This window comes from Takifugu rubripes, chromosome 19 (assembly GCF_901000725.2).
Source record: "Takifugu rubripes chromosome 19, fTakRub1.2, whole genome shotgun sequence".
NCBI lineage: Eukaryota > Metazoa > Chordata > Actinopteri > Tetraodontiformes > Tetraodontidae > Takifugu > Takifugu rubripes.
This window is the reverse complement of record NC_042303.1, coordinates 6,716,522-6,958,165: the sequence shown is the minus strand read 5'-3', so window position 1 is coordinate 6,958,165 and position 241,644 is coordinate 6,716,522. Positions and strand designations below refer to the sequence as shown.

General features: G+C 42.9%; 16 protein-coding genes and 2 long non-coding RNA genes across 25 annotated transcripts; 9 read left to right on the top strand and 9 right to left on the bottom strand.

Annotated features, from left to right (window-relative positions):
* Positions 1-7,276: 7,276 nt before the first annotated feature.
* On the bottom strand, positions 7,277-8,892 carry pxmp4 (peroxisomal membrane protein 4). The gene is made up of 4 exons (XM_003973128.3): positions 8,702-8,892; positions 8,541-8,603; positions 8,266-8,464; positions 7,277-8,035 (listed from the first exon to the last, which is right to left on the bottom strand). The coding sequence occupies exons 1-4, from the start codon at positions 8,857-8,859 to the stop codon at positions 7,775-7,777; spliced, it is 681 nt and encodes a 226-aa protein (XP_003973177.2). The 5' UTR covers positions 8,860-8,892; the 3' UTR covers positions 7,277-7,774.
* A 394-nt stretch (positions 8,893-9,286) lies between these two features.
* Positions 9,287-16,895, bottom strand: LOC101070007 (E3 ubiquitin-protein ligase Itchy-like). The gene is made up of 20 exons (XM_029826440.1): positions 16,803-16,895; positions 16,547-16,595; positions 16,278-16,453; positions 15,934-16,169; positions 15,770-15,865; positions 15,327-15,501; positions 15,094-15,163; positions 14,854-14,938; positions 13,823-13,951; positions 13,671-13,743; positions 13,501-13,572; positions 13,313-13,401; positions 13,042-13,201; positions 12,801-12,934; positions 12,387-12,527; positions 12,143-12,263; positions 11,920-12,024; positions 11,682-11,778; positions 11,528-11,600; positions 9,287-11,198 (listed from the first exon to the last, which is right to left on the bottom strand). Exons 3-20 carry the CDS (start codon positions 16,395-16,397, stop codon positions 11,099-11,101), a joined length of 2,076 nt encoding a protein of 691 aa, XP_029682300.1. The 5' UTR covers positions 16,398-16,453; positions 16,547-16,595; positions 16,803-16,895; the 3' UTR covers positions 9,287-11,098.
* Positions 16,896-20,683: 3,788 nt separating this feature from the next.
* bloc1s1 (biogenesis of lysosomal organelles complex-1, subunit 1) lies at positions 20,684-22,497 on the top strand. Its single transcript, XM_003973092.3, has 4 exons — positions 20,684-20,920; positions 21,002-21,074; positions 21,731-21,863; positions 22,136-22,497. The coding sequence occupies exons 1-4, from the start codon at positions 20,860-20,862 to the stop codon at positions 22,244-22,246; spliced, it is 378 nt and encodes a 125-aa protein (XP_003973141.1). The 5' UTR covers positions 20,684-20,859; the 3' UTR covers positions 22,247-22,497.
* A 439-nt stretch (positions 22,498-22,936) lies between these two features.
* Positions 22,937-25,636, top strand: rdh5 (retinol dehydrogenase 5 (11-cis/9-cis)). The gene is made up of 6 exons (XM_003973126.2): positions 22,937-23,020; positions 23,571-23,641; positions 23,718-24,040; positions 24,123-24,381; positions 24,679-24,842; positions 24,928-25,636. The coding sequence occupies exons 2-6, from the start codon at positions 23,610-23,612 to the stop codon at positions 25,146-25,148; spliced, it is 999 nt and encodes a 332-aa protein (XP_003973175.2). The 5' UTR covers positions 22,937-23,020; positions 23,571-23,609; the 3' UTR covers positions 25,149-25,636.
* A 7,602-nt stretch (positions 25,637-33,238) lies between these two features.
* Positions 33,239-35,976, bottom strand: LOC115246798 (elastase-1-like). 2 transcript variants are annotated; one of them, XM_029826187.1, is made up of 8 exons: positions 35,656-35,976; positions 35,438-35,541; positions 34,510-34,610; positions 34,308-34,433; positions 34,047-34,183; positions 33,817-33,959; positions 33,381-33,530; positions 33,239-33,302 (listed from the first exon to the last, which is right to left on the bottom strand). In XM_029826187.1, the coding sequence occupies exons 1-8, from the start codon at positions 35,693-35,695 to the stop codon at positions 33,285-33,287; spliced, it is 819 nt and encodes a 272-aa protein (XP_029682047.1). In that variant the 5' UTR covers positions 35,696-35,976; the 3' UTR covers positions 33,239-33,284. The 2 variants fall into 2 exon arrangements, with proteins under 2 accessions (XP_029682047.1, XP_029682048.1); XM_029826188.1 differs by lacking the exon at positions 34,308-34,433.
* Positions 35,977-36,113: 137 nt separating this feature from the next.
* On the bottom strand, positions 36,114-37,818 carry LOC101061139 (chymotrypsin like elastase 1). 2 transcript variants are annotated; one of them, XM_003973091.3, is made up of 8 exons: positions 37,700-37,817; positions 37,505-37,602; positions 37,295-37,395; positions 37,051-37,176; positions 36,828-36,964; positions 36,597-36,739; positions 36,311-36,460; positions 36,114-36,198 (listed from the first exon to the last, which is right to left on the bottom strand). In XM_003973091.3, exons 1-8 carry the CDS (start codon positions 37,737-37,739, stop codon positions 36,184-36,186), a joined length of 810 nt encoding a protein of 269 aa, XP_003973140.2. In that variant the 5' UTR covers positions 37,740-37,817; the 3' UTR covers positions 36,114-36,183. The 2 variants fall into 2 exon arrangements, with proteins under 2 accessions (XP_003973140.2, XP_029682046.1); XM_029826186.1 differs by having other exon boundaries at positions 36,114-36,460; positions 37,700-37,818.
* Positions 37,819-41,307: 3,489 nt separating this feature from the next.
* On the bottom strand, positions 41,308-43,058 carry LOC101078582 (elastase-1-like). The gene is made up of 8 exons (XM_029826189.1): positions 42,941-43,058; positions 42,746-42,843; positions 42,536-42,636; positions 42,292-42,417; positions 42,069-42,205; positions 41,838-41,980; positions 41,557-41,706; positions 41,308-41,396 (listed from the first exon to the last, which is right to left on the bottom strand). Exons 1-8 carry the CDS (start codon positions 42,978-42,980, stop codon positions 41,385-41,387), a joined length of 807 nt encoding a protein of 268 aa, XP_029682049.1. The 5' UTR covers positions 42,981-43,058; the 3' UTR covers positions 41,308-41,384.
* A 13,232-nt stretch (positions 43,059-56,290) lies between these two features.
* On the top strand, positions 56,291-171,347 carry asic1b (acid-sensing (proton-gated) ion channel 1b). Of its 3 annotated transcripts, XM_003973090.3 has the most exons (11): positions 56,291-57,489; positions 63,897-64,092; positions 148,447-148,597; positions 155,073-155,200; positions 163,203-163,353; positions 164,165-164,221; positions 164,419-164,572; positions 167,138-167,229; positions 167,590-167,669; positions 169,011-169,112; positions 171,169-171,347. In XM_003973090.3, the coding sequence occupies exons 1-11, from the start codon at positions 57,128-57,130 to the stop codon at positions 171,262-171,264; spliced, it is 1,569 nt and encodes a 522-aa protein (XP_003973139.1). In that variant the 5' UTR covers positions 56,291-57,127; the 3' UTR covers positions 171,265-171,347. The 3 variants fall into 3 exon arrangements, with proteins under 3 accessions (XP_003973139.1, XP_029682947.1, XP_029682948.1); XM_029827087.1 differs by lacking the exons at positions 56,291-57,489; positions 63,897-64,092 and adding an exon at positions 131,297-132,148; XM_029827088.1 differs by lacking the exons at positions 56,291-57,489; positions 63,897-64,092 and adding an exon at positions 142,369-143,045.
* A 5,957-nt stretch (positions 171,348-177,304) lies between these two features.
* Positions 177,305-185,807, top strand: smarcd1 (SWI/SNF related BAF chromatin remodeling complex subunit D1). The gene is made up of 13 exons (XM_003973088.3): positions 177,305-177,539; positions 180,522-180,697; positions 180,873-180,915; positions 181,031-181,153; positions 181,322-181,444; positions 181,568-181,684; positions 181,841-181,942; positions 182,041-182,202; positions 182,809-182,906; positions 182,979-183,114; positions 183,606-183,728; positions 184,234-184,335; positions 184,948-185,807. Exons 1-13 carry the CDS (start codon positions 177,354-177,356, stop codon positions 184,999-185,001), a joined length of 1,545 nt encoding a protein of 514 aa, XP_003973137.1. The 5' UTR covers positions 177,305-177,353; the 3' UTR covers positions 185,002-185,807.
* A 1,277-nt stretch (positions 185,808-187,084) lies between these two features.
* Positions 187,085-190,497, top strand: LOC101079539 (glycerol-3-phosphate dehydrogenase [NAD(+)], cytoplasmic). Its single transcript, XM_003973087.3, has 8 exons — positions 187,085-187,238; positions 188,166-188,343; positions 188,433-188,573; positions 188,959-189,097; positions 189,303-189,415; positions 189,502-189,738; positions 189,830-189,936; positions 190,012-190,497. The coding sequence occupies exons 1-8, from the start codon at positions 187,192-187,194 to the stop codon at positions 190,106-190,108; spliced, it is 1,059 nt and encodes a 352-aa protein (XP_003973136.1). The 5' UTR covers positions 187,085-187,191; the 3' UTR covers positions 190,109-190,497.
* On the bottom strand, positions 189,606-190,116 carry LOC115246861 (uncharacterized). The gene is made up of 2 exons (XR_003885955.1): positions 189,978-190,116; positions 189,606-189,783 (listed from the first exon to the last, which is right to left on the bottom strand). It is a non-coding gene; the product is annotated as an uncharacterized lncRNA (long non-coding RNA).
* A 1,152-nt stretch (positions 190,498-191,649) lies between the features above and the next one.
* cers5 (ceramide synthase 5) lies at positions 191,650-203,653 on the top strand. Of its 2 annotated transcripts, XM_029826709.1 has the most exons (11): positions 191,650-192,182; positions 197,783-197,888; positions 197,996-198,126; positions 198,382-198,439; positions 198,539-198,589; positions 198,777-198,869; positions 200,009-200,137; positions 200,303-200,409; positions 201,077-201,233; positions 201,390-201,527; positions 202,927-203,653. In XM_029826709.1, the coding sequence occupies exons 1-11, from the start codon at positions 192,010-192,012 to the stop codon at positions 203,086-203,088; spliced, it is 1,305 nt and encodes a 434-aa protein (XP_029682569.1). In that variant the 5' UTR covers positions 191,650-192,009; the 3' UTR covers positions 203,089-203,653. The 2 variants fall into 2 exon arrangements, with proteins under 2 accessions (XP_029682569.1, XP_011611994.1); XM_011613692.2 differs by lacking the exon at positions 201,390-201,527 and having other exon boundaries at positions 191,667-192,182.
* Positions 192,909-194,627, bottom strand: LOC115246862 (uncharacterized). Of its 3 annotated transcripts, XR_003885956.1 has the most exons (4): positions 194,084-194,627; positions 193,907-193,995; positions 193,705-193,785; positions 192,909-193,197 (listed from the first exon to the last, which is right to left on the bottom strand). It is a non-coding gene; the product is annotated as an uncharacterized lncRNA (long non-coding RNA). The 3 variants fall into 3 exon arrangements; XR_003885957.1 differs by lacking the exon at positions 193,907-193,995 and having other exon boundaries at positions 194,019-194,627; XR_003885958.1 differs by lacking the exons at positions 192,909-193,197; positions 193,907-193,995 and adding an exon at positions 193,503-193,633 and having other exon boundaries at positions 194,019-194,627.
* Positions 203,654-203,698: 45 nt separating the features above from the next.
* cox14 (cytochrome c oxidase assembly factor COX14) lies at positions 203,699-204,804 on the bottom strand. Its single transcript, XM_011613691.2, has 2 exons — positions 204,659-204,804; positions 203,699-204,126 (listed from the first exon to the last, which is right to left on the bottom strand). Exon 2 carries the CDS (start codon positions 204,114-204,116, stop codon positions 203,940-203,942), a length of 177 nt encoding a protein of 58 aa, XP_011611993.1. The 5' UTR covers positions 204,117-204,126; positions 204,659-204,804; the 3' UTR covers positions 203,699-203,939.
* A 343-nt stretch (positions 204,805-205,147) lies between these two features.
* Positions 205,148-206,457, top strand: bcdin3d (BCDIN3 domain containing). The gene is made up of 2 exons (XM_011613690.2): positions 205,148-205,371; positions 205,466-206,457. Exons 1-2 carry the CDS (start codon positions 205,174-205,176, stop codon positions 206,009-206,011), a joined length of 744 nt encoding a protein of 247 aa, XP_011611992.1. The 5' UTR covers positions 205,148-205,173; the 3' UTR covers positions 206,012-206,457.
* Positions 206,458-208,285: 1,828 nt separating this feature from the next.
* On the bottom strand, positions 208,286-219,757 carry ppp4r1l (protein phosphatase 4, regulatory subunit 1-like). The gene is made up of 20 exons (XM_011613689.2): positions 219,552-219,757; positions 218,262-218,306; positions 217,705-217,834; positions 216,555-216,661; positions 216,259-216,401; positions 215,973-216,119; positions 215,186-215,293; positions 214,808-214,873; positions 214,510-214,668; positions 214,278-214,402; positions 213,508-214,001; positions 213,130-213,422; positions 212,864-212,950; positions 212,555-212,740; positions 211,945-212,106; positions 211,764-211,864; positions 211,466-211,586; positions 210,836-210,970; positions 210,568-210,709; positions 208,286-210,389 (listed from the first exon to the last, which is right to left on the bottom strand). The coding sequence occupies exons 1-20, from the start codon at positions 219,556-219,558 to the stop codon at positions 210,244-210,246; spliced, it is 2,904 nt and encodes a 967-aa protein (XP_011611991.2). The 5' UTR covers positions 219,559-219,757; the 3' UTR covers positions 208,286-210,243.
* Positions 219,758-219,779: 22 nt separating this feature from the next.
* Positions 219,780-228,162, top strand: rab22a (RAB22A, member RAS oncogene family). Its single transcript, XM_003973085.3, has 7 exons — positions 219,780-220,152; positions 220,619-220,698; positions 221,107-221,188; positions 223,745-223,816; positions 224,282-224,388; positions 224,474-224,583; positions 225,498-228,162. The coding sequence occupies exons 1-7, from the start codon at positions 220,117-220,119 to the stop codon at positions 225,593-225,595; spliced, it is 585 nt and encodes a 194-aa protein (XP_003973134.1). The 5' UTR covers positions 219,780-220,116; the 3' UTR covers positions 225,596-228,162.
* Positions 228,163-228,984: 822 nt separating this feature from the next.
* On the top strand, positions 228,985-241,260 carry vapb (VAMP (vesicle-associated membrane protein)-associated protein B and C). Its single transcript, XM_003973084.3, has 6 exons — positions 228,985-229,226; positions 232,636-232,788; positions 234,712-234,815; positions 235,805-235,885; positions 237,801-237,980; positions 238,851-241,260. Exons 1-6 carry the CDS (start codon positions 229,169-229,171, stop codon positions 239,004-239,006), a joined length of 732 nt encoding a protein of 243 aa, XP_003973133.1. The 5' UTR covers positions 228,985-229,168; the 3' UTR covers positions 239,007-241,260.
* The last annotated feature ends 384 nt before the right edge of the window (positions 241,261-241,644 follow it).

Genomic DNA, 241,644 nt, shown 5'->3' with positions numbered 1-241,644 from the left:
ACCCTATTTATTCGTACATAAAAACCATTCAACAGTGATTAAAAATAACGCCACCTGAGACAGAATTTTTTCATTTGCTTTCAAAGTGGCCTCATTTCTATTTCCATGTTATGTGAGAGCAGGAGCGCAGCTTGTCAGAAATAATCTGGAGTTTATCGAAAACAATATCAAATCGAAGGATCAAAGGTGAAAGGTCAGATTTATGTTGTCAGGGGCATTAGGTCCACTGGGGCGAGGGGGTGGGGGTGCATTGGCTAAAACAAAATGATTTAAACAAAACTGAAACAATGGCAAATGTCTCCTGCGTGATTGACAAAAGGCATGCTTAAAGTAAAGATATAGTGACAATCAAAGAGGGGGGCAGGGTAGGGAGTTGGACGAAGGTTCGTGATTTGCATTCTGTCAGATGATTGCCTTGTGGATGAACAGCATTAGGCCTCCATTCTCTGGTCGGTGCGCGGCGCTCCCTACCCCCCTCGCTCAAACGGCTCTTGGTACCCCTTGGGAGGAGGTCTGTTGCGCTGTGGCCGCACTAAATCAACATCGTCCTAATGAGGTGTCACACTTGACCCCCAGCAGCCTCAGACCCTCACATGGGTGTCAGAGCCACAATGAGCGACCCTCCATCTCCAGCGCCTGGCTGACACATTTTGATTCATGAGAAAGCCTGGGCCCTGTCAGGTCAAAATTACCCCTATCAAAGCGCCGCCACCGACGCATTGATCACCCCCACCTCTGAGCGTGCCCTCGTATTTTTGAGGTCTCTACAGTCAAAAATAACATTTTCCTTGTTTGTTTTTCACATCTACATCCTTCGTTGTCACAGTTTCCATCTGTCAGAATGGAGGCGGGTTTTCTCAGTGGTGATACTCCTGTCTGTCAATGGCCGGCGTCCAGCCTTCTGCCCCTAATGGATCCAGGAGTCCCCTAGGTGTTGGTGAGCCTGACCGTTGACCTACTGACCTAAAACACTCTTAATGTGAACAGGTCCCGGCTGCTAATAACAAACCTGGGAACCAAATCTGTGGGGCCTGTCCTGCTGAGTCAAAACAGACCCAGAGATAGAAAGTCTCCAGCGATAACTGGAGATGAAGCACCTTATTTCTATATCTAAGAGGGAAGCTCAGTCAGCTGTGGTATCTATCTGTGATGTCTTAAAGTGCACGTTAGTCATGCATTACGTTTTGTAGCCCTCCACAATTAAGCAACCGAGAGGACTTCAGAGGAGTTCTGCCTCGGCTCCTCACTGTGGAGTCGTCTGGTTGATCGTCTCCTCTTGGTCCCTCAAAACTTCCTGGTGATTATTATAATGACATGAGAATTATCTGAGCTCATTACTTATAAACTTGTTTAAATGTTTCATTTTCTGGAATTAGGCAGAATTCCATGGCTGTCCAAAAAGAATGAGTTGAGATTCAATAAGTCATGAGATATGTACACACGCGGACTTGCACACACACTCCTATACACACAAACCCTTTTACTTCTATCTTTATGAGGACTTTCCAAGGCATATTGCCTTACCCAGAGCCTTACCTAACCTAACCACCCCAACTAACCCCTGACCCTAACCTAAATCCAATTCTAACCTCAACCAGACCTTTAAAATTGTGAAGACCTCACTCTACTACTAGGCTGTGTGTTGTGGTACTCAGTACAAGAACCCTAACCCTCTGGTATTGTTTAGAAAAATCTGGTAAAATCTTTAAAGTCTCTACGGTAAACATTTTTGAGGCCCCACTTTGCCAGTAAAATGCAAGACCCCCCTCCCCAACACACACACACACACACACACACACACACACACACACACACACACACACTCACGCACGCACACACACACACACAGCAGCAATAACAAAGAAAACACTGGTTTCTTTGTTAAAGCATTAAAAAAAGAAGAAAAAAGAAAAACCAAACTACTGCTTGTGGATTAATTGCTGTCTTTAATGATACTTGTTGATAAACAGGCCATTAACTAGACTAATAAAACATCCTAAAAGGAAACATCCTAAAAAGGTCTAACATGCCTCGTTAGTCTCCGGATTTATATCAGATTGATTACTCCATAACCCAACCTCGTTGAATGGAAATCACTTCTTCAGTTTTGCAATGTTAGAGTATCAAATCTGGGTTAAATACATTTCCACAATGTGTTTTTTATGTGTAAAAATACCTGTTGCGTGAATTTGTAAATGTCTGCACAGGTAGGAAAAACAAACAATAAAGCTGAGACCTGGACTTCCTGTATCTATAAATGAACGTTATCGGCTACGGGGGGTAGATCTGCTGCTCTGCAGACCACAAATTAAATTCACAAAATGCAAAAATCGACTGTCTCTATGTATAGGCGCCTGTTTCCCGGTTGCTCGGCCCGCTACCACCAGCTACGAGCAGTGCTTTGGCGATAATGACTCTCTCGCTGAATAATTTAGCCATCACAGTCTCCCTGCTGACACAAACCTGATCCAGCCGCGGGGCAACAGGCATCTCCTGCCTTCTGTCAAAGTGCCTCATTAAGTTCTCATGGAGCTGCCGACAAATGAAACACGACTCCTCTCTGAGCAGTTAAGCCACGTGTTTACTAAATGCTGCGAGATGAGGAGATAACCCGCCCTCAGAAAGTCACGTTTTGGCTGACAGTGGTGCCAAGAGAGGAATAAGAGAGGAATGTGATAAAACAGATGGGATTAGGAACAAGCAAGCACTTTTTTGGGGGGTGGGGGTCACCTTCAGGGGTCAACATTTATAGTCGCCATCTTCCTCTCCTCAAAATGACTCGATTTCTTTGTTCCTCTTTCTTCATGCCCAGTCCTGATTGATGCAAAAGCGGCTGTTCGAGGAGTAACTCCCACCAGTTTTTGAAGCGTTTCAGGATGTCAGACCGGTCAGAGTTGTTTCAGCAGCCTCCCGAAAGAGTAGACGTGAAAACATTGGACGGTGGGGATACCATTGCCGCCTCTGCATTTTATTTTCTTAAATAAAATCTCCCCGTTTTATACTTCAGCCAAACTTGTTCGCTGGGTGCACGATAAGTTTATAACATACCTTCAATGCGCTTCTGAGGAAATAAAACCTAAAAAAAACCACTTTGAAAATCAACATCCACACCACAAACTGACCACTGCTCTCATCAGTGATGTCCGACATCAGCAGTCGTCATGGCAACTCATCCATATTGGCAAGGATGCTGTCGCCTCCTGTTTACAGCTGATTTTGAGTTTTTTTGACGCTTTCTAAACTGCAATATTGCCACAAATCATGTTCTTTATCTGAAGATTGACATCTGGTCTGTGTTTGGTAGTCCAGACGACTGCTGGCCCTGTCCTTGGTGCTGAATCAGTAGGGTGTTTTATTTTACCTTAATAAGCCTCACAAGACCACAAATGGACACCCAAGAGCTCCAGAAATAACAGGTTGGGGTTATTACAGTTCTGCAGGATGTTTAAAGGAATAATATCATTGTCAAAAGATGTAGAATACAAGGAATTTAAAAAGATGATTGCAAATCTTTCTTTCTTTTTTATTGTTTAGATTGTCAAAACAGAATGTAGTGTGGAAATTCTGTTGTCAACCCCCCCCGCCCCCCCCTTCCCGGGAGGTTGATCCAGCAGTCATAGTGAGAGGCTGGAGCACACCCAGGACAGGTCACCAGTCCGTCACAGGACACACACACGCCATTCACTCACACCGTCACACCTAGAGGTTAATGTGTGAGTCTCCAATCAACCTAATGAGGACAGTTTTGGACCGTTCCCAGAGAAAACCCAGTCAGATATGGGAGAAACATTGTGTGTAGGTAACATTGTAAAGAGAAACTTTAGTTGTTTAAAGACCCAAACAGAAACGGTAAGATGCAAATTTGTTGGTGTGTGTCCACGTGCATGCCAGTTTGCATGTGTGACCAGTGTCTAACATCACCATGACGCATACCACCCTTTTTCCTCCTCAAATAAATACAGAGTAAAAGGAAGAGAGAAATCATCCACTGCTCAAGTACTTTACGAGATCCTCCTCCAAACAGAAAAAAGGACTAAGTATCCATGGGAATCTTAGCACGTTAGGGAGGCCTTTCTCCCTTCCTCTCATCCGCTCTCCCCCGCTGCACCCTTGGACCAATGCAATTGTTTATTTTCTCCTATTGAGGCTGCTCCATTCACTGGCTCTCACATTTACTCTGCTCAATTGGAGTGAGACAGCACTTATTCTAGGAGAGGAATGTAGCGTTCCACTGACAGAGCAGCAAGAATGCAGAAGAAATAATTAAATCTTTTAAAAGGAAAAGGTACAGCTGAGCACGATGGGGAATGACGTCAAAGGAGAACAATGGCCACAGGCACTGGCAGGATTTTTCTACCTTGTTGATGAGTATGTCCACACATCACCTTGACATAACAGAGTGGAGGAGCGCCTGAATGAGGCACAATGCTAGAAAGTGGAGCAGGGATCCTATAAGGAGGTCATTCATTCTTAACTGAAAGTCCCTGCAGAACAATGGTGAGTTCCACTAAGATGTGGCCTGTGCTCCAACCTCAGCCCTCCTAGCATCAGCACAATGGCTGCCAGCGGGACCACAGAGTTCATTCCTCTGTGGATGGGGTCTTAGTTCTGATGTGGTTCTGTGAGTGAGTGAGTGAGTGAGTGAGTGAGTGAGTGAGTGAGTGAGTGAGTGAGTGAGTGAGTGAGTGAGGGCACCTAGCTGGAGTGAGCGATGCTAAATATGTTGAATCAAACACTGCTGCACAACTGGCTGAAGAATTATTGCAACTTTGGTGAAGTGTCCAATTTTACATTAGTTTACAATGCATTTACTCTCAACGGGTTGTTTACATATGTGTGCAATGCACATGTATGTAAGAAATCTTTATCTTTATTTTTGCATGCACACCTTGGATATTTATTTGTATTGTTCATTTGTATTGACAATTGTCAAATGTAACTTTCAGTATTGTTCTATCAACTGTTTTTATTTTCGATTATTATATATTATCGTTATTTTCTAAATCAAATAAATGCCGGACAAAGTAATAAAACATTTAACTTTAAATAAATTAAGTTTTAAATTTTAATTTAAAATCATGTTTCCAATTGAATCTAGTTAATTGTTTGAGGCCAGCCTCTTTTTAGGGATTAAAATCAGAATCATACTATGGGAATTCTCTATTAAAAATTCAAACTAAAGTTGCTCAATAAAATGATGCAGAATAAATGTAGTATGTTCACCCAACATAATGTTAAAGAAATTGTAAAAAGAAGAAGAAAAAGGAAATTAAACGGTCAACACACATAAAGTACAGTGTTCCATTAAATGCAAAGTTTAAGGTCATGAAAGGCATCACGGAGAGAAATAAACACATCAGCTACGTCAACGCTGATCAGCTCCTCGTGTACCAGAAACAGGATGTTGTCTGTTTCCTGCAGCGTAACATGAAAATCCAGGTGAGGTTTAACTACCCCCTACTGGTCAAACTGGGGTAGTGCACGATGACAAAAAGTGCCAATGACAAACTGCACACACCACACACACACACACACACACACACACACACACACACACACACACACACACTTGTTTGTGGTTATTATAAATAGGCTAAAATGTCGTTATTCATGTGTAATGAGTAATTGTAGCTGCATCTTAACACGTTAGTGACATGCAAACATAACTGCGCTCATTTAAACATTTCAAATGGGTTGTTTATTTTTACCCTGATCCTATTTTACTTCTACTTCATCTGTTTCAATGAAATGTGATGCTCGTACTGGAGAGCAGTTGCCACAATATAGTGTTATGTGATTATTTTTCCTCTTCTGTCAAAATGAATACTTCCTGTAAAAGTTACTATTATTATTCTTTTTATGAAGTCATCAACAACAATCTATGTGTATCCCCCACACCGTCTTAACCCTTGAAATATATCGGAACAATTTGTTTTAGTTCCTCTAAAGATTCAAAAACCAAACAATCTATATATATATTTTTGTCCTCACAAATATATGCATATACAGTATATAAAGCAAAAGAGGAGAGTGAGAGGAAGTTTAGACCAATATGTTGTCGCTACCTGCAGTTTTCACACCGTGTAAAGTTGCCAGACTGGCTGTGGAACCGGCAGCTACACTGCAGGCCTCCGACGCTCACGATGGAGGCCCTGACTGATGAGCCATTTTATTATTTTTACAACGACAGCACCACTGACAACAAATCCCTTGACTTGAACATCATCTTGGACTGTCCCAGTCCCCACCTTCAAGGTGCCAACGTCTTCCTGCCTATAATATATTCTGTCATCTTTGTCGTTGGAATTATAGGCAACTTCTTGGTGATCGTAGTTGTGGGCAACAGAGGCAGTCACCTGGTGGACACGGTTGTCGTCAATCTGGCTCTGGCAGACCTGGTCTTTGTCCTAACGTTGCCTTTGTGGGCCGTCTCTGCCGAAATAGATTTTCTTCCTATATCACATCAATCCCTGCCTATGTGAGTAAATTTGAACCTCAAAGTAGGATTATTTAAGCACTTGGTTTTATTTTTAAGTGGATCGACCCGTTTGTGCATCATTCATGCTGTGATCAGTCACAGCTAAAGTTCTTGCCTGTCCAAAACAATAATTGTTTTGGGACAATTAACTATTAGATTTTAATGGCACCGTTTTCAAATAGTTCAAAAGAGAAAGAGCAATATCTGATCATTCTGAATGAGTTGGTGTAACAGAACACAGACAGAAAACAGCTATTTGAACTGTTGAACGACAGATATGCAGAAGTCTTCTCATGAGGTTGAAGCCTCACGGTTCTAATGTGCAGACACAGAGGCCCCTGAACTTCGACTCATTTAGAGGAAACAATCTCATATCTGCTCTGATATTTGTAAAATGAAAGCGTGATATAGAGAACAAGTGGGGAAGTTCAATCAAGGCATGACAGCTTTGGTGGTTGTGCAAGCTGAAATCACATATGCATCATATATAAACAATGTAAATAACAATAAAATAACTAAATCAAAGCACATCACATTTAAAAAAAATACAACAAAATCGTAGTTAATGTTCTGCCTTGGGTATTTTCGGAAATCCGTAAAATAAACCCTTTTTTAAATCTCTGTCATGTTTTTAATATTTCAATGAGAGATGAAATAAGTCCCAATTTATTAAAGTTCAAAATGAAAGGGATGTTGTTCGATATTTAAAAAGTAGTCTGGTTTCAAAACACCCCCGCCAAAACATTGCCTCAGCTTCTGTTTGCATCCTAAATTCAGAGTCCAAAAACTACAGCGATCTCCAAATCAATGTAAGTGTTTATTAGCATATTCATTTTGAACATTGTGTTCAGAATTAGGAGAATGTTAATAACATGTCTAAAGATTTTAAAAGCATTGTACGCACAAAATGAAAGTCACAGTGCATCATTACAACGCTGAAAGTTTTCAGGTAGTTTCAGCTGTATATTTGTTAAAAAGGCCTGGATACTCAATGCAGAAGACAGTTTGATGGCTCTTTATAGCCCAAGAGTATGTCTTTCTCTTATATCGCAGTATATTCACAACAGATGGACATAAAACTCTTGCTCCCGTGTTTTTCCCATATTTTCATAAATGAAACCTAAAGTTCTCACCGTTATTAACAAGGGCAGATACGGAAATGAATCAATCATTACATTAAAACATCCAACTTTCAATCGATCGATAATTACAATTGAGGTAATTAGAATAATCATTATCAAAAATAAGAAGCATTAACGTGAAACTTCACCAGGTTAAAAACATCCAAAAGTTTCATTACCGAGTCCTTGGTTTATTGAAAATAAGGAAGTCCGTGATATCGTGCCATGTGTTGCTGTCATGGTAGAGGTAGTTCATGGAGGACTGCAGAGACGGCTGCAGGGTGTGTGGGTAATACTCAAATAGCCACAAGACGATACCCCACACCAGCGTGGCAAACAGTGGGAAAGGGTCATGCTTGGGTTGGGGGATAAATCCCTTCTCTACAGCCAACCGTGAGAGCCCAAACAGGATTCGGGAGAGCAGGTACATGTTGATCTAAGGAAAAATAGGTATTTATGTATATAATAGAAATATTTTCCATGGTTAGAATAGGGGAAACATTGTGTATTACAAACAGATCTCTTTGATGTAGTTATATTGCTAACAACTTGCAAAAGTGTACAGTGTACAAGTGTGGAAAATCTGCTATATGGTTAGCAAAGACACCTGGAAATAAAGTTTATTCCCCGACAACAGGGCATGAGTGGATGTCAGGCTGATCATACCTGACTATTGATGTTGTTGTTATCGCCAAAAACCAACCATCCTCCTACACAGGCGGCCAAAAAGGAGTGAGACTGTAAAGTCTTGCCTTGCACACTGTGCTGCAGAGCTTGTAGTCCTTTGTAGGTGAATACGAAGCAGGCCAGGTTACGGGAATGGGTATAGGTGGCCTTTACAATGGCTCGGAGTTTGTCCTTCAAACTGCGCGAGGAAATATACCGTGAGGAAGCTGCAAAAGCAAAGTGCTCAAAGAATGAATATAAACTTCAATTTTTACCTGCCACCTCGGAAGAGAAATGTCATTACAAATGCATGAGGAGCTCTGATTTTAGCACCATATCTGAGGGAATAATAATAAACCATTTAGACTGTCAGTGCTGTATAAGAACCCAGTTAGTTGCTAAGATGCTAGCTAATTTATTGAGCGTTTTGACTCACACGGCGCCATTCCGGAATCCTTTCACAACTGCAAGCGCGGCCTTGTACTTTTCTTGTTGGAGTAAATGATTTAATGTATATAAAATAGTTTTTGTCAATTCGAGACCGGCCATGACTTTCAGTATTTCTGGTACGACACAAAATGCGGTTGCACCCATACAGACCCTGCTGTCACAGTTGTGTCACACTTAAAAACGACCGTAATGCAAAAGGGTTCCTGTGCAAATGCTATTTTATTTCCTTGGTAAATACGGGCGCAAATCGATCTTTGAAACGAAGAAGAAAATGAGAGCTAAAGTTAATTATGTGGGAGCAAAAGAATAAGTAAAAGGGGAGTATAGGCATTAATTTCTTATCCTTAACATAAAAGATTAATAAACATGTATAAATATCCAACGGCTTGACACGTCTACCGAAAAATAACTTCAATAAGAAATCAATTGAATAAAAAAAAAGTAAAATTCAAGTCATATATTTAAATGCCCAATAGAAGGCACGAAGCAAATAAAGCTAGATTATCAAAGTTAAATAAATCGTATTTACCTATATAAACCTACAATCTGTTAGAATAAGCAATGCTCAACGGCTAATCAGAAAAGTTTTTAATCAGTGTTTTTCTTCATTTGTAATTTACAATAATTTCTTTATACATCTGCACACCACAGTTTTTTTCCAGTCTGGTGAAAATGAGAGCGCCAGAGGTTTTACACAGGGCCAGCAACACCCAGCAAGCACATAGATAAATGATGGACAGTGTTAATGACATAGATCCACGTAGTTCGTTTCATGAGAAATCCTGTAATATTCTACGGGAAATTAAAGGGAACTTGCCGAAATTCCAAAAATAGTTACAAATGTATTGCAAGGATTTACAGATATACATATTATCTTATTGGGAATATGTACTTTCAATTTACTAATGTTACATGTTGAGAACACTTAAAAGATTAAATACGGTAGAAATGCTGCTGAAGCACTTTGAATTGGTGAATTAATCAGTTCTAGAAATCTGAAGCATGAAGATTCTCTAAAATTACCTCTAATGATTCTACAGAGTATAGATCAGCTAACATGATGAAATGCCCCATCACTCGAACGATGTTACGAACTAATTTCATTGGCGCCTTGTACACATTTACAATCCAATAAATGCTTTGGTAAACTGGTTCGGTGGTCCTACAGAGATTGCACTAGTGTCAGACGTTAGCTGAGCTATGGGGGAACATGCATGAAGCCCAGTGCACTGTAGATATCAAGAACAGTACACACCCTATAAAACTAGGGCCACATTTCCATAATCTGCCTCTAAATGAACCCACTGCTTGTGTGAACTACTCATTGTCATGTTAGATTTTTTTTTTTTTTTTTTACATAAACTGCATTAGTCACTTGATCACAGATGAAAGACTTTTAACTATATTTATATTATAGCCTAAACAAACAAAAAAAAGTCATACCTGATTTTATCATACCCCAACATCATTAGTAATATCTCATGAAACAAAATAAGATAGTTTAACCCCCTTTCATAGTTTTAGCATTGACCCTCTATGATCAAAAAATGCTGTTAATACAGCAGAATCGAGGACACACGTCACTGGCTGTCACTTTAAAATACAAAAGCACTTTTTGACTTATTACTGTAAATTTAAATCATTAATAAAGGCTCAAATTCAGTGGTACAAAAATGATCAGTGGAATCTCTGGGTGTGCTATTAGCAAATGTCTTTTCTTCTACCTATTGCACATACAAAAAAATATAACCTCTTAAAAATGACCACATCTGCAACTGTGCAAACTAGTTCAAATAGTTAAGAAATAATTGCTTAAATTAGAGCGATCACATTAATCAAAGGTATTATTTTAAGAAACTTCAAATCTGCTACTGTACTCATGTGTTTTAAGCACGGCTGTCCCTCCTCCAATGTTTAAAAAGAAACTTGCAAGCTAAATCTTTGTGTTGCTGATTTTTAAGGACAATAAGCACAAATACAGTGCTTCCCTCTAAAGTGATTCATTCTGGTGCGCAGACACACTGCAGGGCCTTTACTACACAGACACACATACTGAAACTGCACTGGTGCAACACAAGAGTGCAGGTTTTGCCCACCTGAGAATGGTATCTTTGTGCCTCCATGTCGTCTGAGTGAGACTGGTAACCTTAGGGCAGGAAACAACACATCCACAGAAAATGAAACAGGGTGTCAAAGGTCGATATTGGAATGACTGAGTTTCCACCTTCAAGGCTTAGAAACTGAGGCTACTGCATATGATCGTGTGAAAAACTAAAGATGTGCACATCCGTTCCTCTGTTTAGAAGCATCTCATAGCTACAAAGCTTTTGTTTGAGATGGATCAGGCATCTGAATCTTCACTTGCAGCTGCTGAACTGTCGCGTTACTCCTGCCCAAAACCTTCTGTCTCTTCTATAGCAAACATGAGCTTCTCCTTCAGCTGCTCGTAGCTCTTATATGGAGGGAGGTCCAGACGATTAAAGCTGCAGGGAAACATAATAGTGTATATTACAAATTCAATAAAGTGCACTGAAAGGAGATGCTTTTGATGCAGTTGTATTTATTAACCCCCACAAAGTGATTCAAATTAATATTTGTATAGAATAATTAACCATAAGAATCTGCTGAAGCAAAATCTTTTTTGTACTTAAAAAAATCTTTTTTTGATTATATTTTTTTATTTTATTTCCTCCAACTGTGTAACTCAAAAGAATAATGAAGGGGCGTCTGAAACTAAGGGGGTTTGGCCTTACATCGGCCTGACATATTTAATCAAATACTTTCAAATCAAAAAAAGCCAAACTGCTCCTACCATGTGTGACTTCGTGGAAGCCAGTTCTCTTTGCCCACTTTCTCAATGCAGAACTTTTGAGGGCCGTTGCTCCCTATAAAGATGAAAAGCAAGAAGGCTGGACATTAAATTCTGTAAACATGGGCAAGAATTGTAGGCGTCTGTGCCTGCGTACCCATCAGATCGGCGAAGCCCCCAACAGGAAGGCGACAGGTTCCTGTGACAAACTGCAGCAATCTCATCCTCTTCTCATTGTCCATCTCCTTAACAAACTGACCAAACATTTGTGTAAAAACACTAATCTGATGTGAGCTCAAAGAAAAATATGTCATCCTGCACTTCTACCAAGCACTATTACCATCTGGAGCAAAGTGTAATTTCTGAATGAAAATGATACAGTAAACAGACTTTACCTGCCAGAACCAGAGGATCTGTTTGCTGCTTCGTGCATAATGTCTGTAAATGGCGTTTCTCTGCCAGTCTACCAGGTCGATCTCTTGCATCCCACACAGCATCACCTACACGGAAGCCAGAAAGGTCTTTAAAAGTGCACTTGGCACACTCGGGCACGCTTTAATTTTGTTCCGTGTAGCATGGAAAATGACCGATATCTTGACATGACAGTGAAAACTGCACCTCTAGTTCTTTAGCATCAAAGTACTGAAGGTACTGCTGTGGTAAAACTTCATTGAAACCCTCAAAGAATGCTTGAGTCTGCTCCTCAACACCTCGGGACAGCCTCCACTCAGCCACCAACCTGCCCAGGGTCAAAGCGGAAGAAGAAAATTAAACATTCCTGAGGGAAATGCAATATTTTGCTGCCTCTATAAACCAGTGGGGATTAAACCCATTAGAGAAAAGGATTGTGGCGTTTGAAGACCTGATGTATTCCTCCTTATTTTCCTCAGTTACTTGGACGTTCCCTCCGTCGGGCTTCAGCTCGTGAGTGGTGACTTCTCCCAGGATCTCCTTGTCAACTGAGAAGAACATCTCCAGACCACACTCCTCTATGTTATTGTCCCTGCAGTCCACACAGTCATTATCAGCAAAATGCTTCAAACACACAGCACAGATTTGATCCAGAACAAACCCACACAAAAATGGACATTATTTTTCAAATGCTTTATGTCACAATCCAGATGGAGGATGAATAAACTGTGAAGACCTAATTATCCCACTGATATACCAGAAACCAGCTTTTAAATAAATCTTCAAAGGTCCCAGATATCAGTTTTAAGTTGCAACGTGAGAAGGACCATCGCCAGAATTTAAGTGATATTAGCCTCAGACTTACTTGATCCAGATGAGAGAGTTGTAAAACTCTGGGTCAATGGACTCCAGATCTTTGAGAGCCAGGGGTTTGTTCAAAATCCGTTTGTAGAAAGGGAGGGAGAAACCGGTGTCGATGAACTTGCCATGGAACAATGCCTAAAGAGGAGCAACGTGGGGAGCTCATTAAGACTTCACTAAAAACTGATCATTAAAACAAGTGAGAAATAATCAAATACGGATGTCCTGAGAAATGATGTAGTTACCATAGCAATGAAGCGTCCGATAAACTTGAAGTACTTAAGGTGATCGGGGTTGATGTAAGAAGCAGGATTGATCTGTAGACAGTAGTTGTCTTTGCCAGCATATTCGAACAAACAGTACATGGGGTTCAGCACCTCATGGGAGAGCAGGAAGAACCACTCTCTGGAAAAACAAGCAGCGTGAGGACAATTTACAGTTAAGAGGCAGTGCTCCAGTGGACATGGACACTGTCACACACAAAGAATCAGCAGTACTGGACCTAGCTGGATTTACCTGGCCACCCCTCCGTAGTCCAAACCTTCCTCTCCGGGGAAGATGACCCACAGTCTCCGCCTCAGGTCTTGGGGGTGAAAACTCATAATCTTTGAACGGAGAAAGAATATAAAGATATGCGGACCTCACAAACAGACAGGGAATATTCTTTTTCACTAAAACTAAAAAGTATGAGGCCGGATGATCACCTGTTGGAAAGAGTCCTCGAACAGGGTCTTCCGTGAGACGGTAATTTTAATGTGCTGAGGCATTGACAGTTGCTGTAATCAAAAACAATTATCTCTATTCACTCCTTGTTTAAAAAGCAATGGCAGTAATGGTTGTATTGTGGTTGACAGCCTTGCTGTGGAGCACGAACCTGACACCAGAACCTGAAGTATTGCACTTTGGCCTTAAAGTCCCTCACATAAGTTATCTGTGGACCATTTTCACTGTAAGAACAACAGACTCATTTTCAGTGTCCATACAGAAGGTACATCCGTGGGTTGCGCTAATCCTTTGTGGCCTTACAGTGAAGATTTTCCTGTTCGAGGGTCGATGTAGGTGGTGGTCCTCCTGTTGTGATCTACAAAGTAAGGAATTCCATCCACAGTGAACCTCATCTCCCATCCTTCTGGCAGAGGCTTGTCATTCAACAGCCTGAACAAAGCAGATACATTTAATAAAAAATTAATAATCATAACACAATAAACAGATATATGTTTGTACTGTAAGAAGATAAAATGTAAACTAATAACCAGTCCATTAACTTGATGATTTATATGTTAGTAACTAGATTTACGAGTACTGGTACCAGTATCAGAGGTTACTAGTGTTTGATAAAACCAGGGCATTAATGCAGAATGTGTGTGAAACAACATGTGATGTATGCATAACAGAACACACATTAGTCTTGTGTGATAAGAGGGAAAAGGTCTAAAACATCTAGGAACATGGGTCTCACGGTTCATAGCTTTGGTGTGCACTGGTGAGATTCTCTTAAGATAGATGAGCATCATTGTTTTTGTCTTACTTTAGTCACAGATGATGTTCTGAGCGATTACAGTTCATTACAGTAAGTGGATATATGAAGTTATACTATTATTGAGATTCCTTATTATTTGAAATATGTCATAAAACAATCCCCACCATATATAAAATCGAAAAACTACACACAGTTTACAACTACTTAACTTGTGACAAAATACTGAATCAGTTAGATGTAAGCACAATTTCCTCTCTAACTTCCTCAGTAAAAAGAACAATATTGTTGAACCTCCCATCTTAGTACATCTCCCACATTTTATGTTCTGCCCTCAGATACATTATTTCAATTACACCAAAGACAAATGACCTGAACTATTAAAGCCCAAACAGCTTGACTGCCACCTGGTGGTAGCCTGCAATACAGCACCTCAATTCAGAAGACGAGCAATTTAAAGTGAGGGATTTTGTTTTTCTCCCATGTTTTTCTCACATTAATGCAGATATTAGAAGTAAATTTTACTTCAGTAAGTAGAGTGAGAATGAAAAAGAGGGGTAAACACAAGGCTGGGACTTACCCTTGATTCCTTGGGTCCTCCCATTGCGTTGTTCTTGTTGGATGGTGTACAAAATACACTCTTCCATTTGTGTCAGTTCTTTTCTCTGAAAAAAAACCAAAAAACCAAAAACCCATCACAAAGATGTATTAGTTCGCTGATGTACTGTTATATTGGTACATTTATTACTATCCTAGAAAAGAATTCAATTCTCAATTTTTTTTCCAACTCAATATGAAGTTAATGATTTGCAATATTTACCCCAACCATGCGGCAGAGGTCCCAGTGGGTCGAACTCTTTATTAGCTGTTGCCGCCAACTGGTCTTGCAGCTGAGAGAGATTGGGTCACATTTCAGTTATATAAAAAGAGAGAATACACTCAAACCTTTCAAATAAGACCATGCAAGACACTTCAAAAGCACGACTTAATGGTAGTAAGTGATCCCAATCCATTAGCAACTGATATCATCACCAGGACTGTGACTGCTCTCACCCCATAAATGAATCTCTGGTTAAACTGCTGCATGGCTCCCTGCAGCTGGCTGCGCTGATGCTGCCACTCCTCATAGTTTCGCACCGATTCCTGAGTGGGACGCTGCCAAGTGGTAGTTCTGGTTATGTGGTCCACATAATACACCCTACCCATTGGATCCACCCTGCGTTCCCACCTACACATATGAAAGAAAAAAGAACTGAGCCACCAAAAATAGCTAAGGGCTGCAACCAATATATGCAGATATGAGTTGTTATAACTTGCTCTGGTGTAAAATGACAAGTACTTGGACTTATTTTGCAGCAACAGCAAAATATTGTTAAGAAAGAAGTCTGCATGAGTAACAGTTAAAGAAATATCATGGACACAATTAAAAAAGAAACAAGCAAAAAGCAAATAACCATGCACTGACGATATAAAAATTAATTCAAGGGTTTGTGTACCCTGCAGGCAGAGCCTCAGGTCTGTCCCAGGTTGTCCGTTTCTCAATGTGATCCACGTAGTAGACCCTCCCATTCTGGTCCACCCTTTGCTCCCATCTGCAGCAACAAATTTGTTTTAGAGTCACATTTTTAACAGCAGAGACTTTGCAGCACTGATTATGTACCCTGGTGGTAAGGGGCCATTGTTTACGGGTGTGATTCTGGGAGCTGGTGTTGCCACGGATACCGAGGAAGTTGGTCCAGATTTAGGACCTGCTGCCTGTGAGGAACCTGCTGCACCTGCAGCTGCAACACCCGAGTTGTCCTGCTGATTAGAACCTCTAGTTGCTAATGCCTGAGAGGACCCATCAGAAGCTTGACCCTCACTCAGCTCACTGGGGGAGGAAACTGCTGGAGGAGGCTAAAAATGGGATTGCAAACAACAGGATGAATTTGCTGATCCTAAATATATTCTTGATGTGAAAATCGGTTAACAAATGGCTGGAAATAAAATAACCGCTGGCCTTACTCGGTGAGGCAGTTTGCCTATGAGACGTAGGATTGAGAGGCCTGGCAGGTCTGAGATGGTGCGAGGCGTCAGAGTCCCCTGGAGATCGGGAAGGAGAGTCCGTACTGACGGCCTCGCCATTTTGCACAATAACCCACTCCTCAGAGTCGCTGGAGGGAGACGTATCTCTGCTTAGCCTGAGGATGTAATATTTCAATAGGCCGTTAAAGAGCTGTGCAATTACTTCTCAATGGGTCTTCTATGTATAGTTCTGTGAAATTGAACTCCACCTGTTGCCGGTGTCTCCATTTTGCCTTGCATTCCCATTTGGAACATTAGCTGGAAGAAACCAGAAGAGAGAAAATAATTGGAGATGATATTGCAACAATGCAATTTCAGGAAACACATTTTAAAAGAACAGCGTGTATGAATTATGCAACAAGCTCATGTATAAGTAAAAAGAACTACATTTTTGGACATCATTTATGCTCCATTAGCTTTGCTGTATTCAACCTGGACTACCTGTAGCAGGTTTGAGCTCCTCACCTGTTTTCTCCGCAGAAGCAAAGGTTTCTGGGTCTACTTGCATGCCATCCAGACAGACTGATAGGTCACCCACGACATCCCGAGGGTCTCTGTCCGAGCTCAGCTGCAGCGTCTGCACGACCTCACACACTGGTGACACAAAGTGGCGGAAAGAATTTTTGTTACCTTTTCGTTGACGGCAGACTCAAGTCAGACAAGTATACAGTTCCCCAGCATTTTTTTAACCACTTTGTTCATTTAGTTTTTAAATTTCTCTTCTGAAATACAAATCAAGCCATGAATAGAAGAGGAACCAAGTCATATGTTTTGCTAACTAACAGCGTCTGAGAAGAGCCACTGTATTAGACTGCATACACTCCAAACCCCTTATTATGAGTTAGACCTTGAGATAAATGAAAAGCACCTCATTATGGTCATCTTAAAACCACGACACTAAAGAATAGTTTCAAAAGGGAAGTAAATCAACCTCAGAACTTATAAAGACGGGTTATTGTCAGTTTGCTAATGATCTGGACTTTGCATAATTATCACCAATTGATAAATCAGATTTATGTGTCCAAATGTAACAAATCTGCACAGGGAAACCGAATAATTTAAATAGAGCTGAAAAAATTGCTTACAAATAGCCTACAAAGACCATATGGTAGTTTCGTTTGTTCATTTGTTGGGGTCGTTTCATTAAAGTGCTGGGTGGGGAAAACAAGAAATGAGTGGGAGCTTCTGGGATTAAGGATGTTTCGGCAATTGTACAATCTAAAAAATAGAGGATGTCTGTCACCATTTTCACATTATGCCACCAAAGACAACAACATCTACAACTTTATGCATCCTAAAAAACACCTCCAATGGAGGATTGAATCAATTTTTCTATTAAGACTTTGAAAACCTGGATAATATCCTTGTAAGGCAAAAAACCTCCAACATTTTACCAAACAAGATGGTGAATAACTCTTTCAGTATTTAAAGTTGAAAGGCAAAAAAATGATAAACAGCGTGACTCAATTGCTGTGTTCTTCAATAAAATAAACTGTGCTGTAACAGTGCGAGGAAAACTCTGCGTGAACGCACATTTCAAGTTGTTGGCCTTCAGTGTCTCATTGATCTCTAGTGTGGCTAATCCCAACAAGATGTCAGCTTTCAGGGTCTGGTGACTCCAAACACGGAATACCAGCTTGCTGACTGGGGTCACGATTCTGGGAAAACAAAACAAAAGAAACCCCCCACACATTAATTGCAAGCCAAAGCAGAGCAATACAGGACGTTTTGAACTAATGTTTAGGGAATGCAAAGTCAACCAAGCTGTGACCCGATCATGGCCATCTTCAGGGGTCTGTTAGGATAGTTAACATACTATGGAAGTCCAATTATCATCTATGGGCTATATGAATGGACTGAGGTCCATGCCCATATTGTACTTTTGAACCCAGACATTACAGGTAACAACAATGCAATTTTATGTAAAAAAAAAAAGAAAGAAGAAAGTGTTGTTGTTATATCAGCTAGTTCAGGTTCAAGGTGTGTGTGCAGGTGATGTCGTGTCACTGTTCTTCCGCTTGAGCAGGTCACTTCAGGGCCTCTGAAATGATACATCTGAGGACTCTGGCTGTTTTCTTTGTGTTTGTGCATTTCTGTCCTCAGCCAATGCAGGTGATCATCCTTCGGGCCACCTTGGATGGAGGACACCGTTGCGTATATGAAAAGAAGACGACGTCGGCAGCTCAGAGGGTTGGAGAGCGAGACGTGTGAGGTGGTCCTGAGCACTTTTTAAGAGTAAAACTAATTGTGATATTCCAGAGTAACCTCCCTGAACTCCTACAGTAGTGATATTTGCTGGGAATGAGCCGTCTTATCTGTTGAAAATCAATTTTTCTAAGGCAGGGAGGTTAGACTTCGTTTTCTCTTCGTTGTTTTATGCGTAGGTAAGTTTCGGTGCATGGAGAATACTTTGTGGAGGGAGGGGGGGGGCGTAAATTTGAAGATATTTGCACCCCACTGCCTAAATATCACAATGCATCAGTGTAAATAAATATCATTTGGGTGACAAATTGAAGAACAGCCATGTAGTAGTTTTCCCTTTACATTGCAAAAATGTATACATTGGAAAATATATCATTAACTCTCTAGTCGGATTTGAGCAAAAACAATAAATAAATAAAAAATAATCATTAGGACCTACAGTGGGAATATAACCTGAAAGTTCTGTCCATTTGACTTAATTGCTTATTAATTATCTGCATTGGATTTTATCTAATTTTAAGTTGCACACAGTCCAACCCAAAAATGTCCCTCTCCCTTAAACATCTGACAATAAATGAAGTACTTGCAGACCTGCTGCGTGACCATACTCACACTGTAAGAGGCTGCTTCCATTTGGGAGTGTGTGTATTATTGCATTTGTCAGTTCTCTTTGACTGTCCATCCACAGCGACCTCCACATATGGACTTGGCCCAAACCAGTTCCTTTTGTTTTCTCTCAGTTTTGCGGAAAGAACTACAAGACAAAAATATACCGCAATCAAATTACTCATTACATATACATTAAAGCAGCCTTTATTGTGTCTGACATTTTTGAAAATGTATACCTGTGACTTGCAATTGGGCCTTCATGGCTCATCCATAACAGTGCAGGCTTTGTTGCCACACCAATAGGACCTGCAAAAAAAGGAAAATAATAAATCATATGTAAACAGGGGACTCATTTGCAAGGTACAAGACTGTGTTTTAAAAACTGACGATGTTATAATGATGCCACAACTAAAGTGCAGCCTCACAAAATAATGACAGTAATACAGCAGTATTATTAGTAGGAACCAGTTTATACAGTTTTTAAATGTGATGATTAAGGCTTCTTATAAGCCTTTGTTCGTTCATTAAGATAATCAGTGTTACGTCAAGGACCCAGCGTCCTCCTTATATTATGAACAACTTGTCTTAATAGTCTCAGCCAATCTATACCTTGCTCATCGTTGACGTCCATTTGACAGGACATGAGGAGTTTTTGACATTATTGATCATATTGTTACTATTAAAAGGATATTACAGAAAGACGTTGAGAAGATAAATCGTCACCAAGAGTTGCTGTCCTTACAGTAGTTTAAGACACTGCAATTGTAGGTTTAAGGCTTACATCACAGATTAGCAAGGGGTTAGCTAAAAGATGTTTTGTCAAAACAATTTTAAACTTAGCCCCTCTAGAATAAATATTTTCATTGTAACCTAACTATAGTGTATTATCCTCACTAAAGTGTATTTGTATTCACACAAAGTAGGAAGTCTCAGCGCCATATCGACGTCCTGAGCACCGCTAACTGTAGCTAATCATGCTTAGCCTTACCTATGTCACCAACGCTTACACCTCCGGCTGAACAGTTTTGATCGCCGAGTTGAAGGAACTGTTTACATGTCATTCAGCGAAAGATTAAATGCCTATACCTGGCTTCAGAAAGACATAAAATAGCACCAAACTGTTGACAGATAGCTACCTGCTACCAGTACAGAGTCCGTGTTGCTGCGTTTACTTAAAAGAAAGCTATAGATGTTGTTCCGTTTGAATTTTCGTAATAAAACAACAATAAAACCGCACTTGCTAAATACGGGCGTAGTGTCGTGGCTGTGAATGAAATACAAGTTGCATAATTTTTTACTATTTTCGATAATCTAAAACTCTAAAAGTATCGTAAAATTATTATTCGTGGATAATTAAAAAAATAAATCTTCTATGCTTTTATTTAGACAGCTATAAAAGGAGGTGACGCTGACTGATATCAACATGACTTTTCCCCAGAAATAACAGGACCTCTGTGTCTACAAATACAATATTTATTCCGGTACAAGTAGATTTATTTTGTATTAGTTAATAATATCTTAAAGGAAGGACATCGACGTAAAAGTGATCACTGTGGACACGCCCACCTCTGTCAGACGCTTTTCCGGTCTCGTGATAACGGTCAAACTGATCAGCTGTTAGCAGATCCAGTTGCTATTTTAATAAAGCAATGTTTTATAGCTCAATAACGAGTTTGGTTTGATATTAAACAAATATCAACGGCCATTTGAGATGCTGTCGCGTCTACTGAAAGAGCACCAAGCGAAACAAAATGAACGAAAGGAGCTGCAGGGTGAGATGCTCGATTGCTAACTAATTTAGCTGTAGCCAAACAATGGTGCATTTACTATTTGTGTTGGCGTTTTACTTGCAGAGAGACGCAGACGTGAGGCGATTTCTGCAGCGACCTCTCTAACAGAAGCCCTAGTAGACCATCTTAATGTCGGGTATGAAATATCTGTTTACTGCATGCTGTTTTTCCAACATTCTTAGCAGCCTTACTTGTGGGTTGCGGCTTTTTGTAGCCTATTAACAGGGAAACTCTGGGAAACTCAGTCCAATCTTTAGTAGATGTGGCAGGACGTGTTGTATTTGCTCTGCAGTATTGGCAGGGAAAGTATGTATCAAATGTATAAATGACAAGGGATTAGGTAGTACCGCAACATACATAGATAATAACTTCCTGTCAGAGGTGTTAACATTACTCTGGATAGTGGAAGACACAAACTTCTTTGTGTGGTTTCCTCCCTCTTAATTAGGTTTTCACAAAATCATTCTATTCTTAACAGCAGAATTGGTCCAATGTGACATAGCCACAATTAATACAATAAGATTTTTAGCATTGTGAAAGTGGTGGTGAAACCAAGACAATCGGCTTACAGGCATTGCTCACAGTTGTACAATTGCTTTTTATAGAAAGGATTATGGCTGCGATCCTTCAGTGACTTGGTGAAATTGACTCCGGTTTGAATTAAAATTCATTTATGAATTGAGAAACAAATGACTATACTGGAGACTTCTCATTCATGTTATAGCATACTGATCTTAAGATGCTGTCTCCACATACTCCTCATGTTATTGTTGTTTCCCATGTCTTCTTCAGAGTTGCCCAGGCATATGTAAACCAGCGTAAACTTGATCATGAGGTGAAGATTCTCCAAGTTCAAGCAAGCCAGTTTTCCAAACAAACTGCACAATGGATCAGCATGGTGGAGGGTTTCAATCAGGCCCTCAAGGTATGACACTCTTAACATTTGCAGATGATACCTTTTCCCATTGATGCTTTAATTTTATATCATCCAAAGCCGTCTTTTTTTAAAGACTTTGAACGTGTGATAGTCAGTGGATGGCAAAAACCCAAGCACCGTGTGACTCACATCAAAAATGAGATATCAAAATTGTTTCCACAGCCCATGATTTTACTTCCTCATAGTACCGGTAGATCATTGTGGATTCCCTGACGTATGAACAGGTGATGCTAATTGGTTTTCATTCTCGCTCTGAAAAGGAAATTGGGGACGTTGAAAACTGGGCCCGCAGCATTGAGATGGACATGAGGACCATCACCACAGCACTGGAGTATGTGCATAAGGGTCCTCTTCAGTCTGCTTCCTCATGAATGTCATCAGGGGACGGTTAGAACTGCGAGCCCGCACTGGAAGGGCAGTTTGGCTGACGTCTGTTGGCGAAGGGGCTGCATTTTGAAAAGGATCATCTGTCTTATTGTGTTTGAATTCTCTTTGTCAACTTACATTGATGGCTTTATTGTGTTTGTCTGATTTTTAAAAAAATAAATTGTAAATAAATCCAACTTTGCCCTTTTTTAAAAACTGGAATCATAAATAAAATGAAAGCACATAAACCCGCAAATATGTTTCTTTGTCAAACTGATAAACCACAAGATTAAATGAGCTTTCCTGGCATGAAGCACATGGAAGTAATTGTACACAGGGCAGGAACCCAGGGGTGCAGAAACCATAATAATCCTATAATAATTTTCAAATGTTCACATGGACAGTTTAGCAGGTGCATGGATTTATGTGACAGTTAACTTAAAACGCAGTGATACCATGTTGCTAAGTTATTGCCCGTCGGCCTAGTGAACCAAGTTCTTCAAAAGGAAATGGACCTGATTTTCCTCAGTAAAAACATCTAAAAAATGACTAATTTGAAATCGTAGTTTTCACATGGGTACAGAAAATTCATTGTGCACTCTACAACAGCCACAAATGTAAGTTGTTACAGAGCAGGGATTACATAAGGGATAAACCAGCCTGAAGGATAAAGTCTCTCTGACCAGCCTTCCTCAGTTAATACCGAAGAATAACCAGAAAGGGAAGAGCTCGGACTGGTGGAGGTCCATCACTTTTAACATCTCTTCGGAAAGGCAAAGGTAAGTGAACATATACATGGTTTCTTTTCTCCATCCATCCATGACATATTCATTTAGCATGTTCCTATTTATGAATAAACCTGACATTTCGACAAAAAGATTCTATCAAATGCATTCATTGGGATTTCTGTGTTATTTAAAATGTCCAACTCACATTTATTGGAATTGGTTTAAAATTTAGGCAATTTTGTGTTGGTTTTGAACATATTGGTGGATTTAGCTTCTTTTTTTTTCTTTCCAAATGTGGGTACTGATGGATAGCAGCTTAATTTTGTATCTTTTCCTTTTTTCTCTTCCACTCTAATTAAAAAGCATAAGCAGCTTGGTCACAGGCATTAAATTTGTGCTCCACAACAATACACTTCTCAGTTCAGGCAGCCCCCCACCACCCGTACAAATTCCATTCTTTCAATTGTAAGAGCATTATGGAAATATCTCTCATGTGCCTAAAACAAATATCACCCCTGCTAAGGCCGTCATTGGAAAATAAGTCTCAATGTACGTCTGAGTGAAAACAGACAACATAAAATTTGCTTAACTTGATTTTTAGGAAGCAAAAAGTGGTGAGTACACCCTCCTCGGAATCATCATGGATACACAGTTTTTCTACGACCTTTTAGGGTAAGAAAAGTCCTGCAGTAACAAATACAATAATCTAGACTGTTCCGTTCTTACTGAGATTTAACGTCTCTCACAGGGAAAATGCTTGCTTGTACACCTGCGGTACCTTGGTGGTCCTGTGGATCCTCGTCTGGCTGTACAGAGACAGCCTGGAGATCGAGGGCATCCCCGACAAGTACGTGTTTGTGACTGGCTGTGACTCAGGATTTGGAAACCTTCTGTGTAGGAAGCTGGATCGTAGAGGTTTCCATGTGTTGGCTGGCTGCTTCACCGAGAAGGGAGCCGATGACCTGAAGAGGGCGGCGGGACCTAATTTAAAAACAGTCCTGCTGAACGTGACGAACGAGGAGAGCATCCAGAAAGCCATGGAGTGGGCCAAGAAGGAGGTCGGGGAAAAGGGTGAGATGATTTTGAAAGTAGGTAAAAAAGACTATGAACATTTTCGATTTCTCATTTAAAACATATGATTTTTTTTCCTCAGGACTTTGGGGAATTGTGAACAATGCTGGAAGCTCTTTGCCCATGGGTCCCTCAGAGTGGATGAAAGTGGAGGATTTCCAGCGCACACTCAAGGTCAACATGAATGGAGTGATTGCCATGACCATGGCCTTCCTGCCCCTCATCAAAAAGGCCCGCGGGCGTATTGTTAATGTGGCATCAGTGCTGGGCAGGGTCGCTGCAAATGGAGGAGGATACTGCATCTCCAAATTTGCAGTGGAGGGTTTCTCTGACTGCCTCAGGTATGACCGCTACTGAAACCAGGATGCGGTTCCACTTCCTCCAACAGAACAGTCAGAGTATGCAGAATCTATATGCAGAGATTTAAGGTTATGTTATGTGGTGATTTTTGGCCACCTCTCCTTTATATTTCCAGTTTCATCATGACCTGGTGATCTTCCACATTCCGTACATTTATCAGCTTTGAATCTTTATTTAATATTACTTATTTGATGATAGTCAAGAAACCATTGTTACAAAAAAAGTAAATATATATATAGCATTAATTTATGATCATAATTCTTTTTTTTTTTTTACAGGAGAGATTTACACTACTTTGGAATCAACGTCTGCATCATCGAGCCAGGCTTCTTCAAGACAGCAGTGACGAGCCTGGATCCCCTGGAGAGGGAGCTGCATCGCCTCTGGAACCAGCTCAGCCCTGAAGTCAAGGCCACATATGGGGACAAGTACCTTGATAAGTGTCAGTGAAGCTCCCACAGTTGGTAAAGAGAGACACATGACCCATGGGCTCATTTAAAACCCCCGTTTGAATGTCTTATTTCCAGACATCAAGGTGCAGCGCTTGATCATGAATGCTGTGTGTGACTCGGACCTGAGCAAGGTGACCAACTGCATGGAGCATGCTCTGACCGCCGCCCACCCGCGCTCCAGGTACAGCGCCGGCTGGGATGCAAAGCTCCTCTGGATCCCCCTGTCTTACATGCCCGCCTGTGTGGTTGATATCGGGCTGAAACTGGTGCTGCCCCGTCCCTCAAAGTGCGCGTAACTCATGCCAACTCTGAAGGAAGCCTTGTTATTGTTGTTTTTCATCGGCCTTTCTGTGTTGCTCTGAAATGCCTCAAAGAAATTGTTAGCCTTTCAAAATAACTATAATCCTTATCTCATCAGCAGTGCAGCAACCTAATATTCCCAGTATTCATCTGGGAGAGATGTTTACGTGGTTTCAAAGTTTGCACAATTTATTAAAATGCAAAATATATAACAATGTTAGAAACTTTACTCTTTAATATTATTTTTCATGTGACATATATACCCATGGCGGCTGCTGCTGCACAGAAAATACTTTTCTAACAAGAACAAAAAAGTTTTACCATAACAAAAACATTTTAAATTAAACTTACAGATGGTGTCTGAAAAGTAATTGCAAAGTAATTGCTTTACATCCAAATCAAAGGACATCACAAATCTCTGTGTGCCATGGTTATTCAAATGTAAACATGCGAGAAGCTATTAAACAATCACATGTCAGCAACATCCAGTGTTTTAGTTATTTTGCGATAAATAGGGCCATGGAGAGAATTTGGGTTACACACTATTTGTGGGAGTCAGCCAAATGTAATTGTATTATAACCTTATAATGATATAAAGCTATTTACATTATTTTAACCAGAAACCAGAAGCTGTTTCAATCGAAATGCATCACTGACCACAGAAGAGTGCCTTGCTTTCGTGTATGCCTTCTAGTCCACTATATTTTGTTGGACATGCAACAGTTCCTTTACCTTACCTTTTTTAAGGCCAATTATTATAAAACATAAAGGTATTTATGTGCTTCATTACTGTCAGCTTATTTAATTTTAATCAACAATAATATTGTATTTAACAACAGACCCCTGACATGACAGACTTGTCATTTTTAGGCCTGAAATTTGTAGAATTTTTATTGTAGTTTTTAACTAATAAGATGGCACTGTGCATTTAATTCATTTTTTATTTATTTAGTATCAAACCCAACAGTCAAGATTGTCTCCAGGCATCTTACAAAAACACACAGTTTGACCACCATGCAAGCAACATTGACAAGGAAGAACAAACACATACATCATAAATGCAAATAAATCAGTTAGCATTGTTAGTTGAATGGCAAATATATACAGGTAAAATAATACTGTTCTTTTCTAGGAAGTTGATTCATATCCAGTGACAGAAAGTGAGCCTGTTTGCTGATCATTTTTGTTCTTTAAATCAGCAAGAGAAAATAAAAATCTTGAATATTTTGTTTTATTATTAAAATATTATCTGTACTGTTCTTTGGATTTATTGGATTGGATTTATTGGATATTGGATTTATGGAAAGCCTAAAAAATAAAACAGAGAAATAAAAGCCAAAAACAAATGGGAGAAATTGACAAATTAGCCGGACACAAGCCAATTTTCAGTGTCCCCTCACAGTGGCACAGTGGAATACGAACTGAATTGGACTGTGCCAAACTTGGATTCAGTACAACAGGATTTCATGTCATGTTCCTGCTGATAAATGTGGGGAGGTGAACCAAAGCAAAGCCAACCAACCTTTAGCCTAAAAGCTGTCTCTCCAGCAACAAATAAGTGCTAGAGATAATAGCTGACTGATTCAAAATAAAAACAAAACAAAACTAACAGCACAGTGACAGTGAAGATCGTACATGTGCCCCTTATAAGGAACTGGAACTTCAGGAGGAACATTTCTGAGGGTTCTATTTTTTTATGACATCATTAAACCCCTGTCTTAGAGGTACACCGCTCTCCGCCATTTTAATTTTGATTCTCCACAGATAAAAACTTATATAAATTATTCTGATAAAACTGTTAAATCTAATCTATTCCTGTTTGGTCTCACATATGATTCCAAGTCAATTTGATAAATTAATGTTTGAACTACAAAATGAATTAAGTATTTAATTTCCAAACCATCAACTGCAGCAATACTCAGTTCCTTGCTGGGCTTGTCTGAAACTAAACTAAATGGTGACTTTAAGGATGCGTACAGTACAGTAATAACGGAATATCACATTTTATCAGGATATGGCATCAAGGGCCATTGAGGCTGCACAAGTTCATCAGTTTACTGTAGTATATTTTACTTTACAGATAATTTGATTATCCAGTAGTATTTTTACACGTTTAATAATTTTATGTAGGTTAAGATGTCAATGTTGGTCTGAACCAACAACTAGCTGTCTTGTTGCCTCATTGACAAAAATGTTTCCTCCCTAAAAGAGACCCCTGGAGCTGACCCAAGTCTTTTATGACTTGGATATATATACACTTATTGTGTTATTATTTTAGTGAATAACTGAGGCACTCTACTTTGGCTGCCTTTAAAGGAAACCAGCTCAAAGGAAGTCATAAACATCCAGATTAACATTAACAAATTTATCATAGATGCGGTTAGATCCACATAACGGTTTTTTCAAAGTTCTCTGCAGTCACAGGGAATTCTGGAAATCAAAGCATGGTTACTTTGAAGAATTGGTTTTGTTCTCTGGGCACCTGAACATGTCCCTCTGCCTGTCTTTGTTGTTTGTTTACAAAGTTAAGAGCTGAGATTGATCTTCCATTGTTATGTTACTGGGCTACAAAAAAGCACTGCAAAATAAAAGAAGAATAAATTTACAGATAGATATTGTATAAAGTTTATACTATATGTCTCTTATATGTATATTATCCCTGCCGGTTTATTCTTGTTATATAAGCAGAGACACCAAGGTCACACATTATATGTGTCTGGCGTGCAGAAACATGGGTCAAATGGGAGAGTCGATTGATAGGTGAAGGGATTGGGTACTTCTCCCGGCATCATGTGAGGCTTGTTAACCCACCGGTGTGATGGGCACACTGTTGTCTGTATTTGAGGTTTCAAGGGCTTTGTGTTAGCCCACGAAGCTGCGGGGAGCCGGTTCTAGTCCCAGATTGAGCGTCAGTCTGGAATGAAACATTGCAATGCCCAGGCTCCCTGCTCCCTTGTGAGACACATCATCAGTTGTGTGCCCTGAGGTCTTAGAATGTTTCGACCACTTACCACCAGAGACTCCCACCCAAGGATGGTACTGAGAGATGCGCTGTCTCCGAGGTGTGTCTCACGTTAACCTACACTACAGTAGCCACTTGTTTTTAAGAGCAGATTTTTTAAAACATCATTTATTATTTTGGTTTAAAAAAAAGGAGAGACGAAAGGGGTACGAATCTAGGTCCCGGTGCGTCCAGGGCTCAGTCTCTACGTTTAGGCTGAAGTATAGTGCTTAAGGGTTTGGGTTAAGTTTCTTCTCGTTAGGCTGGATTCTTTATGTCTACTCATAATATCCATGCTATTTATAAATATCTTTTCTCTTTTAAGTTAATCTCCCCATCTCTCTCTTGATACAACATATCTGCAGTTCTTTGTCTATCCTCTAGAGGGCAGCTCATTGCTATCAATGACAATTCTGAATCACAATCCTGCAGCCACTGGGATTTGGATTTAATGACACACATTTAAAGTGATGAACCCTCTCACATTCTAAATACAAAACTCAAGAAGAGACATTTATTTCATTCGGCCTGCAAAGAGATGCAAGACAGCAAATCTGCTGTTATTATTTTGTCAACAAATGGTTTGTAATAGGACATCATATCAACAGGTTTTCTTTCCTGTTATCACTAGAAGTTGGTTTGAAGACCATATGAGTCGTGTGCAGCAGGACAATGTTCCCTAAACATGCATCAACAGGGCTCAGGGCTCAGCCTCAGATTAGGAGGATGTGTCAGTCTCCATCACTTTGCAGGCGGGAATCATCCGACTCAGGTGAATTTGTTATAAACTAAGTGACACAGTCAAACAGTAAATACCAATGTTAATTGCACAGAGGCACTATCATCTCTGAGAGCTCAGAGCTCACACTATAAAGTCTCCCTTACCCCTGACAACGTGTTCAATAAAGTCATTTTCATCGCAAGAACAAGACTTATCAAGCAAGACTTGATGCATGGGCTGTAATTACTTTTACAAGGTGAACACTTTCTCATTAAATGCAAACGATGTTTTCACGGATACATTAACATTTTAATTTCTTTTCCAACAGCTCAACCGTTCACAAAAATATCGCTAGCCGTTCATTTCGATGATTAAATCTCGTCAGCCATTAGTTCTGCTGTATTGTCCGAGTGGTTCGCGGTGGCACAATGTGATTAATGCACGTATAAAGACTTTGTCGGAAACCGATGCGCCACAAAACATTTGCAATTTAGCAGGAAGGGTCCTTAATAACGATCAGTTTACACAAGTCAGGTAAATATATGAATCAAAGCACCAAATAATCAGCAGTATGAAATCAACATGTCACTTTAGATGATCTGTGAGAATATCATATAAACAATACACTCTATCTGCTCTGCCACGCTTCATTTCCCCCCCAAATATTCCTTTCTTTCTGTCCTCCAATATTCTGGAACAAACTGCATTCCTTCACCTTTTTGTGATCAGACATTCACTTCATCTTTTGTGACAGTTATTTCTGCCCTCTGATCACAGCAGATTAAAATATTTGAAAACTTCAGATCGCCTCAAGATCATTCTGCAGCCTTGGGGAACGTCTGCATTTTGGACAGAAATGATATGACACACAGCTTCACACATTTATAGGTCACATATCTGTCATGTTTGACATGTCCATGTGTGATGATGCTCATGACGATGACAGGTTTTTCACCCCTCCCATGTGTGTCTGAGCTTATTGACCATGTAAGAAAGTTATTTACAGTATTGTCATTTAAATTGGACTAAAGAAATTGTATTTATTCAGTTAAAAACCCTGTGTTTTATTTAAATGACTCCCGCTAAAATATATCACTAACATCAGCAACACGTCGTTGCCTTTGTATGGACCAAACTTAACCCTTCTGTTGATGACCAAATATGTTGACATTCTCATTTACAATAAGGACAAAATGAAGGAATGCTTGGAGGACATTTTAGGAATGCATCTCAGCAAAGAATGAGATAAATGTTGCTTGTTTCCTCGTCTCCATGGAGATCCATTTTTCATTCATCCATGCTCTATGGCAGTGCGAGGACAAATGAGTCACTGTGTGATTATCCTGACATGAGAGGATGCTCTGAGGCGGCATTGCTGAAAACATACTTTTTCCCCTTTCTTTTTCAGGTAAAACTCCGTTACACTGTTGAGCTGAAAACATACTTTTTCCCCTTTCTTTTCCAGGTAAAACTCCGTTACACTGTTGAGCTGATGTAGTCAGAAATGCGAGTGAAGCTTCTTGAAGATCTTGCAGCCATGGCCCATGCACGAAGCTACGCTCACCTTGACCAACTGGCTGACCATCAACATTTGGAGAGTGCATGCACCCTCGTGCAGTAGCTCGCAGCTGATAAAACGTCCCACTTCTCAACGCAGTTAACCTGTTCCCACTCGGTTCTCGCGCCTTACTGTGCTCAGACAGCCCCGAGCACGTTTGTGCGCAGCTCGAACTTAACTTTGACAACTTTGTGCAGCTTAAGCACAAGCGTGGATCGTTGTAAGTGACTTATGCCCCTGCTGAGGCAGCAGGCGGTCCCACATGTCTTCCAAAATATCCGTCTTGACAGGAAGGGGTCAGCCCACGGCTAAGTTCGAGACATTCGATTTCCCTTTTTAACGACGCACTGGGACTTGGGTTTGACAAGATCTTCGTATACTTTTCTCCAGTTTGCTTGTACCCATACACATTTACGCTAGGAGCAGCATATCAGGACAATTACCTAATGTCAAATGCAGCGTCTTGAGTCACACAGCGTGTACAAACTGTAATCTTCAAACTGTCACCTTGTTCTGTCATGACTGTAATAACTTGACAAGTCTGGTTGCAAAGAGCATACATGCTGCATGCGTGGAGACAAAAGTTTCGGAAAGCTTTTAGAAGGTCTAGAGGGAAATGTGGGAAAGTCTGATGAGTCGCCCATAGCAAAGCACTTAAGTCAGCATTGGTGGGACTGACAACTACTAAGATGTGATCTTAGATGTGATCTTTTTCTTCCTATGTGTGAGCGAGAGCAACAAGACTGCCAGGCTTCTCTAGCGTGCTCTAGCTCGAGGCTAGCATCTCAGGGGTACATTAGCCGAACATGACACATCTGAATAATGGACAGGTTCAGATGCAATCTGGGAAGTGTAGGCACCAGGTTTTATTAGGGGCAAAATAAGTCTTTCTATTGACTAGAAAGATGCTATGCAACATTGCCAGCATGGAGTAAGAGTGCTCCGTTGGACATAGTCATTGAGCGTAGCTTTGGTGGACAGACAGAGAAAGATGATGTACTGTGATCAAAAAGTTGAACCCATGCAGTTCTATCCTTGCTGCGGAAAAGGATTGTTGTCCAATGTATCAAATCCTGCTGGACCTACCAAGGCCAGGAGTACCTTACCACCATCCACTCTTTCCAGGCCAATTTGCTCCTCAATATACATGGGTTGGGACTCAGCCAGTGCCCCTCATCAGGGGCAGAAAGTATCAGAACATTAGAATTAGACATCAAGGGTTCAGCTGTGATAGGGGGCATGTGTTTATATTTATTTGTGTGTGTGCATGTGCGTGTGTGTGTGTGAAAGCGGAGGGGAATCAGACAGTTCTTAACCAAGGGCTGAGAGTGAGGTCAACACAAGAAACAGGAACATGTCTGCAATCTCCCGGAATGCATCAAAAGTGAAGATTACTGCCCACTATCAGTTTGCAAGTGAGCAGCTGGTTTGTCTGTGTGTATGTCCGTCCACCTGGGTCCGTCTCATGGGTATACAGTATGTGTCTGCAAGTAATCTGTCCATCCATATGTCCATCATCTACCATCTATATCACAGAACCTCCCTCTGCTGCCGTTGGGGCGAGAGGCCGGGTGCATCCCCAGGTCTCAGGTTAACAAGCATGACTGTGTAATTATATATTTGATTAATCACTGTCATTAGCTGACATTAAATTACAAAACACACACACACACACACACACACACACACACACACACACACACACACACACACACACACACACACACACACACACACACACACACACACACACACACCTTGTAATTGAAATCCATCCTCTCATCTTGCTCACTCAGTGGGTTTCCTCTGTCTGCTCCCCCACTATTAAAGACATGTAAGCTGGTGTGGTTTCCAGTCAGCCTTGACCAGGGAACTTACTCAGAATCTGCTTCTGATCCCCCAAGGATCCCTTTCGGATGGATTAAAAGCAGATATCAAATTGCACCATCAAGAGATCAATAAATGGTCCCCTTCCTGCTCCTGCTATCTAGAGAGTCAATTTAAAGGTGACCTTCAGCATTGTCTGCTGTGACGATGCTACAACAAAGATTACCACAGGTTTGAATCATATGAGTGATAACACTAGTGTGAAATCTTTGGTAGACAAAGTATTTGTAGTATTTATACAGCCAGTGAATAAAGGAGAGGAGAGGAGAGGAGAGGAGAGGAGAGGAGAGGAGAGGAGAGGAGAGGGGAGGGGAGGGGAGGAGAGGAGAGGAGAGGAGAGGAGAGGAGAGGAGAGGAGAGGAGAGGAGAGGAGAGGGGGGAGGGGAGGGGAGGGGAGAGGAGAGGAGAGGGGGGAGGGGAGGGTTCCCATTTATTGCTGCAATTTTTGTCATATGAGCGTGTCCACAAACATTAAATAAACAACACATGTGACATTTAAAATGACTAAACAGGAGAGGGAGTTGTCGTAACTCTGGATTGTGAGTTTGTGTACATGGTGGTGGATGCTATGAACGAGAGGCTGAGTGGGGTCAGCTAGGCTTATACTCCGCTTCTGCTGTGTTCTGCGTCACATCAAGGTCTTGGTTTAGCTAATTGGCGCTGACTGAACCTTAAGCCCAACCCAGGAGTTTTTCAGGGCTGATCAACGAACATACTCTGGAGCAAGGGCTCGGTTAATAAAAGTTTCTGTAAATGGCCATTTTGGGGAGGTTCCTACAGTGGAGACACACACCAACGGCCCCATAAACTTATCCCGAAGACTGTGAAAAGCCCTGCAATTGCTCAAGATCAACAGCTGTAAGCATTTTGATTATATTTATGTTCCACGTGTTAATGTCACAGAGAAAAACAGACCCAAGACTTTGAGAACCTTTATTTTTATGAGAAATTAGAACGAAGGCAATTCAAGAAGAGTTCATGACCTGGAAAGAGAAAATGATATAATCAGCATATTCAGTGACTCGGTGGAGACCTGTTCTGAAAAAGTGAAAACAACTGGCCTTGTTCATCCATGTGGTGTATGCAGAGACGCGGGTGAAGACGGTGGGCTTCTGGTGCGTATTGCACCCCATACCAGACACAAAGCTAGCTATGCCATGGACGTAGTAATGGTTGTTGACTAGGCAGTTGAGAGGGCCTCCAAAATCACCCTGGAATGAAACGAAAACAGTTGTTTACAGAAACATCAATACATTAACGTTGTTGTTTTTCCATTTTTTTTGTTAGAGAAAAGCTCTGATCTGACTTATTGTCTGATCTGTTGACCTATTTAACTTATTATCTCCAAATTCTTTTTAAACTAGAAAATGACGTGTTTCTTCAACTTTTGTCATGAATTGTAACACACGTTTTAAGCTTTGAAATTTTCCAGATTTGCATTATTCTGCATACTCTCCCATTTTTTCCATTCTCTCAATTAGCGGATATTGGACTCACGTTACAACCTGACTGCGACCCCCCGCCTGCACAGATCATACTGGTCTTGACCGTGCTCCCCCACCAGCCTGAGCTAGTGCAGGTCTGGTGGTCAACACTATGAAGAAGGACCTGCCTCATTCTGCTGGGCATACCTCCACCAGCTGTGGGGAAAGAGAGGAGGGACAGAAATGTAGAGCAACACCGAGATCTCATCGAATTTTACAAACAGAAGTGCGAGAGAGGCTCACTGGAGGTGCGTCCATATCCGGTCAGGTAGCAGATGTTGTTGTGGGGTAAGATCTCACCAAATGAAGGCAGATAGGCCGTTCTCACGTAAGAAGTGATTGAAACTGGAGAGGACAGCTTCAGCAAGGCAATGTCATTACTAAATGTACAAAAACAATTTTTAACAAACGAGGAAGAGAAATACATATTACACAATTGTTTGTGTGCATTGTTGACAACAGGGATGTTAAAGGAATGCAGTGATGGACAACAGATACACCCACCCAGAGGAGATGCTGTCACTCTTCCATTCTGGATGGACATAAACATTGCTGACATGCCTGGATTGTTCAGTTTTGTCGTTGTGGTACAGTATGAGATCACCGAGGACCACATAAATAGACCTGGGGCTGTTTTAGCTTGGGTTAGTGCTCTGCACCATTTTAAAATCATACCATCCTGAAGAAGTACAGTTGCACCTGTTACCTGTAAACACAGTGGGCGGCGGTCATGACCCATTGTGTCCTAATCAACGTACCACCACAGAAATGGCGATAGGAGCCCTCGGAGTAGTACTGGAGAGACACCTGAGGACAAGGTAACCCAGTGTTGTCATTGCATATTTTCTTTGGACTTATAAGGACAAGAATAAACGGAAAGGTGATTTCACACTCGCACTGCTGTAAGATTAACATGTAAAAAGTGGGCCTGTGAGATCAACACAAAGTCTTTTCAGAGGTTTTCTCATTTAAATAAGCAGCAAATGTGAGCTACATTTTCATATTTTTCTCTAAAAATGCATTCTGTGGAATAAAACCTCAATAGTTTCTCAGGGACTTCCACAAAGCAGTGCGTGACATCAGCCAGTTTACACATGGTGCCATCTGTGGCCGTCACACCCTTCCTGCTCTTATTGGCTGGGGGATAAACACCCACTGTAAGGTATGTCTAACATTTGGAGTTGCAGCCAATATTTCACACACATTTGAGCTAGAACCTATCAAACAGATCAGATAGGAGACAAAAATCTTCAAGAACCTCTAAAAGGCGAGCTGCGTTTGACTCAGGCAATTCAGACTATCTGGATGGTTACTGAGGGCCCCCACAGGCATAATTGGTACTGGATCTCAGACAAGGGAGACAACATTGAGGTAGACTAGCTTAGATGACAGCTGGAAAACAATTCAGATTGTGTTATATAGTATTCTGTGTATCTCTATCCATAGTAGTTAATGTTTCACTGGTGTGTAAATAAAATCTTCAGGCTCTGAAAAAAAAGGTTTCTTTTCAATTTCGTTCAAATTAAAGTACAAGTATTGTAGAAATCACCATCACATCTTTTGAAACCATTTTTTCAGCAATGCAGAATTTTTTTTTTTTATCATGTTTGCTTTTTTGAGGTATTTTGCTGTACCTGCCAAGGCCAGGAGGAGTGATAAGGTACCTCGACACCCCCAACAACTCTTTCCATAACAGTACTCTGCATATCACCATTGTGAAGCTCCGACTCAGCCAGCACTAAAGTCACAGAGGAGGGAAAAAACACAAAAACACCATTTCAGGGCAGGTTTGGCTAGAGTGTGAAATGGGCGCACAGCAGCTTTAGAGAAAAAAAACTTTTATGTTTCTCACCTGTGGCTGTGAGTGCAGCGAACATCAGAAAGACGAGCATGTTTGGAGCGTTCTAACAAACCTGAAAGTGTGCTTCATTCTTTTATGCTGTGAGGTGACCAGTGAAAGAGCCTGGTCCTGGTTAGAAAGGCACCTGTGGATTTTCTCAGGCTTTATCTAGTTTATTATGACATGTGCAAACATGCTGCCACATCATGATCTATGTGTGTATTCTATTTATATTCTTATTACATTCACATCACCTATTTTGTTGTGGGGTTTGGAGATTAGCACAACATATCTATAACTATATCTATATTAATATATTTAGAGATATATATCTATATAGATAGTTAGAAAGATAGGTTGATAGGTAGGTAGATAGATAGATAAATAGACAGAGAGAGAGAGAGAGAGAGACAAAGCAAAACAGTGATATCGCTATTTGCTTTAAAGCTAAGGAAATGAAGGACTTGCAGTTTGATCAATTGAAAGTTTATTTTCAAATTGGCCTCTCTTATTGTCTGCTGCTTCAGATGAGTCTTCACTTTACATCATCATGATCTGGAAAAACAGAAACAGACATTATACTCTGCAGAAAATAAATAAATATGAAACGTTGTGTGAGGTAGATCAGGTATGACTGACGATATTGTGACTGAGCATTAATACTAACAGAGTCCATCCATTCGATGTAGGCAGACACACGGGTGAAGACGGTGGGCTTCTTGGGGTAGTTGCATCCCCAACCAGACACAAAGCTGGCAATACCATGGACGTAGTATTTTCCATTAACGAGGCAGTTCAGAGGGCCACCTGAGTCACCCTGAGAGGAAATTAAAACAGTATCTTCAGTATCAAGAGGACAGATGTAACAAAAACATAATCTAGAACTTAGGAGATAAAGTTATTATGTGTAAAAATTTTGCATGTCCTTTATTCTTTTTCCTCATTTGACTCACATTGCATCCAGAGTCAGCGCCGCCACCACCACACACCATGGTGTTCTTGACAGTGCTGCCCCACCAGTCACTTCTGGAGCAGTTGTTGTGGTCGACCAGAGGGAGGTAGGCCTGCTTCAGCTGGGCGGACAGGCTACCACCAGCTAGAAACAGCAAACAATGTAAAGGGAAGATTGAGCTTCATTGAGGAAAGACTTTTGAGGATGTGAGGGGATGGTGCAATGAACCCACTGGATGTGAGTCCCCATCCGGTGATGTAGCAAAGGTTGTTGTGGGGCAGGAGCTGGCCGGAGGGAGGGAGGGAACCCAGCTGGATGTAAGAGTTCAGAGTGGCCTCGGTGGACAGACGCAGCAGGGCAATGTCATACCTGAGTTGGTGAGAAAGCTTACTGTAAAACACTGTTCACAGCACCTCACACACTAAATGTCTAAGAACAAGACAAACACTTGTTACCCAGCAGCAACATTGTTGGAGTTCCATCTGGGGTGGATGTGCACTTTGCTGACGGCAATGATCTGCTCTGTGCCTCCGTTTTTGTAGAGGTCATGCTCCCCAAGGACAACACGGTAGGTCATGGGTCTGCAGTATTTAACATTGAAAAAAAGACTTTCTTAACTGAAATGACAAATTGACCTCTTCCAGACCAATTACGGAATGACTCCTGGCCATTATAGGGTTTAATTCTTCCTTATTTCACCTGTCCACACAGTGAGCAGCTGTCATAACCCAGCCTCTCTCAATCAGGGTTCCTCCGCATGTGTGATAGAAGCTGCTGCCAGATCTGTACTGAAGAGAGATCTAAGAAGGGAGGAATTAAATCGCAGTTGTGTTACTGCCACTATTATTGTGGTTCTTGTTCTAATGATTGCAGTGCTAACTAGATGTGTCATAGTTAAGCTGTTATTACCTGCCAGGGCCAAGAGTTGGGAGTGGCCACTTCACCTCCGACAACCCTCTCAAGGCTGTCCTCGATGTACCTGGGCTGTGGTCCCAGGTCAGCCAGAACTTGTTAAAAAAGAAAGGAAAACAAAGCTGCATGAGTTTTACGTTCCTGCATCTCCTGTGGTGTTACACAGCAGTGTGTACAGTGTGGTTTTCTTACCCAGGGCTGCAAGGCTTGTCAACACCAGAAACCTCAGCATGTCTGCACGATGTCAGAATGTGTCTGCGAGGAATCAGACCTTTCCCCCTGCTTTTATACCTCTCTACAGTGGAAAATTGAGGCTGTTGTTTCTCCGGTGACATAAGCCCGAGAGACGCACCTGTGACCTGTCTCACAAATGTTATCAGTTGGTCAGCACGCACCACCTGCTTTCCCTGTTCAAAAATGCTGCACAAGGAGCAAAAAAATTATAACACGTTCGATAAAGTCGACCACTTTCATTCGTGTTTGGCATTTGTGAAGGAAAACATAATTTTCCCATTACTTTAGGTAGATATGTTGAAGAAAGTAGTAGTAGTTTTTTTATACGGACAAATACCGATACATTTTTATCTGAGGAAATGTTACACTTTTTACCCACCATCAAAACCCCTTGAAAGACTTTTATCGGTTCTTGAAGATATTTTGTCTCCCATCCAAATGACTTGATAAGTTTGACTTCAAAAAACATTCCTTTAGTATGAATCTATTTCTAGTTAAGAGAGACAAAAAGCAAATATCTCTAGACCAGCTGTTGACTCAAGCACTTCAGACTTCCTGCGTGGATGTCCCAGGGCCTGCAGAACCACAATTGGTTCTGGTTCTCAACCCAGACAAAGGAGACAACAGTGAGGTATCACTGCAAAACCCTTTATCATCACAGGAGAAAAAAAATACAGAAAACACACTGTTGAATATACCCACATTAGCAGATTTATTGAAGGAAATTGTTATGTTTCTCCCCTGTGGCTGTAAGTGCAGTGAACAGCAGAAGGATGAGTGTGTGGAGCATTCCAAGATGTCTGGAAGTGTTTCTCATTCTGTTATACAGTGAGGTGACCTTCGTTGGATATGGCTCAGTTCTGAGCCTGGTTAGAAAGGCATCTGAAACCTTCTGAGATTATGTTGGGGAACAAAAAAAGACAACACAGGCCAAAACCATAAAACTCCATAAAGAAACCCCTCTTTTCACAAACTGACTTCACAAACTCAGCTCATATCAGCTAATCAACAAGTGGCCATTGCCTTCCCACTTTAGAACCTCCACCCCAGATATGGACAGAAAATATTGCTTCAGGGGACATTTGCTCGAACAAGAGCCCGCTACTGCTACTGATGCCAGCCTCTATCATAATGTAGCCTCGCCATTTGTTCACCAGCCCATGTGAGGACATCACACAAGCGACCTTCATCATCTTTCTTGATTTAATCCATGGTGACAAATCAACTACACCTCCACAAAAAGGTGAGGTGAAAGACCCAATCAGAGGCATATCATGGCGAGTCATCTTTATTTCATATCGAGGCGCGAAATAATCGTGGGATAAAACATCTGCTTAGATAACTCTTCCTCCTCTTCACTACAGAATCCAAATGTGGAAGAGGCCTGTCCACACTGTTAAAATGAAGATCCTGAATCCATTCCAGTATTCCCAAAGTTCCACACATTTGTCATCCATCCACATGACTCGTTTTCCCTTCCAGCAGAAATAATCGCAAAGCTGCCAATGTTATTAACTCTATCTCTGCATGCACATAGTACATAAACACATTTAAGTCTGTAATTCGACTATGGTCAACACACCATCAAAGCACTGTGGCCTGCCGGCACTCTGAGCCACCATCTTAGCTCCGTGACTTCCAAAGTGTCCACCCATTAGTCTAGGCCTACTTTATTTAATAGAACCAATAAGCCTCTTGACAAAGTGAGGAAATAAACAGGCTAAAAAACTTCTTTTTTTTTTTAAATCCCCTGATGGAGCAAAAAAAAATAAAAAAATAAAAAACCTAGAATATTACATAAATCCAAATCTCTCCTTGGGAGGAAAGAGACAAAACTACAAACCAAAACGCTCCTGACTGGAGGATAACCAAAGTGATTACCAAAAATGAACCAAAATAAAAGGCACTTGACAGGATTGACAAAATTCTGTAGAACTCTCTTGATATAATAATCACTCCCAAAGGAGGCAATCAAAAATGACTATAAAATTTAAGATAGCTATGATTTGAAAACTAAATTACAAAACTTACAAACAAAATTCACTCAGGAAGGCAGAAAAAGGAACCAGCCCATAGCAACAGCAACAGACTTAGCTGAAGCTGAAGCAAGTACTTGGTAGAAAGGGTGGGGTGCACGATAGGATGAAACTCTAGAACCAGACAAGGAAAGACGCATAATAAATATAGACATGGGCAACAATGAAGGCTGGTGAGTGTGGGCCCTGGTGCAAAATACGGAGTAAAGCGGAAAAACAAAGTCCAACACGCAAAATCTTTAATCAAATAGGAAGCAGGAAGTCATACACAAAAATAACCAACACAATCAGGTAAACAAACAGGCAAAGAGTAGGCAAATATCCAAAAACAAAGAACGAAATAATGAGCCACACACAAGAAGTAATAGAAGAACACTTAGATGCAGGGACACAAAGACAATTTGACATGGACTACACTGTGGGGCCAGTTAAAATACACAGGAAAACAAGACACAGGTGTTGATTGGATAGTCAGAGAGCAAACAAAGCTCGCGAACTGCGTCTGGATCGCAATATTGTTTTGTTTGTGTAATAGCTATTTTGACACTCCCACAATGGCTGAAGGAGGAGAAGAAATAGATTTGGTGGCAGCTTTACTGTCAAGGTCATTTCCAAGATAGATTTTTCAAGAAAAGCTGAATGTTGTTAAGAAAAGTTGGACTAATCCGAAGCTAGCTAGCCTGTCGACTCGACTTTCAGCATTAGCTTCGATGGCGATAGAAAAGGACTTCTAGATGGACCCAAAGCACAGGAGACCTGCTCACCCCTGGTTTGTTCATTCAGTAAAGACATTTATTGTGGCTACAGGAGTTCTCTATCTGGGATGCAACAGCTCTTTATTCTGTATTTCTACATTATAAGATGATTTTCAGCAATGCGCTGTCCATCAGTGGTTGAGCAATGCTCACACTCTCAGAACTCCTGAGGGACGTCTTTCAATAAATAAACGCACAAATGACTTCCTAGAGCCTTGAGGCTCAAGCTGTTCCACAGCAGCTCTTCTCCACTGCATATTCACTTCAGCACGATAAAGGAACATCACACAGCCGCTGTATACCTGTAGTCCTACCCCCTGTGCATCTCACATCTCCCTTCCCCCAGAAAAAGCTGCAGGATGCTGTGTGTTACTTGCAACAACCCTTTCCCCTCTCGGACTCACAACAAGAACCGCTAACCAATTCATGTTGCTGCTTAACTGTAAGAATATACTGTGTTTTTAACTGTGTGTCAACGCTCCGAACCATTGACGCACTGATGTGTTTGCTCTCTGAGCTGTCCTCTTATCCACGTGACTTCCAAGACATCTACAGGAAACCGGTCAGCGCCTTGGATTTTTAAAAAAAAACTTTTATATCAGTCAGCTCAAATTAATTCCACAATCATTGAGGTCACATCAATGAGGGTATTATTGATATTTATTCCCTATTTTTTACCCTTTATAAATTGTTGCTGGGTTGGAGTTTAGCAGTAACATATCTATGTACATTAAATCTAATAAGCTAATAAAGAAATGAGGGACTTAGAGTTTGATCAATTTTTCATTGAAGTTTTTTTTATTTTTTCACAGTGACTTTCTCTTCTCTTGCTGCTTCAAATGAGTCTCTTCTTTACATCATGATCTGGAAATAAAGAAGTGAACATTATTCAGACATCACATATTAAAATCGATTTAACTGCAGCAAAGCTGTGCTTCAATTAACTAACATATATAAACATGGAACGTTGTGTGAGGTAGATCAGGTATGACTGACGATATTGTGACTGAGCATTAATACTAACAGAGTCCATCCATTCGATGTAGGCAGACACACGGGTGAAGACGGTGGGCTTCTTGGGGTAGTTGCATCCCCAGCTAGACACAAAGCTGGTAACGCCATGGACGTAGTATTTTCCATTAACGGAGCAGTTCAGAGGGCCACCTGAGTCACCCTGAGAGGAAATTAAAACAGTATCTTCAGTATCAAGAGGACAGATGTAACAAAAGCATAATCTAGAACTTAGGAAGTTATTATGTGTAAAAATTTTGCATGTCCTTTATTCTTTTTCCTCATTTGACTCACATTGCATCCAGAGTCAGCGCCGCCACCACCACACACCATGGTGTTCTTGACAGTGCTGCCCCACCAGTCGCTTCTGGAGCAGTTGTTGTGGTCGACCAGAGGGAGGTAGGCCTGCTTCAGCTGGGCGGACAGGCTACCACCAGCTAGAAACAGCAAACAATGTAAAGGGAAGATTAAGCTTCACTGAGGAAAGACTTTTGAGGATGTGAGGGGATGGTGCAATGAACCCACTGGATGTGCGTCCCCATCCGGTGATGTAGCAAAGGTTGTTGTGGGGCAGGAGCTGGCCGGAGGGAGGGAGGGAACCCAGCTGGACGTAAGAGTTCAGAGTGGCCTCGGTGGACAGACGCAGCAGGGCAATGTCATACCTGAGTTGGTGAGAAAGCTTACTGTAAAACACTGTTCACAGCATCTCACACACTAAATGTCTAAGAACAAGACAAACACTTGTTACCCAGCAGCAACACTGTTGGAGTTCCATCTGGGGTGGATGTGCACTTTGCTGACGGCAATGATCTGCTCTGTGCCTCCGTTTTTGTAGAGGTCATGCTCCCCAAGGACAACACGGTAGGTCATGGGTCTGCAGTATTTAACATTGAAAAAAAGACTTTCTTAACTGAAATGACAAATTGACCTCTTCCAGACCAATTACGGAATGACTCCTGGCCATTATAGGGTTTAATTTTTCCTTATTTCACCTGTCCACACAGTGAGCAGCTGTCATAACCCAGCCTCTCTTAATCAGGGTTCCTCCGCATGTGTGATAATAGTTGCTGCCAGATCTGTACTGAAGAGAGATCTAAGAAGGGAGCAGTTAAATCGCAGTTGTGTTACTGCCACTATTATTGTGGTTCTTGTTATAATGATTGCAGTGCTAACTAGATGTGTCATAGTTAAGCTGTTATTACCTGCCAGGGCCAAGAGTTGGGAGAGGCCACTTCACCTCCGACAACCCTCTCAAGGCTATCCTCGATGTACCTGGGCTGTGGTCCCAGGTCAGCCAGAACTTGTTAAAAAAGAAAGGAAAACAAAGCTGCATGAGTTTTATGTTCCTGCATCTCCTGTGGTGTTACACAGCAGTGTGTACAGTGTGGTTTTCTTACCCAGGGCTGCAAGGCTTGTCAACACCAGAAACCTCAGCATGTCTGCACAATGTCAGAATGTGTCTGCGAGGAATCAGACCTTTCCCCCTGCTTTTATACCTCTCTACAGTGGAAAATTGAGGCTGTTGTGTCAAGCATGGGAAACACACCTGTGATCCGTCTCACAATGTGTTATCAGTTGGTCAGCACACACCTCCTACTTTCAATGTTTAAAAATGCTGCACAAGGAGCAAAACAATTATAACATATTTGATAAAATCTGTCACAGTTTTCCTTGCTTTGTATTTGTGGATGAAAACATCTTCTTTTCTGGTAATTTAGGTGGATATGTTGAAGAAAGCCTGGGTAAGATGTACAGGTAGTTTCTTTTCATACAAATACTGTGAATTTTTTCTTTGAGTAAACATGTTTTTTTTTCCTTGCCAAAATTCTCCACCTTTAAGTCTTGAGAGATTTTTGCTTGTTGTGTCTCTCTAACAAATGGAAATAAATACATACCAAAGAAGTGGCTACCAATTGATACAACCAGTCCACTGGAGATAAGGCACAGATCCAGTTTAAACCAGTAGCATGTGGACTGGTTGCTCTCGCAGAAGGACACGTGTGTGTGATGTGTGTGTTAAGGAATACAGTCAATAAACCAGTCTAAATCAACACAGTTTAAAGAAAAGGTGCACTGCCTGAAGTCTCAAGTTCAATGAGGGTAAATTAATAGTGCCTTAAAATGGATCTTTTGATTTCGTCGCTGTTTATGATGATTGGTTTTAATTAAAACAACACAATTGATGACATGCTTTGTGCTTGCGAAAGTGTCTATAGTTTGCTTGCTCACACCAGAGGATTGTTCTTTTTTCTTTGCCTCTCCTTTCTTTTCTTTTTGTGGCCATCAATGCAATATCTGCAGCATTTCGCTGGGATTACAGTGTAACACTAGATGGTGCTAAAGACTAAAATACACAAACACTGTCCTATACATAAAAAAATATAGAATACATCTATGGTTTAGGGAGATGTTTAAATACTGTTACACTGGATTTGAACTCTAATTGCTCTCATTCTTTTCAAGATTTAAGCGTGAGAACTGAGTTCGTGATGAGTTCTCTCCCTTTTTTTTAAGTCCTTGAGCACAATCACAAATGGATTATTTGATGATTTTTCTCCTTTTTTTAATATTCCAAACACTTAACACACTTAAACGTCGACAATAGGTTTTCCCAACAATGAGAAGTCCTCTGATCAGGCTTGCTTTTATTAAACAGTAATGAGACAGAGTAATTATAACTGTGGAGTTTTGTTTCTTTTCCTTATCAGGCTATTAAGGAGATAACCGGGCTGGAAAGTGATCTGGCCCCCATGACGCACAGGAGAAGAGCAACAACTGGGGCAACAACAGTTTAGCTATTTTTCCATCTCCATCGAAGTCCTCGCGGTACCCCCCCATCATCCCAATCTTTTTATTACAGGCATGAATGGACTGGTGAGATCAAAGAGAGGAAGTGCCGGGCACGAGTTAATTAAAGATGTTTGCCCTTGATACAGCTTCTCCTCATTAACGAACTGTCCTTTTGGTTCCCATAAAGATGTCCTGCAAACTAGCTGGAAATCGAGGTCCCATAAAAGATGGGATGCATCGATTGGCTGGATGATTTAAAGACGGTTATCAGAGTAACTGTTGATTACGCAAATTGGAAAAGTAATTTGAAAAACTTGATCTGCTCCCAGAGTCAGACTAAAGGAACATCCCGTTAAACTAAATAGCCCTTTAATATGTACAACATCTCCCGACACATGCTGTGCTGCAATGCAAAACAAAAAAATCTCTTTTTTATTGAATAGACAGTGTGAGCAGAGAACTGACAGGGCAGGACACTGTGTCCTGTCATATCAACACAAGCATAAACAAATAGTACACATGATGCTGATCAAAGGCAATGACAGCTGGTGGTAAAAATCTGCTGCCATACACACAACAATAGCAGTCCTACCACAGACATTGATGCAGCTTTAATCTGCAGCTACTTGAAATGGTTTTATATGTATAGTGAATACAATAGAAGGGCATTAATACATAAAAAGGCAGTTTTTTTAATTGCATTGGAATGCACAACAATCGCAAACAAAAAAAGGAAAAATCAAACCTCCTTAAACAAATCCTTCTAATAGCTGCTGACATTTATACCCGAGGAGCACGTGAACTCTCCCATCATCTGAAAGAAGCAAGATAAACGGGTAATGAGCATGTTTGGATGCTGACAGAAAAGAATTTCCAAGAAATAGGCTGCATACGGTGTCACGCTGGGTTTCCTGTCATCTCCTTTGTTTGCGTTAAAAATCTCTCCTAATGTGTCAACGCACACAAAGCTGCAGCACTAAATCACAGTGTAACTTGGCATTAATCCACATGCGGTCTCCAGGGACCTGCGGTGCATTAGAGCTTTTCCCTGCTGGTGACGTCTGTGTGTGTGTGTGTGTGTGTGTGTGTGTGTGTGTGTGTGTGTGTGTGTGTGTGTGTGTGTGTGTGTTGGTGTGTGTGTGTGTAGGCACCTCCTGCTGGGTGACAGCACAGAAACTGATCCACTGGTCCATTTACAACCTTTAATTACAATTACACCTCAGTGTAAACAATCAATGCATCCTCATATATCAGCCCCACCCCACTCTTTGCCTCTCATATTTCCTACTGCTTTTCTATCTTTTTATACGTGAGCCAAACCTGGTGTCGTATAGGCTGTGGGACGGCACAGCTGGTGGGAGGTTTACCAGGGGGGTGGTGCTAACTAATGTGTAGCTGAAGAAAGATGATCTGCTGTGGTTACGAGTGCCTGATTGATCCTCTGGAGTGTCTTCCATCCATCTTTGTCCTCCTTCTGCTGCTGTTTTCACCTCAAGATGCTCTCTGCCCCTCGGTCTCAGCTGCTGCCGTCAGGTTCGGGCCCCCAGTTGCAGCAGCCGAGATGGAGGTCAGTCAGCTGAACTGGAAGAGAAGGCTCCACCTGCCTGTCTGAGCATTGGAGGAGAAGGGAAGGCTCAACAGGCCGTTTTGGTGTGTTTGTGTCCATTAAAGGATCATGCTTTAGAGGACATTTGTAGCTTGGCATGTTGTCATATGTCTCAAGCAACTGATCTATAGATACTAACAAAAAAAAAAGCACTGCTATAGTGCAGACATCCGCCAGGTAAATTCCCCACGTACTGTGACTGTAGACCCGTAGTACAGAAGATATATGGGCAGCAGTAATATGTTGTTAGATAACATAGCAGGTTGCTTTATGATCATAGCCTTTGAATTTCAAAATCCCTCCTCAATCTGGGACATACCTGAACTGTAATTAGCTCTTTCTTGGCGCATTATCAACATTTCCTGAAAACTTTTCCAATTATTTTGCTAACAAACAAACGCCAGCTGTCACATAAACTCCTGGGCGGAGGTAATAAATCTGTCACTGGCTATTAACATAATTATTTCCTGAGAGAAAAGGAGCCCTATAATATGTCAATTAGCCCACTTAAAGCCAGAAACTGTATAAATAAGCTTTGATAGCTCCATCAGAGTACTTCTTTTCCGGGCAGTACACTAAACCAGAGAACATTAACATTGTGCAACTGTGAGGGATTGTTTAGTGGTTATCTGTCGTTCGTAGATGAGTTTCCCAACAATACCCCGACATTAAGAAAATGCTCTGAATTACTCATGGTTCCTGACAATCATTTTTCTGTATCGCCGGCGGACGGTGCTCCCAGAAGACAAGAATGCCGTCCGGGAGCCTCACTGGTCTGTGCAATATCACTTACGCGCATGACTGCCGTCTACGACTGTGGGCCCCAGTCGGAGAGTGAAGCAAATGAACTTAAACCTCAATCATTTCTTAACAGGAAAAGGAAATGAAGCCGGAGTGATGACTGACGGTGGATGGTGACTGATGCGCCATTTTCTGCACAGCACCCTGAGAAGGCCACGAGATATTAGACATAAGACATTAAAACATACACATAAAAAATAAGGCAAAACATCAAGCGCCACGTCCAAAAATCAGTCCGCTGCATTGATTTGTGAAACTCTTCTGAATGTCTGACCCGCGCCTTAAAAAACATCTGTCCTTCAAAATTACACTAAAGCCATTCTGAAGCCATTTCTAGCAAGCATCCCAATAAGCAGCAACTATGGGCGGTAATAAAAAGTAACTGCTGACTGACATAATTTCAATTATGCCTTCAATGAAAACCAGTTCTTTTATGACCAGGTGCTGCTTTGCTAGGACCATATCTCCAACATAAATTGGCGCGATAATAGAAGAAATTGTGCTGCCAGCCACTGATAGAAGGGACAGAACACTTCTGTGTGTGTCTGTGTCTGTAAGAGTGGGTGAATATTTAATTAGCTGTTAATGAAAAGAAGTCATTAGGATTAATTACTCCGGGAGGCTAATTTAAGTGTTCTTTAGGGCTCTTCTCATGAGAGTGGGAGCCTAAGTACAGGGCAGTAAAGCAGAGTTAGCATCTTAATGAGGTGTCAGCTCTGGACAAACAGCCGCTCAGAGTTGTGGCTCTGTGCTGAACTCTAGTGTTGCCACATCGCAGCAGATGTGATCAGCTGGGCGGCTCATTTTGGAAAGAACAGCAGAGTGGTTTATGTATTCACCACCAGAAGATGTTTAAAGACAAAAGAGTCAAGGTGTGACGAGAGTGCAGTTTCATTTCAGGACGATGGAATGGTGAATATTTTATCCTTGCAGTAACCTTTCCAGGATGTCTTCTGACCCTTGTCCTGAAGGTGGCTGGCTCCAGCATCTGGATGGATGGATGGATGGATGGATGGATGGATGGATGGATGGATGGATGGATGGTGGGTGGAAGGATGGATGATGGATGGATGGATGGATGGATGGATGGATGGATGATGGCTGAATGGATGATGGATGGATGGATGATAGATGGCGGATGGATGGCTGAATGGATGATGGATGGATGGATGATGGATGGCGGATGGATGGCTGAATGGATGATGGATGGATGGATGATGGATGGCTGAATGGATGGCGGATGGATGGCTGAATGGATGATGGATGATAGATGGATTGATGGTGGAGAGATGAATGGGTGGATGGATGGCTGAATGGATGATGGATGGATGGATGATGGATGGCGGATGGATGGCTGAATGGATGGCGGATGGATGGCTGAATGGATGATGGATGATAGATGGATTGATGGTGGAGAGATGAATGGGTGGATGATGGATGGATGGATGGATGGATGGATGGATGGATGGATGGATGGATGGGTGGATGGATGGATGATGGATGGATGGATGGATGGTGGATGATTGATGGATGGATGGATGGATGGTGGATGATTGATGGATGGATGGATGGATGATGGATAATGGATGATAGATGGATTGATGGTGGAGAGATGAATGGGTGGATGATGGATGGATGGATGGATGGATGGATGGATGGATGGATGGGTGGATGGATGGATGATGGATGGATGGATGGATGGATGGTGGATGATTGATGGATGGATGGATGGATGGTGGATGATTGATGGATGGATGGATGGATGATGGATAATGGATGATGGATGGATGGATGGATGGATAATGGATGGATGGTGGATGGATGGATAATGGATGGATGGATGATGGATGGATGGATGATGGATGATGGATGGATGGATGGATGGTGGGTGGAAGGATGGATGATGGATGGATGGATGGATGGATGGATGGATGGATGATGGCTGAATGGATGATGGATGGATGGATGATAGATGGCGGATGGATGGCTGAATGGATGATGGATGGATGGATGATGGATGGCGGATGGATGGCTGAATGGATGATGGATGGATGGATGATGGATGGCGGATGGATGGCTGAATGGATGATGGATGGATGGATGATGGATGGCGGATGGATGGCTGAATGGATGGCGGATGGATGGCTGAATGGATGATGGATGATAGATGGATTGATGGTGGAGAGATGAATGGGTGGATGGATGGCTGAATGGATGATGGATGGATGGATGATGGATGGCGGATGGATGGCTGAATGGATGGCGGATGGATGGCTGAATGGATGATAGATGGATTGATGGTGGAGAGATGAATGGGTGGATGATGGATGGATGGATGGATGGATGGGTGGATGGATGGATGGATGGATGATGGATGGATGGATGGATGGATGGTGGATGATTGATGGATGGATGGATGGATGATGGATAATGGATGATGGATGATGGATGGATAATGGATGGATGGTGGATGGATGGATGGATGGATAATGGATGGATGGATGATGGATGGATGGATGATGGATAGATGGATGATGGATGGATGGATGGATGGATGGATGGATGGATGGATGGATGGATGGATGGATGGATGGATGGATGATGGATGGATGATGGATGATGGATGATGGATGGATGGATGGATGGATGGATGAATGGATGGATGGATGATGGATGGATGGATGGATGGAGGGATGAATGGATGGATGGATGGATGATACATCTTCCAATGGCACGTTTGGCTGGAGATGATTCGGTGGCTGAAGACACCTTCAGGGTCTGATTCTCTCTCTCCTTCCTGCACTAAATAAAAAGCTTCTGTAGCGATCAGGCGACTGTTGCAACGTTGAAAACGATCGTTCCTTCGAAAGTGTCGATTGGCTCTGGAAGGATTGTCTGACTCTATCGATCTGCTCCTGGTAGCATCAACCATAGAGTTTTGCAGCATTTGGCCCAGTGTGAGCAGAGTATCGATCAAAGCGGTTTGGAATTCATCCTGCGAATTCTATTAGCAGAGCAAACCCTAAAAAGAGCCCTTTTCTCAGACAACCAGACCGGCTGATATCATATCACTGCCTGGTTCAGACGAAAGTCTAATTTCCTTTTAATCTGCCCAAAGAACCTAAATTGATTTTGTTTTGTTTTTGGGTTTATTAGCTTTGGGGTAAAGCCAAATTTGAACCCATGTTAAATTTATGAAACTGTTTCTTTCCAGTTTTTTTCTGCTTTCATCCAGCAATGATTATTGATCTTATCAGTGACTTATTTGTTTTTCTTAAAAGAACCTATTACATTGCAGGATCGTTTAATCGTACCTATTTGTTTATTTTGTTGTTCTGGTTTTTTTAAAATCATATCAGCCTAATGATCCCCTTATGTAATGATCCTTGCAGAGGTGCTGGATCTCCCCGGAGCCTTGAGGCAGGTAAACAACTCCATTTGATGAAACAAGATAACAGCTCACAACTTTAATCAGTGAAAATCGTGGTCTGTAAAATTAACATTGTTTTTAGACCTCAGTGGAGAAACAGTGACGAAACAAACCAACAAATGTCAACTCAACAGTTACAAATGAGCATCAAGGTCTCGCATTATTAGCTCTACCCCCCATTACTGTAAATGTGGAAGGTTGGAGGACGGTGATTCTAATCATTAGGGCAAATGATTCGTTTTAACATGATACATTTTCTAACAAACTATAGATGAGAAGTTTTACCGAACTGAGAAGTCAGACATCAGAATTGACATACATCAGTGTGTCTATGAGCTTTCAGGAGCAACCTGTATGCTTATGCTCTGATTGGCATACAGGCTTTGTGTGCCTGTTTAGCAAAGACAGGAAACAAAGTTATTTATGACATACTGCTGCAGAGATGGAGGTTTACAGAACTGGTTTACAGAACTGAAAGGAAGTGTTGGTGCTAACATTGGTTTATTTTAAAATCCATCATTGGTTCCAAGTGTGCCTGTGTGTGTGTGAGTGTTAACGTTTTCACATCCGATATATCGTGGGGACATGAGGACGACCTGAACACAGGGCCGGTCATGTTGTTCCGTCACAATCAATACATTTGAAGGGTTTCTGTCATATTTTCCATTTCTCTGTTCTTCAAGTTTCTGAAAAAATAACACTTCAGTCGTCTGTTCAGATGAAAGAAGAATAGAGAGGAGATATGTGGAAGGAATCAGGTAGCTGAAGTTAAGAAAAGTTCTTGTGCTACGATATGTTGACACGCAGGACAGGTCGCTTCATCTTGAGACCAGTAAAAAGGATTACACCCCGTCAACTTCTAGAGCACAGATCCATGCCACGTTAGTTGGCCCACAGCATAAACCGCGATTCCAGCAACCCTGAAGAGCACAGATCAGTAGCTTAACATAAAATCGAGGATGGAATTATTTGGTGTGTAGCAGCGCTCACGCTCCTAACAAAGACATGAATGTCTGGTAGAAACGTGTGGAGACCTGGGCAACTGTTTCTCCGTAGAGAGGGGTTTCAAACGGGGCCCAAATTTAAATGTTAAAAGGAAGAGAGCCAAAACACAGAACCAGGAGTGATAAGAAAGTTGGCTCACAAGGGGGCTAAACAAACCAGAGATGATGCAAGTAATAGGTCTCCAACTCAAATTACACTGCATGCGGAGAAGGATGAAAAGAAAGATGAGCCATGAATGAGACAGCCTCGCTGGTGAGAGGCGAGGAAGAGCATGGTCCACAGTGCAGCAGTCACAATTACACGTGCCGCGGGGGAGGGGGGGGGGGCGGGAACTCTGATGGCTGCAGGGAGAGGAGGCCCCTCTGTGCACCACTGAGACAAGTGACATCATAGCAGCAGCGCATGAGCTCCCTTGTGGAAGTATTACTGACAATATCATTCTCAATGGTTATTTGGGAATAAAGCGATTTTTAGACGAATCTGACAGTCATGGTTGAGGGAGCCATCTGACCTCATAAATACCGCGAGAGTGGAAACCATGTTGATACATTCGACCACACATGAGGTTTTAACATCATTAAATATTGTGAGTATTCACATAATGTGTTGTCACATTGTTTTTACGGAGGGAAATTGGAGCCCTGTCACGTTGATTATTTAGAAATGACATAATTCTGGCAGGCTCCATTGTCACGGGAACGCGGATGTCTTTAGTAGAAATGTCTTTATCAACCACCAGCAACAGGTCCCACTTTGACATTTTGATGAAAACGTATAAACTTAACACACATTTATGTCCCGTTGCACGGCCCCGCCTCTCCGTAATGTGGGTGCTTCAGTTGTCATGGTGACACCGAAAAAGCAGGCGGGAGGAAACAAACGAAACAGGAAACAAACACATAAAAGGCTTCTGCAAACAGATCACTGAGTTTGTGAGGTCCGCATTTAAGTTATCACAAAACCTCTGTACCTAAATATGGTGGGCGATTTCCAACTTTGGGCGTTATGGATATGATGACTTGTCAGCGGCTTCATAACGCAGACGTCTGCAGCTGTTAAAAATGTCAACAGATCCTCAAGTAATTCTCAGTCTCACGTGAAGAAGGGGAGCGGAAATGAATCCCATCAATGTTCCTGTTCAAGGGCGATTGATCTGAGCTTACAACATGCTCCTGAAGTACGCGGGAAGAATTCCACACCAGATGACAGGGCTGGGAAAATAGAGCAGGAATTCTCTTTAAAGGTTGAAGATAAACAACACCGCCTCATGGAGAAGGCATCTGATCTGTGCTGCCAAAGAGCTGCCGTTCAACCATCGGGGCGCCGCACCGGCGCATCCGTCTGTTGTCGGGAGCAAACCTCGCCGACCGAGGATTGTTCGCTCAGGTAGTGTGCACGCCGAAACCCACAGTTACTCATTATTAGATCTAACGACCATCTGTCTACAAAGTCCCTGTCTGTCACCTTCCGGTGGAATCTTCTTCTGAACAACTGCCAAGACAAAAGACACTCCTGAGCAAGCTGGAGGTACGGGATGGAAAACAGACTTGAATCATCGGGGTCAAGAGCCTCTTGCTCCGTCTGTGTCCTGCTCGCCCAATGGTAATTAAAGAGACTTGTCGATGGGACCCCAGAGCGTCTTCATAGTCCCTGGCAGCCCACACCGTGGTGGCTGGCACCACCACTCAGCTACAGCCAGAATAAAATCCAATCTGCTGCAGGGAGAAGAAATCTTCCCCTGGACGTAAGCCTGCTGGCACCACTGGGACAGTAAATGGGAAACATAAAAGCTATCCAGTGCAAATCAGCTATCTTTGTCATGTATACTGATTGATGGCAACATTGACTTATAGTACGTACAAAAGCACAAGTGGCTACATTATGCATACGATCTGATAGGATTCTGGATTCTATTCTATCCATCAGTTGACCAATTTCTATGTGGTAAAAAATGTGTTTTCTGCAGCAAAATGCTCTCTTGATGAAAAGAGAGACTAACCCTGCTCTGATTTCTTCATCTACACTTTAAGGCTGCTCTCGCATTTGCTTTGGTGCGTCCGTGAACACACCACTAAAAGAAAAGCAACGCAGCTGTATTGTGTTCCTAAAGGCACAATAATGTCATGTGGGCCAGTACGAACGGTCTGTAAAGGTCTACTCTGACTACATACCATAATATGAGCATGTTTTTGGATATTTTTGTTAGTGGCACAAAGCTCAGCAGGTTAATCAAAATAGTAGCAGGCATACATTCAGTCACTGTCAATCATGTTCACACAAAGAGCGGCTGTCATTCAGGATTTTCCTCATCTGGCAACGGGAAAAAAAACAAAGACAGTTTGAAGTGAGCTGGTAGAATTATAATATTGTTTAAATTGTATTTAACTGAAGTGTGTTTTAATGGGTAAATCACAAAAGGTTAATGCACAATTCATGTAAATCATCTAGCAATTAAGACAAAACACACACAAACACAAAGTATGTTGAAAGGATGAAATACTTATCATTCAGAAGTAACTTTTCCAGCCATGTTCTTTATCCCACACTAGCGTCATTGTTCCATATGGTATTTCCTGCTCTCACAATGGTGCCGTGTTACTATTTTCAACTTCTCACACAACCCTTTAGTATAAGAAAAATCTTTAAAAGATTTGGTAAAATGTCACATCAGCCCCAGGACGATGACAAAAAGAGCAGCCTGAATATTAAAAACAAACCACTCAATCCGAATCCATGATATGTAACAGATTAGCAAAGGATTAAAATGTCTGTTGATGGGTTTTGTTTTCCCCTTGCACTCCAGTACCCAGAGAAGAGGACGAATGTGTTTCTTAAGCTGGATAATGGATCCCTGATTACTGATCGCTACCTCATGATTACGACGGTAAAGGACCTCAGCCGGATATAAATACCGCTGCACAACTTTGCCAGGGTTTTACCAAACCCGGAATAATGTTGCCGATAATAACGCGCTGGGCTTGACTTCCTCCAGCTCGCCTGTGACAATAACATACACCCAGCTTCTGATGAGCAATCATCTCCCTGGCTGGAATTAAAGCGCACCCAAGCAATTTAATATCTGCTGTAATATCAATCCCGCCGGTGTCAGCATGCCGGAACATCGGGGTTCAGAGCACCTCGCTGGAAGAAAGCGTGACTCATCTTCCGGGCACTGCTAATCAATATAAGATGCCACACTGTCATAGTCAATACAACGGCAAACTGCAATTATGGTCGAATTAGAAACAATTTCATGGGTGAGCTCACCCCGCCTCATGGCAATATGGTTTCCATGACAGATCTGGCACTGGCGCTGTTGCGACACATCTGCCGTATTGCTTGCTTCGCCCTGGCTCATTCACTCGCTCGACATGTTTGGATGTTTCATCATGGGGGGGGTGGATTCGTTGTTTGTGTGTAAATAGGAGTATACTTTTGCATTTTTAGAAAATAAGAATATCTGCTGTTTGCCAAACTTGCTTAATGCATATGTAAATCTGTTTCCTCCTGTTAGCTGCACTTCCTGCATGTATCTTTGACCTGCACCGGGTTTAAATATGCCTTCGCTCTTAAGCAAAACTCATATTCAGACAGGCCAAGTGCCCCTCAGCTCAGAAAAACTGCACCACCACACGAGAGCCAACTGAATTGTGACACAACTGCACTTGATTTTCCACCCCGTTTGAAATTTGCCCCGAGATGGTCCAGAAATGCACTGAAAATATGTTTAAAAAAAATATGTTCACACTTTTTTTTTTGCCTCTGCACAACGTAGCTCAACACTGACAGCCGTGGTGATGAAAAGTTTGAAGCTCAGAAAACTTGCTATGATTAATACGGTGAATATGATGCTCTGATTAATATTAAAAGGTTATGCAAAGTCGCATTAATAAAGACAAATCCAGTGGGAAGGACCAGAACTTGCACACATATGATTTCATTAGAATCCGATATGAAATACCTTTAGAAAATCAAAACAGGACAACCCAAACTTTAATTTATTGAAAATATCTGATTAATCCAAAAGGAAAACAAATCATTTTCTGCTGTGTTCTGTGCTGTGACGAGACACCCAGGTGAAGAGGCAACCAGCAAACCCCAGCGCACTCGGGGTCAATGACTTCAACTCTAAAACAGGACAACAGCAAAACACAGGTCCCCATGCTGCTCCCCAACGCTCAACATTAGCTTAAGAGGTTGCAAAAAAGGTCCAGTGGACGCCATACAAGCGGTATGAGGACATTTCATGCTTTAAAAAAAGAAATCTTGGAAAAGGTGGCTTCCGTTGACCGGAGTTGAGTTCTGTTCGGCTACCACTGTGTTTTCTGCAGAAACTCTAAAAGTCAAGAGTGATCTCATTGATCTTGGGTCATGAACATGAAGAAGAGAGTGTTTTTCCTCTCCATTTTAGCCACATTAACCCTTCAGTGACATTTTTACAACCTTTCCTTCTTTTACAGGGCTGTTCTGCAACCCGCAGCATCCATGGCTGTGCAGCTATAACAAGCTGTCATAAGAGTCTGGTTTTGTCCTAGAAAAGTGATGAAATGTCCAAAAGTAAAATGTGCATTTAAGTTTCATCCCATGCTGTGGAAGAAACATGTTGGATGAACAATCAAGCATCATGTAAAAATATAGAGATCTAAAGTAAAGGTTGGTTGACACTGTAAAAAGGTGTCTGTGTAAACTTTTCACCATAAAAAATGCAGGACGACTATATATGTATGTATATGTATAACTATTTCAACTTTAACGACAAATAAAATAACTCCTTTTCTCTATCACCTCAGTCTTATTGTAATATGTCTATCAGCAATAATGATAACTTTATCCAAAGTATTATCCAGAATTAAAGCTAATTAAGACGGGGCGATCAAGGTAAGATTGATGACACATTTTTAGCTGCAGTGGCACCACCGTGATGAACGCGGCGGGTTTATAATTTGCTATATTGCTTCTGGGAAAGATCGAAACATTACTGAAGTGACAGGGACGTTTCCCCCCGTCACCCTGTGTAAAAATAACACGCCATCCCATCCTCGCTCCCTCTTCTGTTTGGGGCGAATTTAATTGATCCGGGCATCTCCATCTCCACACGCTTGTTTCCTCCCCACCCGTAACACCGAGCACTTTAGGGGGGCTGAGCACCTCTATAGATTTGTTTTGTTCTTATTTATTTTTTTAACCTTGTGGATGATTCAAGGGAGAAAACGGCGTAATCATGTCCGCATTGTTGTGCTGAGAGCAGCGGAGATGGAGATGCGAGTGCGGGAGCGGAGGCGCACCGAGGCAGTCACCCAGACGCGGCTCCTGCGTGCTGCAGCTGCTTAAGCTGGATGCTGGAACCTCCCAGAACACGAAGACGGCAACGAGCGAGAAATCAGCGACTATTTGTCTGGAGGCACGTGTTTTCGGATCGCATAAAGCCATGTTGTCCGCCCGCTCCCCGACTCGACCCACCGTGGCGCTTCGATTTCCTGAGTCAGATCACCGCCGCGAGCTTAATCTCCAGTGTTTTTACCCTCAGCAATCGTGATTTGTAGAGTGTTGTTTTTAAGAACCCTAACTCCGCGTTCCTTTAGTTTCTGGAAGCCGAAATCAAGCTTGACAGAAGTGGACCGCGTTGGTGTCTGTCCATGCGCGCTCCTCACTGGGATATTTATGCCAGAACTGTGACCCCCCTCAGCCGAGGTACAGCCCATCATTTCATCATCTATGCTTCACTTGATTGCTCCCATATGTAGGAACGGGATGTGCTTGGCGCGTCTTGGTTAAAATGCGTGAATTATCGGACCGTCGGTGACGCATCTCGGTCGAGAAATCCATGCGTGCAAGGGCGTGAACTTGCAGACAGTGACCCCGCTCCCCGCCGAGGAAAAAGCCGCTTGTCTTGAAAACCCCACTTTCACGCGTTTTTTTTTCTCTTTCTTTTGCGACCTCTCGCCTCCCGCAATGGATCTCAAAGCGGACTCGAAGGACCTGGACTACAAGCAGCCAGCCCCCATTGAAGTTTTCGCCAGCAGATCCACGCTGCACGGCATCTCGCACATGTTCACCTATGAGCGGATGATCATCAAACGCACCCTGTGGACTCTCTTCTTCCTGGGCTCCGTGGGTGTGCTGGCAATGGTGTGCGTGGACCGCGTGCAGTTGTACTTTCAGTACCCCCACGTCACCAAACTGGACGAGGTGGCCGCTCCGATGATGGTTTTCCCCTCCGTCACCTTCTGCAACCTCAACTCCTTCCGCTTCAGCAGGGTGACGCGCAATGACCTGTACCACGCCGGGGAGCTGCTCGCTTTGCTCAACGGCAGGTGTGTATCGCGCAATTTTAAGCGCTCCCTGGCGTAAACACTCCGGGGCATCGTTAAAAAAAAAAGCTCCCTTCTTGTCTCGCAAAGCAGCTTCCAGCACACAAGCAGTTGCATTTCTGTGCGTATAAATAGTGAATTTGGAATGTGATCAACAATACAGGATGAGATTACAATACAGGATGGGGATTGAAGCGTGCGCCTCAAAAGGTGCCTTTAATGTAGTCACAGAAAGAATTGATCAAACACTTATCACAAGCAGCCACAGAGTAAAAACAATACAAGAGAACGTGTTCTCAAACAAATATGATAAGCAGCAGGAAGAAAGCCGCAAAGCCACAAAGGTGAGGCGATAAAAGTCGGTTTGGGTCTAAAAATATAAAATTGAGGTGAAAAACAAACAGCCTTTAGCTGCTTTTTAAATGCTTAATTGAGTCGATGGAGCAGGCAAAATATGGCAAAACACAGTTTCGGAGGCTCTTTGTGACTTCAAATTGTCAGGCACGGAAGGCCTGATGTGACGCCAGCACCACACGGTACCGGAAACCCACCGCTGCAGACAAATGGAGGAAAATGATCTATTATACACTGTTTTCGATTCCCCCCGTAGCAGTGATCCACCACAGGACGGGCGTTGCAAGGTTTTCTAAGCTGGACTTGTTTGGAATCAGGCAGGATGTGCAGACAGCACAGCGGTTATCAGTTTAGCCAAGAGGAGAATAATTATGAGTATTTGTATCTGCGTCACGGAATGCCAAACATTGGATGGACTGTCGGTTCCAAACCCAACCATAATAGATGTCGTTGCATGTTGCTGCTAAAAATGACCTTGATATTGAACTTTGTGCACCCAATATCATCACATTAGTTTAATAGCACAGTTCTTAGTGTAATCCATTACTGTAGCTAAACACTTACTATTGTCTCCTCAGGTAAAACCAAGCTACTCTGAACTGATACTGGTACTGATTTTATTATATGTGTTATGTATTAATTAAATAATTTAACAAAAATATAATATATTTTTTTACCAAAAATTATCGATAGTGGGATTTGGCTCCATCTCGTGGTAAGATTTAGTTACTTAACGACTTCCAAAAACAGTTACTGCACAGTCCAGCCAAAAAGTCCCTCCCTGGACCATTATATTAATTAATTGTGTTATAATTAATTGTGTGTTATATCCCTCGGCTGTGTTCGCACTTGTTGAATTGGTCTTTTTCTCGAGTCTTTCAGGGACTTCCCAGCCAGTCCAGAGCTCCAGAAATTTCACTTGACATCAGCTCATTAAACGCAGAGCTCATATGGTGGTCAACAGTGTCCTTGGAACTTTTCATTATTATTTTTTTCTCCAGTGTTGACCTTTGAACCTTTATCTTCCTTCCCATTCTTTTTTCTCAGCCTCGATCTTTCTTCTGGTCAGCTTGTGTATGAAGCAACACACAGTAGGTCCTTGACTCCTATCTCTGAATATACGTAGCTCTCACTTGGATTGTCTCACGTTTATCGTACCCTGTAGGTATGGGTCAGCACAAGCATCTAGTATGGACAAACTCTTTTATAGTGTCTCAAACACACCAGTCAGTGTGTTTTTGGTGTACTGATCCACGCGGTTCTGCTGCACAAATGACACAAAACCGATTCCCGTTCTCCGTCATAAATATCATTGCTTCGTGGCCCCTCCATGCCTCCATATTACAGGTGATAACCTTACAGGAAAGGAAATTCATTCCCCGCCTGGGGGCCACAGCGCTACAGCGGTGCCTTAGATGCCATTTCTGTGTTTATAGGAACATGTGACTCCACCTGTTTTTATAGTGAATAGACATGTGAGGAGGGGAGGGGGAACAATGAAGGATGTGACTGGGGCTGCTCTGGAACGACACGAGTTCAGGCCGAGGGAGCTGCACAGGGATGCAATTAACTTGCCTCCTGTAAACTGCGCGATGAATAAATCCATCCCTGCGTAATTAGCGCTGTTTGTCGAGCATCAGAGCCGTCTCTCTCGCTCATCCTTCTCTTTCCTTCCTGACGTTTGATTTCGTCTTTGGAGAGACGTTCCCGTGCTTTTCTACCAAATCGGTCAAGGTCTCGGCTCTTTGACGGACTCGGAACAGCTTGAATATAATCAGAAAGGCTTCCCGTAGGCGCTCGTTTTAAATTAAAATGGAGCCTTCTTTTCATGCACCTTGGTTACGCGCTGCCGGTTCTTTTCTTCAGAACATGTCAGATGAGAGTGCAACGGATGGCTCTGTGTGTGTGTGTGTGTGTGTGTGTGTGGGGGGTCTGGGCAGAGGACAGCCACGCGTGCAGGGACGCCCCAACTGTCACCGTGTCAGACTGCAGGTGTTTCTAGTTGAGCCGCTAGAAACTTTGCCTTCACCGTGCCAGCATTGATTTGTTTTAATATTTATCTTCATTGTTTCGAGGCGGCTAATTGGGGACTACGAGTGAGTCCTGGACGTGGGTGGGGCCTAAAAAGTGTTGGGTCAGCTCAGCTAGCAAGCAAATCGTAGTTAGAAAGGCACTCTGAATGAACAGTAATAATGTTTTTTTATATCTGGAAAATTGTGCATCTGTCATTTTGACTCCAGTCTGTGTCAGCTATGATCATGAATGTAATTTACTGTTTCTGCTTATGTCATAGCATGCACAAAGGGTTCATTACAGGGCTCACATGCTCAAAACAAGTGTGATTCATGTTTGTTGCTTCTTTGTTCGGCTTGGCGGCGATCAGCACATTGTTTGTGATCCCATCGAGGTGGGTCTCACTCGTCTACGCTCATAAATGCAGAACAGGTGTGCCGTCATTAAGAAAACATTACAATTTTGTGACTTGGAATCGTTGGAGTTACATCTCAGGGACATGGCACAAAACAGCCTAATCCCCATTATTACACCGAATGAAACGCTAATTGGATAATTACCTGAGATGAGTTCACAAGGTGTTTGTTGTTTTGCCTCGCAGCCTGTGGCCTTTATTGCCAGAGGAGTTGAAACTGTTGCTAAGAAACCTTTTTGAAGCCACTCTGTGATGAGGAAGAGATGACTTTGCAGCTATTTTCAACTTATACTGACGTCATTTTTTTTTATTGCAGTTGACTAAATTTTAGTACTACTTAGCACAAAGAGTCACATTTTCTCACTAAAAGACTTGAACAAGGCGTAATGGGTACTGTTTTAGCCCGGTTTAGCACATGTTCATGTACATGTCCTGTAGAAACACCAGTGTCTGTTGTGGTGCACCACAGGGTTCTGGAATTGGGCCGAGTCTCTTCTGTTTCATTAGGAAACATGGTGTTAACTTTTGCTGCGAGGCTGAAGACACACGGCTCTCTTCACCCGGGAAGCCTGAGCTACTCATCTGACATTCATCCTACAGGGTTGCTAACTTCTGATGTGCTGCATTTGAGTGCATAAGTTTATTTTATTTTCAAAAGATACGTATGGACTTAACCATAACTCGCTTCCTGATATGGTCCCGCTCTTTTCCCACAATGCCGGTTTGTATTTCAAAACAGACACAAACAAAGACTTTCAAATTAAAATGCCACCATCTCTGTGTTCCATTTATCAATTCTTAAATCTCTTTTAACCCCGCATTTATTTATTTTTACCTAAACAAGTCAGTCTCGCTGACAGCTGCATTACTGGTTTGAGCATGAAATCCTGACCTGTGTCTTCTTATTATAGTCATTATTAAGACAACTTATGGAAATATGGTTTATCGTTCGTTTTTAAATATTTTATTGCTATGATTCTTCATCCTATTATATTAAATAGAATGGCCTGACTTGGCTTGAGTTGGGCCAAGATTAATTTAGTGGAGTTTAAAATATATTCATGAAGAAAATAGGGAAAATACTGTTTTTTTAAACCGTGAAGAATAATCAGGTCTTTCTGCTGGATCCCTTATGAGGCAGCAGTGAGCAGATGCAGATGTGTCTTCATTCGTTTTATGAAAGTGAAAGTACTTGTGGTCCATAATTTAATTTGTTCCCCTCCGCCCTTACGGCGATCACTTTAGGGAACACCGGCGAGGCGATATTAAAAGATTCCCATGTTATTGCGATTGCCCACTTCAAGCTAAGCCTCCTGACTCTGGATCCGAGGCCTTGAGTGCTCTCCCAGCAGCTTTCTGTTGCTGGTAGGATAGAGGCTGAAGACACAGCCAGGTTTCCTCCACCGTAGCTTTAAGAACGCCACTTTGAGCTGTGACATTGGACTGCATTATTGATACTGAAATAATACTGTGTTGTATTAAGTACAGTAAATAAAGCTTATTCTTGGTTTGAGTTGGTGGTTAGTAAAGTTCCACTGCTCAGGCAAAAATGCCAAGAGGTGGGAAAAGTCGCCCGTTCAGCCCAATCAATCTGATAAGAGTTTGAGCAGAACACTGAGGCCATTTCTGGAAGATCTGGAATGAAATGATTCACCAATCTAATGGTCTATTTTTATAACAGGTCAAGAATAAACAATTATTGTCCAAAAAAGCAGTACATAAAAGCTAGTATGGGCGACGCTTATTTATTGCAAGACACTCTTAATGACGTGACATATTTATGAAGTGACTAATGAAGAATTTAGACTATTTGTGCAGTGAAATATATAATCAGATGAGAGCCTTTCCAGGCATATGTATTCTCATTATAGTGTATCATCATAGGAGGACATCAGAAAGAACCATCACTCATTTAAAACGCTAAAAATATCATAGCAGCTGAGCGTCCCTGTAGCTGTTGTGCAACACAAGATCATTTGGTTGAAGCACAATACCATCAGTTGAAATGTCATCTGTCAGTAGGCAAAGCACTATAATGTCAGATCATTGTGTTTTATTCCCGTCATTAAAATCTTGCTCACGAGCACAGACAAGGTCGGGCGCTGTGGAATTTAAGAAGAAAAAAAAAGTTGTGGAAATTATTATGATTTATAAGCAATTACCTTTTGAAATAGTGCTCGTACTCAGGGAAAAATGACTGTTGTTGGCATCTGCAGAGTCATTCAACACAGTTATTGTCGGCAGGGAAGTGTGCGCCTTTGTTGTTTTATTGTGATTTTCTGTTCAAATTCTTGCTCATCCTGCTTTGAGGGCAATTCATTCTTTTTTTCTTTAAAGCCAAGCTACACAAGGCCTGTCAAAAATGGCAGCTGTTGTCACATTTGTCGCAATTAAAATTGGAATTTCTGAACCAAGCAGAATCCTCATTTCCGCGCTTTTCATTAAACCCTCTATGTACGTCTTTATTGCGCCGTTCCCTTTCGTATTGTCGATATATTGTCGACGTAAATTGTTCTCTTGACAAGCATCTCTCCGCTGTGCTTAAATTTTAAGGCTGTATAATTTGGACCAGTGACGTCCTGTTCCTCTGTCGGGGGTCATCGGTGGGACACAGAAGTTATTATTATACTTATAAAGATTGCTTTAGTGATCTCTTCCAGTAAGCCCAGATGAGTTGAACTTTGTTGTTTTACAAAGCAGATACGGGTGCCCCCCCCCCCCCCCCCACCCCCCCGTTATTCCATTATTGTCTCTAGTGAAATCTACAAAGGGAGAGGGGACATTACTAAGAAAGCACTGTTTTCCTCTACCACTTGTCCCAAGTGCGTAAAAATAAATCTATTAAACAATGAAATGAAAGATTTTGTCCCACTTAAGAGCTGGCTGACAGACAATCTGTGGATAATACTGTTGACGCTCTGCGACAGCAGGACAGATAATATGCGCGGGTTTAAAAACAAGCTTACTGCTAATTTGTATTTCTCAAAGAGCGCGGCTAAATTTGATGCTGTGATTGATAATAAGGATTGACTGAAGGCTGTTTCATCATGACAATGTAGGTCCAGGGCCATTAATTTAACTGACCAGGGGCTGGAAATAACCATGAGGCATTTAAATATGAACATATGATCGTGTTTGACTAAAATACGCTAAAACAGGCTGCAGCAAAACCCAGACAATAATAATATATTGTTATCATTCATATCATATCATAACAGATGGGCATCGTTGCATTTTCCAGCAGAAACACACAACACAAATGTTTTGTGGCACTGGACATTTATATTTAATATTAGTGTAGCTACTACTAGCTTAGCTTACTACTAGCTTTTAACTACTTTGCCACATTTCTTTACTTGTCACACATAAAGCTCTTTTAGGCACAGAGCTAAATTTAAACTGCTTCTGTAAGTACGCCGAATAAATCTTGAATGTTATACTACCCTGCATTTAAATTGTAATGACATTATAAAAAAACGTGTTTATCTTTGAGATAAGGTTCGTTTCCATGTGTTCAAAAGAGTAAACAAACTTTGATGCGGCTCAAAACATTCTGTTGGCTCATGCCGATTTTGTCGGCATTCGAAACGCCAGCCGTTCATTTTTTAACTGGCCCCTTCGTTTCCAGGTACGAGATCCGAGACCCGCACCTGGTGGAGGAAAACGTCCTGCAGGTCCTGAAGGAGAGGGCCGACTTCGACAACTACAAGCCGCGGCCCTTCAACATGCGGGAGTTCTATGACAGAACGGGCCACGACATCAAAGACATGCTACTCTCCTGCTTCTACCGGGGCTCCGAGTGCAGTGCTGACAACTTCGACGTGGTGAGTCAGCCGGCACCGCTGATTAAACGCCCTCCGCGAGGCCGTCTGAGGCCAGCCAATATGAGGGTTCGTGTTTTTGCAAAACAAGGTCAGCGCTTATTCGGGCTAATACAGCGCGATTACTATGACCTCAGCCGAGCAGTCACCGCTTTAGTTTGCCTCTGGGAATCAAAACGTTGAATTATCGCATATAGAGAAATTCATTGTGGTTAAAGAAACTTGGTTCTATATTTTATTATGGCTCTTCGTTTTGGTTCCTGAGGTTGGGTGTGTGAGTGTGTGTGTATGGGGGGGGGGTCATTAAACCAATTAGAATCTCTCTGTTTCATACTGGTGGACACTCGGACGCGCTTGAAGCCCGCCATTAGCCTGAGTTGTAGAACAGTCGGAGTTGACCGTTTAACCTTAGCAAATCAGGGACGGAACACAGGCGGTTGAAAACATCTCTGTGATGTCTGGCTTCTCCTTCTGGGGACCGTATGGAAAAATCAGCCCCCCGCCTTTAAGAGAAGCTGGCTTGCCGTTTCCCTTGTGAAGATGGAGACAGAGGAGTTGAGTTTGGTGTGGATCCTCTCGCAGCATAACAGACGCCCGTTTCTGAGCAGCAGCTCCTCAGGTGTTGCTCTGAAGGTTTCCTTTTCTTTCATTTATCCTCTCATTATCGAGGATCTGCGCGACCTTTCGAAGCACATCTGCTCAGATCCTCTCAACACTCTCCGCTCCAGTCAGTAGCAAATAATAAATCATCTTTCCTGAGGACAAATGCCTTTTTGTGCTGTTTTAAAGGGATTTCATGTAAATGCAGCTGTGGGAGTTGCTGTGTTTGGGGAGGAATCATCTGCTTCAGGCGCATGCTGAGGATCGATCAAAATAAGTAATTAAAAAAATATAATAAAACAACGCATGTGTTCTCTTTTGCGAGTTATGATTACATCACTACTGGATAACTGGGTTAAGTTTTTTTAGTTATTTTCTGGGGCTAAAACTACAGCTATGGATTGTGGGTAAAAAAAACAGCCTGTCAAACTTAAGAGAACTCAAGTGGACGTTTAGGTTTCATTGAAGTTTCACCTCTTGCTCAACAGGCCTCTTCAGTTAAAGGTCATTTAAGTGTGTTGGTGTCCTGACTGGTCATTAGTGGTCGTTGGTGATTTATAACTTGGTTTTAACTCGGGTTCATAACTGAAGTTTTGGTGAAATGTCTTCCAAAAAAAGAAAAGAAGGTGAATTTTCTTAAGATTCTCTCCGACCTGGATGAAAGAGAACGTTGGCCAACGCCTGTCAAGCGTGCGGTCGCCGTCTCTGGGGCTCTGCTTCCTTCCTTCCTGGTGAAATAACTCCCAAATAAATGCATTTCTCCTGCGGGGGCGTTGGTGGGATGAAGGTTAGGTCTTTAACCATCGGAGTGTTCTTTTGTTTCGCCTCTGCACGACCCGGGCCGCCTCTCGCAGTGGTGGGCTGCCGGGGTGATACGCCATGTCTGTGGCGGCGGTAGTGCGGTAACCCTTCCCCCGGGGACAAATTCGATTTTGGTGCCGGTCCAGAAGAACGCCTAGATCAGGAATCCTAATTTGAGATTAGGCGCTGCGTTCTGTGTACTCCCAGTATTTACCGCAGGATTTAAAATGAAAACACGGTAGAGAAGTTCAAATTTGAACTGACAGAGGGAGTAAATCCTGACAAAGCAAACAAAGCTGAGTGCTGCTGATGCAGCCAGATGTTGGCTGGCGTCCTGCTGAATATATCAACATATCTTCAGCGTTTCTGTTGCTTTGACTTGATCGAAGTCTCTTAAAACCCTAAAATATTGCCTCAGATGTGCTGGAGGCCAATTTCTCTATTTGTCCCTAATAAACACAACTGGTCAAAATAATAAACATTCATTGTTTGTTCACCTCAAAGATGATGAGTGGTGGCCAAAATGACCTCAGCACTTATTTAAGAGGTTTTGGTTGGAGAATAAACATTCTTCTAATTAATGGTTGACTAGAAGGAACCTGCTGGAAGTCCGAAAATATGTGTGTGTGTGTGTGTGTGTGTGTGTGTTACCTCAGGATTCTCTGCAGTATTATGTAGTTAGTAGAATCATTGAACCATGTTTTTGTGATCCAACCCAGAATTCTATAGACTGGATCATTATTTAGGGTTTTCCTGAAGTTAATATCAAAGTTTTGCCTGTAACAGCTCTTTAGGACTTAATCCCCCTACATGAGCCTGGTCCTGCTCAAGGTTTCTTCCTGTTAAAGGGGAGTTTTTCCTTGCCGCTGTTGCTTGTTGGGGGTCAGGCCCTGCAATTCTGGAAAGCCCCGCTATATAAATAAAGATTGATAAATAAAGATTGGTAATCCGTGCCCGGTTCTTCAGAGGATGAGACGTGATTGATCCTTGTCACCCATTCCGGGAACCTTTATAGGTCCAGAGTCAGATGTCCTAGTTGTCCCATCAAACCCGCCACACCCACCAGTGACTCTGTATCGGCTGTGTTGGCTGCGCCTGCCTATAACATATGATACAGCAGTGGAGCCGCACAGAACCGGTTCACAGAGACTACTAATGGAGTAGAAAGGATCTACCCCCCCCCCCTCCCCCCTCCCTTAGCATTCTGCATTCAGAACATGTGAGCAGTAAACTGTGATTAACACTCTCGACAGCTTCTGGTTGTTTACTCGCGGGATCAGCGGTTTCTCCGTGGAAGCTGCGCCCCGGCTGTGGCCTGCTGCCAACGTCGATCGCTCCCCCCGCAGACGGCGTCGCCGCCGAACACTCTCGCAGCCCCAATTTATCCGCGTTTCAGATAAAAATGGAAAACTGTGAGGGCGTAGCAGCGGTGAAACTGGATGCAAGCGCCGATAAGAGCGAACCTCCGCCTGCACGCTGGAAGCAAAAAAAAAAAAAAAAAAAGATGACAGGACTTTGATGCTGCGCAGCTTCTACTGTGTCACTATTGATTTCACATCATTTTTAGGCGCGTGTTAAGGTTTTCCAAGTACACTGTGACCTTCCGACGTTCGTCAAGTATGATCACTATATAATAAAACAATAAATAAAGCAGCAAACCAAAGAGCAGCGTGCGTGCCACTGGTTTTTCTGCAGGGATCCCTCTCTGAATCGTTCCCTCCTCATTCCAGTTAGAAACCATTTTCCTAATTAGAAATCAGGCTAGTTGGGCTTTTTACTTGTGTATTCTGCTTTCGATCTGAGTCCGTTAGTCGTAAATATTTGGCCTAAAGCTTGAAATGTTGCTCCTGGGCATAAAAAGAAATCTGAAGCGCCTGCGGTACCAACAACATCATTAAATTTGTTTAAGTACAGGGCCTATGGACTCAAGTGGGACTAAACTGGTTGGGAAGGATGGGTTCTACTCAACGGCTTTTCTGGAACGCCGATAATGATTCGTGTTAAGTTGGGCTTTTTGAGACGGCCGCATCTGACGGCAGGCACCTGGGGAAGCAGGCAGCCTTTGCAGGAGTTTAAGACAGAAGCTGAAGGTCTGCTAGCGAGCATAATGAAAAGCTAATGAGGAGGAAACAAGGTAAAAAGTAGGGGGGGGGGCAGATCGACAGAGGCTGAGGTAACAACAAAGTCCTCGGTATCAATCGGAACAGAGCGGCTGAGTGCGGCGCAAAGACAAAAGCGGCAGCAGAGCTATCGGGATGAATAAAAAGGTGTGTGCTCATTTAACCTCCCAGACGCCGCTCAGCTGAACGGTATCTCCCTTCTGCAGCCGCTCGCTTCATTCAATTACTTACTCGCTCTGGTGCGTTCCTACTGAACGGAATTTACCCCCGTTAAAATTCGCATGAACTTTTGTTCATCAGTAGAGTGATTCAAGCATCTCGAAGGCAATTTTTATCTGCTCATCTACATCCCAATTAATCATGGATTCATTTCAATGGTCAATACATTATTAAAGTTGTGCTTTTTATCCCGATAGACTGCGCGACCTTTGCATCCCCCCCCCCGTGCAACCCACTAACCCTCAGAGTCCACCTTTGTTTGTGCACAGAACGGCGATCGATAGCGAAGAGCCCTTCAGCCGATGGGTCACATTTGCCAACACAATGTGGCGTCTCGAATTAATAAACGCTGTTGTTCAACGCAGTGGATTAAATTGTGTTTACAGTCATGGTGCACGGAGGTCCCGGCCTGTCCTCTTTTCGCTATTTTGACTGCTCATCCGTGTCGTGTGATTGTTCTAAAATGGATGAACTTACCCTCTTGGAGGTTTGTTGGGCATAACGTGCCAACGCAGCTAACTTTATACAGGAAAAACTGGGCTAAAGCACTTGTGCTATCTTGACTGCACTCGCAGTCGGCAGAAAAAAAAACACACTGGTGTAGGACAGAAGGTTGTCCGCTTGAAATGGGACGGGATGTCCAGTGTGGTTACTCCTACCAAACTATGGTGGAATGAGCTCAGAAGCAGGATCGTCTTGTCTAATTGACTTAGTTTCCCCTTAAATCTGATTAGCCTTTTGAGTTAGCCGCCGTTGTTGCTCGTTCATACCTGCTTTAATCTCTCTCTGCCATCGTCTCTTTTTGACACAGCTCACCTCTGTTTCTTTTTTCCTTGCTCATTAATATTCATGGCCCATCCATCAACCCAAAGCTGATGATTCTGCTGTTCTTACTCAGATGATTCCCACCACTTTACCTCTTGTGGATGAATCAATCAATTCGTGATTACTGTAGAACTTAAAGACGTGGATCAATTGGGGGGGGGGTCTCAGTGACTAATGGATGCATCCGTAATGAAAAGAAAACCTCTCGGCAACATCTCTGACAGAGCGGGCACGGGATGTTTAGGCCAAACATTTACTCACGATGTCAATGAAAGTCTCAGACTAAATGAGGAAGAATAAAGTCTTCAAATTTACTGTTTTGGATGACCTGGGTATAAAACCAGAAACTGTGCTATAAAACCACTTCAGCAGAATTGTGTTGTTTGATATTACCTTTTTTTTAAAAAAATGGACTTTCACCATTGCGTTGTGTTGGAGAGATCCACAATGGAGGGAGGGCAAGAGCGAGCAAGAGGGACAAAACGCATCCCTGAAAGAATCAATTATGAACACAGTTCGAGATCAGAGGAGACGGTCGGCTGCACGAGGCTTTGGAGCCTCCGAGATAAGAGAAAGTGAAGAGGGCAGGAAAACTGTGTCGGAATAAGAATGCCAGAGTGTGTCGGCGGGCGCGTCTCTGGCTCGGGGGGGTTAGCGGTGGCAAACAGCCAGCGGGAAGGAGAGGGATGAGGTGGGAATTGAGAGCCGCTGGAGGAGACCAGCGCACAGGCTGCATGAGAAGCAGGGTAGAGTCTGAGGTTTCGCCGTCGTCGTGCCCGCGATGCGGAGCGCCCTCGCTTCGCGTCAGTGCGCGAAGACCGGAAGCGTGGTTTAAATTCTGCAGACGGCCGCACGGATCGATGGCAGGAATCTGACAGGTGGCGCACCGCCCCACAGGCCAATATATCCAGGCCCAAAATAAATATTAGCTGCGCTGCCGCATCGATTCCTCTCCCGTCATTTCCATAACTCCTGTTTTTATTTATTTATTACTGTACCCATAAATGCACCAGGCAGTTAATGTGTTTACGTTGGAGATGCTTAACACTATTTCCATTGTGGATGTGAATTGAAGGCCCGGTGAAGAGAAGCTGAACGGGCCACTTCACAGCTGCTGCGTATAAACTGTTAAAACCACGTAAAATAAGAATTTAGAATGGCACGTCCATCCTGGTGCAAAGTGTGTCCGGGTTACGTAGTCCCGCATAGCGCTGCTTCGATACGAACTATTTCAACTCAAATATCACCAGTTCTGGTCCAGGATGTGTGTGTGGGCTCAGGGTTACTTGACCTTTGTAACCTTGGTTGTAGCTGATATCATCCAGAAGCTTTTGGCAGAATTTTGGCCAAGAATATTTGTAATGTCAAACATAACACCTTGTCATTAATGTAGCATTTATTTTGAGCCAATAAAAAAAAACAACCCACAATAAATACCTGTTTATATTGTAAAGTAGTGGATTTAGCTGGGTTTGGAGCCCACTCCTCTCATCGGAATAGTTTCATACTCCAGCAGAGTCCAAAAGTTCTCAGTGAGCTTCAATTCATGACTTTGGTGATGTCGTAAAGTTAACTTTGACCTGACTGAGCTATACATCACTTTTATGTTTGTGCGATCGTACCCCCTCCCCGACCTTCCCGCTGTCAACTTTAGGTGCACCACGATTTGGACATAAATCACCTCCATTTTTACATTTACTACATTTAAAGCACCCGTCTCCCTGGCAACAGGCCAGCAGCTCAGCATATAGATAACTCAAGCAAGTTATACAGTTACTGGACCCAGTAGAGTCACCAACTGTTCTGCATCAATCACAATCACTCACAGGAAGTTAAGAGGCCACGCAGCACGGCGAATTTGATCGATTCGAATTTTCCGCACGTCTAAAATGGAATATCCAGGGTGCTGAGTTGTCATCCCAGTGGGATATCTATTCATTAAATCAAAGAAAAATACAAATCACGCATGGAAAGCAAAGCTGTTGCTGTTAAGGGCAACATTTGAAATGCAAAGTGGTGACATGTTATTGTAAACAGCCTCAGACTGAAAGACGATAACACAAAAATAAATGGGATTAAAAACAAACTTTCTTTGTTCATGGAATAAAGTCCAGCAAGCTCTGTAAAGTTTGATTAATTCACCCTGGGTTTTACTTACCCGTCAGTGAATTTTTGGCCAAATGTGGGAGATTATGTGGGAATTTAAAAGCATCAGAAAGCATTTTTACAGTTGCTGACTGCGCGCTTCAGGCCGACCCAGTTCACCGTGTGTAGGCCACAGAAAGGAGCAGGCACCGTTTTCACCGCGTCCGCGCAATAGACTGCAATAGACAGTAAAAAATGTGGGCGTACGCATGCGTGCGCGCGCGTGTGTGTTTGTGAGATTCTACCTTTTATAGATGCTGATGTGCAACTTCAGAATTACCTCATCAAAAATGCTTGTGCTCTCTTTGAATCTTTATTTAGCTTTCACAAATCAGGAAGTTGCAGGAGTCAGCAGCATGTAAGAATGTGTGTTAGTGTGTGTGTGTGTACAGTATATGTGTGTGTGTGTTGAGGTTGTTCTGCTGCAAAGGCATTTATATAATGTACCTTTTGCTGTTTTCAAGTTCATAAGAGAATAACGCGCCACTATGTAAGGAATCAGTGGTGAGGCGATGGCAGCTACTGATAAAATACTGCCTCTGAGTTGAGGTTTTTTCTTATCCGGGAAATAAGCAGCCGGGTCGATAGGTAAGAGATGATGTTTTTTATGAAAGGCGAATGGAAGATTTAAACTAAACGCACACATTACCTGAAGACTAATAGCTACAAGTGAGGCAGGCTCACCGGGACGGCATCGTTTCCTCAGGAAACTCAAGAAAGATGGACTAAGAGACACAGTAGGAGTTACGCTGTTTTGCTGACCTGCATTATAATAAAGCATCTTCAATCTTGTTGGATTTGCAAGAAGATTTTCAGAGGTCGTTGCCAGCGGTTGAGACACAGCGACTCCGAGGACTTATGGGTTTCAGTGGATGTTTAATGCTGATATCAGCTACACCGTTAGAATGTGAAGCGCCGTTAGACAAATAAAAGACATTGTTATCAGATGTTGGTTGAGACTGTATCATTTGTTAAATAACCGACCTTGACCTACGGCGATGACGCCCCTGGAGTGCTTTAGCTTTGCTGCATTTTGGCTGCTAGCTATCCTGATCCTGGTGTTGTTTCACAGTTAAGATGGCTTTTTCAAAAATAGTCGATTAGATCAGTGTTGAACAACGCAGTGACACTTCCACCTGCTGGTTCTGTCGCCACTATTCAAATAGCATAACAAGGAAATGCTGCTTGCTTAGCTAAATGCTGATCTATTGTTAGCATTATCTCACTCAGTGCAGGATTGTCCTGTACACGCAGGGCAAATTCTAGAATATAATTTGATCTGTTTTACACCCGCAGTTCTAAGAGATTAAGAGACAGTACGGTAGTTATTTTGGCACTTAAGTATTTTTAGTTTTAGTTTATTTTTAGTTCATAATAATTAAGTTTATGTTTGGTGCAACGAAATGGAAGAAAAGGAGCAGATGGGTGTTGATGGGTGAGTGACTCAGCGGGTCCTTTTCTGGTGACAAATTCTAGACACTTGTAGGTTTTCTGGTTCAAAGCCTCGTTGAGTCCAGGAGCTGAGCTTAATTTTGCTGGTCAAAGGACACTCCAACTTAACAGCGCCATGCATGACTGCATCCCTCAGTTTACACGTAAGTGACGAGAGGCTGGACCTGATAAGCACTGAGAAACACAGGCTGTCCGTCTTCTACCCACATTTTGTTTTCCGCAGTGTTTCTGCAGACAGCCATCATGGAATGCAGCAAATATGACTCACTTTAGAAACTATTGAACTTAGTAAACTTATGTATTCACACAGACTGACTGCATCTGGATAAATTCAACAATTAGCAACGTTGGTATGTTCATGCTAATTGGTGATGTATTTTAAACTGGAGACATTTTTTAAAAGACATTTATTCTAAATAAAGGTTGACGTATATAATCAGCTCTGACTAATCAGTAACAGTTCAGCCACTCGACCTGCTACACCCCAAAATGTCTCAAGCGCTAATTTAAAAATAAGATTTTTTTAAAATTAGAAATCGAGAAAAATGGTCCACATAAAATAAAAAAACATGATACATTCACATTTTTTAAATTCAATTTGCACTAAGACAAGATCAATTCCATCCTGCATTGACACCTACACAGCACACAGTGTCATAATACTCATTATGTTCCATTAAGTTCATACGTCTTGAATTGTCATCCAGGAACTTTGACTACCTATAAACCACTGATGTAAGCGGTTATGGTCCGACGCCCACCCTGACCCCCCCACATGTGTGAGTTGATCGAGGTTATAAGCCAGTGTGTGATTGTTGTATTCAAAAGCCTCCTTTGCACAGGAATATCTTGAGGTGGTGAAAATGATGCCACCGGAAACGTTTTCTTGAAGAGAGACTTGATGGGTTTTATGGTGCTCTGCGCAAGTAAACAGAATCTCCCCCCATAAAAGCGTTTGAGGACTTAAGAGTCCAAAAAAGGCTTTGATGGTAAAACTTTAACAGGCTAAATTTGATCGTATCGCTCAAATGTTAGATTAAAGTCAAAAACCGAACCAAGGCACTTAAAATCCTCCACCACATCAGACTTCCTCCTTTAGCCAAAGCAGATGGTAGCTGGTTTATTTATACATCATCTGTTACAATCAAAGTTGTCTCTAGGTGCTTTCCAGAATCCCAGGGCCTGATCCCCAACAAGCAACAGTGGCAAGGAAAAACTCCCCTTTAACAGGAAGAAACCTTGAGCAGGACCGGGCCCATAAGGGGGGCCCTCCTGCTGATGGGGGGCTGGGTAGAGAGAGGGGAAAAGGGGGAGAGGACAGGTAGAGGAGAGAATAGTAATAATAAACAGCAATAATAAACACATGTCAAACATGCAAATGAATCAAAAGCTAGAGCTCAGCAGGTCAGTGCACAACTTTAGAATCCACCATACCTGTAGGTGGACACAGAGAGAGACATTTAGGGGTGGGGGGCACAAAATACAAATCATATAAGACAATGCTGATGTCGGTCCAGAGCAGTAAATCCTGTTGGTGATGAATCAGCCAGCCAAGTTCTGGATATCCCTAGTATATTATATTATATTATATTAGTCACCTAGCAATTGTTCCATTTCCTCTGTTCTATTGAAATGCTAATGTCTCCCAGTAAAAGACCCTTTGGGTTTGATCATGAATCCCAAATAATTTTGGCGTTAAGTGTTTGAAAGAAATGTGTTTTGCGCCGTTGCGAGTTGATTCTAATTTCATTCCAGAAGTGGGGCTTTTATTGTTATTGCCAGCAAGGGTGAAATTATGTTCCATTGGCTTACGTGCTGGGAGTTTCTTTGCCCTTCCTGCAGGCCGTGGTGGTGGCCCAGCTGGTTGTAGCTGTAGTCAAATTAGAATTTATCTGGTACAAATGAATGCTCCTACCTGTTGATCTACCCTGGATTTGTGACCTTTTGAACTTATCTGCTCAAGCCAGCCCTGTATTGGACCCTCCTGTGATGTATCTCATGTGGTCATTGTGCTCAAGCCTGAAGTACTTCAGCTTTCTAAGAGGGGTCCTCCTATGTTCGCCGTGAGCAACTGGCTGTTACTATGCACGGTCACAGTCTGGCCTTTTGTTCAGAGCTGATCCATTTGTTCTTTTGAAAAGCGGGGCATATAAAATAGAGTTTTAAAAGGTAAAATCAGCGTCAAAGTGGAACAAGGTGACGCCGGAAAACCTTGAGATTTAGCCGGCTTGGTTAGTCTGAGTAAGATCTTGATACAGGAGCTCATCGTATTAACTGGAACAATACTGCCGCTAATGCATCAGCGGTTTATATGGAAACAGTGGGTTAAAGAAATCTTTCCGTAACATTCTAAACTAGAATACACGCGTCCGCTTTATGATCAAAGCCCCTTGATCTTTGGGATGATCAAAGGTCAAAAGTCCCTCCAGGATCGAGAACATCTCCAAAATGTGATTATCTGTTCCGTTATCAACATTTCCTGTAAAATAGCATTAAAATTCGCTCATAACTTTTTGAGTTATCTTGCAAACAAACAGACCCACCATCGCCGGGCGTCACATAACCTCCTCGGCGGCAACAATAAGCACGACAGTCACTGCAGAAGCTGCTCAGCTGCATTGCAGAGAAAGTTCGGAAGAAAGATGATGACAAGGTGATGTCATTCATATTAAAGAATGTCATCACCTTCAGACCATGAAGTCTTTGCCTCTCAGTATAAAGGCTTCAAATGGAGGTGCAATTGTTTAATCTTGCAGCATTGACATATGATTTTAAGAATAAAAAAACTAAATCTAGCCAATTCAAATCAGGCTTAACCGCAGGCACAACGCTGAGCGAGTATTGTCACAGGCAGGGTTTTTGAGCTGAAATCTTCAATATGGGAAAACAACAGTTAAAAGACGGCAACTCTTTCAACAATAATTGCATTTGTTCGTTTCGAGTCATATTTGACTGGTGGAAATTTAAAGAAGCACGATAAACAACAGACATGTCAAAGTTTGATAGCTCTCCGCAGAACAAATGACATAAATGTGACATGGCTCAAGGGGAGAAAAGGAAGAGAACAAACTTCTGAAACATTCCAAAGAGTCCTGGATTCCGAATGTAGAGCAGCATCATCCATATTTTGTCAGCACCGAGCTTCAGGTGAATCTCGTTGCACCAAGCTGCCTAGCGTTGGACAACAGGTAGATCTGATGTGCTCGAATTTGATCTACGAGGTTCCACTGCTGTAATGACGATATCTAAAGCAACCTGCAGTGTTTCGCTCTACTTCACAGCTGTTGGAAATGACTCTCATCACTACATATGGTTCTTTTTTTTTTTAAGTTTGCAATTAATACATGGGCAGAATAGTGCCATGTGCCCTGACAGACCTGCATAATTTGATGGCCTCTCATTACTCTTACGAGCACATATCACAAGATGCTACAAATAAATTACAGTTAAATTCAAAACTGAATCAGGGGGAAAATGCACGTTTTTTATTAAATCGTGATTGTTTTTCAGAAGAGGGCAGATTTTCTATGCAAATGTTAAATGCTGCTGCCATGACAACCGCAGACAAAAGTGATGGAGGACAGCATGTTAGAGCAAAGAAGTAAAGCAACACAAGGGAAAATGACAGATTTGGAAAAAACGTAGTTGGTTTTCAGATTGGTCCTGTTTGACGTTGATGTCGGTCCCCAGATTAAAGTTTGAAGTTATACTGTACGTAGTGACACTTTTCACAGGAGTAGCCGGGCGCTAATGTGTTAGCCAGTTAGCTCTGTTGATTAGTTGATTGTCTGGGTTAGTTAATGTAGAATTTAAAGTTAAAGAAGTGTTGTTAAAGTTCTGTTTATAAAGCACATGTTTGGAGACAAAAAATAAATCTGACATTGTTTTCAATTGCTTAATCTGCTTTAATCCTTAAAAAAGTTTTTTTTTTGCTAAATATGCAGAGGTAACTCTTTAAACTTCACTTTATATAACACAAAAAGTAATATGCATATAATATGCAAATGGTAGATTAGCTGTAAATACAGAGTACAGTGAAGAGAAATTATACTGCGTACTAAAAATTTTCCCCACATATCACACTGCCACGGTTTTAGCTGCCTACTTTTCAGAACAATATAGGCTCTGAGATTTAGGGGGTTCACTAACTTGCTCAAGGGCACCCTGTAAGTGCTCTTGAAATCTCCAAGCATCTCTCCCACTACCGGCCCACTTTCCATTGTTTTGGTCTGCCGCTGGGCTACGAATCAGCTACAGATCGATTAGAATAGGGGGAACCAATATTCACGCTTAAATATAAACAGCATAAGTTAAAGGTAGCTAGCTATTACGTGGTGCAAACCTCTAGTCAAAACAGTGCACAAAGGTTACAGACTAATAGTACTTCCAAAGCAAATTGGTCGTTGTGTTATCGTGTCAATACTGTCATTGTTGCTTGTCTAAAACTGTTATTTAGAAAATTTTCCATGTATATTACCTTTCATTACAGCCCTAAATACCAGGACCAACACGGCAGCTGGATCGAATATGTTCAGTGCCCTCATTTCTGGTTCACAGTTCTCCTGATGCCCTTTTCCTCACTCCCTCCTCCTGTTCTTTGACAGGAAGTGAAAATGCAATCCAACACTTTCACACCTTCCGCCTGCATCACTTGCATCAATAATACTTTGCTCAATACACTTGGGGAAAATATGAGCACATAACAGCACTTAAACAGCTTAGCCAGTAACAACAAACCAGGGCTGATGAAAAGAAACGTCGCATTTCACGGCCGACATTTGACATTTGAACCGGAATGACACATTATTCTTCTTAGCGATTCCACGCTGGTAGGTGAGAAGCGGGAATGCGGATGGCTAATTGTTGCCTTGAAGCACTAGCTTGTGTTAGGTTTCATTGGGCTGTGCTCCTTTATTATTGTTAATCATGTTATGCTTGGGCAAATAAGATTTCTGCAGATGAAATGTGCAACCATCTTTGCTAATAATAATGTTACTTAAGATGGTTTATCATCGGTCATTGCAAATCAGCATCTGGGCTTGTGTGTATTTAGAAACTATCCTGCTGCTTGTGCTAATACTGCTAATATGGTGATGCTGATGACAGTATTAAACAGTGTAGTGATTAAATGAAGCTTAAGCCTGTTTTAAAGGTATTGTAAGGCAAAACGAATACATCGATAAGGGATTCTGACACAACTTAACGTGTGAAGGGCAGATTTCAGGCGAAAGAAGAAAAAAATGTGTACAAATTTTGTTGTAAATAAAGTGTAAGTGTAATACCACATGTGACCACCGGGGACAGCTCATCGTATCAGCTGATAATAATGAGAATGTGTAGGATTTTGTTTATTTTCAAACATTTTAAAAATAACAAAACAGCAAAAAAAAAAATCTGTCAAACAAAACGAGAAAATTACACCTGTTTTTGAATTTTGTCGCTACATTATACAGTGGATTCCAGTCACTTTCGCTATTGTACATGAATTCAATTGAATTGTTATGAAATCTGCCAGATCCTTGAAATTGAGTGTTTTGCGTTTGATGACGAGTGGGATTGTTGGCTCTTCATCAGGGCTCTTAGACGCCACTGAAACAAAACATCTGACATTTTGCCACAGCGACCCGTGTGTGGATTTACAACCAGAGGGTTTTACTGGCTGCTACCAGGCTGTAACACAGTCGCATCTGTCAAATCAATGATGTCAGACACTCGGGTTCATGAAATTGACAGGGGAAGGGGGGAGGAGGGGGGATTTGTTCCTCTGTCTTAAATCTGGAGAGAATGTTAACCATGTTAATGTTAATTGTAACAATGGCATCAATATCCTTTTATGACTATGACTATGAAGATAGGAATAAGATAAGGTGTTGGGGAAAAGGCACAAGTTTAGCTATCGTGTTGCAACTTTGAATGTTTCTAACAAATAATGCAATTTTACCATATAACTTTGTCCCAGACATAGATTTGAAAAGAAAATGGACACATTTAAATGATAATCCCACAACATAGAGCAAGGTTTATTCATTTATTCTTGGGCATTTGTTTTGTTTGTATCTCTACAATAATGCTAATAAACTGTATTGCAATAAAACAAATAATCCACAGAATGCCGAACAATAGCCCCATTGTGGTACGGCATAATCTGGTGAGCGGTAGAAATGATTCTCCATATTTCCATCGTTTATCAACTGTCCACAGTAAAACTTGTAAATGCCGCGGCTGGATGATTATGTTATAATAGACACGGTGTGTGAATACAAATAGCGTGTTTGTGTTTGTGAAGCAGCGAGCTGCAGCTCTTCTGTATGTAGGGCAAAGCGAGCGTGCGAACCCAAACAGTTGCAGATTAGATTGAGAGTCAATAAGAAAAAAGCACAGATTCCAAATAAAAACGTTATCTTTGCGGTAGGCTGCATATATACTGTGTATGCATAGGCAACAGTTTATGGAAATGCTTCTGGCTGTTTTCTACCCCGGCTGGGACCGATGATGATGAGGTGCAAATCTAAAAGCCATTAGACCTCCCTTTGAGCTCTATTATCACCGCTGACTGATAATTGCGCTGGGCTGTGGCGCTACGACAGAGGCCGCTCTTCTCTATAGTGCCTCTCTGATATGATCTTTGTGCGCACTGGTGCAAATTCTTTGGACTTTTTATGGGATCCTTTTGTGTCGCGGCGGCCACTCTTGAGCCGAGGTTGCGAGACAGGAATGTGAATAAACGGGGGGGGGGGGTTGGTGTTAGTCACAAGAGAAGACAGAGACAACAATCCAATCTCATTTATGGGATATCTGTCCTCATTCATTCAAACTTTACGCTTGAATTTGTTTGGCATTGCCCAGTTATGACGTGGATTTTTCTAGCACTTCAACCACCAGTTATTGATCTAATTTCCATTATATTGGCTTAAAGTGAATACTGGTCTGTTGCTGGTTCTGGTTTAAAGAGGTGAGATAAATTAGCTCGCCAATTTACAGTTTGAAACTCACAGGGAAGAAGATGCACATCCCATTAACACATCAACGACTGCTGCCTGACAGAGGTGATGAAATTAATCCAGAGGAGCTAACGGCTAACTGGGGAGTCATGGAGCTTTCACCGGTAGCTAAAGCTAAACCGGTGCATCACAAAGGCAGAAGGTTAAATCCTACAGGGGCACGTTTTGCTCTTGCGTACATTTCAAACCAAGACAAAAGTCCCGCATCTTATATTCACATGATCCATGTTTCCTTTGCTGCAATCACAGGTCTGTTCACTAGGCTGAAAAAGAACAGAATAATAGATGCACACCGTATTATTTAACAAAGCACGGCTGTGCGTTTTTGACATCTACAAATGTTATTAAATCAAAATGGAATAATATGGGATCGATATCAAACCAATTACAGGTAAACTGTGAGTTTTGCTTGACAGAAATGATGGAGGGAGTGAAGCCGATGAAGAATGGGAGAAAACAGCATCATTATCTGCCTCTTAGAACCCCAACTTGCTTGTTTGTGTTCTGTTTATTTTGTTGCATCCCTCTCCACCATCCTCTCTCACTACTTGTCATCATGCACCTTCCATTTTATTCTCCTCATTGTCTTTTTCAAGCCGCCGTTTCCCGTCGCACTCACCCACATTCGTGCAGGCACACACAAACAAGGATCCCAAACAATAACAAACTTCCCACAGGATCAACCGTAAACCCTCACCGAGTGCATATTTTCTCCTGCCCTCCCAATATTACTCCAGCTTTGCTGAATGAGTATCTTAATCAGTTTACGTTCACGTGGCTCCGCTCACAAAGGCAGCAGCGCGACTCACTTTTGCATGGCTTTAGAGAAGCAGTCAAAACTGTCGGTCTCCCTTGAGCTTTGGAGAAAAAAAAAAAGATGCCTCTGCAATTATTTCCCTTTACTGCCTCATCATTACCTCAGAGACACTGCTCCCGCGCTTCTTCTCTTTCTTTCATTTAGGCGTGTCCATCAGCAACCCCGCTTTGATATTCATGCGGAGATTGAGATGCGGAAAGATGTGCTGCTAATGCCGAGGTCGGCCTCTCTTTTTCTTCCTGCCCATTTTCACCTCCATCAGCCTTTCACCTTTCCCTCTTTAGCTTTTTTTTTTTTTGGCTGCGCACAGGCTACATTTCCCAAGGTGTCTCACATCTTAAAGCACTTGTTTATAGCACAGAGCATCATTACATCCTGCCAGGTCAGCCTTGTAAACAAAGGAAATTAGCATCTTACACTTCCTTAGCATGCATTAGCGTACCATCCCTCCAGGAATTTGTGCCGCTGCATTGAAACAGTCCAATTAAAACAATCCTTCGGTCTTTTAACAGATTTGCCCGATCCCGGTGGTTAGTTTCTCGATCGCTTCCCGCTTTGCAGGAGAAAAGTTGCAACTTTTATTGGCTGCTGCATTTTGAATTAAATCTATGGGAAAAGTACGCGTCTTAAAGGTCGAAGGACTGCGTCCAACGTTGCCTTTGTGTCCTATTGTAAAGACATTTTGCTTGTCTCCTCTGAACCACCATGACATTTATGTGAGCTATGAGTTCATGGAATTGTCTCGAGGATACTTTAAAACCAGTACGCATTTAAAGTTGAATGTGCCGTGAGCCAAAAAGGCAGGTGATGCCATCTGAACCCGCTTTAATGCGGATTTGTGAAGTCTTCCTGCTCACTGAGATTATTGGAGACTTCACCTTCCCTTTGCCTTGTCTCTCTCTGGGCTTTGTCACGTTTTTCCAGTGCATATGATGGACAATAAGATGGCGATGCGTGCTGGCTCGTGTTTTCCGAACTATGCTGCTCTCAGACGCCCACGCTGATTGAATGATATCTCCAACACATGGATGTAGTCCCATCACTAAACTGCGCTGCACTTTTGGCCTTTTGATCCCCCGGTCTGCAGAGTTGTAGGAGGACAAGCGCAGACCTCTATAACATGTCAGCCCTCCCACCCCGAGGCCACAGCGTTTGCACCGCTGACCTTTTCAGAGAGGCGGCCTTGTGCGCAGCCCGGTTCCTCCGCGAAGCCGGCGCCAATATCCAGTGATTTATTTCATTCGCGTGCTTGAGAACATCCTCTCAATGGAACCGCTCCGACTTTAGCCACAATGACACGACGCCGTCTCAGCCCTGGGGGAGATGCTGTGAATGTCACCCTTCATCTGCTCTCAGACACTCCCGCGAACCCCCCCCCCCCCCCCCCGCAGGGAATAACACTACAAGGCTAACGGCGGAGGACAGAGAGCGGCGTGGAGAGGTTGTTTGCGACTTTTGCCATGTTGGCGCTTCACCCTAAAGTGCTCGAGTGCGGCTGGACACAGCGGCTGAGCCGCGCTAAAGAAGGCAGCGTGAGACACAGCGGCCACTAAGCCGGTGTTGGGCCACACGGGTGGATCTCGAGGACTTAATGCGGTTTTGGCAGAGAGGAAGCAGGAGTAAAAGAGGTCAGAAATCTGCGCTTAAAGAATCTCGCCAAGTGGAGTGTTGCATCAGCGAAATCCCAGATGTCAGCAACACATCTAGGCAATATTACATTCTAACTTCCCTCTTTGATCCGGTAAAGATTTTGTTCTTTTTCTTTAATTTTTTTGCATTTCCATATTTGCTCAGTTTTCCACTTCAACTCGGACTGTTTTAGGCCTTAAATTAAATGAAAGGAACAATAAATAATGAATGAAGAGATGAATAATAAACAAATAATTACCTTTGTGAATACTGCTTATGGTGTGAGGCTGGGACTTGCTCCAGCTGAGCAGAGCTGCATTCAGCAGCAAAATATTAAACCAGCAGAGGAAAGCGCAACTATGCAAGAAGTAAAGGTCCCGCACAGCAAGGGGGAGTTTTCTAAATATGGAGGGCAACTTTGGAGCATTTCCACTATATCCACATTCGTTTACACCTTTCTTTGGATTATATGAGAGCCAAAAAGTTGCTGAGTGGTCAAGAAAGACAGAAGGGTGCTAAGACGCTTCCGTCCCCACTGCAGGCTGCTCTGGCGTCCCGTCATCCAACATGTCCGACATTGTCATCGTGGGTTTTCCCCTTTCGTTTCCTTTCTTGTCTTTTGCTGCACCTTTTCAAATATTCACTCAGATCAGAATGATTGCATTTCATATTCTTTTACATCTTTGCATATTGGTGCAGCAGGAACTGGGAGCAGCAGGGAAGATCCCCGAAGTGCATGTAGAGAAGTGCACAAAATATTGGGTAGGCAGTTTTTGGTATTATCAATTTTTATTGGTTGACTTCTGAAATATGTCATGGGGCACAATTAAATATTCAGGAGGTTGTATATTAATGTATTTTGGTATTATTTACTACTAAAGCACTTGTGCATATTGTGCACTGCAGGTATGAGTGTGGGTTATTATAAAGTGTTAATTATAAACAAAATATGAAAGGTAATCATTTACAGGGACCCAGCTCATTTGCATACATGGAGATGAACCCCCCCCTCACACACACACACACACACACACACACCGTACTTGCAGCCATACCTGTGTACAGTGTGATGTTGCTAAGCCACAGGTGAATTAGCCTGACCACTGTAGAGGGAGCAACTCTTGTGACTTCCTTCCTTTTTACTTTGACTGACATTAACATAAGGCTTTATGATCAAAGAGGGACCAGAGGACCGAAACAAAAGTCTGGCTGTCATTATCGTAACAGGAAGGATTAATGTGAAGTATCAGCAGTTACAAATCAAATTTGACCAACATTCCAGAGTCACTGGAGTTTTTTTTCACTCACTTTTGTGTCAGTGACAGAGAAGTCTCCTCACCTCGCTGCATCAAATCAAAAAGAACTGAATTCTTTCCTCCGGGGGCTGTTCACATATGAAAGTAATACCGCTCAGAGTGTGGACCTAAAAAAATAAAAAGTCAGCTGCGGGGAAGAGTTGGTTGCGAGTTCTCACGCTGCATTTGTCTTACACTTATCTGCAGAGGAGGGAACATGACAGGAAACGTGGAAATCCCTGATCTCCTGTCCCTCCGCGCAGGTTTCACCGCATGAGCGAGGACCCTGGCTCACGCATGGAGCGAAAATAAAGGGTCGACTTCTTTCTCATTTTTAACCCTTTATTTCATGATTTGGCGACACTAAAGTGCCCATGTTGCGAAATTCCACTGCACATGCGAGTCACATCCCAGGTGATTTATTACTCGAACAGACTCGGCTCTGACAGAACAAGCGGCGAGTCAGGTTTTACAGTTTTAATGTAAGTATGAATCATCCAAAAGCCTCTTTGATGTCAAAAACGCAGCAGTGTTTAATGCAAATCTGTTTTGAAATGATACATGTGTTTAATTTCAAGCTCCAATGTTCTCTATTGAGATTTGTTTATGCAATTGGACTGAATGGAAAATATAGCCTTGCTTTTTCAAATAGGCTGCAATATTTTCTTATTTAAGGGAATCTGTGTATCAAAGTTGTAATCAAATCCACTGGTAATTTATGCTGAACTGTCTCTTCATTAAGAAGGAATTGTAAACGTTTGTAGCTTGACAAGTGCCCACGTGGATTGTTTTTCCCGTCACAGAAAACCATCAAAGCATCTTTTTTTGTGTTTGACTTGGATCGAGCCGTCACCTCTGCGGGTTTTTCCTCCACCGACAGTTATCCGGCCTTCACGTCCTCCTATATGTCTCAGAAGGACCACGATTGGCTTAGTGCACCCCACCGCGGTGCCTTCACTGACAGGAAATTATAAAAGCACAGCAGATTGCTGTGGATGGGGCTCGCTCATACCCCCCCCCCCCCATCTTTTGTCTCTTTCACTCTTCAAGTGAAAGAGTCTCTTTCACATCTCACTTGGCAAAGTGAGCTGGGATCCTGACGCGGGATGAAATATGAAAGAGGAAAAATAAATGAATCATGTGTGCTGGGAAAATGGTGAAAGACAAGTTATCTTATTAAAACCTGAAATGAGGGTGCAAAAGAGGAGCAAGCATTCAACAGCTGGGGAATATGAAATAATCAGCTCAAGAACCAGTTGGCCAGATGGCCACACACTGTGTGTGTGTGTGTGTGTGTGTGTGTGCGTGTGTGTGTGTGTGTGTGTGTAAAAGCAGGTGTGCTGATCACCGTTACTCCGGTGCTGCGTAACCGCTGCAGATCCACAGCGCCTCGGTTGCGCTGACCCGCAGCACCTGCGCACGTTTGCGTGACATTTCACACCTGATTTGCAAATCCTGACACGCAATCAAGACTCGGTGGTGATCTTAATTATTAGCCGCTTGTACGTTTGCATTCGCAATCAACATTCACTCTGGTGTCGGATTCTTTTCATTTTTACTGATGTTTCACCTGCGATTCCATTTTCACCAACAGGTGAGCAGTGGAGGCTCCAACCACCAGCTGCTGCCTGCGTATCTGTGTGTTTTCCCACATTTGTGTGTTTTCCAACATGAATGTTCCAGCGTGACAGTCACAGTCCATCTGTGGAGGGTTAATGAGCTTTTATTATATTAGTCTCTGATGCAGTTCTTTCATACTTTTAACTGCTTGTAAATTGAGGTCTTTTGCATAGAGCAGCTGAAATAAATAACCTCTAAATGCCATATCTCTACATTTAAACTCAGAACCTGAACCTCCTTCTCATCCATTTCAGGGTTTTTTCCCCCCTAAAGATCCAGCCCATATCCAAACACACTCGGCAGTCGTTTTCCACTGTAAACAGGCAAACAGTGACCTGATTTGTTATCAAGAAGTTCACATGCACATTACTGAGTGGTCACTCCAGACGCGGAGGTCGCCGACCCCTGGACCCTTGCACACGAACTAGCTGACTAGCAAAAGTGCTAAAAACAGTCTGCAGAAGACAAGCAGAAAATGAGGAACATGTCTTCTATTTTAGGACATTTAATGAAACATTTACCTCAAACACCCTTTCCCTTTGAAACTAAAGTAAACTAATATAGAAAACTCAGCAACCAACTATATGAGTTGATATAAATAAGCTGCACATTTTCTTGCATGCATAGAATATGCGGTTAATTAAAATGAGATGTCACAACCAATGCAGGCAGATTTGGTCTGCTCAACGTTCTGCTTTGAAAGTCGATTCTTTAGTGTTGCCAATGTTTGATATTCACAGTAAAACATAAAACCTGCACGTGCCACTTTGACCCAGACAACCTGATCGTATAAAATAGGAGTTGATGACATTTTTGTGATCAGCCTGTGCTCAGACAGGCTCATCATCATTTGCTGTCACCCACAGAGCGTCCGTCTTTGACTCATTACAGCCAGGACCACCCTCATTACTTCAGCGGGCTTTATATTCTTGTCAGAAAATGACTAAATGAGTTGTCTGTCGTGCGTCTCCGCCACATCCTGACAGGATTTACGAGTACATCACCTCATCTGACTCCGAGGGCAGCTTAACAAATTAGCGCGTGCTGACGAATATCGGTGAACAGACTTGATGTACGGATTCGCCCAACGTCTCCGACTGGGCGAATCCAAAAGAGGCGCTTTTCCTCCTCCCTCGATGGCCTGCTTTGAGTTTCTTGGCCCAAGGATGAATGTTAATCAGGACGAGACATCAGAGGAGAGCGAAATAAAGGAAAACTTAATACATTTGATGAAACTGTCCGGTTTGTGCAGGATGACCCAACCACTCAGGCACAAGCATCAGCAAAATTTGTCTGGGTTTTTTTTCCCCCTTTTGGAGCTCTGACAATCTTCTATATAATAAATTGATGCTTTAAAAGGAAACCTTTCTTTTTCAACTGTGATTGTGGACCGTTTGCCTGCCGAGGCTGCTGCTGCTTCTCCGATCGATGCGTCGGTAGAGGATGACACGAGTCCACTACCTTTGCCCGACTCACTTTTAATCCTCATCATCCTTTGTGTGGATGCACTTCCATCCTGGCTGTGTTTTCCGTGACTCTGTTCATAATAGATTGATTATTTGAAATCCCGAATGTCCCAGTTAAGATTGTGTTAGATTTATGAATAATTTTAATTTATGAATAATTTCCACTTTGTTTTCCTTGTGCTTGTGAGCGGCACTGTCCTAACAGATCCCAGTACGATTTCTCTGCTCTATGCGTGTGTGTGTGTGTGTGTGTGTGTGTGTGTCCTTCAGCCAGTTCTCTCTCTGTACAAGAAATCCTTTTCAAGCTGTCTTTACTCACATAACAAAATCTTCTTCGTTGTCTTGAGAGATCTGACTTCATGGTAGATCTTCTGACGCACCAGTCGTCCTCCAGCTAAACTCGATTCTTCCAAAACTTCGCCAGGTCGGTTAATCGATCACACTGACAGGCTAATAAAGGGTCTGTCCATTCATAAAAGGTGAATAGTCCCCCGCTGATGGATGCAATTGTAACAGCTGTTTTCTTATTATTTGATTCTTTCGCCGGCTCATTGTTGCTCTTGATTCATCGTTGAATCATTTCAGTGAACTTATTCTGGAACTGCACGAAACGCACTAAGATTCGAGCGTTTGGCAAATTGAGACGTGATTGTCTGCCGCCGTCGGTGAGGCTGTCTCCTGTTTATGGAGCTGCTGCTGTGAAGTTGTTGTCCTAAGTGGCAGGTGCACCCCTGTAGTCATCAGTCTGAGGATTTAAACGTGTCATTTTTGTCCGTGGCCTCCCAGGATTCCTAAAGATGGAATGTTGAAAGGGTTTGGATATAATTTATTGGAGCAAGTCGTTTGGAAAATACAATGCAGTCTTTGATTCTTTCCCATTGTACTTTCCTCTGTTCTCCAGAAACGCAGCAGAAAGCACAGCAGTCGTGATGAAGCATAGCTCCTTCTCTCTTTTTGAAGTCCAAATAAAGTGATTCATAAGTCTCTTTGCGCCCACTGTGCGCCACAAAAGCCAGTATAGTCAATTATGTTATGCAATGTGAGGTATTGAAGCCTGCCTGCAATTCTCTGCTCACAGAGAAATGAATTGTTTTTAATTATTTACAATTTCACCAATATTTTTTTTATTTATGATATTATTTAAATGCAGAAGATTATGACCACCTGCCTAATATGGTGTTGGTCCCCTTTGGCATGGTCTCTACCCGACCCCTGACAGTGGTATCTGCCAGGATTCATTAGGTCCTCTTTCCAGCCGGTCTCACTGATGCTTGATTAGACTCATATCTGGGGAATTAGGAGACCAATTTGTGCCACATCTTATTTTATTTCTTTGATTAAATGAAAAAAAAAACAAGGTAAAGTTTTGTGCTTTTATCATATTAAAATAAAAACTGACCCCTCAGTGCAGAATATACGCAGCAATGAAGCATAACTAGGAAAATGCGCATAACATAAGGGACAGTTTATTCAAGTACCAAGAATAAAGGTGATTGTTTGAATTAGTGAGAAGGTTGCAGGGATTGCAAGATGTTGCAAAGCTGTGCAGAATCCACTAGAAATGAAAGCTGTTGTTAATGATTAACCCCTGTGTGGCGTCCTGTTTTCATATCCGATGCTTCATTTCCTTCCCTGTGTCTTGTTTTTGATTCTTACTTTTTAAATTTTAGAATAATTTCCTTTTTGTCCTCCCACTCTCTCTCTCACTCCCTCTCTCTCCCCCTCTGTGTCTCTCTGTCTGAGCTCTCAAGCCCATCCTGCACTGTGGCTGGACCCAGCAGTGATTCAGCAGCTCCTGTGGCTCGAGCCACAGAAATTGGAGCCATGCATCACCCTTCTGTAGACCGACGATAGAAAAATTCCATTACAGTCTGTCAAATGTCTCTGGGGAGTTCAAAAGGAGGAGCAAGGGAAGGCAAAGAGGCAGGCGGCGGGACTGTTTCAAGAGTGATAGGAAGGAGAGGAATATTTTGATGAAGAATGTCCGGCTAGGGGACAGACAGGATAAAAGGGTAATGGCTTGAAAGTATTGCCATTACAATGTATCACTGCACCACTGGGATCATCTGAACCTGTTGCCTACACTCCCAAAGAAGAACTGACGATGCATTTAGTGACATTTAGACACACAGAATCTATCCCCCATCAATACACACCTTTGAATACTGTAGATTCTGCTGCTTTTGCATGTAGAATCATTAAATCATCAGAATGACTGATGAGACTCAGTTTTATGCCTGCGTATGTGATAAATGTGAACTATTAAAGCATACTCTTACTGTTTAATATGGGAAACACCTTGAAATGTACTAATCAGGTGGTGCAACCCGATGGTGGACCGATGTCCTGCTTAGAAGACAGACTGACATTTGTATTGGATAGGAGAAGAATCTCTATTAAGTTGGACAAAGTTGGGGTTTTGCTCTTGCCCTTTTGACAGCAGGGCCAGTTCACTTAGAGCAATGATCGTTCCCTCGATGGCACTGCTCATATTAGTCAGCCAAATCCATTAGCCAAAGCCCCTTACTGCACTATTGGCTTACGTGAGAAAATCTGGTAATGAAAACATATAAATGGACGAGCCAATAAATGACTTCCCACCACTGGTCAGAGGAGGGAATGTTGGATAAAAACCAATACCGATCCTTGGTGGAAACGTGTCCAGGACAGCCAATGTGCTCAGCTCTGATGATGGCAGACACTGCCCTGGCAATGGACAATTAGCAGTTAATGATGTTTTCATATGGTGGATGGACAGGCAACAGGTGACGATTGGAGATTATAAATTCCAAGATTTTCTGACAGAATAATTCCGTGTTCTGCTGCAGGATTCATTTGAAAGCGATGGCCTGCAAGTACAGCAGATACGGTATATAAAGAAGTATTACAAGTAGTGTTATTGCCTATTAAAGTTTGTAAAGTAAAGTTTGTCTGCGGTGGCACGCTGCAGCATCAACTATATTAATTAGTCTCTCTCCATCTGAGCTAACCGCTAACTGGTAGTGTTGACCAAAAAAGCAGAACGTGTGTGCATGAAGGAACGGCTGGGTGGGAACGTGCCTGCTCGGAGTTCACTCATACACACACACGCGCGCACACACACTCACAAGTACCATCTGTGCCTGATGTTTGCTTCATTACAGTAAATGTGCTAATAGAAGCAAACATACAGTATTTAACCTAAAACTAGGCTTACATTAGCATTGTTTTCTGCAAGAGGAAAACATGATACTCTGAGTTAGTGTAAAACAGGATCAGTCCTGTTGTTGTCCCAAAAACACACTTTAAACACAATTCCCTCTACTTTACTACCATAGCTATATAGTAAGTATACTGCATATCCATAATACATAATCATAAACCTTGTTTAAAGATGAAAAATGTAGCAAAATAGGTACTGGGTGCACTAGAAATGTGTGCACAATAGAGCGTTCAGTAATTATGTAAGCAAATTAACTGGTGTAATGGCGTGGGGCGAAACACACGGGCGACCTTTCGCTACATATTTTTGAAGGAAATGTGCAGCACAAGCCAATTACAGTCAGGAAATCTCTGTTGTTGTCGAAGTCATCACGTTAATGGAGGGAGTCATCTACCTCTCAGATGACACGAACGCCTCCACACAGAAGCCATCAGACATTTACATGGCTGCCACTCATTTAATGGCTGCGCACATTTTTTTTTTTTTAACATGGCTCCCGAAGAATGTTGGCAACGAAAAGCTTCACAGCAACTGATGAGTAAATCCTCTGAAGTCTTCATCTCACTCCACTTTGGGAGCAGCTCAACCTGCTTAGCAGAATGAGCTGATGAAGTAAATGTAGTGTAGCGGCCATATTTCCCTTTGGTTACTTTCGGGATAATAACTGCATCATAAGCATTAAAGCAATGTAAATTAAAGAGGGGGATTGTGGGACTTTACCTGGAAATGAGCGCTATTCAAATATTTAAACTCATTATTGATGCTTACCTTTTCAAACATCCAGGGTGCAGCCGTGAGCAGGTTAGATTGTGGACATCAGCGGCCTCACGGCGAAAATGGATTTCAGATGTGGTGAGATCGGGAGGAACGAGGCCGGGACGCAACCAACAGCAAAAGGCAGCAGACGCTATAAAACGAGGAAAGGAGGTCGTTGCTGTCTTGCCTCTGACCATGTCGAGCCCTGCCGCACGGACACTTCTTCAGTGATTGTGTCGGCGCCAGGTTCTGTCACGCTGGCTGCTGCTCCGGCTCTGCTACATGCTGATAATCGCGACAGTTTTTCCACCCCGGCGAGAGCCGTCGTCACGTTTATTCCAGCAGGGCGCCGCGGCACAAGATCTCGCCAATGTCCAGACCCCAGCATAGTCCAAGCAGTGTCGCTGGCGATTACGGTTTTAAGATGACTCCAAGCTTTTTCTCGTTTCTGAAGGTCTGCGGCCTTTCCGACATCACTGTTTTCCCAAGACAATGCTGAGTCATTCTGACCTACTGACCCCTACTGATTAGATCTGATCATGTGATCCTCTTCTCATCCTCAGGATGAAGTGGAGGATGTGCTTTTGGATTAATAACCTGCCAGAGCAATAAGGTGTGCAATCGCTCAGGTCTCTTCCAAAGGTCCATGTTACGCAAATCAATCAAACTGCTCTAGCAGTTTAGTCGTAGTTAGTTTCTTGTGATGCTAACTGTGTGGTGAGAAATTGCCTCATATTAATGGCGAAAAAGCAAAATAAAGCAAAATCAATTTAACAGTCAATGACCTCTCACTTTGCAACTTGAATAATATTTTTTCCTCCATATCTAATTAAAGTCGGACTCAGATGTTCAAAGCATAATTTGAAATTACATTAATTACAAGGTGATTTGCAGCAAATGTTTGCAAGAAAAAAAAATCTGTTCAGCAGAATTCATGGCACAACTTTTGATTGGCGGTAGTTTTCAAGGCCGCTTTCATTCAGCGTGTGTGTACATGTGTGGGAGCGTGTGCTGCTCCGTCCCATCAGAGCGACCAGAGCTTTTAGCTTTTAGAACACGGTGGATGACATTTGAATGGCCTTACAGCTGGACTTTTAATGGGCTAAACTGGTGCTGAAATGACGTTGACCACAAGGCCGGCGTAGTCAGCCTAATGGATGCAGAACATATAAAATGTTCCCATGGGATTCCTTAGTTATAAATGTCTAGAGATGCCCCCTGCACTGTGTTGTTTGCTTATACCTCCAAATTAGAAAAGTGTTTGTTTGCTTGCTAGCTGAAGTCAATCAACCATGGTGGTTCAGGCTAGCTGTAGCCAAATACGACAATTCGCAGAATGCCGACTTAACGACGTCCAAGATAATTTGTCGCTCGGCTCCTGAAAGGGATGGGATCATGTCAGCTGTCAGATTTGGGCTAAATCAAACAGCGTCACGTCGGTGGATTCAGACATTAGCGGTTGAAGGAAAAGGGGATGACACGAGGCGGACAGAGCTCTGACAGGACGCATATTGGCATTGGCAGGTGTTCCATCTCCTGAGGTCAACTTCGGCGCTTGTGTTGTTTTTCCTCGCACTCGAGAACGCCTCCTTAAATTCTGTTTGTGAAAACCCAAGGGAATAAACATCAGTCAGTAAATAAAAATGTAAAAAAAAACACTTCTTAGTGACAATTATCCAGGCAATATAGTGTGTTTGTTGTTTTGCTTTCATTGTTCTAATTTGCCATTAACCAAAGAACCTTTATTTACCCTTTATAACCAGATCGGCCTGTTTTCGTGCGTGTACATTAACTGCAAATGCCACTGGCTGCATTTGCTGGCTGTAATCCTGCCCCTGACAAATGAACACGTCCTCCCAGACAACGTTACAGCTAGTACACATGTTCAGCTTACGCGGGTAAATTTAGGGCCGCGGTGCATTGCAAGGTTCCAAGAAAAGACAGGACGCTAAGCAAATTCTCCTAGTTAATAACTACAAAGCCACAGCAGCTACACAGAAAACGACACTTTCACCCCAGAACCAGACCAAAGAAAAACACCAAAGACGTAATTACATTTCTAAATTATTGAGCTGGTTCCCTGTTCCCCCACAAAAAGTCGTAACAACAGTCGACTGCTCGGTTATTGTGAAACACCAATCTTCTCCCCAGACTCAGTTAGTGCTAGAGTAATATGTTAGGATGCTGGTGGCTCCGCTCGAACTTAAGCAAACCTCCGTGAAGGGTCTTTATAGACTCACCAGATAGACCTGTAAATCTGGGCCTGGAACACCCTCCACGCCCACACGTGCGCTCTGGCTGATTAGACTGGAGATTGCGGCCGTATGGATTTATACTGCGAAGCAACTGCAGCTACTAAAAATTCAGAGGGTTGAAAACCGTGCAGGCGGATGATGTCAGGGATGTCAAGGGTGTTTGTAATTTGTCAGAGGAGATGAGCGGGGTGAATGGGGGAGAGCGCCGCTGCAGCTTCATTCATCTTCATTCAATTTTTCCGGTTGCTTTTGTCATATCTGTTTTGGACACACGTGCTGAGTTCCCCCCTCAGACAGACGTATCAGCTTTAATTCCATGTTTCATTTCCCAAAGTGCACTGCTCATGGCAGGTGTGCTGAACTGGCTGTCGAAAAAAACACTTCCAACTATTTTAGATTCTAAGGAAACCTTTACGTTTGAGCTGCAGTAGCCATGGGAGAAGATTAGTGCTGACATTCTCAGCAATGATAGACACTACAGCAGACAACTGCACTGCAAAAGCTGGACAAACCGTATATTCAAGCAGCAGGACTCCCTTCCCTGATATTAGTTGTGTTCACAGCAGCATCTGCATATTTGCCTTAGCAATTTTCATAATTGTCTGTAGGGGACTGGCCTGTAATGCGAAGGGTTTGTAATTCAAGCCACGATGCGGACTTGATGTTTTGGTGGCAAGGGACACCTTCAGAGCACCGCCGAGGCATCTTTGAGCAAGGCACCAAAGCCACAAATGCTCACATAGGGCTCTGGATGAGTTGAAGACTCACCAAAGGGTGTACCCTGCCTTCTCCATGTACGGCTGGGATAGGCTCCCTCCCCGTAACTGCAAAAGGGATATAAAAGTCAAGAAAACAAATGTTTTATGGAATAAAATCATGTTCCGTTTGGAAAATAGCTATAGTTTCAGATCTATTAGGTGTCAGGAACCCATGGGCTGTGGGGCAAAAGATCTGATTAATCGATAGAGAGTATTCCTGAGGACATTTTCTTTTTAATTTGCTGCATATTTTGGAGCTCACCTGGACTGTAGAACCTTTTCTTTTCTGTCAGAAGCAAGATAGCACCTTAGATGACTAAAATTGGCTGTAATCAAAAGCCAAGAGTCTTTTACACTGAAACTCTGACAGGCGTTCATTAAGCCTTAATGGCTGAATGTTCCTGTTATATAAGCATTTGCGCACAATAATAGCCCCTTTGTCTGGAGGAGGTTTTATCCTGTCAGTCAAATGTAATACAGTATATCTAGCCTGGATACACACCACTGGCGAAGCAGAAAAATGCTAAATCCAATCACGATTAAGATTGCTATCATATTCCTGTTTTTTCCAGATTACTTGCTTGCTGCCGCACATCTTATTTATTTTCAAAAACTGCGATTAGATCTGATAAAGAGGCGGCGCCATGTTGCTTTGTGCCGTTGGTTGTTTTTTTTTATTGCTGGAAATGACTTTACGTCCCATTCTTTTGCTTCTCCAATAAGGCAGGAAAACCAGCAGAAAGACAGATACGGTCTAATGGGTCCTTCCACTGGAAGCTCGGAGGTGGCCGGCCTCATGCCTCCAGCCCCGGAATAGAGGCGCCTTGTTTGGTGGCTGCTGGGTTTATCTCTGTCACTGTCACATGAGTGTGGAGCTATTTTTCTCCGCCTCACCGTCCACATTTCTGTGTATGTACAGTATATCTTCCCCTGCTGTCACACGCCAACACAGTTTACTGACAGTTCGCCTGTTTGTCCTCTTTCTCTTTGCTTTCTTACCTTCTCTGCACTGCAGGAAACAGCAAAGCTGTGCTCACATCACCATCATACCACTGCAGTCATTGATAGTTAGAACTGGGGAAAATGACATCAGTCATTGGTTTGAGGTTTAAAAAAAATGGAAAAATAAACAACGTCCATTTTATTTATGTGCTGGGCGGGGGAGAGCAGTTGAACCCGTCGGTTGGATCCTTATAGTCCATGTAGTTTAGCAGGTTAGTAGACAGGAGCAAAGATTGCAACTGAGGACAGATCGGAAGAGAAACGGAGGGGCAAAAACCAAGATTGAAGAAAAAAGATGAAAAGAAATCCTTACAGAAAGATGCTGCTGATGTGTCAAGCATGCCGGGAATGAAAGACTAGTCGGAGCTCAGTGTGAGAAGGCAAAGAAGCTTTAATTTCTACAGGAAAGGAAGGAAACTGAAAATCGGTACCATTCCGGCCCTGAGATGTTTTTTTTGGATCGTTTTAAAGAGGGATCAAAGCTGTTCCGTGTTTTTCAAAGCGTCGCTTCTCCCCGACGTGTCCCAGGGAATCGCAGATTAGATATATGAGCGAGGAAAAAGGGAGAGAACTGTCAATATTATGTTTTATTATGAGGTCCATAAAAGACTTCAGACGAATCATAAATACTTCCTGCGCAGAGGAGCTGCCTACATTATTCCGAAGTCAGGCTTCATTCCAACACACATGGACATGGACGTTCTCACGCTTTAGAGTTCAAATCTACCAGAATTGTGCATCTTCCAAACCCTGCAGCTGGCCCCCAAGATCTCTAGTGTTTCGATGTTATACATTTACTGGGGGAGGTGGTGGAACACGACGCCGCTAGCGCCTCTGCCGGTCCGGACGCGTTTGTCGTCACCGCTGTTCTGATTGATGCACTCTCTCTCCTGGCCTGATTAATTACAGTCCAGGCTGATGTCACATGATGCACTCAGGTTTATGGAATTTCAGCCTCTACACACAGACACACACATCTGCATGTGTCTATCATATCTGTCACATCTGCAGTTCTCTATATCATCTCTCATGATGCTCACATTTAACTTGCTCTCAGTCAAGTCAGGATAGTCGTGGAAACGTCGACTTCCAGTGTCAGCAACCTGTCAAAATGTGTAAGAATGTTTATTAGAGCATCCATTCGGCTAGATTTATGTAGTTGTGCTCAGTGCAGTAGTTTGATTCTCTTCAGCTCTCCATACTGGCTATCTTTAGTGATAAATAGGTTTCAATTAAGCCCCTGCTTCCGAGACTGCAATGTGTCATCTGTGCCTCAGCCGCCTCAACGTTTATTCGATAAGGATTCAGCAGCGAGCGAGACAAAGGCGGGGAAGACAAATGGATGCCAGAGATCTCAGTTCATGTTGCGCAGCTGTCTGGGAAAGAGCAGCACCCCAATGATTATTGCATCGGCGTCACTACAGCAATTCACTATTGGCGTTGTATTAATCAAAGCAGCCTTGAAGGCATCTCGGGATGATTAGGTTATTTCTTGGGTAACGAACGACTATTGTTCTTCATGACAGCAGATTCACTGTTGTATCTGTGTTTACTCTATGAGTAACCTCGAGCGTGGAACACAAGCATTTTAATGCTTTTCCTGTTTGTAAAAATGAGGGAGGAGAAAAAAAAAAACCCGACATTGTATATGTGACTGTGAGCATTGAAGGGGAACACCAGGGATTTTCGTTATGAACTTTGGGCTTTTTATTTCTTGTTAAACTGAAAAGAAAATGATGCGGATGGTATAAAGCTGCGTTCAGGGATGAGGGTCACCTGTCTTGTCTTTGACTTTAAAATGCTCATTACTCTGGATTCAGGCGAGGCAATGGGGGTCACCTTGGGCAGAATTGCTTTTCTGTAAAGTCTGATTAAGAGCCCACTCTGTCTTTTAGTATTTTAAATTCAGTGAAACTCTTTGTCCAATGAGCTCAAACGAACATTTTGAGACATGAGGCGCCATTGTACATCTATGGTATTGTAATTGTGCTTTTTTTTTTCTTTTTTTATGGTGGCTTTAGATCAGAAGCATTCAATCTTTACTAAAAGCGTTATTCAGAATGCATTAACTGTTTGGTCCATTGGAACCTTTCCTATATTATCACCTCAGATGGCAGCAGGAAACGGAGTACTTTCCACTGCAGTGCATTGTGGGTTTGGGTGTGAATACAAACCTCTGGGGGTTATGCTTTAAAGCTTTCCGGCACCATCTGCAGGTTTGCAGCTTGAAACTTCTCAATGAGTTTGTCTACATAGTTCCAAATGCAAAACTCATACTTGTAAAATGGTTAGCTGCAATGCGAACTTAACCATTTTCTACCTCTGCCTGCAAAGCTGCAAAGATTTTGCAGTGCACATTTTGTGCTGGAAGAGCAGGATGTTGCTAGTTAAGCAAGCAATGCATATTTGGCATGAAGTGGCACTGCTGCGAGGTGACACTATGATGCTTCGTTAAACACTTTCAGAGCTGTACTGTCATTCACGAGTCGAACAAACAAAAGCCTCCTTTCATCTCTTCAGTTTCACACAAAATAAGAAAAAAACAACAGCAAGCCATCTTGTGTAAAAAGTACAAAGTTCAAAGTCCAGTCGCGTCAGTCCTTCATGTATTAAAAAACCCTCTGCTGGATTGTTTTTTTCTACACGGCAAGGGATATTGTTTCATTTAGTTCAGTGGATTTATGTTATAAAACAAGGGTCAAATATCTGTACATATGTAGGTGGTGAAATTTTGATAAGAATTTGACTGGAACCTTCACATTTTAGCCATAAGATAAAGATTAAGGTTGTGCAGTCTGCCTCATACACAGTTGAATAGAATGTTTTTTCGGTGCAATTGAGTGAAACTCATTTGAAATAGTGTTGAGTTCGAATCCCGCTGCCCATCTCTTCCCTTCATGATCCACTTGCATTTCTCTTTTGGTTTTACTTAAGCTTCCACATCCAGCCCACCTTTCAAAGACAGGCATTTCTGTGCCTGTGTCTTTTTTGGGGGGGGGGGGTTGCAACAGCTAGAGTGATTCAGAGTGATTCAGTCCTGCAAGTGAAATTACCTTTGTGTGGGAGTCTTTCCCACATTTCTTGGTTTTAGGAGTCTTGTTCAATGGCCGCCTCATTATGTTTGAAGAGGAGACTCGAGGGAGGAAGATGGATTTTCAGAACAACATTCCTTCTGGCTGTGAGGAACGGAGCTTTTTTTGGCAGATAATATATTGTTTTCACAGTGTTTGTGTTTTCCACCTTTCCCTTCCTCTCTGTCATTGGTCCATGACAGTGAAGGAAACCTCTGTGCTGATAACAAGTGCGCTGCTTGTAAGGAGGATGAGTTTTATAGTGTTTGAGGTGTTTTGGCACAACTCTAAGATCTGGTCTCAGTCTAAAAATCCAAGAAATGCATTTGTTTTCATGCAGGTGAGCATCGCTTTGGATGCTCACCTGCACACAGTATAACACACAGTATAAAAGGCGCAGTTCAAGTAATCTGCATAGCAATGTGATGGATTTTGCAGACATGCAGACAATATGTTGACATGTGCCATTCTATCACTTTACAATAAGATTGTTAAATACCTTTTACATCATCTATTAATTAATTCCTCTCACTGGTAATTATACACTGCAGTCATATTACATACAAGAGGTAAGGCGAATACATGAGACAGGATATGCTTTTGTGTGCCTTTTCCAGACAACTTGATTGCAGTTGTTTTACATTTTCACATCCGATTCGTCACAAAATCCTGGAACTGTAAATTAGCCATACAGTTTACAGTGTATTGTTTACTTTTAAAAGGATTGTATGGGTAGGGAACCAAACACCCCCTTTATTTGTTTGTGCACAGAGAACAGATGTATAGGATGCAACGCATATATGGTACACAGAATCACCATCTTAATCAGATTCTCACATTTTAACAGAGTGACACATCTAAAGGAAAGAGAACATCTCAAAAAACAGGAACTGAGCACCATTTGGACCCTTACAGTTTATGAGGTCAAGAGAGATCGTTCAGCGCTTTCTAGTTCTATTTTTGCCAGGTTGATACGCAGCACAGACAAACCAGGAAGACCTGCGCCCCCATACAGCCTTACACAACACGAAAAATGGCTTAGCAACTGCTTTCTTCCCCTCTTAGTGTATTAGAACCGTCTCATCTGTGTAGTTCGGAAACCTTAGGGGCCCGGATCTGCTCACTTACAGACAGAACAAACCTTTTCTCGTTGCTTGTTGTGATGACAAAGGGACCAGCAAAACACATTTCTGACCACCCACATTTTGGGTAATTTGCAGGCTACAGAATTTACTTGAACGCCATTTCGGCTGAATGCGTCCTGAGCAGAACCGCGCAGCTCTGTGCAAAAGCGGCTTTCTGTAATAATCTTCTGGCCGGGTTGTGCAAATGTGTCACTGCAGGGAAGCCAAAGATAGAAAGTATCATAAACCAAACAAGGAGCACATACCGCGTCCTCCCACAGTCGTGCGTTCTCATTTTATAAGCCGGATAACGGGTTTTGCTGATGTGTTAGATATTAGTTTTTCCCTTATTATCAAGTCAATCCCCAAGTTGATATTGGGGGTTATTTGAGGCAGGTGAGCCTGCAGAGATCTCTGGGCAACAAGTACATGCTACATGTTCAGTATTCAGTGAGGCGTGCTGCTGCTGAAGTGCTTTTTTTCTTCTCAGCTTTGGTTTTGACCTTTTTGGAGCTCACAAGCGTCCCTCAAGTTGTCGGCCAGAACCTCAGGAACATGACAGCACTGCCAGCGCATCCGCAGAGCTCTTAGTGGCTTTTACGTTAAACAAGGCGTGTTTTTGTGGGATTCTGCGAGGAAGAACCTGTAATCTTGAACTTAGGTGCTGTGCTGACCAATTTACCGTCATACTTCTCATAACATGAGCCAAAGTAGAACACCAGCAGCGTGAGTGACTCCACTAGGCCGTTGTTACAGAATTCAAGCCTCAAATCATTTGCCAAATGCTAAAAATGATGACAGGAGTCTGAAAGAAAGTGAATATTTTATTACAACGTTGATTTTGGACACTTAGACCGCCAATAGAAGGAGGCCATTGATCAGGAGTAGTCCAGACGAGAATAAAGAGGCTGTTCTCAGGGGTAAAGAAGGGTTTATGGAGTAGAGGATCACAGCGTGGAGTCTGTCTCAGCAAAGGTTAAGCTGCACAGTCACTTTAGACAGAATTTCAGATAGAAATGTATATAATTTTTGCCTCTACAGTCCCATCCACTGCCTAAAAATTGTGTGTATTTTTTCCAGGCCTATTTCCTTGTGAGCCTTTACTGTCATCATGAAGAACAAATAGCAAAGCGAACAAATGATGATGTTGCTTTCATAGCAAATATGAAGCAGATTTTCGTGGGAGAAGAAATGTTGATTCTAACCATCTCTTTGAAAGCTTAGGTCAACACTGATTCAAGCTCTTCTTAGGGGCTGTTTTATAACGGTCATTGAGAACTCTTTTCTATATAGTTGGATTAATAGCATAGTAGTGTGCTGTTGTTGTTTTCACAAAAATGTCAAAAACTTCTGGAGAGTAAAGCCATTTAACATTGTTTATGTCTTTCCCATCATGTTAAAACACTTTTTTCTCTATCCACTGCCACTCATTGCACTTATTTTAATTGAAGCGCTGTCATCAATAGAGCCAAATGGCTGCGGCGGAGGGTTACTTGGCTCATTTCACATATCAGTGAAATAAATGAGTGACGGCTGTGGGCCGGGGCATTATCGATGGAGCGATGGTTGAAGAGGCGAGGAGTGGAGAGGGCCTTTGTTCACATGCTAGTTTGGACTGTCTCCTTAACAGGATTTATATCCAAGTCTGGTTGGCCTTTTTTGTAAATGTGGCCTCACGCACGCTGCCTTGCTCTCCAGTTACTATAGATTTCCCTGGAATTTATTCATAGGTCCTCTGATGCTTACAGACCATTTCTTCGCTCAACATTCCCTTTTTCTTTCCTCCCTCCAATGGAAAATAGAACAGCAGCCAAAGAAAAGGAAGTGCGGAGGACCATTCACAGTTTTATCTCACAAACACAGACCCATGCAGACACCTATCAGAGGAAAATCTCACCCAGGCTCCCCACTCAGCTCAGCTCTGATTTAATCCGTAGAGAAATGCAGCTTGACACTCCAACCAGAGCTTTATTTGGGTAAGTCCGTCCTGTAAAGGCACGGAGCCATGAAAGGGGAGCATGTTTGACAGATCAAGCAGTCGCGGACAGATTTTGAGTGCAGGTGGTTGTGTTTTCACTGTACTTAGGAGTAATTATTCATATTAATCACCCCAACCTGTTATTCATCACTTCATATCTGTCCTTTAACTGTTTAAGAAAATGTACAAGACAATTTGATGCAACGGAGCTGATGAAACTTGGTTTGGTAAATGGAAAAAAAAAAATCCCACTTTTAGATCACAGATGGTGAATAAATGTGATTCTCTCCAATCAATTCAAGAAACACTTAATTCTTCTGTCTGAGTGCATTGTTCCAACTAAAACAAGGCTTTTAATGTGCACACAGACGCTGCTGTCCAGCTGGTATCATTTCAAATTGAATTTCCAAGAGGTACACCAACACGCTCTGACTCTGATGAGCTGCTTACACATGCAGCACTAGCGCTGTACCAAAGCAGAACAGAAAGTCTCTGCACACCTCCGCCATGTGCCGCCTGGCGATGGCAGCAAATAAAGACTTATAAAAGAGTGACAGTCTTGAGCGAGATCTGTCTTGAGCGAGATTGTACTTCTATATTTGTGAGGACTTTGACTGACAGCACTGTAGTTCGCCCTACTCTCACCCTGACAGTCATAACTAATTGCCTAACCCTAATCCTAACCCCGAGTCTAACTTTAAGCTTAAATCCTCTTAGTCTTAACCCTCAAAATGCTAAACTTGTGAGGACCGGCCAGTGAAATGGTCCTCACCCTGTTGCATGTACAAGAACACTCAGGATAAATTGCCTTAGTTGTATCCGACTCTGTGGCAGATGGTGATGGACCCACTGTTTCTGGCACCGCTCTGATCTCCCTGGGAAGGAAGGAGATGAATGAAGTTAAAAATGACCAAAAATGGCTCAAGTACAGAGGAACCGTGTTCAAAATGTATTTTACAAAATGTCACAGCATCGCTCATGTTGTACCAGCAACCCCAACAAATCAGAACACATTTTAAAAGACTCTTTTACTGCGACTGTCTGTGGGCTTAAGAGTCATTTATGGTGGTATCGATGACAAGACTGATTGCAAAAATTGAAAATGTGTTCACTCCAGTTGTTCATACCTTCAGATATTTTTGAGGGGGGGGACACAAGAAGAATACAAAACAGACTCTTTATTTTTCATTCCAATCCACACACTTGATTGCGAGGGAATAAAATTATCACTCAGGTCTCAGTTGTAACTGATTAACTGATTAAAATGAATGATCACAAAGAGGCAAGTGAGACAATGACATCATACATCATATAAATTAGATACACCAGTCTGTGACAGGGTACCTGCAGAATACCGCCAGAGTTCAACAGTCTAACAGCTTCTGGGGAAAAAGCTGTTCCTCAGTCTGGTAAACATGCTACGGATGTCCCGAGGTCTCCTGTCCCAATCCTCAGAGACAAAACCAAACAAAAGAAAACTCCTTACATCTACAGGAGACCCACGTCTCCTAAGTACGCTTAAGTGACTAAAAGTTCCGAACGCTATGTGAAAACTGAAACTGCTTTTGTGTTTTTGTTCCCTTCCCCCGTTAATGCAGGTGTTTTTGTCATATCTCTCTCTAGTCTTGACAACAGTAGCAAAGGGGTCTTTTAAATCATTGAGCCCCTGAGTACAGCAGCATCTGCCCCATTAACAGGTTTGTGCCTCTCCCACATAGCTGCTGCATTAGCATCCGCTGGCGCTCACAAATCCATCGAGAAGAACACATTTATTTGTGAAGGCCAGTCTTTGTTGTCGGGCTGGTTACTGCGCCATATTTACAGCCAGTAAACATGGTAATTGCAGCACACACACACACACACACACACACACACACACACACACACACACACACACACACACACACACACACACACACACACACACACACACTACAGATGATGGTCTTGCTACAACATGGTTACCACACAGGTCATAATGTGAACCAACTAGGAGATTTCTGCCATTTTCCACTCAGCCAGTTGCTGCTGATATTTGCTCAATGGCGCTGAGGCAGTTTCCTTTGACCCCTGTGGTCAAAAGATACACAGCAGGGTCTCATTTACTCCTCCACAATGAAGGATGGTTTCTTCTGTTAGCACTTATGTGCTAATTATTTCTGATTTATGGGAGTCAGATGACACAGCACATGATGTCCAAAAATTAAAAAAAATGTAAGAGTTTCTGGTGCACAATGCAATGGATCATGCACCACACTTCAATAATAATCAACCTACACTTTAGAACCATTTAAGCAATTCACAAACACTCTCATCTACCAAACCACCTTGTTTGGGATGTCAAGCTAGTTTCAAGTGTTATTTAAAACTCACCTCTATAATAAGGTGTTTCTAAAACAACAGCGGACCCGGTTAATGGTGGCAACATGTGTGACGTGTCATCTGTTCAGCCCTTCCCAATTAACATTCATAGATAAGAGCAGTCAAAATGACTTAATGGGTATCGGCCTGTACTTGGAACACCTGTAAGACTACATTTGGCAAATGTACTGCCTTTGCACTCATCGCTCTGCACATTTACCTATTAAACACACTGAGGAGACTCTGAAAAGAGCAACGGTGCTGTCCTAAGTCATTGGGGGACATTTTGCTGTAAATGAATTAGAGGAATAAAAGGGTCTGTTTTTGTTTTTCCATTGAATCTACAATATACAATGTTTACCCATTAAATAAGCTGCAGAAGGCAGAGGGAGCCAAATCTCCAGAGGGCATAAATAACAGGCTATGATTTATAGACAAATACGAGCGATGAAGGCTCACGGGGCCGTTAGACACACGTGTGGACCTAGTCTGTCTTTAGAAGAATATTGGACTTTAAGAAAACTACACATCTGTTTTTTTTCCATAATGTTTAATACAGTTGTTTTGCAACCAAGAGGTTTTATAGTCTGCCTTGGATGTGGTATTCTAACACGCTGCCCTCCGAACCCCGCTGACCCCTGACCCCCACCACTCAGACGCGTCACTTTTAGCCCATTTGACGTACCACACAGTGCTCCTCGGCATGAACCAGGAGGAAATTCTCAGGGGGAGGCTTCTCAGCACAGGCTGTCACTTGTGTTGGATTGAGGCAGAAGCCTTAAACAGTCTCATGCGAGTCCAACGGGGGGGTTTGAATCTAAGAAAGAGCCAGAGGAGACAGCTGAGTGGTAATAGAACATTGCAGCAGGGGAAAATAATAGAACACTAAATTAATATTTAGCAACGCTTTCATCTAGATCTGTAAATTCTGTGTAATCTAAAACATGTAAGCCCTCTTGTCTTCCTTGTTTTTGTTTTTTTTCCCCTCTCAGAACACTGTTACATCCGTGATTTAGCTAAACTGTTCGTATCATTTGACAAACGTCTTTGAGACTTTAAAGAAATATAAAATTCATTCCGATAGGGGTGGGAAGCTCTTGGCACTTTTCAATCTGATTCTGATTGAGATGGCAGAGTTTCAATTTTCAATCGATTATCGATGCATCTGATACAACATTTTTTTTAAATATATGTTTCCAAACAGGAATTTGAAAATATAAATCTGAGTTTGCTCATTTCACCCTACTTTTGTTAAATAGGGTGAAACAAAGAAATCAATAGATGAATTATCTTCTACAATATTTTATAAAGGCAGCTTGCAGTCCTACACAATACGATCAATCAAATACAATCATTTTTCTTATCATTCTTTTCTGTGTCATTAAAGAAGAACTTGCTCTTAGTCACTTATAAGAAAAAGACCTCAAACACAAAAATCTTCCTGTCATTGGTAATAAACTACTGATATATACGATCTCGGTCATTGTTTTCATTTGCACATTCTACCAAATCGCCATAAAACCACATGTCAGTCGATTTAATTTGCAGCATTACAGGTTTTCCATATGGGGATTAAATAAAAAGGTCAATGTCAAATTTTACCGTTCTAACAAAAAACTCCATCCGATCCATCTTCATCTGTCAAATAAGTGCTCCCAGCTGCCCGATGAAAAACAGAGTTATCATTCAGCTGCTATATTAGGATCACCTGCACTGAATGTGTGGACATCCATCAAAGCCTGTAACATTTTAATTTTAGGAGTAATACTGTTTCGGTTTGTTGCACCATTTTCCCTGAAGATGAAAATAATTCCTCGAAAAATGTTTTTTCATTGGAAGTTTACTCTCCCCTCCATCCCTAAGATGTCCCCACCCATTACTGACATATTTTATCGTTCCTTTGGCTCGGACCGGACCGCGTTCATTTCGCTAAATGGCTCAGCGATTTATTGAACAGCAAACACCTCCAATCAGTTATAGTTTCTCATAAAGAAGAAATCAAAGACAGGAAGGATTAAACCATTTTGCCAAAGGAAAATGAGGCTTACCTCAAGGTGCTTTCATACCTCTTGTTGCAGCAGAAATGATTATATTCCTGAGCCTATTTATTTATTCTCCTAAGACGTGTAGGGGTGTGGGGGTGTGGGGGGGGGGGGGGGGGGGGGGGGGGGGGCCTTATCAATAAAATGGGTAACACGAGCGCATTGTTGTAAACAACTGTGTTTTGCTCAGGCTGATTGTCAAAATCCCTGACGGTGACCTCATTATTCTTTAACTCTTTGGTTTCTTTTGTACAACAGAAATCAAATGACAAAAAAACAATGCAAGATTTGCCTTCAGATCATCGATCTTTAGCCTTCCTTTGGATATTCTCGTCGCTGGTGGATTAATCTGCGACAGAAACATTTGTTTCCAATTTTCCAAAACAGAAGAAAGAGGAAATGTGCTTCTTTTCAGTGTCTCTCGAGGGACAATGCAATTTCAGACACGTCCGTCAAATGAATCCGGCTGACAGCGGACAGAGGCGGAGGCGAATGATGGAAGCAACATCAGGCGGGTGTAACAACAGACGCGCTGATATGCGTCTTTGTGACCACAGCATGAATGTGGAAATCCCAGTGAGAGCTCCACTTTATGGAGACGATGCAAATGAGGCTGACATGCATATCCCTCCAACCATCCATCTTACACCGCTTTATCCCTTAAGAGAGGGAGGGTTATTAGAGTAGCCAATTAGCCCTCAAATGAATGTCTTTGGGCTGTGGGAGGAAGCTGTAGTCCCCAGAAAGAACCCTCATGGATGCGGGGAGAACATGCTAATGCTAACTCCTGCTGCTAAATACTGCTGCCAGCATTCCTAAAACATTAATAATATTTTATATATATATATGTTATATTATAAGGGTGGTCGCGCAAGCTAGTAAATTTTGTTATCTGTTTTAATCAGGGGGTCCATATATTCATACATAAAGCAATGTCCTCATGATTACTGCCATTGTTAGTTTCTAGCTTAATTGTCCAATATGATTATAAAGCTGAAGCTATATGATCACGGTCGTGATGGGGGATCTTTTAATTACACCGTCTTTGGCCTTGAAACACACTGACTGTGTTACAGAAGTATCATTAGACGCCATCCCAGTGTGGTTTCTACACATGTAGGAGATTTGTAATTAGTGATACCACATGTGTTGTGTCCTACTGGAGACGTTAGTCTGCTCTGCTTGACTTATTGATCCTCCAGCTCACTGGTGTTTGTGCAATTCACGACCATCTGTCTGAACCTGGCTCGGAATGATCAATAGTCAAAACATTCCGACCATCGAATAATCGATGCTCCCAGTGGAACTGGGAGGGCAAGGAGATTTTTTTGGGGGATCATTCAGAAGTATTCCCTTTGGTGGAATTACAATAAATCCACAAAAATGCATTTAGATCTAAATCCAAATAAAATTTACTTTATTGTTCACTAAACGTTTCTAGGCACCTTCAGTAAACAACAGCATCTCTTCACAAGGAACATCCTAGATGTTCCCTTCTGTTTTTATTTTTATTTTTTGGTCTGTTAAAGTTGGAAGCAGCGTCAACCCCCGGCAAACTTCTCATTAGTGTTCAAAGGTTTCGATTTTGTGTACTCGTCACCTGCGTAAAACCTCTTCCTTGTGCCACTGAATTCTAATACAGCAGCCCAGATGAATCATCAAAATGTGCCGCAGATGGGACAGCTGGTCTCAACAGCTGTAACAGTCGGACGGATGGATGGATGCACACTGCCTCCTCTGGGATCAGCGTGGAGCTCTCAGCTGTATTGTTTCACAGTAAACACCGTGTGAGGGCCGCTCTCTCTATAATTATTAAGTTCTGCTCGGTTGCCACATTGTTTAAGTAAGTTGTCACGACAAAAAATGTTCCCCTTTGCCGTCTGTTGTGAGATAAAAGCAAAATACATTTAGTCTCATTGGGAGCATTTGCATGTTACAGTAATAGATGACAAAAGAGGAAACTAGAGCAGGGTGCAGCTGATGAGTGAAGGAGTTACAACAAATGTGACTCAAAAGGTGTTGCGATCAATATGGAGACACAGCATGAAAGGTCAAGGAGTCCTTGCCCCATTCTAATTACGGTCTTCACCTTCAACACATTCGCAGGCCTGTCGGACTCACCTGGATGCCTGACGTCCTGCGGACTTCATCCTGCTCATTAATGTTGTCCACGTGTCCGTCCAACCAGGTCATTACGTTTTGCTAGCTTGGCGAGAACTTAATTTACTAAACTAATGCAGATTTTTCCAATTGTGTTTTGCAATGATTGCTCAAAAACAGGCCAATAATGGCTAAACTCCACAATAGAATTTTGCAAAGTAAATTTTTTATTGAAAAGCTCCTACAGGCTAGAATAGAAATAGGACAGAGATACGCCCTGTTGCATTGTTTTGTCGAGCCCGAGGCACCTGATTAAACATTAGTATTTGATGATTTGCAAATGTCATTGTCTTTCTTTAGGACTCTAATGCGTATCAGCACGCTGCGTTTGCTAGCATTCTCACCTCATTTGGCTTTGACGCCAGCTTGGGCCTCTCTTTCTGTTTCCTCCCACAGCCCAAAAACTCACACATTTGGTCAATTGAGACCTGAAATCAGACTCTTGCCTAATGACTTCTGGGACAGGCTTCCACAGTCACGGTGACTGTGCTCAGGAACAAGTGGCAGTTGACATGAAATGGAAGGAGCGAAGCTGAAACCACAGACGGAATAAGAAATGTATATATTGGCATATCGGGGAACCCAGGGTGACAGCTGTCCTTTATCCTGGTGGACAGTTCTTGCTAATTTTTATACCTTAATGACTTGCTGCCTAATGCAAATACTTTAAGCGGCGGCGCGGGTTTGTGACTGACTGCTTCAGTCTCTGGCTGTGATCAGAATTAGTTTGAGTAGGAAATTGCTCGTGTTGCATTAGTTTCAGTTTACACAATAGTTAACATGCATGAAAAACACCATCATAGCCCTTCATCTTCCTCTCGAACGAAGGAAAAATACTACCCCACTGTGTTTCTTTTGCTGCTGGGGCTTCGCTCCACATGCTCCATTTGTCTCCCTTTCTCCGTTGTTGTTTTCTCTCCTCGCAGAAAGCAACAGCCCTATTGGGTTGCTCGCGCTCATCCTCCCTCAGAAAAGTCAGTCTGTTTTTAATGAGCTCTGCGTCTGTGGTTCTCAGCCTGAGGTGTTCCACTACTGACCTGTTGATATTTCATTCTCTCCACTATCTTCTGCCTATCTCCTCCCCCTCTGCTTCTCCCTGCTAATCATTTTGTCTTTTAGATTGATAAGAAATGGAGCAGAATCTCTACTTCTTATGTTTAGTAAAGCCTTTATTTACCCATCAAGCTTTATTCCAGGAGAAGAATGAGGGAAGAATAAACTGCACCACTCAACTGGCTTTAAAACCTCAGTGATCTTCTGTATCATAAATCCATATTTCACCTTTGTGGCCTCACAACAAACAATTCCCACCGGTGGTTTGGTCCTGTGCTGATGCCACCTCCTCATCTGGTACCAATATCTGCGTTTATGCGAAGCAGGAAGGAGAGGGGGCCCCTAGCTTTACGTAGTGTACAGCATAAGGGTGTTTTACTCCAGTAGAGCCCCGAGGATCCAGTTCGATTGACTAAGGGCTGCCTTAAAATGGTATAACCACTGTTCATTTGGATTGGCGTTGGCCGAGATGTGCATTGAGAGGATAAAGAGGAAAGGACCAAAAACGGTGATCCACTCTCTTCGACTGTGATAAACAGTCCTCTGAGCGTGTGTTAAAAAGCACCGGCACCTCCTCATGACTCTGCACATGAGACATTTCCCAATTTTTTCTAACCCTGTAGTCTCCTACTTCAGATCTGAGCCCTTGCCGCGCCTCCTGTCTTCGGTTCACTTCCTCACTGAGGTTTGCATTTACACTGTGAGCAAACTGTCCCGGGGTTTACCTGCAAGACAGGGCCTTCCTTTTTTAGGGGAACCAGAATTTATTCGTTCCGCGACCCAATCGGCCGGATAACGCAGCTGCCCAGATGAAGTGAACTACATGAGGAATGAAACTGTGGTCCATTTAAAGTGGACCCAACAGATCTGGTGTAAAAGTGCTGTGAAGAAACATCAGCAGTCTTCTGGCTTTTTTTACACAATAAGGTGAAACATGCGGTTAATTGAGGATGATATTTGGTTGAGCCCTTTACCTTCCTGAACCTTGTGCGTGTCCTTACTGAGATCGATCAGTATTAATTAAGATCACACCTCCACAAGTTTTCAAGAGATTTTGAACCAGCACTTTCTTTTGTTAACAGAGATGTGGATTCATAATTAAGGATAATCTGGATTAAATGAGAGGGTGGAGAGAAATGAGTGTTTCCTTCACATCATTTATGCATGTTTGCTGTGAACTGCAGACACGGACTGCACCCCGAAGGCAGATACGAACACGACTGAATTAGGTGTAAGTCTTTACTGAAAATTCACAATTCACAAAAGGCGTCAGCAGGGAGTTCGAAGCAGGCTTGGCGAGACGGGCAGGATCACGCCACAAAGTTGGAGAACTGCAGAGTACAGACGCTGTGCGTTCCAATCACGCCAACAGGAATAACCAAACATATAGTCAAAAGGAGCTTTGGAGCCGAGCTGTTACCACAGAGGGTTGATGGTGGGAGTGAGAACCAGCCTTTTAAAGCAGAAGGCAGGTGAAGCTGATGCAGGTGTGTAATAGATGGGAATGAACCAGGAAGCAGCCCTGGAAAACACTAACAGTGTAGTTCTTCTGTTGCTAAACAGCACGACGGAAGGCCGCCACTTCCTTCAGAGTTGGGGCAGCAGGTTTAACAGCCAGACGTTTGATCTTTAGACTGCACTCCATCAAACCGGGAAGCAGTGGGCAGTTGATGAGTACAACGACCTTTAGCAACATGTCTGCCATCGTGACCTTCAATCACCGCTGACTGAGAGACGGGGTTCAGTCACCAGCCAGCCGGGCGATGGCGCGTCTCTGTATGATGTCTGGATGCTACAAATATTCATTTTATTGATTTTTCTGTTCCCTTTTGCAGCGCTGTGGGGATAACAGAGATGCGCTACATGCGTTATCCAGACAGACATCTGAAAGTCCTCTGGCATGTGCATTTCAGTCTTCCGCTGTTCTACATCATCTATTCTTCTTTTTTTACTCTCCCTTTTTCTTCCTATGTCAAACACACATACACACACCTAGATGCCCTTTGGGTCAATCAAAAATCCCATTTTGACCTTTCCGTTCTAATAACCTTCATGCCACTTCCCAATTGCTGCCTCTGGCAGCCATCAAAGACAACACAATTATTTCCCAATTATTGCGAAATCCCGGAAAAGTCCCACATCTTAGGTTCATTGGGGCTCATTGTGTAATAAATCGCTTAAAGCCAACCCCTTGATGCAGCATCGATTCCAGTCGAGTTTATTTAAACGCTTAAATGCAACTCTCAAATAAAACTGTTAGAACCCAACTGCACATAACAATCAGGTTTTAGAATGAATCCACTCCAAAAGGGATCATAGCTGCAGATTATTTGTGATTATGTGCAAATGCCTGGTAAATTTCAATTTGCCTCCATCTAAGGACTAAAAAAGCAATTACAGGTTCATTTAGTCCGGTGTCGCACCACAACTTGAAGCCCCACGCTTCGTGATGAGAAGCTTGATAAATGCTTCGGTGAAACAAACGTGCGATTAAATCACCAGTTCCCATCCAGCGTGTTCATGTCCTTCTTTCTTTCGAGTACACTCAGCTCCACTCCGTCCATCCGCTGCAAAGTTACGCATTTGAAAAATCGTTGCATCATTTCGAAAAAAAATTCTCATCTCGCACTAATGTGTTCATCCTAACATCCCTGATATCCATTTGAGCCCCTGATTTATTAGGGAATCTAGTCACACATAGGCAGGAGGAACCTGACAGGAAGGACTAACTGACCCTGACGGCTGTAGAATGAAGGATTTGTAGACCGATTGTCAGCAACACTAAGGTCTGTATTATTCATCAGTTTGATAGAGGATTTGTAAACCTGCCATATTTTATGTCACTGTAAAAACAGCCTTTGGAAAAGTGGTGCCTCTCAGCCGTATCTTCAGGTTGACCCAACGCTTACGTATGGAATGGAGTTCCAGATTTGACAAAGAAAAACAAAAAACAAGCACAGTCAAAGAGGCGGTGGAGGCTCAGTCAGCTGAGGAGTGGAGGGTTCTGGGTTCAAATCCCAATGTGGACAAAAACATGGAAGATGTTCTGACAGTAGGTGTCAGGACACCTATAGCACTGCCGGTGTACCCTTGAGCAAGGTACCGAACCCTCAAATCCTCACAATGGGCCCTGCAATGAGTCGGCAACTCATTCAGGGGTGTATTCAGGGGCCCGTACGCAGCTGTGATAGGCTCCAGCACCCTCCCCTTGACCCAGAAAGGAAGTGAAACGCGCCTAGATGAATGCATACACATGTTACTAAATACATACAATAAATTTCACAACGCATTTGTACATAAATCCGTAGCAATTAGAAGAGCAGCATGATAAACACATCATCCCGCGCGGTGTTGCCGATCACCACTTTCATCCCGCGCAAAGTTTGACGCCCGTGACAGCTGTTTGAACAGACACGGAGACAAACTCAAGGCTGTGAATCAAGCAAATGTCTGTGTTGTTCTCACTGCCGTCATGTTCTGACAGAGGAGCAGAGCTCCATATGCTGGCGTACGCCGCCACTTCCATCTGAGCCTGTTTACCTCTCCTGCCACACAAGCCGCCCACAGATCCAGGCGGCAACCCTGCTCCTCCTCCTCCTCCTTTCATTTTCCCACTCACTTTTATCCCACCTCCCACCCCCCTCTCTCTTTCTCTCTCTCTCTCTTTCTGTCTCTGTCTCTCAGTGTCACATATGTTGAAAAGTTCAATATTATAAAGTGACACCACACACGTGTACCCGTGGACGTGCACACAGGAGGAACAAGTGTTGCTCTCTTGTAAGATTTGGAATGTGTTGATAGTCTAAAATAGGGCCGTGAAATATAATGAATTTCTGAGGGGCAACATCAAGCTGAGGAACATTTTCAACTCAACACCTGCAGGGATTTAAATACTAATACAAATTAGTATTCTAGATTATCATGCATTATCTGTTTTTAATATTGATCATACTGATATTCCAAATGATTTTTTTGTCTAAGTAATATTGAAGAACATATGGATAGCATAATTTTTGAGTGTTTTTCTTCTTTTTTAAATACCAATATTTGCTTGTTCAATGAAATCCATCTTATTTTGGTGTTTTCTTATATGCGCTACAGCAATGTCATCTCATATGTAGTAAGAGCAGGATTGGACCATATATTACCATTTAAATGAGAACCTCACCAGAATTTGAGTGTTATCATCTTCCTAATCCTTTTATGTGAAGTTTATTTTAATCGTACGATTTCTTTTCCATTGTATGCCTAAATTGAGTTGGACTTAAGAGGTAATGAATTTCCTTTCACATGTTCGGACAGATAATTCCATGCTGTGGTCCGGAGATTCTCGCAGGCCTGACGGGACTCTAAGCTGTTTTCATGCTCAGTGTGCAGCCGCCCCAAAGACCAAGTTCAGGCTTTTAAAGAAGCTTAAATTAACAAAAGGGGCTGAACCTGAACCTCCATCTTACAAGAATACTCCTGAAGTTTGAGAAGAAGCTGTATAAATGTGGAGACTGTAAGCATTTTCCCACTTAAATGTGACTTTCTGGACGATAAAGGAAATTAATTCAAGAGATAAGAATCTCTGTCTTTATGCTGTTCATTTAGTCTGGATTAGATTTAGATATTTTTAATTATACTTCTATACTTTAAATATATATAGTTTGCATTGAAATACCACTAATATTGGTTTTTTTATGTCCTAAAGGCCCCCCTGATCTGAACCCGAGTGGTGTTTTGTTATTGGACTTCTGTGCTCGTCTCAGATTGTCCATAACGAACACCTTGTTCAGACATAAAGGCGTCCACATGTGCACTTGGCACCAGGACGCCTTAGGCCGCAGATCGATGATCGACTTTGTGGTTGTGTCATCGGATTTGCGGCCGCATGTTCTGGACACTCGGGTGAAGAGAGGGGCGGAGCTGTCAACTGATCACCACCTGGTGGTGAGTTGGCTCCGATGGTGGGGAAGGATGCCGGACAGACCTGGCAGGCCCAAACGTGTTGTGAGGGTCTGCTGGGAACACCTGGCAGAGTCCCCTGTCGGAAGGAGCTTCAACTCACGCTTCCGGGAGAGCTTTGACCATGTCCCGGGGGAGGCGGGGGACATTGAGTCCGAGTGGACCGTGTTCCGTGCCTCCATTGTTGAGGCAGCTGACCGGTGCTGTGGCCGCAAGGTGGTTGGTGCCTGTCATGGTGGCAATGCCCGAACCCGCTGGTGGACACCAGCGGTGAGGGATGCCGTCAAGCTGAAGAAGGAGTCGTATCGGGCCTTACTGGCCTGTGGGACTCCTGAGGCAGCAGATGGGTACCGGCGTGCCAAGCGGAGTGCAGCTACGGCGGTTGCCGAGGCAAAGACTCGGGCATGGGAAGAGTTCGGTGAGGCCATGGAGAACGACTTTCGGACAGCCTCGAAAAGGTTCTGGACCACCATCCGGCGTCTGAGGAGGGGGAAGCAGTGCACTGTCAACACTGTGTATAGTGGTGATGGTGTGCTGCTGACCTCAACTCGGGATGTTGTGGATCGGTGGAAGGAATACTTCGAGGACCTCCTCAATCCCACCAACACGCCTTCCAGTGAGGAAGTAAGGCCTGGGGACCTGGAGATGGGCTCTCGTATCTCCGGGGCTGAAGTTGCCGAGGTAGTCAAAAAACTCCTCGGTGGCAAGGCCCCGGGGGTGGATGAGATCCGCCCAGAGTCCCTTAAGGCTCTGGATGTTGTAGGGCTGTCGTGGTTGACTCGACTCTGCAACATCGCGTGGACATCGGGGGCAGTGCCGCTGGATTGGCAGACCGAGGTGGTAGTCCCTCTTCTTAAGAAGGGGGACCGGAGGGTGTGTTCCAACTATAGGGGGATCACACTCCTCAGCCTCCCTGGTAAGGTCTATTCAGGGGTACTGGAGAGGAGGGTCCGCCGGATAGTCGAACCTCGGATTCAGGAGGAGCAATGTGGTTTTCGTCCTGGGCGTGGAACAGTGGACCAGCTCTACACCCTCAGCAGGGTCTTCGAGGGTGCATGGGAGTTTGCCCAACCAGTCCACATGTGTTTTGTGGACTTGGAGAAGGCATTCGACCGTGTCCCTCGGGGGGTCCTGTGGGGGGTCCTCCGAGAGTATGGGGTGTCGGGCCCGCTGATACGGGCTGTCCGCTCCCTGTACGATCGGTGCCAGAGTTTGGTCCGAATTGCTGGCAGTAAGTCGAACCCGTTTCCAATGAGGGTTGGCCTCCGCCAGGGCTGCCCTTTGTCACCGATTCTGTTCATAATTTTTATGGACAGAATTTCTAGGTGCAGTCATGGTGTTGAGGGGATCCGGTTTGGTGACCTCAGGATCTGGTCTCTGCTTTTTGCGGATGATGTGGTCCTGTTGGCGTCATCGGCCCGTGACCTCCAACTATCACTTGATCGGTTCGCCGCCGCATGTGAAGCGGCTGGGATGAGAATCAGCACCTCCAAATCCGAGGCCATGGTTCTCGACCGGAAAAAGGTGGAGTGCCTTCTCCGGGTAAAGGAGGAGATCCTGCCCCAAGTGGAGGAGTTTAAGTACCTCGGGGTCTTGTTCACGAGTGAGGGAAGAATGGAGCAGGAGATCGACAGGCGGATCGGTGCGGCGTCCGCAGTAATGCGGACTCTGCACCGGTCCGTTGTGGTGAAGAGAGAGCTGAGCCGAAAGGCGAAGCTCTCGATTTACCGGTCGATCTTCGTTCCTACCCTCACCTATGGTCATGAGCTTTGGGTAATGACCGAAAGAACAAGATCACAGGTACAAGCGGCTGAAATGAGCTTCCCCCGTAGGGTGGCTGGGCTCTCCCTTAGAGATAGGGTGAGAAGCTGTGCCATCCGGGAGGAGCTCGGAGTAGAGTCGCTGCTCCTCCGCGTTGAGAGGAGCCAGATGGGGTGGCTTGGGCATCTAGTCAGGATGCCCCCTGGACGCCTCCCTGGTGAGGTGTTCAGGGCATGTCCCTCCGGTAGGAGACCCCCGGGGAGACCCAGGACACGTTGGAGAGGCTATGTCTCTCGACTGGCCTGGGAACGCCTGGGGATCCCTCCGGATGAGCTGGAGGAGGTAGCTGGGGAGAGGGAAGTCTGGGCTTCTCTCCTTAGGCTGCTGCCCCCGCGACCCGACCCCGGATAAGCGGTAGAGAATGGATGGATGGATGGATAGTTTGCATTGAAATACCACTAATATTAGTTTTTTTATTTCCTAAAGGCAATAAATACATTATTTTATGCAGACTTTCTCCAGACTACCGGTATGTTTTTTTGGAAATTAATTGATTTTCCTTTAAGTGCTTGACAGCAGTAAGAATGTTTTAAAGTGTGTCTAATGAGACAATATTTACTGGCAAGCAGCATCTCTTGACAACTGAAACTGCAGCTTATGATGGTAGGGACCTGAATGTGTGTGTGTGTGGGGGGGGGGTCTTCAGAACAAAATTAGTGTAACACCAAGAGAGGGAGATCCAGTGGGAATTCTTCATTTTCAGAAAGGGAGCGGGAAATGCTTGATTTTTGCTCATTAAGTGTCAATGTTTACAGCAAAGCGAAAGAGCTAAACGTTGGTAAAAAGTAAAATGCACAAAGACTGATGCCAACTGTAGTTTGAGTGGCACAAGAACGCCGCCTCAGCTCCCGTCTGATCTTCCCCCGACTGAAAACATTCACAGCTGAGATCGTAACTGTCAAGCTGTCATTGCAGGCATTTACATATGAGAGGGAAATGGGTAACGTAATAACAGTCTTTGTCTGTCCGCGTTAGTGATTTATTTTTAGATATCATTTATTTAAAAAGGAGATCAGACGATGGGAAGAGGACAAAAAAATGAGAGGACCACATCAATTAGCTCATTTGGCCTGTCTTTTTGTCACCTTTTTTCTTACATTATCCCATCTTATTTTCTTTTTGATTAGCTCCTTCTCCTTCTCTTTCTTCAAAAAAGAGGAAAAAAAGGCACAGGTAATGCTCACCTTATGAATAATGAGTCTTCCCCCAGAGAAGACATACATCAGGGTATAAGACCCTTCGAAGAGCTTACATTGTGCTCAGGAGAGGCTGGAATTTGTCAGCCTTTCCTCTCACTCCTTTTCATCACATGTTACAAAGTGAAGTAACGTAGCACAGGGGCTCATTTCCACATATTTCTTAAGCAATTTGGAGAATGTTTGAGCATTTCTTAGAACAAAACAGGCCAATTTTAATTCAGTCTGGTGCTCATGAGATCACCTGCAAGCTACTTTTACTTAATCAGCAACACAATATGATTAATGTATGAATGAGTGGAGACAGAACTGAGATGTTCCAGTTGTTAATAAAGCACGGCTTGTACGTTCCAAATGTCTGAGTGCATAAAGCAAAGTAACTGCAGACAAAAGGGATCAGAATCTCACAGGAGCCGACGTGATCCAGCACTTGCAGCCGCTAGAGTCCCAGTGGAAGTGAGATACGTCAGCATTAACTTACCATGTATTTTATCACAAAATTGTCCTTGAGTGAGCTTCCACAGATGTACTTGGCTTTTTAGAGGACGCAGCAGGGATAAAACTAGAGGGTCAATAATAGATATGGTGCAAAACTGAAGCTTTAAAATGGCAAATAAAAAACAGAAATGTTACATGAAAGGGAGAAGTTCATCGTGCACTTTATAGCAGGCTGCAACCTAATTACTCCTCTGCAGTGCTTGTTTACTAAAATTAACTACGCATCTTTCTACTGCAGGAACCCTGAAGAGACATAATAATACAAGGGCCCTTTTTTGCACTTAGCACTTAAACTTTTACATCAGCAGCTAATAATGTGCATCAGCCCCAACAGACATTGTTCTCAAAAGGCAAAGGTGGCTCAACAGCCTCCACCGCAGTGCCCCATTCATAGTGAGGTGGTGGAGAGACTCTCCAGCTTTCACTCCATAACTATGACAGATTACCTGTTCTGGGAGGCCCAGCACTGCACCTCCTGCCTCAGAGAAAGGTAAACCCTCCCTTAGAAGCTTCCCCTTCCTTTGATTTAGTGTTGAGCAGCAGACTGACTCCCCGCCTGATCAGATCACATCGTATCATAGATCATCACACCAGTGGCATCACCTGCTAAGCCCTCTGAGATACACATGTGGTAGTCAGGGGGATGGACAGACACTCCAACCCATCTCCTCCAAACCCCTCAGCACTCCATCTAACCCCCCCCCCCCCCCCCCCCCCCCAACCACCCATAAGGACTTCAGTGAAACTTGTCAGCTGGACTTTGGGTCCGTGCAATACAATCCATTTGATCTCCCTCACCATAGTCAACAAAACCTCCGATTGAGGCTGCAAAGTTTACAACGCGCACCCCAGCAGCACTTTGAACTCCTGGTTGTGCGTCTGTTTGAGCCTCGTGATTTTTTTATGAAGGTCTGTTGCCAACTCAACAATATCCTTAAATGATGTGCACACAAACTGGGGAGAACACACTATATGGCAATGTGCTACATATCTTGAATTGATACTTCTTTCTTTTACTTTACACTGGAATGACTGTTTAGAAATCTCAAATCATCGGGTCACTGTAAAAAAGGACCAAGGAGTGGACGCCTTGGTCGTTGGTATGTTATTACCACAAGGGCCCTAAGGGCCCTGACAGGGTGGAGGGATAATGGCAAACAACAAAACTTTCATTACGTCCTAATGTACAATGGAGGCGTAAAGTTCACCCAAAGAGCACAAAGTGCCTGCAGCCTGTCACCCTCCAGTTTACCGCGTTAAATCTCACCGGTGAAAGAATAACGTTCTCCTTGCAGTCGAATTTGCTCAGAGGATCTCCTCTCAAAGCTGTATTGCGTTAAATCCCAGTCAGCCGTTGATTTATATGCACGTCCACTAGATTAAACAGCTACAATTGGCAGCAAAAACACCGAAATGTCCTTTGTTTTACATACAGAACAGTAAATTCAAGCATTAAGTTGCTAGCCATCATTAATATTCAACAGAACAGAAGTGAATTTGTTTAAGAAAGGATGCTTTTTTGTGCGTTGGCGAACAGGTTTGTTAATGCAAGCGTCAAACATTCTGTGTTTCTTGGGACTTGCACACTGGCTGACCTTGACTCCTGACTTTAACATTGCACATGCACTTTAAAATGCCAAGGCTGTGGACATCGTCCACACATCAATGCAAACATTTTTCACCAGTGGATGCTGCTGGCCTTGTGCAATCTGGGTTTGGGATTTGTATCATTGTGTAGTTTTCTGTGTCATGAAATTTTGTGTTTATTGCTGAAGGTTTTACATTTTTGCTGAAGGTTTTTTTTTAAGTCTTCATTAGTTTATCCTATTTGATCTTTTTCTCTTGTGCTACATTGACACCTGAGAACCGGTTTTGGTTCCTCCTGGAAAGGGTCGAATGACAACAAAGAGTCTGAGTTTGATTAGAGAGGGGCGGGAGAGCCGTGGACAGCGAAGGGTTAAATGCAGCCGTGTGGTTTTGGTGTAGGAATACAGTCATTTCCACTGGAGGATGGCTAATGAGCGTCTTTTACCCACAGGATCTTTAGAAAAAAACAAAAAAGCCAAACACAAAGGCGGAAAAGGATGGGGGGGGGGGGGGTTCTAATCACATTCTCTGGCAGAACCAACAGCTGTGAATGCTCAGGTCTCAATCAGAGTGGACAGCTGATTCCCTCAGGATTCATAACCACAGTGGGAGTTGAGGCGAAGGCAGAAGAATGTAGGCTGCACCAAATTTCATTAATGGAGAAGCTGCGAAGATCGATGGCATCCTTTGGGTAGAAAGAGGTCGGGGTGGATAACACAAACATTAACACAGGAGGAAAAAAAATACAGGCAGGAAGAAACGACCCACATGTGATCCCAGTGACAATTTTTGGTTCCTGCAGGAGGTTTTTCTTCAGGAGATTATCTTCAAGGAAAGCTGCACTCACTTAAACTGCAGGAGGCTCGTTGGGAAAACACGTGTTACTCGGCCTCGATTCAAGATCACCGCCAACATGAGAGTGTTAGTGTTCTGAAAGTCTGTCTTTTCTTTTGCTTTTGGGGAATGTTTGTCATCAGCAGCTGCACGGAAGGGATTAATTCGGCCCAGGCTCTGGAGCTAAAGCAAATCCGAGCACATGCAAGTTAAGGTTGCAGCACATGTGGTCCTGGACACGCTTTTGATGGAAACAATGTCCGTGAACATTTGTTTTTACAATAAGTGAAGCTAAAAAAGCTGAAAATGTAACTATATTATCTGTGAAAACAGGGGCAACAATAATTTTCCAGGATTTTTTATCAGCTACCCAAGTGTGTTTCCATATAAGAAAAAAATGTCCCTCAACCCCCAACTTCCCCTTAAAAGACTTTCTATTAGCAAGGTAGGACTCATCAGATTCCCCATAATCTTTGAGGTGTGCGTGCTGATTGGTGGGACACATTTACACCAGTGAAAGGGTCATTTCTACATTGTTTGTGTTCTCAAAACTGAAGCAAAGAAGTGAGAAGCTATGAGGAGCTGACAGATCAATCAATCAGTCTTTATTTCTATAGCATCTGTTAGAATCAAAGTTGTCTCTAGGTGCTTTACAGAATCCCATGACCCGACCCCCAACAAGCACCAGTGGCAAGGAAAAACTCCCAGGAACAACAGGAAGACCCCCTGAGCAGGACCAGGCTCATATAGGTGGACCCTCCTGCTAATGGCCAGCTGAGCAGAGAGGGAGGAGAAGGGGAGGACAGGTAGAAAAGAGAGAGAGATGATGAGGTCCAGGCTCTTGCAGACGCACCTGAACTTTGAATCGTTCCAATTCAGAACGATTGGCCTTCTATCCCAGGCTGCAGGCAGCATGTCAAACCTGTCCAGTGTTTCCAGCACTTGGACACAGATTATGCGTACATAAGCATAAAGTACTGCAGTTCCTGCTGGGCCCCACATTCAAGCCAGTTTCAATGCTTAGTGATGCCTATTTTTCTTTACCTCATAACTCTATTGTTAGCACCTAGCCCACACGTTCTTCCATTAGCATAGTGTCAGGACTCGCATTGCTGTGCATTTAATTCCTACCTCCTCTTCAGTTCCTTCTGAGTTGAAGCCTTTCTGTAATGAATAATGGTGGAGGTCCACAGCAGAGCTATAACGATGAGCATAAACATCATGATTTTATAAGGTTCGCGACATTGGATCCAGCTACATCAATGCAAAGCTAAAAACCACGCAACAATTAGTGGGTGTGCCGCGGATGAAGCGTATCAGAAGAACTCCCCCGGCTGGAAAGCTTCCCCGATCGAGTAACTGCGTATCACTGAAGTAGGCACCCCACTGCGCCTCCCAGCTTCTCCTCCTTTCTTCCCTTCTTCCACTCCTCTATCCTTTTCTTCATCCTACTCATTCTCCGCTCAGCTACACCCCCCCCCCACCCCCCCCCCCACCACCACCACCACCACCACACACACACACATCAGCGCCTGATTCATTTTCCCAGCACCGGCCTCTGCGCCCCGTGATTTATATGTTTATGGTCATTACTGACGTTGAGTAATACATTTCTGTTTTTCCCTTCTTCTCCATCTTCCCCTGCTCTCTTTTGGCAGAGCCTGTGGGTGCTGCGAGGAATATCAATGACCTCTCTCTCCCCCCACCCCCGTGTGATCACAGCTTTTTACTTTCCCTCTCAGCACCACTTTAAGGGAACTCAAAATAAGTTGAGGTTTTTTTTTTGTTGTTTTGATTTGATCTCCGTCAAAAACACTGTTAACGAGCAAAGGCATTCTGGCGTTTACATCTTGGAATTCGCTTTTTATTAACAATACGTTTTTCAGCTGACGCGTCTCCTCGAGCCGTTGATTTGACGTATCTGGTTTAAGAAATGCTTTGTGTCTCCACAGGTCTGCCTCACGCCGCTTGTGTTTACCGGCGAAATTAACTGCCAGCCTTGTTCCCAACGCGTCGAACTGCGTGTTTCTTTTTAGTTTCAACCAAAATCGAGAGTGTTTTTTTGCACATTGCCGGGCCTTGTTTGCAATGCTCAAGCTGACTCAGCCGTGCTGCCACGGTAGTTGAGATAGTGAGTGATGCAAGAGGCAGAAAATGTCATGGAAACGCTGATAAAGAAAGGTCAGGATGGGGCGACCCTGCTGGAGTAGCTCACCAATGAGCTCAAATCTCAGGAGCTGGTTCAAGTAGACTTCTTTGGTAGATTTTCGAGCGTTAGCCAGCTTACCGCACTCACATGGTTTTAAACAGAAATCTTGTGTGCCCTTCACTTCACACACTGGCAGCTGGTGTTGGGCAACACACATACACACATACAACAAATACAGATCCAAGATGTCAGAATGCTAATGCATAATCATTTAAAAAGGAAAAAGGGATGTTTGGGGCGATTAGCCAATCTGATTTCTGTCTGTTTGTCAGATACATCAACAAATGCTGTGAGTCTTCACAAGAAAATTCCACATGCGCAGCTGCATGTTTAGCTTTGATGTCATATGCTGCTCGGTTTATCGCCCCAATGATCTCAATCTCCCTGCGCTCTATGGCCTTTTTCCTTCTTCTTTGGATTGATATTATGCAGGCAGGTAGCTTCCGGCAGCCTTTATCAAAGGAGTCTGAGGCTCTAGCTTATAGAGTTTTACTCCCGTGGCTGAAGTGTCTTCAAACTCAAAGCTGATGAAAGAAATCAGATCATTCTAATATATGAAGAAACACTTAAGGATACCTCCATTAATATAGATGCAAGATGTGTAAATGTGCTGCTCGATTCCAGTGAAATAGCTCAATCCTTACTATGTGGGTGTAGATGGGGTGGGTGGTGGTGGTGGTGGTGGTGCTCTGGAGACGCGATAGAAACCAGCAACAACAACAGGAGTGGAGCAAAGCTGTGACTTATCGGCCTGATGACAGCAGATGCTTTCCTCGCCTAAGCTGCGGTTCCACCAAGGAATTCCCCTGCATCTGATACAAATATCATCTGGCTTGTAAATTGGGCACGGTGGTGTAATGCCAACGCACCTCCTCGGGACACGGTTTAATGACTGTCTCCAGCTGATGTAGGTGCCACATGGGGTTTGGTTTCTTTTTGTTTTCTGTTAGTTTGTTTTCCGCTGTTTTCTAATACACATTTGCGATTGTCTTCCCTTTTTTCATAAAGTGCAAAGTAAAAGATGTTGATTAAAAATGAAATCCTTATATATGATGAGGAAACACTAAAGCGCTCTCCTCCAAATTGATATTTCCAATGTTCCGCCAGAAATGCTAGATAATGATAAAGACAGATTTGCGGTTATCAGCTTCATCCAGACACTCTACGTTTACCCTGATATCCAGCTTGCAAATTTGTTTCCACGAATTTGCAGCTGTCAGACGGAATCCGCTATCGTCTTTTTGAAGCAAATGTTCAAATGAGTAAACAAACAAGGAAATGACAAGCTGTTAGCATGAGGGTCTCGGCCTGCAGTGTTCATTTCAGGTTTGAAGGAGGCAAAAAGGGAAAAGTCAGTCTAAGTAGGACAGCAGATTTTATTCTCTTTCATCCAGGCTCAGATTCTCCGGTACTGCCGTTTACCGACTTATGGCGAATGCCAAGGCAGAGAAGCCGGCTGCGTAAATGTCACATCCCTGCATCGACTGCGCGGACACTCTTGATTAGATAAATCGGGAAGGGAGCAGACTCATCATGCCCAGTTGACTCCTGTGACCCTGTTTAGGCAGACCGGCACCGCTCATGAATGCAACCCCTGGCCGGAGCGATTTAAGAAATGGCGCAATCTCGCCCTCTTCTATTAACTGTGAAATCATCATTAAGAAAAGAAACGCATTTCATCGTATTCGTATCCGAAAATAGACGTGACCTCGCGACTCTTGGCGTCGATGGACTTGACAAGATGGAGAAACTTTCCCCCATCTTCCTCACGTGCACGTGGGGCGCGTCTGACGGCCATTCGTTTTCTTCGCCATGGCACTTAGTAAATCATTCACCCTCTTCTGGCGCCGCACGCTCCAGCTGAACCTGGGAACGAGCAGGGCGTATCGATTTCAACACCCCTGCTCATCAGCAGCCACGTCCTTATTTGCCGCAAGGAAATGGTAAATCTCATACAGTCAGCTCCTGTCCGGATCCTAATCTTCCCTGGTTGATGGCTCTCTAATCTTTCCACCATCTACAACTCATTAGAGGCCAATGATGTAAATGCGACTCGTGTATTCAGCAGGAAACACGAGCTGAATGAAAGAGACAGTCTTTTTCAAGCATTGTTAGCAAAATGTGGTTTGGCTAACACCCCTTTTTTCCCTTTATGTCTTCAGATTTAAAATCAGGAAGAAGCTGCTTGGGACGTAGACACAAGAGTCACGTATCGACATCTGCCATAAAGGGAAATATTCTTATTTTCGGCATAAACTCAGTGACTAGGAAATTAGCGTTATCGCGTCTCTTCACTGCGTCTCTTCACTGAAGTCTTGCTTGATTGTTAGGTTGAAGGAAACATTAGGAAATTAGCATTAATAGTAGCGTGCAGGACACCACATTTCCCCAGAGGAAGTTACCGAATACATCAAGCCCTCAACAGGAATTGGTCCTGATGTAGATGTTTGAGGTTTTGCTGCTCAAAGTCTTCCTCCCAACTTCTCCGCTGTGGGATTGCAATTGATTTGGTGTGGATGGACCTTTCAGTGCTGGCGCCACATGCTAACCACAATTAATGTAGAGTGTGTAAAACGTGAAAACAGCAGCAGGATGGATGGATGAGAGCTGGGGTAGGGACTGCACAACAGTTGCTAAAGCGGCCCATTTAAGGAAAATCGGAAAGACAAATAGTCACGACTGATGTTTCAACAATTATCCGAGCGATTTGCTCGTCTCGAACCTTCTTTTTTTACTGTCACTTCCACTAAAAGATTAAATATAATCCAGTTGGCAAATGAACAAAATTTGATCTCCTCTCAAAAGGTGCCCGGAGAGCTGCGGTGTTAGTCCTGCAAATGAATTGAGGTACTCTCAATAATCTCGTTATAAACTCCCCCGTCGCAGCACTTGTCATATTTTCTGACATGACAAATTGATCGGACCCCGGTCCCCCGGCTCTCACCCTCCCTCTCCTGTCATTTTGCTGCCTCCTTGTTTTTTCTTTTTTTTTTTTTTTTACTGCCGGTGCCGTCCCCCCACCCCTCCAACCCCCAAATCACCTTCTCTTTTTACTGCCTCACCTTTTCTGGAGGGAGCGGGGGCTTAATGGAGCTATGGCCTCCGCATACCAAAGCAGGAGATGACACACAACAGTTGCTTTCACGCGACTGGGGGGCAAATTCTGCCTTGGGTTTGAGCTCTTCCCTGGGACAAGAGGAGATATTTATCCGTTCCCCAACATGTGGTGACAATGATGGAGTCGTTGTCAAGAGCATGTGTGGACTGACTGACTACCACACGCTGCCGCACCCATGCGTTTGTGCACGCATATGTGTGTGTGTCTTTGTGTGTGTGTTCGTGTGTGTGTGCAACTGCACTGGCCAGTGTGTCCTGGAGCCACAGAGCCCGGCCTGGGCTGCAGCGATGCGTTCCAGCTCATTACTAATGAGTCTAAGTGCTGATATGAGTTGTGGGCTGCCAAGTTCTGACTCATCATGGTGTCGGACTTAATCCGTACCAGAGGCAACGCCCCTTTCTTCTTTCTAAGCATAGCTTGGGATCCAATGGAGGGTGTTTTACTGGCAAAAGTGAGAGTGACACCCCAAATCTGCAGTCATCCGTCCTCACCAACGCAGCACATCCGTGGGGGGCGCTGGGGCACACGTCAAGACCCTACATGCAGCACAAATCCACCTCGGAAAAATAACACGGCCGTCACACACCGGTGAGGTCGAACTACCTGCAGACTCGACGGGGGGGGGGGCACTTTCAGCAGCGTCACCAACAATTACCTCTGCAGTGGCGTCGACTCCTCCTCGGTTCTTTTTCTGGCGTCGCCATCATTGGCGCATGGAAAATAAAGACGGGAGAGCGAAAGCCTGGCTGTTGCAAACACCAACTCAACTCTATCCATCCATCCATCCATCCATCCATCCATCCATCCATCCATCCATCCATCCATCCATCAATCCACCCATCCATCCATCCATCCATCCATCATCCATCCATCCATCCATCCATCCATCCATCCATCCATCCATCTATCTATCTATCTATCTATCTATCTATCTATCTATCTATCTATCTATCTATCTATCTATCTATCTATCTATGAGTCTTGAACTTGCTGCTCTTATAAGATGTGAAAGTGTAACTTTTAGTATTTATTTATTATTATTTTAGAATAATTGAGTACATAATTGGGACTTTTCATAATTGGGACTTTTCGCCCACTAAGACAACGTGCGCTGGAGCAACTGAGAGCCATCCCGAAACTTTCCACCCAATGTTTCCATCAACGGCGCCGTGATGGGCGAGTCCATTAGCGACTCGGCTCCTGTCTGCCGGGGGCGAAATAAATGAATATGTGACCTGTCTATTTTGGGAAAAGGGCATAAAGTGGATCAGGTAGTAACTTCCCCAAACAGTAACATGACGACAAAAAGGCAAATATGATGAAACCACCCAGAATCAGCTCGTTTTATAGAATAAAGCATTCCCATTTTTTCAGTAGGATGATAATTCACTTTGATCTACCGTAATTTCTGGACTACAGAGCGCACCTGATTATAAACTGCATAATCTAATTTTAGAAAGAAAATCAATTTTGTACTTGTACAAGCCGCACCAGATTTTAAGCCACAGGTATCCCACGTAGTAATATGAAAAATTAGATCAAAAACATTCAGTACTGGTATATGTTTTTATTACCGTAAGAGACGAGTCACTGACGAGTGACAGACAGACAGGTAAGAAACAACAGCCACTCTTTTCACTTGTATGTTTATACAGAGAACTTAAATCCAAATTTTATCACGTCAGGATTTTTTAACTTTTCTTTTAATTTAATCCGCTTAGCAACATAAACAAATATATTCTACCGGTAATTTTTTTTTTTTTCTAACGGTGTCTGTAATGCAGCTACCTTGAACTATACATTTGTATCAGCTACACACAAATGACGTTGTTTATGCTTTTTTACTCAAACTGAACAATCTAAAACTCCTCGATGGCCAACCTTTAAAATCTTCTGTTTTCATCGCGGTGGCGATTGCTTTTGCCTTCCGTCTGATTTGTACAGCGGAAACACCGCAGCCGCCTGCTCTCTGTGTGTTGACCCGGTCTCCCAGAACGTTTTCAAGCTCGGGCCACCTGCGATGTTTACCTCTAAAAGCTCTTGTCGTCTTTTTGCTTTGGATCAGTTCTTTATGCTGGCGTCTCCACCTTCTCGCCATTGATTACCGTAATGTATGCTAAGATTACGCGCGGCAGCTCGATTTCCTTCTTCAACCGCCAGAGTGATCGCTTTTAACTTAAAAGCTGCATCATATGCTTTTCTTCTAGTATTTTCCATGTTGATGAGGGTTAGTAAAAATGACTGATTCACAATAGTTGTGATAGTGCGCCACGAAAAAAAACATAAATAAGCCGCACCGTAGAATAAGTCGCAGTGTTTAAAGTGTAGGGAAAAAGTAGTGGCTTATAGTCCGGAAATTACGGTACTCTAGAAGGTAGCTGATTATTGAGCTTGTGGTGTGGATGGCTGGAGTTTTGCCCAGTTTATTTCCCCCTCTAGGCTCCTGCATAAAAGAAAGAACCACACCAGTGACACACACGGAGAGAAAGAGAAGGAGGGTCAAGAGACATTTTGAAGGGATGAAGTCTGAGTGAATCCAGCTGAGACAGAACGAGTAAAAGGCCAGTTGAAGCGAGTGAAAGGAAGCTGTAGGTGGTGGGTCTAGCCGCAGAGGTAATGGGTGTGATGGAGCGATGAGCGCGTTCTGAGGGCAGGAGGTTTCACGGAGGAGCAGGAGTTTCCATGGATTCTGTGCATGCTTGTCAGAATATTGTTAGATTTTACAGGAAAACCACAACAACAACAAGCAGCCTAAAAAATAAACTCAAACTTTGAGCCACAGTGTATACTGCTAACCCGCTAGACGTGGCTAATGTCTTCAAGAGCGCCACAGCGGGTGAAGGCGGGACTGTCGCGCCAACTTTTCCTTTGGTTTCTTTTGGCAGCGTCTGTGTGTCTAAAGCGAGATGTGTTCTCTTGCACGGAACAGGCACCAACAACTACCAGCTGCTTGGGGAAGCAGCCTGTAGCCCGCGGCTGCTGGTTTTTATAAATAACCCTGTCACACTCTGGTTCTCTGACGTTCCATTGGCCACTGCTGACCAGCAGAGATCATGCGAAGGCTCCTTCTCGACGCCCAATGATCCTTTCTGTCAGTAATCTAACTGTTATTGACTCATCATTGCCCCATCAGGCCCCTTAATTTGAGCATGGAAGACGGAGCACTTTTGGAGCGGAGTTTCGCGGTGTTTCACAAATTGTTTGGATTTTCCAAGCGCTTGGATTTGATGGAATATTGATTTGGTTCATCACATGGACATGCCATGGAGACCCTGAAAGATACAATCCACCTGCAGAGGCCGACTGGATGTATTTCGCAACAATGACACAACATAGAGCCTAAAATGCACAACAGCAAACTGTCAGTTATTGTCTATTAAGCAAACATAATGTAACATTGTAGAAGCAATGCAGGTCTATGAGCATTGTGATTGTTCTGTCAAATTCATTAGAGCATAGACTACAAAAAAACATGTTTAAGTATATTGAGTTTTGTAACAATAGATTTGAGAAAATCTCATACACAGGTCCATTTAATGCACATTATATTGTAATCGACTGACGCTAGAAATGAGCTGGGGCTTCACAATTGTTTATATTTACACAGCCTGTGTTCAAACAAAGTGATATGACTCTTTTTGGTTTTTGTCTGCACAAATCTGTAAAGCCGTTACCTTGCTTGTGCAGTGATTCCTCTGCCTGCCGCAAACAGTTCTGGATTGTGACAGCGCAACACAAACCCCTTAATTGCCAATGTGAATGGAATTTAATTGCAGCCCTGCCACAGACGGGTGCTCAGAAGTACATTTGCCCTGGTGATCAGCCCTCCTCTGCTTCCACCGGTTCTTGTTTTGACAGGATGATGGGCGGACCAAAACCACATCCGAGCACAGGAATGTGGTCCATGTTTTTGCAAAGTGGTGCCTAAAGATTCAGGCTTAATTGATTGATCTTATTTGTTGGGATGCATCAGATTTATCATCCTGCTGATTTCAGACACGGAGCCACCACCTTTGGACTTCAGAAAATGTTTGTTCGGCGGCTTTCATTTGTCTATTTTGGCTTCAGTTTGTACAGAATACCGAGCTAGCGCCACAGCTGCAACATAGAGCCATGAATAAACGTGCAAGAGTGCAGAAGCTGCTCGATGTTGACTGTTACTGTGATTACTAAAATGAATTTTAAGGTGAAGGGTTGTTTGTTTATTGAGGACGCGTCAACAAATGTGGGTGGGCAGTGCAGCAGTTGACAATGTTTTATAAAGTAATAAAACCAACAGGGTTGCGCTCCCAACTTTTCAAATAATGGCACCCTTGGGTCACATGGGCACTTTAGCATCTCGTCTCGCTGTCAGCTTCTGGGATGTGTGTGTGGGGGTGTGGGTTCTGTAAATGTCACTGTTCTGCGTGTGTCGGTTTGGTCGCATGGTCGGGTTCAGGGTTACGTCCATGCGTCATTATTTGATGAGTTCAGGTATGAACGGGTTCTTGAGCAGGCAAGAGAAAGGCAATTAGGTTTAAGGAGGTTAAAACAGCAACAGGTTCAAAGCGATTGGAGGCTTGTTTGATTCCTAATTATGTTTGCAAGGGTTTCTGCGGTGTTGTAGCTGCAGCTATAGAGACATCGGACTGACGCCACACAAGGCTGGTGTGTCTCAGCTTCATCTCCACCTCACCGCAGCATCTCTCAAAATGAGAAGTGTTTTGTTTTTGCCACAGCATCTTACTTGAAAGCGAATAAGAGAGGTTGTTACTCCCCCTTATTTTCTCTGGCTCAGGGAGTCTGACACTCCACATCTCAGCTTGTGGCACCTGATGAAAGGACAGAATCTTGGGGCTTGGAGAGCAGCATTAGTGGCCCCTGGCTCATTCTACCACAGTGTGTTTTGAGACAAACCAACCTGTCGCTTGTTTACGGTACAGTAAACTCAGAATAAGAACACCGGGCTGCTGATCAAAGAGCTCCACTCAGCCAGAAGTATTGTTCATTTTTTTGTGATATCTTTAGTTTTGCATCCCCACTCCTCACTAAACCCTACTAGCCTAGCCTAGACTGGGTCTTTGTATTTGTATGTGTGTGTATGTGTGTGTCTGTGTGTGCGTGACCATGTCGGTATTCTAAGTAATGGGCTTTGTGCATCCTCTCCTGCTGGTGGCCAAGATGTAGCCATGGCAACCTCAGGTTCAATCCTCGCTGTAAGCTGGTGAGAGGGACTTGAAAGAGAACGTTACACCTCTCCTCTCATCCGTCCTGCATGCGCTCTTCTCAATCTGACTGTGGTTAAACGCCTGGCCTTGCTACAATCGCATCCTCTGGGCAACGTACTGTAGCTATGGCTCACACCTCAACACTGCCACCTTTGGACCTGATAGGAAATATCCACACTATCTATCTATCTATCTATCTATCTATCTATCTATCTATCTATCTATCTATCTATCTATCTATCTATCTGTCTGTCTGTCTGTCTGTCTGTCTGTCTGTCTGTCTGTCTGTCTGTCTGTCTGTCTGTCTGTCTGTCTGTCTGTCAACCCTACAGAAGCATCGACAACAGGTGTAGATCACTTTTTTCTAGTGTGTGTGTGTGTGTGTGTGAGAGAGAGAGAGACAGAGACAGAGACAGAGAGAGATTCAACTGGGATATATTTTTTTAATTCTATTTAGAAGCTTTTGCCATTCATTTCAAATCAGCCATTGAGTTTCCATCAACACTAGATGTTTTGTGCTCTTGGTTTAAATCTCAATTCATATTTTTGTCTCTTTTTTTTTGTCTTTTCTAACTTAGCAGACAAACGGATGCGTGGTTTTTCGTTTCAGTGCATCCAAAGGCTTGTGGAATTAACAGAGGTGGCATCATTTCCCTTGTATCACGTCACATTTAAATCTGTGACAGCAGCCAAAAACAAGGTGACAATAACGTGTATAGCTGCTGCCCCCTAGTGGATATAAATGCGCATAGCAAGGAGATCAATAGAGACTCAGTAATTCGGATTGGATAATGATGGTGGTGATTATGATGATGAATACAATATGATCCAACACAAGGATCAATCAGTGTTAGTGCGAAGCCTCGTGCGGGAGTGAATTTGTGTCCACTCCTAATTAGGATCATATGGGACATGGACCGGAATGCTAATGTATTGCAGCGATTTGTTTCCTCCACGGTGTGTCCATACAAGTATCGGTTCAATCTATGGGCATGACTGAATATTCATACGGTACTCTCCGAAGACTCAGAGGCCGTGGCTGAGGGGCATCGCTGACCTTCCTGCTAGGTCAGACCAGACGCTTGAGGCTATGAGCCGATCACTGGTGCATATTCAACAGCAACCTGCTGGAGTCTGACATTCCGAATACGGGATCAAGACCGAGCCTCATAACCCCACCAACCACCACCACCACCCCCTGACACCCCTGTTCTGTTATCATCAGCACTTTTACCCAGCGATGGATGATCAGAGCAGGAGCCGCTAAACACATATTTGACAAGCCCGTTTGAATTCTCATCCTGCCCGCTGACAGAATGAAAGGCATCTATCACCCCCTGAGCGGGCTTCCTTTTTCCCAGCATGTGCCGCGCCTTTCTGGAAATAATTTGGTGGTCTAATGGAGGCTGATCAATACAGATCGATCATCTTCTTACATTTCCTTGTCATCACAAACCAGCGTTCCCATTCGGTAACGAGAGGGTCCATTTCACATGTTTCTTCTCTCGACTGCGTGTTCGGTTTCAGCTAATCTGCTCCCCACAGAGCTGCTCACAGCCTCGAGATTGCAAATTGAGGGCGAGGGGTGGGGGGGTGGGGGGGTGTTTGGGTAAAATGAGCCATTCAATTGAAATAGTAATGAAAGTTATGTGTCTGATTCTCTCAGCGCTGTTGCTGCTGAGGGAATTCGGCTTCTTGCCCTCTTCCTGTGACGGGGCGGGCGAGGTGTAAATCATTGGTCATCTTAGGGATGAGTAAGCGCTGATTGCACTTGATCACGCGCGGCGGCTGAGATCATCCCGCGCCCGCAGAGCAGAGCGTGGTCGTGCCAAGCAGTCAGATCATCGGATCAACGGCTTCTTCCTGTAAAGGCTGAAATCCTGCCCTGGCACGGTGACCTGCAGCCAAGCCCTGCGGGAGTATCCGGTGTCCCGTGCTCCTCACCTTCTCTCCCCCCCTTCTCCTCCTCTTCTTCCTCCTCCTCCTCCTCATTCTGTATACGTCTGGCGTCCTCGCGAGCGGCTTTGAGGGTTGGATCGTCCCTTAGACGCCAGGTCAGGCCCCGCTGAGTCAGTTGACTTCGGATAATCGCTGAAGTTCTCAGCAGAACCAAGGGAATTCTGTGGCCCTTTTCTCCCTGGATGAGTCCCGTCGCCTCTGCATCTCGAACTCTTTCGGGATTATCTTCCTTTGCCAGCTGCAGTGACCTCATTAACCCGCCGCCATGCCTGTCCGGATCATGTGCACCATCTCCTTTTCCGCTGACGACGAACACAGGGCGGGATATGGTCAGGACGCCTTCGACGACCACTACAAGCGAGTAAGGAGGGGTTGCGGGGACGGCGACTCGCTGGACTGCCTGGATGGGGGTAGTCAGGCGGAGGAGGACGAGGAGGACAGTGTCGGGGAGGTCGACGACCTGGCGGCGTTCTTCAGCAACTGCTCGCTCCATGGGGCCAACCACGTATTTGTGGAGGACAAGAAGTTTGGGATTCGGCAGGGTCTGTGGGCTCTGGTGGTTCTCTTGGCCCTGTCCACGTTCCTGCTCCAGGTAGCAGACCGGGTCATCTACTACCTCCAGTACGACCGCATCACCATGCTGGACGAGAAGGCGGCTCCCAACATGACGTTTCCTGCCGTCACCGTGTGCAACTACAACTTCATCCGCAAGTCTCAGATGAGCTACAGCGATCTGATCTTCATGGGCCAACTGCTGGGCTTTGAGGAAGGCATGGCACCCGGGTTTCCCCTCGCACCGGAACCGGATCGCCCGCCGGGCTCCCGATTCACCCTGGATGAATTCTACAACCGCACTCGGCACCGCATAGAGGACATGCTGCTGGAGTGTAAATTCAGGGGGTTAGAATGTGGCCCAGAGAGCTTCAGCGAGGTAAGACAAGTGGAGTGAAGGTGACGAAGAGGAAATGCTAAGACCTTGAATTCCCCATCACTCATTACTTGGTTTGATAATCAGCATTACAGAAGAAGAAGTTCATCGATCCGGTTCAGTTTGTGACACAAATCATTCCTATAATAAATGGTTTCCTGCGTCAGCGTGTCTGAAGCTCATGAATCACGTTGTAAACGCATCCTGCATTAGCTAAAGTGAGCGTTGTTGGCAGACGGCTCCCAAATTAAGCTCTGAAGGAATCTTTACGTCAGTGAGAGGGAGACTTAAGGTCAACGCACTTCCTGGAGTGTGGTTTCTTTTTGTTTCTTGTCTTTCCTGTGCTCCCGTTAATTTGTCCATCAGTGGGAAACACCAGTTTGCTGAGGAGTGTTGACAATATCCAGATATCGATTGGCCTGACCTTTGCACAGATCTGTTCTAACGGATGCGTTGAGGCTAGAGGAGTTGCAATTACACGTCGATAACATTGCATGTACACAACACACTCCTGTTTAAACTTAATAGGCAACAGGATGCGAATCGACCATTTGGCATCTATTTTTCGATCAAATAACAGCCAAGATTATAGAATATTCAATGTATGTGGCATTACCGTTATATTATTATTGCACTTGTCTGTTTAGTTCATAAATAGTGAGACTATACCTGATATAGAGAATCGGTGAATCTTGGCCATAATCACTCCACAAATATTGCATACACTTGTGCATGAGGGTCTTCATTGCTCAGCAGGGATGATTAAACGCTCATTAGAACAGAAGAGCAGCAACATATAATGACCTTGTTCAGGAGGAGGTGAGCAGATAAATGTTAGAAGGACGCTTCATCGCCAAAAACTGGATTTTCTTTATTAATGGAAATTCATTTCATTAAATAAAAACACCCTAATGTGAGAGACGACTTAACGATACTGCAGTAAATGTCCCGGTTTAAGGTTTATGAGGAGGTTTTTTTTTAGGTTTGCCTGTTTTTTTTCCCCTGGACTTGAATATCAGACTGTGAAGCGTCCGACTGTCTCAGCCCAGTTAGGGCCATCAGGACTGATTAAGTGAGGTATTTGCACGCTGTTCTTTGAGCGAATCAGGATGAGCTGCCCTTTTTTGCTGAAATTCAGCGCACCGTGAGGGCTGGGCGGCCTGACATTTCATTAGCACCGTGAACAAAGGAGGAAGCGACAGGCGTTACTGACAGGCGTTACTGCGACAGAGCCGTTGGAAAGCGATTCCAGCCTTCCTCATTTCTCATCAGCATTATTGTCTTTCTGATCTTGATGAATTTAAAGTTTAACAACCTAAATGCGGGGTTGTCTTTAATCACACAGCTGGTTACAGCCGCAGAAAAGTGATTTTTACATGTTTTTTTAGTGTCACATTAGTCATGTTCTTTCCTGTTTTAGAATAGAATAGAATAGAATAGATTAGAATAGATGTTAACGGTGTTGGTCTCGTCATCCTCACTGTACATTGTCTTTAGATTGTTGTAGGGTCCAAGTGGAGTTTCCTTCTACCACACTTGATAGTTATGGCTCAAATGTAATGAAGACACCTTAACCCGGGAGCTTTGAACATCTGTGACATTGATGCAACATCCTGGGGTTCATTTATTAGGGTTTTGCAGCAGATAAGTAACAGGCAGGCCTGGGGGCCTGTTGTTGTATTAAACAGGCTGTAATAACATTTTCTCTTACTCCTTACTTTTTTCATGCATCACACTGGTTTAACTGGTGCAATGTGGCAGCAACCGCGATTTCCCGCCAAATCGCCACCTACAGATTAATTAATGTCCCTCTTGGTCCGTCAGTTCATCTGCTTTACAGCCTCATTATCCCTGCGTGCTGGTCAGATTGTGTGCGTGCGGCGCTGGCCGAGTCAGGAAGGACCCCTGCATACAGACACCCTGCAGATAGACGGCTCGTGTTGCAGCGGTTGCATCCCACAGCAAAATGTGAGCCCCCCTCAGTGGTCCGAACACAATCCCTGCTTCCTGCTGATGCCATCGTCAGCCCATTAGCCCCAGCTTGCCCACCCCTGAAGCTCAGCAGCTAAGATCAGCTCCGGTTACGTCCTTCTCCTCTCTCCTCAAGAACATCCTGTGCTGAGGCTCCAACGGACAAAGAAATACATAAATAAAGAAAGTGGGGGCCAATTCACCTTGAGCTTTAAGCACTTGTTATCCTTATATGGGGGAAATGACTCTGTCAGGAAAACAGTTATAAATACCCTCAAACATTTGTCCCTGTTAAATCGGGTGGGATCCAGCTGTTCTACATCTGCTCTGTTTCCCCAACAAAGTGACACAAACTGTGTCACACCGGCAACACCGGTGGTGCATGCCAAACTCAATTTGCTGTCATTTTCGGGGTGACACTTCTGCGATGTTTTGTGCAATTATGATAATTAAACTGCCACTTCAACAAATGGGGAACAAATGGTATCTGTGCCTTCCCGTTGCAATGTTGTGATTCATTCCCCCGGTTTTTGCAGCGCGCGTCGAGTGTTTCCCTCCAAAGCGCGATCTGGGTTTGATGCTGTTCGTTCGCTAGAAGTTCGCATCCATCTGGTGAGACGAGCGACACAGCGAGTCAGCAAACCGCTGGCCAACGCTTGTTGCTTGGCCTCCAACCTCTGACCTGAGAAAACCCAACCAGGCTAATGGATTTCAAATCTCAAGCATTGGGAAACGAGCTTGATTATGCGCTCGGGTCAGAAAGCAGCCATTACAAGCTCCAGGGTTGAAAAGCTTGCTCTGTAGTAAGGTCTACTCATTCTCAGGGAGGTGACAGCACCCTCGGAGCCTCACGTGTGGGGCTTTTGTCTCACTGCATTTATTATTAAATGGCTTTAAATGCATGAAAACAATGTTTATTAATATATGGGTTTGATTGACCTGTGGGCTTTTAAAAAAATAAAAATAAAAACGCACGGTTCAATTAATGATTAACCGCTAGGGGGCACTGTTTCACAATAATCTCCAGAGGCGCGGGTTCTGGTGACGTTCATGGTGCTGACTCGCTTACCTGATTACCGCTGACCTGCTTCTCCTTCCCTCTTGTATTACAAGAATATACATTTACCCTCACTCAGAGCTGCAACGATCTTTAGAATGTCATTTTGAAGCCGTCAATTGAAAATTTTATTTCCAAATAAACCTGTTTTGCTGAGGGATTAAACACCAGGTGCATTGTGGGAAATGTTAGATAAACATCGCATATCAAACACGAGCTGATTGTTTGTTCGGATCGGGTGGCCTCTGTGGAATCCGCCTGTCGCTCACCCTTTCTTTCAGCCTGTCTCCCTTGCGGTGCGTGATGGATTTGAATCAACTCCTCTCTCTGATTGGTGATTTTTGTAATTAAACGCGGCCATTTTTAATCAACAGCCTCATTGGTCTTCTGTGTAGCAGCATCATTGACTCCCTGCCACTGATGGGTCATTCTACTTTCAGAGATATGTTTCTTTTCATAATAGGCTGATGACTTAATAACACAAACGGAAACTTATCTTCAAAATCCCACCAATGAAAGGCTTGAACTTTGACTTAACTGTCGGACTTGGATAAATTGCCAGACTGTTTGGATAATTATGTAAAAATGAAGGATCCGGTAGTGTCCTCCGACCAATTATATGTGAATTATAGACACAGACATGAGACGAGTGTCCTGTACAGGCTCGGCAGCCACTTACTACCAGCTAATTAGGCTAAAATGATGGCCTTAATGGCCTTCATCCAGACTGTCCCTCTTGTACCGTATATCAAAGCTAAAATAAAACGTTCATCTCTCGATGACAAATGGCTGTCAGAGGAGTAGTCTGGAGAAAGGTAGTGCCCTTTTAAAAATGCCTCGCCCCCCCCCCTTCCCCCAGCGATTTTCTGTGCACATTCACATTAGGATGCATGCTCGTTCCTGCATGAATGTGCAGGCGGCATGTGTTGTACCATTAGAACAATTTGCCATTATTACCTGCGCAAGGAAATCAGGCAAAAAGGGTGAGGCTGAAGCGTCTGGGATGCCCCCTGGTGGCTGACTGCAGTAGCACAGCTGCTGTTACCTATCATTTTATATATGGCACCCTATATACTGCAATGACAGGAACTGACAATACATATTCCCTCTTTATTTCCTATCAGTGGTTGTGATGGTAAATAAGATACTGTCACAACAGTCCTGCACTGAGCTTTTTTTTTTTTTTAAATGAGTTCATTGGCCCAGTGATCCTTCATCTCCCATTCTCAAACTCAAGGCCTTAAAGCCATTGGAGTGGGAGCTGTTTGCTGACAACTTATTAGGCAAAGCTGATTCAAATCCTAACATCACTAACAATAAATCCCCAAATCACATGAATTAAAGGAATGACAGGGATCAGCGGTGATCCGAGTCCCAAACCTTTCCGATTTAAGGTTTATTGGACAGTTTTTAGACAGATTCGTCATCAGCGCTGCCTGATCTAGGCCTGGATTTTTTGCCCCAACAGCTGTTTAACAAGCTTGCAGTTTGTTTAGGGGTGCAAAAGTTTCTGGAAAGGCAGAGCAAACCTGGAAGATTGAACAAAGGTAGAACAGAAGAGTGAGAAAAAGACCCCCCCTCCCCAGATGGATCTAATTCTATACATTTATCTCTGTATCCTGGAATCTCTGAAGACATGTTAAATATGTCCTAATTTCAACAGTTCTATTTACGGAAATCAAGTACTTTCAACATGTGTAATTTGATGTGAGTGTGCCGTTCCACTCAAATCAGTCGTAATTATGTTAGCAGCCATATCACTTCATTTGGATGAATGCTAGTTCCATTCCTAGAAAAACAAATGAACCCAAATTTACAAGAAAGATTCATTTGTATTATTCACACAGAACGGAACCATCACTCATTCATTCATTCATCCCTGGGGAAAAAAAGGAGCAAATAGCATCGAGCCTGCAAGGAGGGGGAGGCAGTTTACCATAGCCAGCAGCCACTGTCTGAAAGTCGTTTATCAGAAACATTTCCCCTCTGCCAGAGTCTCTGCAGCACAGCTCTCACCAAGCTGCCAAGATAAATTAGCTGCGTCGCTCTGTTTCCCCCCTTTGAGGCTGGGATACACTTAATGCCCCTTTGGGTGTTAAGAGAAATCTGTTGCATCCAGTCACAATAGGTGTCCTGACTTCACAGCCGGCGCCTCCTGTCACGTCAGGCTAACGCGAATCGGGACCAAAGTTGACGCCAACTTTTCACAGCTGTTCTGAAGGCAGCTCATAAAGGAACCTGATCCTGAACCTGAAGCAGGTTCTAGACATTTACTGGTGTTTGCGCACCAGAGAAGTCTACAACACTTTTGTTTTTACTCCTGGCATGTTTGTTTTTTTCTCGATGGCGATTGCATGTCGGTTACAGATGGGGACGAGACCGTGGCTGCATCAGACGGGGTCTGATGGGCGCTAGACTGCAGAGAAATAGGAAAAACGAGTCCTGGACTATCCAAAGTTGTTACGGTTCTTTTATCTGCGACCCTTCCGCAGTACAAAAGGCTGTGCTTTACTGTACCGTACTGATCCATGTTCTGAGCCACGTAGAACAGAACAAGGAACTCCACAAGCAGAAGCAGCAAATAAGCTAAAAAGAAGCATCTAATAATTAAAGTAATAATTAAAAGACCCCCATTTTCACATCAATTTACAATGCTCACTAAAAAGCTGCATTTGAATCTCCTGCTCAGAAGAGGTGGGGGGCAGCGTTTAGGTGGAAGGAGGTACCATTTATGGCTCCCTCTCCCTTTCAGCACCAACAATTACTTTGTTGCCAACCAGTAACGGGGCGCACGTCGGACCCGGAGCGGCACAGCTCCCTCTACCTGCAGCAGCAAGAACACAAACAACGAAGGCGGAACCAGCCAGCCTGCTGCGTTCACACCTACCAGATATACGTTCAAAAGGTCAACAGGCAGCGGGGACATAGTAGAGGAGGGTCCAAAGGACAGTGAGGAGCAGAGGCTCAGATGAGGTCTTGGACGTATCGCATAGGCTCCACACGACCTGATTTACAGCCATGATGATGGTTTGATTAGCTGGCAAGTCCCTCAACATCTCGCTGCTCTTGCCCCGGCTGTCAGGGCACTCAGGCGAACACGGGGAGCCCCGAGGAGCCAAAAGGTTATCCACCTCCACAACATCAGTTCAATAATTGATGAAAACTCTGCATTTTATATGGACCTGTCGTCTTGAAGGCAACATTTCCCAGACCTGATACTGTGTGACCTGTGCTGGAGCTCTTCCAATCCTCCCCTGACATCTACTAATCCCGTCCTCCACTTATCTCAAGCAAACAGTCGGACATTCCTGTGTGTGCGTTTTCCACATGTTGGGTTCCTGCACACATCGGCTCGAATCAAAGGTTCCTGCCGCGTAACAATATTAAAATACTAACTGATTATGGACGCTTGCACACAATATAAGACTCGCTCTGCACAGCAGTGCCCACTGTCTGAAGCTCAAAAGGATAATAATGTACAGTCTGACATCAGCTGCTTGCCATTAAATTCCTGTGCTCGTCTCTTGCTTTTTCCTTTATCCTCCGTCAGATTGGGAGCGTTCACTGCTTCACTGGCCGCTCTGATTGAAACCCCCTCCTTTCATCTAGAGGAACTGCCCAGAGACACAACTAAAAGAAGCAGCTATCTCTTAAAAAAAAAAAAACATTATTCCCATGAGCTCCAGCCATCAAGCAACTAACACTGTCATTTACGACCTGACGTGTGACACTAATGCGGCAGCTGCATAAAGGAGAAGCTAACTGCATTCATGTCGGTATCATTGTGAGGTCGCCGGTCACTCAAATGTGAACACGTCTGGATTTAGCTGTCAGCCCAGCCATGAAACTTGGCACCTGCTATATCCGCGCTAGACTCTGTCTAATGATAACAATCAATGACTTAATGAGAGTAATTCATGCTGCAGAGCGGATGGATTTATGATTATAGTCACGTGGTGTTCACCGGCTTACTGCCTTTAAGGAAGAATGTTTACAAAAGGATACTTGTAGATGCAAATTTGATTATGAATTGATTCAGTTGGAGGCCTTTTACAGTTGGATTATGATTAACGCCACGTAGTTATATTGATCTGTTGATCAATTGGGAAATTTAGCTGGTAATGAGAGTCAAATGTGACCCATCAAGGATGGTGCATTCGGGCCCAACTGAGCCTCAATAAAAATACAAGCTAAATAAACGTCTGAGATGTGTTTTGGTTATGTTTCTTTTCCAATTTTGGATGCGCATTATCATTGGTAATGGATTGAACCAAGGGTCCCCTTGGCAACATCCTGGTTTGCCTTCATGAGAAGCTGATTAATGAAGAGCAGCATCTGTTCCTTCTTCTGTTAGCGCTCACTGCTTTCATTCAGGCCGGTGCTGTGTAATATTTTTTGCTGGCACAGACCGACAAGATCACTGCTCCCTCCCACTGATGAGCTGACAGAGTGAACAGGAAGGAGTACAGGGTACGGATATCTGAGGGGAATGGTGGCATAACAGATCACCATGATTCGGTGAACATGAGTAATCAGAAAAGATTGTCCTCAGAAGAGTTTGTGCCTTTGATAAACTACCATAAGGAGAGAGCGACTGAGGTGCTAGCTGATTGGGCTGACTTTGCACTGTCATGTTCTCGGGAGGTGGCTGAGGCATCGCCTGGTCAGAAAACAGGCCAGCGTATTAAAAAAATGCAGCACTGTTTGATCCATTTGACCTTTCTGTAAGGCAAAAATAAAAGGCCAACATTGCCTTTGACTTTCACGCAGTCCACTGGAGTGAATAAGGCACAGAAATTGAGATAATCTGCAGAATGAATACAAAACATCTTCAACATATTATGAGATTACTAAACTGTTCAAAACCACCTGTGCTGGTGTCATGTGGGCTCATGTCAGGGATACGCGATTATAGCTAGGGGGCGGTATCGAGCCCTCCTCGTATTTCGAGTGAGGGGTGCCAGCATCATCTGTCTGTATGTACATTTAATTATGTCTCTGGCATGCTGAAAGGAGCCCGATAGAGTGAGAAATTGGAGCAGTCAGGTGTTTGCAGGCTTTAAATAAACTCGAAACATAGCTGGATCAACCAAATGCAGCCCCAAATGCATATAAATACTTAAATTCTCGCTTAAGCGGGTTTTTAGACAAATTGGGTAGATGGATGTATATATAAATATTTGATCATATTCAAGTATATGTAATTTCTTTTCAAGCAAGAGAGTGAGGTACAGCAGATAAAGCAGCATGGCTTTAAATACTTTTTGGTTTTAGTGGGTTTTATGCGGCGCCATTATCAGACAATTATTGCTAATGCAGTTGCTGATGCTAATGCGCCCGCTGTTGTTGTACAGTTCATTAAAAACACTGAGCCCTGCCGAACATAAATAACTTCAATTAAGGTCAATTAAGTCAATTTGACCATTACCTTTCACAGCAGACACATTTTCTTATTTAGGAGAGGAACATATAAACAAGCATAACGCACCGAAGACAGTTTGTCTGCCATCCACATACTTTATAAACTACCCCGCCCCCCTCCACACAGACACACACACACACACACACACACACATACACACCTCTACACTTGCCATTTACTGGCTGTGTTAGCCTTGAATACCCCGTCACCAAAAACAGAACCAAGAACAAACCTTCTTGTTTATAATGCAGAAATAATCAGGCATGACGACTTTGACACCCCTGCCCCATTGACAGACAGACAGCACAAAGCTGCAGAACAACCATAATCCAGATAAATGCCTGGTGCGCCTTAAAAGTGTGATTGTTTGAGGGAGTGAAATCTCCGAGACGGCCTGTCTGGTGGAGGCAGCTCTAATAAAACTGCTCGCATTGTCAGAAGTCTGATTGTGAGGTCCAAATTTGCTGGTTCACATTGAAAATTGTCTTGGATCACCCTGGCGTGAACACTGCCGCCCACTGCGATCCCACATCCGCTGTCATCCCATAGTGTTCGTGAGATCATACTGAGGCAGATTGCCAATAGAGGCTGGATGGGTACAATTTGCAATGGTACCCATCCCAACTGTCTTAGTGGAGACGGGAATCTCCAATCCTGCCACTTAAGGCTCCGGCTTTCCTCCCTCATTGCTGATTGACACTTGCCAGGCTGTTGGTGCAGGAGGATGACTGTCGCCCTCAGCTCAGGCGTGCAGGCCAGAGGCTGCGTGAGGCCACCTTCCAGAGATAGATCTCATCCGGGGCGGCGAATTGAAGTGACATGGCTTAATCTGCAAATCAGAACGAAAGGTTGGCCCTCCGCCCCCCCGAAACAGACATTTTTGGAGCGTTCTCGCCACGCCATCGCTCAATTTGCTAACTCATGCTGGGAACTGCAGACACACAGTCAGTGTATCCAAATGTAGAGTGAGAAGCCAAGTATTCCCCCCTGTGGACGGGGGCTTATGTGATGATAAGCAGCCGGGCATGAACCAGCACTTAACCAGCCCTTGGGAATGAGAGGCTGTTAACAAAGCGCCATGTCAATGACGCATTTGACCCTTCAAGGCAATAAATCGGGTTTACCTTTAGTGTTTGTGCTGTTTTTGTCACAAATCAAGAAAAGTGGCGGGAAGGAATTTTATCCCTGTTTAATGCTGATATGCAGTAAGGAGGGTAAAGGGTTTTTTGTTGTTTTGTGTGCTACACTGAAATTGCAATATTAAATATTTAAACGGTGGTACAGTAATGAGAGGCTAAAGCCTCCCAAGAATTACTTTTCCTACTTCAGTGCTCGATGTCGAAGCAGAAAGTCTTGCAGCCGGTGTACGTCTGTGACAGCCTCGAAAAGGAATTAAGATATATTCAGTGGCTTTTGCGGCCCAAGTCTTCCGTTAAAGTAACACATTTGTCTGTATGTTATGGGATGGAGAAGTGGCGAGAGGAGAGAGTAAACAAGACAGGGCGCAAAACAGAACCTGGCGATGAAGTTTGGAACGGGATTCATTACTCTGTGGAGCTTTGCTTCATAATTTCAGAGAGTAAGTACCTTTAATCTTGATGAAATGGTCCCCTGGACTCCTGTTGTTGCACAGGAGCGCATTAAATCATCCTTCGCTTGCCTGTGCGTTTGACTAAATACTTCCCCCATCAGCGCTAAAGCTGACGCTCTCTCTCTCTCTCTCTCGCTCTCTCTCTCTCCCTCTCTCTCTCTGTGTGTGCGAAGTCTCTCACAAACAGCAGCCGCATGAGTGCGAACACAGCGGCTCCGCTGTCGGAAGAGCGCGTCAGGCTCCATCCAAAATGTGCCAGTGTGACGCGTCCAGGTCTAAAGCGAGGCAGCGGGGATCCCTCGCCGAAGCCGGGAAGCTCTTTTTAAAACACACGACCTTTCATGGCTTGAGGCACATCTTCATCAGCGGCTCGTATCCGCGGAGGGTTGCGTGGCTCCTGGCGTTTCTGGCAGCTCTGGCTCTGCTCTTCACCTGGTCCTCCAACAGAGTGCGGTACCTGCTCTCCTCGCCCGTGTACACCAAGGCGCACATGGTGTACGCAAAGCGGCTCGTTTTCCCCGCCGTCACCATCTGCAACCAGAACCTGCTGCTGCCGAGGCGCATGAAGAAAACGGACATCTTCAGCGCGGGCAGGTGGCTGGGAGTTTTCGGGAAGAACTGGCAAATTACGCCCGCCGCGAGAGACGCGCTCATCCCGCTGCGGAGCGACGGCGAAGGCGTGGACGCGCCGTGGTCCCCTCTCTCGCGGATTTTGGACTTCAATCACTTCCTGCCTCCTCCGCGGGAGTCCCAGCCGTCCATGAGGCAGCTCCTGGACCGGCTCGGGCACCAGCTGGAGGAGATGCTGTTGTTCTGTCGGTTTCAAGGGGAGCTCTGTGGCCCGCGCAACTTCAGCACCGTGAGTGTGTAGCAAAAGTTCCGTTCTTGACTTGAACTTCCGACCTCCCTCCCTCCCACTCCACAAGCCACCACAAGCCTCCCCTAATCCTACCCACAAAAGAAGGGCGGAACTAGAAGTGATCTTTTTCAAATACCTTTGATACCAAGATCTTTCCATCCAATGTTCAGTTCGTTTGGAAATCCATTTATCACAACTGTTGCTGCTATCAATGTCACACTATATTTAACTGTGCTAAATAACATGCGATATTGTTCCCTAATGACTCATCCTCATCAGACGGAATATTTTTGGTATGCTTTGCCAGAGCTGTCCTTTTATTCAGTCTTTACACAAACTCATTTGATTATGTGCTCTCACTGTGTGTCACGATTCCGCCCACACGAGAAGCAAAACATCGCAGTTGTAAATCGCTGGATCAAAAGTTGGAGAGTTCCCTCCGAGATTACAGTGGAATATAATAGTTTTCCACATTCCCTGGTTTCTTTCTGTCGTCAATCTTGTCCAGACAGGATAGCCTTCTTAGATTTATCTGTAAACTGCAGCCCAAGTTGGCTTGCACTCCATCATCGCCTGAGAACTACTGCGATGGCTTTCCCCAAATTTTCTTGTGCTCTTTGGTGTTTTTTGGTTTCCTCCAATTCCCAAACTACTCTCCCGTGAAGTGGCCCTGGGCTCACGTGCCATCAAATTGTTCCACCACAATGGATCATTGGACAGTCACACTTCCTTCAAACCCTTTTAATTGCAACCACAAAACATGATATCACAGGTAAACACATGTCCTAACTAGTGTCTTTAGTGTGTTGCATCGGTTCCACCTATTGTCACGCGTTGCCACCGCTCTTCTCCCTTCTTTGCTGCATTTGAACAGGCAATATGCACATTCTAAAAACTGAATAAAATAGAAGGGAACATAGCTTTTCTATTTGACCTTCTTGAAAATCAGAGCTTTAATCATTTTTTTAGGCTCAGAGAGGACAGTAGCAATTGTAGATAAAATATAATGTTGCCAGTGAATCAAACAGCACCATGTCCTGCCAATAGGGGGTGCTGTAGCACCCTCAGTGCCCACCTGTACAGGACCCTTGGTCAGATCTACTACAGGCAATGTTACAAAATGACAAGGAAAATCAGTCGGAATCAAAAGCGACCTTTATATACCTATATATATATATAAAAATGAAATCAGAAATACTTGAGAAGTGATGCAGAAGAGTCAGGAGATTTCCTTGATACACTGGACTTCAGAAGACATTGCACTTTGTAAAGGAATCCTTCCTTACATGCGTCTGTTTCAAAACTATATTTTGTCCCCCGGCCTCCTCGCTCTGGCCTTCCCTTCCAGTCACAGCTCAGTCTTCCTTCATGCGTGCTCCAGTAGCACCGCTGCTTTGTTTTCATCCCACCGGTCCCTCTTTGCTCGGAGTCCTCCAAGATTGATTTCAGATACAACAACAATGCAACAACATGTGGGCCGGCCCGTGCACCACACTCATCACCATCAGTGTTGCCTTAGTTTGGATTGTATCGGTGAATCTATGTTAAAGTGCAGACTATTTACTGCCTGGATAATCTGTGTAATGCACCCGTCAAAACCAAAACCACAGCCTGCAAACAAATCATTTGTGCTACCCATTTGTGCCTGAAGTGGTACTCTGGTTTAATTCTAAATGCAATAGAGGCATCGGACAACAACAGCGTATCACCCGGGTAGCCCCTCAATAATATAGCGTTGAGGGCTCATAAAATCATGGTCAAAAACCTGCTGAGGGAAGGGGATTTAGGGAGAGTTGTCGACTGCAAATGTCGCTGTGTCTTTTTTGCAAGAGGAACCTTGGCCAAGATGAAAAGCGGCAGAAAGTTGAAGAGCTGAAAGGCAGCCCCAGCAAAACCTACTTCACAGAAGTCACTGCACAGACATTCGGGAGCAGTAAAAATCCCTTTCTGTTGAAATCAGCTGAGCCTTTGGGGCCTTGGGTGAGGCGCGTTTTTGGTTTCCCGCAAATGCAACCGTAAACTCGAAAAGCCCCATCCTTATTTGTTTGTTTGTCATATTGTCAACGCCATTAGGTTCTTGCTTAAGTCATAACAGAAAACACGCATTAACAAAATTAGCTCCGAGCAGAAGATTGATGCTATGAACATTTCGGGGGGAAAACTACTCTACCTTGAGGCATTAATCGCCTTCTAAAGTGGTCACGCTAACAGCTGTGCTCATCCAAAGCAAATTAGCATTTATTTGTAGGCTTGTTTTTAATGGTGACATGGTGAATTCTGCTTTCTCTCATGTTCTAGACCATTTTTGCCCTCTGAACACCTCCTCAAGGTTACATTCATGTGCATCATCGTGTTTCCCGGCTGCACAGGCATGGGTTCAGAGCTTTTTTGCTGTTGCCCCTCACTAAACGTGGCGCCAGCATGGCTGAAATCAAGCGCAACCGTGGGGCTGCCTTTAATTTACACATAGTATTTAGTGCAAATGGCCGAGGCCCAGACAGCCGTAGTGATATCCGACCTCTTTCACAGTTTTTTTTTTAATACTGCTAGATTTCACCATTCATGCTGAGAAGATTCAGTAGTTCCATCATAGTGATTTGATGGAGACCTGCTCCTCACATCATTGTTAGCAGGATATGGTCAGTGGGCCATGAAGCACTTTGGTGTAGATCTGTACTTGGTTTTCTTTTTAATACTTCTTATTTTTCCTTGTACCTGGCTTGTTTCATCACTTCGCTGTGTGTATTCCTGGAGACGCAGCAACAGGTCAGTTGGAGAGCCTTCCCACTTTTTGTAGAGTGGATTCTCGGTGGAACTCCTACTGCCATCAGATAATAGGACTCAGAAAAAGTGGAGAAGCTTTTCCAAAGCTTATGGCACCTTATCAAATGATTGAGTTTGCTCAATTACTTTGAAAGTTTTATTTACTCATTCATCCTCTGCCTTGATGATTAGCATGTAAGTATAACGTTGTCATAAAAATGTCTGGTGTACACTAGAGAAGCTCTTTGCTAAATGCATTACCACAACACGTGTTGTGTTTACTGACCGCCGTTAAAATGTCACAAGAGGGAAATCAGCGTCCTGTTGTTGGTCAAGGTTTATCCGTGCTCACGATGATGCTGTGCAACTGTTGTTGCGCCTGGGTGTTCTCAGTTTTCATGGTAAGTAGCTTAGTGGCAACTTCACGGAACAGCTTGTGCGTCTTTGTCACACTGTCATGTGACGGATCGCCACGGGCTGTTGCAACAGTCGTGGGCTGTCTCTGTGAATTATTCAGCAAATGAAAGCCTGTGACATTGCTAAGAGAGTGCGATGTCTCCGCCAGTATTTGTCTTCAACGGTGGCCACACTACGGACACGATGCCGAGATGTCGAAGCCATTCTGGGGCACAAGTGCACACGGCAAAGCTGGCTTGATGATCCCCGTGTGTTGGACATGAAAAAAAAGATGTTCATTCTAAGGAAGCCTCAGAGGTATTGAACACAATGAAGTATCCTGATTCCCCAAGGTCGCCACAAGCACCCACCGCTGCTTTGCACAAAGAGGCTCGCAGCATCTAACGGGTTACCACAGCAACTGACTACAGACGTCCTGCAGTTAATCACTGCATTGGTCAACACGTAGAACACGGTTAGAGAAAATCTTGCGATCATTCTTGATGATAAGAACATGCCTTCCGTGGCCATAAGGCTCAGATTTTAAAGAGTAGTGATGAGGAACGATCTGATTCCTGTGAAAGGCCACTTCAGGACCGAGACAAGTTCTCTGGCAATATACTGATGTTTGTTTCCTGCACCGAGCTTTGATGACACAGCTTTTCACTTTGTTTTGGCTACTCATGCACTCAAAGAGCTCATATCTCATATCACCCTCCAAACAGCGGAAGGCTTTTTAATACATTTCACCACTCTGCATCCTAAAAGCGCCGCATTTACAGCTGATCCACGCCTCATTCTTTTCCACACGCCCCGCTGAGCAAGACTCACGTATGATAGTGTCTCACTTCTGGAACATGGCTGCGCTATCTTCAGTTGTGCATCTGCTGTTTGGGACTTCTGAGTCATTTGTCATAAAAGTGCTGATGTTTGACTGTTGTGTCACCGGTGCCATAAAAAGCATCTCTTGTTTTTTGGGGGGGTCCTCACACCACAACCAGGAGAATTACAGCTTCGATCAGCACAAACCTGCTTTGTGTGCAAGTGTGCGTTCTTCCGGCAGTGCAGAAGGAATTACAGGACTGAAATGGACACTTTTACCGTCATAGCTCTCCCATTCCTTTCTGTCAGACCTTGTCAGATGCCTCCTTTTATTAGTTGGTCCGTTTGCTGAGATGAATGTCTAACTTCAAAGGTTAATGTTAAATTAATTGTGCAGTGGGACGATTTGGGTTTGTGACCACGTGGCTCGACAACATACAAAAGGGAACATTTAATTTTGGAGTGCATCCTTGACGTTCCATCTCCTAATGTCCATGATTCAATTAAACACCCATTAGTCCAAAGGCAATCATCTCTTTACCAATAGGTCACCGCTGGTTTGAGAGGAACAGGTCTGACTGGTCTTTTCTAGCGATGGTGCCTGCTTTGTTCCATTCCAGAGGAATCCATTGAGTGTGTAGTCACAGCTATGGAATAATGAAAAATAATATATACTATATTTCTTCTAGTTGAGAGACCCAGACCAACAACAGAAGCTCCACAATCTTTCCTTCCTAAAAGTGAACATATGCTGGTTTTATTACTTCTGTCTTATATTTATGGGTCATCTATTAATCTTGTGATTATTGCAGCCCAAAATTGGATGAGGAATCATCTGACTAAGCATTTTCATACTTAAGTGTTAAACTTATTTTTTCCCTGACTCATTGATTATTATGTGCTATATTGATTGCCGTAAAATGTTTAAATAGTATTTTTGCAGCATTTTCATTTTAAGATTTGTGTGACTTGCAAAAGTCCACAGATTTAGTTGACGTCATTTTAGAAGACTCGCTATTTCAGAAATCGCTCTTGTTTTTGTTAAAAGTTGCCGTAGAATTCGGAGAGCCTCCCCAGCATTGTTTGTGATTTTAATTTGTGGCTGGTGTTTTTGTGCGAGGGATGTTTCACTCTGAAACAAAAGTCATGTCATGTCCTCTCAAGCAGACTCTATAATGCAGCCCTGAGAGAGACGAGCTCAGTCTGTTGACGGCATTTCAAACCCTCCGAGGTGTGTGCGCCTGACAGCATAACAAGGTCTGTTGACCGCAGGGGGGGTTTATTTAGATGCTTTCAGAACAATCATTGTTTCATTAGCACTGGGATTCAAGGCATTTACCTGGACATTGTTGCTTTAACATCATGGTCAAAAGTGACAATTTACCGTGTGTGATTAAATCCTTGTCATTTTTTCCCCCAGATATTTACACGCTATGGAAAGTGCTACACCTTCAATTCTGGAAACAATGGACAGCCTCTCCTGGTGACCATGAAAGGCGGGATGGGGAATGGCCTGGAGCTGATGTTGGATATCCAGCAGGATGAATATTTGCCTGTATGGGGAGAGACCGGTAAGCTAAAGAGAGACTTGTGCTAAAACGGATCATTTTAACTCGAATACAAATGTCTGTTAACTTTCCATGTAAGAGGGGCTTTTCTTTTATTCTTATTCAACTAGACTAGTGGACTTGGTGTACAAGCATATCTATTTGTGCATTTATAATTAGCTGATTGTACAATGTTTTTTCCAGAGTATTTGTGTGGTTTATTTCTGGAAATATTGGTTCCTGCTGGCTCGAGTTGCCAGGGAAAGGCTTGAAGAGAATTAAATTCTTCTCAGACAATTATAAAAATAGCTATATGGTCAAGATAGTTAGAATAATCAGCTCTGTGAGGGCAGGATTTGTTTCTCTCTGAGGACAGGACCGGTGAAGTCATAGAAAAGGTTACAGGTTACAGGTTGTAATCTTGGCCCATGAGAAAATGACAAAAAGTCTGGGAGGTAGGCGTTCCCCTGGCTGGTTTGGTAACCCTTGGCTTGTCACCTACTGTCTTCAATTAACACCAGTAACTCCAGTCGAAGTATAGGCCTATGTTGCATGAGAGATATTTTCTTTCTCAACAATTCACTTCAGCTTTATTCAGGTTATTGTTGTTACATTTTCTCTGACTTACCCACTCTCAGATAACCCTCAGACCTCCTACTGTTTATTTGGCACGTAAAACTGACAAGTAAATAAACATCCTAGATTTCTGCTCTCCACAGGTCTTGATTGTAAGATTTTATTTTATTTATTTTTTGCCACTAGTTTTGGCAGATTTGACACTCCCTGGGAGATGGTCCAAGTATGCTGTTGGTATAAATATCACATTTTCTTTAATTTATGCAGCAAATCCTTTGTTGTTTCGGTGCTACTACCAAGAATAGTGGGAAACAGAGACCACTGTCTCCTTCTGAAAGGGATGTCAGTTCATGATCCCCGCAGCAACTTTATTTAGCTTTTGTTCCACGCAGGGGTCATCTGAAATGGTTGCAGAGTGGATTTTATACCCGTCAGGATTACTGATATTTTCAACAAAAAAGGACTGGAAACTGTCAATTAGATTTAGACACAGCGCAATGTAGTATATATTTATTGTCTTTTGTAGGTGGATCCATTTAGCATGTACTGGATTAATAGTACTTTTTAGTTAGTTTTGGTTTCTGTAGAGTCATTGGTTATGCTACCCATGCTAGGAAATGTGTCGGAATATGAACTATGAAGATATGAACTATTTTAGGTATTATACCCTTTTAACTCATTCCATTTTGACAATTATGAAAACTTCATCCAGCAGAGGAGATGACACTGCCTGAGTTAGTGGGTAATGGGCTATAACTGGGACAGTGTGGGAGAAACATTAATGCTTAAACATGTAATGAAAAGATTTATGACCATTTATTTCACATTTGGTGTGAAGCTGAAGATTGATTGTTTCTTGTAAAAATGAAAAAAAGCAGTGTATCATCAGTGTATCACTGTTTTTCTGATGTTCATATGGATGGTGGTGTTTGGGGGCAGTGCGGGCTTTAATAAATCTAACGAATGGGGTTACAGAACCCTATTCTGTTTGAAGTTTGGTCCAGTTGTGATAACAGTGGAAGAAAGTGGAAAGTAAAGAAATTAGAACAAATTAATCAATGATTTCCCAGTCTTTCCTTTAGGGAGAGTGGGGCTAGAAAGTCACCCCACCCCAGTGATTCATTCTTGGGTGAACGGAGGCGGAAAATGTTTTATCTTTTATTGGTGCTTCAAGTGATGAAATTTGATTCTGAGTGAGCTGCGGAAGCACTTCAGTGCAACTTAGGATTTGATTTATGGCTAATTGGTCAGGGCTTTTCTCTGATGGATATACACATAAAAGTCTTCAAAATGGATGTTTATTTCCTTCTGTGATTGTGTTGCTCCCTGGTCAATAGGGATAGTTCTTTTTTTCGTGTTGTAAAACTCTCTGAGGAGCTACTCGTTTGTGGAGTTCAGCAGAGACTCCTCTGAAAGGCTTGAGAAGGCATACCTGGGCGACAAAGAGGGTTGGAATTTGTTTTTTCCCCTCATTAGGAGGAGCAGAGTTGGCCTGACTGATGTTTGCATGGAGGAGAAAAAAACAGAGGAACTTTGATGTCTGGTTTAGCAGCTGGGGGACGCCATTTTAAGTCATAAGAGATTTGCACGTTCCTTCTCTTCTGTCTCTCAAAGCCAGACATGTCAAAGTGAGACTTTTAATTTTCACTTACTCAATTATATTTTTCCATTTTGAAAAGCATACTTCTTCCTTCAAACTGCTATCAAATTTTATGTTTGTTGTTGCTTGCATCTATATTCTTTGCTCCAACTTTCAAACTTCTATTCCCTCTGGTCTTGCATGTTTCTCAATAATCTACTGTTCGCTCTCTCCTCTGTCTGCTTTTTTCTCTGCAACAGTGCTATCAGAGCTCACCAAACATTAGAACGCCAGGTGTGCTGCCAGGTGTGTGCTCGGTATATTAAGCTCTTGGCCCACTGGGCTGCATTAGCTTTGCATCTGCAATGGAAAGTTAGTGTTTAACCTTTTTAATCCCTGTCTGGTCTGCTGTGAACAGTTGCAGATGGGGTTGTTTAGCTGGAGCACCCTAGAGGATAACGGATCAGAAGCCATCAAATAAACCTTTGCCCGGTCTTCCCAATGTGGTAGCTGCATTCAATAAGGTGTTTATTTCTCTACATCCACTTTTAGCTTCTTCAGCTTCCTTAAGATGTGTTGAAGTACAGGCAAGATGTATGTTTAGCCTTCAGGCAGCTGATAGCATGCAGCCTAGCGGGCCACTCAGAAATGTTTAGCTTCATGATCATTATTCCACAGTTAAGAATAAAAAGGGATTTTTTTTCTGTGAGGCAAAAAACAAAACAAAAGGAACTCAAGATACCCCTGACAAAATCAAAGCATTCTTTCAGAAGTGCACGCTTGGAAAAATTGTTTCTCTCATGGGCACACAGTTCTGACGCACTTATGTTCGCTTAGATATGAAAACGGTTTCCTGTCTTTTCTTCATTACAACATGAAATACTCCTGCTGATGAAGATAGTTGGATATTGATCAGGAACATGTGATTTAATTGTAGCATAATTGTATCTGATGCTTCAAGGCCACGTACATCAAATGAGAGCGGAGCCATTTATAAAAATCAATGCGTACTGCGGACTCTTCCACAGCACAAAATGTCCATTGCGCTCCAAGAGGGCATCCTGGAACGCAGATTCCACATTCATCAATCAGTTGAGTGACATCCTAAACAAATTCAGGATGTCACTCTTAAAAGAACTTAAATGGCTTTCACTTGAAGCATGCATGATTGAACAATTTCACTTAAAAATTTGCTTCATGTGTGACTATTTGTCTTTGGGTTGTTTTTAAAGGGAGGGTAGATGTTAGGAATACCGAAATTAGCATGATGATTTAAGATGGGGACTGACCATTGAAGATTCTGGTTGTAAGTGATGAATCCCACAAATCCATTTTCTATATGTGCGCTCGAACTCATCTACATAAAAACACGATCGCCAAGGCTTCCCTAAATGTTAGCCTTGCAGAGCCTGCACACACAAAGCAGAGTTTTATGCTAACGTCCCTGAAAAGTTCCCCAGTGTTGAGAGACATCAAACATCATTTCATCCCTTCCACAAGGGGCCTGGAAGCAGACTCCAAACTCTGTGCATTACATTCACAATGGGGCTTCAGAATTACTGCCTTAAAGTTACTGAATTATGGATGTGGCACAGTTTTTCAACTTCTAACTCTGCAGTTGGGGTTGCAGGCTTTACAGTAGGTGATAATCACGATGACAATGAGTAAGAGCATATCACAGCATTTGCATTCTTTTTTTTCAAACATTTGCATCCATTTATAGAGTGAATCTCGGAGTCAATGTATAGCCTTCCCTAATTGGTCAAGCTACCAATGTTAGTATATGTTGCTCCCAGTGTAAACACAGTGAAGCGGTGACTGTTGTCTTTAATCCTTGGGTATTAGTGAGGACGAAGCTTCAGCGAGCTGTTTTTTTTTTGTGTAAAGTGCTTTTACTAATGTCTCCCTCAAAGGTAAATAAAATATAGGGCCCAAAAGAATACATTGTTTTCTCTATAATGTAAAACTTCCTTGGTATTACCACAGAGTATTACATCAGATGTCAGTTAAGAGTAAATACATCGTAGACGTGTGTGATACACGGGTTCGTGCTTAAATAGACTGGGGTCAGTGTCTCAGGACATTTTGTGAATTAAAAATTTATCAGTTAAGTTAATGAATGAAGATCAATGAAGTGCTTCACTGAAATTGTCCCATTATTATTCCATCATAAACATTCATTGCGTAATAATAAACACGCGCTGGTTGTTAAAAATCATTAACATAACGTGCCATCTGGATCTACTATTTATTATGCAAGAAAAATCACGGCCTACTGCAGTCCTTTGAAGAAATAAGAGGATTATGCAGATTCTTTTATTTGTCTGTTTAATATTGTTTTTTAAATTCATTTTAAAAAAACAATTTAATACAAATTTATTGGATGTATACAGCAATTTACTGTCGACTGGGGCAATTTCAAATTTAACTCTATCTTGAAAGTTGATGTGATTTCTGCAAACATCACACCATAACGGCAGAGTCTTATGGCATATAAACCTGCTCATAACCTAACAATAGGCCTATGGGCCCCAGGTGTACAACACTGAGGTTTACAGGCAAAAAGAAGCTAAGCATAATGTTCAGCAACATCATCGATGATCAGGAGGCTCTGTTTGTGCGACATGACAAAAGCATCTGCACCATCTGCAGACACCAAAATTGATCATGCCGCAATGATAAGGAAAAAAGGCCTCCACAAAACTAGAACGGGCCTTCACAAATGTTAAACCAACGTGACTGTTTACCTACCGCGCCTCAAAATGATTGCGAATGCAAACAATATCAACGGAGGGAGAAAGAAAAGGCTGAAAAATCAAAAACTTTTGGAAAATAGTTGGATGCTTTGGTGGAGAGCAGAATGCTAATAAGCAGAGTGCTGATAACAAGCAGGTAAAAAATGAATCCAGCACATAAAGTGTGAAACAGGAAAAATAATAATCTCTTACAACCTCAGAGACGTGATGAAAGGACTGTTTTCCCTCCTGGATTCTGCTAACGAAGCCTGGTGAGACCCTGACATGTCAGACAATAATGGTAGGGGGTACAGTTCTCTTAATTATTAATGGTCCATGCTGATATGAAGCCACACAATAGCGCAGAAGAATTCACTGTACACACAACCGTTCAAAGTCGGGTTTTCTGTTGCAATCCTATTGTGGTGAGCCGTAATGAAACACAGTCTTTAGTGATTTATCATCTATGGAAAACCTCAGGTAGCAAAGCATATTATACAGAAGACCAATTAAGCCTGATTCTGTTCTAAACGTCAAGCAAAGTCTTGGAAATCTTACCTAAATTAGCAAAGGGGAATGCACATTTCCATCATCTGGTTGGAGGGGATAAAGTAGGTTATTTTATTTTAAAATGCAGCAGAAAACTGTGTGCTGCAGACTCAGCTAATGGCTGTCTTTCCTCACGCACACATTGGTTCTGTTCCACCACAAATCACAGCTGAACTTAAACGCACAGTGTCGAGTGGTTCGTGTTTACTTTTGACTCGCTTCGAACCAGATGGCCTTAATTTAAGGAGGCCACCAACTTTTTTTTTCCCAGGCAGGAACTTTGGCTCTCTTTCTGTATTTGCGGCGCTCCAGGCGGAAAGCATTTGTCTTTGGTTGACTGCATCAGAAATGGCTTTGGATCCATCCTCAGAAGAGCAGTGTGTTACAGTTAAACACCCCCCCCCCCCCCCCATCCCCTTCCTTTCCCCCAGTCTCAGTCACAGCATTCTTTCTGAATTTCTCCTCCCTAAGCTGTTTAATTGGGAAAAAAAGTGAGAGAGCCTGGAACTCAGAGGACGATAGCGAGTGACGGGGATGCGGCAGGAAACAGGCATCCTTCTTTATCCCGGAGCCTCTTTTCAAAGGAACTAAATCTCTTGAATCCAGCCTGCTATCACCATGATAAGCGGCGCCATTTCTCTGCCAGAGTGATAGAAATATGTTTGCACACGTACAGGGTTTAAGACATCATGTCATGATGATGTTCTAGAGTGGCTTCATTTAAAATCTGTGCAGCGGGGAGCTCGCGTAAAGAGTCTGCCAGCTCTATTGATTCTTTCCCTTTCTCTTCATCATCATTTATTTATTTCATTTAGCTATTCAATTTCAATCCCCCCCCCCCACTGGGCCTACATAAGCGTGTACTTTGGGTGTCAATCTTCCCTATTCTTACGCTCCACATTCCAGCTTTTGTTAACTCCCCAGAGAATCTTGAGCTGTCATTACTAAAAGTCAATAGTTAAAACAAGGTGCAATTACCCCCCCAAGCAAGCAATGGTCCACCGCTGTGCAGGTGAATGGCTGCATTCAAAATATAACTGCAACCTTTTCTTGTTAATAGATGAGACTTCATTCGAAGCGGGGATCAAAGTTCAGATCCATACGCAGAATGAGCCGCCGTTCATAGACCAACTGGGCTTCGGAGTTGCACCGGGCTTCCAGACCTTTGTTTCCTGTCAGGAACAACGGGTAAGTCACAAATACAGTATCTCTGTTGTGTATCATATAGAGTAAATACCACATATTAGCAGATGCATCCAGTTTTGACGAGGGAGTGGAGGGCAGCTACTGGCATGACTGAATAACAATAATGGCCATGAACATGCAGATGTAAGAGAATTGGAAAGGGCCAGTGGATTAAGGCCCTAGAAAAGCATGCTTGGATTAAAAAGAGCAATTATATTGTTGAGAAAATCATTGACACAACTGCGTGACCAGAACCAGAAGAGGTTTGTGACTCTTGCTCTAACACATATTGTCACCATGGTGAGGAGATAATGTTTCAAGAGCTAAAACTCGCTGCTACAGGGCTCTCAAGTTTTCATCTCAGGTCACAGATTCTTGCAACCGGGGGTGTCAAACGTCATATTACATAACATAACGTCAGCCATCTATATGTGCCATTTATATCGTTTGATACCTCTGGTATTTTATAATTAACATTTAAAATTTTGGCCATTTTCTGGATTCTATAAACAATAAGTTTAAAAACCACACAAGTGTTGCAAGCAGGGTTAGATTTAAGAACAGGGAAGAAATGACAGAAGCAGATACTCCAATCACAATATGTCCCCTCTCAGTGAAAGAAGAAGGCAACTACTTGACTTTATCTGCACAATTGCATTTTTTTTACTTTAGTAAGTAATAGAAATGAATATTTCCCCTTCAAATTAACAGTAGTAAGTTATGCAGTTTTTACTCAACATTACAGTATAACGGCAACTGTGGTTCCCCCTCAACGATTGCAGTTGAGAAAATGTCTTGTTTATTGCCCCTCCCCCCCTAATTTTGAAATACTATCCACCCCTAGATAGGGCACTGGGATTGTGCACTTGCATTATGCATCCTCTTCTAATTAATGTTCCTGTCGTCAGATACACTGTGTCTTACCCGGATACAGTAGTGCAATTTTCTGATTGGCTCATATGTAGCTGTGCTTTATTTTTTGATTGGATGATGGGTAGTCAACTTTATGGACAGGTGCATGTCAAGCTCCTGTTGAGCTCCACAATGCCCAAAGCAGCCTGCTGCATTTTCCACTGTATATATATCGCGGTGTATCTAGGTGGGCGTTGGATAATACTGGGTGAGAGTGTGAAAAGGCTGAAAAGGTCTGTATGAATGGCTGAAACATGAGAGCCCTGTTGCTGTGACCTTTTTCCAACGCTGGCACTTTTGTCTCAAGATGGAACATCCTCATCATCAGGAGGATTTTTGTTACAGTGCTTCTGAAATGGGTTCACCATTTGCCATGTTCACCACTTTCGCAAACAGTAACCACAATCAGAGCGCCCAATTCTCAGCTCGACAGACTTTTGAATATGTTAGTCAACACACAGATGTCATGTTTGTCAGAGGCCACAGAGAAAATCAATTTGCTATTGGCCATGAACTGCTGAAAGCAAGCCCACGTTTGACAATCAAATACCAGACTATATTTATTTCCAGAGCAAAAAGGATATTTAAATGCTGTTTTGTTTTTAAACATATTCTTGTTATTGAAGATTTCTTTTCAATTTCTCTTTGACACAAAGACCTTGGCCATTAAATTCTACTTGTTTCTGGGGTTACTCCAGAAACCATCTCAGTGGATGCCTATCAAAAATCTCTTGTTCTGATCATAGTTTCTTTGCAAAATTGGTTCATGCCACCAATCATTGTAATGAATTAGCCATTCAAGGCAGTTTTGCTATGCTTGTTACCGACCCTTTTCAAGGCTTTCACCAATGTTCTAAGGGATAAAGCATCGTGCGATGCAGTAAACACTGCACTATCAGCACCATCTTGTCTTTCAAGGACACATGTTATTATGATTTTGCACGAAGAAAGTTTAAAACAATTTTACCTGGGAAATTGAGCCTGTGCTTGACAGAGGTGCCGAGGCCCCTGCCATTGCACTATCAATAATGTGTCAGATGTGAAGGGCCGCCACTCTTTTTTCTTTTGCTTTAGATGGAAAGTTGACCTACAGTTCGACCACTGCCTTCAGCATGCAGAGAGTCACTGAATGAAAGTCATAGTTGAGGCTGAATGTGCTTTTTATGCACTCAATAAAATGATCAACACACACTTTCCGTCCTAATCAAGTACCATATTCAAGATTTACTTTTTTTATTGACTCTCTTTAGTGGAAGCAATTACAGTGGTGCATGATAGTGCAACATAACAGAGAGGACTTCCATTTTTCTCTCCCACAATCCTACTTAAAAATGAACAGTTCTTATTGTAAGTCCCATATTAACAGTGTAAAGTACACACAACAAATGCATAAATAAAGAAGATATCAAAAAGATATTTAAAAAAACCCACCCCACATTAAATCAAGAAAAGTAGGCCTTAATTATCACAATCACGCACAGATATTAAAGATTAAAATTTAATTTTAAGAGAAGTGTTAAATGAGTTTAAGGAGCCATTGAGGGAAAATCTAAGCTTTTCAAGTTTGTTGAACAGTGACACCCACCTGCTATGAGATGGCAGTTGAGGGAGTCTCCAGTTGAGCAGTTTGAGTGGCAAAGGCTGCATGAGGACTGCAAACAGTAGCATTATATGCTGTGTTGAGCGTTTTGAAAATTTCACACCAGAATGCGGCAAGTCTGGGACAGAACCAAAACATATGGGAATGGATGGCTGGAGATTGTTTGCAACTGTTACATGAGTCAGTTAGACTGGGGTAAATCCGAGACAGCCTCAAATTAGTGTATGCAACTTTACACTGTCAGAGGATGTGCCTGGCACAAGCTAAAAATGAGTGTACAAGCCATAGAAGCGGTGTAGTTTCACTGTCTCAGGAATCCTCGATGCTGGGGTGATAACAGTAGAATTGATTATGTATATGCTTAGAAATCAGCCATTTTTGTTGAGGATCAAGAGCCAATATGGTTGCCAGGTGTGGCTTAGGGAATTTAGAGTTCTGATTCTGAACAAAAGGCCTTACATTAATAAAATGAAATGGAATTTATGCAGGTCAAATTTAAAAGCGCAGGAAAGGACATAAATTGCCCTTGGTTGTAAAGCTCCCTGGATGTTGTTATCCCTTTGTTAAACCAAGTCTAAAAAGTCGGTGCAAGAAGGCAGAATTCTTTGATAATTTACAATGGGGGAGAGGTCTGAGGCTCTATGGAAGCTCAGGCGTGTGCTTGTTTGAATCCAGATTTTAATGGTTAGCTCCCACTGATTTTAAGGTAAAGTTGGAGGCAGTCAAAGGGATTTGGGAGCAAACCAGGGAATGAAGGGAGTGTTTAGAGGACGCAAGTTCCATATCCAAGTTCCATGCCGTGTGCCCTTCATCTACTGTGTTAATATTCCAACATGAACATTTATTACAAGACCAGTAATTGTATAAGTAATTGGGAAATGCTAAGCCACCAAAAGCCTTTATGAGCTCTGGCGATGATTTTCCCATGTGCGAATTTTTTTTTTCCCAGTGGAAGGAACTTATTTACTGATGGAGCAATCCAAAAAACTTTTTTAATATGGATGGGAATGTGTGCAAAAACATTTAAAAACTTGGGTAAAACAACCATTAAAGTAACATGACTTTCTAGGGAAAATAATAATATAGATATATAGCCAATATATAGACATTTGATTTTGCTGCTCCCTACACAAATATGTTTATTATGTGGATACAAAGCTAACAAATTGCAATCTGGCTAAATAAATATTTAAAACTCTTATCTAGAGGGTTATCATCATCCCAAACATTTGAAGGACATTGCAAGGAGTAGAGGTTAGAGTAGAAAGAACTCAATATCTTATCAATCAACGCAGATTTGATCATAGGGATCATTCTGGATAGTGTGATAGGCTAACCTTCCCGTTTTATCCCCAGTCCCAAGGAAGCATTGTTTAGCAGGAAATAACAGCTTCTGTGTTTTCCTCATCAATAATAAAACAAATTTAGACTGAATCTGAAGGTGTTCTTTATAAAGAGCAGGAGAAGCTGAAGCATGCAAATTCTTGATTCTAAATATTTTCTTGGTGAATGACATTTGATATAATTTGCACATGCGTTAACACCTTCAAATTTTCCCAAAGAGTGTGTCTAAAGGTCTCTGGAGAACCATTTTAGCATCAAAGAACAGGGAGATCAGTGAATGAAGTGATTCTTTAAAGGAAGCTTGGGCTAGAAAAGAGGAATTAAGTCTCCCCTGTCTGGAGGGAGGGTCGACACCACTAGGAAAGCTAATCTCAATAGATACGGGGACGTGGTCTGAAATAACAATGCTATAGTTACCCACATGAGTGAACTTCTGATTTAAAACATGCATCCAGGAGCAAAAAAATCAATCCGAGAATATGAATGATGAATGTGCAAAAAATAAATAAAAAAGAGATGAGATTTCGCTCTCCATTGGTCAAATAATCCTAAACTGATCAAATGCGTCAAGGAATTTAGCCGATTTGGATACCTGATACCAGAGGATTAGAGGAAAACCTGTCCAGGGAGGGGCCTTCAATTAAATTAAAGTCACCACCAATAATTAAGTAGTGGTCATCAAATGTAGGAAGAGAGAAGTAATTACAAATCTAAGATTAGGTTGTTTGGTGGAGTTTAATAACTTAATAGCAGCACCTCCTGCCCTTAAAGGAAATTTGGAGGGAAAAAATGTGCCCTATCCAAGATCGCTTGATACGGTTAACCTCTGAGGAGTGAATTTCCTGTAAAAAGAAAATATCACCCCTGAGTTGCCTTAAATGAGTCATTATCATTATCGAGGTTGAATGGGCTGTTGGCGCCCTTCAGGTTCCAGGAGATAAAGCAAAGATTCTTACCCTCATATCGTACAGGAACAGGGGGCAGTAACTCCCACGACCCTGACAAAACCTTGAGCCAAAGAAAAGGGGAGAAAACAAAATAAAAACACATAAGAAGGTCAAGAATCAGCCAACAAAAGGCATCATGGTATCCCCCACGTCCCTCCCACTCCTCATTCCTTACAAGCTGCCCGTAATTTCAAAAAATATCTTCATTCCCAACAATATATCACTTTCTGCTTCCACAACCTTCTCTTGCTTAAGAGGTCGAGGTGAACATTATATAAAACATACAGCGCGTTTTTAAAGAACCACATGTGATTTCAGAAAAGCAACGTCAGCCCTCCAGTGAGTTTGCCTCAATAATCACCTTGACAGTGAAGTGAAAGATTTTCAGGTGAAGTGCTGTGTTGGTGAGTGCAGCCAGACTCAATCATGCTCTCAAAATCATGCATAATGAATGGCGAAGGAAAGAGACCGATTGGAGGGCGACCGCTGACCTCGGGTCAGAGAGCGGCCGTTGGCATTCCGCTGGCGGCATCTGAAAAAAAACTCTCCCCCTGTTTGTTTGTTTGCAGCACTTTCTGTAATGTAGTTTGTTGCTTTTTGCCAGCGGTTAATTTATTATTATTTGTTTTTCATTGTCTGACGGGCTCAAACGTCTCAAATCCAATAGCGTTCGCTCACAGCCGTTGAACTCCTGGCTTCAGCAGTCCTGAGTGTAAAACTGTTTGGTTCCTTTTAGGCAGCCAAGCTGTCACTCACCATGACTGGACAAAAGAAAAGTCGGCACTTTCTCCTTTACTGAACATGAATAACAAAAGCGTCCACCCACGATCTCCTCTTTCACCCTCCAATGAGTCTTGCTGACTCCGGCCTTTACTCTCACTTTTTCCCATTTTGTTTTTGTTTCTTCTGTCCTTCCAAGTTAATCAAGGCCCCACCTTGCATGTGGGGTTTTATTTAATTAGATTTGCGTGCAGCTTAAGTTGCGAGTCGCATCGGCTTGATCGACTGGAGCTTTTAGAAAGCCAACTAAAACTAAATTTGGCTCAGCTCTGAGGATAGCAGTCTCCTCCACAGGTGAGTGGTTAATGACCGCTCCTCCTATCAGACATCCACTCACCCTCTCCAGTGCTCTTTAAGTTCTCTCTGACTTTGTTAAAGGTCTTTTATTTGCATATAAGCAAAATAATCCCGCTTGCTTTTAGTCATCCCCTGTTTTTCTGTCCTCAGTGGCCATGAGTGATCATGCACATGCATGAGCATTGCAAGGCCTTGCTTCCTGTTGCGCTTTGGAATAAATTGTAAAGGCAGGTAAAGGCTGTAATCAGAACGGCGGCCTTCAATTTATTCTTGCGTGAGCGCTCAGTAATAGACTGGTTAAACTGATGAGGGAAACACGCAGCTGCTGGTTTACAGCCGGAATAACAAAGTATTGATGAATCAGTGTTGTTAATACATTACAGGTAGGACATGCAAATTGATTTCAGTTTGCTGATTAAATGCAGTTATTTAAGTCAAAGTAATTGTTCATTTATTTTGTTCTTTTTCTTTATTGAAAAAATTGCAATAGTAGCTCTCAGTTGTTTCTATGTCGTTTTTAATTGTTAGTATTTTTGCCTTTTAGATTATTGACTGAACCTTAAAGTGTTTTTTATTTACTTGCTGAGGAAGGCCATCCCAAAAGTCCAAAGCACTGACACTGTCTCTGCAGCTCTCATACCTGATGTTTGTGTTTCCATTGGCTGCATGGTGGCAGAGATCGGGGCCATCCAATAGGAAACAACTCTGGTTCGTGCAGACCACCTGATAATGAATTCATTTTCAAATGAAAACATTTGCATTTGTAATAATTCAAAGTATTAGAACGTGCACTGGAGCTAAACAAAGTCACTTTAGCGGGATTAAATCAACTGCTTCTCAGTGATTCACAACACATTCAATCTGAAATTTCACCCATCTGCAGCCCAGAGGCAGGATTGCACCCTGGACAGGTCTGATGACCTGGACTGATGTCCATCGCAGGACACACTACTCCCTCCCACACTTACAAATACGACTCTCCAAATCAACTTCATGTGCTTGTGTTTAAACTGAGGGAGGGAAGTACCTGGAGAAAACCCACACTGAACCACACATAGAAAAGCCCAAAACTGGTATCAAACAGTGCTGTAGTGGTTTGTGCTATTGCCTCACAGCAAGACAGGTTATATCCCCAGATACAACACATTTCTGCACATGTAAATATGTTCTCTCTGTGTCTGTGTGTGTGTGTGGGCTTCCTTCGAGTGCTCCGGTTGCCCCAACCATTAAAATAGCATCCACAGATCATCAGTGGAAACAAGAATTGCTTCTTAAGCAGCTTACCTTTAGAAATAAGGGCTTACATTTTTTTTTTAAATCTTGCTATAACATGCTCACCGCTGCACTACCGTGCTGTTAAAACTCAGATTGCATTTAATGTGAGGTCTTTGGATGGAACTGAGAGCATAGGAACATTGAGGTAACACTCAGTGCTGTTCCACTGTAGCCTCCACTTTTTTTTTTGTCATTGTAATTTGTAATTGCTTTCCAACATAGGTCCTTCTCATATTTAGTCTCTATGACTGTGTCAAATGCGGGCTCTACAGTTACACAGTACTTTTTTTTTTATGGTTGTTTTGCAAAACAACCATAAGTGCCGTGTATAGCGCAGAGGATTTACAGCCGGGTGACTTCGCTGTGCTGATTGCCTGCGGTAAGAAGATGTGTTGGCGTGCAAATGAATTAACAGTTTACAGCTTGGGTTGCGCGGAAGGAATTAAAAAACTGTAGATCGATACAAAATGATTAAATGTCAGAACCAGGTCCCACAGCAAAGGCGTTTATCGTAACTTGTAATTTACAGCACTACAGTTGTACTAAAAAGCCGATACTACAAAGTGTGGGCACCGCAATGAAAGGTCAGAGGGAGAGTAGGAATGGGAGAAGCGTAGGAGAGAAGCACCACAGCAGTATCTGGCATGCACATGCTGGGTTAAAATGCGATGCCTTCTCAGTGTCACGTTAAATAAATGCACATCGGCTTTTCCCCAAGACAAATTAATGCATTCCTCACAATGTTGACAGAAAGGTCAAATCACAGCATTAATCCTTCACACACAAGCGGGGATGTTCAATAGACAGTTCGCTCTAAGTGGCTGTGCTCTGGTGCCTCCATCTCTCTCAGCTGACGTACCTGCCTCCGCCCTGGGGTGACTGCAAGGCCACGCCGATGGATTCGGACTTCTTCAGCAGTTACAGCATCACGGCCTGCAGGATCGACTGCGAGACGCGATACCTGGTGGAGAACTGCAACTGCAGAATGGTCCATATGCCTGGTAGGGAACCCGTCACGCAGCAGGCACGTGTAATGTTTTCATGACAGTTGTCAAGGAGCAGATGTTTTATTCAGGTGGGTGGAAATACGTGGACACCCCAGTTAATTGCGAAAACCAAGAATCAGCAATTTCAAAGTTGCATTTGTTCGGTGATCACAGCAGGAACATAAAAACTGCTCGATTAATCTCTGCAGCGTCTCAGATAGCAAATTCAAAAGAGGCTTGGTTGGTAGATTTGCCATCTGTTAAGCTCCCCTCCACCTCCACCTGTCCAATCACTATTAGCCTCCCCCTTCAATCAGGAGCTTTTTTTTTTTTACTATTTGCATATTAAGAGCCAGCCAATGTTTCCTTGTGATTAATCAGGGTTAGAAGCTATCTTTTCTCGGAAACGTGCAGTTGATTCACGTGAGACCCTTGAAGTTTAGACCTCAGAGTCTCTGCTGTATGCGCTTCATCTCCTCTATCGCTCCTCTAGATTCCCCGATTGTAGCACATCTATTGACGAGTGCTGGGCCGAACGATAAAGAAGGGCTGCTCAGCTGAGAGAGAGAGAAAGATGAGGAGGGTAGTGGAGACGAAAGCAAAACAAGTATATAAGTGTAGATAAGGAGGCAGCAGAAGTAAAAAAGAGCCATTGCCTTACAAATACACAAAGATGCTAATCTTTAGATAAGCAGCATGGACAGAAGGGAAAGGTCACGCTTTTGTGTGTGAGGAAATGAAGCTTTTTCAAAAAAAAATTACAATATGATATCATCTTTGATATCTTGACTCTTTTTTTGTTTTTTTTCCTGGCGTATCTCTGTAGGAGATGCCCCATACTGCACCCCGGAGCAGTACAAGGAGTGTGCAGATCCCGCATTGGGTAAGGAGCTAATTCTGTACGTTGTGTGTGTTCAGTATTTTGTATAGGGCTGTGCAGCGCACCTGATCCATGCGGATGATGAAGGATCACAGATATTACTGTTAGTCCTCAGACAACGTGCTGAACCTCTCCATCATGCATCCTCCCCCCTCTCATCCCCTCTCCTCCCCACTCCTTCTGGCTCACTCCCTCCTCAGACTTTCTCGTCGAGAGAGACAACGACTACTGCGTGTGTGAGACGCCGTGCAACCTGACGCGTTACGGCAAAGAGATGTCCTTTGTCAAGATTCCCAGCAAGGCCTCAGCCAAATACCTCGCCAAGAAATTCAACAAGACAGAGCAGTACATCGCGTAAGTCGGATGTTCCGGTCCAGCAAATTAGCACCGCAAGTTCCCCAGATAATACAAATACACTTCTCTGAATGTGGTGCGGCACGATTGTGCCTCTACATCTCGATGACGCAATGATCTTGGATTTAAAAAGACTTTAAAAGCAGCAGATCCACCTAAACATAAGCAGCTGCGCCATTTTGGCATGAGCGGCCCGACATCTGTCCCTGCCTCTGTCCCAGCAGCAGCTCCGGATTTATCTTGTGTTCACACTCCAGAGAGTTTGGGGGCTGGATTCCTTCCCAGAGACTACCCATCACAGATGCGTGGTTTGTGGATAGCCAGCACGCATCAAGCACTGCCCCTAACCCTGAAAACCATAAATCACGATTTCAGACGTTACGTCTCTTGAATGCACAACTTTTAATACTTCCGGCTATGTTTTAGAATGATCAAAGTTTTCCAACTCAAGACAAGGGCTCTTTCAAAGAAACAGTAAAAGCAGTCTTTGAAAGGGTTTTTTGGTAAGAAGCCATTGGTCTCGGATAGAATAATTCCTCAAACTCTTGCACGCATTTAACTTAATTAAAGCTGCAGTAGAAGTCATTTGTTCCACCACAGCAAAGTTACTGCTGCAGCCGGTCAAAATGGAAGGAGGAAATATGAAGACATTTCAGGCGGAATTAATCTGCAACACCAAGCACTTCTGTGACCCGAGTTTGGAATCGATCAAAATTAGTTTAGGGAAAGACGACGTTGCTACGGCAGTAATACGCTCTTTTATCTGTTACGCCCTGTTGAGAACGAGCTAATTAACACAGCATGTAGTCACACTGCCGGAAAAACAAATCCCCACGGATAGATGAGGACCTGTCACGTTGCCTTTATTTCTAGTCTTTGTCTTTCCTTCGCGTTCTGTCACAAGAGGCTGAGAAAAAGATTTCATCTCTCTGGCAGCATTCAACCAAAATTACAGGTTAGTAACTAAACAGAGCCATTACCCTGACGTGCAATGCATTCAACACTTCACACTAGTATACTTCCATATTGAAAAGCAGCAATTAGAACAAAATCTAAACCATAATTTCCCCACAGACTACCAGACAAAAGGAGGGGATCTACATTTTCAGCCGTTTAAAGAACTAGAAGCTAAATATTGAAATAGCTCTCTATCATATTTTGTTGATTTCTCAGGTAGATTACTATCATTGCTCATTACTATCATCATTCCAGCCTTTTTCCATCTGACAACCAGGATTAGGTCATTTCTGTCTCTACTGACATAAACTGAAGCTAAAAAATGTTTCAGAATTGCAGAGATATGAGTGCAGCAATCAACTGCTGGCAGTATTATTTGCAAACAGTCTATGCTTTTAAGAAGACAATAGATGCAGGGGTGTCCAAACCCAGACCCAATCCAGCCGGGTTTACTATCCTACCAGGTAGGCAACACTTTTACCAGGGATGCCTGCCTAGTTGGATAGAAAACACGGCTGGATTGTGGTCCTCGGGGAATGTGTTTGGCCGTGCCTGAAGGATTCACGTGATCATTTAAACTACTGCAGGTTTTTTTGGCAAAATCTTCAGGATCGCCCACTAAATCCCAAATTTTTGTCGGTGAACAATTGTGGTGTTTTATTTCTGTCATAAATTAGTGTTAACGGTGCAACACCTGTGAAGTGTGTTGCTGATATGAATCCCTACGTCAATGCTAAGTGAGGAAACACCACATGTTCATTCTGTGTCGAGCACATGACATTACCCCCACGTGCCTGAAATTGAAATCAAAAAGCGGCCAGGAAGCAAGACATGTATGTCTTGTTTGTTCTTGATGAGGTCGGCGAGGAGATGACGCTGAAATGTGTCTCTGATGTTGCAGAGGAGCAGACGCTGTGGCATTACTACGCCTCCATCTCAATAACTCCAGATGTCATTTGCAGTTAGTCACTTTAGTTTGGCCTTTGGCTTCGGCGCAGTTCCTGTGAAGATACCACACTCTGTAATGACTGCACCACAGCGGCGCAGCAATTACAAACCAAAAGAAGGGAAACTACAAAGTCCGGCTATGGTTTTGATGTTGGCTCCTGCGGGCTGTGATGTCTCATTCCGACAACGGAGATATACAGGAGCCAAAATTGCCCTGGGCCTAGAAACTAATCCAGGTTGTGTGTTTTTTTAATCAGTTTCTGCTGAGAGAATAAAATACAACACAATACTTTTACAACAAATGAACGAAGCGTGAATGCCCTGTCATCATTTCCCTTATTTTCCTCAGCGATTAGAGTCAACTAGGGAAATTAGCAGCAGCGGTTCTCTTAACTCTGCTCTGTTTTGTACAGGAAGTAGCACAGTCACTATAAAAGGGGAATAAGGAAAGATGTTTCCATCAATCCCATCCTGTTCCAATGCTAAAGGAATTGATATAGTGGCCCAACATAAAAATAAATATCTATTTAATATGTTAGTCGGGCAAAAATGAGACTTTTAAAATGCATCGCCGTGGGCTGTCTGGCGGCACAACAATCTGATATGCAATAAAATATATTTGTAATATTATGACTGCACGTTTCCCCCCTCTGTCTGCAGCGATAACATTCTTGTCCTGGACATCTTCTTTGAAGCATTGAACTATGAAACCATTGAACAGAAGAAAGCATATGAATTGGCAGGCCTTCTGGGTAAGAAAATGACTGTCGAATGGTTTGTTGGGAAGAGATAATGTGCAGAGAGCTGCGTGGCAGATGGGGTTTGTTTTGGGGTTTTTTTTTTTTAATCCAAAGTGACAGTAAAGCAAGTGCATGATTCTTTTTTTTCTTTATAATAAGTGTTTTGATCCCAGAAGACACAAAACTGTCTCTTTAATCTAGCGTGGAATTTCAACCACATCCAAGATCCATATTTTCTGTTTCATTGCGTTGCTTTTCACGCTCTGACAATTATTTTTTTTAAAAGTGTGTTTCAGAGCTTGTATCTGCGCGCACGGATGACTTCTGTTTTGAACTAAAGTACCATTTCAGCTTCTATATCTGTTTGATCAGGTGATATTGGGGGTCAGATGGGACTCTTCATTGGCGCCAGCATCCTCACCATCCTTGAACTCTTTGACTATCTGTATGAGGTAAAGTGTCTCCTCTTCAGCCAAATTCAGACATCTAATTTGCTTAAAGGATACAAATACACACACAATGTTTATGCAAATGTGTGCCGCTCTATTATTATATAATTTAGTCAATCAGCCAAATGAAGTTTTTTACAAAATGTCAGTTTTCACAGTAAGATGTGTTTTAGAAGGTGTGACGAACAGTGTGTCCCCTGCAGCTGAGTGCATAACGCACACGTTTGCACATGCACCTCTGAGTGACACTGAATACATTAACATTTTGGATGTATTATATTTTAAATTAGTCAGGATGTTTCAGTCGTTTCTCATTAAAGTAACTTGCTGCTGCTTTTTTCTCCCACTAGGAAAGCAGAGAGCCTTTTTGTGTTTCTGTCCTTGAATTTGTGCACGTGTTATTGTTCCCGCTACTCAGTGAGGGCCAGAATATTCATTTCGTCAGCAAGGCAGGCAGGTTTTTGGGAAGCGAGGATGTTTCGGCCATTGTGGTTTCACAGTGCTGTTTGAGGCTCAGTCTTTGGTTTTAAGGTTGAGGTTAAAGTTGGGTTGAGGTTGTTTAGGATTAGGCATTAAGATTGTGACTGTATGGGACGGTATTATGTCCGTTCCCATCCTTATCCAATTTCTGGAGTTATCACATTATTGTGATATGTTTAGGACAAAGAAGGCTAAAGTTCTTCTCAGTACTCAGATGTCTAAGCAAAGGACGGCTACAAGTAACTTGATTTACAGGTCTATTAGCACCCACATTAGGATAGTTAAGGCTAATAATAATAATAACTTTGACTTGTAAAGCACCATTTGAGAAACCCAAGGTCACTTTGCATAGCAATCAAAGCAGAGCAAATGTCTTTCTTCAGACTTGAAAGAATCCAGTGTTGTTGTCTGCGTGCTAAGACCAAAGGTACCGCCACATTAAAAAAAAAAACCAAGATGTATCGTTAAAGACCAGATGCTTGAGCCTTACATCACTGCATGCACACCTACCTCCGAGAGAATTCCTTTGAATACGCTGAAGCCAGGTTTTCTTTAATCACTCATTTTTTAATCACTTTTTTTTACCAGTAAAGATAATCAGGCTTGTGGTTCAGCTGTCTCAGAATATTGACACTAGCACTGATGCTAATTAGGAAGCTGTGTAACTTACTATATTACTTACAATATGACCCATTACAGATGTGTTGAAAACAAGAGTCTTATTGAATGACCCTACTGATGGCAGGACCTCAGTGGTGTGTGTGTGTGCGTGTGTGTGCTGGGGAAGGGGGGGGGGGGGGGGGATGTGAGACAGAGTGAGATGTAGCATCTCTGACTGATGAAAAACATTTTTTGCTTTTTCAGGTGATCAAGTACAAGCTGTGCAGGTGCACGAAGAAGAAACACAAAGGCCATAACAACAATGACCGCGGAGCTGTGCTGAGCCTGGATGATGTGAAACGCCATGTCAGTAGGCCGCCGCTTTAACCTTCCAGTTTGTGTGGTTTGTGCTGCTGTTACACACTGCTGGTCTTCATCTGCACTGTCTCAGAGCAACTGAGGACAAGTCAAAGTGTTGGGGACCAGTTTAAAAAAAAGAGTGAGGGGATAAAAATTAAGTAAATTAGAAAAGAAAAGGGAAGTGTGAAAAAGAATAAATAGAAGAGCTGGCCAGACAGAAAGTACACAGTGGTTTGAATTTAATCACAGCTGGGGGGGTTTCAGGACCAGCAGGGACAGGCTGGAAATGGAACTTCAGACAGCGTGACAGTTCACTTATGCCGGAGTCGAGACAGAGCCAGTTCACTTAGTTGTACGTCTGCATCCAGGTTGATAAAAACAAAGCGCCCTCGTCCACTTTCCATCCATCTTTGTCAGTTTTTATGAAAATATTTTCTCTAAATTCCTCTCAGTGGCGCTTCTTCTTATTTAATTAATTAATTCTCATTTTCTCATGCTTTTGTAAGGCTGAGGTCATCTTATAAATGAGTTGTGAAGAGGGTTTTATACATATATGCGTGTGTGTGTGTGTGTGTATGTGTGTGTGCATATGGACGGTTGGATGATAATAATAAAATAATCTCTTCCTCTCCCTCCTGGGCGTTGCCTCCTTCAGCTCGGGTCCTCTACCAGAGGCCTGGGAGTCTAACGGTTGAGTCACTCCTGGGACCACTGTTGCCTTCATGCCCCACATTCTCTCCATCTCCTCCTTCAGCCCTTGGTATTTCTCCAGCTTCTCGTGTTCCTTCTTCCTGATGTTGCTATCACTTGAGATTGCTACATCTATCACCACCACTGTCTTCTGGTGTTTATCCACCACCACTATGTCAGGCTGGTTGGCCACCACTATTTTGTCAGTCTGGATCTGGAAGTCCCACAGGATCTTGGCCTGCTTGTTCTCCAACACTTTCGCGGGTGTCTCCCACCTGGACCCTGGGACCTCCAGTCCATACTCAGTGCAGATGTTCCTGTACACTATGCCAGCCACCTGGTTATGCCGCTCCATGTATGCCTTGCCTACCAAGATCTTGCACCCTGCTGTGACATGCTGGACTGTTGCAGGGGCGTCTCCTGTAGATTTCTGCTAAGGTGATGACTACTGGGTCTTGTTCTGGGAGTTGGCTGTGCTCTGTCTGTAGGTCTTGCAGCCATTGAGCATTAGTGTTGTGTGTTGCCTTTTTCTCCCAGATACGCTTCCAGTATTGCTCAGTCTCAGCTCTGGGGGGGTCTGTTGTCATCTTGTTGCCCTGCCATTAAGAGTAGACCTTAGCTGGATTGGTGGAGAACATTGTGTTTATTCTCCTTGCCTCTACTTCTCTTGTGTACCTCTTCAGTCGGCTAGCCAGGGCTGTGAGCTTTTGCTTAGCAGTCTCCAGTGCCTCAGTTATGGACAGTTTGTTATATTTCTTGGGCAGTTCTGTCTTTAGATTCACACCTCTACTCAGCTCTGTTAGGAGGCTGACTTTTCTCCGTGTCCCACAATTTTTGCCTCTAGCCTTCTCCTCCATGGGGCAGTTTTCTCCTTCTGGCTGTTCATGCTCTTCATCTTGTAGCCAAGCTACAAACTATATATATACTGTATATACTTAAGGTCTAGAACAGTCATCATTGTTAAATAGTGTTGTTGTTTTGGGGGGGGTTAAATCCCCATCTGAGAATCTCTCTGAAGACGCTTGAGAAGCTCTGATTTACTCAGCCCACCATAGTAAATGTTAAACCCCTCCAGCAGCTTGTCAACCGGAAAACAGCAACAAAAGACGCTTTAGTCAGATTTCTAAAGAAAAAGACTTTTTACTACAATTTGAATGATTCCCCTCTTTGATCTGAACACAAACAAAATTTATTCAAACGCTGACCAGAGCCTGCTTGGATTAACCGTAATCTACAATTTAGCCTGTAACTAAAGCTATTAAAGAATAAAAGATGAAGTGAAATACTGCCAAAACTGCCCTTGAGTACTGGGCTTACCTCCATCTGTCAGTGCTAATGTCTTCCTTCTGTCTACACACTTCCTTCTCCGCAGACTCCTTGTGAGAACTTGCGTACGCCATCGTCGTATACCGGCAACATGCTACCTCACCATCCAGGCCAGACCAACTTTGAGGACTTCACGTGCTGAGCGGACACGGGCGTAGCATCGAAGAGCGTGCTATGCAACCAAAGCCAACCACACCATAACAACTGTTCGGCGAAGGTGGAGAGTGGGGGGTGGGGGTGGGAGGGGGAGGGAAGGGGTGTGAGCTGAACTGATGCCATGCCTCACAGGGTCATGCACCCATACAACGATAACCCAAAAGGAGCGGACGGGACATCCCAAATAGTTAAATAACGGACAGGTCACGCAGCCGTCCGAACTCTCCTGTCTCTTCTGACTTTTGGAATACAAACTGGAACCTCCCCAACACAGGCCTCCTTCTAAAGCCTAGAGTAGAGAAGAAGGAAATCTGTACAGTTATCATGACCCCCCTCCCCCACCCCATCCCTCCCCATTGCGCCTTTATATAACACCGTGCAACCTGTTCGTGGGACAAATCTCAATTCTGCTTAATCCACCGTGTGCAGACATCTGTAAATTTTGCAGCGCTCTGCACAAGCAGCTGCTGGACTCCAAAGTCAGTCTGGGGAGAATGTATCCCTGTTTGCGGTGAGTGTAGCCGGGTGAGCGGGCACGCCTCCCCCCACCCTCCAGGGCTCGCCTTGGTGAAGTGCAACGTCTAATTGTTTGAAATGTACCGTGATCATTTCAGGACTCATCATGTAAATGCATGCCCGTATTAGTCTAGTGCATGTTTTTTTTTTTATTGATTTCATTGAGACTTTTGGTTTTATATTAATATACAAATGCCAAGTTTGCCTCAGTGATGTACACAAGGATACATCCCATATTACAGGTATTTTTTTCTTTTCATTTATGGATCAAACTGTGCTCTCCTGTGTGTGTGTGTGTGTGTGTGTGTGTGTGTGTGTGTGTGTGTGTGTGTGTGTGTGTGTGTGTGTTTCTTTGTGTGTGACTAAGGTGTAGGTGTAGAAATGGAGAGAACTGCCTCATCCGCTGCTGGAGTGAGCGACCCTGACTCAATAAAGCTGTGATCTCATTAGGCTCTCAGCCTTAACGACAGGTGACACTTTTCCATTCTGCGGATGTCACGTTAAAACTTTGTAGCACCTCGAGTCGCATTGACAAATGTAGGAAGGAACGACCTGTTGTGACATTTGTGGCATTATGTCAAACTTTAGCATCAATTCTCACCTTTGACCTTTTTATGAGGGTTCTCCAGACCTTTGGGATGATGAGCTGCGGATCTTGAACTTCCCAAATGTAGGAAAACATGCGTAATATTCAGAATAAACACATATTTACAAAAGGCAGTGAAATGGGTCAGGTAGACTATTAGAAATTCTGCTTTTGTACTATTATTATTCCAGCTAAATGTCACAAGTGAATAGGAAATGACCCTGTTCTGTTTTATTAATGCACTGCAGTGTATCTATGGAAATCAAATAAGAGTGCAGTACGTGACCATGCATAGAGTGATGGAATTATGAACACAGTCTAAATATTTCTGAGAGAGTTCATCTTATAAAGCAGCACAAGCCCAAATACCAACAGCTGTAAACAGAAATGAGAGCCACCAAATTTTCATGAAAAAAGCATTTTGAGAGTAGAAGTAGAAGGGTATGCCGAGTCCTCTTCCCAGCTCTCCTCATCCGAATGTTATTAATGAGAGCAGCGTGCCGAGTGGCTCTGTTCACTACTGAAAACCAACGCGCTTGGTGTGCGTCGGTGCTCGTGCGCGTGTCTGTTCAGTGTACAAATGGAGGAGCTATGCCTCATTTCGTTCTTCATCTCTACAAGTCTTCATCAGTTTTTTTGCTCTCCCAGGTTAAATTCTAAAATCTTTGGAGGTTTGTTTGGGGCTGTTAAGTCTGTATGTATCTGTGTTCTAGTTACAAAAGTCTTATCAAAGCACAATACCACCAGTATTTAGAGGTGATGTAAAAGAAACCCTACTATTCTTGATATATTGTCATATTATTAATATGGTGTTTATCTTCTTTTTTTCTTTCTTTCATATAAACAAACTGGGTATTGCCTGATAATTGTGTCTCCATCTTTCAGGCAGTAAGCTGGTCTATTTAGTTATCAAAGTATAAATAAAATCCGACCATGATTTTGGAAGCATATTTTTCTGATGTGTTCATTTTGTCCGCTGAGTTCTCCTTTTTGGTCCGTCGGCAGAGATAGCTGGTGTATTTTCCCACTCCGATGCCGCGTGAAGGTTAATTTTAAATCACAAGATGTTCGTAGACAATCTGATCAAGCATTCTGCATTTCATCCAAGGCGTTTGTCTGTCTGGGTTCTCTCTAATCCATACTTTATCTTGTGTTTTGCTTCTTGTGACATTTTCTCTCGATTTTCAGTCACTGCAGTGAGTCGGGATTCACGACAGGATGAGTTATCTGCCGATGCTTTGTGCAGTTTAAGAGCTGTGCTGCATTTTTGATGTGGAAATCCACATTCTTGATGTGGCATTACTGTTTCAGCAGCCGCTCGACAAACTGATGGATGACAAATATTCTGCACAGCCAATATTGGTTTTATCAAGAGTCTCAGCACCAAGCTGTTACTCCTGGTCTTGTCTTCTTCTGTATATCTGGTGCAGCCAAGTAGGAAAGCAACGCTGATGTATGCATTATCAGAGTCCAATATGCCCGCGGATGTGCCGTCAGATTGCGTTAGCCTACACTCATCCCTGATATTGAAGGTTATTTTAGGAAGGTTTTGTTTAGACTATTCCAGTGGGAGAGCAAACAATCAGCCGTGAGCGAGAATTCATCTGTGAGGAACCTCAGCTGGAAACAACACAGAGGTTGACGCTCCGGGGACTCAACGTCTGATTAAAAATGTTTCCTCTTTCAGTGTGTTTTTAATGACTATTTGTTGTTGTACATACCAATAAGACAGATTGGACGGAAAATAAATGATGACACTGCTCATTTCCGGTTTTCCTTTCTCGCCCTTTGAATGAGCAAAAGCGTGCAGGTCAGAAAAACAGCATCAAATCATTCACCAGATGTTCTCCAGGTCTAAAAAAAGGCTCTGGGGGCGTGATGGAGGTGCTATTATACCTCCTTCAAAAAAAAAGATTAGTGTTGATGTTGTAGCTAATAAAAATAAAAGGGAATGAAGCTGTTCTGGGATCAATAGGCACCTATTGTGGGGTAGTATTCTGCACCTGAAATCAGCAGTAATTGGCTTATCATGGCCGCTTTATGCCCAAAACCATTCGCCTCAATAGCAAATGTTTGCTACTGAGACTGTGCAGCACAGAAATTAAAAAATCCTGAACAAATAAACTTAACCTGGTGAAAACCTTTTTATTTGGGACCTGCTTTTTGCATTTATTTATTGTGTCTAGTAACGTGCAGGGAAATCGTGTGCATAATAAGGAGGATTCGAGAAACCTTCATGCGCCGGGAAACAGTGATGAAGTAGTCGGTCATGACTGACACTGAATAACGTTTGCAGTGAGGGATATTAAGCATGGATTATTGATGAGGTTAGATCCATCCTGCACAAGGGTGGATTTTATTTTCTTTCTTTCTTTCTTGAGAGCAGAATTAACTTTCCAGCCTGTCTCAGTGCCCTTCCTCCTGCATGTCAGATGAGCCACATTTCCAGTATAAATTTATTCTATCCGATGTCTCAGTGCAATTATCACTCGCAGTCGTTTGTCATCAGCTGACTCTGTGCAGCTCTGCTTAACATTCTGTTCATTAAGGGGATTAATAATTACCACACAGCCAAGCTTCTCAGACCTGAAAGACGCTGAGGATTTATTTGTCCCCTAAATTTATTGAGCCTTTATTCCATTATTTCATATCCTGAAATAAGACTTAACCAGACCCTCTGTGGCATTTCCCTCAGGCGAAATGAAACCTTTTATATAACCTTTAATATGTCTGGTAATTGGGGAAATGAAAGACTACATGATCCTTCCTTTTATTTGTGTTTTAATTAGATTAGATACTAAACTCATCCCGCAAGAGTGGAAACTTTCCAAATGATCATGTAGTCATCAGCAACCATCTTAAACACAAGCTGCCAAATAGTTTGTGAGGCTTTGAGTCACATCTTGGAAAAACAATTACACTCTCACAAATGAGGTTTGGCCCTTTGTGTGCATTATGTCTCAAATAAAAGGAAAACAGATAGATATATTCCCCACCTACTCTTCCTCGTGCCCTCACAGATGACATGGTGTCTACACAAACAGATGCAATAGCATGCTTTGCGCCAGCATAGCTCCTCGCTAATTGGAGGGGAGTGTGATGACATCAAAGGGGGGGGGGGAAACTAGAAAGCGTTTGAGTCTGTCAGGGACTTACAGGACTGCAGCAATTCCACTCATAACTGGATGTTTACTTGTTATACAGACACCACTTCAGAGGCTTTACATTCGCTTTACTGTCTGGTCATAGATGGAAAACGATACCTTCAAAGACATTCATCTTGGTGTTTATGATCTATGAACTAATGAGCAAGGAGGACAAAACCGGTTACACTGAAACGATGATGTTCAGAAACATGTCAAACATGTTCAGGAACATGTCAAACTCCAACTATATGGTTTTTATTTCTTTTCTTATTTTTGCCATTGCAGCCACAATCATGGAAGTTAAAATTAATTCAACACCTCCCTCTTTCCCTCCCTCCTTACCTACCTACCTACCTACCTACTGACCTACCTTTTAGACATTATCGATGATATTTATCATAACTAGAAACCAAAGATTAACCACCAACAGGATTCCAGCGAGCTAATAGAACCTGCGTGGATTGAATAAACCATAAGAGCAAACCCAGACACAGAGGATATATAAGGAGGGTAAAGGAGACCACATACTCCACATCCTGATGTCTGCAGGCCTAAAAGTACTATAGAGACTAAAGAAGGATGCTGTACAATTAAGGTGAGTGAGAGGACGACATTAAGGCTGATGTATCTGTCATGGACAACACCTATCACCACCTCCATCAGACTGTGAGCAGCTCCGTCAGCAGCAGGTTGCTGTAGAAAGGTCAGTGGCACCACCATCATCACACAGTTTAATAAAATCTGATATTTATATCGATAAAAGGTTTCGAGTCACTTTTTGCACTTTACATTGCTCTCCTGTGCAATAAACATGCGTATATGGCTGCTGCAATTACATCCCATAGCTGTGTGCTGATCACGCTTTACTTTCTGTTGCAATTACAAAGATTTGCATGTATTTTCTGTTTTTCCATTCTGTTGTTTTTTTCAGCTCTTCCAATTTGTTCTTATTGCACCATTTTCTGCTGGTTAAACAAGGGAAATTCCCCTGTCTGGTATGTATAAAATATTTTATCTTGTTAAAATGATATAACATGGGGGAGCAAAGACCACCAGTTAGGTTCAAAGCCCCAATACCAAGAGTCACAGGTGACATTACCACAAGAGCAGCTGACAGGACCAACCAGCTGAATAATGCAATGACCATCCATGTAGAAGGCTGCCAGAGGCTTAGATCAAGGCAGCATGGAGACAAGTGGACCAAACCTCCAAATCACAGAAAGAATACTGATGTTAAATTTGACAATAATTACAAGAGCCCATAAATACATCATATGTAGCTTTATTGACATTTGCAAAAATAAAAATGCTTAAAATAAGTTATACATTTTATATCCAGTATTACTGGTGGATTGTTCTTACTTTTTCATATGTGGCCAAGAGCCAGCGGAATGTCCTCCCCACTGAATTAACCTTGGGTACAGATCCCACATTCCCATGCTTATCAAAGAACTAGTTATTAAGTCAGTGGTTATTGAAGCCTGAGCAGGAGCTTGCACAGACTTAGACTTTGATCAAAGGGTCTAACAACGTGGTCTTGGGGTCTCAGCGTCACGGGGGGGGGGGGGGGGGGGGGGGGTTGAGTGGCTATTGTAAATATACTTATTCTTTTACCTGTCATAGTTCAATTATCTTAATATTGTGGTGCTCCTTATCGTTCTTACCATCCCATCCTATCCTAATTTTAACGCGATTCATTCATGGCAATGCCTCCAATGACCAGCAGGGGGCGGTGAGGAACCTCCGATAGAAAACCAACCCCCGTTCACGCTCTCGCGGTACCTCCGCCTGTGTGCATCCACCCCACCGGCGACATTCTGAGAAGACATGGCGGCCAGAGGGGGGTTTCAGGCTGCACCGACGGGAGGTGGTGGTGGAGCAATAGGACCGGGACCACCTGTACCCGGTGCCGGACCCGGCATGGGTCCGGGGACTCCTTCGGGAAGGATGGGACCATCACCAGCTGCACAGAATCACATGTACCGTTCCCCGATGCCTGGGCCTGGGTACCCGGTGAGATATCGCTCCATCTTTGCTACGGTCGCGTTAGCCTGTCCGCTAGAACAAAGCCTCTTACAACTGCTTTGTCACTGGTGGCTAAGAAGAACCATCGTTACTGTTGTGGCTCACTCCTTTACGGAGCCGGTGGCCTCACTGAAAATGGCGAATTTGTGTAAAAGTTTGAAAACGTCACTTTGCGTTGCTATCGGAGTTTGTAGTTTGAATTTGCTAACCCTCCCGCCCGCTGCCAGTAAAGTTAGTCACGGTAGCCTGTTAGCTTAGCATGCTAACCTAGTTAGCTGTTTGGCTAATCCTCGTTTAGTGTTCTTGCTGCAAAATACTGATTTCACTGTTATCTTTGTGCTGCGATAAATAGTCTTTGCTGTTCACCGTCGTCCTGTAGAGAGACGCTTCTGTTGGGATCCAATCGTTGGTTCTGGATAGTTCCAACGTTACGGCTACCGTTGGGATCTCACCTATGAATGAAAATCATAGATCTGTCTGCAGGAAGCCGAAATTTGGTACAGGAAAATTGTCCGACGTCGACAATAAACGCCTTCCTTCATGTGCGTGGAATTATTAGATCCGCGTGTCCGCGCTCCACAGTAAAAACTCGTCTCGTTTAAACTTTTTCCCTCAAACGTTTACAGCTGAGATTAATTAAAAGTCTTACCCAGCCTCTTCGATGGCTAATCTGTGGATTAAAGATCTCAACAGGATAATGTAAGAATAATACGTGTTATACATTAAACGCTTACATTAAAGGTTATCACACTAGATTAAATAAAGTATTTAAATGTCTCCATATCAATGTCGCCTTAACAATGATGGCCAAAAGTAGCCCTTGAAACTGTATCATTACCTCAGGAACATGGCTGCAGCCAGGAGTGAATCATTGGTCAACTTTTTTTCTCTGTTGACTTGCCAAATCCTTGAAGCTTAGTTTTCGTTGCCTGGTGGTTCTGCAGCAGTAGTTGTGATCGAAGGTTGGTTTTTGGCCATCTTCATCAGGAGGTTGTTCATCCTCTTCCTCAAAAACAGAGCCGCTGGCTTTAGCCTGGATCTCCTCGTTCACTACAAGGCGTGCATCAATGCCGAGAGCATGCCAGGGAAAGCAACAAAACCATTAGGTTTCCAAAAATAAAACCAGTTTATCAAAGAAATGATCAATATAATGATAAACCTACCAAGACTGGCCCATAATTCCTGTAAGAACAATGCCAAAACAGTGTTTCTGGGAAGTTTTGAGATTTAAATATAGCAAAATTTGTGTACATTTTTTTAGGAAACTGGGTTGCTGTAACACATTTTAACTCCTCGAGACAAACATGCTTGGCTGGAGATGAATAAAGGCTTTTCGTCCGTCCTTATCAGCCTCACACAAGACTTGAGAAGTTTGTCTTTTGGGAAATCATGAAAACTTCGCTATGGCTGTGGCACATGTAATGAACCTAAACTCTGCTACTTTTAAGACCATCTCAAACTCTTAAATGCTTTTGAGACATTTTGGAAGGACACAATATAAATATATAAGGCAAAAACGTCAAGTGATATTTCACATGTGTACACGTGTCTATTTATTAAAAAATACAGTGGTTTTTTTTGTTGTTATTCTGGACTGTGCATGGAAATTTAAATAATCTGTTTATCAGCCAAGCAGAATCATCTCTTCTCTGGTGTATATGAAACATATTAGTCTTGGGCGCAACAATTCTCCTAAATTATATGATGGGATGTCGTTTGGACACTTCGGTGTTTTTTTTTAGACAGAGATGTAGAAGAGAGGTTTCTTGGCGTGGCATTGTGGCGTCTCTGGTGTTTCCCTGCTTGTTGAGAGCTTAGTGTTGAAACAAATTGTTGGCAATTCACAGCCAACTGTTTTCACACAAGATCTGTCAACATTTGTCCCTTTTGTATTAAATCAGAGCTCATTGCAGTCATACTTTGTTGTCTAGAAATAAAATAGTCATTTTTGAGTACTCCACAGCTGTTGATAGTGCTTGCTGCTTAGCTACAGGCACTCTTAGGCATGGCTCAGTAAAACGATGTGTCCCCCCCCCACCGGCGTCCTTGGCTGCTTTCATTCAGGCAGGCAGCTTTTCATAAAAGTCCTTATTCTCTCAGTGCTGCAGAATTCCTCTTGTTCCCAGGTAAACCAAGGCTGCACAGATGTACTGCCTAAAGAGCACTTAATGACGGTTTTGCGGTGCCTTTCTGCCCACACCCGCCTCTTTATCAGCCAGAGCATATTAATCCGGCCTCTATTTGATGACAATTCAGTTTCTGTCATCCGCTTTGCCTTCATCTCGCTATCGGACCTACTGCTGATGCGGAAACCTTCAATCGGGGCGTGATAATTTAGCTCTTCTCACCTGCACTCATGTACTTAGATACAAGAAGTCGCCTGTTCGAGTTCTTGGCACATGGATTGGTGAGTCGGCAGTGAGATTTGCTACTTTATGTGAAGAAATACGCATAGATACAGCTGTTCGGTTTTCTTGTAAATCCATTTTTTAATGTGTTATGATGAGCCTTGTGTGCGCATGCGTCTATTGAAGGTATTTCTGTGCAGTGCCGAGCTTGTGTAATATTTGTTTTTCGCGTCTCGATCGCCTGCTTCATTTTAATATGCAGGGAAACGATGGTGTATTTGTGATGGTGATTTGGCTTTTGTTGTTTTACAGAGGTGCATATGTCAGGAAAACACACAATATCACAGCCATAATCATTTTTCCGCCCGGGGTGATAACATTATGGGTAACGGCCAAAAACGACATCTCTAATAGGGTACCATGTTAACATTTGTCTCCTTTGGCTCCACTGCAGAGTGCATACATTTTATTACAGCATAGAAGCCCCCCAAACATATTGTTTTCCTATTAAAAAAAACAAACAAACATTGAATTGTCAAATGAAATCCAATTGTATCCCCTCTCCCTACTGCTGTTACATCAATGTTTTCTGCTCTTTATAAAATAAATCTTGTTCCTGCAGAGACCGGGCATGCCCCCATCCAGCCGTATGACTCCACAGGGGCCAGCCATGGGGCCCCCAGGGTACGGCAACAGTCCCGTGTCTCGGCCCGTTATGCCCGGCGTGATGGATCCATCTCGGAAGAGGCCCGCCCCGCAGCAGATCCAGCAAGTCCAGCAGCAGAATCGCAACCAGCAGTAAGTTGGACCCCTCATGCAGCAGCAGTCTGGTTTTATTACTTACTGCTAAGAGGGAAAGAATACTAGTAGATAAATAGAAGTAAGCCGTCCTGATTCTGTAGAGCTCTCAGATCAGAAATCCATGTATCGCTCCCATTTTGTTTACAGATTTCTTCATTGTTTTACGTTACAGCACAAAGAAGAAGAAGATGGCGGATAAAATACTCCCTCAGAGGGTGATTATCGCTTACTGAAAACCCTTTACTGCCGTTCATCCGTACATTAATTGTCAAACCTACTTAATGTTCTTGTCACAGAGGAAGTGGATCCATAAACCTTTCTCATACACAGATCAGGGAACTGGTCCCAGAGTCTCAGGCCTACATGGATCTCCTGGCTTTTGAAAGGAAGCTGGACCAGACAATAATGCGCAAGAGGCTGGATATTCAGGAGGCCCTCAAGAGACCCATTAAGGTATGTTTCCCTCCTAAAATAAGCTGTTCTTGATGTCCTGGAAAATGACTTGCATCTTAGAATATTCTGTGATGTTGACAGTGCAATTGTACAGAACTTGAAATTGTTCTTGCCGTTGCTAACGTTGACACGACACCGGGGTTTATCTTCTTTTATTTGTGTTTATAGCAAAAGAGAAAACTCCGGATCTTCATATCAAACACCTTCAACCCAGCAAAACCAGATGCCGAGGATGGAGAAGGCACAGTTGCATCATGGGAGCTCCGTGTTGAGGGCCGTCTGCTGGAGGATGTAAGACAGTCCTAGTTTAGTTTGCTTGGTCTGATAACAGGAAGCAATTAAGCACATCTAGACAGGTGGGTTTTTCTTAACCAAATTACATCGCATTGAATGAATTCTTATTTCCTATGTCAGACGGCCGTGTCCAAGTATGAAGCCACCAAACAGAAGCGCAAGTTCTCATCTTTCTTCAAGTCTCTGGTCATAGAGTTGGACAAAGACTTGTATGGCCCAGATAATCACCTCGTGGAAGTAAGATCTTTTCTCGTTTCTTGTTTTCATATTAGATTACTCTCATTTATTTGTTTATAGCTTTTAGTAGTTGACTCCTTCCTGTTGTGACCAGCAGCTCTACGTATTTCTCATTTGAAAATTAGAAATAATGAATAAATATTGATGTCATTTTAGTGGCACAGGACTGCCACCACTCAGGAGACAGACGGTTTCCAGGTGAAGAGGCCTGGTGACGTGGGCGTGCGCTGCACCGTGTTGCTCATGCTGGATTACCAGGTAAATTGTTGCAGATTGTTCTCAGATCAGCCAGGGGGGAATGCTGCACGTGTTTGTTCAATAGAACCTGAGAGCACAACCCTGTTGTTTTGATCCAGCCCCCTCAGTTTAAGCTGGACCCCCGGCTTGCTCGTATGCTCGGGATCCACACTCAGACCAGACCGGTCATTATCCAGGCTCTGTGGCAGTACGTGAAGACCCACAAACTGCAAGACCCTCATGAGCGCGAGTTCATCAACTGCGACAAGTATCTGCAGCAGGTAAGCGGCCGTATCGCATGAAAGATCAGACGGCTTCATATCTGTAGCCGCACACAAAATCATCCGAAAATAATCAAAGGCTGAAGTGTAAAGCTGGGAGGATCCTCATTCACGTAGCTGGTCTGGATATTTCCTGCTCTGAATATAAAACACTTCATCTCTCCAGTCTCTCATCTCTATCCTTATATGGAGGGTCTGCGTGTTTCTGGGTCACTGACAGGTTTTTGTTTGACTTTGCCAAGATTAACGGGCAGAAAGTTAATGGGAAATTCCTGCAGCATTTATCAATTCAGTATCAAAAAAAAAAAAAACAGCACGGAGTTCTTGTCTGGTGAGATGTATAGAAAGAGTATTGACAGTAATTAGGAGAGAGGCCAACAAAGGGTGGAAATGACTTCAGTATAGAGCTTAAACCTCTCAAGTATAAACAGTTGTAATAAACGTTTAGAGGCAGATATGTTATTACTGCTGACACGGAGGCTTTCTTTGTCTACAGACAAACTGATATTTAAGAATAACAGCCGAAGGAAACATGCTCACTTGCACGCCTCCACTTTAAAGCAGGATTTTTGCTTCAGTCTGACTAAAATAGTCTAAAACTTGCAGATCTTTGAGGCTCAGCGAATGAAGTTTTCCGAGATCCCACAGCGATTGCACGCGCTCCTGATGCCACCAGACCCCATCATCATCAACCATGTGATCAGGTAGAGATCGGCGCTTCCGCAGCAATATTAAAATGATCCAAGATGTGAACTCACTGTTGTTTTTGCTGACAGCGTGGACCCTAACGACCAGAAGAAGACTGCGTGCTATGACATCGACGTGGAGGTGGATGACACGCTGAAGACCCAGATGAACTCCTTCCTGCTCTCTACAGCCAGCCAGCAGGAGATAGCTGGACTGGACAACAAGGTACCTGCACCCAAAGGCTCGTCTGCAACGATGGGTTTCATGCTTCATTGTAAATTGCTGCTTTTTAAGCAAATGACAGATGCTTTGAATCACAACTTGGGAAAGTCTCTCAATTACTGTCAAACTTCCATATTTTTCAAGGTTGTGTGTTTTAAGCCCGGTGCATCAAGCTGCTCCATAGATTCTGTTTCCCATTATGCAAACTGGCTCCAGGCGGCTTCCCACTTTTCCGCTTGCACAAATTCATCAGAGCTGTGAATTAATCTTTAACCGGTTTTTGAGGTCGTGTCTTTTTGACCTGCTGTGAGATGACTGATCACGTGCACAGATTGATACCGCTTGTAGTCTTTTTGTCTTGGTCGAGTCAGCACTCCTAAAAGGTTCAGGTAACAGCTGTATCTGAACATTGACTTTAGAAAAATCAGAACATGACAGTTGAAGGTAATTATCGAAGTAACCACAAGTTAAGATCTATAACATCTCTCTTTCAGATCCACGAAACCATTGAAACCATAAACCAGCTGAAGACGCAGAGAGAATTCATGTTGAGTTTTGCTAGAGATCCTCAGGGCTTTATCAACGACTGGCTGCAGTCCCAGTGCAGAGACCTCAAAGTGAGTCCACCTCTCATGACCTCATTCTCGTACTGGGTAATATATTATAAATCAAACGTAATTTCCTGTGAATTAAAACAACAATGCAACGTCCACATGTTAATATTTAAGAGCTGTGACTCTTTCCCTAAGTCCAGGTTCAGTTCTGGCCAGAGTGGACTTTGTTACATAAGCATCTAGCTCACTCAGGTGTAACAGGAGTGTGAAGTCAAAATAGAGCCTGTAACATTTAATAACGCCTCTGTGGAGGCCTGAGGGCTGTCCTTCCTTCTATCAGTTGAATCACTGCTGACCAGCTGTCAACCAGCTTCAGTGTTAGTCCAGTCCTCGGTGAGGTAATAAAATCAGCCTCGCAATACCGCCATCCATCCACAGCAGATGTCAACCGAGTGTACTTTAAAACATCTAATATCCCCTCGTACAGTTTAGTTTTTACTTTAATCCGATTCTTTGGAACTTTAAAGTTTCCGGAAGTCAGAATTGAATCAAGTGTCTTTGTTTCCAGACAATGACTGACGTTGTTGGGAACCCAGAAGAGGAGCGGAGAGCGGAGTTTTACTACCAGCCGTGGGCTCAGGAGGCGGTCTGTCGCTACTTCTACTCCAAGGTAATCCGTTTTTTGCTGACTTTTCATCTTCTTTCGTCATGCTCGCGGCACCCTTCATCCACAGGTTCACATTTCCAACACCTATTGGACAAAATGCCAAAAGAAACTGACAAATGCATCTAAGGGGCTTGAGCTTGGACATTTGAGCTTTATCTTACTTTAGGGTTATTTTCATTTAGGCTTAGGATCCGTTGTATTATTTTAAATGACTAAACATAGAGCAGATTGGGATGGTTTAGACACGCACAAAGGAGAGAAGGAGAGTAAATGTATGAGATGGTGATAAAGAAGGATTTATGAACGTGGTGAAAGAGCACTTGTGGCTGGCTGAGGGACGAACATGCAGAGCGTGCTAACATGAAAACACATTTTCTTTTGTAACCTCATTAAGAAAAGAGCTAAGAGCAGAAGATGATGAATGAATTTGACTTTTGAAAATGTTAAAGTGCGCGCAGATCTGCATAAATTCTCCACCACACTCTCCACAGTAATTATATGCAGCATTTACAGATGGAACGTTAATTTATCAACTCATTAATGATCCCAATTTTCCCTTGCCGTCGACAATTTAACGTGGCGGAGCGTTCAGATCTGTGTTGCCGTGTCTTTCAGGTCCAGCAGAGGCGCCAGGAGTTGGAGCAGGCCCTCGGCATCAGGAACACCTAAAAGATTTTCAATCAGACCTCATGTGCTGGTGCAGACCAACGATGTGTATGCAATGTTCAGAGCGACTTTCTCAGTTTTCTGGGGACATTGATACCGGATGGCTCTACTATTACATAGGATGTCCCACCCTGATTTAATTCTCACTACTGCAAGTAACATGTTATGTGTATTTTCTTTTCTTCTCTGTGGAGCGCAGCCAAAATTCTTGCATGTTTAATCCTTGTTTCAAGCATTCCTTTCATTCTTTTTGTGTCCACACACAAGTAAAGATTGTACCAACATTAAAATCAGCACAGATGCTAACTTTTCACTTTGCATTTCGAGTCAAACCTCTCTCAAATTATTCCAAAACTATCCTAGGATCTCTTTTTCCCCTCCCTTTTTGATGGGCTTTTTGTTTGATTCGACGCGCCCCCGCCAGCCCAGGTGCCCAGATTCAGTCTGTTGTTTCTGTGACCAGTCAGATGTCACCTCATCTGCTCCCGTGCCACTCTGTCTTAAGCTGTTGTGCTTTGGTTTGGACAATTTGTTCAGTCTGTTGTAGGAGAAGCATTTAAAAAGTTTAGTAACGGCAGAATATCCATATATTGTTAAAAAGTGGCATTAAAAATGACTCGGTCTTTCCTTTTCTATTATCATCAGTGATACTTGTTTTTAAAAAATGTATTATATCAGTACTTGTTAGCTATTACAGATTATTATGGAAGTAGTTAGTCTGAGTACCTCTAGTCTATATAGTTTTGTAAATACTGAGCAGAAAAGTAACTGAAGTTTGATGTGAAGTAAAATTGTATCTCTAATCCTGACGGATTTTGTTCGTCCTCATTTCTTTGTCTACTCTCAGATAGTCGAGACTATTTATATAATCAGCCTGTCGGAGTACAGTGATTTAGTTTTCCACAATTTCAACATAGCGGCCATATTTGACAAACCTTGCAGGTAAAGTACACACAGCCTTCAAGTTTCCTGCAAGCTTAGTTGTTAAATAGTTGATGCCTTTAGGGTTTATTTTTTTCTATTTAAACTGCGCAAAGAAGCCATAAACACTTGAACAAGTTCAGTCAGAAGAGTCGTAGCATTTTGGTACCTCGGCTGAAAACCCGGCACCTTTTGACTTTAATGCTAGTAAACCTGTCGAAGGTAAAGATGAACATCATATGCTCGTTGAATTCTGAGAAAACACTAATTTTGTCGGTTTGGGGAGGCTATGTGATTTGGATTCATAAACTTGGGGGGGTGGGGGGGGTGTAGTATTGTTTGAATCTGCAGATTTTTCATGGACCAAACCTATTTTTCTGTATGTTGGTATGTTATAATAAAGTATGCCTAAAATGCATGTTTGCTTGTTTATGTGTCGTTTCTGTACTGTGTGGTCTTAATCTCCTTAAGGTGCATTCAAATACCCCCAAACAAGGGCTGTATATATAAATATATATTTTAAAAAGACCTTTATCCTAGTCCCACGTAAGACCCTATAAATGTTAAACTTTTGTCTATAATTTATCTTTACTCTAGCCATTATTATTATTAGTGTGAGAAATAAATAATTCACTTAATGCAGCCCCCCCCCTCAACTACTCCCAGGGGTCCTTTAAGTGGCATTAAAAATAGTTTTTGCTTTTTTTTCTTTTTTTTTTAAGAAAAAGCCATTTTTGTATTAAATAATTATTTAGTATAAAGGAAAACATGTTTGACTCCCTGTGGTATGGATGTTTTTGATCAATAACAAGTGGGACACTTTCGCGCAAGTATCATCGTCTTGACTCGGCAACAACATAAAAGTTATTTTAAATACTTTAATCCTGATTGTGTGTTGCATTTTTGTATATATGTGAGGTCCTGACTTGGAGATTTAATCATTTCCAACCATCATCTTGAGCTCTATTATTAAAAACACCAAAACATGGTTAAACTAGCTGGGGTTAGGTCAAGGTTAGCGTTGGGGAGGGACTGTTTAGGGTTAGAGGGGTTTAAGTTGGTCAAGGCCTTACAAACATAGCTGCACAGACGAGTGGGTCTGTGTGTGTGTGTGTGTGTGTGTGTGTGTGTGTGTGCGTGTGTAGAAGGGAGAACCAACCAGCCCTGGAGGGTGTGTCAAGCCTCAGATGTGTGTGTCTGGTATAAATACTCTGTGTCCCAGACTGAGTCTGTCTTCGTACCAGCAGCAGCTCCTTCCTGGAGGTCAAAGTTATGATGGCAGCACCCAAGAAAGTCTGTGTGGTTGGTTCTGGCAACTGGTGAGTGAAGGATTTAAGAGAAATTTAAAGCGCCCGTGGCTCTTAAAGTTAAATATTTGACAGGTGGTCCAGCGTTTCCATATCTGCCGTTTTTGTCCGGTTTGAATTCTCACACCGTGAAGGAATTTGTTTTAAACGTCGCCTATAAGTTTACAAAGTGACAAATGGCAGCACATAAATAACCCTGATGGTTGTTTTTTTCTTATCAGAGTGGTCTTCAGAGCCTGACAATGTGATGACCTCTGACCTCTTAGCAAACTGAATCAGCTGCTTTGGGCCAGCTTTAGATTTCAACTGAAACTTCTTGTAAAACAACAAAAACCATTCTGACAAAAAGAACCTTTATCTAAGATCTGCAGGAACACCAGGAGCAACGTAAACGGCCACACACCACGGCATTCTTTTCAGCATTGGTATTTTTCTAAGATCGATTGATTTTTATTTTTTTTAAATGGAATTGTAAATACATATAACTTCGTCAGAAATGGAAATTTGGACGCCTTCACGACTGCAGCGTGTTTAAATCTCCATGTTTTCAACAGTTCTGAGCACATAATTACATTATCATGATGATGACATAAGAGGCCAGGCGAAACAATCACAAGGTTTTTGGTTGCTGCTTTATTCCTGTCGGCGAAAGCATCTCAAAAATGTCGTGAGTTCAAACTAAAAGAGCTCACAACGGTGTCAGAGGTCACCAGTTTGGGGGGCAGGGTAACTAGATGCACATGAACCAACAAAAACAAACGTGCATATTGAATGCACGTGTAAATTACCGGTAATGCTGCATTTAGAGGACCAGTGTGTAAAATGGAAGCTTCTATATCACTGGTGCTCAAACGGTACAACAAACAGAGCCCATTGACACAAAGCAAAGTTCTAACAGTGGACGTGTTGTCACCCAAACCTTGATCTTCGTCTCCGTAGGGGCTCGGCCATCGCTAAGATTGTGGGCGCCAACGCGGCCAAGTATGACAGGTTTGACACCACCGTCAACATGTGGGTGTTTGAGGAGATGGTGGATGGGCGCAAACTAACAGAAATCATCAACACGGACCATGAAAATGTCAAGTACCTGCCGGGACACAAGCTGCCCCCCAATGTGGTGAGCCCGGGCCCACCGGCGTTCTCTGTTTTCTCCCGTGGATGCTGCTGCGTGTATTCCTTTTGATTTTGGGCACGTTTCTTTGTCAGGTGGCCATTCCAGACTTGGCCGAATCAGTGAAAGGAGCCGATATCCTGATCTTTGTGGTCCCCCATCAGTTCATTCTCAGGGTGTGCGACACCATCAAGGACCACATCAAGAAGGACGCTGTCGGAATGTCCCTCATCAAGGTGACCCTTGGCTTTCTTTCCACTTTCTAGTTCTTCTTTTACATGTTTATGACATGCTCACGCCACAATGTCATATAATATATGGTGCTAAATAAATAATATTAGAAAAGGATGATGATGGTTTAGACAGTTGCCATTCAGGATTTGTTCCTAGTCTCCAAGCATAGGTGTTCCTTCAAGATTCCAAAAAGATGCTATACAGCATGGATGGATGGATGGATGGATGATGGATGATGGATGAATGGATGGATGGATGGATGGATGGATGGATGGATGGATGGATGGATGGATGGATGGATGGATGGATGGATGGATGGATGGATGGAAAAGATGTGTTTAATGGATGGCGTGTGATTTTAATTCTTGGTTCCTTGGACTTTTCCAGGGAGTTGATGTGGGCCCAGAAGGTCTGAAGCTGATTTCAGAGGTCATTCAAGGGAAACTCGGCATCGCCGTGACAGTCCTCATGGGAGCAAATATTGCCAACGAGGTTGCAGAGGAGAAGTTCTGTGAGACGACCATCGGTAAGGGAGAGGCACATGCTTAATTACAAATATATCAAGTTTTGAGTTTTCCTTAATCTGTGTGTTTTGTACGGTTTTTCTTTTCTTTTTATCAGCTTCAGCATTTCAAACTGCTTTTGGTAGAGTAGCAGATTTAAATGTAATAAGGGTTCCTCGGGTTTGTACTGTGTAGAAACACAAATGTATCTGTTATGTGTGTACTCAGGGTGCAAAGACAAAGCTTATGGGCCCATCTTGAAAGAGCTGATGCAGACCACTAACTTCCGTGTGACCGTGGTGGAAGAGTCTGATGTCGTGGAGATCTGTGGGGCACTGAAGGTAGACCTGCTCTGGTTTCCTCTTTACAGCAAACCAAGGCCAAAGCAGCAGCGCTTTAACACAGAATTCCTCTGTTTTCGCTGCAGAACATCGTCGCCGTTGGAGCCGGTTTCTGCGACGGCCTGGGCTTTGGCGACAACACCAAGGCGGCAGTGATCCGTCTTGGCCTGATGGAGATGATTGCCTTTGCCAAGTTCTTCTGCACCAAGGGCCCTGTCTCGCCCGCCACCTTCCTGGAGAGCTGCGGCATCGCCGACCTCATCACAACCTGCTACGGCGGACGCAACCGCAAGATCGGGAAGGCATTCGCCGAAACAGGCAAAGTACGACAGCATCCATTTGTCTCTTTGTTCGCAACTTGGAAGGCTCTGGGGGAAAAAAATTGGAATAATTGAGATGTTTCTTGTTATTTAGACTATTGAACAGTTAGAGAATGAGCTGCTGGGGGGTCAAAAGCTACAAGGTCCGGCGACGGCGGCTGAGGTGCACCAGATCTTGAAACAGAAAAACATGGCAGAAAAGTAAGCCGCTCCACATGTTCAGCAATGGCTAATCCTCTCACCCTTGAATGAACTGCATCACTTCTCACCCTCTAGGTTTCCTCTTTTCACGGCTGTTTACCAGATCTGCTTTAATGGCCATCCCGTCACGGAGTTCATTAAGTGCTTGCAGGACCACCCGGAACACATGTAAGGGGAATGACAAAAGGGGAAAAGACTTTCATACAGAGCCACTCTTGTTGCAGCCAACTCTGTTACACCAGTTTGACTATTGACACCTGTGGATCTCAAATGGAGCTGAGCTGCTGTTCCAACCACATTTCCACTACTGCTGAAGGAGTAGCCACCATTTTGAATGTCATCAAAAGATGTCAAACACTAGTTACATCAATCTATCAAGTCTTAAAAAAAATCTTTCTAAGATCTGAATGCCCCTGAAGAGAATGTTCTAAAATATTTTCTTGGTAAAAGTGCCTGAAGTTGGCCGCACCAATGTCACCACTCCTGCTGGTTTTCATAAGTTGTAGCTGATAAAGCGAGATGTTTCTGGAATAAAATGTGAGACTGGATGGTTTGGAAGGACTGTGCCTGCGTTCAGTTGGTCTCTGGGATTATACACACGCGGCATTTAGCCTCACTGTAACATGAGCTGAGCTCAATCATGCTGCTACTCTAAACTCTTCACCTTTACCATTTTCTGCAGCCTCGACTTCAACCTTTGCTGAAGAGCACGTCCTGCCAGTCCTTTTAAACACTGCCTAAGCTGTTCTCTCAAACATGTTGATGGTAGCTTCATAATCAGTGAGTGAGGGAAGGGGAGTGGTTTTTTGTTCTATCAATGAACATGCATGAGGATGCAAACCCGTAAACTGCCTGTCGGCATATGTGAACTTACTCATTCAGGCTCAGTTAGATGCAACAGCAGTAGATTTTCTCTGGCCTGCAGAGGATTTTAGCCATCCTCATTCAAGCCAGGATTAGAGCTGATAAAATTCTCATGTAACCCCTCTGAATATACGCTGATGCCAAAAAAAGTTATATAGTTACATAATGACCCACTAGTTCATTCGAATCCCTTACTTAAATCCTTTGCATAGTTAGGAAGTCAACTGCCCTGTTAGATTCTAATAATATCACGCACCAAACAAGCAAACCTCCTTCTATATTTAGACAACAGACCAGACTGCAGCTACTGCATAATTTTATGAACAGCACAAAAGCATGAAGAAATACTACACCCGGTTGATGGTGCAATGTCGGTTCCTCTAAGGGTCATTTAATTTATTTCCCAAAATTTATCTAGGCAGTTGCACATGAATAATTCCCACATTTTTAGCAGTGAAATCTATATATGTGATGAATATTCCGTGAGCAAGTAAGCTCTGAGATACCTAAATCCTTTATTTGCAGAGGTAACAAACTCGACCCGTTCCTGGGCAAATGTAGCTGTGGTTCATCTCTTGACCACTTGGGGGAGTCATCGAATCAATCACAAGCATCACACCCATCACACATGTATGGGTAGGACAGGATTCACCCCCAAATAAAAGTAAAAAAAAAAAAAAAAAACTTCCACTGTACACTATTCTGTAGTAAGTCGAATACTCACAAATATCTATTTGTAATCAAACTTTAACAAAAACTAAAATAGATGAGGGCCACCCATCCCTTGTAGTACGGTAAAAGAGGTGGGACTCTCCTCACTTCCTTGATTCCGCTCTTTATTGTCAGGGCGGCAGCCCGGATTCGTCAAGTGAACGTAATTGAATAAAGGAAGCTGAAATTGTCCAACAATTAAAATTCGCCTTAATAACTGATTCGAAACATTTAAAACAACACAATCACAGCACGTTCTGGTGTGTTTGCTGGACGTATCTTAAAAATGGCCGAAACCAACAGTTTCCAACAAAAACGAAACATTAAAACATACGTTGACTCGTGTATTCTGAAAGTCTGGACCGGAAGCGCCTCTGCTGCTGTTCACGCGGGCGTGCTAAAGTTAAGTCAGGCAAGTCATCTCATAAGTCACTACGGAGAAACAGGCGACTATAAACTCAGTAATTCAACATTTGGGCAGTGGGAGACAGTAAAAACATGGCTGCTTTTTCAGCCTGGTTCTGGAACGAGAGATTCTGGCTGCCACACAATGTAACCTGGGCGGATTTGGCCGACACGGCTCCCGGGGTGGAGTACCCCAAAGCTGGACACTTGTTGACCGCCTTGCCGCTCGCTTTGGGAATTTTTGCCGTCAGGATACTCTTCGAAAGGTTTGTATACATCGGATGTAGGATGCTTTAACGGCTGTGAGAGTGTGGATTTAGACACAGAGATAGAGAATTTGCAGGAAGACAAACAAGAAAATCGAATTTGATGACAGAAATTCGAATGAATGCAGCATTATGGATGAGCGGAATTCATTAGTTTTCCTGTTGTCGCAATAATCTGAAATCAAGATTGAATGGTTTGCTAAATCGTGATTTTCTGTTTCCTGTTTCCCAGTAGTTCCAAAATTGTGAAATCTTTGATTTGGGTGATTGTACAACCATCAATTACTTATGCATCTATTAAAAATAACAGACTCATCCTCCGTAACCAAATACCCTAGTGTTCATTTAGTAGAACCTCCGTTCGTGCTTAAATTCAGTCACCATTTCGTTCATTACCTTATTAAACAATTGTCCGAATTGACGCCCGATTACGCGACGCCTACATCCGATTACGTGTCTTCCTCAGTTGTCTCCATTCCGATGATATTTGAAGGTTCTCGGAATGAAAGGCCAACAGAGGGCAAGCTGGGTCACACAAATGGTGCTGCACAGTCTGCCAAACTCAAACAAGCAAAAAAAGTGAATGTGACATAATTCTGTTATGCTGCTATAAAACCTACAAAATAAAAGCAGCACCAAGTCATTTCCCTGGAAAGAGACAGTAGAAGGACATAAAGACAGTCTCCTAATGACCTGTTTCACATATACATTAAGATTAAGATTAAGATTAAGATGAACTTTATTCATCCCCGTGGGATGCAGAGTATGCAGAGTAAAGAGACAGAAAAAATAAATACAGATAAGATTAGAATGTTATAAGCATATATACAGCATATATTATAAGCATATATATACATGACTGCCGTCCCAACCCTCCTGACCGATTCCTCTATCTTCTATCACTCTTCACACACAATCTGGCTGCTGTTGTCATTCAGAAGGACACTTTTGCCGTCGGAAGTGTGTTTATACAGCGTTCCTTAACGTTACATTCTTAACGCGATGGTATGTTTTGCTGTGAATGCCAGAAAGAAAGAAGAATGCAATCTTTGTCAATATGATTTCTACACGCATCTGCAAAACGTTTTGCTGATGCCTTAAAGGAGCAGCTTATGTGATTCTGATGTTCATTATCGGATTGTTCGGGCTTTGCTTGGGCTGTGAACCAGCAAGCAACTTTACCTCTGAATAACTAAAACCAGTTGAAAACAATATTCTCTATGTAATAACTATACTCTTTAGTTCAATATTGGTATCATCTTAGCTGAAGTGTCACGTTCAGAGAGGATTAGTCTGTTTGTTACCCACATTCAGATGGCAGTTTACAGCTAACCGATCATAAATAGATTTATACTAGACAAAAGACTCGAGTTCTCCTGTTACATTTAGGACACAGGAGATGGGTAATTGTCACGTTGACGTGCTGTCCAGACTCACAGTGTCACATTTTTCTGTAAAGATATTGGGTTTGTAAAGAACTGTTGTAATATTTGACTTTATTTGGCTTAACTGTTTGACAGACCTGGCTGATTGGTGTGATTGATCCGTCCTTGCACTTAGGGGGGAATTGGGAGATGTGAGGTCCTGTAAGGTGTGTATAGACCTAAAATAAAGCAGCATATTCATTTGTTATTGTATCGCTCAGCCCTGATAAAATGTGTTGAAACTGTGTGTAGAGCAGCATGCTAGCTACATAGCTCAACAAATTTAGCCAAACACCTCACCTTTAATACTGGCCATAAAGTCAAACTTTAACTTCTCTGAATTTATTGCATTTCACGGCGATCGCTTCAGTGGTTCAAACAAAGCTGAGCTGACAAAAAAAACCTGGTTTACCTTTCTCATTCATCCTTTATTCGTTAGGATTAAGCTCGTAAATATTAAACCCAAAGCAAATTTACTTTCTGTTCTTCAAGGCGTCTATGCTGATTTCTCTCCGATCTTCCAGCTTCTTCTTTTTTTTTTTTTTGAAAGGTCATCCATCTTTTTCCTGAGTGGCTCCTCCTCCTTTCAGAGGAGGTTCTTGTTTGTTTATTACTTTGCTTTTGGCCGTTTTGATCGGAGTAGTTTGTTTTTGTGTGCGGGCCTTAGCCCGGCTAAGCCAGGTGAGGGGTGCCAAACTCGCCATCTGATCCGTCACCACCTCTTTGCAACTGGCACCCTTTCCACACACAAAAACCCAAGAGGAAGTGAGGACTTTTGTTCAGGGCTATTCATTTCTGACACAATCCTGCCTTACCTCTCGCCAAAGTGAAATTTCCTCCATATTACCTGTAGATCCCGTCACCAGACATGCTGCAACAAGTGGAATAAAGGCCACAACTGCGTTCAGCGCCATGCTATGAATAGAACTGGCTGTGCGTCGGTTTGGCCCCGCTACTGGGAGGACGAGCTACCAGACACGCTCGTCGCGCTCCCCTATACAGCCATCGAGGCCGCTCACTGCACGTGTTCCTGGGCCACACCAAGGTTGTCTCTCGGCAACTGGCTTTTGTGTATTCTGGTCTCGTCGGGTTCTGAAGAGGAACAGGCATGTTTTGATGTGTTACATAAATAGAGTAGGACGTCCGCCCCCCCCCCCCCCCGCTATTGCTGCTGTCCCAGACCTGTCCTCAGATTTGTGTTGGCTCTTTCTGCCTGTTATAAATGAACAAAAACTGTTTACAAGATGAAAGAGACTGCTACATGAATCTGTGCCTCTTATTTTATCCGTTAGCTCACTGGTGACCAGGGGGAGACGTTGACAATGGGAGAGACCCGGTTAGATAACGAACGTAATGCCGGTCAGATCCGTGCTGCATTTGAAGGTCTGGCTGTGCACGCCGCCCTCATTCTTCATTTTATGGTTGGCCTTTATGATCAGAAATAAACTATAAACACGCGTTATATGTACCTCATGGGTGTTGCTTAACCCAGCAGCTTTGGATCCTTGGGGGGAATTTTTGATTTGTGGGAGGAAGACAATGAAGAACATGACGGGTCAGAGTACAATGGGTCTTATTGATAGGTCGGGCAAAAGGTGTAAATGCCTGCAGAATTGGACTGTGCTGTAAAAGCCAATTTCTTAGATGGAGCCACGAGCAGTTGCTGGGACGCGTGCAGGGTGATTTATGCTCCTCTTGAGTCTCACCTCGCGGGAAATCATCCGCATCCTCGTTTAGTGAATCCCGTCAGCAGGAATCTGCACTCCGGGCACGTCTAAAGGACCATTGTGTGGGACTTTTGGAGTATCTACAGACCTCGAGCAACCATTTACCCCTCGGCTAGACCTCCCCTTTCAAGTGTTTAGGTGAAACTACCTGTGCTAGCTGTAATCCAAATGAAAGGGAAGTGCTCATAAAAGGAATTGGAACATCGACTTCTTCTATTTATTATATTAGGAACTAGAATGGAATGATTTTGTCTATAGAAATATAAGGGACACTCGGCATTATTGGAGCGGTTGTTAAAGGCCTGTTTGGGTGCGTTTGATCACTGATCCTATTATATTGAGGGACCTGGCTGTGCAGTTTTCAATTGTGGAACATGCAGAATAAAGCTGAATGAAGTGTGTCATGATAATTATTTATTACCACTAATAGCGCACGTGCGAGTCAGTTCTGCTTATTAGGATAATGACAGAGTCAAGATGGTCGGATGAGAACAAGCCTTTGCTCAAATGGATCAAACACTGCCTATTTCCAAAGGCTAAATCTAAATGGCTAAATCAATTACAGGGACGGTTTTCTCTTTATTGTAATAGTTCAAGTCATATGAGCAGTGTTTCTGCAAAGTGTAATCGCAGATGGACGCCCAATCACTTGATAATAATCTATTAAAGAGATTTGATGGAAAAAGTGGGAAAAGAATCTTAAAAATGAACCAATAAAAAGAGAGATGCAGGTATGAATATTCAAATGTGCCCGTTGTCAGAATCTCAGCAAACAGGTTTGGACAGCTGATTACAGCGCTCAATTCCTCTTTGTTGGGCTGTTTACCTGCCATCAGGTCGCTCAGCCGAGACCATAGTCAACAGTCCTGTTGGACCGAGGTGTCCATCACTCATTGCCTTGCTGAAACTAAATACTTTGCCAAGTTCCTCCAGGTTCTTAAATGATGGATTTAAAAGAAGTCGGGCTTTACCTTTTAACTTCTATATGTTCTCCTGATTGTTTAAAACGCTCTTTATCTTTTAGTAAGCACTTGACCTTTGTGACACAGGTCATGTCGTTAAATTACGCATTCCTTGTACTGCTGCCAGACCTTCGGGGATACGGGTCATCAGCGTACATACAATTTTAAAGGCACAGTACATGTTTTGGGACTCTTTTCCACAAGATTGATGAGTGGTTGTAGTAAATCAGGCTTCTTTCAGCATGCAGCCTCATTAATGATTGATTTAAGTTGTATTCTTATATTGTACACAATGAATGATGCAGTATTTAAAGAGCTAGAGTAGGTTTCTTAGGCAAGAAATTAAACTCAGAATTAAATGGTGTTATATGGCTATGCTAATAGCATCTGTGTCTGACTGGTCAGAGATAAGAGGGCTGTAGCACATACATATACTTGGACCTAAGCTGAGTGTTCACGCACCACGAGATATTGTTTAACAGTCCATAAGGGCTTTGTCGCACCGCTCTTTTATTGCATCGCGCTTTTTGATAGTAAACGTGAACCGATTCCTGTCAGTAAGACTGAAATTCACCACACCCAACTTAGAAGTTTGTGGTTGGATTAGAATCGATCTGATGAAAATATAGAGCACGCTTGTGTTTAGACGCATATATAATAAACCCATAATTCCTAAGTTTGTCAGGCCAAGTTGTTGCTTCTCCTGCCCTTCAGCTAACTCATGTTAGCCCTTTCATTTTTAATCAGCATTTTCTATGGATATTCAACTATCGAGTTCACTGAGATCCAGCAGGTTGTTTGGAAACAACCCTGATAGGAACAGATGTGGGTTCTTTTTTGGAAGCAGAGTTCCGAAGCTGAGCTGTAAAGTCAATGCCGTCCTCATGCTGTTCTGTCCTAAAGTGGTCACTCAAGGTCATCACGAGTGTACCGACCGGCACAACAGCACTGTCATGTGAGGTTCATTCACATATAAGAGCTTCTTTCCCCTTTAACCTTACAGTTAAGTCGTAATCCAGAACCACAGAGCCCTTCAGGCTCGCAGAGGTCAAACTTTTCCCACTGTCAAGAAGGCATCGGAGAATCCCGAGGGATGAGGGGGCTCTTCAGCGATCTAAAAGATTTTATTTTATCTATGAATAGTTTGTGTCTGGCGTTACCGTAGAATTCTATCGTCTGGATGAAATGCTGTTTTAATGAAGCGTCACACTTGTATTCAGGGTATTGGTGGGTCGTAATTGGCAACAAAACATGTTGCGTAATCATTGAATCATGACTGATATGTAGGTGATGCTCAAGACATCATGTAGGCTTGGTGAGGCCCCTCTGGAGTTTAGATCCTTGGAGATTTTTCTGCAACCTCCAGTCACTTTAATCAGTTCGATCTAACAAGTTTGGTGACATGAAACTGACTGAATTTCAAACTTTCTTGTCAGGCCGTGTGTATTTTCAGTGTCCTTTATGTCCCACATCTCCATATCCGACAGATTTATTGCCAGTCCCAGCGCCCAGAGTCTGCGCATTCATCCGGGAGTTGCACGGAGAGCTCAGCCCAATGCAGTCCTGGAAAAAGTGTTTACATCCATCACAAAGGTCCTATTTCTTTCTGTTAGAAACGTTAGCGCTAAATAGAACAAAGATAGAACAAATGTGACGCGCTAGCTTCGCTGACTTGAATTTTTTTCCTTTTGTGTGCGCAGAATCCAAATTCCCGCCATCTGGACGGCCTTTCCAAGCAACTGGACTGGGAGGTGCGAAAGGTCCAGCGTTGGTTCAGACACCGCAGGAACCAAGATAAACCCAGCACACACACCAAATTTTGTGAGAGCATGTAGGTGGATGCCTGTTGAGCTCACTTTTAACCTCTCTGCGGGCTTTTTCTTTGTGTGTTGTGTCTGTGTGTGTGTGTGTGCAGATGCTCCGATAGGCTATACAGTTTGGGCTTTTGATTTTTAACAACTGTAAAATTAAAATATAGAACATTTTTACATTCCGTGTTGTTTCTCCATTTTGACATTTGACTTAGAAACGATACAAACATCGTTTCTTAATCCTCAATCAGCCCTCCTTTTTGTTTTACTCCTAGGTGGAGGTTTACATTTTATTTGTGCATATTCATCTACGGGCTACAGTTTTTGTGGCAGGTGAGCAGAGCCTCCGACAAAACCACATTAAACCGAGATGTTTTAGCGGGACCCGGTTAGCTGGGATGTCGTTCCGTTGATTGATGTTTTTGTTTTTAGTCTCCTTGGATGTGGGACACACGGCGCTGCTGGCATGGTTACCCTTATCAGGTATGATACTGTTTTATTGTATGATCTTAAATGTGTAGCGTGTAGCAACCACAGCCATCAGGCATATCCATAGTGCTGACATGGAGTCGGCCATTAGGGCACCAGGTGGAACCCTGTTTTGGACGTGCTATTAAATGCAGACAGTCCCTCTCAAATGACTCCTTTGATTGTGTTGTCGTCTCTCCAGGTCATGACCCCAGGACTTTACTACTACTACGTGACTGAACTTGCCTTCTACTGGTCACTTGTTTTCTCGCAGTTTACCGACATTAAAAGAAAGGTAAGCGGAACAGGAGCTGTCTGATCCACCTTTGGCAACGGCTGTAACGATTGTGATAATTTTGGACGGTCACATGTTTGTGGTTCTGTGGAGTCGGCTCAGGGGCAGGGCCCCTCCCCCGTCTGTGGAAGCTTTGTATGTGCATCCCCTGTCATGTGATCTAACAGGCATAATTCTATTAGAATTCTCCGACTTCAACTACTATAGGAAAGTGGGGCGGCTAAAGAACCGTGTTCCGAGTGCTGCTTTATACGCGAGCGTGTCCGTGTGATATCTGGTGCATACCTCTTTCACTCCATCTGTCCTCCCTCCATCTGCGGCTGACGCCTCACATGACTTGCTTGTCAGATGCACACGTCTCTTTAAGCTGCTGGTCTCGAGCGGCCTCCGCTCGCTCCGTTACTCTTTCATCTTCACCTTCTTAATCCACAAATTCCAGAGTCAGATGTTAGTTGCCTCACTAATATCCTCTCAGGCGAGTGAAACTAGGCATAAATCAAATAATGGTTGGGTTGGACTGCTTCATTTACATTTTTATTGAATTTAAACAATTTGCATGCATGTCTACATGCTCATGACCCGGCTGCCCAGAATTACCTTCTACACAGTTTCTTTGAAACTATTTCTGGTATTCTGCAGAGAAAGGAGAGAAAGAGAAAGGAACAAAGCCTGCTGCGATATGCAGCGAGAGTCGGGAAATTTGGCCCTAAGGCCTGAGGTTTCCTCAGCCTTAACCAAATAAATGTCAATACACTTTCTTTTGTACGATGCAGCAGACGTTTAATCCTACCAGTCATTTCCTGTGTGGGGGACAATACGTCATATAACATTTCGAAATGTCCCCAGTGAGTTAGAGGTTGGGTTTTCTTATTTTAACTTTTCATTTACACACTCTAGTTTGTCGTAAAGTTTTTTTGTTTTTTTTAAAATCAAAGCATTTTACCTGGTTCCCAAGGCACATTCCGGACGTCCACTCGAATCAGTTACCCTGAAGTTAACCTGGAGACCTTCCGTGATATTACTGGTGCTTAAGCTCAGCAACTGTGACGATATTTGCATGAAGATGACGTGAAAGGCAACTGGCCCCCAAACGCCATGTGCTGCATAAATAATAAATATTGCCCGTCTTTTCCGTGCAGGACTTCTTCATCATGTTCATCCATCACCTGGCTACAGTGAGTCTCATCAGCTTTTCTTACGTCAACAACATGGTGCGAATAGGAAGCCTGGTGATGTGCATCCACGACGCCTCGGACTTCCTGCTGGAGGTAGGTTGCTCCGTGACTGGCATCGCTCACTCCTACAAACTCAGAAACACTGTGAGGGCTCATTTTATCCACAGCCGTATTTGAACTACGGATGATGATATTAAACACACAGTGAAACTGTAATTATGTTAACAAAATGTATTGTTTCACTTTTTTCCCCTTTAGGCTGCTAAACTGGCCAACTATGCTAAGTACCAGCACCTGTGTGACTTCCTCTTCATCGTTTTTAGTGTGGTATTTTTCATCACACGGCTCGTTATATATCCATTATGGTGAGTTCTGTTAATGCCAGTAGCAACCTTGGAATAGCTCTCCCAACCACTCCGCCTTAGAGGTTGGCAAAGTTTCAGTGCAGCAGGAGCCATCGGCCATTTTTCTTTCCCTGGCAAGGCAGAGTGTGCTGTAGCAGAACATAATTGAGGTAATTTGGGACAGTGAATAAATGACCTCGAAATGGTGAAACTTCCCCTCTGTCGGTCGAATGAGGCGGTTTCCATGACGACTGCATCACAACGTGTTGCGTCGGAGGATGCTAGATAGCTGATAATAATTTGCTAGCCAGAGCAGGATGTTGAAGCTTGACCCCCAGAGGGATGAACAACAGGGAACTTCACGGTCAGAAGAAACCTGAGCAGCTATATTCAGTGTCTTAGTGTGGATGAACGATAAAGCTTGTGTTGCCGGGGAAGTTACCGGAGCTGAAATCTATACCTCTGCGAGGGAAGTTGGGTCCGTTGACAGCATCCTGTCACTCATGGCATGAGGTCACTGGCCATTCACCTAACAGATCAGTGGGGGCGGTGTTATTCCAGGTCTCACTGGGGGGAAAGGTCAATAAGGTCCAACAGTCCCCCTGTTGTGGAAACTCTGCGTACCTCAAAGCCTCTCCCTCTACACTGGAAACAGTGACGCAAATCTACACGTGTTTGTCTTTTGCAGGGTCCTGAACTCTACCATGTTTGAGAGCTGGGCCATAGTTGGGCCGTATCCATCCTGGTGGCTCTTCAACTTCTTACTGCTGGTTCTGCAAGTGCTGCACCTCATATGGTCCTACCTCATTGCACGAATAGCTGTCAAAGCCTTGCTGAGGGGCAAGGTGAGTCCCCCTTGGTGTGTGTGTGTGTGTGTGACAGCTCTACCTACTGAGAAATACTGTATAAGTGCGCACACACACATAATGAGTGTAAAACACAACACATTGGTTCTTTTTTGACTCTAAGCTCTGGGTGACAGTGTCTAATTCTCTCTGCAGACGCTGCTTATTTCCTCTCCCTCTGGAATGAGGGAGGGAGGTCCTGTCTTTCTCTCTGTCTGTCCACTGAGCCCTCCTCCACTGCTCTGTCGCTTCCCTCCATTTGCTCTGTCCACTATACCTTCTGTGTTTTTGGCTGTAAGTTTCTGTTTCCTCCCTCTGAGATCATCCTGACTCTCGACTGTCTTTTCTGTATGTTTTAAACCGTTCTGCGGTCACTTTGTATTAAAACAGCCACAAATATGATAAAGATGGCGGTAGAATGTCACAAATGTCCGGTATGTTCAGCTGGTGACTGGCGTTGTACTGCACCACCACCCTGTGGTTATAAAGGACACACCAGACTACAATACATGGAACTAAATGTCACCTTTCAGGTTAGGATATTTAGAAGTCCGCTCATTTCAGGATGTTGCTCCAGCTGCATTGATTTGCAATCCCCCGTCCTCCTGCCTCTTTCAATTGTTGGCATTTATTAATAAATACTCTCCTTTAATATAGCTCACAGACCGTCGGGCAAAATATAGTCCTTCTGCGTCCCAGTCTCACGGGTGTTAGTGGCTGTGCCGTGTATGGCATTTGCACACAGAGGAATAAAACGCTTGAGCACTGGTCAAAGTTCAGGTATAAAAGTGCCCGCACAGACTGTCGCAACTTCACAATCAAAAGCCCTTTCTGTCAAATGTTTGCTACTGGTTCTTTTTTGCAGCCATTTTTTTAGCTGGTATAGCAGCAGAAGTAGTTTTTCCCCAGAAATGAGAATAATCAGTCATTCAAAATCATTTGACTGTTGGAGCTGAGTCTGCTAATATGAATAAAGCAGCCTTCAGATTAATGGCTCATATTGTAAAACATAGAAGGCCAAATGTGAATGTTATATTTATGTATTACTCTTCTGTAACAAACTCTCTCCTCACAAGCTAATAAGACTCTGGTCACTAATAAATAACTTATCGATGAGAAAACAAAGCTATAAAAAATAAATTACGAATCAAAGAGAATAAATGAATAATCAATTTGTTGATATCACCAAGAGGTGTTGAAAGTTGTAAAGATCAGGTGACTTAAGGACACAAGGGTGTTCCATTCACCTTTTCTTACGATAACCGTGACCTCTGCTTTCTGCCTCTTCTCTGCCACAGTTAAAAGATCCCTATGCAGTCAATGTGCATCTAATTATAGTTATTCTAGTCTAAAAAAAAATGCAAAAAACAAATTCAATTTTGTGGCTTTAATCAGCTTTTAGTGAGTGTTGGGTGCTAGTTGTGGATTTTCTTTTGCCAGAATGCATTTCATTTACACACTTTTAAGTACATCTATTGTGAGAAGAGAACTTTTAACTTTGGATGTTTTTTTTTTCAAAGTAGTATTTGTGTTAGTTACTCTGATGATAAATTATCAAGGCACATTTACCTTTAAAAAAAAAAAAAAGAAGTTCTGTTTAGGCTTGTAACAGCATGTAAGCAAAGCACAATGAGGGCAAACCATTGAATTATTTTTGATATTTTTTTAAAATTGGTTTCCATCTTCCCTGCAGGTGTCCAAAGACGTGCGCAGTGACATTGAAAGCAGCTCAGAAGAAGAAGCAGGCGCGTCCACGGATGCCCTGAAGGCATCTCACACATCCAGAGGAGAAAACGGCACCAACGGCCACTGCGCCACAGTGAAAACACGGGCCCTGAACCACAGTGGCTGGTGACCCCGGAGACCGCAAACACCAGCTGCAAGTGTGCACAGCCACATGTTGGTGAATTGACAGTGAACACTCCAGCATCTGCTCCGAGGAGCCCCAGAACAACACGTACGATGCAAAGCTGTAAAGAATCCGACCATGCGAGCCATTTGGGTGGTTATTATTTTAGACAGAGGGGATTTAGTTGTTCCCAGATGTTGCTCCGTTTCAATGTTCTCTCCATTGTTCAGATGAACTCTCTAACTGTCGAGATGTTGCACACAAGTCCATCATATGACGGCTGGTATTGTGACTTTGACCAGCTCCTCAGAGGGGAACTGCTGGGAGCGTGACCACAAGATCAAAAGTTCGAATGGTGGTATCATTTCCCTTATTGTTCATTGTGAATTTCTTTTAATAGCATCGTATGTTTTACTGTTTTTCTATTTCTTCTGAGACCAAATGTTTATGAAATAGCTGCCACCTTTACAGGAAATTAGGTATGAGGACTAAAACTGAAACATTTGGTGTCAAGTTCTCACTGGAGAGCCTTCAACAAATGTATTTCCAAATATATTCTGTGGTTGAAACTAGTCTTTTGTGTTGAGGTTTGTTTTATAAACGCCACATTATAGTGTGGTTAAAGGCCTTTTAATATAATATACATACAGTTACGCCTCTTTAAACAGTCAAAATAGATTTTAAGCCATGAATTCAAGCAGTGTTCTCGGTGAGGCGTTTATAAACTCACTCCTTGTGAAGAAACAACTGCAACGAAATATTACATCCCAAGAAGAGAGCTCATCTTTTTGCTGTATGAAAACAAATGCAGGTATGGGAAATGTCCCCATGTGCCAAAACAAGAGCAGTCTATTTGGTCAGTCCTTGAGGACTTCGGGATCCTGGTTTTCTGCTGCCAGTTTCAGTTCCTTTTGCTTCTGCATGAAGCGGTACCCTCGCATAGTGCACAGGTAGCCTCCATACACCGTCAGCAGCATCATGGAGGCAGAAAAGGTTCTGTAGCCAATGTCGGCCAGGCGCTTCCCAGGTATCATGGTGAGGATCCTGGAAGAGAACCAGGGATGCAGAGAGGTAAACCGCATTAGAGCTGAGCAATCTATGACATTACACATTCTGTGACTGTACACCTTTAATTTGAGATATATGTTAAGCTGATTCAAAAGAGTTATTTACTTTCAAAAGCTATTGATGTGCTCTTTATAGCAATAAGTATATGGCACTGCAGTGACCAGCTTGTTTTTCCTAGCTTCCATAAACAAGAGGATATATATCTATATAATAGTGTAGCATCACAGGGACAATATGAACACTGGCAGCATTAATGACTACGGTGGCACAGTATTCACTTATTGATTTGATTTCTCGGGCCAGTTATGGGTGACAGTCGGATTTGCTCCGAAATCAAATGCGGTTTACTCTTCATTCATCCAACAATCAGTCTACTTCAACACAAATTTGTCCATCATATTTCATCTAAGATCGAGTCGTTCAGAAACTGTCAAACAGGTATTTTTCAACCTCTGCGCCTCGGTCAGCCATACTCTGACAAAATAAAGACACTTAAGGGGGATCTTACCTTTCTTTAAAGGCTTAGAATGCAGAAGTAATAGAAACTGCCCTCAATGTCAGCTTACCAGCAGCGGAAAGTAGCATGGAAGTTAATAACCTTAGCTTTCATAAGTTACGGAAACAAAACAGGGACATTTCATGGAAACGAGTGCCACCTATTGAACGGGAGTGGATAAAAATGTTCAGCGACATCCCTGTTATATTGTCAGTGGAGAAAGATAAGTTAGGTAAACCTTGAATGACTTCTGAAAAGTTTGACTACGGGCACAAAACATTTCACATATAACTATTTTCCCTCGGGTGTCAGTCATTAATCATGGACCTTATTTGAAATCATTTATAATGTGGGTCTTTTGGCTCCTCAAAATTTACTAAAACAAAACAGTAAATGGCTATCCAAGGGGAAAAAATAAATATGAAAATTACATATGAATATGGGTAAAAGCTAAGATTTGGCACTCGGATATCGATTTTTAAAAAACGTGTTTCCACCCGGAATATTTTAACGATGCACGCTGTGCAATGGCGACGTGCTCACCAAATACCGACCGCACGGATGAAATAAATGATCCGGGAGCCGCCCCCTTTGGTAATTTCATAAATTATTACACATTCAACCCTCCGGAGAATCGCTTGAATTTGATTCCTGCAACACTTCTTCGGGATTTAGATTACAATGGTGACACCACTCTGATCCTGGACGTGGGGTGTAATTCAGGGGTATGTATGAAGGACAGACTTTTTGGGTTCCTTAAAGATACAATTTGAAAAGCATTTTCCGTACGACGTAAAAATCGATTTTTTTCATTTGTAGGAACTGAGTACAGCGTTTTACAAGCATCTGGTGCCTGATTGTGAAGAACAGTCAGACGACAGCAAAGTTTACCTCCTGGGCTTTGACTTGGATGAGATTCTCATTCAGCGTGCTCAGCAGACCAACTCTCTGCCCAGCAGCATCTCCTTCATCACTATGGACATCATTAAAGACACCGAACAACTGCAGCACTACCTTGACCAGCACGGCTGTTCCAGCTTCCACCTGTGCCTCTGCCTGGCGGTCACCATGTGGATCCACCTAAATCATGGAGATTCTGGGCTCCTGCAGCTGCTCTCTCGACTGGCCACCTTCAGCCAGCACCTCCTGTTGGAGGCCCAGCCGTGGAAGTGTTACCGCTCTGCAGCCCGGCGTCTTAGGAAGCTGGGTCGCTCAGATTTTGATCACTTCAAGACCCTAAATATCCGTGGGGACATAGCAGAACATGCCAGGGAGCACCTGGAGAACCACTGTGGTATGGAGCTCATTCAGAGCTTTGGCAGCACATCGTGGGACCGTAAGCTGCTGCTCTTCAAAAGAAGATAACCCTGAGGGAGAAGAGTCAGCAGACTTCCTTCCTTCCTGGAACGTTTGCCAGTTGACAACCAAACAATCATCATGATGGAAAACTCCAGTCAGTTGTTGCGGTCACTGCAGAGAGGCAGGAATACGCCACAGACTGGGGACACATTCGCTCACTCATTAAGTGGCAATTTAAAGTCTGCTGAGCGCGCATGCTTTGAAACTGAGGGGAAACACTGGGGCGACTAACTGCTGCACAACTGTGCTGCTCCCTGGAACGTAATAAAAAAAATTTAAGAAGAAAAATCACTTCACTTTTTATTCATCGCTCATTTCCATAACTGCTATTGCAATAAAAATTGTAACACAATTATGTTATACATTAAGTAGGCCTTTTAACTCCTTGTAGATTATTCTATTGAATTTCTTTCAAACCGGTCACAATACAATAATTAAAATCTACAACAATATATTTGGTGTTTTTATTTTACAATTTAGCAAAGAAATAACTGAGTAGTGATTTCAGATGTATAGAAACATAAATGCAACTAAACGGCTATTAAAAAAAAAGCCAACAGTCAAAATAAATAAATCTTAAAATGAACCTCATTCTCTTTTGGTGGTATTGGAAAGCAAACATAACTGGATATTATTTTAGTTCTAACATTTTGTGTATTTTTTTTTTTTTTTTACAACTGATATATTCTATATTCTTTTCAGTGGTGATTGGGAAACTAATTGAAGAGAGGGTAATCCTTATAATTTTATTATTGCATGTTTTTATCTAAAAGGTTGCAACCACCTTTAACTAACGAAGGCTCTAGAATATCCACCAAACAGGCCGGGATACTTTTGATTCAAAGAATCATTGCTTGTGGGAACACATTAATCACAGTTTTGTTTTGTCTAGCGGTACAGACAAGATTGTATTTTCAACAAAACATCACAGTTACCTATTAAATGTATAATTGACATGATTTTTTTCTCCTCCTTCCATTCATTGTGAAAGAAGGACTTTGTCTTGATAAAGTTCAGTGTTCCATATTGGGACTGTATATGAAGTAAAGTTATGTTTCCAGTATTGGAGAACCAGAACATGAAAATCAGATATTTTACAGGCAAATAAATGAAGCTCCATCTTAATCAGAAATCTCTGCCACCAATATTCCTGTAGAACGGTAAGAAAAATAGTTTTAATTATCATCCATGGAGCGTGGTGTTTCTCAAAGATGTAATTCCTGCCGTAAAGCAGGAAAAAAAAAGAACATAAAATGGTTATCGCATGCGTAGAAGGGATATGGCGCAGTTCGGGTTAAGCTTCCGGTCGGAATTGCGGCTGAGTCGGGAGGAAAATGAGGTTTATCATCGAAACAGGTACTAATGAAGACCCCAACGGTTCAATCAAGGATCGAAGTGGAAGCGCTTTGTCGCCGACTAGCGGCTAGATGGAGAACTTACACAGATTGGGGCCAAACTAATAAAATATTTAATGTGCGACGTTTAGTTCTGCCTTAATAAGCACACTGTAGTTCTATTTCAAAAGCAGCAACAGTGAGGCTTGTTTTATTTATTATGCCCAATTATACCTAATGTCACTAATTTGCATTGTACACTAATTTCATATTCATGTTACATGTGCCACATTTAAATTAACCATCTCCAGTTAATTTGCCTTCTGTGTGAGTGCAACATCCCCACATTTCTATATGATTTACATAGTATATTGAAAATAAATACAAGCAGTAAAAGTTGAGACTGAGAGATTTGGCAGCTGCTCAGATAGTGGTGCTGGATACGGATACCAGTCTGTCTACTGGTGTCTTATCCCTGTTCTGAGAAGTGAGGACACACAGAGGACAGGACAATACACACCATGTATAAAAGAAAGATAAGAAATGCAGCATCGTGACCAAGACATGCAAAACACCTCATAACACCTGCGGTGAAACCATCCCTGAGCTTACTTAAATTCAAAAAACAAAACACTTATAACACCTTGAAGGCAGGACATAAAATAATTAACAGTTGAGTTCAATTTAAATCAGGACAATACTCAAAAATGAGAGATAAAAAGAATCGATTTTGGTGTTGTGAATTTGTCAATCAAGTTTTTTAAAGGGGCCGCCACAGCGAGAGGGTTCATTAATATTAAGATTTTGGGGGGAAAGGTCACAACATTTTTTATCTAATTACAGTTACTCATATTTTAATAACTGCAAACAATAAATACTGATATATGAACATTGCTGTTTGTTTTTAAAAAAACACCAAAGCAGACATACAAAATAAGCAGAGTAATTTTCATCATTTTAATTACAGAATACTAAAAATAACATTACATAAAATGTCTTTTTAAAAGAAACCATTGAATATTACAAAGGTTGTAAATTTTGTAAAGTTAGGTTATAAAATCTTTGAACAGTGGTGCACGATTGAAAAGAAAAATAATTTTCATAAAATGTATATATTAACTGTTCTACTACGATAAAAAAAATGAGATGGACACAAACTGCAGACAGACGAGATGAGTCGACGCCGCCAGGACTGCAGTGAGTTCTCCTTTTGAAGGAAGAAAGACTTGAGATGCACAGCACACACCACAATCAGCTTAAAGTTTCAAGTTATATCTATGAAAAAAAAAAAGGGGGCTGTTACCATTTTACAACAGTGGAAAGGAAAGCCAACAAGCCCAGAAGACTAACAAAAAAAAATAAAAAATTAGCGACTTGGTGGCTGCTCCCAATACTCAAACCACACGTGGGTCACAAACCCGACTGAACTGGCCTCGGTTCCGTGAACGTGCACCGTTTTCCACAGGTTCTAGCTTTGCATTTCTGAGAAACCTCATACTCATCATAAATCCTTCCACCAAGATGGGTAGGGGCGGGGGGGATACAACACACAAAACATGATCAGCTGTCTTTCAGTCCAACACAGCCATTCTTACATCCTACTGTACAACTGGTCACTCAGATCCACTGAAAGTTACCATGGTCGCATAATTCCACATCTGGACTTCAATCTTTAGGAATTTAGAGAAGACTATACACAGGGGAGGAGAGGGGGGAGGGGGGCATGCGTATTCCAACAGTGTGCTTGCTTTCTTCCTCTTCTACCCCGTCATTTAATTTTGAGCCCTTGTTAGGATGTTTAAGCCAACGCCAAAGAATTGCTCCACGGTGTCCCGCCACAGACATCGAAGCACAGTCGGGGGGTCCCTCTACACGTATGACGCTGCCACACCGGGTCCACAGAGGTATTCTGTTAGTCTTGTGTTATGTGGATGTGATGTCACATTTCTGGTAAACAGACGTGTGGGCTCAGGAATTTAAAAAAAATAAAATAAAAAAATAAAATAAAGACATGTTGATAGTTTTTAAGAGTTGCCGTTCTGTCTGTGCAGTAGTATTAGTGGTCTCATTGGTCCATGAAGACCAGATGGAAAAATGCGGTGATGAAGCGTGAATAAAGGTAGATAAGAAGCAGACGATAAAGCGAGAGGACATCTGAGAAGTCTGAAAGGGTGACAAGAGGCATTTTGGAGAACGTGAGGCGACGGGTGCCGGCAGATCTGCAGAGTTGGGCCGGGCCGGGCCGTTGCTCAAGCTGGTCCAGGAGCCGCTGCTCGTCTTGTGAGTTAATAATGCTGGTTAGGTTCAGATGAGTCCCCCTGAGTTAGTGCACGCATCAGAGTCAGGCAGACCTTGCCTGCTTGTTCTTTAAGAAATCCACAAAAAGAGGCATTAAGAAAAAATAGATATATTGATTCAGTAATTTAATATCACACAATTAGCTTTGGAGAGATAAAGAGCCTGTTTGTAGTTTCAGGAGTCCACGAGCGGGAAGGGGCTGAGTTAGTGTGGAGGAGGGTGGGGGTTGAGTTCATAAGCGCAGCAGCACCAATAAAGTGGAGCGGCTGAACTCTGAGTCCTGCTCATTTTCTGAAAACACTAAAAAAAAAATGAAAAAAAAAGTGCACATTTTCTGTTGTATATGCGATGTGTGCCATGTAGTGCCCAACCAGCAACTGGGTTGTGTTGTTTGAGCGAGCTCATTTCTTCTTGCTACTCCAGGCTTCTGATATCATCATCCTCGAGTGGTCGTTGGTGTTGTTTCTGCCCAGCAGCTGAATCGATGGAAATACGTTCGGGTGCTGGTGCTGATGGTTTTCTCTGACTGTGCATCAGTCAGACAGACAGGTAGAGAGACAGGCAGGTGGGTTAGAGTGAGACTTGAGAGGTGGGGTTGGGGACAGGCTAAATTAAAGGAGCGGTGTCCATCAGGGATTTGTTGGGGTCCATGCTGGCGAAGAAACGCACGTCTCGGTCCTTGTCAGACTGCAGAGCCATCACGGTCTCCTCCAGCTCTTCAGAGTAGGCACAACCGGGCTCCTTGAAGTACGCTGCGCACAACACACGGAAGTCAATTTACTGGAAAACACATCTAACCGCAAGACAATTAAAGGGGGTGTTTAAAGAGATCGCTTTCCTGTTTTTAATTCATCATGGTTTGGTTGGAGTCAATCACATTTGAATCTTTTTAGTGCCTTATCCTGGACAAATGACTTCTTTCCTTCTCACCTTTCTCCATGATGCTCTGACGCAAAGCCTTAGCGACGAGAACGCGGACATTAGCTACTGGATCCGAAGAGAGGCTGAGCAGACTGGGCAAGAGGTGCTGGCTGAACTGGTCCATGGGCATGCAGTCCTCCTCCACTACAGCCTACAGCAAATAGACGAGTCCACTTACAAACACGCTGCCACAGTTGGATATAGGTAAGCGGTACAATTGCAAAAACATTTGGTGATGGCTTGTGCAACCCTGGGATCAGCATTCATGTGTACAGACCTGGCAGATGAAGGCAAAGGCTTGGCGGCCCACCCACTTGGGACAGTGGCAGAACCTGACGGTGAGCTCGTTGATGAAGTTCAAACCCAGGTCATCGGAACCGCATGTGTACAGCTTCTGGAGGATCTCTACGACCTGGGTACATACAGAGAAGCTTCAGGCTAAGAAAGAAATTAAATATGCGGGTGATCTTTAAAATTAAACTGTTATTATGGTCACTTTACCATGTTTGGAAGAGAAATGATTTAACTTTAGAAGCGCTGGAAGCTATTTTTAGATGTGGGGATGAACGTCTGACAGATTTAGAGGAATTAAAATCAAATTGGTAAGGGAAATTCTAAAAAGTAACAATTTGGAAGGGTCCCCCCGCTCACATATTAGCATTGTGTAAGCAAGTACGTCGTGCCACTCTCCAAGTCGCGTACGGAGAAGAGCCGAGGCAGGGAGGGGAGTGGGTTGTTGTGCTTACTCGCTTGTCATATGATCAGCCTATCTGCAGCCTTTACAATCGCTGTTATTGTGCTGCGATGTTTACCATCACAATTCACCATTCGGGCCGCTGACGCATCGGGACCGAAACATCAGCCAGTAACACAGCAGAAAAAGCAAACAGACCTGAATGAAACTCACCAGTTTGTACGAGATCCATCTGACTTCCGACACCTTGTCTGAGCAGAGTGTGAGAGCTATTTGTCTGAGGTAGTCATACACGTCGTAGTGGCTGTACAACTCTATGATCAGGATCAGCTGCCTGAGGAGGACAGAGAAAAGTCAGGTTGGTCGGTCGCTCGACTGATCTGCCGACATTCTTGTGCATTCTCTAGCATCAAAAGTGGTGGCTGCGTTCATGCCTGGATAAGACCAAAACACGTGGGGTCAGACAGAGTAGATTAGGTAGAAAATGTTGATTATTCCAAAGGAGACCTACTCTGCCAACTCGTATCTGAATCGCCAGTTGCGACTGTTGTCCGTCACCATAAACTCCTGCAGCTGGTAGAGATACTCCCTCCTCTTGTCTGCATGCAGCAGCTGAAAGCCCCCCAACATAAAGTAGTTTAGTAACTATGGCAACTGAAAGCCAAACCATTCGAACGGGTCTCCAAACTCACCTTGAGGAAGTCGTAGAGGTGTTTGAGCACGCCGATGCGGACTTCATCCAGGTCTTTGAGGAACCCGTTGAAGATGGGCACCAGGTCGGCTGCCGTCAGCTGATCTCCCAGAATAACAGCCAGCTCGTGGATGGAGAACGCCAGTGTGCGCCGCACCTTCCACTGAACCAGAGGAGGCAGAAAGGGTTACAGCTTTCGCTCGCCAGGCGTGATCGGCAAGCAGCTTTACAGAAAAACGCTCTATGCCCAGTCTTGAATAATCAACAGACGCAATGATTAAACTATCTGAAGCCCTTTTTCCACTGTAATGTTCTAACGCTAACAGAGACGTTTTCTACTGTCGCGATCTGATGAGCAAATACGACCAGGAACTGCTGGAATGAAGTGACGCAGTGTTAAACTTAGAACTTGAGGTTTTCATTGGACTTAACATTCCGGGAAATATATTAGATGCATGTAGACAAGAGGAAAACATCAGGTAGCAGAATAAGCTTTCATAAAGTTCCCCCTCAGAAGCACTCGTGTAACAAGTGGTCAAAAAGCCCTGTCAGGCAGCAACTAAACAACCATTTAAGGCTGTTGAAGAGGTTGATCCCGTTTTTTGGCCTACCTGCACATCGCTAGCGAGCGTCTCATAGGTGTCCTTGAGGCAGTGCCAGTTCTGCCGTCCTAGAGTGAGCGCCACCCCCGGCAGGCTGAAGGCACAGTGTTTGGCTATCTCTGTGTCCACGGTTTGGGCCCGGGCTGGATCGGTCATTGAGAGGTACTGATCCAATAACTGCTGGGGAATGACGTTCTGGAGAAAGAGTCAGAGAGTGAACGGTCAATGACAGCAACGTGGACGGAGGAGAGGGAGTATTGTTGCACCTGTTGCCGGCTGGAATAGATAATTCCAGGATTTACACAACTGCTGACTGACCTGAGTCTTAGGCTTGTCCTCTGAAAGAGGGCTGTGAGTGCGGTCTTCATTTCCCTCCTCGTCCACTCTATCAATGAACTCAGACTTCTGGAAAAAGAAAGATATTAAGGTTTTACAGTTCGACTGTCCATACAAGAAAGGACGTTAATCCTAAACTAATAAAAAAGGATTTAAAGGACCCTTCCTAACCCTTCTAAATTCCATTAAATTCATCCAAATATTGATCAAAAGGGGCTAACAGAAGATGTTTCTAATCAATTTCATACCAGAACAGGCGAGTCTGGAGGAGAATCGGCGCGGTCATCGAGCGGCTCCGTCTGTGTCTCTTCATCTCCCTGCTCCTGCACGGGATTTGACTCCAATGGCGACAGAGTTTCCAGCGTTTGCTCTTCTTCAGAGGGGCTGTCATCACTTTCTGACTGATCCTCCATGGGTTTGCTCTCCACCGAGGGGCTATCGCCAACATTCTCGGGCTGCTGCTCTTCCTGGGTTTTCGTCCCGTCTGTCGGGCTGTCGAGCTGGGCTGCTTTCAATGCTGCTGAAAGCACCTGGACTTGGGCTGGAAGGGAATTCATCAATGCGAAAAGATGAATATCTCAAAAGTCTAGTGCTGATCGAGAGGCGCTGCGGCTCGGTATACCCACCTTGCACATCTGGGTCATCCATGTGGGGCTGCAAACAATCTAAGACCTTCTGGATCTGGTCACTAGTAGCTTTGCCGGGGCTACACATAGAATCAGGAATACTGTTTTGGGGTTCCTCTTTCTCTTCCTCATCCTCTGCAACATCTGAAGGTTTCTGACTACTTAGTATCTCCAGTTCTCCACTGATGTCTGGTAAAGGAGATCTCCAGTAGTGGAAGGAGTTAAAGTTCTCGTCACAATGCTCCGTGTCTTTTGTGTTCTTGGTGTTGTTTGTGCTGCTGTCTGACACCCTGCTGGAGAAACCGCTGTGATTTTCACCGGGCAAAGAACTGTGGTTGTCGTCAAAGTTATTCATTTCTTCGCTATCGGCGGAGACCACGTGTTCCGGGGATGGTGTTGCGCGGCCATCCTGGTTGGGGGGAGTGTGAACCACCGTTCTGTCTGTGCGGCAGCCCCTCAGGTCGGGGCAGTTCAGAGAATTGAGGGAACAGTCACTGAAATCAGAGGAACAAAACAAAAGGGAGCGTTACAACATGCATACATAAGAATATGTTAATCTGGGCTATTATTTACACTCCTAGCCACACTGCTAAGCTACATTTATACCATCAAAAATACAAAAGCAGATTTCAATTAGCATCATAGACAATGAACTAAACTTTATAAACCATATTCAGAGATTGAGTTCAGTGTTATATAATAAAGTTGAAGAGTCGCTTGTAGAAATAACCATAAACTAATGACAGTAAATTTGAGTCAGGTGTTCATACCTGTCCAATGTACACCTGGGAACCTCTAACAGGGCACCATCTTCAGTAAAGTGAAGGCCTGTGCTGGAAGGGTTGGCAAAGGTGGAAATGAAACGGCCCAAAGACTGAAAGGCAGCTTGTCGCACCTAAACGTGGGGCAGAAAAGTGTTCATTTTGATCCATCTGAATTTATTTTAAAAAATAAACCACCGTTCTTTGGAGTGTTTCATTTTTAAAAATTTGCATGCCTTACCCAACGAGACTGGTCACTGATGAGGCTGATAAACAGAGGGGACAGTTTTGCACGTCGCACCTCGGGGGAGGTGGAATTGGAGACCATCATGAAGCACTCGGCACAGGCTTTCCTGATGCCCCACAGGCTGTCCGAGCAGAGATCAAAGAACTTGGGCATCTATGAAATACAAAATCAAAGCAAACTGTTACATGTTGTCCAAATGAAGACTCCTGTAGTAGATTTTATAAGCAGATATTAGACTTCATAAAACTGTTTTATTTCAGAATTTGAAGACGTGATGTGGGTCGTTTCTCACCAGCAGCTTTTCTGTGGCCTCCTGACCCACAATAGAACAGAACTCGCCAAAATTTGCAGCACACACCTGCAGTGAAAAAAAGATTTTAAAAAGCTGTCACATTTGCTTATCTGGAGTAACATTTCCTGTCCCAGCAAAAACTAGAGAGTGAACATTCCCAGATATAACAGCACAGACTGAGGTGAGGTGATAAGCACAGCAGAATAAAAACTGGCACGCTGCCTTCTTGAATTCAAGGAACCCCCAACTAAAGCATCTATCAGATTATGACAGCTGTGCAGCTTGTGTGGACCAAAGCACTTTCTTCCCCTTCCGTCCCCTCGAATTTAGAGTGTCTTGACGCTTCTTGGAGACGAAAATTGCTTGCGTGGTGCTCACCTTGCGAACCTGGAAGAGTCTGGCATCGCTGCACAGATCGCAAAACCTTGGCAGTAGTAGATGCTCCACTGTGTCTTTGCTCAACATGGTAACAACTTTACACATGATCTGTTGGAAGAGTAATAAAGAGGGATTTTGGGTATAATCTGTCCACAATCAACCGAATGCAATACCTCCCCATATCTAATATATTTTACTGATACATCGTAAAAAAAACCAAAAATGATTAAGCAAAACTAATAGCTTTTCTTTTAAATCTGCCAAATATTATTGGAAAGAAATCCAGTTTTGCTGGTGTGAAACAGTACTTGCTATAGGAGACAGATTGCAGTTTACTGTGTAGGCTTCTCTTTAAAACAAGAGGAAGTTCCAGGAAAGACTGAAACAGATTTCTCGTGGTTGTGCAGGTCATGTTAAAATTTGCATGTCCCAAGGCATTGCCTTTGTATCTAATAAGACTTTTTGTCTTTCAGCATGACCAAACTATCTGAGGTATGATCAATCTTACGTTCCCTTCAGTCCAAATTATAGCTATTAGAAAAGGGATAACACCACTCTAGCAGATAGCTGCTTGACATTTTGCTCAACAAACCTGGTATTGAACTATATTAAAGATGGCCTGCATGTACTGGGTGTGTATTGTATCAATAAAAAAATCACAACAGACCAAAATACCACAATAATAGTGGCTCTGATGGCAATTCTAGCAGTAAAAATGGCAATTTTCTATCATTTCTAAAGAAGAGCCACTTTCAAAATGTTAACTTAGTCATTTAGATTTTCTTACTGCCACGGCCTCAATTTTGTAGTCGTCATCACTGCTGGGTTCGGTCAGTTCAAGCAGAACTGGACAAACTTTGGTCTCCATATCAGCTTTAGAGAGGAGCCCCTGTTCCAAAAGGACAAGCAGCGCTGCTTGGCTGGTCTTCCGCACCTGGAGGAGACGACAGTAAATTCTCAGGTCCCCGTGAGGACTCTTTTCTTCTTTTGGTGTTTGTGTAACCCAAATAAAATGCTCAAAAATGAAAAAAAAGCTACTGCCGTATTTACAACTGCTCTTCAGTGAAACGTACCTGATTGTTTGGGTCAGTGAGATATCGGACAACGATGGGTACCAGGTATCTTGAAAAGGCTGCTGGGAAGTTGGGCCGACTCTCGTGCAAGAACATGGCAATATTAGGGACCTGCTCCATGAGTTCAGCCCGCACTGTGGGCTCTGACCAACAACAAAATAGGCACAATGACCACAACCATTCGCTTACACACGTGTAACCATGTGGAGGTTTAAAACTGTAAACAATCATACATCAATCAAAAGCCCTTACTTGGAAGCAGGGCACCTAAATAAATGAAGAGAGAATAGATCTACCTCCATCTTCAGACATTCTGGCAACTGTCTCCATGACGCTGATAAAATCGTTTTCATTGTCACTGAATTCTCGAAGCACATCCAGCAGGCCACGAGCCACGATCTGCCTACAGAGCCGGAGAGACTTGGATTAGTAGACCGCCTGGCAATACCTGCGCGGTATCAACGCAGACACATTCAACACTAAAACACAGCAAATGTCAAGTGGGTGGTTTAAAGGAAGAACTAAATTCTAAATGTTCCAAGTGTAGAAAAGCACAGAATAAGAAAGCTACAAATAACGATAACGCTTCCACAGAGAATGGACGTTAAAAGAGCTTGGCACTGTAAATGCTCCAAATTGTCATTGTTGACTCATGTGAAACAGGATCAGAGCAGAACACTGGAGCAGATGGATTAGCAAAAAAAAAAATCGCTCTAATGATAAAGCTAAAAACAATCTGAATGTTTTCACTGCACAGTATGTTACCACGTCACTTTTGAAACGCAAGATTTATAATGTATCTAGCCATAAGGGTTAAAACAAACTCAAAAATAAATAAATAATCAATCTTTCTGTTAAATACACCATAATACACATCAACAAATACTACAAAGGTTAAATGTCTAAATGTTGCTTAACATCTATGAAACAAAATTAACTATCAACTATAATTAACAATAACTATTGTTTCAATTAGATTTTTATAGTCTGACCTGAACAGAACATCACTGAGAAAGTAACCTTTACGTTCTTGCCGTCCTTTCATTTACTGTGGAATGCTGGAAGGACTAAAAATACTCATATGCATCTGGGAATGAAGTCAATGATTCCTTCTTTGAGTGACACTCGAATACAAAATTGTGAGAAACCAGCAAAAATGTGGATTGAGTGCTATAAAACCAGACGTTCTGCCATCTAATGTTGTCTTCTCATGTCATGCACAAAATTTATTACACAAAATGGACTGGGAATTTACTGACTGCGCTGAAAACTCCAGGTCACCTGTTCACACGGCAACGCTGGCTGTTGCATTTCAGGAAAACAACACTTTGGAGACCTCCTTCAAACATTTTGGTTTTAGACTGTCTAAAACGCTGCTGTGTTTTGGCATTCCATTTACATAGACAACATAGTCTTTACATAGTCTTATCCCAGGTGTCGGCTTACCTGTTAAAGACATTTTCACTGAAGGCATACTTCTCTAACCTCCCGAGGGGAGTTAGATTGTCCTGTCCAGCATCGAGAAAGGCTGTGATGCGAATGCCATCGCACTCGGAACCATAATCATCGAATCCAACTGCAGGTACAATGAAAGTTAATTTTCCAACATAAATGAATACAACAAATCTTCTGTAAACCACCTTAGACACAGAAATAATGAGTTAATGAGAACAAGGATCTGGAATTAAACAATGCTGCATTGTGAAAACTAAAAAGGGACGAAGCACTTCTATTATGAATTAGTCAAATTAATTAAATTTAATATTAAAATCCTCAATTACATAAGATGGCTTTACTGATGTTCTTCACTCAGACTGACAGAAGTTGAACTCTACATGCGAAAACAGAACGTCATCAACCATGAAATACTCTCAAGCGCCTGAATACCTCGGCAGTCCAAACATGTCTGATGAAATTGCTTCTAAGCAACAAAGAATTTGAGACAGTGCGCAATAACTTTTGGTAAACAAACGACAGGGAAAAAAAACAACAGGAAAACTCACAATCGTCCAAGTCGTCATGGCCATCTTCAAAATATAAAGATAGACCTAGGAGATAAAACAATTAGAGGGGAATTCCTTCTTGGTGAACCTATCATCAACATACCATCACATTGTGCATTATCCTGGTGCAAATTAACGCAGCACTTCATTAGAGGGCTAACAAGATAATAGGGAGGTTGGGCTGACATGCGCAACCTCACTCCAGGTAATTAACAGCATGTAACAAAACCAAAAATGCACCAGCAATCTGGCAGGAGAGGAAACGGGGAAATGAGCATGTTTTCCAAACAGTAATCTAGAACAACGGTGGAACCATTTGTGTTAGTCAAATGCTGATTCTGGATATAACAACATAACCAGTAAAACTGTGTTCTGTCCCTTTAATACTGAATACAACATCAATTCTGTTCGAACTGGACTTTTTGTGCTCTTATCTATAGTAAACATGTTCTACCATCTCACTTAAAAGCCGTGCATGAAATCCTTTAGGTGACAAACAGCTTTCACAGCAATTTATCATCGAGATTACAAAACGTGTACCATCTTTATCATTGATAAGGTCCCATAATAACTGGCGCTAAGCATTAGCAAAGCAAGTCAAAAGAAATGTCCAAAAATCACCTCCCAGGGGGAGAAGCATGCGGTGGGACGCCTAATATCAATGTTTACTGCCGGGAAAGGAAGGGATTAATTGTAAAAACAACTATTGGAAAAGATACGTGAACAGGACGTGGGATATTTGGTCTGAGGAGTAATGTACGGCACAGATGATTCAACAACACACTCAAAAAAATCATATTCTCAAAAAACACGTCCCCCATTGTTATGGTATAAGGAGGATTTGGTCAGCTTAGGGCTGAAAATGACTTTAGCACCTAAGCTAACATTAGCTAGGTCAACTCGCCAGCCTTTACCATGACAACGCTTGGGTAATAAACACACAATACGTTGCTAAATAAATAAAAGGGTCAATTTAGAAATCGCCGACACGTACGGATTAGTTATACGTGAAAATAAGGGCGTCATGTCACAGATTTCGAAATCTCAGTGTAGCTTTCGCAAGCTAGACAGCTAGTGCCGCTAAGTATGCTAATGCGGCTTGTCGAGCCCTTACGTTTTACTTTAACCGCCATGCTTTCATTTCACTTGCATTTTGCCGAAAAATATCTTGGGTGTACTAATATAATAATCATTAACCTGTCGCTCAATATATGTAAAACACAGCGCCGCTTTCTAAATTCCACTAGAGACTCGATATGTTGAAGAAAACACTTTAGAAAGTACCATTACCTGCCATCTTGAGTATCGGCTCGACTCTGCGGGCTGCCGTCGTCCCGTGTGGGCTGTCACCGCCACACAGCTGTCACTCAAACGGAACACCGAGCTACTTCCTGAAAGTATTGCCTATACAGGCATTCATCGGTTGATCGTAATTTCAGTGAGCGAGCGGGAGACAATAGGCTTTTACCATCTTGAACTCAAACTCCACATAACTATGCTTAGATTACAGTCGCGGGGCTTTGTGTACCTCCCAACAAAAAAAAGGGCCAAGCAGGTCACGTGACCAAACGACGTAATTCAAGATGGCGCCTCCAGCCTGGCGACTCCACTGTTAGCTTTCTAGCTTGTTTACAATAGTCACAATATGGCAAATTCGACGGCGGCGTGACGTTTTCCACCGTGACAGCCGTCGCTATAACACAAGAATAGATGTGACTCGAACAGCTTTGTTTAAAGATGAGGTAAAATACAGGGCCAAACGGGAATCGTTGGCTGAATATTGAAGATAATAGGTGACCAGAAGAAACTGTAAATGGTCTTCAGAAATTCCTTTTGAGAGAGAGAGGAGCTCGATATGGCGCTGAGAGAATTAAAAGTTTGTCTCTTAGGGGTAAGCCACTGTCTTCTTTTATTTGAACACATACTGCAGGCTCATAGAGACTGCACATTTAGTTGCACCTGTAGCATCAAATAAGCTATCCGATTATCCACTTCCTCCATCGGGCTGTAACATACGGCCGGACAGTCTGTTTACATCAGTTAAACGTGTTTATTGATTTGACCAAGTTAATTAACATAATGTTATTACCAGGCGTAGTTACTAAAGTGGCGCATCTGTAGTGTGAGCACATCTTTCACCGATCTATAACCCATTATGCTGAAATAATGATTAAATCAGTCCTGTCATCTTAAATGATGACAGAAAGCAGATTTTAAGAGTTCACTTTATACTGATTTGACTTTTTTTCTTTCCCCCCCAAAATCTGATTTAATTGTTTTTTTTGGGGTGGGGGGTTGTACTTTTATACGTTTTGTTAAGATTTCTGATTTGTAACACATTTGTTATTGTCCTGCAGGAAACTGGTGTTGGAAAGTCAAGTATTGTATGGAGATTTGTCGAGGACAGCTTTGACCCAAATATCAACCCAACAATCGGGTAGGTCTTTGCCAAAACCCTGTTTATTCCATTTCAGTTCTTAGTGTGTCTGTTGGCTGGTATTATGGCCCCGCTCAGGATTTGCATCAACGTTTGTCCTGGTCCCTTGTCATTTTAAAAGAATGGATCCAATCTTATGTCATATATGTTATAGGTTTAGTCAGGTCATCAACACACTGCACTGCAGGACTTAGGGGCTAGGATGTCATTTTTGTGGGGTTGACTGGACGGTCTTGGAGCCTGTCACAGCTGCATCTGCTGCTTAGTTTTAAAATGATTGTATTATTGAAATAGTTATAGCAGTGTTATTTAGGTTTAGCAGCAACACAATTGGGAGTCAGCTAATTAGTAAAGATGTGCAATAATTTGAAAAGTTGCGCGAGTCTGAAGGTGTTTTTTCTTTTCCAGGGCATCATTCATGACGAAGACAGTGCAATACCAAAATGAGCTTCACAAATTCCTAATCTGGGATACAGCTGGACAAGAACGGGTTAGAAGTTCTCTTTTTTATTTTGTTGTGTCGTAAATCAGAGGATTTATACGCTTTGACTTTGTAATAGTATAAATTGATGTCAGTTTAAACTATGTTCTTTAAAGGTCTATTTTAATGTGGCTGCAGAGGGAAAAGAGGTATTGTCAGTGAACTCCACCTGAAGTTTCTTTAGTGTACTACTCCCAAGCCAAAGTTAATAATGCTGTTACAAATCACTTCTGATAGGGGGCGACATTTACCTTTAAATAAGTGGTATCTCCCCCACCCCCAATAATTGCTCTTTTTTAGTTTTTCACAGTATAACTTTTTTAAATAACTTTGTCTTGTTTATACAAGGAAGTGACAGTTGAAGAGGTTCTTATTTACCCGTTCTGTAACTTTTCATTTTCCTCCTACATTACATGTACATAAGTTGCATTTCTTTTGGAGTGATTTATATAGTGTTTTTTTGTTTTTTTTAAACTCAGAGTGTATCTCACAGCACCTCCTCTATAACAATAATCAATAACAATAAACAATATATCAGTGTCTGACTACAAATATCATATCCAATCTCCTCAAAGCACACTATAGCTATAACTTGAGGAACTCCTTTCTTTGTTGACACACATCCTGCATCCTACATCTGTCTGCGTCAGCTCCACATCGCTTCCCTTTGTGCATGCCTTTCTCTTTTTCTTGTGCACAGTGCTCCGCTCTGTCTTGTCTAAGAGTTAGTGCCACTCTATTTCAGATTGGTCCCTTGTTTCCCATTTGAAATTTCTCCTGGTTTCTTTTCAGAATATCCATATTTTTTCTGACCGTCTCCCTCTGCTTACATTTCCACTCCCCTTGGCCTCTTATGTCAACCTCCTGAGGGAGCTCTCAGATTTGTGGTGAAGACGTAGTAACATTCCGTTGGACGTTTTCTGCATGTGTCGGTGTTCTGATATGAAACTGCTGGGGTATTTTGCAGATTTGCAACGCTCGCCTTGCGAATTTTGCAGAGACTTATTTAATTTTTTGTGTTGGGGGGGGAAAAATACAAATAATCCAGGGAATTCTCTGGAATGAGAGAGGGAGACCAGGGCAAAAAACTAAAGCCCAGTGTTTCATGATCTACAAGTATGACTGAGCCCATCTGTCAACACTCCCTTGAGGCTTTTCCTTATAATGATCCCTTCTCAAAGTGCTGGAGAGGAACCATGCTTCCTTATGGGAAAAAAAAGAGTTCTTTTAATCATATACCAAGATTATGGTTTCAGCAATTAATCAGCTCTTGTCGGGCATCACTGGGGCTGTTTTCCAGGCTTCTGTGTGGCCACCTATCTGGCCCTGCTGTGATTACTCTTTGGGTGAAAGCGGCGATGGACCACACAGGACTGGTAGTGGTGTGGCTCAACACTAGCCAATGAGACAGGCTTCACATTTCTGAGCGTCTCTGCCAAATATCCTAAGTTGGATTCCGGTTGGTGGATTTGGGGCCAGTAACAACTATAATTATGTGGTATACAGGGTATGCCTTCCTGAGGTAGCAGCGCTACTCCAAGGAGAGTTTGTTCCCTGATATTTGAAAGGAAAATATAATAGGTGGGAAGGCAAAGTCATTAAATATTTGTTTTTTATTTTCACAAATTGGATTCTTTTAAAATATCCATTTACCAATCCCCTGCTTACACTTTTGTGTGATAGCATTTTCTCTTGAGCTTGCATTGACAAACTATAGCACCGATGCATTATCGCCATCATCACCATCATCATCATTTCTAAGATTCATTATTTGAATTATATGATAACAGCTGGTTAAAATTCCTGTGCAAAAAAGTTGAATTATTAATTACCAGGAATAAAATCCAGCTAAATACACATACGTACAAATTAATGTGTTTTTATAAGGGATTTCTATAAATCATGACACTGGTCCTCCCCCATGGGTGCTTGAATGTTGCTCCATCATGTTTCTACAGTAGTTTTGTGTGGACAGACTGAATGAGTTTTATAGCTGTAATCTATCATTTCTGTATTAGAAGCAGCCTTTATAGGGTCTCTCGCACTTGGAAAGGGGGAGGTTGCAGACAGATCTTTACAGAACAGACTTTTCAGCGTGACAGAATGTTTTGCCAGGAAAAATTCTAAACCCTGACAAAAGAAGAACCCCCCCCAGTCTCCCCCGCTACTACGGGCGTATAACCATGAAACTTGTTTTGATTACACAGGGCCCGGTGATGTGCAGAATAACCACAAATGTATGTCCTTTCATATATATGGAGGCGAAAATTGTCTGCCATTCTCTCTTTACTCTAGAATGAATTCCCTATGTCTGAAAGCTTCAATTTTTAAATACATCCAGGTATGAGCTCAGAATAGTGGCACATTTTTGTTCATGCTGCTTAGTGGGAGTTTTATTTATTTTCTATCAGTGGGAAATTAACAACAGTGAAAGTCATCCCGGCAACAGTTGAGTTCATATGTACACTAACTACACAGATGAGCTGATTCATCTTTGTGGATCATCTTATTTTAAAAAACGTTTGTGTTTCTGTCTCGTATTCATCCTTTTCTACTTTCCCACAGTTCCGTGCACTGGCGCCAATGTACTACAGAGGTTCAGCCGCAGCCATCATCGTCTATGACATCACGAAAGAGGTCAGTTTCTGTAGACTGTAGAGGAGATAAACGCTGCATACACACTCCCGTGCACAGCTGTAATATTTCAGGGATTTTGCAACAGTCTGAGAATAAGCGCACGAGGAGCCGCCAAGCACCCAGGTGTGATCACGCATGTGACGAAAATGCCAAAAATCGCCCATTTTAACTATTTACGTTTTTAAAAATAAAGCCGAAGGCGTCGTTTGGCCCTTGCATTGTGAATGTTTACCGCACTCTTTTGCTGCGAGCATTTCGTAGCGAGCCAGCTGCAGGAAGTCGAGCTGACCACATATTTGATAATTAAATTTCCACACTGATCAGACAAAAAAGATACGAGGGTAGAAAAATTACCATCAATCTTTCAGCGGCCTTTGCTAAAATGAAGGACGGTGTGATGCGCTGCGACGTGCGCCTGCCTGTTCATGAACTGAAGCTTTTTCTTTATTTCAACTGTATCTTCAGGAGTCCTTCCAGACACTGAAGAACTGGGTAAAGGAACTTCGCCAGCATGGTCCTCCTAACATAGTGGTTGCCATCGCAGGCAACAAATGCGATCTGTCTGATGCCAGGTGAACCTGACGAACATATCATAAATACCTGCATATGTTTTCACATTGTTATAAACTACATTTGCGATTCTTCATGGATCCACAGGGAAGTGTCAGAGAAGGATGCCAAGGACTATGCAGACTCCATCCATGCTATCTTCGTGGAAACCAGTGCCAAGAACGCCATCAACATCAACGAAGTGTTCATAGAGATAAGTGAGTCTGTTTCTCCAACTGTTGCTCCTTTGACCTCTCACACCTTGTCTCCGCAGCACCGCTTTCAAAGCTTTCCACATCCAAATTAGATGTTTTTGGCCGAATCTCTGTTCATGTGAGAGGGGGAAAAAAACACGCTTACTGCACTCTAAAAAACCTGACAGTTTGAGAGCTGCGTGCCTTCTGTCACCATTTTTTTTCCCGCCCGTAGCTCACGTTTCATTATCTCCTTTTTGCTGCCAAAGCAGCTGTGACCCTTCGAGTTCTGGAGCTGCGTGGAGTTCTCCAGCACTAAAGTTGCAATTTGAACTTCTGTGAAGAGGTGTTTCTGTAGCTTATCTGATTAGGTTCCATTCGGAGGATTTTCTGCTGCTTTTTGGATTCCCACCTGCTCCGCGGTGGGAATCCAAAAAGCAAGCAAGCAAATTGAGTAATACCCTGCAGTGGGAAAGGGCCTTTTAACAAAGGCAAATCTCCTGCTGAAAGATAACACTGTTATTAAGGAATACTGTTAGTTTGATTGAGTATGTTTAGTCAGAAAATAAATCAAGCCTTTCAGCAGTGGAGGGGGTCAGCAAGGCTGGTCCCACTCATTTAAAGCTCCTCAGCCATATTTGCTACTGAACCCTTTTTTCCCATTACCAGCTGTGTCCTTTTCAGCATTTTGCACCCATCTGTTTTCATCACATTAGACCCTGTAAGCTAGCCTTCACTTGGAAAGTCCGTCAGTGTAAGTTGCGGTCTTTTTTGTAATAACTACACCAGGAACAGCCAACAGGACCTGCGAGGCGCTCTGACACAGTTCTCTAGCCAACATTGTTTTTTCAAAATCAATCAGATCTTCAATCTTTAAATGTAAGTGTTTCTCCGTCCGTTCCAAGTCCATGCTGACATTTTTTCACCTGTCGCCACAGGTAAGCGCATTCCTGCAGTAGATGTAGTTGGAGCAACCGCGGCAAGAGGCTTCAAACTGGGACGACAGGCCTCCGAGTCCCACAGGACATGTTGCTGATGTCGCTGACTGTCTCCATGTGGCTGGTGACCCGACCTTTTCTCACCCTCTCAGTTTACTCTGGTTTGCTTGTGCTTACAGCCATGACCCCCCCCCCCCCCCCCACACACACACACACACACACACACACACACACACACACCAGCATTGGTGATTGGTGCGCCCAACAAGGTCACTGACCCCACTCAACCATTGCTTTAGGCCTCAAAAAACCATATTTTGCCAACAAAATTTAGAATATGTTTATTGAGCAATGACAAAAACAGATGACTCTACTATTTAAATGAAGGATCGAATTAATTTAAGTGAGGGATTCAATCAATGTAAATTGACTCATTGTGTATTCTATTCCTGATTTAGGGAAGTAAATGAAATCAGTGCACGTACATGTAAATCTGTAAAAAAACATTACTTCAGGCTGAATGTTGTTGAACATCACCAAATTATTTTGAAATTGCTTAAGTTATTACTTTTTCCTGTTTGGGAAAGATTAAACATTCTTAACTCTTTGAAGGGTCCAACTATAGAGTGCATGTTCATAATCAGTAATTCAGTATAAAGTTCTGATTAAAATTGGGGAAAAAAGTAGTTATCACAAAGGACATTTGAAGGTAATTAATTGCACTGTTAACTGCAAATGGCTAAAATTCAGAAACTTTGTATTTCATGATTTGTTTGGCTTTCCGGTGCATCCGTTTGTGGCGATTAATGTGCACCTTTACAAGGAACATTCAGTTTAATAGGAACTTATAGGACGAGTACATTTTTAGACTTTCTTAGCTCTGATCAAGAAACCAGCAGTCTGCATGTGAAATAAAGAGCCATCACAGGCCTTTTTAATACTGCCAATGAATGAATGAATGTAGCCAATTAAAACCTATGCTATCCAGAAAATGAACCCTGAAGGACCGATCAAACTTATTAGGAGTACTTGCAATACTTGGATCCATCTTTATGGATGCATTAAGTGTTGTTTCTCAAAAACAATTATTTTCATTGAACCTTGGGATCAAAACAAGAGTTACCAGCTGTTTGTTTAATTCATCAATTTCAAATGTAAAATATTTAACCGGTATATTAAAGCAAACTGAAAGGTTCAAGCGTCTTGGGCGACTCGCTCCACTTTTCACATACTGAAAGTTGTCTGTTAGCATCTGATCAATATCAAGATTAAGATTAAGATGAACTTTATTCATCCCCGTGGGGAAATTGAATTATAGTAGCAGCGTATGCAGAGTAAAGAGACAGAATAAATAAATACAGATAAGATTATGTGACAAGTCTTATTTTATTTTTTCCTGCATTGCCTTATATACAGTTTTCCATGAGTTTTCCATAGAGTTTTCCATGCATTTCTGAAGGGTTGCAAGTTTTTTTCTCAAACACAATGTTGTTTTTTTCTCCCCAACCTGTGGTAAAAATCAATGAGACGCGTGGACCAACACAGCTTTGACTATAAACCTCGGCTCCTTGCAGAGCACTTGTAGGTGCGGAGCAGACGTGTCGACGTGCTGACCGCTTAATGAACCTTTCTGCTCGGAATTAGTGCATGCGCTTTGATCCAAGGTCCACTTTCTGGTTTTCCTCTCTCCAAACTGTCCCCGCCTCATCCCTCGCGCCGCGCAAGCACGGTTCACCGCCTCTCGGTTTGTAGGGAGCTTTACTGATCTGATTTTCTTCGGCTGAGTTACAGCTCTTTTATTTGCATTAGCTTGATCACTCTATGTAAAGTCCAGTCCTCACAGACGTTACTGTGAAACTGACCTCGTTCCAGACAGTTTGAAACTTTGCATTGAGGTTATTTTATACTGATTTTGGGATATATTTCATCTGACGTTGCTGTGAAAGTACATATGTGAGGAGACTAACCACACACCCACAAACCCAGAGCGGTTTCTGAAACCATTCTAATGGCTTTTGATTGAATGGCGAGTCGCGCTTCAATATTAATAACGGGGCTTCAGCAATATTGTGGGGAAAAAGGGAATCCTTCGGAGACTTGGAAAGCACTTTGACAATGTGTGTTAAATACAAACCGATACTCTAGAGTATTTTCGTGGTGGTGGATGAGAGATTCTCTGTTGATATTTTTATTTCAGGATTTTAATGTTTGCTCTGGAACATGGTGCCAAATGTTCAGTTTCACAATACTGCAGTTAATTAACCAATTGTGTCATTGAGGTAACACAGTGCTAATCACTTACATTGAATTAAAAAGAAAATATCCATGTTTTTTTTTCTTTATTGATAACATGACGTTTGAATATGAATAAGTGTTTGCATTAAACAAAGGAGTCTCGGGCTGGCCCTGGGATTGTCATTAACGTATATTATATATATTTTTCTTTGTAGATTATACCAACAAGGACAGAATTTAGTAACTATATCCTCTTGTAAGTCAATTGTGTGACCACACCATTGGTGAGCACTTGCAGTAATTCCATCAACATTGTAGTTGCAACCTTTAAATGACTGAAAACACACCCGTGGTCTCAATCACGCAGTGAAATCCTACATGTGTAAAAAGGGAATTCTCAATTTTTAACCAATAAAAGAGTGACAAAAAAGGTTTTTTTTGGTGATGTTTGTTGGTGACCAAGAGAGGCCAAGTTAGTAATTGAGCTGTTCCTCCGGAAGCCGACCATCCCGGCTATAAATATAAGAATGACACCTGAGATGCGTGTGCGACTCCCTGTGCTGCCCTTTAAAGTGAGCTGACAAACATGAATTTTACAACTAACTGATTCCCAGTGCACTTCATAGAAAATCCCTCCAAAAACCATTTAGTAGATTTAAAAAAAAAAAAAGAAGATAAACAGATCAATATTCAAACAGTAGAGGACCAATAATTAAGACCAGTGTCCTAATTGTCATTTTAAGAGTCCTGTATATTTGCCTTATAATGTGTTTTTATTATACATCTATTAAATTGATCTGCGCAATGTACACGTCATGACTGAAACAATTAAAGGTGTGTAGAGTGTGTGTTTACTGCCACAACTGCACAAATTGTGTTCAAGCGCTATGTAGATTTAGAAATGACAATAGATGAGTAATAGAAATCTAATGACTTGTATATATGCGAAAGTGCAATGCATGTAACACTGTAAAAATGTAGAGATTGTTGTGCATATTTAAGGTTAACGCATACCATATTTAAATTCCAGATACCTTTTTTTAATCGTTGGCTCACATGACCTAATAAGCAACGCACGCTGCAAATATCGTTGATTACTTATTACCGATTGAAATTCGGTGCAAAGCAGATTCAAGCTTCAGGTCATGGTTAATAAATTGAGGTTGGGGCTCCTTTTTACAACTTTTGGAAATCATTTCGGCACGACGAGTTTCCACTCTGGCTATGCAGAGGCGCTGACGTCACCACGCTGCCTGTCAGTCCCTTCCTGCTGCATCATAAAAGCCGTTAGGAGCTCCACGACCGGGACAGGATATCTGCAGAGAATTCGCTGATAAAATAAGTGTGCTGACGCTGCCGCGGTCAGTAATATCCTAACACGGGGGTAGCTGACAGAAAGTGGTTGCAGTGCGACAAGCAGCTCCAGCTGTTGGGATATGGCCAGGCCGGAACAGGTTCTGATCTTGGAGCCTCAGCATGAACTAAAATTCCGAGGTAAGAGGGGAGGGCCCGGCAATGGACGGGAGGAGGAGGAGGGGGTACCTCTGCCACTAGGGTGGGAAACGGGGCACCGCGGCGTTTCGTTGACCAAACCGGGAAGAAGTCGAACTATACGTTTTGATAATGTGAACGAATTCCGGACGTTGTGTAAGGACGGCAGGTCAAGTGACACCTCAGCACCTAGCTAGCTAGCAGGCTAAGCTGGATTAGCTTTCGCCGGCTAAAATAGCCAGGCCCTGTCAGACATTTCTGGTAGAGCACGTTCCTCCAAAGCAATTTAAGTTAGCAAAAAATCCATCATATTTAAATGAGGGAGCGGGCTAAAGCCGCGGTGTGTAGTTGCACATTGAATTCTTGGAGTTTAGTGCCACATAAGTTGCAACATCCTTAGCAGGTGTAGCTAGCTGCCACCAGCTCGCTCTGTGATTGGCTGCCTCGGTCTGTATGCCACCCAGCTGTCATTTCATAACTTGACAGTAACTTTAATAACTTGACAGCTGACAGGACAAAAACATGGTGAGACCCGTGCTATTGAATACAATCCGTAGGCGCATCTTCTCATTGTAAAAGTCTCTCAGATAATTAAACTTCTCTATTGATCATCTATTTTTTAGAGACTCTGTGTTTGGCTGCAAGATATCACGTTGCTGTAGGCCTGAAGATGTTACATAAACTAATCCCCGAGTACTATCATATTTTTGCAACACGTTGTAAATATTCTGTCCCAGTTTTGTTGCATGCACCTAAAAAAAACTGCACATAAGCCAGCAGCAAATTGCTGCATATATGCCTTCAAACCCCCTGACATTTCTACTCCCATGGGTTAGAATGATGTGATATTTGACTGTACTAAATTGTCAGCATGTAGTGTCTATTTATTCAGGGTTGGCATGTTATGAAACAAAGCAATAAGCACATGTTAATGGATAATACATCTGCACAAAATGAAGTGCTCTGTGCTTGAAACACCTTTGTGTTGTAGATAAAACTGTTGGTTGTAAATTAGATAAACCAAAGTATATTGTCAGCAAGCTGCAATGAATAATTAACAAGGAATATGCATTATTTTCTCCTATCCTATCTTAAGCACTGGGATGCGTGACAGAAATCTAGCCTCGATCACAGTTTTAATCTGTAGTATTTAAACTTTATCAAAACAGTGTTGTGTGGAAAAACAGGTAGTTCTCTTCAATAACTGTGTAGTAAATCTCATACCCTAAAAATAAATAGCTATAAATAAAAGACCATTATAATGCTAAAAAATGGAATCTCTTTGACTTCACAGAAAAAGGTGTTACACTAGGCTCTTAAAAAGAATAGGAGGATGCTGAATGTTGTGATCACGGTCGTGGCCTGGGAAGATATTGCTCTAATCTGCTGTGGGCAGATTTTCTGGATTCTTCACATCAGAAAATACAATATAATGATCATGTGAAGCCTTCAGATCATTTGCACTGCATCCTCCTACACTGGGAGGAGCGCCTTAAATAAACAATCCAATTTAAATTGATGTTACATTTAGGTCTTGCATAGTACTGTGTGGAGGTTATCCTACAGGTTATTGCCTGTGTGTTACGCTTCTTTGCTTTAATTTTAATAAACCCAGTCTGTGTCACTGCTGCGTGAATATCAAAGGCTGGACAGTGTCAGGCAGTATCTTGCAGATCCCAGGTCCTCCTATTTTATCCCACCCTGATGAAAGGCTAACATGAAAAGATGCTTTGACCGGATCATCAACCTTTCCTGGTTGTTTTCATTGGCGTGTGCGGTTCCGTCTTTGGGAGCTGGATGCTATCTGAACAGACTTCCAGGAAATCTTAGTTTAGGTGTGTTATATGTTTTCCCTACAAGCTCTCAGAAGTTAAGCCAATGCGTTTGTAGGGCTCTAAATTCCCTGTCTGTGTTTAATCAAAGTGAGTTGGTTAGCGTTTCTCTGCCAGTCGAGTTTTTTTATTTTTTATTTTTTTTCTGAGCTGAAATTTGAGCTTGAAGTTTTATGAACATATGCACTAATTGTGGGAAAAGACCAACTTGTTTTACAAGAATTCTGATGTATATTAGTGGGATTGTTGATTGAATTATTCGTTGCTGTGGTCACAAAATATCCTCGCTGTTATTAGTTGGCTCGAGTGATCTAAGTGAACGCAAGTTGTTTGGATAAAAGTAATTGGCTGGACTGGGTTCTCTGTCAGCAGGCATCCGTGAAGATGTCACGAACTGTGCGTTTCTGAAAATATTTTTATTGGCTCAGCAACATCACACCATCACCATCATAATCATTATCCAAAAAACAGAATCAGGCTTTTTGGATATATAGGCCTGTATAGCTGCTTATTATGGACTTTAACACTGGGGGGGCACAGATTAAGTTCCATGTGTTTTTTTTTTTTTATAAGACCTAATGATCTTCTCTACTGAAACCTCTTTATTTATGTCAGTGTAGAGTGTGTAGTGGAATTATTAAACTGGAAAGGGCACATCATTCATTTGTTACTGCCCCTGACTGGGTTCTAAATTAGTGATGCACTTTCCTTGGCAAAACCACAGAAGGTGTTACAATCAGCTGTATGGCTACGTTTGATGCTACCTTTTTTAGATATGAACTTTTTCAAAGGTTCAACATTGCAGCCTCTGGGCGTCATTGCTAACGTAGTTTTCACGCAGCCTATTTTATCGATCGATCGATCGATCAATCAATCAATCAATCTTCATTTATATAGCGTATTTTACAATCAAAATTGTTTCTAGGCGCTTTCCAGAATCCCAGGGCCTAACTCCCAACAAGCAACAGTGGCAAGGAAAAACTCCCCTTTAACAGGAAGAAACCTTGAGCAGGACCAGGCTCATGTAGGGGGACCCTCCTGCTGATTTAGGGGGACACTCCTGCTGATTTGGGCTGGGAGAGGAGAGGAGAGGAGAGGAGAGGAGAGGAGAGGAGAGGAGAGGAGAGGAGAGGAGAGGAGAGGAGAGGATTTCCCAGTGGGGTGACAGAGGCCTGTCAGGTGATCATGTTTCTGGACCCCGGCAGCCTTGGCCTATAGCAGCATGGCTAAGATGTTAACCTAATAATGATTTTAAGCCTAATCTTAAGAGTAGCGATGGATTCAGCCTCCCGTACCTGGACAGGGAGCTGGTTCCATAGCAGGGGGGCCTGGTAGCTAAATGCTCGGCCCCCCATTCTACTCCTAGAGACTCTGGGAACCACAAGTAGACCAGCATTCTGAGAGCGGAGCGGTCTATTGGGCTGGTAAGGTGTCACTAGCTCCTCCAGGTAGGATGGAGCCAAGCCTCTGAGGACCTTGAAGGTCAAAAGAAGGGTTTTAAAAATTATTCTTTGCATTTTCCTGGAGCACTTCAGGGCACTGTCCAAAAGTTTCTACTCTGCCTTTCTTTCTCCTCACAGGTCCGTTTTCAGATGTGGTCACCACAAACCTTAAGCTCTCAAATCCCACAGACCGAAATGTTTGTTTCAAGGTGAAGACAACGGCGCCGCGCCGCTACTGTGTGCGGCCAAATAGCGGAATCATCGATGCAGGCACCTCGATCAATGTCTCAGGTAACTTGGTGGAGAAGCATATTGTCACAAAGTGTCTTTGTTTTCAATATTTTCTCATTCATGTCGTATCACAGTTAAACGCTAACCCTCTTTGCACAACTCTTTAAGCTTTAAATCTCATTATTTGGTTATAGTTCATGTCTGTGGATTCTGTGTACTAGATTGGTCCGTGAGGTCACAGTCTGATGTGTATAAGATTAAGTATAATGGGATTAGCCTTTTTATGTACATTGTAGGGAATTTTCCCACCAGGCCTGGGTCTCGACTGCACTAACTGGGCAGATTTTACAGTATGTTGTTTGTTGTTGCCTAGGTTGTTAGGGTGAAACTGGAAAATGAGATGCAGTGCATCGGTCACATATTTGGGGCTTTATTACTGAAAGCCTTGAAAGGGAAAAGTCATTGGTTCCTACCCTACAGTAGTCACTATTCTGCAGGGCTTGATAATTACATAAAGAGGAAAATGTACCATGGGTGGAGTTCTTTAACAACTTCAGTGTAAATGGTGGGCTTTTAAGCATCTTGTCTCACAGGACGTAATTAATTGGTAACAGGAAAGGAAAGTGTAATTGCCTCCTTCTTCCTTCATCCCACTCGTGGTCTCATTCATCACGAAGAAGCAGGCAGGTGATTTCCATCCGGCTTGAGCCCATTAACTACAATTAGCCTCTGTGAATTTCTGAGATTTCTTAGTGAGGAAAGTCCAAATGCTAAATCAAAGCAGCACTGGCTTTTGTTGAAGTATGTATGAGTGCAGAAAAATGTTAAAGATCTTTTTTGCTACACTTTGCGGGTCATCGGGAAGGTTAATTCCCATCCCACGCTTGAACTCCGAACCTCTTTTTCTATTTGCTGCCGTTACCTTTATACTTTCCTCATGCCTCGTTTCAGTACTGTCCCCTTGGACCTGTGGTAGATGGCTGAGCAAATTGGGTCTGACTCAAATAGGACGTTCCTAGTCTTTTCATGCCGTCTGGTTCTGGTTTGCAATATTGAATTGCCATGATTGCTGTAATGGCGCACCTCATCTTTGGGGTTTTCTACTCTGGGGAAAATTGGCATGTGTCATATGAAAACCATCCTGATTGTCAGGCCGGCTTTGAAATTAGGAGGTCATTTGTTTCTAGTAAAAGCTAAAGAAGCATGCAATCATTGTTAGACACAGTTGATTGTGATGTCAAGATGCCCTTGATCATGTTGAAGCATTGTTCAATTATGAAATAGCCTCTCAGTCATTGGAACGGTATCAAATAACACCGACTGATGTGGCGATAGGTGAAAGTATCGCAGCCCCACATCTGCTTTCTGTTAGAGCAAAACGTAGTGTTAGAAAGAAATAGAGAAGAATAAAAGCTGTGAGAAATATCACCCCCTGGGGAGTTTGGGGATTTGTCCATGTTTCATGCTAAGCTGAAGTTAGAAATCAATCTTTTCTATCGCTTTTTTTCTCTTGCAGCAGTGGCAAGTGGACAGCATGGAAGAGTTGACACTCACTAGTTCCTCTTTAATCTACAGAGTCAACAGAGAAAGACAGGGTCATGAAAAGTTGCTGAGACATTACCGTCACTGGTATTCATCAATGCACATGTGGTACATGGGAGAATTTCTTGGACCCGCATCTCACAAAGTCTCCACAAAGCGCTCCATCTAATGCCTATTGTTTTAGAGAGAACATTGAAGTTGGAGGGGGGACCACTTGGTCACCAAGAGTGAAACTTGTCAGCATCATTTCTCACATTTTCTTTTAGTTAAATTATAACACGACTCATATCTGCATCACAATCAGCCATTGGCTCACTTTTTCCTAGATTACTTCCTTTGTCCTATTACTGAACAACAGTTTCCCCCGTTTATATCCACAGCGAACAAATGGGAACCTCCTGAAAATGTTTCCCTATGCGTCCATGTGTCTTTGTCTTTCAGTTATGCTGCAGCCTTTTGACTACGATCCCAACGAAAAGAGCAAACACAAGTTTATGGTCCAGTCCTTGTTAGCGCCTCCTGAAATGACCGACATGGAGGGCGTGGTAAGGATTTAACCTTCTTAAAATCATCTTTCACCACCAGTACGTTTTTGGAAGCAAAGCGTGTCCAAAGGAATTGGTTTTTTGGGGGTTTTCCTGGCACAAAATGGATTTTGGAATGGCTGCGTGGGTGTGGAGTTCAAGATTTAATTCATGAGTGGTTCCAACCTTGTGAAATTAATTAGGTTAAAAAAAAATCAACGTGACCGTTTCTGTGGGTTTTACAGCTAATCTGACATTAATTATCAAGCATATTTTCTCTGGTCAAACAGCAGTTAAGAAACCAAATCTTGTGATAACTTTGTTCCTACCTGACGAGTTGTGAACGTCGGCCCATTGTAATTTATCATCATTTTTGTGATGTGGTTAAATCTTACTCAAAGTAGCATTCTGGAAACATAACCAGAGAAAATGTTACTAAAAAGACCGTGCTGGGATGGAGCCAGAACAAACCCACATTTAGAAGAGAGACCTTTGGAGCTGAGGTCATAAGGAGCACAAAACAGAAAAAGCTATTCTTCCTACTGGTAAATTTATCTCCACTGTTGTTTTAAATAGGATTCACAAACTGTGGCGCAGATTTCCCCAGTAACAGTCCAACAATAATCCTGGATATCTAATAAAACGACCTGGGTGTAACATTCTGCTCACAGTTCCAGATGTGCTGCATCTGCGAGTTTGCAGTTGCAGAGATTCTTCTGCCAACCGTGGGAACGAATGTAGTAGCTGTTTCCTAAACGTCAGGCTGCCACATGATCTACATCCAAACAGTGAAGCGCTACCCTAAAAGGCAGAATTTAGAAATAGAAGAGCATATTTGATCATGATTAGCGCTTCTGGATGCTTGCTTTATTGTTGCTCCTCTTCTTACACACCTGAGAACAACTTTGCCTTTGCTTTCATTGATTTGCTTGTAACGCCTTTCACAGATCTTGACGTGATTAAATAAATCGTTTATTAATAGCGACGACTGTTTTTGTTGGTTTCCTCAGTGGAAGGAGGCCAAGCCAGAAGAGCTGATGGACTCTAAGCTGAGATGTGTTTTCGAGATGCCAGTAGAGAATGAAAAAATGGTAAGACTTCTCCTCACGGTGTCACCATTTCACATTTTTGTCCACTTAAGACTGAGATACTTGTGTAAATATTGACGACAGTGCTGCAGCGCTGATCCACCAGCTTCCATTTCACATGCACTAAAGAACGCACAAATACCAGAAAGTAAAATAATTTTCCTTCTTCAGTGGCAGCCACCTTTGAGTCTTCAAAACCCTAGGAAGTTGATGACAGTTAATCTATATTCTTGCCACAAGATGTCGCCAAATATGCTGAATACTAGTTACGTGAACGTCCTTATTTAATTGAGATACTGACTGTGCCTTTGTCACGCCTCATGAGGCAGATGACTTTATTTCAGAACCCAGTGAAATATCATAGCCACTGTGTTCAAACAAGTACATTTTTCTTGTGTACTTCAGTTACCGCCATATGACCAAATTGAAATGTGGAAGCGCGCTGTTCAACATCACTGTGGCTGGAGCAATTGCAGATGATCCAGTTTTTCCATTCTGTTACTCTTCACATGGGCCGTCAGCAGCCAGTGAGCCAGTCGTGCTGTGCACAGTGTCGGTTTCACATCCACCTGGTCTGTGTGTGGTTACTGACAGGTCCCTTATTACCGCAGCCCATCGCCCTCTGTTCTCTGCTCTTCAGTTTCGGTCATTGATGTGTCTGTATATACTGTATGACCCTCCTCTCCCTCCTTTTCTTCTTACTCTTCAACAGTCTTTCAAATGGACGTTTTTTCCCCGATTCAGTCTGTTTGCAACCGTTGATTCTTGCCAGACTCCACCCAGCTGTTGACAGGATGTTCACGATATGATCTTCTGGCTTTGTTATCAGTTAATGCACTTATTGACAGTTATACATGAGTCCCAGCGATAATCCTTTTCAGACGGTGCTGATAGAAATCAGCTTAATCCGCTAATGAAAGGACCCCCTAGGGTGATAGAGATTGTGCGTGCATATAGGCCGTTCTGCTGCACCAGTAAACCCACTTTATTACGCAACCTCAATGTGGATAACCTTGGACATCTCACTACGATGCAATCTTCTTCTGGGAAACCTTTGATTCCGACATCATGATACAAATCATCTCCCCCAAACGCCCATGCAGACAAAGCACATCTGGGACCGCCATAAACAAAGTCAGGCTCCAGTCATTTGGAATTTTATGTCCCTTCGATGACTACATCTGCACGAACTGCTCTGAGACGAGCTGTCACAGAGGGGTTTCGCTCTGTTCGCTGATGGAATTGTGTCAGACCACAAATTTGCAGGGCGTCTTTGTACCGCTGGGATATTTGGATGCAAGTTTTGTATATAACAAGGCATTCATGTGCTGGCTCCAGTAAGCAATATGAGGGTATTTTCTATAAGCAAGGGTGGAATTGATCATGAAGATGAGGCGAGGTTACGTGCACAGTCTTGGGAACTTGACTGTTATTATTTTATCCATCTGGACAATTCTTTCACAGCACATGAATTTAGTATAAATCGCTCAAGGAATTTAAAACGTTGATGTTTGATCCAGTTTGAAGGGCTGTTCAACCCTTTCAGCTGCTCACTGCCACTCACGCAATTTTGTTTTGTGGTGAGGGAAGGCACGTTGATCGGGGGGGGGGGCATGCAGATAGTGCACTTTTCTGAAATAGCATTAATTGGCTCATTTATGTGTGCTGTAGATTACAGTTTGGCCATTAAAAAAAGTTTAGCTTAACTCTCCGTCATGACACTTTAAACCAGATGAAACTCAAATACTCGACAACAACCTACCCAACCCAAAGATACATAAAAAAAGAAAAATTCTCCACAATACTAAGATTAAACTGCACATGCCAGCCAAGTTCATGGTTAAAATCACCATGGAAACACCGGCGCTACAAAAGCAAACATACTGTCTTATAACTTGTCACCATATAACTCTTTCAGCATGACATGGAGTCCAACAAGATGATGTCATCTAGTTTGCTCAAGTCGGATACCTCTGCACTGCCTACAAAGCTAATGAGCTCCACGCTCGATGACGGCGAGGTGAAGAAGATCATGGAGGAGTGTAAGAGGCTGCAGATGGAGGCTCAGAGGCTACGAGAAGAAAATAAACAAATCAGAGTGAGTAGGATGAATCGTCGTATTTAGCTTTTTGACTTTGTCAATCACAGTCTGTTAAGAACAGGTTCTGAGAAACTGGTTGGGTCAAAGGTCACTCTAACCACATCCTTCATGAGTACGGTATCTCATGCGCGTCTTGTGCAATTTTACAATTTTCATTTGCTCTTAACTAGTTGTTTGATTGCAAACATGTACATAATTATTTCAACACAGAAATGACTCCAAGCAGAATTTATTGTAATGAATGTGTGTAGAAAAGTAATTGCAGCTTCCTCCACCCTTGGCTGTATTTGGAGAGGAACTCAAAGTTGAGGTTTGCTCTAATTGCGACCACCTATTTCCCATCAGCGATCCCTCAGCGGTTTCAAACAAAGGCAGACCTTTGCACATCTCTGAGCCGACAATCAATCACCGCGATCGGCGAAATTACTTTTCAAATGAAGGCCGTTCCACTTTGGCTGGACGCCATTCACACGCAAAGAAAAACCACACAGGGTTCAAGAAAGTTGTCCATCGCTCAGCCACCACCACCACTACCTCGCCTTTCAGCACTTGCCAGGGGCGGAATGACTGTTGGCTGCTCTTACGGCAGAGATTTAACCCCCCTTCCTCCCGCTGCTGGGAAATTAAGTGTGTTAAAGCTTGGAGCTTTCCGCTGTCCAATAGGGATTAGGCCAGATGAAGATCGAAGCAGATCACATTTCTTTCAGCTAGTACATGAATAGTTACTTCTTCCTCACAAACTGATAACCTGATTCTTTTTCTTTTACTTTCAACGTCATCACCTGCAACCGCACGCGTTTGCCTCTAGATTTTTTAAAAGTTGCCTTTGTCCCCACCTTAATAACGGCCGTCTTCGTCCTGCTGTAGGAGGACGACGGGCTGCGAATGAGGAAGAGCAACATGATGTCATCCCAGCACTCCTCTGTCGGAATCAAGAAAGAGGAGGGGCTGAGTGCCCGTGCGGTGGCCCTGATCGTGCTCTTCTTTGTGGTGGGCGCCATCGTGGGCAAGTTGGTCTTGTAGATGGAAGCGCGGTATGGTCGGCCACAGCATGCTTTTCAGAGGATGAAATCAATGAGTGCAGCATCTGGGATTTCGGATCGGAATATGCCATATCCACTGAGCAGTGGGGGGGTGGTGGTGGTACTAGTCTTGATTCAGTCTCATTTACTGTCTGTTTAGAAAAACCATTTTAAAAAAAATCAAGAGATAATGTTTGAGCAAAAAAATGTAAAAAGGATCGAACGTCTTACGAACAAATCTACTGTTACAGGTCTTGCCTCTTTGTAATCATCACATAATCATTTGGGACCTTCTTCCAAAGTTCCATGTATACAAGTAGAAATAAGGTTTTGGAGGGGGGGGGGGGGGGGGGGGCAGGTTATGGTTATGGAAACATGATTTAATGCTCGTGATTAAAACCAATGGATTTTATAACACCGGCCATGTTGGTGCGATTGTTGGTGAGTGCATTTGTGCAGAAGTTAATTTCGTGTAACGTGTCTTTTTTTTGTTTTTGTTTTTTTTTTCTAAACGAGGCCTGCGTGTGTGCGACTGTCCGTACATGCGATCTCCCTGACGACCACCACCACTAATACTGTACACATGTATTCAGAGGGTCCCCGCAGCAACACCTCATCAGAGGACGGGAACTAAACAGAGAGAGCTGATCCACACAGGTGGAGTGGGGGGGGGGGTCACACGCAGGGCTATCGGAGTGACTTGTCCAGCCACTGACTTTGTTAGAAAGAAACAAATCAACAGCTCGCCTTTGATTGTAAAGCCACCTTGATCTGTGTATGGAACACTATATAATAGGCATTTTGTTTGCATTTTATTTTCACTTTGCCTCGACTCCCGTCCCATCACCTGACACGCGGCGTCCCATCCCTAAGTTGTCAGGGAGGGGGATGTTTGATTGCATGCATTCACAGTGTTGCATCTGACTTAATCTTAATTTAATTGCTTTTATAATTGTGATAATGATGTGTCATTTGGCTGTAGCTTTGCACAAATACATTTTTAGATTATTTTTTTTCCCCTTCTTTCTGTGTTTGTGTTTTTTGATTATTTTAAGCTGTTTATTTTTATTTTAAAAATTTATTTTCTGTGTGTAATCATTAATAAATATCACAGCTGCCAGAAATGAGGTCCGGAGTGACAGGATTTTATCATTTCTGTAAAATGACAGAAGAAAGTCTCGCCTTGTGACCTGTTTGGGCAAGTTATTCTCAGGCCAATATGGAGGTAAAAAAAATAAATAAATAAATATATATATATATATATACACACACACACAAGAAAATGTTAACATATATGGTATATATACAAAGGCACAGACAGAGAGCTGTCCTGTAGTGAGAGACTAGCAATGTGCTGAAACTGACTGGTTATATGTTCCCTTAACAGCATTTAGTCCCATCTGGACGCCAATGACAGTGTCCCAGCAGAAGTCTTCTCCTCATTTGCTATGGAGCCATACAGTTGTTGATATTTGGTGTTCTCTCTTGCGCCAGTTTAAATTTCTCCCACTCCTGGTGGTCGTGGACCTGTGTTTAGAGCTTTGCCTTTGAAATTTTGTATCACCTTAATCGTTTTCAGATCTTCCTGCAGCAACACGACCGAGTTTGGAGTGATTTTTTTTTTTTAACCCCCCCTCCCCATTCATGTTGGCAGAATTTGGTGAGACAGCGGCACTTTTAAAAAAAAAAAAAAAAAATTAAATCAGAGAAAATAAGACAACACCATACTTCCACCACGTGAAACTCGCGTTTCCACGATATCCTAAGTCCTCCAGTTGAAGATGACTTGATGCTCAGAGGGAGGCCGCAGCAGATCTGGCGATTGTGGAACAGACCTGGGCTACGGGACTCTCGCAGAAATGATTATTGTTGGATACATCCTGCTTGGAATTTCTCAGCATTTCTTTTTCTTCTAAAAACGGTACCTGAATACTGTTTTGTGATTAGAAAAAGGAATCGAGTGCGGTTGTTGCAGTCCACGTGGGCCCCAGCAGCAATGATTCTGTTTGAATATCCGGACCCAGGCACGCCTGTAAAACACACCACTCGCTCACGTGCTCTGCGACTTTCTGACCTTCTCCCTGATCGATGTAAGAAGTCAGTAATCTGTTTTTGTTTTTTTAATGTATATAAATAAATAAGTCTATCCAAGATTATTAATGAACCTAGTCAAGTATTCTATCTGGTGTATAAAACCATTACAATCTGGTTGGACTATGTAGCATCTTAAATAAATTTAATGACTAAAGCCCGGACCAAAGTGTGTGTAGTCATTTTTTGCCATCGGCACAGTGAAATCATGTGAAACATAATTATTTTGTGTTTAATTTTTCTTTGGAATTAGTTATATTCGAACACACATGCGCATGCATTAGTGTTAGAGTGAATTTAACCTCAGCATCAAACCAACTCCTTTATACACACCAGAAGTAAACATACACACAAGCCAGGAGCAGGGCTTTCTGGAGATTTGGTGCCTTGCTCGGATGCACAGAGGGCAATCGGCAAACCTCTGGTTACAAGAATAATTCCTTTCCACGCGTCATTCCTGATGGACAGTTAAAAAAAATAATGCTCAGGTGTAAAGAGAGCTGCGTTGTCTTCAGACATGTTCAGATGTTTATGTGTGTAAAATGCTC

What these genes read in the sequence shown, in the direction of transcription:
- pxmp4 (XM_003973128.3), bottom strand. Translation starts at nt 8,859, where the DNA reads ATGGGTGCAACCGCATTTTGTGTCGTACCAGAAATACTGAAAGTCATG. An exon ending in GGATTCCGGAATGGCGCCGT is followed by an intron (nt 8,604 to 8,701) that starts GTGAGTCAAAAC and finishes TTATTCCCTCAG; the next exon opens with ATATGGTGCTAAAATCAGAG. An exon ending in TTTCTCTTCCGAGGTGGCAG is followed by an intron (nt 8,465 to 8,540) that starts GTAAAAATTGAA and finishes TTCCTCGCGCAG; the next exon opens with TTTGAAGGACAAACTCCGAG.
- LOC101070007 (XM_029826440.1), bottom strand. Translation starts at nt 16,397, where the DNA reads ATGGCGAGGCCGTCAGTACGGACTCTCCTTCCCGATCTCCAGGGGACT. An exon ending in CGAACAGGAAAATCTTCACT is followed by an intron (nt 13,744 to 13,822) that starts GTAAGGCCACAA and finishes TTGTTCTTACAG; the next exon opens with TGAAAATGGTCCACAGATAA. An exon ending in AGATCCTCTGGTTCTGGCAG is followed by an intron (nt 11,779 to 11,919) that starts GTAAAGTCTGTT and finishes ATGTTTGGTCAG; the next exon opens with TTTGTTAAGGAGATGGACAA.
- bloc1s1 (XM_003973092.3), top strand. Translation starts at nt 20,860, where the DNA reads ATGCTGTCGCGTCTACTGAAAGAGCACCAAGCGAAACAAAATGAACGA. An exon ending in TGAACGAAAGGAGCTGCAGG is followed by an intron (nt 20,921 to 21,001) that starts GTGAGATGCTCG and finishes TTTTACTTGCAG; the next exon opens with AGAGACGCAGACGTGAGGCG. An exon ending in GTTTCAATCAGGCCCTCAAG is followed by an intron (nt 21,864 to 22,135) that starts GTATGACACTCT and finishes CGCTCTGAAAAG; the next exon opens with GAAATTGGGGACGTTGAAAA.
- rdh5 (XM_003973126.2), top strand. Translation starts at nt 23,610, where the DNA reads ATGGATACACAGTTTTTCTACGACCTTTTAGG. An exon ending in TTTTTCTACGACCTTTTAGG is followed by an intron (nt 23,642 to 23,717) that starts GTAAGAAAAGTC and finishes CGTCTCTCACAG; the next exon opens with GGAAAATGCTTGCTTGTACA. An exon ending in GGACAAGTACCTTGATAAGT is followed by an intron (nt 24,843 to 24,927) that starts GTCAGTGAAGCT and finishes TCTTATTTCCAG; the next exon opens with ACATCAAGGTGCAGCGCTTG.
- LOC115246798 (XM_029826187.1), bottom strand. Translation starts at nt 35,695, where the DNA reads ATGCTCGTCTTTCTGATGTTCGCTGCACTCACAGCCACAG. An exon ending in CGCTGCACTCACAGCCACAG is followed by an intron (nt 35,542 to 35,655) that starts GTGAGAAACATA and finishes CTGTGACTTTAG; the next exon opens with TGCTGGCTGAGTCGGAGCTT. An exon ending in GGTCGCAGTCAGGTTGTAAC is followed by an intron (nt 33,531 to 33,816) that starts GTGAGTCCAATA and finishes GTTTCATTCCAG; the next exon opens with GGTGATTTTGGAGGCCCTCT.
- LOC101061139 (XM_029826186.1), bottom strand. Translation starts at nt 37,739, where the DNA reads ATGCTGAGGTTTCTGGTGTTGACAAGCCTTGCAGCCCTGG. An exon ending in GACAAGCCTTGCAGCCCTGG is followed by an intron (nt 37,603 to 37,699) that starts GTAAGAAAACCA and finishes TTTTTTAACAAG; the next exon opens with TTCTGGCTGACCTGGGACCA. An exon ending in GCGCTGACTCTGGATGCAAT is followed by an intron (nt 36,461 to 36,596) that starts GTGAGTCAAATG and finishes ATTTCCTCTCAG; the next exon opens with GGTGACTCAGGTGGCCCTCT.
- LOC101078582 (XM_029826189.1), bottom strand. Translation starts at nt 42,980, where the DNA reads ATGCTGAGGTTTCTGGTGTTGACAAGCCTTGCAGCCCTGG. An exon ending in TCCAACAGTGTTGCTGCTGG is followed by an intron (nt 42,206 to 42,291) that starts GTAACAAGTGTT and finishes TCACCAACTCAG; the next exon opens with GTATGACATTGCCCTGCTGC. An exon ending in CGGATGGGGACGCACATCCA is followed by an intron (nt 41,981 to 42,068) that starts GTGGGTTCATTG and finishes TGCTGTTTCTAG; the next exon opens with CTGGTGGTAGCCTGTCCGCC.
- asic1b (XM_029827087.1), top strand. Translation starts at nt 131,483, where the DNA reads ATGCCTGTCCGGATCATGTGCACCATCTCCTTTTCCGCTGACGACGAA. An exon ending in GCCCAGAGAGCTTCAGCGAG is followed by an intron (nt 132,149 to 148,446) that starts GTAAGACAAGTG and finishes TTTTTCCCCCAG; the next exon opens with ATATTTACACGCTATGGAAA. An exon ending in TGAATTGGCAGGCCTTCTGG is followed by an intron (nt 167,230 to 167,589) that starts GTAAGAAAATGA and finishes CTGTTTGATCAG; the next exon opens with GTGATATTGGGGGTCAGATG.
- smarcd1 (XM_003973088.3), top strand. Translation starts at nt 177,354, where the DNA reads ATGGCGGCCAGAGGGGGGTTTCAGGCTGCACCGACGGGAGGTGGTGGT. An exon ending in TGCTCATGCTGGATTACCAG is followed by an intron (nt 181,943 to 182,040) that starts GTAAATTGTTGC and finishes GTTTTGATCCAG; the next exon opens with CCCCCTCAGTTTAAGCTGGA. An exon ending in TAGCTGGACTGGACAACAAG is followed by an intron (nt 183,115 to 183,605) that starts GTACCTGCACCC and finishes TCTCTCTTTCAG; the next exon opens with ATCCACGAAACCATTGAAAC.
- LOC101079539 (XM_003973087.3), top strand. Translation starts at nt 187,192, where the DNA reads ATGATGGCAGCACCCAAGAAAGTCTGTGTGGTTGGTTCTGGCAACTG. An exon ending in TCGGAATGTCCCTCATCAAG is followed by an intron (nt 188,574 to 188,958) that starts GTGACCCTTGGC and finishes GGACTTTTCCAG; the next exon opens with GGAGTTGATGTGGGCCCAGA. An exon ending in GTTCTGTGAGACGACCATCG is followed by an intron (nt 189,098 to 189,302) that starts GTAAGGGAGAGG and finishes GTGTGTACTCAG; the next exon opens with GGTGCAAAGACAAAGCTTAT.
- cers5 (XM_029826709.1), top strand. Translation starts at nt 192,010, where the DNA reads ATGGCTGCTTTTTCAGCCTGGTTCTGGAACGAGAGATTCTGGCTGCCA. An exon ending in TGTTTACATCCATCACAAAG is followed by an intron (nt 197,889 to 197,995) that starts GTCCTATTTCTT and finishes TTGTGTGCGCAG; the next exon opens with AATCCAAATTCCCGCCATCT. An exon ending in GGCTACAGTTTTTGTGGCAG is followed by an intron (nt 198,440 to 198,538) that starts GTGAGCAGAGCC and finishes TTTTGTTTTTAG; the next exon opens with TCTCCTTGGATGTGGGACAC.
- cox14 (XM_011613691.2), bottom strand. Translation starts at nt 204,116, where the DNA reads ATGATACCTGGGAAGCGCCTGGCCGACATTGGCTACAGAACCTTTTCT.
- bcdin3d (XM_011613690.2), top strand. Translation starts at nt 205,174, where the DNA reads ATGGCGACGTGCTCACCAAATACCGACCGCACGGATGAAATAAATGAT. An exon ending in ACGTGGGGTGTAATTCAGGG is followed by an intron (nt 205,372 to 205,465) that starts GTATGTATGAAG and finishes TTTCATTTGTAG; the next exon opens with GAACTGAGTACAGCGTTTTA.
- ppp4r1l (XM_011613689.2), bottom strand. An exon ending in CCATGACGACTTGGACGATT is followed by an intron (nt 217,835 to 218,261) that starts GTGAGTTTTCCT and finishes TTGTACCTGCAG; the next exon opens with TTGGATTCGATGATTATGGT. An exon ending in AGGACAAGCCTAAGACTCAG is followed by an intron (nt 212,741 to 212,863) that starts GTCAGTCAGCAG and finishes CTCTTTCTCCAG; the next exon opens with AACGTCATTCCCCAGCAGTT.
- rab22a (XM_003973085.3), top strand. Translation starts at nt 220,117, where the DNA reads ATGGCGCTGAGAGAATTAAAAGTTTGTCTCTTAGGG. An exon ending in TCTATGACATCACGAAAGAG is followed by an intron (nt 223,817 to 224,281) that starts GTCAGTTTCTGT and finishes CTGTATCTTCAG; the next exon opens with GAGTCCTTCCAGACACTGAA. An exon ending in CGAAGTGTTCATAGAGATAA is followed by an intron (nt 224,584 to 225,497) that starts GTGAGTCTGTTT and finishes CTGTCGCCACAG; the next exon opens with GTAAGCGCATTCCTGCAGTA.
- vapb (XM_003973084.3), top strand. Translation starts at nt 229,169, where the DNA reads ATGGCCAGGCCGGAACAGGTTCTGATCTTGGAGCCTCAGCATGAACTA. An exon ending in GCATGAACTAAAATTCCGAG is followed by an intron (nt 229,227 to 232,635) that starts GTAAGAGGGGAG and finishes TTCTCCTCACAG; the next exon opens with GTCCGTTTTCAGATGTGGTC. An exon ending in TGACCGACATGGAGGGCGTG is followed by an intron (nt 234,816 to 235,804) that starts GTAAGGATTTAA and finishes TGGTTTCCTCAG; the next exon opens with TGGAAGGAGGCCAAGCCAGA.